This window comes from Emys orbicularis, chromosome 1 (genome assembly GCF_028017835.1).
Source record: "Emys orbicularis isolate rEmyOrb1 chromosome 1, rEmyOrb1.hap1, whole genome shotgun sequence".
Taxonomy (NCBI): domain Eukaryota; kingdom Metazoa; phylum Chordata; order Testudines; family Emydidae; genus Emys; species Emys orbicularis.
In genome coordinates this window covers 170,325,864-170,614,221 of record NC_088683.1, presented here as the reverse complement: position 1 = coordinate 170,614,221, position 288,358 = coordinate 170,325,864, and the positions used below count along the sequence as shown (strand labels likewise).

General features: G+C 41.8%; 1 protein-coding gene across 2 annotated transcripts; it reads left to right on the top strand.

The window, feature by feature from the left end:
- Positions 1-65,418: 65,418 nt before the first annotated feature.
- CBLB (Cbl proto-oncogene B) lies at positions 65,419-268,142 on the top strand. 2 transcript variants are annotated; one of them, XM_065423860.1, is made up of 19 exons: positions 65,419-65,762; positions 66,652-66,831; positions 78,376-78,626; positions 164,547-164,693; positions 183,969-184,125; positions 190,068-190,189; positions 192,992-193,129; positions 194,750-194,837; positions 199,115-199,246; positions 203,671-203,874; positions 221,373-221,558; positions 229,578-229,943; positions 235,051-235,145; positions 247,741-247,884; positions 252,250-252,338; positions 252,447-252,578; positions 254,773-254,913; positions 259,191-259,310; positions 267,224-268,142. In XM_065423860.1, the coding sequence occupies exons 2-19, from the start codon at positions 66,664-66,666 to the stop codon at positions 267,484-267,486; spliced, it is 2,943 nt and encodes a 980-aa protein (XP_065279932.1). In that variant the 5' UTR covers positions 65,419-65,762; positions 66,652-66,663; the 3' UTR covers positions 267,487-268,142. The 2 variants fall into 2 exon arrangements, with proteins under 2 accessions (XP_065279932.1, XP_065279931.1); XM_065423859.1 differs by lacking the exon at positions 65,419-65,762 and having other exon boundaries at positions 66,580-66,831; positions 252,250-252,353.
- The last annotated feature ends 20,216 nt before the right edge of the window (positions 268,143-288,358 follow it).

Here is a 288,358-nt window from a genome sequence, read left to right as displayed (position 1 = left end):
GGAGCAGAAACATATATCAGCCCCCACAATATTTCCAGTGTGAGGGCACTAGCCCCCACTGCTCCTCCCCCCATTCTGCCACCCGGGGTTTTTTAAAAGGCACCACTGTTTTGGTAAGTGTTTCACATGTCAAGCTCTCTCATCTCCACGTTTTCCTTCTTGCCACTAGGAGGGAGGCTAAACAGGATTTATCTTCTGACCAATAAGGTTCCAAGTATTTTATTTATTTGGAAAGGGATCCCAGCAGTAACTGTAGATATACTGAACCTGACCTCTTCTACTGCTGCTAATAGTTGAAGTGCTGTTTTCCGTCTTCACTCATCCCTGCACCCCTCCATTACACCTATTCATGACTGTTTTAAGGGGCAGAGACAATCTGGCAGCTCTGAACCATTCACTCATCACTTCCCACTCTATCATGCATGTACTGGACAATGCAAGTGTGGTGTGTGATCAGAGTGAGAAGAGCTCTGAACAAGTACCTGGATTCAACAAAAGCCACTCTGCAGCTCTGGCACCATAGATCAAATACCCATCAAGTGTGTAGTCCTGGAGCATCTTGCTATTTTTCTTCTGCTGTGTATATATCCGCTCACTGCCTAAGCTGCTTAACCTTATGTCAGAGTATCTTTCTTTGAGGCTTTCGTGTCACCATCTCCCAGAACTTCTGATGCTTACATCTGAATTATCACATGGACTGGACCCACCAGGAACCCAAAGCCAAAGCCCTATAGCCACTGAGTTTCAGCTGCCACTAAACACAACATCTTTGCCTCTTGATTTGTCTTCTTCCTTAGGAAAATGTTACACAGTTTGGATTTGATTTTAAATATTTTGCTGCAGTACAATGAATTAAGCATAGAGAGACAGAATCAAAGACAGCAGTAGCCAGTGGCACTAGGATGAAATAAAACTGTCAAGGCAAGTGAGGAAGCGCAGATGTATCAAAATAATTTCTGAATCTTTTTGAAGTTTTTTTCCCATCTTATATGTGTATTGCCTCCAGCAGTTCATTGGAACTGAGAGCTGGAATCAAAAACTCGGCCCACTTTGATTGTCAAAAGCAAACACTACATTATCCTTCTCACTAAATACTGTCCTTTGTAAAATATATGCAGATAAAAAGGCATGGGGAACAAACTAATTTTAATGCTACCATATTACAGCCAAATGGGAGTCACTAATAACAGTTTAGCCTTTATTCCAAACCTTCGGCACATCATTAAACTGCTAATAAGATGTTGAGCATTGTATTGTATCTATTTAGATAAAATTATTGGATTTTATTTTTTACATTGAGACAAATTTTGCTCTGATACTGTGGTACAAATCCAGAATAAACTCCATCAATCTCAATGGATTTACACCTGAGTAACAAAGAGCAGATTTTGCCCCTAAATCTTAACATTTGTAACAACAGAGTATATAAATGAGACAAAAAAAACATTATTTCTCTTCCATCTCCTCAGATTTTAAATGGTTTGTAATTGATATATAAAACCAAGGCATGGAATCATTTAATAATCCAGCTGCAGACAAGGATTCAGTTAAAACAAAGGATGCTTTTAACGTTTTAGTTTGTTTTTTGAGTGGTTAGAGCACAGAGTTACTATTCCTGCCTCTGTAACCTGCCCACATCGTTGCCTCAGACAAGTCACTTATAGCCTGATGCAACTATCACTAAATTCGGTAAAGATTGACTTTAATGGGAGTTGGATCCCAATCCTTTACCTTCTCTTTGCCTCAGTTTACACATGAGTAAAAACAGGTGTAATGCTGCCTAGTTCTTAAGACAGTTTGAGAGACTGAGGGCCTGGTTTTGCACCGCTGGGGAAATTCCCATTGACTCTGATGGGTTCAGCATCAGACAAATCATGTTTGTACAGTGCTTTGAGATCCTTACATGGAATGAGGCTCTAGAAATACAAAGTGTTATTAAATATTTAACTCTGATTTCTGTATTATATCATTCATGATATTTAAAAAAAAACAAAAACAAAAAAAGACCTCTATTCATGAAAGGGGGAAAAGAAACCCACTGATCAAACAGAAGCAATAGATCTTCTATATGTACTGGAAGTCCATGGTCACACAAATTCAGCTTGGTGGTGCATATCTTCCTTGTTCATCAGCTTTCTTTTGTTTCCATTTCAAAATTTCAGGCAGTCAGAAGGGATATAGCCATTATTCATAACTTTTTTCATCCGCAAAGTGTTGACCCTTTAGAGATGGGACAAAACTAGAGCCATTTATCCGCATTCCCTGAGACAGTGACCACTCTGGTCACAATTTTAAACAGCACTGCCCAGGGGTCACAGAGGGTACGTCTATACTTACTTCCTGGTCCGGATGTAAGCGATCGATCTTCTGGGATCGATTTATCGCGTCTTGTCTAGACGCGATAAATCGATCCCGGATCGATCCCGGAAGTGCTTGCCATCGATGCCGGTACTCCAGCTCAGCGAGAGGAGTACGCGGCATCGATGGGGGAGCCTGCCTGCAGCGTCTGGACCCGCGGTAAGTTCGGACTAAGGTACTTCGAATTCAGCTACGTTATTAACATAGCTGAATTTGCGTACCTTAGTCCGAAGTGGGGGGTTAGTGTGGACCAGGCCAGAGAGTGGAAGCCACCCCACCCTTTAAAACCCCACACATGTTTTTGAAATGCCTTTTCTTGATTACCCATCTTGGCAAGCACATCTAGCAGCTCGCCCTTGTTGTGTGCAACTGCTTAACCGAACACGCCCGTTCATCACACTAGATGTGCTCCCGTCTGGATTAGACAAAATATTGGGCCTATGGGAAGAAGCAGCTCTGCAGGCACAGCTATGGACTAACCATAAAAACATAGATATCTAGGAGTTTTCACAGTGGGTGCAGGCACAGGCATACAACAGGGATCAGCTGCAGTTCCACACGAAAGCAAAGGAACTTCTCCCAGGATACCACAAGGCCAGCGAGTTCAACACTAGATCTGATGATTCACCACAGACCTGCCATTTTTACAACGAGCTGCATGCCATACTTGGCTGAATCCCACCAGCACCCTACATGATTCCTTGCATGATTCCTATCCTATTACTTCATGAAGTGGAAACTAAGTTAAAGAGAATGTAGAGGACTGGCATAATCAAGAAAATCTCTGAGCCAACAGCATGGTGTGCCTCCATGATACCAGTTATAAAGAAAAATGGAAAAATACACATCTAAGGACTTACTAAAGTGGTTGTGAAAGAAAAATATATTCTCCCAATACTGGATATCTTCCTCCCCAAAGCGAAAGGAGCTGAAGTATTCACCAAGCTGGATGCCTCAAGCAGATTCTGGCAAACTCCTTTAGTCAAAGGAAGTGCTAAGCGGACTATATTTATCACACCCTTTGGGAGATTATGCTTTCAAAAATTTCTCAAGAAACTGAAGTGCACTTTTGTTCACTTCAGTATTCCAGAAGAACTAGGGACAGACAACAGACCACAATTCACTGCAGCAAAATTTAAGTCATTCCACATTACCCACAAGCAAATGAAGAGGCTGAGGGAGCTGTACAGACAACCACAAAATCCTACTCCTGCTCTTCTGTGTTACAGATCAACACCAATGGTGGCTACTGGATATAGTCCAGCACAACTTCTCATGGGAAGACAACTCAGAACTACTGTCCATCTTTGGGAAAGAACCTATTTTCATGGTGGCCAGACATGAAGAGAGTAGTCAAATAGGATAAAAAGGCTAAAAGAGCTTATGAACACTTTTACAACAGACACTCAGTTGGAGAACTGCCAACTGTCATGAACTGGTGTTCATGTCAAATTGGAGGGAGAAGAAGGATGGACAACTCCAGTTGTTGTGAAGAAAAATAATTCAATCTCACATGATTTGGGTACTGAGACTGACAGTGGAAAGTTCAACAGAAACTGTCGACATCTACAGTTCATTCCTCAGACAGAACAATCAACACAGCAAACTCTACAGTTGGCGGATGTAAAATAAGACGACGATGACTCAAGGATTCCAACTGACCACAAGCAGTCATTGCAACTAACAGACAGTCAGATGACCAAGTTGTTACACGTTGGGTCGTGTAATTAGAAAACCAGTGTGATTCAGAGACACTTAACAGACTGATATGTACTAAACTTGAAAGACAGTGTAATATTGTCAATGGCAGGAATGTGGAACTTAACGGGGAAATGTAATGGAATGCTAAACTATGTTATACTGTTCACTGTGTGTAATGAACCTCAGCCATACCAGGCAGAGCATTAAAGGATCTTATGATCAACGCATCTGGTGTGTATAAGCCAGCTCCGTAGGCAGTCCGTATCACGTACAGGAACATGAGAGGGATGTCCCTTTTAATTTGAGAATCTTGATGAAACTTTCATACTGTGCAATCTTCTCCTGAAGGTTTCTAAGGATGACCACCTTATTTCTTCCTCCATGGTAGGACACTTTTCCCATGCCATTCTGTGATGAGTTTGGCTGGCACCATTGCAGTAAACAGGATAGCGGCATATGGCCCCAGGTAGTACTGGGATGCCTCAGAAGTGAGCTATCAGATAAATCACCACCACCTGCAGAAATTAATGCCAATAGTCAGTGCCATTCCCCAGTGCTCATATCCATGGAATATAGGCCCTAATTTTATAGCTTCATTCAAAAGTAAATTCTTCCCTCTCTCATCCCTGGTGGGCCATACTCATCATGACCAGCAAATATGACCCATGCCAGCGATAGTTGGGGCAGTCATCTTCAGCAGTGTTACTGGGCATGTTCAGTCCATGTGAGCATGCTTTGTACAAGCCAAGCACAGCAAATCCGGGGGGGGAGGGGGAAGAGCATGTGACCCTGGATGTCCCCCTTGCTTCTCCTCTCATGACCGGGGCTGGAGAGCAGTGCTGTGCCATAGCTCTCGAAAGCTGAAGTGTCAATAAGCGTTTCTGATGTAAAGTGTTTATGGAAATAAGGGAAGGGAGTTTTGAATCTTATCTTTCCCTTTCTTTGTGACTACAAATTTAATGGTACATCTGTCTGTTTTTATCAGCAGCTTTTGGCATGCTAGCCTTGAGGGGTGCCACCACCACACCCACAGAACCCCTGACCCTGAGGAGGAGGAGAAAGAAGAGGATGAGGGAAGACATGTTCTATGAGATCCTGCAAGCCCTGCTGCCTCAGACCTGAACAATCAGACCACTGGAGGGTGAATATGACCATCAGCATGGAGAAAGACAGAGGACAAGAAAAAGACCCAGGAGTCCCAGCAACACAGAGAGAGAGAAATGCTTCAGGACATAATGGGTCTTCTCAGGCAGACCTTGGTTGACCTACAGGTCTAAAAATTCCAGACCCTCCACTCGTTGTAGTCCTTGGAGAACAACATGGTCATCTCTCCCTGCACCCCCCTAACATACCATATCATGTGGCATCAGTATCCCCATCACTCCACACTGGAGGACAGCAAAAAAATCCTCAGCTTCGCATACACCAACCATGGTTCTCACAGGTCAGAGTATGTGAAGCCACAACAATTATATCTGTGCACTCAAATGGACATATATGCTTACTTTCTTTCTAAATTTATTTTTTCACCCCATTAAGTTCTGTTATAAATTTGTACAACATCGTCTGTATGGTTTTTTCCTCCCACTCAAAGTTCTATTTTTGGAGAATGAAATTGTCTTTATTAGACAAATATTGCAGAATGCATAGTGGTAGTCAAAGAACATAGTACTTGCAAATGCACACCAAGCAGCACATAATTCAGAGCTTACAGAAAACACAGTCATAGAATCAGAAGTTAGGACTGGAAGAGACCTCGAGAGGTCATCTAGTTCAGTCCCCTGCACTCAAGGCAGGACTAAGTAATAGCAGCTAGACCATTCCTGACAGGTGTTTGTCTAACCCCTTCTTAAAAACGTCCAATGACAGATTCCACAACCTCCCTGATGTCCAACCTAAACTTCCCTTACTGCAATTTAAGCCCACTGCTTCTTAAATCCTATCCTCAGAGATTAAAGAGAAAAAAAATTTCTCCCTTCTGGTAACAACCTTTTATGTACTTGAAAACTGTTATCATGTCCCCCCTCAGTCTTCTCTTCTCCAGACTAAAACCAAGTTTTCCAGTCTTTCCTGATAGGTCATGTTTTCTAAATCTTTAATTATTTTTGTTGCTCTTCTCTGGACTTTATCCAATTTGTCCATATCTTTTCTGAAATATGGTGTCTTGAACTGGACAGGACACTCCAGCTGGGCCTTATTGGCATGGAGTAGAGTGGAAGAATTGCTTCTCATGTCTTGCTTACAAAACTCCTGCTGATACATCCCAGAATGATGTTTGCTTTCTTGCAAGTCTTACACTGTTGACTCATATTTAGCTTGTGAGCCTGTAGTGGGGCAGGCTGCCCCACTCCCTGAGAGTGTGGGCTGCAGCAGGCCAGTGCACCTGCGCAGACAGGCAGCCAATTAGAAAAGGGCTTATTGGGAGCCAATCAGGGCCCAGATTGGAGACAGCCAATCAGGGACAGGCTCAGCCCTATAAAAAGGCTGCTCAGGGAGAGGAGAGTTTGTCTGTTCCAGGCCTTTGACAGGGGAAGGTCAGTCTCCAGAGCTGGTAGACTAGTACCTGGACAGCGTAGTGCTGGCCAGGCTTGAGGAGCAGAAGGGAGCTCTAGCCCGTAGCCTGCCAGGCTGCAGGCCCTGAAGGGAAGGGCCTAGCGGGTGCAAGGGGCCGTAGGGGAAGCGGCCCAGGGAAGTGGACAGACGAGGGGAGATAAGGAGGACAGCTAAGCTGCCGCCAGAGGGTCCCTGGATCGGGACCCAGAGGAGAGGGCGGGCCTGGGTCCCCCCCTTCCCTCCCTTGCAGTACACCCAGCCATCGGCCGTAGGGAGTGGCTGTCATAGACTACGCCAGGTCCCTGACAAGAGGGATTAGACTTTGGGGGTGTGGTTGGACATGGTGGCTGAGGTGTGGGAAGACTGCTGATCACCCCCCTGCCCCCGGAAGGGAGTGTGGATGGACTGAGGGGCACTGCCGGAGGGCACTGGTCCGGAAGACGACGCCGTGAGCTGGTGACCAAGCAGTGGTCCTGAAGAGGACGCCGCGAGCGGGAGAGTGACGCGGGCTCAGACGCCAACCAAGGGCGAGACAACGCGTGGGACACCACCAGGAGAGGGCGCTCCATGGGACTGAGCTAATTCCCAGAGGCAGCCAGTAGGAGGCGCTGCGGTGGTGAGTCCCAACTGTGTCACAGAGCCACTATAGCCCCCAGATCCCTTTCTGCAGTACTCCTACCTAGGCAGTCATTTCTCATTTTGTATGTGTGCAATTGATTGTTCCTTCCTAAGTGGAGTACTTTGCAGATTTAAAAATATACAGCAAGCAGTACACAGTTCTTAGCAGCACCTAAAGCTCCAGTCCCAGAGAACAGTCCAGCACACTACTGTGGCTGAATGTTAAGCTGCTCTTTCAAACCTTCCCTCAACCACATAGCTCAGTGTTGGGCTCTTGTAATGACCCATTTGTCTGGCTGTTAAGTGTCAGCAGACTGCTGCCCCATCTCCACCCTGGTGGCAACTTTTCCTCCTTTGCCTTGCAGATATTATGCAGGACACAACAGGCAGCTATAATCATTAAGATATTTTTCTCACTGAGATCCAATCTAGTGATTAAATAAAGCCAGTGTCCCTTCAATCCACCAAAAGCACATTCAACAGTCATTCTGCAATTGTTGAGCTGGTCGCTGAACCTTTCCTTGGTACTGTCAGCATAGCCAGTGTATCGCATTCTGAGCCAGGGGAGCAATGGGCAGGCTGATCCCCCAGAATAACTATTGGCATTTCAGTATCACCAATGGTAATGTGTTGGCTGGGAAATATTGTTCTTGCTTGCAGCTTTCTGAATAGTACTGTGTTCTTAAAAAGGCGAACGTCAGGCACCTTCCCTGACCAGCCCACATGGATAATGGTGAAGCATCCCCAGTGATCCAACAATGTGTGCACAGCCATAGAAAAGTATCCCTTTCTGTTGATGTACTCTGTGGAAAGGTGCACTAGTGGCAAAATAGGGATATGCATGCCATCTATCGCCCCTCCACAGTTTAGGAACCCCACTGCTGCATAGCCATCCACTATGTCCTGCACATCACTGAGAGTCACAGTCCTGCAAGCATAAGATGACTAATGGCCTGCACATTTGCATGACTATGACCCCCACTGTGGATTTTCAAATCCAAAATAATTTCCCACTGATTGTTAGCAATCCGGCATTGCAAGATTCCAGAATGTGATTGCCACTCACTTCTCCACTGTCAATGTAGCTCTCATCCTGGTGCCTGTGCTGAAGGGCTGGGGCAAACTCAGTACAAAGATTTGGGAATGTGGCCTTTCGCATTCGAGTTCTACAGCTTATCGTCCCAAACCTGTATTACGATATGATCCCACCAGTCAGTGCTCATGCCCAGGCCCAGAATCATAGAAGATTAGGGTTGGAAGAGACCTCAGGAGGTCATCTAGTCCAACCCCCTGCTCAAAGCAGGACCAACCCCAACTAAATCATCCCAGCCAAGGCTTTGTCAAGCCAGGTTTTAAAAACCTCTAAGGATGGAGATTCCACCACCTCCCTAGGTAACACATTCCAGTGCTTCACCACCCTCCTAGTGAAATAGTTTTTCCAAATATCCAGCCTAAACCTCCCCCACTGCAACTTGAGACCATTGCTCCTTGTTCTGTCATCTGCCATCACTGAAAGCAGCCTAGCTCCATCCTCTTTGGAACCCCCCTTCAGGTAGTTGAAGGCTGCTATCAAACCCCCCCTCACTCTTCTCTTCTGAAGACTAAATCATCCCAGTTCCCTCAGCCTCTTCTCATAAGTCATGTGCCTCAGCCCCCTATACATTTTTGTTGCCCTCCGCTGGACTCTCTCCAATTTGTCCACATCCTTTCTGTAGTGGGGGCCCCAAAACTGGACGCAATACTCCAGATGTGGCCTCACCAGTGCCGAACAGAGGGGAATAATCTCTTCCCTCGATCTGCTTTCAATGCTCCTATTAATGCAGCCCAATATGCCATTAGCTTTCTTGGCAACAAGGGCACACTGTTGACTCATATCCAACTTCTCGTCCTCTGTAATCCCCAGGCCCTTTTCTGCAGAACTGCCGCTTGGCCAATCGGTCCCCAGCCTGTAGCAGTGCATCGGATTCTTCTGTCCTAAGTGCAGGACTCTGCACTTGTCCTTGTTGAACCTCATCAGATTTGTTTTGGCCCAATCCTCCAATTTGTCTAGGTCACTCTGGACCCTATCCCTACCCTCTAGCATATCTACCTCTTCCCCCAGCTTAGTCTCATCCGTGAACTTGCTGAGGGTGCAGTCCATCCCATCATCCAGATCATTAATGAAGACGTTGAACAAAACTGGCCCCAGGACCAACCCCTAGGGCACTCCGCTTCATACCGGCTGCCAACTAGACATCGAGCCATTGATTGCTACCCGTTGAGCCTGACGATCTAGCCAGCTTTCTATCCACCTTATAGTCCATTCATCCAATCCATACTCCTTTCACTTGCTGGCAAGAATACTGTGGGAGACCGTATCAAAAGCTTTGCTAAAGTCAAGGTATATCACGTCGACCACTTTCCCCATATCCACAGATCCAGTTATCTCGTCGTAGAAGGCAATCAGGTTGGTCAGGCATGACTTGCCCTTGGACTCCAGTTGTGCTTTGGCCTTCCTGATTACACCCTGCATGCTCGAGCAATATTTTTATACTCCTCCCTAGTCATCTGTCCAAGTTTCCACTTCTTGTGAGCTTCCTTTTTGTGTTTAATCTCACCGAAGATTTCTCTGTTAAGAAAAGCTGGTCGCCTGCCATATTTGCTATTCTTTCTACACATTGGATGGTATGTTCCTGTGCCCTCAATAAGGCTTCTTTAAAATACAGCCAGCTCTCTTGGACTCCTTTCCCCCTCATATTAGCCTGCCAGGGGATCCTGCCCATCAGTTCCCTGAGGGAGTCAAAGTCTGCTTTTCTGAAGTCCAGGGTCCGTATTCTGCTGCTCACCTTTCTTCCTTTTCTCATGATCCTGAACTCGACCATCTCATGGTCACTGCTGCCCAGGTTGCCACCCACTTTTATTTTCCAAACCAATTCTTCCCTGTTTCTGAGCAGCACGTCAAGAGGAGCATGGTCTCTAGTTGGTTCCCCGAGCACTTGCACCAGAAGTAGCACTCCATCATCTACAGTTGTTCCACAACCACCACCAACCACCATGAATATGTTTTTTGCTATGCCCTACAGGAAACTGTCCTTGAAGAAATCATCATGTCTCCCGTTGTTGTGTTACTTCCTGTGGGTCTGCAAATAAAGGAGATGTATTTGCAACATTCATGAGAATAGTGCAGAGCTCTGTGGGCTCCACGTTTTTGTTAGAGGTCACCACCAAAAAGGGCTATATGGGTTTGTGGGATTTTTTTTAAAAAGGCACAAAAATTATGGGATATGGATGGCATTATGGAATGGAGAAAGTTCCATGCTTGACCCTAACTCTCAAAGATCCCTGGGTGAGTCATTTCTATCCCACAACACATAGTGATAGTTTCCCAAGAGGCATTGTGTCTGATGGTGGCACATGGCACACAGATATCTAACCATGGTGCACTGCATTTTACATCAGCACAAGCACTTCTGGTAAGTACATGCAGCATTGACGCAAGCACACACTCAAGCAATATACAAATTTTGGTGGCTACATGCCAATGTAACATATATTGACCACAGTTTGTAATGTAGATGACTTAAGGCTCTAAATTCTATTCCAGGACTGGATGACATATAGTAACAGGACTTCTCCATTTGTAAATTCTGCATGTGTGTGATTTAGTGGAGGAACAGTGGGCCAAATATAGCTCTAGTAAGTAAATATAAACTTTTTTGATTTTTAAGGGATTTTTCCCCTGTTTACACTGTCCCCCAGTGCCTGTCTGTATGTAGCCATGTAAAATTAGAGTAAGTATAGAATGACATTTTCAAGAGTACTCAGGAGTTTTACCATTGACTTCTATGGGATTAGCACTAAACTAACGCTGATTGCTTTTGCAAATCTCACCCAAGATCTCCACAGAGTTTCACCATTACAGATCTGCAGACGTGTTGTATTTTATTTAAATGAAGGTCCTTTTGTAAAAAAGTCAAACAATTTGTAAAATAAAGAACTAATGGTTAGAGACAGGGCAAATCTACTAACTTATCATCGTGATTTGGGATCCCTCAAAGTTCAGAGTGATTTGGTTCCTGTGTTCCAATTCATACCCATCTCTCACGAGGCTGTTTGTAGGTGAAGGACACATTTAAGGAGTTTTATCTGCTATGCCAATGGAATAAAATAGAGATGCAGCACATTGCAGACTATGTTGTCATTTCATGGATATTTCCTAAGGAGTCTATTCTCCCCTCACTATGCATGAGACTGAAGAGAAGAATGGACATCTTTAATATTCATCGTTGCTGCCAGCACCACCTTCCCAAAGGCCTCAGGAACAGTAGTAAAAAGGTAGCACAGATTTATGTGTCGACCTTCTAAAACAATCACTTATAAAATGGAAGTAAAAAGTCTTTTTTTTTCCTTTCCCCCCCACATACTGGTAGGTATTTAAATGTGCCCTTGTTTTTTCTACACTGAGCCCATCCATCTATATAACATTCTAGAGAATTTTCCAACTTTAAAGCTCATGTGGGAATTTGCTGACGGAAGAGAATTACCCGATGAATGTTAAAAAAATCCCTTCCAATTAGCTGCTAGCTCTGGAGATAGGTAATTTTCCAGCTTTAAAACCTACATGGGAATTAGATAAGAAAAGAGAATCACCAGACGACTGTTAAAAAAAAAAAAAATCCACGTGATTAGTTGATAATTCCTGGAGACAGGTAAATCAACTGTTTCCTCTTCTGGGGAAAAGACCTATGTGTTAGCAGCTACCCGCTGCACAGCCAACAACTCCAAGTGAAGAAGGCTGGTGCATTTGCTAGGACTGCGACTTGTAGAATTATGCCCACAGTAAAACTGATTCTGCTTCCTACTTGTGAAAATTCTATATGGGGAAAGAAACAAAATATGTAAGAGTAAGCAAGAATTTTCATCATTCATTGCTTCCTATTATTTGTAGAACTATTCTACTTTAAACTCTATTATAATTTTCTTTTCTTCTTCATTCTATGTTCAAAACTTATTAAGAAAAGGGAATCTTGGGTCTAGTGGTTAGAGCCTAGGACTAGGAGTCAAGACTCTGGGTTCTGTTCCTGGCACTAGCACTCAGAGTGCTGTTATTAGCGTTGATAACTGTAAATCTCTAAGATTCTGGGATGAATGCAGCTATATAGTGTAAGGGCAGAGAATTATTATTTGTACATTAGGGTTATTGCAGTGAGTGCTGCTGATCTGTAATTTCCATTGAATTCAGCAGCTATTAGAATTTGGCCCAGGCGAAATGCATTTATGGTAAAAGATGAATGTATGTTTATATAGATCTCCTATACTTATGATATAGGTCCATTTCTATTATAGAGGTATTATTATAAAACAATTCCCATTATTATTGAAATATTTTCAAGCTGTTTATTTTTTGTAAGTATACATGAACATAAAAGTGTTTGGTGTGTCATCAGAGTGGGAGGCACCACTGCACCCAGTCTCCAAGCATGCCCTGCCATGCCAAGTTCCAGTCCCAGTCCAGGAGGTTTATTCTCTTATAACAAAGGTTAACCAACAAACAGAAGGCAATCTTAAATCAATACCTGCCCCCCCTCCCCAAGCTTCAGAGCCACCCCTCCCCAGTATCTGTGGCTCTCCAGCTCCTGGCAGCTTCCTTATCTCCTCCAGCTCTGCTCCACTGTTGGAGCCACACCCATGGGGTGCTTCTCTGAGCCCCTGGCTCCCCTTGCTCCAGGGACCCACCACAGGAATTAGCTCTACTCCAGTATGGCTCTACTGACCTAAATATGGCCTTAGCCTGTCTCAGTCCTTCCTCCCCACCTGCCTACTAGCAGCCCTTTATAGACCCAGGTGTAGCCCAACCCTCTATACTTAGCTGGATTAGGTTCTCCTGATCCAGCCCAGGAGAGCTGGGCTCAGTCTATCCACAGAGACCAGCTACCCTGTGACAGTATGATATTGTCATTGAGATGGCTACACAGTATGGAAGTTAATGTTAGAAAAATGGGTTGTGGCAGATATTTAATGTAATAATACTGGTAGAGCATTTTTTCATCTACAGAGTTCTAAGGATAATAATAATTATTGTCATTTTACAGAGATGAAAATTGAGGCATATGCAGAGAAAATGACTTGCTCAGCATTACACAGCAGGTAAGTGGCAGAGCCAGAAATTAAACCTTCACCACACTCTGATCCACATGAGTAACTTTATGCACTTCGATCAGTTCACATTGCTGCTGCAGCAGTAACACTGAGCCACTGAAACAAATATGCATACACAAGCCAGTCTATGATTACAATTTCATTCACAAATGGATTGCTTTGTGTTCTTATTTGTTACTGAGGCCCATTTTCTTCTGGCTCATTTTTATAAACAACAAATTCTCTCTTAAACCGCATCCTTTCTCCCAATGACCATCACTTCCTCCAGTCTGCTGCAGGATAAACATTTAGGAAAAATTGACTGTTCTCCGTGAGGTGGCAGGATACATGGCATGTGTCCTAAAGTCACACAAACACCAGCTTACTGGAGTATGTTTTCAAAATAATTCTCAGAAAAATGCATGAGCAAATCCCATTGTAACACGCAAGGATTTAGTGTCATAGAAGTTAAGGCCAGCAGGGACCATCAGATCATATAGTCTGACCTCCTTTATATCACATGCCACCAACACCTCCCAGCACTCACACACTAAACTCAATAACCAAAATTAGACCAAAGTATTACAGCCCACAAGAGACTATGCTGGACTACTATGTGTCACAGGCAGAGAATAAGAGAAACTGAGGTGCACTAATGCCCAAAGCCCCTGCAATGGCAGGGAATTAATTAAATGAGATATAACCAGATAATCCTGGCATGGGAATCACACCCACACACGTCAAAGGAAGGTGGAAAAACCGCAAGGTCATCTGACGTAGGGGGAAAAGTCCTTCCCAACCCCACATATGGTGATCAGTTAGACTCTGAGCATGTGAACAAGAACCAGGCAGCCAGACACATGACAGACAGAATGCTTGGTGCCACCTCCGAGCCTGCTGGCATGTGTATGTGCAGTAATTCCTAAGCACCACTTTGGAAATTTATCACATACTGTTTGTGCGGGGGCACTCTGTGGAGTTGAGTACTCTAGAAGTAATGGATTTTTTTTTTAAGTGGTTTAATGTTTTGCATATTAATTGAAGATACTACACTGCTGAAAGTGAATACACAGAGCACTCAGACTATTATTCCATACTTTAAACAAAGAATCTTATACACATTTTTTTTACAACAATACATTGCTTAAAACAATACATTTTCCCCAACCAATATATTTTCACTGAGACGGGGCCTGATCTTTTACTCCTTTTGAAGCCAATGGGAGTTGCTCATGGAAAAGAAGGCTGCAGATACAAACTTTAAGCTGTATATATTTTTATTTGCTGACAACCGGTTTTATTAGTGTTGTACAAACATAAAAGATAGCATACGCTCGGGCCAAACTTTCAAACTTTTTTAACAGTGCTTGAACTCCCACAGCTCTCACTGACCTAGTACGAGTCTAGGTTTTGGTTTCTATTTTTAATGTTTATTTTTACCTACTTCATCGCCTGGTATCTTCCAAATATATTCAGTTTATATCTGTTTATTTGAATTTGACTGCATAATTTTGGGCAGAAATCAGTTATTTCATTAGCACTAACATAAACACGTATGATTTATAAATGCTCTTTTAAACAGTCACACTAATTGTTTGCAACCTGTGTTCCCACAGGGTGTACAGCAGCCTATGAAAATAAACCTCACACAACCCTACCGCTATGTGTCACTAAGGAATGAACTGTGGAGAGCATGAACAAAAAGTGATAGAGGCTGTAATTTTCTAGAACACTGCATGATGATGATGTTTGTCCATCGTTATCAATGAAGACCTCAACAACTCATTCTTTCAATGACCGGGCTCTGTGCGTCCGAAGATGACTGATCAGTCCGATTCGGGCGTGGAACATCCTGTCACACGTCGGGCAGACATGTAATGGCACTGTCGATGATGTACGAGCAGCTCTGGACTTGCGCAGCTCACGCTTTTTTTCAGCCTCAGCAATACACCTCGCCTCAGAGGTATTACTGCCTGTGTGAATGAGGCTGCGCCATGCTGGACGGTTCAGTGCGAAGGTTTCCCATGTGGCGGTGTTGATCTCGAAGGACTTCAAAGAGGTCTTCAGCGTGTCCTTGAACCGCTTCTTTTGTCCTCCATGGGAGCGCTTTCCCTGAGTGAGTTCTCCGTAGAAGAGCTGTTTAGGAATGCGTTCGTCTGACATTCTCACGACATGTCCGGCCCACCTGGTCTGGGCTCTCATCAGCAATGTGTGAACTGACGGCAGACTGGCTCTAGTAAGGACATCAGTATCGGGCACTTTGTCCTGCCATCTGATTTTTAGAAGCTTTCGCAGACAGGAAATGTGGAAGTGATTGAGCCTTTGTGCATGACTCCAATAGACAGTCCACATCTCGCAGGCGTACAGCAGAGTTGGAAGCACCACTGCTCGGTAGACCTTCAGCTTCGTTGGTAGGCTGATCCCTCGACATTCCCAAACGTTGGAGCGCAATCGGCCAAATGCAGAGCTGGCTTTAGCAATTCTGCAGTTTACTTAATCATCGATTGAGACTGCTCGGGAAAGGGTACTGCCCAGGTACGTGAAGTGGTCCACTGTCTGAAGTCTCTGTCCATTTACAGTGATGGACAGTTCTGAGTACGGAGCGTGGGGAGCTGGCTGGTGCATGACCTCAGTCTTCTTGATGTTAATGGTGAGACCGAAGTTGTTGCATGCAGTTGAAAACTTGTCCATGCTGGCTTGCATTTCTGGCTCTGTACTAGCATTCAGAGCACAATCATCGGCAAAGAGAAAGTCTCAAAGTACAGTTTCCTTCACCTTGGTGATGGCACGCAGTTGCATCAGATTGAATAGTTTCCTGTCAGTTCTATACTTCAGGCCTACTCCTTCAGTGCAGTGTTGAAAGGCATCAGTCAGAGTGGCAGAGAATATCATGCTGAACAAAGTGGGTGCTAAAACACACCCTTGCTTGACGCCGTTGGTGACTGGGAAGGCCTCAGATGTTTCACTGTCATCCAGGACACGAGCCATCATACCGTGATGAAATTGATGTACCATTCGTATAAATCTGTCTGGACAGCCAAATTTCGACATGATCCTCCACAGGCCCTGGCGACTGAAAGAGTCAAATGCTTTCGTGAGGTCCACAAAAGTTGTGTAGAGTTCACGATTCTGCTCTTGACATTTCTCCTGTAGCTGACGCACAGCGAAGATCATGTCAATAGTCCCACGTCCCTTGCGGAAGCCACACTGTGATTCTGGCAGTAAGCCCTTCTCCAGGTGAGTGATCAGTTGGTTCAACAGAACCAGTGCAAGAACTTTCCCCGCTGTAGAAAGCAGCGAGATTCCACGGTGATTGTCGCATACCTGGCGATTGCCCTTCCTCTTATAGAGGTGCAAGATGGACGCGTCTCTAAATTCTTGTGGAATGGTTCCCTGCTTCCAGAAGGTCTGAAACAGCTCAGTGAGTTTCCGTAGCAGCACGGGTCCACTGACTTTGTACACCTCTGCTGGTATGGCATCTGACCCTGGGGCTTTGCCACTTGACAGCTGATTGATAGCTTTCTTCACTTCGTCCTCTTCTGGTGAAGCATCCATGGAGTCATTGACTGCAACCTGGGGCATCTTGTCAATGGCCTCATCATTGATGACTGAGGGGCGATTGAGAATTGCTTCAAAGTGTTCAGCCCATCTCTGGAGAATCTGCGTCTTCTCTGTAAGGAGCACAGTACCATCAGAGTTCAGGAGGGGAAAGCTCCCAGAAGACTGTGGACCATAGTGTGTTGAGGGCTTCATAAAACTGCTTATAGTCGTTCCTGTCCGCATATGCCTGTATTTCATCTGCTTTGGCGCTCAGCCACAAGTCCCGCATTTTGCGCAGTCGGTTCTGTACTGTTCTGCGAGCGTTGATAAAGGCGGTCTTCTTTGCCGCTGAGGATGGATCGTTTTGATATGCACGATGCAGGCGGTGCTTCTCAGCAAGTAAGGCCTGGATTTCTGCATCATTTTCATCAAACCAGTCTTGCCGCCTGCATGTGGAGGGCCCCAATACCTTCGATGCAGCTGTATGGACAGTGTTACGGAATCGCTCCCAGTCTTTCTCAGCGTCATCCTCAATACAAAGATCAGCAAGCTCATTCTCTAGGTCTTTCACTAGATTTTCAGTGATGCGGCTGTTCTTCAGCTTCGACACGTTGATCCTTTTGAGAGCCTTACAGCCTTGTGGTCATCTCTTTGGCATGATACGGAGCTTCATTTTGGATACTATGAGCCTATGATCCGTCCAACAGTCAGCACCACACATAGCTTTTGTAACCCTGACATCTTGTCTGTCCCTTCTCCTGATGATGACATAATCGATCAAATGCCAGTGCTTGGAACGGGGATGCATCCACGAAGTCCTGTTACGGGTAGGAAGGCGGAAAACCGTATTGCTGATCAGAAGGTCATGTGCTGCACAAGTTTTCAGCAGTAACAGGCCATTGCTGTTACACTTTCCCACTCCATTTTTCCCAATGATTCCTTCCCAGGCTGCGGCATCGCATCCGACTCTTGCGTTAAAATCGCCAAGCAGAATCAGCTTGTCTGTGCGGTGCACTGACGATAGCAGAGTATCTAGTTCTTCGTAGAATTTATCCTTCACATCCTCTGGGTTGGTCATTGTAGGAGCATATGCGCTGATCAAAGTAGCTTGTTTTCCTTTTTGAAGCGGAAGCTGCATTGTCATGAGCCGGTCATTCATACCCTTGGGGGAACTGGCAAGTTTCCGAACAAGATGATTCTGGATGGCGAAGCCAACTCCAGATTCGCGACGCTCATCACTGCTGCGGCCACTCCAGAAGAATGTATAGCCACCGCCTGACTCTGACAGCTGTCCTTCATTAGCAAGGCGAGTTTCGCTAAGGGCTGCAATGTCAACGTTGTAGCGTGCGAGCTCTCTAGTGACAAGTTCTTCTCTCCGGTCTGTCTGCCGTGATGTTGTCCAGTAACGTGCGTACATTCCATGTGCCAATAGTGATCGGTGTCACTCTAAGTTTTGTTTTTGTTTTTGTTCGACCGCTTTTGTGGGATCCCCGCCAGCCGCGGTATGCTGGCCAGGGTAAGGTGAAGCAGGCAATGTTTAGGGCACCTTTTCTAGCCCCTCCTCGTTCTACGGAGGTGAGCAGTGCAATCCTGAATAGGGCTGCTCAGTCGCTCAAGAAGATGCCGAGCTCCACTGCTGCTTCGGTCAGTGAGGAACGACCATTATGCCTGAGCCGCCTATGTGCAGGTCCACGGCTACAGCTCCTAATGTATCCACACCTGCTGCTTCTTCGCTCGCCCATCGCCACAGGACTTGATATGATATGATATGATATGATGTCGAGACTTGCGCGTGAATTGGATTAAAGTGAGGGAGAGTTGCGCAACGTCAGCCTCACTCTCTCGTCCCGGTTCCTATCTGTATCCAGTGGCAGGACAGAAGTCGAGACGGCTGGAGATAGGACAGGGCGCAGTGGATGACCAGGACGCCTATGTGTCTTGTCGTGCTCTTAAGAGTTCCACAATGCTTGCTGTCACCGCCTTCCTGACCATTGAACCAGGTTGCCTCAGTCAGCCGGATCCAGCCTTCGCATGCAATGGGTAGACAGGCCCTAACTCACCGAGAGTCTCATACTCATCGGCTACCCTCACCTGGTTTAGCCCGCCAGTCGAGACGGTCTCCGGGGTGTGGCCGCTGTCGCATGCTGACAGCTACTTGGAGCCACAGGTGAGAGCTGGGTGTCAAGTGGGGACCAAAGTGGATGAGCTACTCCTAGGAGTACGACTGCTCCCCCATCAGAGGTACTACCCCTCCCTGACAACCCCAGAACACTGTATACGATAAATGCAATTGACATTCCCTTTAAAGGAAACTTGACAATTTCTGTTTTCTCCCCTGGGGCTTATTTTAAACTTAAAAAAAAAAAGTTCATGAAAATGTATGATCAATGTGTTTTATCTTTTTGTCAAAACTAGAATCCCTTGCCATAAATAATCAGATGATAGTTCAACCTTCAAGAAGATAAGATGTCATGAAGGCATCATAGTTAAATGTCTTTTTGTGAATTTTTTTTAAATTCAGAAATGTGCCCTTTTTGTAAATCAGGCAATCTTTTGACTTACCAAAATAATCAGAATCTGTGAAAGATGTCTTTAAGTTCTAGGACCCAGATCCATAAAGCTACTTAAGCACCTAAGCCCCAGTCTTAGGTGCCTAAGTCTTGAGTTTATATGCCTCAGATCCAAGTTTTGGCTCCACTGTGAGCCACAGAAATCCTGCTGAACCCTGTGAGTGATAACTCACTCAGTGTCTAAGTTTTCAGGGTAAAAGTTGCCTAGGTTTCTGTTTCTGGGCATGTGCATTGCTGCCTCCCTCTATGCATCCAGATGCCTAGCTCCTGTCTTACTCAAGAGCTATACACGAACTGGAAGAAGACAGGTTTTTAGCTGTCTATGTCACGTGTGGCAGATGTGCTCACAGCCTGCCTAGTGGATTCTGTCCCATTCAAAATCCAGCCAGAGGAGGATTAGATGGTGGTGCCCATTTTATAATTTTTAGCCTAGTGGCTAGAGCATTTACCTGGGATGTGGGAGACCCAGGCCCAATTCCCCCCTGCCTGAGGGAGATAAAACACTTGCACAATTGTCTCATCCATCTCAGAAGCACTGAGCTGCAGGCTAATCTGACATAGGGTTCCCTCAGTCTCTCCTGTTGAAGCTGTTTCTCTGTGGATAACTAAATAGTGATGCGACAAGACTGAGATGCTGTAGTTCGGTGGTTAGGACATCCCCTGGAATGTGTTGGAGATCTCCAGTCCAGTACCTTTGCGCCAATCACCCTTTCATTATTTATCCACAGTGGAATAGCTTCAACAAGTGATCCAGATAGCAATTAAAATGGATAGCTTGTGTGACAGTGTACTGTTAGCGGCTATACAGGCTCTTTTGGGAACCGGCACCCTGGTCACTTAAAACATGCAGAGTATTGGGTTAATTAGAATCCGAGGGAATTAGGTAGTCTGATTGGTTTGGAAGGTTAGTGTGGATCACTTGCACCTTCAGGGAGTCTGATGAGCTAATGAGGTAATTAGCTCACCAGCTGGATAGTGTGGACAGGAAAGCAAGCAATATAAAAGGCTGAGCCAGGGAACAGGGACCCTTTTATCTGTTACTAGATTGCATTGTACCTGAGGTATAAGGCAAGAAATAATAATAAAAACCCTTGGTGAAGGCACCTAGTGGTATGTGTGTGGGTGCTGTTTAATCACCAGGAGGGCTTATCAGCTGGGGTTTCCGGGGCTGGAGGGAACATACTCACACCTTGCTTTAGCCAAACATTCCAAACAAAGGGATCTTTGTCAAGTCTCAGAAGTGCATTTAATGACGGGGGGGGTGGGGGGGCACACAGTAACAGCCTCTGATTTCATAAAAGTCTTAATATTCAAAGCCAGAGCACCAGCTGGTGTAAATCAGCATAGCTCCAGAGACTTCAGTAGAACCCAGTTGACTGACTCCAGCTGAGGAGTTGGGTCTCTCTGTGAGTACATATGAGAGGGGAAGATTATGGAGGGATGGGAAGGAAAAGAGGGTGAAGTCAATTTTCTTTCCATAACAAGACCAAAGAAACTAGTTCGATCACATTATAATCAAACTGCTTAACTCCTTAATGGGACTAAATGATAGATGACAGTGAGAAATGTTAGGAGACTTCACTCTTCTATAAATGCAACAGGTTTAATTACTTCATTATTCCACTCGCTTGATGATTCACACACACACAAATTGGCTTCCCCTCCCCGCTTCCTAGCAAAGTTTTAATCGCAGAGAGTTGTAGCCGGTCCCATCTTAATAATGCTTCATTATTGTTAGAGATGTGTTCAAGCCCAAAAGTCAGATCCAAGTTTTTGATTCCGCCATTAGCAAAATTTGAATCCACATCTGGGTTTGGATTTCAAACATTCCCACCAAGTTTGGGAGGACTCAGATTCAGGCTTTTGGTTCAGAGCCATCACTTAACTATGTTTATAAAATACATTTCCTATTATGTTAGGAAGCAATCTAAAAGTATTAAAGTTAAAATGACAAGTGTTAAAATAGATGAATAAAACATATTGTTTGACATTCTTGCATTTTACTGCAATTCTTTACTTGTTAATTTGCAAATTTCAGTAATATCCAACAGGTCTCTTAATTTCTTGTGTGAACTAGCTAAGTTCCCCTATAATTGGAAGATACCAACATTTAAAGCTGCTTTTAGCTTGTCTGAAGAAATTGGGAGGAAAAAGTATTGTTATCATGCTGAAAAATTCAGTCCTCATTCTAGCAGGAAATGGCTAGGTAGGAAGAGAAGCAGTTGTTGACTTCCCTAAAACCTGCAGAAACAAACCCTGCAGAAACAAACCCTGTAGGTGCATACTGCCAGTCAGATGAGCTAATCCAGTCTGGAATTAAATATCAGGGAGTCAGTCAGGGCATTTTGACAAGTATGCTCCTTTATCTGGCTCCCCATGTCTGTTAGGAATAATCTGAACAGGGGTGTTATTAAAAGCCAGGATACTGGTTCACAATAGCCCTACTTTTGCTGCAATAGTTGAATGTTAATTGTGAGGAAATGGGGCCTAAATTTTGCTCATATTATAAAGACGGTCTGAGGGACAATATTTATCATCATGGATTCTTCTCTTGTTCTAACCAGGCCAGATTAAGGAGGGATCAATGAGAAATACTTTATTTGACCTTAGCATTAATTGAATCTGCTTTTTTTTGAAGAGTTGCTTTGAGATTTGAAAGATTCTTAGCATCCAGATACTTAATACCCACAGAGATCTGTTTAAAGGGAAATTAAGTACATAATAAAGGGCAGTTATGGAAAGTTAATAGGAAAAGTATTTCACATTTGTCCTCGTTAACTTAGTCATGAGGTAATGTTTCTGTCAGATCAAAGAGATGGTCAATGGAAGTGGGAGTGTTAGTGTTAAAAAAATAAACATTTATCAATGGGGTAAATTTAATAGATGCGTCAACCAGCCCAAAAATAAGGGAAAGCAGCAAAGTAGTCTAAATTGCACTAATTTGGACTTCATTAGTTGTGCAAAAATGATGACACTCACCCCGTACATGGCCCCTTTTTAATGTTTATGGTGGGGCTGAAATACAGTACCTCTGCTCTGAGGTGAATGTCACTCAAGGTACTTGACTCCACTTAGGACTGGTCTACAGTATGCGGTTATTTCGGAATTAGCCGAGTTAATTCGAAATAAAACTGATTCCATCCACACGACCAAAGCGTTTTTTTCGATTTAAAGGGCTCTTTAATCCGATTTCTGTACTCCACCTCGGCAAGTGGAGCAGCGCTAAAATCGAGATTGCAGTTCTGGGTTACAGGTACTGTGGACGCAATTTGACGTTATTGGCCTCCGGGAGCTATCCCAGAATGCTCCCTTGTGACCGCTCTGGACAACACTCTCAACTCCAATGCACTAGCCAGGTAGGCAGTAAAAGCCCTGGGAACTTTTGAATTTCATTTCCTGTTTGGTCATCATCAGCACAGGTGACCATCAGCACAGCCCACCATCACGGGCGACCATACAGAGTCCACCATCACAAGAGACCACGCAGTCCCGGATTCGTAGACGAGCTCCAGCATGGTCCGAACGGGAGGTACTGGATCTCATCGCATGTCAGGGAGATGAATCTGTTAATGGCAGAACTACGTTCCAAAAAAAGAAATGCAAATACACATGCTAAAGTCTCCAGGGCCATGACAGAAAGAGGCTACTCCAGGGACACAGAGCAGTGTTGTACAAAAATCAAGGAGCTCACGCAAGCATACCAAAAAGCCAGGGAGGCGAATGGGCACTCTGGGTCACAGCCCCATACATGCCGCTTCTACCGTGAATTGCATGCAATTATAGGGGGTGACGCCACCACTACCCCACCATTGTCCGTGGACACCTGCAAGGGGGGAGTTGCACGGAGCGAGGAGGATGAGTTATTGGAGGACAAAGAGGAGGAGGAGGAGGAGGAGGACAGTGTACAGACGGCAAGTGGGGAATCCGTTTTCCCCACTAGCCAGGAACTATTCTTAACGCTGGCGCCAATAGCCTCCCCCCACTCCCAAGGCGGGCTCCTGGACCATGACCCTAGAGAAGTCACTTCTGGTGAGTGAGAGCCTGATTGGAGCCACGCGGTGAAATGTCCCTTGTGAGCCACCAGAATTCCAATGGGTGGCGGGGACTGCGGGAACTGTGGGATAGCTACCCACAGTGCACCACTCCAACATTCGATGCTAGCCTCGGTACTGTGGATGCACTCCGCCAAATTGACGCGCTTTAGTGTGGATACACAAGACCGAATGTATAAAATCGGTTCTGAAAATTCGAATAGAATAATTTTGAAATAATTTCGTACTGTAGACGTACCCTTAGTCATCTAAATGCTAGAAAAAGGGAGGCTGTAACTTGAGTAGATGTGTACCAGAGTTATGTCAAATGGTTACGATCCCAAAGGTGATCAGCACCTCTGAAATTATTTTGCATGTTCTGTGCCAGTGAATCCTAACTTGGATTTACACCCATGAAAAGAACATAATTTGTGTGAATTTGACTAACATCTTTTATTTCCATCTGCACTTCTGATTTTGTATTATCTGTAATATGAATGGCTTTTTAAAGCTTCTGAAAGGGGGAAAACAAACAAGCCAAAAAAACCTAGGGCACTACTTACAATGAATATATGTATACAAGAGAGGTTAGTTGTATCCACATATGGAAAAAGAGGTTTCATTCCACCCAATCAAATGTACTTTGATGAAGAGGCCCAAGGGAGGGTGTGCTTTTATGGCACAATAAATGGCTCTGTATGGGCCCAATCCTATTCCCCTTCAAGTCAATGGATGTTCTGCCGTGGTTTCAGAGGGAGTGATGTAACAGCTGTACATATGCAGTCTTGTTTCCTGTCTCTTCAGACAATAATTTCATCTCTTTCTTTTGAAGACTATTACCCAGAAATGTAATTGTGACAGATCTTGCAATCCCATGCATTATCTTTGGGAACCATTTTGTATTAAATGTATGTACTCTGAGCCAGGGATTATACGCAACTCCAATGGGAAGGATAATCACAACTTCTCCAGGGATCAACAAAGAGTGTGTGTGTGGGGGGCAGGGGGCGATTAAGGTTAATCACTTATGTTTAAATATAAGGGCCAGCCCTTGCAAAAATAGAATGGTTAGACCCACACAAAGAGCTTTCCCATGTCTTGTGCCTGTCTTGGCCAGAACCCACTGAGCAATGGAGTCACTGCTCCTGTCTAGTAACTCTAAAAAAGGGGCCTAAAAGGAAGATGAAAAGAGGAGGATAAAAATGGCATTTGCTCTGTCCTCTACTCATTATGCACCAGCCAATATAGTTGGCCAGAGTCAGGCCTGGTCTACACTACGAGTTTAGGTCAAATTTAGCAGCGTTAAATCAAATTAAGCCTGGACACGTTCACACGGCTAAGTCCCTTTTTTCGACTTAAAGGGCCCTTTAAACCGGTTTCTTTACTCCACCTCCGATGAGGGGATTAGCGATAAAATCGGCCTTAGCGGGTCAGAATTGGGGTAGTGTGAACGGAATTCAACGTTATTGGCCTCCGGGAGCTATCCCACAGTGCTTCATTGTGACCGCTCTGGACAGCACTCTCAACTCAGATGCACTGACCAGGTAGACAGGAAAAGCCCCACGAACGTTTGAATTTCATTTCCTGTTTGCCCAGCGTGGAGAGCACAGGTGACCACGCAGAGCTCATCAGCACAGGTAACCGTGATGGAGTCCCAGGATCGCAAAAGAGCTCCATTATGGACCAAACGGGAGGTACGGGATCTGCTCGCCATATGGGTAGATGAATCAGTGCTAGCTGAACTCCGTAGCAGTAAACGAAATGGCAAAATATTAGAAAAGGTCTCCAAGGCCATGAAGGACAGAGGCCGCACAGCAGTACCACGTGAAAATTAAGGAGCTAAGGCAAGCCTACCACAAAGCCAGAGAGGCAAATGGAAGGTCCGGGGCAGAGCCGCAAACATGCCGCTTCTACGCGGAGCTGCATGCCATGCTAGGGGGTGCAGCCACCACTACCCCAACCGTGTGCTTTGACTCCTTCAATGGAGAAACACACAGGGAAGCGGGTTCGGGGTATGAGGAAGATGAGGATGAAGATAATGTAGATAGCTCACAGCAGCAAGGAAGCGGAGAAACCGGTTTCCCCAACAGCCAGGATATGTTTATCACCCTGGACCTGGAACCAGTAACCCCCGAACTCACCCAAGGTGTGCTCCCAGACCCTGAGGGCACACAGGGGACCTCTGGTGAGTGTACCTTTGTAAATATTACACATGGTTTAAAAGCAAGCATGTTTAATGATTAATGATTAATTTGCCCTGGCAATCGCGGCCAGTACAGCTACTGGAAAAGTCTATTAACATGTATGGGGATGGAGCGGAAATCCTCCAGGGACATCTCCAGAAAGCTCTCCTTCATGTACTCCCAAAGCCTTTGCAAAAGGTTTCTGGGGAGGGCTGCCTTATCCCGTCCGCCATGGTAGGACACTTTACCACGCCAGGCCAGTAGCACGTAGTCTGGAATCATTGCATAACAAAGCATGGCAGCGTATGGTCCCGGTGTTTGCTGGCATGCAGACAACATCCATTCCTTATCACTCTTTGTTATCCTCAGGAGAGTGATATCATTCACGGTCACCTGGTTGAAATGGGGCGATTTTATTAAGGGGACATTCAGAGGTGCCCGTTCCTGCTCTGCTGAACAGAAATGTTCCCCACTGTTAGCCACGCGGTGGGGGGGAGGGGTGAAGTGATCATCCCCGAGAATTGGGTGTGGGGGGAAGGGGGGTTAGTTGGGTTTGTGCTGCATGTTAAGCCGGAAACCGCAGCCCCTCCTTTTACATTGCAAACCCATTTTAAATGGCCAACCCAACGGGTGCTTGGTATGGGAAATGAGGGCGCTACTATTTGAAACCATTCCCACATGTTAAGAAGGTTAAAAAAGCGAAAAGACTGTGGCTTACCATGGCTGCCTGCAAGCCGAAATCTGTTGCCTGGCACTGCGTGAGTGATCTCTCACACCAAACCAGCAGGCCTCAGGATTTTTGGGATCAAAATTCGTCAAAGAAATTAAACTAAAAGAGAGGGGAGTGTGATCAGTTTTGGGAATTAAAGTGAACCTATCTTCAGCAAAACTTTCTTTTAGGTTAGTTTGGCTTTTGAACAACAGCATTCTAATCTGGAAGTTATTCTAAGCATTTTGTAAACAAAAATCTTACTTATTGTTTGTAAAATTCAGCAATGAAGCCATATGGACTTCACGCTTTTGGGATTTTAGTGACTTAATTGCCTGTATTATATCTCCTTCTGTGATAGGAAAATACTATAATGAACTAAGATTTTTGTCCATTTGTTTTTTGGAAGAAAGTGTCAAAGAATTTGGAAGAAGACAAGAGGGTCTATAGGGGATTCTAACTTACAAAGCTTTTGTATAGTAATGAGTAAAGGCATCTGCAGTTTTATTTTCTTTAGAGACTAAATGGCTATCAGGAGAATGAATACAGTAACATTTTGTTTCACAGCTTTTGATTTTAATGTAATTAGCCAGGAGGTGAACAGCTTTGTTAAGAGACTAAAAACAGTTTGGATTTCATCATGAGAAGGGCGAACTTAAGCAAGTCACATTATAGGGCAATCACTCTTTCATTATTTATCCACCGTGGAACAGCCTAGATAGCAGAGCCTGAGGGAGCCCCTCAGCAGAGCATCCTATAACTCCAGTGGTCAGAGCACTCTAGAGGGGACAAACACCCCTATTCAAATCTTTTCTCCTCCTCTAGCATGGGTGGATTGAATCTGGCTCTCCCACATCTGAGGCAAATACTCTAACCACTTAGGTGTCTGAACAATCTGACTTTGGATAGTGGGTTCCCATCCATGGATCGTGAAGAAGAGATATGCGCCTAGTTTCAAGAAGGGGTAGGGCTTAGAACACACCCCTCTTGTCAGCAGCTCCATGCCTAACATGATGGCTTTTCTGAATTGCATTCTAAGGCGCATACCTCTCCCCACTCATTGTATAGGGAGTCTAGGTGTCTAACTCGGGCGTTGTGGATTGTGCTGTTGTTCCTGTGATTTTTCTAGGAGCCTGAAAGTTAGGAGTCATGATGCTGAGTGTTGCAATACATAAGCCCCTTTGTGGATTCCAGCTTATGTGCCTATCAGCATCCTTGGGTGCCTAAATACCTTTTAAAAATCTCATCCTAAATCCTTAGACTACTGCAGCTACCTAGATTTTCAAATTAGCTAGGTCCAAATGAGAGCAGAATTTGGCTCATGTTCAATGTACTTTCATCTCTTCAGAAGCTTATTGCCTTAGATTTAAGGCTCAGATCCTCAAAGGTATTTAGGCACCTAATGATCTGGGCCTAACCAATCATATTCTGTTTTGTTTTTTCACTCTGTATGGGCCCAATCCTATTCCCCTTCAAGTCAATGGATGTTCTGCCTTGGTTTCAGAGGGAGTGATGTAACAGCTGTACATATGCAGTCTTGTTTCCTGTCTCTTCAGACAATAATTTCATCTCTTTCTTTTGAAGACTATTACCCAGAAATGTAATTGTGACAGATCTTGCAATCCCATGCATTATCTTTGGGAACAATATTGTATTAAGTTTATGTACACTGAGCCAGGGATTATACGCAACTCCAAAGGGAAGGATAATCACAACTTCTCCAGGGATCAAAAAAGAGCGTGTGTGTGTGTGCGCGCGCATGTGATTAAGGTTCATCACTTAGGTTGTAAACACCTCCAGAGAGAGATCACCTCTTGGGGAGTCTTGCATATACTGGTTCAAACTGCATCTTCTAGAGACCAGTAGACAAAGGGCTTTTGGCATACAAAGGCTATGTTTAAATTGACACATGGCCTTTCTGCTCCAGCAACTGGACAGGACCTTCTGTCCAAGGAAAGCCTTGCAGAAGGGTTGGCAAGACTTTAGCTTATAGGGCCCCCGAGATTGACAGGCGACTCCTAGTATTTTTAGTTTTTATTTAATTCTGTTTATTGTTTTTTAATGTTTTCTTTGTAATGTTTTAATCTTAAGAATAAATGTGCTTGCTTAAAAAGTTCTGTGCGGTAACTCGTTACTGCTGGCAATACACTGTTCATAGCTCTTGGAGAGAAAGGAAAGTACAGTCTGGTCTTTAGGGAAACTGGCTTGCTGGGGATATCACAGTGTAAGGCAAGGACCTGTGCAGCCTTAAAACCCTGGTTGGGAGAGGGAAGGAGACACGGGTCTCCACCCAAGAAAAGTGACGGCTGGGAACCAGAAACCTTAAGTGGGTGCCCTCAAGAGACTACGTAGGGAGACTACCAGTGCAGTTACCCTGATACTGACAGTAATGACAGAAGTTAAGGGCATGAATACAATAGCTGAGGCGTAGGTTACTTTTTAGGCTGTTAGTTATAGGCTGCAGCAGCATGAAGATATGGAATTGAATACTGCATAAGATATAAAATCAGAATTTCATACTAGTGTAATCTACATAATGTTAAACATTCCAGTATACTCTCCACATACCACTGTTCAGTATATTTGTCAATGTGCCAAGGGCCAAAAATGCATGACCCTCATTTTTAAAATGTGTGATTAAAAACCCTGCTGAAAAATACCAAGACAGGAATATCTTCCATTACCCAAGTTTCATGAATCAGCATTTCATTCTGATGTCAATAAATTACTGTAATAAAAGAGACTCCACAGTACAGAGGTATAATTTGGTCCAAACTAAAGGACATCCCTATTACTGAGGCACACTTGAGATGTATGAGAAATGGGGGGGGGGGGAAATTACCAGGGGCAGCTTTATGTATTTTGCTGCCCCAAGGACGGCAGTGAGGCAGCCTTCGGCAGCATGCCTGCAGGAGGTCCGCCGGTCCCGCGTCTTCGGCGTACCCGCCGCCAAATTGCCGCCGAAACTGCGGGACCAGCGGACCTCCCGCAGGCATGCCGCCGAAAGCAGCCTGACTGCTGCCCCTCACGGCGACTGGTAGGCCGCCCCCCGTGGCTTGCCACCCCAGGCACGTGCTTGGTGTGCTGGTGCCTGGAGCCGCCCTGGATATTACTGCCCAGAAAAGTTGAGGATCTGGCCCATGATTTTTATGTTGGCACCATCTCTTTAACCTTGGCGGGAGGAGCGAGGAGGAAGGGTAGAAGTAAATTTGTGCCTGTTTTTTTAGTTCAATGCAATTTGCAAGGCATATTATTTGAAGGGATTCTCCCTTCCTCTATCACCCCTGTATGCCACTGTGCAGACCCTGGAGACGGCTGGGGGAGAATTCTCTTAGTAAGGACCATGCATAGCCTTACTACACAGAGTCCCTTATGCTTATGTAGCTCAACATAGAGGGCAGGAAGGGAGTCCCTCCAGCAGCTGCTGGCTTGTAGTTGACAAGCTTCCTTAGAACTCATGGGATGCCTGTGTTTCTTTCTATGTGCTTGATGCCTTCTCTGGATGGTTAAGGCATGCACAGTTATTCAGTATAATCATCCATCCTGAATCCCACTGACTACAGAGCATCTCACTTACCAAAATGGGATTGCACATCTCAGACAAGCTAGCAGAGACTCCAGCAGATTTTTTTTTTTTTGCATTAATGAGAACTTATACCTAGCTTTATTCTGATATTTTGCTTCTTGCGCAACAGCTGGGGTATATTCATGTACTGCTCAAACTGATAAGAAGTCTTCAGGCTGGTTAGGGCTAAGCCATATAAGGCTAGATTGTGGCTTTTGCAGGCACATCCCTGTTAGGGATGCTGGTGCATTGCCCGAGCAGCACTTGTCTGAGGCATTCTGATCAGTGCTGAGGCAGGCAGAATGCCTACAGAAGCGGCAACTACTACATCCCTAGGGTGTGGGGAGGAGTGTAAGTACACCTTAATCTCCCCAGTGCCATTGCTGGCTTTCGGGTAGTAGTGGATTCAGAAGTGGCTGGGCCCTGCCCCCCACCACATCCAGGTTTGGGGTTGGGCCCCTTCTTGTTCTCCAGGAACACAAGCACCCCCGTTCATGGCTGCCTTCTGTACAGCTGCACAATGGGGCAGGGGAGTTTCTCTGCATTCTCCACCCCTGCAAGATTAAGCTGTGATACAAGTCATAAAATCTCAAGCCTACTTTTCAGAAAGGAAAAGCAACATCTCAAGCTGTTACTGTGAATTCCCAGTTCAGTTCCCTTTAATTTTTTTTATGAGTCACCTCATGTTATTGCAGGTCCAATAGAGACCCTGGAACTATTGCAATGAAAACCTCAAGAAATTATACTTGGCAATTTGCTGGTATCAAACATATTTTAGCATCCACTCAGACACGAACAGCGGCAATTAGCTCAGCTAGAGAGTCCTGGCCTACACCAATACTGGAATCAAAAGACCGATTATAAAAAAATCCGGCTTAAATAAAAAGACAATGTTTTATAATCAGGACACTCGACTAGCTATATAATACTTAGTTGTAACCAGATTCCAGATTAACAGGGAGATAAAAATGCTTGAGGTGCCAAGACTGCTTCCAATCAATTTATACCTTTAAATGTCTTCACGAATGGCCTATTCATTAGCATTCAAGGCCTGCAATGATTTCAGGTGCTCAGCACCTCTCCAGATCATGGTCTAAGATTACCCAGGGAGCTAAATAGGACCTCTCTTACCATGTAAAGAGAAATAAATCTTTCATAAGAATGGCCATACTGGGTCAGACCAAAGGTCCATCTAGCCCAGTATCCTGTCTTCTGACAGTGGCCAATGCCAGGTGTTTCAGAGGGAATGAACAGAACAGGTAATCATCAAGTGATCCATCCCCTATTGCCCATTCCCAGCTTCTGGCAAACAGAGACTAGGGACATTTCAAAGCATGGTGTTGCATCCCTGCCCACCCTGGTGAATAGACATTGATGGATCTATCCTCCATGAATTTATCTAGTTCTTTTTTGAACCCTGTTATAGTCTTGGCCTTCACAACATCCTCTGGCAAAGAGTTCCACAGGTTGACTGTGCGTCATGTAAAGAAATACTTCCTTTTGTTTGTTTTAAACCTGCTGCCTATTAATTTCATTTGGTGACCCCAGTGCTTGTGTTATGAGGAGTAAATAACACTTCCTTACTCACTTTCTCCACACCCATCATGATTTTAGAAATGCAGCCAATGGCTAATCCAGCACCATTTGTTGTATAGCATATAGACAAAGTGAACTCAGTTGACTAAACTTACTCCACCAGTATCTTCTAGGTGCCTAATTCTAATTTCAGTCTGCATCTGATTTTTCCTTAGAGACTGCAGTTGAAGAGAGATGGGGGTCTAAGCTTCTTAGGCTCTGTAGTAATGGACCAGAATGGGCACAGAATGCAAAGTTAGTGAGAGGTCTGAGACCAAGCAAAACTGTTCCCTGCATTCATTTGGGAAGGAGGAGATTCTGTTAGGCCTTTATGTGACAGGCAGGGCTAGTACTGAATCCTGCGAGAGTGAGAATCCCCAAGACTCCTTCAAGAGAAATATGAGATGGGGGTTAGCCCTGGGGAGCTGAATTTAGAAAGGCTTGAGACTGGTTCTGTTTAAGCCAGATCACTTGGTTAAAAATCATCATGTGAAAGCCAAAGAAATGTTTGGCTACTGAGTTGACTCACGTCCTGGTAGGAGAAAAATCCCTCTTCATTAAATAAGTTAAACGTGGTGCATCTATCCTGGAGACTGCCTTGTGGTTTTGGTTCCCTTTTAAGACAAGAGTCTGAAGCATGCCACCACCAGATGAACACACCGCTGTTACTTGAAGGAGCTCATACTCCATTAAAAGACCCATTAATATGAGCAGAAGAGCACAAATTTCACCAATGCATTCTTTTTCTTGAGGGAGGAGTTTCCAGCTGCATAGAGTGGCTATGGGGCTTCTTCTGAAAAAAACTACATGCAGTTGCCCCATAACCCATGATTAAATCTACATAGGTCAGGACATATACACACACACACTTCCAGTCCCTCCATATTGTTACTTGCCATAGCATGCCTCACTCTAAAGAAATGTACTGTCATTGGTCATCCAGCTCCAGACGCCCATTACTTCCTGATCCAAGGGACATTTAGGGGTTAATTTCTTGGTTTCAGAATAGATGATCCAATATGGCCACCCCCAAGTATTCAAATATTAAAAGATTTAAAAAATAATAATAATTTGGGGTGTTTTTTTTTTATTTGCCTTCTGGTGGATTGGTTATGGGTCACCTTTCAGATCTTTTGCTGTATCTGTGAAAGCTAGAAACTTTATGTTTTCAATGAAAGCAGAGCATCTCAGAAGGGGCTTCTACTGTCTTGAGTGAAGAATGCCTCACAGGTTTTGCTACTCCCCCAGGTCCATGCTTATAGCCAGAATTTGTGCTAGTTCATTATCCTTTGTTCCTTGCAGTGTACAGTATGCTATGGCCCTTAGTCACACATTTTTAAATGGACTTCAGTGAACCAGGACTATAGAGTCACTGCCCTGCATAGAGTGACCAGACAGCAAGTGTGAAAATTGGGCGGGGGGGGGAGGGGGTGGAAAATAGGAACCTATATAAGAAAAAGACCCCAAAATCGGGACATCTGGTCACCCTAGCCCTGCATGGCATGATTCAGTGGAATTTTTAATCCTTACGTTTAGAGCAAAAAAAAAATAAGTAAGAGGAGATGGGGGAAGGAAAGGAAGAGAGAATGTGAAAACCTCCCTAAAGTGTAATGCCGTTGTTCTGCTGCTACTAAACAGTTGTTTTATTATAGGCTGAAATGGCAATTGAAATATTTGTAAAGCTTTCAATCCCTACTTTTTGCATTGATGTACTTGCTTCAAAAGAGAAATGGTCAAATCCAAAACATATTTGATTAAAAATTAAGATACCCTGTTCCAGTATAAACTATTATGAAGGGGGGAAGAAAAAAGTGACTAGAAAAAAAAAAAATCATGAACCGTGATTAAGTTAGAATCCCAGGGGCAGTTTTTAGCAAGACTCAAAATTAATATGCACAAATCTTAAGCGGAGAAGGTATTTTTATTTATTACAAATGGCTCAGGTAATATGTTTACACAATATGATTTTGACTTCAATAATTAAAAGTCTAGCATGATTTAGAAAGAGACCTTTAAAATCTAGTGCATTAAAGTTAAAGTCTACAAATTGCCCAGCTTGATATGTTACATTGAGGAGTTTTAGAGAGGTAGTGATGAAGTACAGATTGATTTTATTCCTATTTTTTTAAACTATATAGTTTGCTACAAGTTTTCAGATCAGAACGGTCTAGACACTCTATCCACTAAATTACGGTGAAAAAATGAACAGTCATTTGACTAGAATGTGCAGCAGTTTAACATTAGACAGAAATAACATTCCATGCCAGCAAAAACTTGTTGCTCAACAGAAAGAACTCATGCCCTTATAAGGCTGCTGGAAGTCACGTCTGTTGCATGAAGGTAAAGCTTTTCCTGAGGTTTCAAATTCCCCAGGAATGGAAAGGCAATCAAATTGCCATGTGACGTACTTATTCTCATGGTTGGGAGTTCTGGGGGGTGGGGGGGGAGGAGGAAATCCAAACCCAGATTAGTAACATCAACATTGTTTCCTGTTCTTGTAAATGTTAAGGGGGGAGAGGAAAGAGGGGGAAGGGGCACTCATTCACAAAAAGGAGTAGAAATATGTACCACATGGGAATGAGCCGTTTTACGGAACAATCCCAAATACTTACAAGGCTCAGAAATTACATAGTTCTTCACGTCAGTGGAGGGGAGGGGGGCACACGGTTGTTGTTTTTTTAAACTATGAATCATGAAGCTCTGGAGCAGATACAGGGATACTCCTAAAACATCAGTGTGGATTATGATGCAAAGATTGTAGGTGGAACAACATTTACGGTATCCCTTTAATTCCTGCTGCCTCAACCCATTTCTCCTACCAAGTGCTTTAAAATGCTAAGTATCACTATGAGATCAAATTAATTCATTTAATAAACTAAATGAATTAAGTATTCAAGTGTATATGGGATATTTCACTATTCTGATTTCAATGGGATTTTTCAGAATAAGATACTGTACTACCAATCATGAATAAAAAGCGGCAGAAACCAGCCCATGGTATATAAAAATGTGCTAGGTATTTTACAGATGTGTGGAAAGATCCCTGTTCTAAAGAGCTTGCCAGTATAAGTGTCATTTTTACACACTCCTTGCAATGAAGACTTGAGCAACTGCTTATTGAGGAATTAAAGTGCTGACTTATTTTTCTGAGTCCTTTCTACTACTACCACTTAAGATTTAGGTACTATAGCCTCTCATATTATACTGTAGGTCTTTGTAACAGGACTGCCACTTCCTGAACAGTCCCTTATGGACAGAGTTCCCTTTGCAGCAGTCTTCTTCTGTTCTCCTTTTTCAGAGACCCCTACAGACTCTCCACAGACTCTCTTTTCAGTCCTACCATCCATCACTGGGGGATGATTTAATATCTTCAAACAGACCTACCAACAAAGTCCATCACTTCAATCCAAAGGTTTATGTGGCTTACCTCGTGCTCTTCTGCCATCCACACAGACTGCTTCCCCTGCCACAGCCTGCTCTTCATGAAGTTGCCTCTCCTAGCTGTCTCTCCCTAGAGTTTAGCCTGCTGGCTTTCTTCTCTTGCCAGTGTCTCCCCTGTTCTGTGGGACAAGGCAGACTATATACTGCCTTCCTCCAGAGAGCTCCTCCAGATTGGTTGGAAGAGAGGGGACCCCTGCCTTACTCTACACTACAGGGCCCCTTAACCCAGGCCCTTAAAGGAATGGCATCCTTGGGTTTTCTCCCCATCCCCAACCTCTAATTCCCCCCATCCAACTCCTAATTACTCTCTTTGATTACCAGGCCATTTCCTGGGCCTTTGTTCATTCCAACTCCCTGGAATGGGGTCTTCTTGCCCCTTCTACTTTAAAAGGCCCAGTATATCCATTACAGTCTTGTATTTTATAATGAAATAAATACATTTTTGGTTAAGGAGGAACCAGTGTCTCAGCACTTGAGAGTAATTTTCGTTACTTTTCATTTCTAGGTTACTAGCTCAAATCTGCCCAAGTTTGATCAGTATTATATGACATTAGTGGTCAGAGTCTAGGGTCTACTGAATGGGATTGCTATGACAATAGTGCCATGACATTTTGCATAGACTTGCACACTTAGAGTCCAAGGACAGGACAAGCCTGGAGATTAAATTATCCTCTTAGCCAGGGTACAGACAGGTGTGTGGAACAGTGTCAGGAAACGTATACTTACCGCTGTCGATGCTGTATCTGACCTGTGGATAAACAGACGATTTCAGGCTGTCAGGTTAGCACCATTCAGCAGTGTTGAAAATTCTGCTCCAATAAAAACAATTGGCACCTTGTTAGCAGTCACAACAAGAGTGCCAAAAGACTAGGCACAGAGACTAAAGTACCCTGAAGTTTGCCTTTTTAGTTCAAGATTGTCATATACTGGTGCAAAGAAGCTTGTGCTGCTGCTGCCTGTCCCTATCCTGTGGTTAAGGAGATATCAGTTTCTCCTGCTGTCATTCTGATACCAGCACCAAACTGACAGAGCATCAGGAGGCTTCTAATTAATTTTGTCTTTGTATATAACAATTCTTCCCATCCTTGCCTACACACTGGAATGGAGTACTTGTCACTCAGAGAGTGCTACTTGTAGCTTTGCTACTTTTCCAAATTTCTAAAGCAGAAAGCATTATTGCTGGAAAATGCATGGTAATGCATTTTCACGCTTTATTACATATGGGGCTCAACTGTCAGTTTAAAGTAACATTGGAGTAGCAAGAGCTCCTTGGATAGGAACAATGCTTCCAGGAGCAGAAGCAAGTGTGGCAATTTTTCCATCTTTTCCCAGGAAGCTGCAACACCCCTCTGATCACAGACTGGTTCTGGTAGGTGGCCAGTACGTATTGCAATATCCATTTTATTTATATATATATATATATATCTTATAAGTTAAATAAAGCTTTAGCTACATGTTCCCAATACTGTTACCCTCCCTCTCCCACTTTAAGTCCCAGTCTTGCAACCATATATGTGCTTAACTTGAATCACGAGTAGTCCCACTGAAGTCAATAAGTCTGTGCATGTGCTTAAAGTTAAACACGTGCAATTTTTTGCAGCATTGGTATATTACACCCATATATGAGCTACTATGAACAAAATATAAGGGATAAAGTTTTCAACATCACTTAGTCAAATTCCCATTTTTAAAAGCTACAAAATAAGCGCTTAGGTTCTTACGCATCACTGAATGGAACTTGGGTTCCTAAAATGCCCAAGTTACTTCAGAAAATGGGATTTAGGCACAATTGAAAATTTTAATCCAAGATTGTCACGGTAGAGGCTGTGTCTTCCTAAATTTTCAAGGATAGCTGCCGACTACGTGGGTGCTCAGCACCCACCTGCAGCCCCAACAATCAGCTCCTCCCTCTTTCCCCCCCCCACGCCTCCCACCCTCCAGCAGGCCCTGCCAATCAGTTCCTCCTCCTCCCCTCCCAGCACCTCCCGCCAGCTGGTGATCAGCTGTTCAGCGGCGTGCAGGAGGTGCTGTGGGGGAGGGGGCAGAAAGAGGCAGGGCCTTGGGGGAAGGGGTGGAGTGGGGCATGGCGTGGTGAAGAGTAGGGGTCGAGCACCCCCAGGGAAATGAGAGTCGGTGCCTCCTAGCACAAGAGGCCATGATCTTTCTTAGGGATAGAAAGATCTCTGGCTGTCACTGCACTACAAGTAGAATTTCTTCAATGATTTGGATTGGAATCTGTAATGACTGTTTGATAATCAGGACAACTGTCCAAAGTCTACAAGCAAACCTATATATTTTTCTTTGTAATATTTTTTAAAATAGCAGCTGAATTTTGTCAGCTCACACTGTATTATCTTTGCTGACTCCTACCATTCAAGGTCACCAATTGTTTTACTGGATGTGAGCAATTCAGTCTTGCATTTCCAAAGGTAATAAAACTAAGCGCTATGAGTGTTTGACAAGTGCACAATGAAATTATACATACAGGGATAGCTTTTTTTGGCAAATGGGATAAGAAATTGAAGTTTAGCCATATAATCAGTAGCCTAGTTCAAACAGAAAACAGCACACAATCACATTCCCCACAAAAAAGCATAACTTAGGCCGGACTATCAATTTCATTATTAGCTTACTATATTGTCACCTGTATACTTAAAGAATGTTTGGGGCTTGCAAATGTATTATTTCTTCTTGGTCCAATAAAAATATGTTCTTCTATCTCTGGAGGACCACTTCAGCTACTATCATTTACCACAGCTCAGAAAGCTCCCTCACTTCATTCTTTGCATATATAATATAAGCAAACCAGGACTGGGACTCCATTTAAAAAGAAAACCAAGTAATATGCCAGTTATAGAAAAATACATTTCTTGTACATCACCTCAAAAATCAATTACACAATCATTTTAAGAGATTATACCCAAGCAGGATACAAATTCCTGGCTATGAGTGCACATGACTCCTTTTCAGTATTACGGGACACATGAGCATGTGTCCAAGAGCAAAATTTGATCCAAAGCTTGTTAATAGCATGTACAGCAAGGACACCAGAAAAGAAAATACACTGGAAAATGGGGTTGCCTAAGGAATATAATCTATTAGATGAATACATTTTCTGTGTATCAAATCAAAATGTATTGGATAAAACAATGCATGCCTCTTAACTGAATAAATTTGCATACTTTATACTTGGCAAAATATTTTTCATAAGGCAATTCCATTCACAGAAACCCTGTTAAATGATTTCCAGGGAAATACTTATATGTAGGTTTTGAGGGATTTGATTGTTTTTATTATTAGATGTCAGTCAAGGTCAATTCACCATACACACACCATCAAAAAAATATTTCCATTGATGATAATCAACATTTACAGATAGGCAGAAGAAAAATGCTGCTTGAGAAATTAGAATTTGGATTTAAGGATATTTACTTTGTATATTTTGACACGTGATAACAATTTGTGTTTTAACTGTTATAAAGCTAACTTTTTAATCCCAACATCTACTGTCATTAAAGTTATTGTCTGGCCTCTCCATTCTCTGAGAGACAAGGTGGATGAGGGAATATCTTTTATTGGTCTAACTTCTGTTGGTGAGAGAGAGAGAGAGAGAAGCTTTTGAGCTTACACAGAGCTCTTCTTCAGGTCTCCAGAAAGGTTGTCTCTCACCAAGAGAGCTTGGTGCAATAAAAGATATTACCTCACCCACCTTGTCTTGCTAATATCCTTCAACCAACATAGCTACACCACCATTGCATACTCTCCATTGTCTGACACACAAACACCCATGATTTCCTACAACTGTGAAAATTTAAATGGATAAAAATGGAAAAAAAGCTTAAAATAAACAGATCCATCAATCATACAAAAACTGAATTCTGCTAAGCTTAATTATTTTAGTTGTACATACTGTACTATCAATATTTCCAGAAACACTGATTTTTAATATATAAAAACAGCCTACCACAATTGCAATGTAATTTTCTTTTCTTGAAAAGATAAACATAACAAGGAAATATACAATATATATGGCTACCTGAATCCTTCACCTGGTTTTAGTATGGTCTACAATGGTGTTTGTCCTTTGAAATTTTTGTCCCATAGCAAGAACAACCTTTGCTTTCTAGGATTCCTAGCACATGCAGGACTAGATACAGTAGAAAATAGATTTTTCTGCTGGTCTGCAATGCCCCCATTACAAATGCCTGACTTTGTAACATATGGAAATTATTCAATTGCCATCATCATCAGAGGTGAGCTCCACAAACTATTCTCAATGTCTCAGGATTTCCCCAGGATGTTCTAACGTGGAGGAACACCCAAATACCCGGGAAAGAACTTTAAAGAAATAATGGCCAAAGTTCTGGAGTGTATGTCAATAAGAGTTCCCCTGAAGATATCAAAGGTAGAAAAGTTTACCATTGAACTAGAGATAAGATGACTGATCTCCAGTAGAGCTTTATGCTCATAGCTCCAAGGCATAATAGTATTGAAAGCACATTGAGGATTGTAAAAATGTTGTTTTTAAAATGATAATCAGAATAAGATGCCTCCAGCCCACTACTGAAAGCTTCTCATAAATAAAATAATTCAGTGAAGTGGATAAGTGCCCCGTTACTATAGCAACTATATTGTTGCAAAGCTGGGCCTTCTGGGAAAAAACCTCACTAACTACTGACCTGATTATTTCATGAGTGGTACAGAAGAATTGTTTTAGATTGCAAATAGTGAAAGCTTGAACTAATATACACGCATCCAATCTAAGAGTAAAATTCTGACAATGTACAAGTCTATTAATCAGCGCCTATGTTATAAAGAATGGCTGTGTATACAAATATCTAAAAAAATATTCTCTTACAAATAATTAGTGCTAGGTGAACCACAAAGGTTCATAAAAGGTGGTAGAAGCAGTGGGGAAGAGTGAAAAACAAAGTAGAAGAAAAAAAGTTAACATTTCAGAAACGTTGCCAACTTCTGGAACCAATCCAAAATACAAACCCTTGGGAGACAGAGACTCAGTGTAGTTCTTTTTCTGATGGACTTCATTCACCTGTATAAAATAATGTCCACACAATTTTGTTTCTTCCTCAGCTTCAAGTTTGTAGGTGTATATTTGGATTCAAACCATATCAAAGTCCAAGGGGGCCAGGGCTTTGGATTTGATATTCTGTTTCAGTCCTATCTGTTTAGCAGAGAGAAAACTGTTCTTCTGATAAAGCAAAAGGTATTTTTTTAATAACCAGTACTCATAAGTTTAGAAATGATTATGCTTTACTTAGCCAGAAGCAGAGACAACATCTGTCTTCTGTGTGCTAGCCATGTAATCTGTTTTACAACTTATTTTTGTTTTTTTAATAAAGATTAAGTAGGATTCTAAGAAGTTTTGCAAGGTATATTTCAGTTGAATTTCTGCTTATTTAATCCTGCAATTATTGCTCAAACGAAACTGCCTTTGAAGACATTCATTTTCATGGTGTGAGCAGAACAATAGCAAGATTGGAGTGTTTGACTGACAAAATAAGATGATTACCAGTGGATATACCTGCTGCTTTTGCTTAGGGGCTGTCCTCACTAGATTTGAATAACACTTCTATCACTTGATAATTGTTTTGTTTATAACACAGGAAGTGGTTTAATTAACCACAGACCATTTGTTCCTGCTGTTGTCAAGTCATTTTATTTCTTACTGATGGCTAAACATACACTATAATGCAGGTTTCCTATTTGCAGAGACCATTCCTTTTTCAGTTGTTAGCATAAATTGGTATTTTACCAATACAAAAGATTGAGGCCTACATTTTCAAAAGTGACTATTGATTTTGAATACCCAACTTGAAATGCTTAGAAGAGCGGTTGTTCAGCACTTCTGAGAATCAGATCCCCCAGTCTAAGGTGTCAAGTCAGGCAACCAAAAACTGAGACACCCAAAAGCACTAATCACTTTTAAAAAATGTAGGCCAAAGCATTTTCATACGATGTTCTAATTATTTTTATATTGCATATAGATCAGGACAAAATATATATATCAAGCAGGCTTGAAATCAAGAGGAAATTTCAAAACATTTCTAAAAAAGTGTTGCATGAAAGTAGAATCTTAGATAATCTGTTATCACAAAAATGTCAATATAGTAGAACCTCAGAGTTACGAACTGACTGGTCAACCATTCACCTCATTTGGAACCGAAAGTACATAATTAGGCAGCAGCAGAGACCCCAAAAAAAGCAAATACAGTACTGTATTAAACGTAAACTACTAAAAAAAATAAAGGAAAAGTTTAAAAAGATGATGATTTAACAAGGTAAGGAAACTGTTTCTGTGCTTGTTTCGTTTAAATTACCATGGTTAAAAGCACCATTTTTCTTCTGCATTGTAAAGTTTCAAAGCTGTAGTAAGTCAATGTTCAGTTGTAAACTTTTGAAAGAACCACCATAATGTTTTGTTCTGTGTTACGAGCATTTCAGAGTTACAAACAACCTCCATTCCTGAGCTGTTCGCAACTCTGAGTTTCTGCTGTAGTACTGAACATGAAACGAGAGAAAAGAAAATAAAAAAAAACAAAGCAAAACACTGCACCCTTCAGGGAAAGAGCGTGTGTAGTCTCTCCTACAACTATACATTTAAAAAAAATTGTGTAGCCTTTGATTTTCCTCCGTCCAGTTCCTATCAGTGTATATTGTCACTTGATTCTCTCTCTAATATGCAGACAGGCAAAGTATAAGAACTCTTTACCCTGTAAAGACTACCTGAACCTTGGCACACAGGAATAAGCTAGCTTCATATCTGCTTGCTCTTTTCCCCAGAGCAGGTAGATGAGAAGTGGTAGGCACCAGAACCTTGGCTATGTGTGCACACTGCCACCCATCCCCTCAACCTGCTGATCAGAGCAAGCAAGACAGTGCAGAGGGTGCCAGGGGGGAGGGAGCAGAAGTTTATTGCTGCTGGTCTAAGTCATAGGTAAATTACTACCACCAGGGAGCAGGAAGGAAATGAGAGAAATTTTGACTCAATTGTGTGTATGAGTCACAGTGCTTCCCAGGGCTACTCCTGAGGTAACTGGGCTTACACACAGCCAGGAGTATGCTTGAAGTAATTATATAACCCATCATGGATGAGTATCAATATCACCAAAGCCACCACCAGACCTGGCATGACAGGCAGTTGCGGCAGAGTGTTCGAGGGTCCATATAAAATTTCAGGATTAAAGAAAGAAAGAAAAAAAACCCAAAACAAGCATATACACCGTTTAAAACACTAGAAAACTTAACATTAGCATTATTTAGAAGCAACACACTATGATAATTTCTGCAGGTCACAGAGCCACCCCTTTTCCACTCTACTTTCATATTTTAAAATTACCTCTTGATTACTAATTCTCTTCCTGTTCTGCTCTGAAACTTTACATTTCAATTGCCATATCATGTGCTCCTTTCACACAGAGAGATGCTTACAGCAGGGGTTGTAAGGTCTGTGCTTTCTATAGGGAAACACTCAGAATTAAAGGAAGTTGTTGAATGGAGTCTCTGGTTTTGGTTTGAGTTACCTACAGTGAAGTATTATTCTTTGACTGTAGATACTAAATGGATTCCTGAATGATATTCTCATAAGAGATGCTGGCGATTCCAGGTACAGTGCAGATTCTTCATGACCGCTGGAACTGCACTGTATGCTTTTATTCAGGTGCAACTTTAGATTCAGACAGGGTTTCCCCCTGGAGCAATAAAAGGTGGCACACTCAACCCCCATCTCTTTTTTCCTTGATCCCCTCTCCACAGTTTAAACTTGATCTAAGATAGCAAAACAAAATACTTTAAAACATTTCTTGTTTTTGGGACACATGCTAAGGCCACTAGCAGGGCTGGCTCTAGGATTTTTGCCGCCCCAAGCAAAATCAATTTTGGCCGCCTCCCCCCCCCCCCGTTTTTTTCTTACCCCACCCCCCGGCCCCGCCTCAACTCCGCCCCTTCCCCAAATCCCCAGCCCTGCCTCCTCCCCCCAGGCTCTCAAGCCTGGGAGGGAAGGTGAGCAGCGGCACGCGAATCAGCTGTTTCGCGCGCCACGGCTGCTCGGGATCTCCCCCTCCCTCCCAGGTTTGAGAGCCTGGGAGGGAGGGGCAGCAACGGCACGTGAATCAGCTGTTTCGCGCGCCACGACCGCTCGGGATCTCCCCCTCCCGCCCAGGCTTGAGAGCCTGGGAGGGAGGGGGAGCAGCGGCAGCAGCAGAGGTGAGCTAGGGCGGCCAGGGCACATTTTTAGGGGCGGCATTCTGGCGCCGGCCATGCCGCCCCTAAAAATGTGCCGCCCCAAGCACCAGCTTGTTTTGCTGGTTCCTAGAGCCGGCCTTGAAGCCTGTGCAGTGAGATTGAGAGATTCGAGCTCATTTAAAGCCTGTCTCACTGAATTCAAATGCTGCGCAACTGGTTGAACACCATCAATCCGTTCAGACCATCTAGTTTTGGACACCCCATGCAGTGAGACAGGAAGATATTGCTTCAAATTTTCCCACCTTTGTGGACTGCTACTGAAGATATTGTACATTTGCTAAATAGTTCCAAAGTAAGTAATTGCCTCCTTGCATTATTCAGCACAGTCAACATGTACAAGGTTTAGTGTCTGGTTTCCACAGCTGGAGAAAACAGTTTGAATTATGCTCAAGCAGAACTCCTTGTACACCTTTGTACTTCCCCACCCATATTAGATCCATTGTCATTGGCTTGATCAATGCAGACTTGAAAATCTAACTTAAAACCTTCTAGAACTGCTAGTACTCAAGCAGCAATTTCTTTTCCAGTTTCTCGTGAAATTATCAAACAAAATAAACCTTCAATTGAAAATGTTGAGCTGTCTACAATCTTAACATGTCGAATAACCATAGTCGTCTGTTCCTTGTGAGAACAATCTGGAGTGGCATCAACAATGATTGAAAAATACTTAGCATTTTGAATCTCCTCAAGAATTGTTGTTTGTACGAATGACCCACATAGCTCAATAAACACGTTTTGTATGCGGATGGAGAGATAATGGACTTGCATGCGCTTTTGACTCTCTTGTGATTCTCGAACACGTTTAAACACGTGGGTCATATTTGCTGAGGAGCTCAACTATTCCTAGAAAGTTTCCATTTGCAGGATCACCAATACGTTGACTGGAACCAATGAAAGTCAATCCCCGCTCGGAAAGAAATAGGATGACATTCAGGATGCACTCAAGAAGTTTTTTCCAGTTATTAATTTCTGTAGAGAGTTCAGTCAAGAATAAATTCTCAACTGAACTTTCAGCTGATGCTGCCCTACTGGCTGATTTCCATGCAACATAGTTTTCTTTGTGTGATGTTGAACTCTCATGTGATGGTATTCGGTCTTTCAACGTCCTCCAACCTCTGTTGATGCTCCATCCTGATTGATCAGAGAGAACTGATGCATTTGCAGCACTTTTGTTCAAAATGAAGCAAGGCGCACAGTACAGAGATTGGTTATGTTGGAGTACGGAAAAACAGTCTTGTGCAGGTCTCACCATTTGGAAGAGTTTTTGTCAGCAGATGAGTAGGGAAAGCATGATTATCAGCATCTTGTGGAATGTTACTTGGAATTTCAAAACAACTAATTTGAAGAAAAGATTGCCCTTGTCAATAATTCCAATGTCAGTCACAGTCAAACCTGTAGTACTCATGAATTGCTCTTGCTGTGTAAGATCTACATCTTCCTGTTGCTGTTGAGTTTCTTGATCATACACAGGATCTTCTGCTGCATCTGTTACTGTTGGCACATCTCCTTCTTGACTACTGTCCTCATGTTCAGGTATTGGCATTGAAATATCACCTGTTGCAGTGTTTTCATTATCTGTAGCATTGTTTGTTGGGTGAGGTGTGTTTTCCAGTGGTTTGAGAAATGAAGTTATTGGCTTTCAGTTCTTAGCTGCTGCTTCACTCAGTTTTCGCCATCTCTTGCTTGCACCACTTTCAAATCTCCAATTCACAGTGATCTATCTGGTCAATATGGAGCCAGTCCACACTTGAAGTATTCTGCTGTGAATAAGTAGCTTATCTACACTTGAAATCTTCTACTGTAAACATGTACACAAATGCTGAATGGTACATAAATGCTGAAAAGATTTAAAACGAAGGAATACTAATTAAGAACACAAAATGAAACAGACAGGTTATTATCCTCACTGAATCAAAACTCAAGCATGCAAGGTATAATATAAAAGGCTGAGCTGAAGACAAAGGGATGACATTATGTGTGTGTGTGTGTGTGTGTGTGTGTGTGTGCGCAAAAACAGACACGGATATAGACAGAAGGATAATGTCCAAAAATTTCAAACATGTCTCCTCACAAAACTCACTGTACAAGATTGTCCTCACAAATTTTCACCTTGAATCTGGGCCTACAGACTACAAAAGCCTATTATGATGTCCAAGGTACCAAGCTAGGGCTCAGCCAACCAGTCACCGCTTTTAGCTACCATATGAAGATAAGAATGAGGAATTCTCACATAAATAATTCCTTAGTCAACGAAACGTAAAACTATAAAGACACTAAAATGTAACAATTCTCTACCTTTCAACATGCACTTGATCCAGCACCAGCCACTAGTAGCAGTTTATATAATCAGCGGATCTGAGAGGACACATTCATCACGGTCTAATCTTGTGCCATCAGAACTGATATATTTTATTAATATTTATGAACATTTTTAACTCTTTAATATGACAAAATCTATATCAGTTAAAAAAATTATGTCTTTTACCAAATCACATCTCTTATTTGCTTAAATTTACACTCTCAGCTTAGAGCTGCGTCACATTTTGGTCCAATAGGGATGCGCATAAAAATAAGTTGCGAAACTTATCAAATGCCAAAAAATTAACAAGTGTCTAAATTTGAGGATCCCTTTGAGCTTGAGGCCCAGGCCAAATGGCCTTCCTGGCCCGCCCTCTGATTGGCCCTGCTGAGAGGAAGGCATCTCACTACATCTCCTGATAGTGTAGCAGCAGAATGGGGGAATGAGATAACCAAATACAAGATCCCCAAGGAGCAGGGGGTAGTAACCAGATGCCCAATTTTCAACCGTGTAAAGCATAGGTTCAGTTATAAGCCACCTTACTCACGTGTGCAGTGGAACAAAATGTGAAGTGCCCGCTTGCTAGTCTGTGCACAAAGGAAGAGCAGCTGCCATGAGGTGTTACTATTGCATGGGTGGTTAATGGACAGACAAGGGCAGTGAAGCCTTAGCTCCAGCCAGTACAAGTAAGCCCGTGTGGCATGGGATGTAGCTTGTGCAAGGTGTAGGGCTGGTACAGTTTACAAGATCCTCCCTGAAGCAAGTCACAATCTAATCTCTGGTCTACACTTGGGGCAGCATAACTATGTACTGTCCCTTACTCATGGCTAGTGATCACTCCACCATCTAGCCCAATGAAGGGAGTGTGTGATCAGCACTTTGCAAGGAATGGGGTGATGAGAAAGAAATATCAGGCCCTAAGACTTCCTCTCAAGAAGTAACAATAGGAAGTCTGAAGAATTGCTGCCAGATTCCTATTGTGTATGTGGAAAAGGAGCATATTTGCATCCCCCATACCGAAACAAGAGGATGAGAGGGTCAACGAGGGATCTGGCAGGGTGGCTTTCCACTTTGCATTACTTGTCCTTCAAAATTTCCAGACTTAGGGGAAGAGAGCTCAGGAAACTGTGTGGGCAGATCAGCCGTAACCTGTAAACTAATCTACTGTATGTGCTTGTCCTTGATAGTCACAATGTCACTATCACCCTGTAAGCAAAGATCCCTGGGGAGTGAAGAATAAAAGGGTATATCAGAAATACAAATTCTAAAGATCAAGCAGCAACAGAAGCAAAGGGTGGCTGGTTGGTTTTTAGGATCTAATAGCCTGCACACTGACATTTGAAGGTTAGGAATTTTGTTGAAGTTCACTTTAAAATGAAGTGTGAGGTACAATTTTGTCCAATTCCTTATTGGAAGATCTTTGGTGAAAGTACTAGTAAGTATTTAACCATTATTTAAAGAGAGCCATCTCTAGCAGGGGCGGCTCTATGTTTTTTGCCACCCCAAGCACGGCAGTCAGGTGGCCTTCGGTCCGCTGGTCACACGGATTCGGCGGCGTTTCTGCGGGTGATCTGCCGGTCCCGTGCCTCACGGAGGTGCAGTAAAAGAAACTGAGAATACAGCTGTGGGAAAAGCAGAGAATCATGTTCACACTCTCAATGGAGGATCAGATGCCACTGTTACTGAACTTTGTATGATGTGTAACAAATGGACCCGTTTTTGCTCTCAGTGAAGTCAATGGAAGAGGATTACCCATATATCTTTGACACTTGGAAATAGCACTCTCACTAAGAGGCAAACTTCATTGCTTTTAAAACAAGCCGTAGGTGATTTAAAAACTCAATATTTCAGTCATGCTCCCAGCTGAGCTGTGTATCTATTATTGAAAAAAGCTCATCTGTCACTCAGTACTGTACCAGATCATAGAAGCCTAATTAAAATACCAAGGTTTAGTCAACATTTGGAAGATTTGGCCAGCAAAGCTATGTTGGCTAGCAGTGTGGAGAACAACAAAAACAACAAAATAAAACAAAAAACACACACCCACACAAACGACCTCCCTCCCCCACCACATCCTGTGGTTCTCAACCACGAGTACACATACCCCTAGGGGTACGCAGCAGTCTTCCAGGGGGTAGCTCAACTCATCTAGCTATTTGCCTAGTTTTACAACAAGCTACAGAAAAAGCACTAGCGAAGTCAGTACAAACTAAAATTTCATACAGACAATGACTTGTTTATACTGCTCTATATATACACTATACACCGAAATGTAAAAACAATATTTATATTCCAATTGATTATATTTATATGGTAACAATGAGAAAGTAAGCCATTTTTCAGTAATGTGTGGTAACATTTTTGTATTTTTTTATCTGATTTTGTAAGAAAAGAGTTTTCAAATGAGGTGAAACTTGGGGGTACGCAAGACAAATCAGACTCCTGAAAAAGTTACAGTAGTCTGGAAAGGTTGAGAGCCACTGCTGCAACAGACATAACTATGTCAGCAAAAATCTCACTGGAGATGCAACTAGGCGGACAGAAGAGTGCTTCTATCATTGTAGCTAACATTATTCAGGGAGATGACTTTACTACGCCAACAGAAAAACTTCTTCTTGTCAGCCTGGTCTGCGTCTACACTACACTAGGTTCTGCTGGCATCGTTACACCGGCAAAATATTTGTAGTCTTGACAAGCCCTTAGTGCATTTCACATATTCATGTTTTCACAACCCAGATGCCACCCTGTAATCGGAAGCTAGGACTGGTAATGTTAAGATTTTTATTGGAGGCAAAACTTTCTTTTCAGTGTCTTTGCTATAAGTAGTCAAGTTTCTAGTTACCTCCAGCCCAGACCCAGCCCTGTCCTTTGTTTTTCTCTTTCATTTAGGCTGTTATAGTAGCCATGACACTCTCCCATGGAAATGGAGATGATAGTGATATCCAAACGATCATTTCTTTTCATCACACTATCTACATGACGGGGGAGAGGGAACGGACTTATTTGGCTGCTTGGGCAGAGTTTTAGCTTTAAGACCATCTCCTTGAGAAGCTGAGTCAGCTTTACTTTTAAGCAACCCCAAACATCCACGTTAATTTAAGTCACTAGAGACAACTTCAGCAAAACAGTGAGCATTTTAAGTTGCATTTCAGCAAACTAAAACTATGAAAAGCTCTGGAGCCTGAGCCAAACATGGCTACTCTGCTCAGGCTGTGGTTCTGCCTCTATGGTTAAGATTTTAGAACTCACATGTCGAGTTTGTTTGTATAGTTTTCCCAGTGTGCAGCCCCTACTCAAGAAAATAGGGGGTTAGCCTAATAAGGACTGAATAAAGTCAAGAGAAAGCTTCTTATTTTTAGCACTTTAACATCCACTGCCTCACATTCTCTTATGAACATGCTTTATTCATATAAAACCAAAAACTGAGGATAAGATAGGAACTATGGTAATATTGTAGTTTATTGTTTGTAACACACAGCTCCAGCCCCTAAAAATTAAGAAAAATGGGCCAAATTCTGCCCTCATTTGCACTGTAAAGTGGTTGTCTGGGGCAGAATTCAGATTGTGATCTAAATGACACAAGATTTTAATGACTTTGAAAATGTCCAAGTGGTCACCACCCTTGTTTATAAACCAAACAAAAATAGATTAGGAATAAGGGGGCCAACAAGCCTCACATACTCCATCTGTTTCTCCTTCCCACTCCTCCTGCTAGGGAAGAGCTAGTAGTATTCCAGCAGCAGCAAGTAAACTCTACAGTTACATGTGAAACTGGGTCCTACTCAAAAACTGAGGACCCCTACACCCAAGAAGGTTTTTGGGTACTAAAAGCCAGTTCTGGGTGTAACTTTTTACTGTCTTCCTTTAGGTCCCATTTTAGTAAAGCACTTAAACATTAAGTTTAAACAGGTGCAAATCTGCTTTGCTGAATTAGGGCCATACAGTGAAAGTAGCAGGAGAAAGTGATTGCACTTAATGGAAGCCAAACTTCATTTAAACCCAGGGGCAAAGTAAGTAAACCTAATAGAAATTAAGTGAAGATATATAGGGCTACATTTTCAAAGGAGCTATACTGATTTAGACCTGCTGAGGATCTGACCTGGAGACAAAGCTAGTAAGCGGTAATGAAGGTCCCTGCATTCCTTCTGGACAAAATATATATATATATGAATTCACAGGAGGGAGGTGGGAGAAAATAAAAACCAGGACTGCTGTCAACAGTTTTTGGCCCTGCTGTCTGTCAAGGAGACTTTAGGATCCCTGGGAAATCTAGTTTCCAAATCCATGGACCCTAGTTAGCTTCATGCAAGGACTCTCCCTCCATACTGCACTTGATTCTCCCTTCATATAATCAGGAGGACTGACCGTGTTGCCAAACTGGGAGGGCCAAATCCTCAACTGGTATAAATCAGCACAGCTCTTCCATTAGTTTCAGTGCAGTATCAGTTAACACCAGCTAAGGTCCTGGCTCTGTGATTCCCCCAAGAGTAGTCAGAAGGTCCAAGACCCTGCTTGGAGAAGTCCTAACCCTTACACTGAAGTCAATGGAGCCATACCAATTTACAGCAGCCTAGGATCTAGCCTTATCTTTTTTAATCTGTGGAGCTCAGGAAACTTGCTGCATAGAGCAACAATTTCCTGTCTCCTCCTCTTCTGATTCCCTTGCCCTGCCCTACCACATTCCACCCCACTTTTTCTTTTGCATGGAGGATTGGTACAACTTTGAGTGAAGATGTATGCATGCACTGCAGTTTGATTCCTCACGAGTAGCAAAGGAGCCTAAGAAAGATTGGGTTTATATACAAACATCCTCAGGGAAAATACATAACAATGTCTTCCTTGAACATTTCTGAAGAGTTTTTGCTAAATGGCATTCCAGGTTGTATTACTCTAATTGCCCTTCCAAAACTTCAGTTGTTAGTATTCACTCTTCATGAATTCTCCAGCTTTTCCCACTTATTTTGATGAGATGATTAGTTTATATGCTGTATTTCTGATTTCCAACTCAAAGGACAACAACTCTTTATAGGCTTCACTGCTCACCAATCACACTTAACAGATTTAAAATCTGGTTAGTATAATTTAGTCAGGTTGAAGGGAAAATAAACAAGGAGTCAAGGGAGGCAGGTTTACTGGGGAGTATTTTCAGTCTTTGCCAAGGAAAAAAATTGGGTGCACTTGCATTGGAAAAAAAAGTTTTGCAGGTTTATATATCTAATGTTTGCACACTGTTGCGTTGCTTTCTTACCCAGACTTAACAGAGAATATCTATACTCTGTTTTCCAAAGTGACCTGTCTGTTGATTTAGTTGAGATAATCACAGCTGCCTAAGATTCCAGTGCCAAAAAAGTAAACAGGTCTCCAGCATCAATAACAGATCCTCAGCTGTTGTAAGTCAGTGTAGCTCCTTAGACTTCATTATTTAATGAGGTCCAGATGGAATCAGTGGGAAAACTCTAGGACTGGGTGGCCAACCTGAGCCTGAGAAGGAGCCAGAATTTACCAATGTACATTGCCAAAGAGCCACAGTAATATATCAGCAGCCTCCAAATCAGCTCCCCCACCCTGCTCCCAGCGCCTCCTACCCACCAGCAGCCCCGCCGATCAGCACCTCCCCCTCCCTCCCGATCAGCTGTTTCCTGTCATGCAGGAGGCTCAGGGGGAGGAGCAAGGTCACTGCAGGCTCAGGGGAGGGGGCAGGAAGGGGTGGAGTGGGGGTACGGCCTGTGGCAGAGCCAGGGATTGATCAGTGAGCACCCCCCAGCACATTGGAAAGTTGGCACCTGTAGCTCCAGCCCCGGAGTTGGTGCCTATACAAGGAGCCACATATTAACTTCTGAAGAGCTGCATGTGGCTCCGGAGCCACAGGTTGGCCACCCCTGCTCTAGGAGTAAGGTATTACTCAGCAAAAGGGTGGCAGAATATAGTCCTAACTCAGGTTCTAAAATGTGAACTGCTAGCATATTGCATTACTTTAGCTGAACAGAATTAGCCAAGAAAAAAAAGGTAATCTTTCTACATTATTATGGGTTGTGCTGATATTACGGAGGTGTCAGTGGTGGCTATTGTTAAGGTTATGCTGAAATTTGCACTTTAAACTGGGCTACAATTCTTCCATTTCACACTTTAAGGACTGAAATTAGTCTTCAAATGTGGCACAGTAATTCTTCATAGAAGTATTTACCAACTTCTGTAGAATGCACCCTTTTGGAATTATCTTGTTACATATCTTTGACACCTTATAGCTAAAATAGCCTCAGGCCAAGATGTTGAGGAGAGTATTTCTGATGTTTAAAAATCCTGGGATTCAGCTAAGCACTGCTCAGCACAGCATCTGATGGGGATAAGGGGGATTAGAATCAACTGTACACTCCTCTGATCCACAGAGCAGCTGCACTGGCTCCCACTGCAATTAGAAGGCTGTTCTAACTTCTGGAGGATGGTAGTGGCCTGCAACAGGATCAGATTACCTCATCTAAGATCAGGGTATGGCACTGCCTCAGTTTCCCCTTCCATAACACCAATTCCCTTAAACTAATTCAATGCCCTCCAGCCACAGAACAAAAAAGACCAACAAAACGAAAGACTCCCTCACCTTTTCAGGCCAAATCTCTCTCCATGGCTAAAGAGCTTACACCAGTTCTTACTCCTTCTTAGGGAAGCCATTCTCCGTTGCAGGGAAGTAGGGTGGGAGGAAGTTCCTCCATCCCCCATCTCTGAAAGCCCAGCTTGGGACCCCAAGACGTTGATTCCTTTTATAGAAAAAAGAAGGGATTGCACAACGTTAGGCCTTGTCCACAACAGAGCTTGTAACCATGTTTGAGCCACTAACCATGATCACTTGGAAATGCCTTCATATCCAGTAGGCACTGAAATTGTACTAAAACTGGGCTAATGGTAACTAGTTTCATGATCAGTTGCAGCAATCATGGCCATATTTTAAATACTTTAATAAAAAAAAAAAAATCCACTCCATGTCTGCCATGAAACTTGCTGCAAACAGTATGCTACACAGGTACATGAGGTAGGGAACAGTGATCCCTCTCCCCTTTTAGTTCTATTGTGCAGAAGCTAGGCATAGCTACAATCCACTTCATCTGTTTCACCCATTGAAGCTGGTCAGGTATAAAGTGGTGAGCATACGGAACCCCCGAAGGGTATGTTCCCCCCCTCTACAAGCTTGGTTGCGCTTCGACGAATTCTGCTTCCATGCATCAGAATCCCCTCTTGAGATCTCTCCTGCACCATGTAAGTATGCACACACACGCACATCCACACCGCTCCGAGAAAGGCTATATGCTTAAATGGCATGGTTGTGCTCTCTGTCACCAACTTAGATCACAGTCATGGAGCAGACCGGGAATAATCCATAATGGGTCTTGGGTTTGGACTACTACCAATTTCACATGAGCATGACGGGAATGGTGTAATCCAGTTTTTCTTTGGCTTTGATCTGTTGAAAAGTGCAAGCTCATTTCAAATAGAAAATTTGTTTTTCCTAAAAGCCTCCATGTCCAAACCAGAGATGAATGTCTATGTTCTTTATAGCCTTCTCAAGACTCCCATTTCAGAAGGACAGCCTGTCAGAAGGAGGAAGCGAAGATTTTATATTGGGTAGCTCAGTTTTGAGGTACTCTTAAAAAGGCCTATTTTCAGAAATTACCAAGCTTGCATCCTCTGAAAAAATCACACCCTTTTTAAGGGGTCTCAAATTAGGCATCTAAACAATGAGGCACCCTCACCCGCAAAAAGTCCACTATTCACTTTTGAAAAATGAGCCATGATTCCTATATAAGCAAAAAGTACATGAATCCACTAAGCCAACTCAGAGGGGGGGGAAAAAACGTTTCTTAGTCTCCCTTTATCAGATTGGGCCAGAGTACCAGAATTCATAATGGCCAGTTGCGTATATGTGCTTACAGCAGGATGGATAAGTTCATTATACCACAGAAGCTAGCACAAATAGAATCTAAGCAGGCTGCAAACATTTCTTCAGAAATGCAGCATCATTTAGACTGTCCTCCCTCCTTCACCCAGACAAAAACAAACAGAGGAAGTATGCTTAAAAACTGATGGTAATCTAGCCAATTTCTGTCCAGAATCTTCCCCATCAGATCCTCATGTCAAAACTAGCTGCTAAAGAGATCATTCCACCTGGACCGATAGACTACGTATTGTGTATCAATGGGTATTGTACATTGTGCCAAAATTATCCATCTGTTCTCAGAGATGCACGACTGTAATCATGAGCATTTCTATACTTCAACAAAGAGCAGGACTTAGTACACAATTTTGCTAATTCCAGCAAGAGGAGGATAAAGCACGTAAGGATCTGCCATGATTGTTGGCTGTGCAGGGGAATGGTCCTACACAATTTGTTTATTTTTATCTCTGCCAAGACAGACATAATTTCATGGAAGAATTGAGCTACACCACAATTAGAGAAGAAAATGTTTGGCTATGCCTGATAATTAGTTTGATGCTGCACTGGAAATTTTGTATAAAGCCAACATTCTTAAAAATAAGCATGAACACAAGTAAGCTGCTGGTAATACAAGCTTATAGGCCAGTGTAACTCTGCTTTGTGTTTCCTTGCAAGTGAATGGCAACTCAATGGCAAAACTGGCGAGTATAGTTCGGTTGACAATCTGCAGATGCATCAGTATAAACTGTATCTTCAATAGTGCATGACGCCTTTAAGCAGTTTCCTGGAGAGAGTGAAACTGTTCTGCTGGACATCTATTCACTGCTGAAACAATAAGGACCTGCACGTAGCAGTGGATATGTTGAAAACTTAAGGGAGAAAATAGAAAACAGGAATTTCAAAATCCACTTCTGTTATTACATCCAGTATGACCTCTTCAAGTCTTATCATACCTTTATCCAGTGGTGAGCTGCAGCTGGTTCGCACCAGTTCGCGCGAACCGGTTGTTAAATTTTGAAGCGGTTTTAGAACCGCTTGTTAACCCGCTTCCCTGCGAGGGGGTGCTGCGGCTTTGATGGGCTCTGGCCGGGAAGTGTGTAATTCCTCCTCCAGCCGCTGGGGGCGCTGCGCTGCGGGAGCCATGTGAGCCACCGCCTGGCCCTGTTGCTGCTGCTGCTCCCCCGACACCTGGCCCTGGGGCTCCTGCTGCTGCCTGGTGGGTCCCCGGCTGCTCTGCTGGGCCTGGGCTGTGTCCTGCTGCTTGAGCTGCTCCGAGCCACTCTCCCTGTGAGTACCCGCCACCCTGCCCGCAGCCAGACACTGTCTTCAGCCAGTCCCGCACCCCCTGCCCTGTCTCTAGCCAATCCCTGCTGCACCCCCCTGCCCTCAGCCAGACCCTGTCTTCAGCCAGTCCCGCACCCCCTGCCCTGTCTCTAGCCAATCCCTGCTGCACCCCCCTGCCCTCAGCCAGACCCTGTCTTCAGCCAGCCCCACACCCCCTGCCCTGTCTCCAGCCAATCCCTGCCGCACCCCCCTGCGGCCCTGCCTGAAGCCAGCCAGCCCCACACACCCCTGTCTCCAGCCAGCCTCGCACCCCCTTGCCCTGCCCGCAGCCAGCCCTGCCCCACGCCCCTGTCTGCAGCCGGCCCCACGTCCACTGGTGCCCTGCAGTTCCCAGGGCAGTGACCCTGCACACCTGCTTCAATGAGGGGGGCAGGGAGCAGCTGGAACCCACACATGTGCACACCTTGGGTGACCAGACAGGAAGTGTGAAAAATCGGGACAAGGAGTGGGGGGGTAATAGTAGCCTATATAAGAAAAAGACCCAGAAATCGGGACTGTCCCTATAAAATTGGGACATCTGGTCACCCTAGCACACCCCCAGGGAGTGGCAGGGACCCACACATGTGAACTGGAGCTCATTTCTAGCTCAGGCCCATCTTTTAAAAAAAGAACTTTAGGTAGGGTTAACATACATCCGTATTTTCCCGGACATGTCAGGCTTTTTGGTTCTTAAATCGCCGTCCGGGAGGAATTTTTAAAATTTAAAATTTTTAAATTTTAAAAATTCCTCCCGGGAAAATACGGATGTATGGTAACCCTATTGGTACCAAAAAAAAAAAAAATTATATATATATATATATATATATATATACACACACACACACACACATATATATATACTGTGGCACATCCCTTAAATCAGAACTTTTTATAGGGAACCGGTTGTTAAGATTTTGGCAGCTCATCACTGCCTTTATCTGAGACCTACTGGAAATTCAAGATGTTATGTTCTCCCACGGGAAATTAGTTGAATAATGAAAAATATATTCACAAATAGCATTCACTGTTATTAATATATGCAAACAACAAATAGTCATATTTGGCTGACTACTTGGTATCCATTAAAATGAATGTTTCACAGATGCAAGACTCAAGTTTTTGCCAGAAGCATCCTATTCACTATTTGTCATTCTCTTTTAAAAAATTACATCCTCCAAATCATGGAGCAAAGAGTGCAATCTGACCAATCACACTACAAGTAATGACTAGCTGATGCGAACAGTTTGAACTCAGTATGAAAATTATTCATCTGAAGTATTCAGCAAATACTTGCAATATTATGTACATTCACAGCTAGTGTTTACTAATGCTATAAAACAAAACAAAACAAAACAAAACAAAACAATTGAATTGTATTTGAACAGCTTTTGCCATACAAAAGATCATCCATATACTTTCAGTCTAGAGGAGCTTTTATTTTAGATTAAGGCAAATAAGAAAGAACAAAAGTAAAGTCTCCATAGAGAACAGCATGTGTCTCCTGTAACAAGATGGTGGCAGTCTCTACCCACAGCCACAGTTCTCAGAAATTTAAAGTAAACAGGAAGACACAAAAGATACAGTGTTACATACATCATATAAGTGGCCAAGCAAGTTACAGTGCAAGATATCTTCTCCTCTCTGGCAGATATGAATAAAATTTATATTTAAACCATGACTTATAGTTGATCCAAGAGTGAAAAATATTTTTACAACAAATTTCAAAATGCTGAAGTTGTTTTATGATTCATTTGTTGTTTTCCAAATTTCATTGATTTTTTAAAAAAAATATTTTTTTTAAATTGAAATTTATTCCAAGTTTGATTAATAAAAGAGAATATTATTCAAAATCTTTTGACAAGCTCTAGTAGTAATGTAGGGCCCAAAATCTGGCTAAGTGGTTTACTCCAGATTTACACCAGAGGAATGAAGACAGAGTTGGGTTCTTTGATTATTAATTGGTCTCATGAAGACTTTTTTTTTTTTTTAAATATATAAAAAAAAGCAGCTACTATACCACAGCAAAATGGCCAGGGAAAGTCCAGCCACAAAGACAGTATTTACCACAGTGCTTACCACAATTTCATAATTTTGGAAAGTTTGGATGAAGCAGAGATATTTGATGGAAAGGGTGATGCTTTCTGATTCTTAAAGTAGAAAATGTTCCAATCAATCTAATTGGTGCAGGATATTAAATAGGATGCTGGAGGGAACCATACAAGCTATAGGAAAGAGAAGAGAGGAAATACCATGACCGCTGTTTATCAGCCAGACATTATAAAAAGATCATGCAGTTGCCAGAAAAGAAGGAAAAAAAAAAAAAAAAAAAAGATTTTCAGATTGATGGATTTTTATGTCACAGCACAGATGGGGCAAATTCAAGAGTTGGTGTTAGAATGACAAGTCTTGGTTGCAGCCCTTTGCACCCGCTTCAGCAACTGGATTCAATTAAACCCAGAAATGAAACATAACAATGCATATGAAATTACTCCCTCGGGGTAGTTTGTTTCAAAATTAAGCTGACATACATTTTAATATATTAAGGAGAGGTGCTCTGAAGTAGGTTGTCCTTTTGTCAAGTTTACAGCTATCAGTCCAGTGAGGTGTAGCCACACAGGTCTTGCCCTGTATTATTTAGTTTTCATTTTCAGTATCCTGCAAAGAGCTGCTATATTTTATACTGCCTTGTAGTAAAGCAAATTAGAAAACAATATAGTAACTACTTTGGTTTGTCCTTTTAACTTGCACCAGACAAAATGGAAGGAAATGCAATCCTTGTGAAAACAAACAGACCTTAAGCCATATGACTTCTAACTACAAAATAGGTACAGCATAGACTGTGGAAGCACAAGTTTTATCACTCTGGCTTGCCACTCTGCCTTAAATTTGTTCTTTACAGCTCTCCTCTTAGTAGTTCAGGCTCCAAGTCTATGTCCATTTGATCAGTGATGTTTTGTTGAGACTGCCAAGGACCACGCCATTTAGCAGGGCCAGCCTTAGGGAAAATGACACCCTGGGTGAACTTGTATTCTGACCCCTGTGGCTCTCCAGACTCCCCATCCTCCCTTCACCCCGAACTCCTGCACTGTGCCCCTAACACCTGCATCCCCTTCCTGCACCCACATGGGGAAACTGACCTGGATGCATGGAGCAGCTGGCATTGCTGCCTGTAGCGAAGCGAAGGGTCACTGGCACAGCATCTCCTGCTTGTCGTCCTGGGAATTAGCTCTTTTCCAGCTCCAGAGCACCCTCTGCCGGCTGGTGTCTCGCCTGCCTTAGGGCCCCCGTGTCCCTCTCGGACCCCTTTACCTCAGGGTTCTGCCCCTGCAGTTCCCCTGCTCTGGGTCTCCCCTCCCAGGAGAACCCCCACCCTCTACACCCCCCTTGCCTCAGTGGCTACTGCCAGTCATCATCTAGCCCCCTCTCACCGGGGCAAACTGCAGCCCATCATGGCCACTCATCATCAGCAATGGGGTTTGGACCAGATGCCTCTGCCTAACCCCAGACTGCACCTCTGCAGCCCCAGTACCTTCTCTAGGCCTTGCACAAGGCCTGCAGCCTGGGGAGTTCCCAGGCTGGAGCTCCCCAGCTCGTCTTGCCTTTCCCCAGCACTGTTCTACTTCTGATACCCTGCTCCCAGGCAGCTAGGTCCTTCTATCTCCACTGCTAGAGCAGGGGTGGGCAAACTACGGCCTGCGGGCCAGATCCAGCCCATCAGGGCTTTGGATCTGGCCCGCGGGATTGCCCGCCGTGGGCCCCGCGCCGCTCTCAGAAGCGGCTGGCACCACGTCCCTGGAATTCCTAGGCAGGGGGGCAGAGGGCTCCATGCATTGCCCTTGCCTCCAGGCCCCACCCCCCCTCGTTCACCCCGCCTGCACCGCAACCCCTGCCCTGAGCTCCCTGCCACACCCCTCCTCAGGGCCGGCTCCAGGCACCAGGCAACCAAGCACATGCTTGGGGCGGTACCTGGTAAGGGGCGGCCAATCTTGGGGTGGCGGGGTGGCAGCGCGGCGCGGCATTCCGCGGGGGGGCGGGGGTGCTCCGGCGGCGCTCCGGCGGCGCAGCACTCGGCGGGCGGGCTCCGGCGGCGCGGCGCGGGGCGCAGCGCTTGGGGGGGGGTTCCGGCGGCACGGCGCTCGGTGAGGGGGGGCGGGCTCCGGCAGCGCGGCGCTCGGCGGGGGGGGCGCGGCGCGGCATTCCGGGGGGGGGGCACTCCCGCGGTGCGGCGCTCGGCGGGGTGGCGGGGCATTCCGCGGGGGGCGGGGGCACTCCGGCGGCGCGGCACTCGGCGGGCGGGCTCCGGCGGTGCGGCGCTCGGCAGGGGGGCGGCGCGGGGCGCAGCGCTCGGCAGGGGGTTCCGGCGGCGCGGCGCTCGGGGGGCGGGGCTCGGGGGGCGGTGCTTTTTTTTGCTGCTTGGGGCAGCAAAAAAGTTAGAGCCGGCCCTGCCCCTCCTGCACCCCAACTCCCTGCCCTGAGCCCCCTGCCACACCCCTCCTGCACCCCAACCCTCTGCCCTGAGCCCCCTCCTGCACCCCAACCCCCTTTCCTGATTCCCCTCATACCCCCCAGACCCCTCCTGGGTCCCAATTCCTTGCCCTGAGCCCCTTTCCGCACTCCCTCCTGCACCCCAACCCCCTGCCAGAGCCCTCCATACAATATCCCCACCCAGATGTAGCCCTTGGCCCAAAAAGTTTGCCCACTCCTGTGTTAAAGAGAGACTGCCCCAGCTCCTGGCTCACAGTCCTTTTATAGGGCCAGCTATCTCCTAATTGGGCATGGCCCCAGCTGTGGCTGCCTTCCCAATCAGCCTACCCTATTGGCTCCCCAGGGGCAGCCCTTTCCCAGGGCTGTTTTAACCCCTTCAGGGCTGGAGCGGGGTGACTGCCTCACTACACTGCCTCTCAAATGTTTCTCCTCTGCACCCCCCTAGGGGGCTGTGAGAGGGGGAGCGAGGAGCAACATCATGTGCTCCCTGCGTCCAGGTCACTTTCCCCACCTGGGTTGCATAAGGGGAGAACAGGAGGAGAGCCCAGGTGGGGAAAGTGACCTGGACGCAGGGAGCACATGATGTTGCTCCTCGCTCCCCCTCTCACAGCCCCCGAATGTTGGGGGTGTGTGAGCAGTATCTGCATCATCGCTTGCCCCTCCCCCCATGTTCCTCCAGGAGGAAGCATGAAGAAATCTCGGTGCCCCCCGACTCGGCGCTCTCCTGCCAGCCTGAAGCAGTTTCAGACACTACATCAGCAGCGTGCACCTCTGCGCTGCCGCATGGTGCCCTCTTGATCATGGCGCTCCTGGGCGGTCGTCTGGGTGAACCACCCCTAAGACCGGCCCTGCTCGTGAGCATCAAACACAATAGTGTTTTGTGATGTGGATATTTGTACCTGAGGAACTGGACTGACAATGAGCTCATTTCACATAGGTGACACTAAACAGCTATGAGATAACAAGTTTTACCATCTTGAATCCAGACAGAGTTGACCTACAGGTAAGAGGATCCATATTACAATACATAGATAAAAGATTCCTGAATTTGACCCAACATCCCAGTCAAGGAAAAGGGAGGCAAGTGAGTCTTTATCAGAGGGAATTAATGTTGCATTACTGTATTGATTATTATTATTTGCATTTCAGTAGTTTGCCGTGTCCAAACAAGAATGGGTCCCTATTGTGCAGGCCACTGTATAAAGATTAAAAGAGACAGCTTTGATGCAGTAGTCCTGTGGAAAAGCTTTAGATCAAGCTATAAGGAAAAGACATTTCTATGCTATCATTGAAAGTCAGCTTTTAAATTTCTCGAAAGCATTAAAAACACAAATTAAAAACAAAAACTAGAACTGAGTATTTGAGAGCTATAAAGGAGAAGATGTGCAGATATTTAGCCCACGATTTCTTTTTAACAATTTGGTTTTAATACTTATCAAGTTACTGTGGCAATGTAAAGCCAAGTTTACCATTGTTATTACTGGATTTCTCTCTTGAAATATTTAGCCTCTGTAATAGACATTGAGTCTATTATTAATACAAGCATTAATAATGGGTAAGAGATAATCCTTAATACCACAGGTGATTAGTTTTGTTTGCTGTCTCTATAAATTCACTGCATTAAAACATGTAAATATGTTCTACTCTAAATGCATAGTCAGGTATAATTATACTTAATACTGGCTGGCAGCCGAACTACTCCCAAAACCATAAACAAACAGATTACATTTTCTTATGCCTTATAGGTCTGAATAATCTAGCACAGCTAGAGGCATTACAAAGTAGTTAATGATAATATAAAAAGTGTTTTTTGTTACTTATTGAGCCAATTAAAGGTTCATAATGGTGACTACATGACTAGACACAGTAACATGACATTATTTACTGTTTATGGACACAGTAACATATTATGTATTTTTAAGTGTAAGGCATTACATTATACCTTTTTCTATAACTGAATAATTAAAATATATTTGAAAAAAAAATAGTCCTGGAGCTGTAAAACACCTGTAGGGAGAGTTCCCTTTCTTGCAGAAAGGTGGGATTTTAAGGCTCTGGAAAAAGCACTTATTTATAGTCTCTCTCTTGATCTGGAATCTGGACTCGTTAGTGCACAATGACTGGTGAGTGAAAAGCACTGTATAAGTGCTTGACCTTGTTAAACATGTAACCCGTTGAGCTGCCATTGAACAGTGCACTGCAGAATCCATACATCCTAAAAGTGGTACTCTCATTGTTGCTTGGAAATACTCTGCATATCCAGTCAAAACATTGACAAATGCCTTTGAAAATTTAAAGGTGTTTGGATGCTTAATGGAGTAATCAGTGATTTAATTAGAAAAGAGCAGCTCTTAATATTCTGATTTTGAAATAATTGATATTAGTTGTACAAGAGTAACTCTCATAAGGGCTTAAATCAATCTATTGTATGCTATAGTAGCTATGCTCTTTAGGAAACATACACAGGGCCAGCATACAATCTTATTTACAGGGGTATGAAGCCCCTTCATCTTTAGTTGACTGTACTTGCCAAAAGCTACCCCATCAGGGCTGGGGATAAGGAGGAAAGGCTTTCAAACCACATACACTGATTAGCTGCACCTAGTACTTTAATAGCATTTTAAAACTCCTGGTAAGAGGATATATTTATCTAGCTCCCTGCCACCTTAGAAGGTATCTGATGAGATATAATCTCTGATGAGATTCACTCAGGAATACAACTGTAAACCTTCATCTTTCAGACTGAAGGGATCACAGAGTAGTCTCAGAGGTGGTAGGTGTTATGGGTAGAGAAGAAAAACATTGGGGTGGTGAGAGAAAGTTGAATGACTTCTAATGAAGTTACATTCACCCCCAAGGCAGCTATATTACTGCTGCAGCTGTGGTGAATGTAACAAGGCTGGCTTACCTCATCTAACATCAAGTCAAATTTCTGAGCCTCAGTTCCTGCTTGCTCTTGAACAGTTGGATATTTCAATCAGGCAGCAATTTGGCCTTCCAGCCAAGTGGCTAAGTCAAGAGTCCTCTGCACCCAGGCCAAATAAGAAGTTAAACAAGGCTTCTACAAATGGTCCCTCATTTTCTCCAACTGGAGTCCTTCCTTGGTTGCAGGGTTCCATCAGTTCTTTGCTGTTTGATGGGCTCTTCAGGACTCCATCAATAGCCTGGAGTAGGTGAAGATCTCTGCTGGCAGGTTCCCCAGCTTTTTCACTCCTGACATACAAGGGTTTCTGCACTACCAGTCTAATTGGCATTATAGGCAGGACTTATGTTCTCCTCTGCTACACTACATAGCCCTGGACCCTTCAATCACAGGGCAGCTGTCTGCTGGTCTGTCCATCCATCTTCCTTTCAGCCATCTTCCTAGCAGTCCTCCACCAACCCCCTCCAGGACCCTTTCAGTATGCCTATCCCACAGGGGAATCATTACTCACACCAGCAAGCTACTGCTGTACCTTCTAGCTTTCCCACAATGAAACAAACCAGATCTTGCCTCATCTCTAATTTCTCTTGTGCATCTTTTTATAGACTAACTCCCATCTCCCAGCAGGCCTTGCTTCTAACCCACATTCACATGACCCTCTGGGGACTGGACTTTCAGGACCAGAACATACAGCAGCGATCCAATGCCTGTCCTAAAGGGGACAGTACAGTACACACTGTTTTACAGTGAAAAGTAAGTGGCTGAGTCCTTGAAAGCCACACACCTTGTAGCAATCCCATTGACTCTCCTAATGAAGCTGGCAATTCTCCTAACAAAGCAATACACATGTATAGGGCTGCAGCCCATAGAACCAAGTCTCTTACCTCTGCTGCCAGGTGTAATAATGACAGACCCTGGTCATCAGCTGGCAGGATCGAACCTGGGGACTCTGGAGCTTAGTGCATCAGCCAAAAGCCATAGGCCTATTAGCCAAGGCTGTAGAGCAGATTCATTAATCTCTCTTTCTCTAAGTGGTCTCGGTGCCACTAGCTGGGACAGAACACCACACCCAGGAGATGTGTGGGTTACATAGGCACTCATATAAACTGCAAAGGAATATGACCCAATCCCATGGAGCTAACAATTGGCAACCCATAGCATGTAGCTTTTTTCCTGCAAAGAGAACATGAAAGGAACCACAGAACCAAACTGCACAAGAAAACAGCAAAAAATAAAATATACGAGGCCAAAAATATATAATAAAATTTAACCAAAACAAGAGATGGTGGCAGTTATAATAGCGGGTAGTTATACGCTGACTGGTGACACCTTTCATCCTACGCAGGGCTCCAACAGAAAAAAAAAAAAAGTTAGAAACGACATCTATAGAGAAAGTCTTAAACCAGGATTTCAACACAGGAAGCAGAGTTATTTGCAGAGGTGATAGTGAAACGAGAAAGCTTTCAATGCACTTAGGACTGTGTTTCCCAGTTTCCATTTTAAAGATGCAGAGAAACAATAACCACTGAGCACAGATTTTATTAATAGGATTTTATAGTTGTACATGTGCCTAAAGCAATAACTAGACACATTTTAAATAAACAGAAAGGACACCTGTATTTACAGTATTTAATAAATGACAATGTAAATAAGAATGATGATGAGGCAGACCTCTGTTTTGAAATACAGCTGTTGTCAAGAGCTTCCTCCAGTCATTCTTCCTGTCCAATATTTCTATTTTAATAGCTAAATTGAGAAAAATGGCAGAAAGTTTTTTAATCCTGAGGGAGGGGGCAATCAGGAAAAAACATATTTTGAAGTTAATTTTCAGAAAAAGAAAACTAAAGCTTGGAAATAAATCATCCCAAAAATAATTGACTTCCATGAAAACAAAATTTGCATCAAAATATTGAATGTTTAACTTTTAGTGTCTGCAAGGGATATTTCATCCTAAGAGTAACAATCTAAGGAAACAATTCTGCTCTCAGATCTCCATGGTAAGTCTGAATTCCAATATTCTGCATCCATTCTATGCATGAAGCTCATGTTTCAGAGACATACAATTTAGTTAATGTGAGGATAAGAAGTTTTCACTACTAGTACTAAACCTTCAGAGAGCTCTGGTGGGAATCAAGGGATATAGATGTAAAAGAGAAATTTTCAAATAAATATGTGGAACAGGTTTTTATGTATTCACTGTTATTACCTATCAAAATTTTTATTACAAGCCTCACAATATTTGGTGTTTTTCTTAACTGTCCTGGAAGTTATAATTAAGAAAGACTCTTAGCTTTCATTTTTTAAAAAGTAAGTTTCTAGCCCTCATGGCTGTAGAGAAATACCTGAAAATGTGACACTTAGAGGTTCAAAACCCAGCATGCCAATATAAATATCCCAATTGATTATTGTTAAAAATCTCATGACTTTTTGGGACCTAACTTTTTTAACTTGGGGCTGGAAATACAGTGTATGTCAGTAAAACAGGTACAACCCTTTCTACCCCGGGGCAGATTATAAAAAGTGCCTCCTAACCTGAGGCAAGATCCTTAGTTAGTGTAAAACAGCAAAGCCCTCTCCCAGTGCATAAGAGGTCTTAGGGCAGATCCTCTGGGCCTGGCTCACCGTAGGACTGACTCCCACGCCCTATAGAAAACCTAGATCTATCCCCATCAACTCCTTCCTCTTTCTTTCTGTCCCCTCTTCCCCAGTTCACCTTTCCCTCTCCTGTAGCTCCCTGGCTCTCTAGTTCACCCACCCCTTCCATCCTACCTACACCCTTCCTCTTTCCTTTCCTCCCCCACCCTTCCACTTGCCCCTTCGCTTCCCCTTATCCCCTGCTTCTTCTCTCCCCCCAAATCAAGAAGCAGAGAGATAGAAGCCAGGGGGAAAGAGGCGGCACCGGAAGCCCCGCCTCTCCCAGGCTAGCCCTTTCATTGGCCTCTTCCCTCATCAATCCTACTCTGGAGGCCAGCCTATTCTGCCCCCGCCCCCCCTTGCCTTCCGAGGGGCTCTAGCCCGTTCAGCCCAGCCTTGCCTCCCACCCATTTGCTGCCTGCCCTGTCAAGCAAGCCCTTTCCCCCTTCCGATTGGCTAACGTTCTGAGCCTTAGGGTCCCGCCCCCTGGAAAAGCGCCCGTTCTCCCCTCCCCACCGCCTCGTCTCCCGTGCGCATGCGTGGGAGTGACGGGCTCGGGGGGTGTGTGTATGTTTCAAGGAGCGCAGCAGCTGCAGGAGGGGGAGGGCAGAGCGGAGCTTTCGCTGAAGCCTGTCCGTGTGCGCGCGCCTCGCTTTCCAGGAGCGGGGTAGCACAGACTGCGGGGGGATTTCTGTGCGGTGTCTCCTGTTTCGTGCACGCCCCCAGCCCTGCCCCCCGGGTGACTAGCGAGATACGGGCCATGATGAATTAACTCTCCTGTTTTCCTGTGGGGGCAGCGGCCGCCCCCGAGCAGCAAGCGACACCCCGGAGAGTCCCACTGCTCTGCTGCCTGCCGGTGCGTGCAAAGAGACGGGAGCATGTGTGGCTGCCGAGGGGCAGAGAGCTAACCTCCGGAACCAGGAACGCGGCTGGGATTTAACACGCTGCTGGGTGGGTGGACGGACGCGTCCTTGCCTTGCCTCTGGGACTGAAGCTAGGCGCACAAGGTGGGAGGGAGAAAAGAAGGAGGGGAAGACTTATTGGGGGCACTTCTTTTTTGGCTTTCTAGCCCCCACCACCATCCGCTCAGATTGGACAGAGAAGGGGGCAAAACTGTCTCTACTGTGATACAAAGCTTCAGGGAGCTTGGATTTACAGAAGAAATTTCCTTCCTGCTCCTTAAGGTTTTCCCCTTCTTCAGTTTCTCACTCTTTATACAAGATAATACACCGTATGTATGGCTCATTTTGTTGTCCTAAACATTTGCTCGTCGCAGGCATGTTGGCTTTTCTTTTTTTTTTAAACGTGGCAAATGGAAGTCCATATGCCTTTGTCTGGTGACAAGCTTGTGTCCCTGGTGAGCTGTGAGTGTACATGATCATCTGTATGTTTATTGGAGTCTTTGGAAAACCAAACAGGGGAGTGTACGTGATCTTCAATAGTGTTAGGTTCACCAGTGGCTTTTATTTCTTTATGAGGCATCTAGGGAGGGTGGAAGCAGAAAGTGTGTACTCCCAATTGTGTATGTATGGGTTTGTTTGTTTGTTTTTGTTTATGGGGTAAAATCAAGTCTATGTCCATCCACTCACAAGTATAAATTTACCCTCAACTTGTTTATGTATACATTGACAACAAATCCAGGGTCACTTGTCAGTGTAAACTCAGCCCAGGTGGGTTTATACTCTTCATCATAAAAAGTTAAGCCAGTTCCCAAACATACTCTTGTTGTTTTCTGATTGGGGGAAAGGAAATGGTACTTCACTGTATGGTTTTGTTTTTTATGACAAAATGTCTTTAGGACAACTTATGATAATTCTCTTATTTCTTTATTTTTGTTAAGATCGGATCCCAGATGGCCAATTCCCTGAATGGCCGGAACCCAGGTGGCAGAGGAGGAAACCCCCGCAAAGGGCGTATTCTGGGCATCATAGATGCTATTCAGGATGTTGTGGGGCCCCCCAAGCAAGCAGCTGCTGACCGCAGAACTGTGGAGAAGACTTGGAAGCTAATGGACAAAGTGGTAAGTTTTGTGTGTGTACATATTGTATTCTCCTGTTGGGGAAGGAAGTTATTTACGTGGGTCCATGTGAGAATCTACATCTTCCTGCAGATTTTATTCCTTTGCCATGTGTGTCCTTGTTTGAAAAGAGACGGACTTGCATTTTAGGTCAGATAAACCTATTTGTTCATTTTTTTGGCCTCTGGCTATGTTTTTTTTAAATCTTGTTTGAGTGGGGAAATGTACATGTTTGCCTTAAGTCCTGCTGCTCTTGTTGGTCCGAGTTCGTCAGAATAACTCAGACTTGTAAACCTGTTGGGAGAAAACTGCTTAATTTATTTCTTTTGCATCAAATATTCCTTATGTTTCAACGTGGGTCCCGTTTAGTCAGTCTGCAAACAAAACCTCTTGAGCATGAAACTTTAGTTAAGCTAATCATCCTATAAAGCACTCTCATGACAGTCATATGCATACATGTTTGTTTGTAAGAATTGTGCCTGAGGAGAAAATCACTCTCTGATTATCCCTTAATGGAGTAAACAGATTAATAAGAAATCTTTGATTTTTAAATCTTTTGTCTCCATTTTTCGTGGATTTTTTTAAAAGTACTTTACATCTTCTTTGCTTAACTATTTATTTTGGATCCGAAAATGTATTTTATTGACAGTTATTGTGGGTTGGTTTATAGATCTTGTAGCATCTACATGTTGCTTTCTCAAAGTCACACATTTTATTAAATACTACACAATGGAAGTGACAGCTTTCTATAAACGAAGTACAAATTAGCTAAAAAGGTGCTATACTAAAGTTAGGAATAGTTTGCTTACAGTCTGGGTAAAAGCCTCAGGAGGCAGAGTGATTAGGTAGGAAAGGGCTTAATTTTTGAGGATAATCAGCACAGGGAAGCTTTCCTTTGAGATCATTGAGGTTTTAATACCTGATAGTATCAGGCCCTAGAACCAAGGGAGACGTGACCCTAAGGCTTGGCCTACTCTACAGAGTTAGGTCGCCATAAGGCAGCTACGCCAGTGTAAGTGCAGTGCCTACACTACAGCCTTGCTTCTGCAGATATAAGTGCCCTACTACACCGACATAAAACTCCACCTCCACAAGAGCCGTAGGGCTTATGTTGGTGTAGTTAGGGCGACACAGTGTCTTCTTTACATCGTCTGTTGGCTGTCTGTCTTGTCAATTTTATGGCTCTGGGCTGCTGTCTCTGCTCCAAGCTGAGCTGCCACCCAGGCTCCCCGCTTGGGCTGTCACCCAAGCTCCCCATTGGGAGCCCTACTGTCTCCCAGGATCCCCGCTGCCTGCCAGGATCACAGCAGCCAGACTCCAGCTGCGGATCTCCCCACCAGAGATGAGAAGCCCCCGGTAGCTTCCCCCCACTCCCAGCTGGGAGCAGGAAGGCAAGAAGCCCCAGAGGGCAGTTGTGGTCTGGGCAGGCTCTCAGCGCCCCCCCCACCACTGCCCCTTGTAAGTTGGTGCAAGTGCTGTGATGGCTGTAAGTCAATCTAACTTAGATTGATTTAAGATTGTAGTGTAGACATGTCCTAAGAAGCTAACTCTAGTGTTAGGTTTCAGAGCAGCAGCCGTGTTAGTCTGTATCCGCAAAAAGAACAGGAGTACGTGTGGCACCTTAGAGACTAACAAATTTATTTGAGCATAAGCTTTCATGGGCTACAGCCCACTTCATCGGATGCATAGAATAGAACATACAGTGAGGAGATATATATACATACAGAGAACATGAAAAGGTGGGAGTTGCCCTACCAACTCTAAGAGGCTAATTAATTAAGATGAGCTATTAGCAGGAGAAAAAAACTTTTGTACTGATAATCAAGATAGCCCATTTAAGACAGTTTGACAAGAAGGTGTGAGTTTCTCAAACTCGGGGTCGGGACCCCTCAGGGGGTCACGAGCTGTCAGCCTCCACCCCAAACCCTGCTTTGCATCCAGCATTTATAATGGTGTTAAATATATAAAAAAGTGTTTTTAATTTATAAGGCGGGGGGGGGGGGGAGGGTCGCACTCAGAGGCTTGCTATTTGAAAGGGGTCACCAGTACAAAAGTTTGGGAACCACTGCACTAGAATATTACTTGTATTTATTAAAACAGCCCCTAAAGCTAATTCTAAACTGTGATGTAAATGGGTGCTACTCCAAAGACTTAGTGGAGTTGTTTCTATTACTGCCAGATCTGAATTTGGTTGAGTTCTGTAAACAGAGAATGTGTCATAATTAATATCACAAATATAGGCACTTGGAGGCAGACACTACTCTTCAGTAGCAAGATCTTTTCATCTTGAAAAGATGGCATCTGTCTATATCATGTTTGAAACAATAGAGGGAATGTACAGTTTGATATTTCCCTCTTTGCAGTAGTATGTTAGACCATGCAAAAAGCCTTACAGTGCATTTTTCCTTTGGTTAGTTTGAATCTTAATCTCATTGTTTAGAATTATGGATTGCTGTCACTCAGTTTTCATAGAATAACTTCGTCATTATTATATCAGTGCATCAAAACAGACTGTGTGGCCTGTTCTTCAGAATTATTTGGAAAGGCTGCACTTGTTTTCTTTTTGGTTTCACTGGATAAGTGTCCTCAATTTTGATCTTCAATGTATCCTCTTTAAGATGCTGTCAGTTAATCAAATTTTATTTCCAAATTACATTAAAGTATACCAGACAGGGTGATGTAATGGTGTCCAAATGCTGTAACTTGCTTGAGTTAAGCATTTGGTACTTGTAGTGAAGAGAGCACATTTGAATAAACATAATGTGTTGGCAAATAACAAAGTCATCTTGCCTTTCTCAGCAGTAGGCAATGGAAGGTAAATTTCTCCTCTATCTAAATCAAAAACAGGGATTAAAACCAGAAATAGTTAGAAACATTCCCAAGTAACTGTTGGTTTAAATACTGTTGTGGGCCTGTACCCTGCAGTCTGGTGAACCTTAGTATATGCATGCCCACACGGCGTCCCAGTGAACTCAGTGGGTCTCTGCATAATCATAGGGGTCCCCACTCAGCGATCAGACTGTGGTTTCAAGGCCTAAATTACTAGCGGTAATATTTGTCTTTAACTATAATCTCTCCTCTTCCCCTATCTGTAGAGAACAAGACAGAGAGGTTGTTTTGCCCAAGGACACAGAGAGCCACTGTCAAGACTGCGTTTAGATCTCAGAAATTTCTGGTTTCTGTTTCCTATGCTCATCACCATGCTGTCCCTGCTCTTTCTCACTGGTTGAGATTCCATATATGAAGTAACTTGAGTAGCAAAACATATTTGTTGCTCTATTTACAAGCATTGTGGGATTATCCAAAACTACAAATCACTCTTGATAAAATCATGCAAAGTAAAATAACTATATTGTGGGATTAGGGTTTTTGGAGAATACGTAATGCTGTATGTAAAGTTCATTAGCAACATCATGCAAATCTACATGTGCATATTACCTGCCATGATTGGAATTGTTATAGTTAAGGGTCTGTCAATTTTGAGACTTCATGATTACTCTGTTTTTCATGGTTTTATATTTTAGCTATGAGAACAGGATTAAGGCTGCAACTTCATATACAGTATCTCACCTTGAAATCTCTTTGGTACCAGTTTTAAAAAAACCCACAACTTTCCTTTGGTAGTTGAAAGAACTCTGTCAAAATTGATAGAACAAAATGTGATGGCATGACATTCTAGATAAAGTCCCCTCTGGTAAATATTTACTACTGAGAATACTTGCGAAAAATACAAAATTAATTGTTCCTGATCCAGTCTCTACCGAGTCTTGTAGTTACAAGTAAACACATCAGTGCATATGGGGCAGTGTCAAGCTGAATCTAAACTTACTTTTTATAAAGTTTACTGATACACAATAAAGAGAGTTAAGTTATATGTTTAACAACTCCTGATTAACAATAGATTTAATATCAATCAATTTTTTGTATTTCTGTACAAACTCCTATTTTTGAATGGATAAGCAGTAGTTACATCAAAATGTTTTTGAGCATTGGTTTATTTCATTACCTTGCATAATACCAAGCTTTGGGTGATGCTCCTGTTTCATGTTCCAGAGAGCTGGACATAATTTCCAGTGGTAGTTTTGTGCTAGTGAATACATCTGATATCTTTGGACTCATAATAAAGTTAATTCTTTGATATAGTGTATGACTGTTTTTCCCAAAATAAAATGCAGCACCTACGTATGAGAATAAATTTCAGATTCAGTTAATATTGGTGTGATAGTAAAATAATAATTACAAATCATTAAAGTCTTTCTATAAAGTGTATTGAAGATACATTGGAAAGGCCTTCTAACATCTGATGATATTGCAGCAAAATCATAAGCATAATAGATTTCAAAATCTAGAAAACAAAAGTACATTCCTATAAGGAGCATGCCTTTATCTCAGAGGTGGGTAAACTGCGGCCCGCGGGCCACATCCGGCCCGTGGGACTGTCCTGCCTGGTCCCTGAGCACCCGGCTGGGGAGGCTAGCCCCCGGCCCCTCCCCCTCCCCGCCCCCCCCCGCAGAGCTACACCGCCGTGCGGGCAGCACTCTGGGCGGCGGAGCTGCACGCTCCTGCAGAGCGGCAGCGTGTCTGGCTCCGGCGGCAGCCAGACATGCTGCTCTACGTGCTCTGCTCGGCATGGTAAGTGGGCCGGTGCCAGGGGGTTGTATAAGGGGCGGGGGGCCCCGGGAGCAGTCAGGGAACAGGGAGAAGGGGGCGGTTGAATGGGGCAGAGGTTCTGGGGGAGGGGGCGGTCAGGGGATGGGGAACGGGGGGTTGGATAGGTGTGGGGTCCCAGGGGGCCTGTCTGGGGGTGGGGGTGTGGATGGGATCAGGGGACAGAGAGCAGGGGGGTTGGATGGGGGTGGGGTCCCAGGGGGCGGTTAGGGGCGGAGGGTCCTGGGAGAGGGCAGTTAGGGGACAAGGAGCGGGGGGGTTGGATGGGTCGGGGATTCTGAGGGGGGCAGTCGGGGGCGGGAAGTGGGAGGGAGCAGATAGGAGGCGGGGGCCAGGGTGTTTGGGGAGGCACAGTCTTCCCTACCTGGCCCTCCATCCAGTTTTACAACCCCAATGTAGCCCTCGGGCCAAAAAGTTTGCCCACCCCTGCTTTAACTTGAGAGTAGCAGGGGGGAAACACCTACCATGTAAATGTGAGAGTAGATTAACACCTTTAATAGTCTGGCTATTCAGAGCTGAGAGTTCACATTAATTTTAAGTGTTTCAAGTTAGTGAAATTGTGAAATGTTTTGAACGAAAATTGTATTTGTGCTCCTATGTATGAGTGCTTCAACTTTCAATCACTATAGGGTACTCTGAAGTACTAGGGGGAAGTATGGTTGTTAAGCAGTGCGATAGAAAGTAAAATTCATGTATAAACTGTATTGTTGTTTTATCATGGTCCACACCATAAATTTTATCCAGATAATGGAAAGCAGGAAGAGCAATTTAATTTGCTGTTTAATATAGTCTAAGAGCAAAGCACAATGTGTACCCAAAGCTTGCACTACTGGCTTTGTGATTATGCAGAACCACATTACTAAAAGAGTTATAGCAGTGATGCATTTTTTAAAATGAGGGGATGCCAAAATCCAATTTTTTTCTCTAACATTCAGTGTCTCTATTGAGTACAGTTAACGTGTGAAACCCAATGTATACATTCTTTATTCTTTATAACACTCAATATAACATTTGAAATGTATAACCTTCCAAGTCACTTAACTTCACAGTGCCACAAAGGAACCAATTAAGTAAATCATAACCACAGAGTTCTTTGGTATATGAACTGGTCCTTACACTGTGTTTTAAATATTGATTGAAAGTCTTATGGCCACACACCTCTCTTGTGGAGAAAAAAAGGATCAAAATTAAAAAAAAATTAGTTACACAGGCAATCAGGTGAAAAACCAGGGGAGCATCCCTTTGCCTGTTTCTGAATATCTATGTGGCAGATACATGGCATGAACAGCGTATCAAAGCACTGCACTTTTTGTTTTTAAAGTAACACTGCTACGTTTGCATCCTCGTGCCCTTATTAAAACAAGCACCGGTACGGTATGGAAGCTTCGACAACCCACTGTTCCCTCGGGTGGAAGTCACCTAGCAAAGACCTCTTCATCCATTCTGGTGAGATGGCCTCTTCCAGAAGTCTCTTTCTACCTTTTGGTAATATACCCATCTGCAATGTACAATGCCAATGCATTGATAGTTAATGCTGTCTTGGGGGCAGTGGGCTTTGATGGGTGATTCTGCACCTTGTGATCTCCCCATTTTCCCAGTAGCCAATCCGCCATTTTGTTCTTCAGGATTCGTTCTTTGGGATTGTGTGCGCTGTGGCTTTCTGGAGATCAGAAGTGTTACAATATCTTGCTGCATAGCCACTTTCAACCCGTGTATGGTATTCTGAGCCAATTTGTTTGCATCTTGTGATGTTTCTGCACTGTGTGGCAGAAGATGCTGGTTAAGTAGAGCCTTTCAAATTGTAACCTTGGAAATGTACTAGTCACTGATACTCTAATTGTCACGTCCATTGGGTTCAGCTGATTAGAGAGAATTTAGTAGGAGTCATAGTCAGCAGATACTTATTCTGTTGCCATTAGTAACTTTTCTCACATGGGCCTTGACCAGCATTGTGGCATTTAAACATATCCTGGTGTGTAAGTGTTGCTGTGCTTTGCTTGGCAGTGTACAGCGGTTTTATCAAAGCATTAAACCTGTGACCTTTAAAAACAATTTTTCAGAAAGATCATCATGGAACAAACAGAACACACAGTTTTCTACATGAAATCAAATGGCTAAACACATGCAATGGAAATCTCTTCCCTCTAATCTGCAGATACTTTAAAATACTGTCTAACTTAGTCATATTTGCTTAAAATTTTTTATCCTACTACTTCAAAGTGTTATCTGTCTAGGTACTTACTGTGTATGACCCTCATCAGCATACTTACTGAGCACCTCCCATGTAGTTAAAGAGAAATAAAGTGAATGCTCTCTCTCCCTTCCCTGCCAGTAAGATAGAACTTGAATAGGTATCACCTTTTTTTGTATGTGTAGAATTGATTTTTTTGAGAAGAGCTATTGGGAGGGAAAGCTACATAGAAGAAATAGGCTTTGCATTTGGGCCTGTGGCCCTTGAAGTTTGTATTCCTTGTCTCGTGCAGAGAGAAAATTCCATAGTCTAGGTCCAGTTCCCCTGAAAGTTTGCCTTATGAGGGTCTCCCACACCATTGACTGTTTGAGCCAGTGAAGAGAAGCTGTGAAGGGAAGTCAGAGTGGTGGGGAAAAAAGGATGTGATGTCTAGGGTAGCTCTGAGCAGTCCCATGGAAACCTTTGAATATAAGGACCCCATTTAATTCTGCAATTTAGGTAGCATCTTACTAATAATGTAATCATGTTTATTTCATTGTTGGAGTTAAGATACATCCCAATGTGAGAGAGGATATCACAGTCTGCCCTTTATATCTAATGGAGAACATGGAGAATTGTAGCAATGTGTTCACAGTGAGCCATGTTGATGAGTAGATGGGTTGTTGCATTTTTATGCTAACTAGAGATGGTTTTTCAGGGTGAGAGTTTCATTCCATGTGAACTGCAGTAGTCAAGCCTGGAGATTACAGATATAAGGGTCATTATGACGAAATCTGTTTCTGATGGGATGGGTTGCATACTGTGGCCATGCACTAGAGGAAGTAGGTGCCCCAGTATCACCGTGATAAACATGGTATAATATGTTGATATCCTGTTATGCGTAGGATACCTCAAGGATCTTATATACGCGTTAACTTGCCTCAATCAAGGAAAAGTTTCTTTTTCAACTTGCTGAATGAATGTTTCTTTTTTCTTAGACTAAATGCTTACTAAATGCCTACATGCTTAATCCAAGTCACAATAAAAAAAATAATCAGGGATCTGATTCATACCCTGTGCTATTGCTAATGTGAGGTTTGCGTCATAAAGCTCAGCGAGGTGTGACTTTTTGTTTTTCAGAAAGGTATGTACTACGAGAGCTCGGTTGCTTTAGGAAGCCTTTTACGTCAGCTGTTGTCATTTCTTGTTGCTTACTGTTAATGTGAACCCTTGTGGTAAGTCTCAGGACATCCTGACTCTAGGAGCCATATGGTTTACACAACCATCTCTTTACAGACACATTTCCTCCATACTGAAATCTGGTCCACTATAAAAATAAGTGTAGAAAATCCTTCACAACCTTAGTGAGTGGGTGCTTGGACTTTTAAGCATTTGAACTAAACTCCAGCACGTGTTTTGTGATAACTTTATCATTTTAATAAGTTTAAGAGGAGTTGAGTTTTATTGTCGAAATATTTTCATATAACTGAAGGGCTAGTGCTAATCTTGAGGTGTCTAGTACTGTTCTGTAATTGGTCTCCATGTAGTCTGCAGAAAGTGAAGCATGGTAAACCAGACCGACCACAGAATCCTGTTGTTAGCTATATATGACTGTATTGGACTAAAAGAGGCTTTCTAAAGCACCTGAAAGAGGAACTGAGTCTTGTTTTCATAGTGTCCCCTTTGTTCAACTGTCTGGCCATCCAGCCATAGAAAATCCTCAACCAAAATAAGCAACTTGTGTATATACAGGCAGCATACCCTGTGAAACAGTGTGTTCACCTTTCTGGTATACATAAAGCCACCTTTCTTTCACTTATACTAGTATGACTTTTCTCTTTGTGCAGCGTGTCTTTCCTCATAAGAACTAATTATTTTAATCATCCCGTTTCCTTAGGAGGAGTTAGGAGTTGATAATTTCAGTTTAATTTTTAAAAAGTGGATCAATTTAGCATGATTATAACTTTCTGGGTTTGTTTTTTGCTGATATTTTGTCCGAATAAGCACTCTTTCTCGGGCTAGATGCTTCAAGGACGTCATCACCCTCTATTTGTGATTCTAAAATCCCTCCCATAAAAAGTAACTGATGACACAAATCGTTTTTACTTCAGATAAAGTGAAAGGGTGGAAAGAGGAAAACTACAATTGAAAAATACACAGTGAATGAGGGCCAAGAAAAATAAGGGAGAAAACCCATACAAATCTTGTTTAAATGCTTTCCCCTCTGTAATATAAAAATTTATCATCAACGGTTGCCAGTTTGAGTTCTGTTGTTGTGTCCTACTTGGGTTAGTAATAAGTTTTAAAAGGCAGAACTGAATTAAATTTTGACCCTGTTTTACCAGTACAAAAACCACCCTAGACCTAATTACAATCTATGTACATAACACTTCCATTCAGAAAAACTGCAATGTGCTTTCCTTCTGTCTCCACTCCTGCCAAATACGGAATTTTCCACTTTGTTTATGTTGCAGCATGGAATTAGTGACAATTTTAAGGTATGGTTGGTATCTCAAGACTTTGGAGGGCTAGAATTCAGGCTTTGTACCACAGGAAATAGGTTAGAGTTTCTAGGGGGATGCCTCTTCCCCTGGAATTGTCCAAGATATTGGACTTTGAAGTCATGACATTAGTATGAATAGAAAATCTGTCCCAGGCAATATTTGAAGGTTAAAAAACATGTTTAGTTACTATAACAGGGTCAGCACCTGCCTCTCGCAAGCACCCTCTTTCTCTTGAGCACTCCCTTTCTCAGTGCCTGCAATCTTTCGGTTCTGTTCAGCAGGGCGGCACGCATCTCTTGGCGGGTCTTCAGTGACTCAGTCCTCTGGCCCTGCCACCTACACTATCCCAGTAGTCCTCCCTGGGCTCTGGTCCTCAGGCCCTGTTGGTCAGACTATCTCAGTACTCTAGTTGGTAAGCATATGAAGGTTCCTACTCTGCGGTGGAGCAGCACCCCCATGGTTTCCTCCCTGGGGGCTTGTCGCCTGCCCTTTAGTTCTCTGACCCTGGCTCTCCAGCTGGGTCAGTCTAGATCAGTTCCCTTCCGGGGTTAGCAGTTCTACAGACAGTCTCTTCCCTGGGCCTGTCTTCAGTGAGTCCTGGTGGCTGGCCAGAAGCTATTTCCTTGCTTCCCTGGTCCCTGCTAGTGATATCCGCCTTAGCCCTCGCAGCCAGCCAGGAGCACCTCTAGCTCCCTCAGCCCCTGCAAGTAGACTGCACTCACTCTGGCCCTACAGCTCCTTTTATATGAGCCTGCTGGGCACTCACTGGCTGCTCCCTGCAGCTTCTCTGATCGGCTGCTTCTCCTGCAGCCACTGTAGCCTGCTTGGAGGACCTCTCCACTGCTCCTTTCCTGGGATGGGTGTGGCAGGCCCCTGAGGCTCCAGCAAGGGGGCCTTTGGGCCTAGTCCACCCCATCACAGTTACATATTAGTGATTTAGCCACATTACCCCCAAAAAAGGCAATCCTCAACTCATGCCTATAAAACCTGTATATCACACTACAATTTATTTTTTTATAAGTATTTTCATTGATTTACTACATATACATATGTAGAGTGTGTGCATATGTACCACAGTAATTCTGTATAGAATCACACATATGGGGACCACTTAGTTCATCAGTGAAATACAACCATCTGTAGGGTGGAATGCAGCGGCTCTAGGGAACTGTATGTCAAGTCTATACAGTAGTTTAGAACAGTAAAATACCATCTTCAATTGAAATTATAGGAGAATTTAGGTAGCCAGAATAGAACTGCCTTTAACTGGTATATGGTCAGAACACAGGACTAACATTCTGCTCTTTCAAAGTGGATAATAAGGGTAATCTTGAAGTTTGCATCTTTAGTGGCACAGTGTCCCCTGCGAACATATGGGACATTAGTTTAGTTTTAGCTTGGAGTGAAGAATGGTGCTCACTGGGTCGTTAACACAATTTCTTACTGCACCTGGATTTACCTGGATTTTTTTTTTTTTAATCCAAGACTGGTCAGGCCTAAACCTACTTAGTCATGAGATCTAACGAGATCACAAGACAGTTTAAAAAAGTCAATTAAATTGTGAAGGCAGTAGTTTAAATAAGTGCATACATTCCCCATAGAGGAGCAGGCTGTCGTGGTTGGTGTAAGAAGCACTTTGCATGGTAGATTTGATTCAAATAAATATGTACAAAATAGAAATTTAACTATTCATTTGAAGCTTATTCTGTTTGTCATTTGTTTTTAAAAGGAAATTAACTGAAGTGTTTATATATAATGGGTCCCATTTAAAAACGTAATGACTCAAGGTGCATGTAGATGCCATCTTTTAGTAGAACCCTGAAGTTGCAAATGTTGAGTTTATAATAATGCATTTTTTAGGGTCTCTGTAGTATGTGTGGTGCAGAGCAGGCAGGCAAAGATGCTCCTATTAAAGGAACACATGCATAAAATGTGGAGAGGAGTGGCTAGGACTACTTGATGATTCTTACGAATGCCAATAGAAGGTTAAGTTCTCCATAAACTAGACAATAACAATGACGTCAGTGGCATTGCATGGGATATAAGTCAAAGCAGAATTTTTAGACCTCCCTGCTTGGAGGCCTGAGAAGTATACTTGCCTCTGCTTATTTCAAGATGTCAAATCACTTTTTGCCCCTACATATTTCTTTCAGATGTGCAGTGATCAGAAAGTGCCTTTTTAAACACTGTTGTTTTTGCTTCTAGGTCAGACTGTGCCAAAATCCCAAACTTCAATTGAAAAACAGCCCACCTTACATACTTGACATTTTACCAGACACTTATCAACATTTGCGACTTATACTGGGCAACTGTGACGACAACCAGAAACTTGCACAACTCAGTGAGAATGAATATTTTAAAATCTACATTGACAGTCTCATGAAAAAATCAAAACGGGCTATAAGACTCTTTAAAGAAGGCAAGGAGCGGATGTATGAGGAACAGTCTCAGGACAGGTAAGAGAAATATTTACATATCAATGCAGATTGTCTTGCTTGTCTGCATTTTTAACATTGTTTATCTATATCCACAATGTTTTGACATTTTAGTTATTTAAAGAGGAAAATATTTATTGTTTGGATGCAGTGACCCTGCAAGTCAATCAGTAATTCACTGGTTTTGTTCCACTAGGTACTCTTTATGTGTCACTGTACAGGAATTTAAAACTAAGGGCATTTCCTTTATAAAACATGTATTTCTTCAGAATTACTCCTTCCGCTGACCTACAGTATGTAGCTCCTTTCCTAAGAGAGAGAGACCCTCTAGTTAGAGCATTGCCAATGTAATCTACTGCTTACAAAGAGAAATTGAGAGATCCACTATGGATGTTGACTGACATTTTCCCCAGCAATAAAATGGAACAAAACTGTGCGATGCTTAGAACTCTTGGAGAGTCGCGTAGGGTGCTGATCTTTCAGAGTGGTGCTGAGAAGCCTTTTGAAAGGTCTAATTGATTTCTGCTTTGCTGAGAGCTGGTGCTGTTAATGGGACACTGTTGTCCTGTTTGTGTGTAGCAGTCAGCATGCACTTACTTGTTAGCTTTTACCTTCATCAGTTTTACTGGGTGCTCACTTCTGGTTTAGAAAAGATATGTATGGGGGTGCACTTGTATCATGGGTCTGCGCTTCCGTAATGCAATATTCATTGGAATATTCTTTAGATTAATCCAAACAAACACAAGATGTTGTATTTTTAGAGTTGTCCATCCAGAAAAAATAAGACTTCTGCAGGCTGTCTGTTTTTTCAGACAGTTATGCTAGTCAGGCACAGAATTTGAGTTACCATAGAAAGAAAGAAGGGGTTTGGAAAAGGGGTGAAGGGCAAGTTACATTTATGTTCATTAAAGATGTTGAACTGATAGGCCCGGAGGTTAAAACCACTTAGTTTCAGTGTAGTATGAGAGATGACAGGGTGAGTTTCCTCCAGTTTCCTCCAGTACCCTGCAAATCATGTCCTGGAAGAGATGCCTCCTAGTGATTTAGGTTACTTATATTCCAGCAGTGCCCTCCTTGCAGTTTGTGCTGTGTATGCATACCTGGCAGTCTGAGAGGACAATCAGCAAGTGAAGGGAACTGAGAGGGATAAACTATACAGTCAAAATATATACCTATTTTTATAAATCCCTCACTGCCCTTCAGTCTAGGTCGGTAGGCTGGTAGGTCGCGATCGACTGGTTGATCGTGGAGCCTCTGCCAGTAGGTCGCAGTCTCCGGCCACTAAAAATCCGGAAGTGCAGCAGGGCTAAGCCCCGCACCGCTTCTGGAAGTGGCCGGAACTTCCCTGCATGGGAGGGGGAGGAGAGGGAGCACACTACTCCTGCCTGTAGGCACCGCCCCCACAGCTCCCATTGGCCATGAACGGGGAACTGTGGCCAATAGGAGCTGCGATGACTGCCTGCAGGGAGGGGGGAGTGCGTGGAGACCGCCCACCAGACAGACACAGAGACGTGCGATCAGCTTCCGGGAGTGGCACGGGGCCAGAGCAGGCAGGGAGTCTGCCTTAGCACCGCTGTGCTGCTGCCTGGCGGGAGCCCGTACCCCTCCTGCACCCCAACCCCTGGCCCAGCTCTGAGCCCCCTCCCGGAGTCAGCACCCCATACCCCCGCCTGCACTCCCTGCCCAGCCTTGAGCCTCCTCCCAGAGCCTGCACCCCAAGCCCTCTCCTGCACCCCAACCCCCTGCCCCATCCTGGAGTCCCCTACTGAATCCAAACTGCCTCCTAGAGCTTGCACGCCAGCCCCAGGCTCAGCCCAGAGCCCCCTCCCACACTCAGAATCCCTCGGCCCTAGCCCAGAGCCCGCGCCCCAGCCCGATGAAAGCGAGTGAGGGTGGGGGAGAGTGAGCGATGGAGGGAGTGGGGATGGAGTGAGCGGGGCCTTGGGGAAGGGGTGGAGTAGATCCTGGGTTGCACTTAAATTTAAAAAGTGATCTTGTGCGTAAAAAGGTTGGAGACCACTGGTCTAGCCAATGTCAGCTACTCTCTTGTAGGCGACACAACAAAAGTGGGTGTGGAGGAGAGGCTGGTGGCCTTTGGAGATCAGCTGAAATAGGGTGCCCCCGGGGTAATGGGAAGGTGTGAAAATGGTTGAGACAAATGGGGAGACTGGGTGAGAGAGGGTTGTGGCTGGTATTATTGGTAGGGGTGGCTGGGGTGAGGTGAGAAGAGACAAGTTAGTAACTAGGGAGGAGTAGAATTATGTAGGATTTCAAAGGCGAGGACAAAATCCCTCTCAGTTCCCATGGCCACTTAGTCTTTTGGCTTCTTTGATGAGGCTTAGCACTTTCAGACAGGCAACCCACTTGGACACTTCAGTTAGTGCAGAATGCAACTGCTTATTTGCTGAGGCCTTTTCATTATATGTGTACTTCATGCACTAGAAAAGCTTCCATTTTGTTTCTGGATGGTGGTGTGCCCTATAAAGAGATCAGTGGTTTAGGGTCTTCGTAGTGTATTCCTCTTCTCTCCATACTGTCTCTATTGATAGTTGAGATCAACTAAGGGTACGTCTACACTGCCCACTTTAGAGCGCGGCTGCGGCAGCACAGCCACGCCAGTGCTGTGACGTGGGCAGTGTTTGCTGGGGGAGAGCTCTCCCGGTGATTTAAAAAACCCAAAACCAAAACCAAAAAAAACCCCACCCCAAACGAGCGGTAGTAGCTTTTCAGTGCTAAAACTTTTGTTGCTTGGAGGGGGTGGGGGGGCGTTTTTCCACACCCCTGAACGACTAAAGTTTTAGCACTGAAAGTGGCAGTGTAGACACAGCCTAGGATGGTTGAATTAACAGACCTTGAACTGGAACATCCAGTTATTGATGACATGTATTCTCAGTGGAAAGCTTTCTAAATTGCGGAACTATTAACTAGGGTTTGTAACCTGTCCTTTAAATTGGCTTCTGTACCCAACAACTGGAAGATAGCTAAGGTAACGCCAATATTTAAAAAGGGCTCTAGAGGTGATCCTGGCAATTACAGACCGGTAAGTCTAACGTCGGTACCGGGCAAATTAGTTGAAACAATAGTAGAGAATAAAATTGTCAGACACATAGAAGAACATAAATTGTTGGGCAAAAGTCAACATGGTTTCTCTAACGGGAAATCGTGTCTTACTAATCTATTAGATCTTTGAAGGGGTCAACAAACATGTGGACAAGGAGGATCCAGTGGACATAGTGTACTTAGATTTCCAGAAAGCCTTTGACAAGGTCCCTCACCAAAGGCTCTTACGTAAATTAAGTTGTCATGGGATAAAAGGGAAGGTCCTTTAATGGATTGAGAACTGGTTAAAAGACAGGGAACAAAGGGTAGGAATTAATGGTAAATTCTCAGAATGGAGAGGGGTAACTAGTGGTGTTCCCCAAGGGTCAGTCCTCGGACCAATCCTATTCAACTTAATCATAAATGATCTGGAGAAAGGGGTAAAAAGTGAGGTGGCAAAGTTTGCAGATGATACTAAACTGCTCAAGATAGTTAAGACCAAAGCAGACTGTGAAGAACTTCAAAAAGATCTCACAAAACTAAGTGATTGGGCAACAAAATGGCAAATGAAATTTAATGTGGATAAATGTAAAGTAATGCACATTGGAAAAAATAACCCCAACTATACATACAATATGATGGGGGCTAATTTAGCTACAACAAATCAGGAAAAAGATCTTGGAGTCATTGTGGATAGTTCTCTGAAAATGTCCACGCAGTGTGCAGAGGCGGTCAAAAAAGCAAACAGGATGTTAGGAATCATTAAAAAGGGTATAGAGAATAAGACAGAATATATTATTGCCCTTATATAAATCGATGGTATGCCCTCATCTCGAATACTGCGTACAGATGTGGTCTCCTCATCTCAAAAAAGATATACTGGCACTAGAAAAGGTTCAGAGAAGGGCAACTAAAATGATTAGGGGTTTGGAGAGGGTCCCATATGAGGAGAGATTAAAGAGGCTAGGACTTTTCAGCTTGGAAAAGAGGAGACTAAGGGGGGGATATGATGGAGGTATATAAAATTATGAGTGATGTGGAGAAAGTAGATAAGGAAAAGTTATTTACTTATTCCCATAATACAAGAACTAGGGGTCACCAAATGAAACTAATAGGCAGCAGGTTTAAAAGGAAGTTCTTCTTCACACAGCGCACAGTCAACTTGTGGAACTCCTTACCTGAGGAGGTTGTGAAGGCTAGGACTATAACAGCGTTTAAAAGAGAATTGGTTAAATTCATGGAGGTTAAGTCCATTAATGGCTATTAGCCACGATGGGTAAAGAATGGTGTCCCTAGACTCTGTTTGTCAGAGGGTGGAGATGGATGGCAGGAGAGAGATCACTTGATCATTACCTGTTAGGTTCACTCCCTCTGGGGCACCTGGCATTGGCCATTGTCAGTAGACAGGATACTGGGCTAGATGGACCTTTGGTCTGACCCAGTACGGCCGTTCTTATGTTCTTACTCTGGAAATTACTGTCCTCCTCTCCTTCCCTACTGTGACAAAGTCAGAGTTTGGTGTTGAGATGTTTACGAAGGTATCTCAAGTTTAGGGGAGTTCAAAATTCAAGTTCAAATTGATTGGCTGGTGGTTTTTGTTTTAGTAAAGGCACCTAGACGTTGATCAACAGATTCATTATATAAATGGAATACAGACATTCAAGAAAGACACTAATTGGGATGCTCACAGCTGTCCTTAGAGAAATAGTCTTCGGCCACTAGTTCATTTCACATCGACTGCTGAGCAGCTGTTGAAAGGTAATGAAATTTGGTGTCTGCCAACCTAGACTGGATTTGAATCTGTGACCTTGAGGTGAAAAATTCCACATCCCATTAGCAGTCCCCTGAGCCATCCAGTTTTCCAGACAGGTGATGTCTTTTGTCTTCAGTAAATCCTGGATTGAACTGTTTAGTCCAGAGTTACATATCATAAAGTAGGATGAATCTGTGGTCTGTTGTGATCTGGCAATTCCTATATTGAGGCTAAGTCTAAAAATTAAATTTTATTTCTGAAACACATGTTTTATTCTGATGAGTTCAGAAAGAGAAGCTTTCACCGGAATCTAGGCTTCAAAGCCCTTCCCTGTGATTTAAGTAGTCACCTGCCATTTTTATATGTTTATCTCAATTGTCCGCCTCCCATGCCCCCTCCCCCATTTTGGATATTTATCAACATCTTGAATTCGTTTTCAGTACCACAGGCAAGATTTTCTATATCCATTTTAAAATAGATTAGTAACTGGAAGATAATTAGCAATGTTACTTTGCAAAATAAAACTGCAAGGTGAAGAAATCCTCTTTTGAGGTAGGAGGGCAGGTGGGTGGGTATGCAGGAGGTGAAAATGGAAATTAGATTCTCTGAAAGCTTTTAGGTTGCAGTGAGATTCCACTCCCTCCCCCCAAACCTGACCTGAAACAAAACAGTGTAAGAAAGCATTTTTGCATACCTTAAGCATGTGAATAATTGAATTTGAATTTTGCAGAAGTAAAAATTGCTTGCTGTTTTCTATAGCACTAATCTAAATTAAAACAAGAAAGGTTATTTATTTACTCTTCAGAGAGCCAGACAAAGAGAGTTTTATTGCAGAGGGCAGGTGAGAGCATGGGGAGGCCACAAAATAGACAATTTCTAGCCTACATATGGACAAGTAGGCTACATTGCCCCAGTTATAAAGCAATTTTTCAGTTCCTCGGTGTAGAGTTTTTGATCCCTTTCACTACTTGGAGTACATTACAAAATGAGAACGTATTAATAGCAAAAATAACCAAATGGTAGTTATTAATTCAAATTGGAGTGAAGGAAGAACAAGGTTTAAAACCACAGATCTTTTTGATTTGAAAATGTTTTTATTGTCTTAACTCCAGATTCAGAAGGGCAGATGGTACATTTGCCTAATTGCTGTTTTCATATGGAACTTTATTATAAACATGAGGCAGCATTTTCAGCTTTTATATAAACTCTCCTTTAAGAGTTTTTCTGAATATGGTATTGATGATCAAAACTGAGCACAGTTCAGTCATCTGTGGTGGGAAATCCAGGGCCTAATTCTCCACTGGTTGCACCTTGCGTAATCACTTACACTGTGCTAAGTGGATATAAAATGCTGTCAAATCAGAATGGTAGCATTATACACCCACTTTGCACAGGTATAAAGAAGTGTTCTCACACAGCAGTGCGTAATTGGGCCCTGGCTAGACTCTTCATTTGCTGTTTGTTAATCTCCTTTAATGATAGATGCAGAGCTGTTGCTTGCTTTAGGACTAAGAAAGGCAACTAATTTGATGTCCATCCTAGTTGTGTAGTTTCAGCAGAGAAAAGGAGGTATTTGAGAGGGTTTCAGCTGGAGAAAAATGGGTGGTTAATAATAATAATAATAATAATAATAATAATATGGAGATATACCTATCTCATAGAACTGGAAGGGACCCTGAAAGGTCATCGAGTCCAGCCCCCTGCCTTCACTATCAGGACCAAGTACTGATTTTGCCCCAGATCCCTAAGTGGCCCCCTCAAGAATTGAACTCTCAACCCTGGGTTTAGCAGGCCAATGCTCAAACCACTGAGCTATCCCTCCCGCCCTGGTTTTCTGGGGTATGACTGTCGTGCTGCCTGGAGTGGCTCATGACTGTTGGAAAACCGTTCCCAGAGAGTAGTTATCAGTGGGTTCACAGTCAGGCTGGAAGGGCATAATGAGTGGGGTCCCACAAGGATTGTTCCTGGGTCCGGTTCTGTTCAATATCTTCATACATGATTTAGATAATGTCAGAGAGCACACACACAAAGTTGGCAGATGATACCAAGCTGGGAGGGGTTGCAAGTGCTTTGGAGGATAGGATTAAAATACAAAATGATCTGGGCAAACTGGAGAAATGGTCTGAAGTAAATAGGATGAAATTCAATAAGGACAAATGCAAAGTAGTTCTTCCGAAGTGGAGTAATCAGTTGCACACATACAAAATGGGAAGTGACTGCCTATGAAGGAGAACTGGAGATTGTAGTGGATCACAAGCTAAATATGAGTCAACAGTGTAACACTGTGGCAAAAAAAGCGAACATCGTTCTGGGATGTATTAGCAGGAGTGTTGTAAGCATGACATGAAAAGTAATTCTTCCACTCTAATCCATGATAAGGCTTCAATTGGAATATTGTGTCCAGTTCTGGGTGCCACATTCCAGGAGAGAGGTAGATAAATGGAGAAAGTCCAGAGAAGAGCAACAAAAATGATTGAATGTCTAGAAAACATGATCTGTGAGGGAAGATTGAAAAAAAATTGGTTTGTTTAGTCTAGAGAAGAGAAGACTGAGAAGGGGACATAAGTTTTCAAGTACATAAAAGGTTGCTACAAGGAGGAGGGAGAAAAATTGTTTTTCTTAACCTCTGAGGATAGGACAAGAAGCAACGGGTTTAAGCAAGGGTGGTTTAGTTTGGACATTAGGAAAAACTTCCTAACCATCAGGGTGCTTAAGCACTGGAATAAATTGCATAAGGGGAGGTTGTGGAATCTCTGTCATTGAAGGTTTTAAAGAGCAGGTTAGACAAACACCTGTCAGGGATGGTCTAGATCAGCGATTCTCAAACTGTGGGTCAGAACCCCATTTTAATGGGGTCGCCACAGCTAGCATTAGACTACCTCGGATCTGGGGATGAAGCCTGAGTGCTTTAGCCTGGGGCTCAAGCTCTGCCCCCACCCAGGGTCACGCAGTAATTTTTGTTGTCAGAAGGGGGTCGTGGTGCAATGAAGTTTGAGAACCCCTGGAAAATAATACTTCGTCCTGCCATGAGTGCAGGGGTCTGGACTAGTAGACCTCTCGAGGTGCCTTCCAGTCCTATGATTCTATAATTGAGAGTGCCAACCTCCAGGCAGACTGTCAAAAGCAGGGCAGACATCCCAAACTGGTGCTATGTTCTATAATTAGATTTCACCAATCCAGTAATAAATGTGAACTCCTAGACCACAGTAACAGTTTTACCATGGAGTCAGTCTATGGCTCCTTGGGATCTCCAGTCTCTCTTGCCACCCAGACAAGATGGACTTGGTGATAAATGGTCCCTTGCACCAAAAATCACAAAATATTCAGGGTGCATCCAGTCCTAAGAGACCAGTCACTTACCCAAGATCAATTTGTACCTTAGAGCTCACACCAAAGACAATGGTTGTAGCTAGTCCTGTAATAAACTAACTATAGATTTTGTAATTAGGGGGGAGGGGGAATTAAAGTAGGCAACATATATACACAAATGAGTTCAGTCTATGTTTCGAAAAGGTTACAGAGATTTAGTGATCTGTCAGTAGTGAATGTCTTTTCACGGCTTAACCCGGGGTCTTCCCTGGAGATCTCTGCTTTTTGTTTCTTAGCTCCCTCCTGTGAGATAATCCAAATAGCAAAGAGATGTAAAAGTCTTCATGTTAGCTGTTTTTATTTCCCTCTTCCAGCATTCAGCCTAATGGGACGAGGCCTTTTGCATGTACTTGCCCATGGGTGTATGGGGTTGTCAAAGCTTTTGTCCTATAATGGCCCATTTAATTTTTGATAGTCCTCTTGGATGTACAGGGGGAGTTTGACAAGTGCAGAGCAGGCATTTTTACAATTATAAAACAAGCTTATATTTTTTTCTTCTATGGAACACAGACATTACAAGTGAGATTGATGCATGCAGCAATTCACAAGCATTTCATAGAGTCTAAACACTAAATACATTCTTATAAGACTGATAGCTCTTTTGAACTTAATCAAACTAGGTCATCTGTATGTTAGTTTCCAGCTATTAGTTTGTCAATTCTTAACTAAAGCCTATGGCCTTGGCCAGAGCTGGCATTTAGCTTACCAGTGTCACAATGACACTTTCTTGGTTACTCAATTATGTTTAAATCTGGTTTGGGGCTTGAAGTGCCCATACCTGTTCCTGATCTGTGGCAGCCCTTGCTACCTCTTCCCATGGCACACACCAGAATAGTTCCATCCAAGACTAACCTGTGCTTGTGCAAATGTGCCTCTACCTAGAGCCACAGATGAATATAGGAATGGCCACACTGGGTCAAACTAATGGTCCATCTAGCCCAGTATCTTGTCTTCTGATGGTGGCCAAATGCTCACTACAAATACTGTTGTGTTCTGGGATTTGGTCAGAGCGGTGGTGACAACATACTGTGGCCTAGTAGTGTAGACAGAACTGACTTGTAAACTTATCAGAAACTGGAGCAGGCCCTTGGGTTTTCTACCTCTCTCATGAAGATGCTCCCTTCACCCACAGTCAATTGTGTGGATGATTTTTGTGGAAAGACTGCTTCTCGTTTTTCTACCTCAGAAGATTTCTGCCTTAGGCAGTGTTCTATGTATAGGCCTGTAATATCTTTAATGCTGGTCAATGGTCCTAGTGAGATAGGGTTACGATATTTAAAAAATAAAAAAAGAGGACACTCCACGGGGCTCTGGCCCCGCCCCTTTCCCACCCCCGGCCCCGCGCCAACTTTGCCCATTCCCCGCCCCTTCCCCAAAGTCCCCGCCCTAACTCCCCCTCCTCCCTCCCAGCCACGCGAAAAGGGCTGCCCAAGCGCTACCGGCTTCACGGTTTGCCGGGCAGCCCCCAGACCCTGCGCCCCCGGCCGGGTGCTTCCCCAGTGCAGCTGGAGCCCGGGAGGGGAAGCGCCCAGCCGGGGGCGCAGGGTCTGGAGGCTGCCCGGCAAACTGTGAAGCCGGTAGCGCTCGGGCTTTGGGCAGCCCCCATGCCTCCGGACCCTGCGCCCCCGGCCAGGCACTTCCCCTCCCGCAGCTGCTCTGCTCCTCCCCTGACTCTTCGGCTCTGTTTAAGAGCCAAGTTGCCCGAGCGCTACCAGCTTCGGGCAGCCCCCTTGCCACCGGAGCAGAGCAGCTGGAGCCCGGGAGGGGAAGTGCCCAGCCGGCAGCTGGGGTCCGGAGGCAAGGGGGCTGCCCGAAGCCGGTAGCGCTCGGGCAGCTCGGCTCTTAAACAGAGCCGAAGAGTCAGGGGAGGAGCAGAGCAGCCGCGGGAGGGGAAGTGCCCGGCCGGTATTTTCCCAGACATGTTCGGCTTTTTGGCAATTCCCCCCCGGACGGGGGTTTGATTACCAAAAAGCCGGATATGTCCGGGAAAAAACGGACGTATGGTAACCCTAAGTGAGAGCACCTAATCCTGCCAGACATCAGGATACACTGAGAAAACCCATAAGAAAAGAGAGCCCAGATTTATGAAAAGTATGTGCTGAAATATTTTTAGCATTATCTAATTTCATCTTTAGGCTGTTTAAATGTTTTTCTTCACTGCCCTCTTCTCCCTCCCCACCCTCTGCATCTTGACATTGCTTTTAATTACAATCTAGAAACATGAAAGAATGTAGTCTGTTTTTATTTAAAAAAAATACAAAGGAAGTTGGTGAATAATCACTTTTCAGTGGCACATTTGCTGTATAGTTTATAAAAGCTCTTTTGGCACCCTTCAACAAAAATAAAGTAAATATTGTTTATAAAAACAGACACACTGCAATGATAATTCTGTTGCCCAAAGAATTCCTGGTCAGAAGTGAGGCTAGGAATATACTTTTTTTTTGTTAGAAATTTAACTAATCAGAACAGGTGCACCAGGAAGCCATACAAAGTCCAAAATAACCCTTATCTGAAAAGGAATGGAATTATATACCACCTGTCAAAATTATCCATACAAATGGAGAAAGAAAGTTGGGGGGGGGGGGGGGATCTAATGATGGAAAATGTTAGGGATTGACCGTTCTGTTTACTGAAATATAATGTGCAAGAAAGTTTAAAGGTTCTATTAAGTATTGTTTCTTAAAAAATGTCCTATAATACTGTCACAAAAAATTTCCCCCCATTATGTCCTTTAACATCGGGGCGGCTCCAGGCACCAGCGCACAAGCGCGTGCCTGGGGCGGCAAGCCGCGGGGGGCGGCGTGCCGGTTGCCGTGAGGGCGGCAGTCAGGCTGCCTTCGGCGGCATGCCTGCGGGAGGTCCGCCGGTCCCGCGGTTTCGGCGGCAATTCAGCGGTGGGTACGACGAAGGCGCGGGACCGGCGGATCTCCCGCAGGCATGCTGCCGAATCCGCGTTACCAGTGGACCCCCCGCAGGCATGCCGCCAAAAGCCACCTGACCGCCGTGCTTGGGGCGGCAAAATAAATAGAGCCGCCCCTGTTTAACATTAAGTGAATGTTCTTTTCTTTTACCATTTTTTTTAAATAGGGCTTGAGTTATTATAGCTGTTACTGTCTAACAAGTCAAATTCAAAGGATTCTTTTATGGCAGAGCAACTTTATTTTGTGCACCTGCATTATTGATGATGTCCACACATTCGCAGGGTAGCCTTGTTTTTGTAGGTCTTACCATCGCATCACATTTTAAATATTTATCTAATAGAAAGAGACTTTTCTTGCGTTAAAATTCGGAATATCAAGATGTAATAACATTTTGTGTATAAAACTGACACTATCTCTTTTACAGCTGTGTTATTTTACACAGGTGGTGAGATTAATATGTTGGCATTTTTCATCCTTTTCTCATTCACCCTTCATTTACTTCGTTGAACAATTCCAAACATGTTATATATTTTTAACAATGCACTTTCTGTCTACTAGGAACATTGTTTTGTTTGCTAGATCAGCATTAAAGGGAAAAGTGCTATTTGCAGAAAATAATGTAATGGAAAGAGTAAGGAAAGCAACTCTTAAGAATTTTCTTCTTTTTTTTTTTTTTTTTTTGAGTATTTTTAACTATATAAAAAATGAAAAACAAATTGATAGGTTGTCCCTTTTTTATGGAACAGAGAACATAGCAAGCAGTGAGACGATTTACTGTCATCACTGTTTCATTTTGTAATGAACATGAATAATACATTTCAGGGCATTTTTGTTTTGCAGCCGATGTGGCGCTAAAGGATTTTTATTATTTAGATGTTCTTGGATTTGTCTCTGGCATATTATAAAACAGTGCATTTCAACCATAATTTGATCAGATTACCTGTGAGGGTATTGTTAAGTGGTCCTGTATTGTACTAAAAGACTTTTAACCATGATCTCTGTTCACTACCTAAATTCTTTTCAGTGTGTACTTCCATATGACTGAGTTGATACAGAAAAGTGGACTGACCTTGTGAAATTAGTAAGGTTTTGACATACCAGAATTAAATTAAAACAATTGTTTATTAAATAATATTTGGTCATAAAATAATAAAAATAACCAATTTTTACCAATTTTCTAGCATATGTGAAATTCAGTGGGCTCTTCTTGATATGATGTAGTGTTGTACACTGAAGAGGAATCTTAAATATTGCAGGTATACATTATTAGTGAGAAACACAAACCTTTTGAGACTGCACTGAAACCTGTAATAAAAGGAGATTATGATTAAGGGTGGCAGGTATTCTTTTTATCCAGCTCAACTAAATTTAATAGGGCAGCTTCTGTGCAGGTGAGATTTTAATGGTCTCACGTTCCATTTTCCCACTATAGGGATATTGTTTAGAAAGGGCTCTTGAGCAAGTATAGAGTATTCTAGGAACTATCCAGATGAAGTGTAATTTCAATTTAGTGTCTGGTGCATCCTCTTCTGGGTGACTACATTGTGTGTACCCTCTGAGGGATGGACTCTGACCTAGCCAGTCTCTTCCATCTCGATGATCCTATAAGAGCCTTGTAATTGTACTGGCACAGAAAAATCTCTCTCCATAACAAGCAATCAGGACTGTTACACAATTCACTAGAATTGCGGAGGTAATTCACAAGACTCTTCTCTCCCTTCTCCTAGGATAAAATAACAAAACTACATGGTTTTGAGGTTTTAGGTAAAAATTAATAATGATCAGAAGAGTTTTGTCTTCAGAATTGCCCCCCTCATTCTGTAATCCTAGTATGCCTCTCCTAAACAGATAAAACTGGGTTCAGATACTTTCTTCTGGAGCTTTGGTGCTAAACAGGTTACATACAAAACCAAACCCACAACCTTATCTTGTTTATCATGCTGGCCTTAGATTTGCATCGAAATGTGAGATTATACCATATAGGAGGGAAAACAGCAGCCAGAGTCATAGTTCATGAAAGTCACATGATCTCTAAATGAACTGGTATTGATCCTTTGCTTGGTTCCAATCCTACAAGGCACGGGGCACCGTTCATTCTCATGAATTTGAATGGGAGTTAAGAATGCCCAGCATCTGGGAAGTATTCTGCAGTTTGCAGGATTGGGCCCTGAGTTGCTGTCTGATGAAGGAAAGAGTCAACACAATTGATTAGAAGTGGGTGAAGTAAGCTCATGTGGATGTCTCGGGTCTCTACAAGCCTGGCTAATTATATCTAGGGTCCGGTTTTCATCTGTTTCTAAATATACATAGACTAAGCTTGTGCAAAAATCATTTGTGTATACAAATGAGCAATTTGTGTATAGCTCTGATAGCTGAGCCCTAATGGCTTCTGTATCTGGGTAGGAAAATTTGCTGTTGGAAATTTTAGACTCACCTGAAAAAGAAATTGAGAAACCTTTTAAATAAGTTTACTATGTTCGGTTTCAGAGTAGCAGCCGTGTTAGTCTGTATCCGCAAAAATAACAGGAGTACTTGTGGCACCTTAGAGACTAACAAATTTATTAGAGCATAAGCTTTCGTGGGCTACAACCCACTTCTTCGGATGCTATGTTTACTATGTTCCTATTTTTTTTGGTACCAGACGTCAGTGGCATTTTATCATCTTCTACCAGCCTCTCTTCTTTGTCCAATAAAAGAATTATTCCTTGCAGTCTCCGCATCTAAAATGTTCAACACATTTAAGGAGGTTTACTTACATTACACTGTTAGGAACCTGATTTCAAGCTCTAGAAGTTATCTTGCTTAAAACAGGACATTTCTTATCTGTATTGAATTGTTTCCAAAATGACTAAACTAGAAAAATCTGTGCATTATTATTACCAATTAAGGAGAATGAATGCAACTCAGACATGCTTGTATTCATTTCTGTTGTTTCTGGACTATTTTGCAGTGGAGTAGGTTAGTAAACAAAACATTCAATTTATCCATCTCAGAGTTGGTTCCTAGTCATGAATATCAATAGCAGAATGGTATAAAAATGTAAGATTAATAATGAAACCTGTTTTACTTAAACATCTAAGATTTGTTTTCAAGTAACATATCACCAAACCAAATCTGCTTTCACATTAGTGGGAGCTGTAGATCTGTACCCGAGGGCAGAATTTAGGCTATTCGTTTGTTCAGTTTTGACACAGTGTATGATAAGAACCTGCAAGTTGAAGCAAACCCTCAGCAGGTATAATACATGAATACACTTAAAATGATGTGTTATTGAATAGGTGGGGTTGATGAAACATCCAGAAGTTATTTGGTTTTGTGTTCAATTTTTAAAGTAGCCTCAAAGGGTTAAACGTGAGATTCTATAAATGTTATATTATATAAAAAAAAATTGTATAATCATTCTATTTTTTGTTCAGGCTGTTTTTGAGTCCAAATTTGCCATGCACTGAATCTTTCAGGCAAACTATCTTTCAGGAGATCTAGTACCTAGTTTTGAAGGAAGAAAAGCCAACAATTCTTGCAAACTCACTAGTTTTAATTTAGCCAAAGTAATGGGTGGAACTTTTGCTAAAGTGATTACTGAATGTAGGGATGCATTAGTTGAATCTGCCCAATAGAAAAGCGTGATTTATGCCTGGCTAGTTTAGGTTTAGATACCCATTTACTAAATGGTTCGACTAGTTTTTGAATCCATAGAACGTACAAGCCTTGATTATGGCAATGGAAGTACATTGGGAGTCTCTTACCATACTTTACTAAGGATGAAATCCTGCCAAAAGTAGACATGGCAGTTTAAATGTAGCCAGTTGCTTTTGGACTCTGTTCATAGAAAGGAGATTCTGCTATCTTTTCTTAGCTAATCCCCCTTTATATTCACGCAGGTACATAGCAGTGAATGGACTTTTCTGAGAGCACTTTTTCCCTTGTGGAAATCCAAAAAAGAATATAAAGGTGATAACCCCTAGTTACGCATTCTTCACTGCTCTCAACTGGCATATTTGTGAGCTCTTCAAATACTATCAGCCACTACATTGTTGCAATCATCTCTGGTGCAGCCACATATTAGTAATACAGAAGACAATGCCATCGTATTTTAGCTTTTAATGCATCCATTCCCCCCATTTACCAGTAGTTTATTTTACCAAAATGTTAATATGAGGGGGGAAACTATTTTTAACAATTAAATATTGTGCTAATTACACCTCTACCCCGATATAACATGAATTCGGATATAACGCGGTAAAGCAGCGCTCCGGAGGTGTGAGGCTGCATGCTCCGGCGGATCAAAGCAAGTTTGATACCCCGTTATAGATGAAACCGCGTTATAAGATTTTTTTGGCTCCCGTGGACAGCGTTATATCGGGGTAGAGGTGTACTTTCATCTATTAAAAATTATCACTGGAAACTGCAGGACATGTGTATAGTTGATACATTGCCCTAATTCTATTATAAATAATACAGAATAATAAAGCAGAAAGGAGTGCTGTCTAATTGTTAGAGCAAGGACTCTGGACTCCTGGGTTTTTTTCCTAGCTGTGCCACTCACTATTTGACCTTGAACAATCACAGGTAAATCTGTCTATAAATTATCCCTCTGTAAACCTAACTATTATTATGAGGTTTAATTGTTTGTAAGGCACTTCTAGGACCTTGTATACGGAGTGATAAAAGTATTTTTATTAACACAGTATTGTTTTAATAATACAGTGGTATACCAAATGTGATGTGATCATTGCTGTGGTAACCAAATAGTAGGAAAAACAGGCACAATTTACACAATTCAGTCCCAGGACTGTAATAACTTCACAATTTTCACATTTGCGTTCCTGCTTAATGAATAAATCTTCCAAGCAGGTACTAGCAGCACCTCTTTATTGGCTGAATTCTGCAATTTTTTACAATGGTGTATACCCTCTAGTCTGTATGATGCATGTTGTGTGCAATGTAAAACAGATTTTCCACAAGGAAATAACATGGGGAACTATATTCTAAACTGTTTTCTGTCTAAACGAGAGAGTTGCCTATTGCCAGACTGAAATAATTTTCTGTTTGTTTTAAAGTAGGATAATAGCAGGTTAGAATTACTTTATTTGATTTGCAATTCAGTTTGCATATCTCTTTTTTTCCCTCTGTAATTTACAGTATAGGCAAATAAACCAAGATTCAAAGGAAAAAGTAAGCAACATCCTGTTCATGTGTTTCCTTTTTCTGTTAATCCTCTGAATGAATGCCCTATGAGGAACGGGTTCTAATCACTTACAGAGCACAGTAATGTAAAAGGACAGTGCTCAAGTGGGAGGTGTTCAGCAGTAGGGTTCACTGGATACCAGTTGGTAAACAGCTGGCCTCCAGTAGGCTCATAAATGCGGCCATTAGCCACCTACTTATATGCTTGTAGCAGCCCAGCAAGGTTTGCCTGAGAAACGTGCCTCATTAAAAAGTGTGATCCTGCTGAGAAAGGGCTCAGTAGGTTTTCCTTACTCATTAAGGCAGGTGACTCATTTTCCCATTCTGGATAAAGGGAATTGGCAGTGGCTGTGGCTCTCTGAGGGGTGGGTGTGGGGGAGAAGATTTCAGGTAGGGTGACCAGATGTCCCGATTTTATAGGGACAGTCCCGATTTTTGGGTCTTTTTCTCATATAGGCTCCTATTACCCTCCACCCCCTGTCCCGATTTTTCACATTTGCTGTCTGGTCACCCTAATTTCAGGTGATTGCTGAGCAGCCACTCCTGGTCAAATAGATTGAGCTAATCTTTAATCAAGCCGAACTCCAGCAAAGGAGTGAGTTTGGATTTAGCTTGGTTTTTAGAGCTGGCTGGTAAAAGTATCTGCATAGAGTGCCCCTCTGAAAGATTTATACATGTTAGGTTTTTTTGTACTTGTTCTCTGTAGTGTGTGAATATAGCATGAATAAGCAAAACTCTCACATTGTCAACATGTCGCTCTTTTTATGGTAACTGTGTGCAGGCACATGATTACTCTTATGTTTAAAAAGGCAATAAAGTTAAAATTGGAGATTTCTATAGATGTAATGCATTACTGGAGGGGAGACTGAAAGAGGTTTGCTATAATTAGATTCCCTGGAATTACAGGCTCAATCCAGCTACAGGAGGGTGAGTGGGAGGGAAGTTATCAAAAATATTAGGAAAGGAGGGGAAACGTACACAAAACGTATAAGAGAGAAAATGAACACTGGCCTCTGTCAGGATACGGTGGAAGGTACCCATGTGCCAATCCATGGAACTCAGGAATGGTGGTAACCACTGGTATGTATAACAGTTTGAGCATTGCTTTTGGATGCATTGTGGCTACACAAGTGTAAAATCAGTATCAGCGTATACTCTATTATAAAAGTATGTGTCATCTGTTCTTTATATTTCTCTTTTTCCAGGAAAGCTTCAGGCTATTGTTCGTTAGTGCTTGACTTTGTCATTGACAAGAAATACTATCTGCCCTAAATATTAACCTGTACAAATAAGCAGTGTTTTTAAGAGCCTTGTATGGTGCCATCAATTGACAACTGTGATGAAATTTGAGTGTGTACTGTGCTGTGTAGTTATGCAACACCTGTAAAATCCATGCATGATCTTGCATCAGAATTATGCAGATATCTGTGAACTGTCCCATTAAACATGAAGAAATAGTAATTATTTGACCCTTTCTGTCTTAATTGCATTTCTTCTCTTGTTTGTTTGTTCTTTCATTCTTCAAAGAACATGTCCTCTTTTTCTATTTTATGTTGTGCATTTATGCCTGGAAACGTATGACCTTTTTAGTCTTTAAAGCTCAACTGAGATGGGAATCTTGTGTGGGAGAAAATGTACAGGTATTGGTCCTGCTGCACTTAGTGTGGGCTATTAGCAGAAGTACTGTAGCTCTTGGCTTTTCAGTTTGCTTTTGTAGCAGATGGTCTTTCTATTATTCCACTAGTCTTCTGGGAGTCTGGCCCACTGTAGTGGGTGTGTACTGTAGCAAAAACAACTAAAAATAACAGAACATTGTTTATTTAACGGATGCAATTTAATTTAGTAAACTGTACTGATTAGCTGAAAAACTCCTACCTTTCTCTCTGATTTCCCCCCCAATATGTTTAATGAAGATTGACACATTTAAGGCTTCAAAATGCACCCACAATCTGGTATGCACTGAAGTGTCAAGGCTAAATCTTAATTCAAAAGGATTAATTGTCATGCCCACTCTTTGTTGGGCATAATTGTAGCATATGTATGGAGATTCATTTGAGATTATGAACTGGCCAGAGGAGTGTTTTAAGAGGCATTCCTGCTGTCCCACATCAACCAGCTGGGCTTTGTGCTAAACTTCCCATGAAGACAGCAACATATGTGTACACAATGTGTATATTGTACTGGCGCCTACTCTCACTCCTAAAGATGTGTCAGCATTTCCAGAATAACTCCCTGTTTTAAGAGCCTTGTTTTAGTTACAAAAATTGGCTCTGGGTTGATGCTTGATGTACAGTCACAGCCATTCTATCTTTGGTTGTAAATCTTGTTAGATTCCGTAGAGACCAGACCCAATCTAATCTAGTTTATTTGATTGAGACACCCCCAGACAAGAACTTGTGATTCAGTAGGTGACCTGTTCCTGCAGTTTAGTACTGAATCAGCACATCTGCATCTATGTGAAGGAAATTTGTAGAAGATGCCATCTTTTCAAAGAGCTCTAAAGCACTTTTAGCAGAGGAGGCGGCATTACCCTTGGTGTTCTGCCCAAATTCCAATTGGGAATTGCATTGTGCCTTCCTAAAATTCCTCAGTAGATTCAGGTGGATTCAGTGTTTGTCACTTTCTGACCTGAACTTTCTCTGGTATGTATTAATTAAATTCTGTCATCTTTCATTCACTGCTCCCACTCTCCCTTGTTAGCTGTATTTCTGTGGTGACTATGCAAAGGGGATGCCTGTCTAGTGTGTAATTGGTTTGTCAAGTGTTTTGGAAGGGTGTCTCGGGATGAAAGGAATTGCATAAATTCCAGTAGCTACATTTCATCAAATCTTCAGCTTTTGAATATGCTGAGGTAAGATATGAGTGAGTCCTCAAATTAAATATTTCTTTGGTTAATACTGAACTCATGCCAATGACTGGCATGCCTCATTAATGAGATTTTTACTTGTTCTAGAGGAGTGTATTGATTCTCTAACAATTGTATATTGTATCTGATTCTCAGGAACTTCAAACTATATAAAATAACACTGAGGATTCTACTACTGCTGATTTACTGACATGAAGGACCCCTTTTATAGTTATCATATCAATAGTTTAGAATTAATTGAAGTCTCTCTTGCACATCAAATTAATCATTAGAAACTCACTGAATAGTGAGAATTTGTTTTTAAAAAAAATCATTCATATCCTAAAAAGCCTTGACATTCTTTTGATACATTGCAGAGGTCTTTCTATATGAGATATAATCCAGCAGAATAGATGTGGGTTATCGCACAACTAAAGACTACCTTGATGGAATTAATACAGTCAGTAGGGCAATTTAAGTGTGGCAATTTATGTTGAGTCTGTAATCTGTGGGTGACTTAAATGAGAAAGGTTAAGGCTGTTTTTTGCTGTGACTTAATCAACCAACCTAGCATTTAATTGTAGATCATTTTTTAAAATACAATAATATTGTTTATAATGGTCTATCTGTTCTTACTTATATGAAGTCTTACGTCTGGGAATTGCATCTGTCTGCTTATACTTGCTCAACAGTGTTTTGTTTTAAACTAGTATGGTTTTAGCACTGTTTGAAGTGGTCTTTTTGTGGGTATGGATTTCAGCAACAGCAGGCAGACTAGACAAACGTGCAATATAATAAGTAGATCAAGGTTCTTCCAGTTTTTAAAATCTTTTTAGTTCAGAGTTGACACTGCTGGAAGCAGCTCCTCTGTAAGTCTCTGATAGGAAAGGCTGGCTTAGCAGAATGCAGCATCTGCAGGTAAGATCCATTCTGCCATACAATCAGTATGTTCACATTACCAAGTATCTTGTTGGGTGCTCCCATGTTACAGTATTGTTGCATATGGAATGAGTTTTTTCTGGACAAACGTTGCATAGGTTGCTTGAACCCTTGAATGGAATTGAATGTGATTTAAACCCTGGAACAAAGAGTAGGGGAGCCTCTTTGACTGTAACTTTAATAGAGGAAAAGGTGATCTTGGATAACTGGGTCTGAGACCACTTAGGTTTTTAATGACTAGAACCTATTCTCTGAACTGCACTGGGGAGTGATTGGGTAGCCAATTCAAGTCACAATACATAGATATTCTGTGCTCACAAGCAGATTGCCCTCTGAGGTGAGTGAATCACTGTATTCTGCACTAATGGAAGGTTGAGTCCCTTTCAGAGATAGCCCTAAGGAGAACACGTGACAGTAATGTAGTCTGACAGTCACAAAGACACAAGATTTTGTGTAAAGGTCTGTGTTGGAGAGTGGTAGATTCAACCTTAACTATAGATGGGAAAAGGCACCGTGTGCCACCGCTAATACTTATGGTCACAGGATTAGCATCACACATTTAGGCAGTCTGTATCCCAGTTTCCCCATCTGCAAATTGTGATAATACTTAGTTTTCATGAGGCTTAATTCATTCATGTTTGTAAATGCTTTGAGCTCCTTTTAACAAAAGACTGTATAGAAATAGGATTGTATTAGAATACCACTGCATAGTTAATTCTTATTTCAGATGCATAGTGGTCATATTTGTGTACATTGTCCCAGAATCATCCACTACAAAAACATCACCGATTGACAGCAATCTCAAACAACATTAAGGCTTTGCTATCGTGTTATTAAAAGATATAAAGATAACGATGGATTCAGCAGTATTCCAGCAGCAATCGCACCAGTGCCAAATACAGAAATAAAATAACTCCTTCTACTGAAGATTCTTATGGTTATATATCCCAGGATCTCATTAGCCCTTGTGGCCACATTGTCTCACTGTGAGCTCATGTTCAGCAGACAATCCACCATGACCCCCAAATCTTTTCAGTCACAGCTTCCCAGGATAGAGTTCCCCACCCTGTGAGTATGGCCTACATTCTCTGTTTTAGATGTATACTTTTACATTTAGCTGTATTAAAACACAGTTTGCTTGTGCCCAGTTACCAAGTGATCCAGATGTTCTGAATCTGTGACTTGTCCTCTTTATTTGCTCCTCCTGCAATTTTTATGTCATGTATGCAAACTTTGTCAGTGATGATTTTATGTTCTCTCCCAGGTCATTGATAAAAATGTTAAATATCTTAGGGCCAAGAACCGATCCCTGTAGGACCCCAATAGAAATGCACCCTCTTGATTCTGATGCTTAGGTGCTTTCTTACGCTTCTGTGTTAGAGGTGAGCATAGTGTTACCAACTCTTGGGGCATTATGTGCACAAATCCATAAGTGAACTGCAAGATTGTAGCTACTTGGCACAGCCTTGAAATGTACACTCTAAATTTTCAAGCCAGGGAGGGAGAAGCAGTATATTTGTTTAAATAAATAAATAAATCTTCTTTCTCCAAATATAAGAAACATATTGCTACAGTTGTTAGCATTTTGACTTATTCTTAAGTTGCTATTTGACTTGTCTACAAAGTGGGCATGATGGCAGATGAGAGTTCTCAGTAAATCTAGTTTTTGGGGTTGTCTGTTTTAAAAATAAACAAAAATGTTAGAACTAGTTCTAGCATCATTAGTGTCACATATAGCAAGAGTTCTCTTTACCCATTCCCCACCTCATGGAAACACCTCTTGGAACCATATGTTTTAGATTAGAGGATCCTTTACAAGTTAATTTAAAAGAAAAAAGCTCCATTTTTGGCTGGCTGTTTAAAAAAATTTAGTTTTTGAGATAGCCTAGGTCTTGCTACGCTTAATCTACAGCATGGGAACCAAGGCGGCTCGTAAATCAGTCAGAACAAAATTCCTTTCCTCCTACTGTTACTGCATCAGGAGGAGGAAGAAGTAGAAATTGTTAGGACCCCTATTTTCAAAGGAAACTAAAGCTGCTAGACCCGGTCAGCTGTCCCATAATTATTGCCTGAAGGATACAAAAAACGTTTGTTTTAAAACTGGTTGGTGGTTCCATTGTGGGCATCTGTGCACAAGTCTGCTGTGTACCTGCTAATTGGTCTGATTTAATTGGAATTTCCCCAACAATCTTTAGTTTAGTGTCTCAGGATTGTTGACTAGTGTCTTTCTGGGTGTGCCTCGCTGTAGAGCTGGCTTGAGGGAGGACTCACCCCGAAAAGTTGAGTGTTATGTCTTGGGGGATAGGTCAAAACTGGATTGATGCCATCAGCCCACTCATCCTCTGGATTGTTGGAATCTCCGAAGCTGGGGGTGAGGGACAAAATCTAGTGGTGAGAGGGTGGAGAGGGAGAAAGAAATGTAAATGGGAAGACCTTGTTGAGAACTGTAACTAGTGGTTGTCCCTAGATTTTTATTTATTTATTTATTTATTTTATTTTTTGCCCATATTTTTGCAACTAATGCACAGTGATAAATTTACAGTCAAATAACCTATAGATCTTTATTCCATTTTAGAATATTTAGTAAATAGTGAGTCTACATCTAAATTTAGCTTTTATTAAATTTTATCAAGATTCATGGGTACATACTGTCTACAATATTACCATGTTTGCTTTAATTTAGTCTGCTGCAAAAACTGATTTATTTGAAATGTATAATTTTTGTATTAGACTGCTTTCTCACCATACTAAAGTATAGTAAATTAATTAATATCTAATAACCTTGAACTTGTTGCAAACAGTTGAATTGTTTAATTCTTCAGTATACTTGATATCTCGAGTGAGGGACCATCCATTAATAACATATAAGGTGGAATACTGGCCTTACTGAAGTAAATGGAACTATGGATTTGCCCATAATTAACTTTTTTGTAGCACTTTTCATCCTTAAATTTCAAAGCATTTCACAATGGAGGGTAAAGTATTCTTTTCTTTATTTGAAAAATGGGTAAACTGAAGCATAGAGAGATTAAGTGACTTGTCCAAGGTCACAAGCAGGTCAGTGGTACAGCCAGGAACAGAATGCAGGTCTTCAGATTCCTAGTCTAGCATCCTACTACTGGACCATGCTGAGAATTTTTTTTATCTACAAAGGTTTAGGACATGGAAGGACAGGATGAGTTAGGAGTTACCTGCTTTCAACTAGGAATACTGCACTTGACAAACATTACTGATGTAAAAAGCAACAGAGGGTCCTGTGGCACCTTTAAGACTAACAGAAGTATTGGGAGCATAAGCTTTCGTGGGTAAGAACCTCACTTCTTCAGATGCAAGAGACTTAAATAGTGAGTCTACACTACACTTGCATCTGAAGAAGTGAGGTTCTTACCCATGAAAGCTTATGCTCCCAATACTTCTGTTAGTCTTAAAGGTGCCACAGGACCCTCTGTTGCTTTTTACAGATTCAGACTAACACGGCTACCCCTCTGATTACTGATGTAGGATCTGATTATAAAGTGAGTCCAAAGCAAAACTCTTTCCAGATCTTTCCAGAAGGGTTAGAGAAGGGAATAGAGAAGCACATCTGATGTATCTTTAGCAGAGGAGAATTGCAATTTATGTGGATGGTTGCCAAAAATGTAACTTAATTTATACACTTGCATATATGGACTGTGTCTATAAAGTGCCATGCACACATATGGTGGTGCATAATCATTAAAAGTAGAACAACAAAGCAGAAATTCCAAAGAACCTGTGGATTTTTCTAATGTCTTCCCTTTAGCAGCATAGTGAGATGACTTGGGATGCATTTTAAAGTGGCTGTTTTTAATTGGTTTCAGAGTAGCAGCCGTGTTAGTCTGTATCCGCAAAAATAACAGGAGTACTTGTGGCACCTTAGAGACTAACAAATTTATTAGAGCATAAGCTTTCGTGGGCTACAACCCACTTGACCCTTCCCCCCTCCTTCCTTTCACCAACTCCTGGTGAATACAGATCCAAACCCCCTTTGGATCTTAAAACAAGGAGAAATCAATCAGGTTCTTAAAAAGAAGGCTTTTAATTAAAGCAAAAGGTAAAAATCATCTCTGCAAAATGAGTATGGAAAATAACTTTACAGGGTAATCAAACTTAAAGAGCTCAGAGGAATCCCCTCTGTCTTAGGTTCAAAGTATAGCAAACAAAGATAAGCACTCTGGCAAAAGGTACATTTACAAGTTGAGAAAACAAAGTAAATCTAAGACGCCTTGCCTGGCTTTTACTTACAATTTTGAAATAAGAGAGACTTGTTTAGAAAGATGGGGAGAACCTGGATTGATGTCTGGTCCCTCTCAGTCCCAAGAGCGAACAACCCCTTAAACAAAGGACACACACAAAAGCCTTTCCCCCCCCAAGATTTGAAAGTATCTTGTCCCCTTATGCAAGAGGACTTTAGGGAGTGTCAGGGGTCAGGCCAGGTCAGACCAGCTACTGGCCTGCTCCCTTGCTAACTTTGCTGCTAGGCAACTAATAGGTCCAGCTACACTGCCCTGGAACTCTGATTAATTGCAGTGCCTGATTGGCTACAGGATCAGCTGCCTGATTTATAAGCCCAGTGCAACAGTAGCTCAGCACCAGATGCTCAACGTACATGCCTGTGGATTCTCTGCTTTCCTGTGCTTGCCTCACTCCTAACCCTTCTCCTTCCTTGCTTCGCCCCTGCTCCAGCCTAGACCTTGCCTTGCACCTGGCCTTGCTCCCGGCCTTGCTACTGCCTCAGCACCAGCCCTGCACCGGCCTTAGGTGATTCCAGCTAACCTGGTTTTGACTTGTCGCTCTGATTCCTGACTCTGACTCTCTCACCCCTTGGCTACGATTACGCTTCTGACCCTTGGCCCTGGTTCTTGGCTCCGACTCTGTCTTGACTCTGGCATTCACACTCTGACTCTTGTTCTGACCTCCTGCTCCGACCACTAGGACAGACCACCTATGAACCGGTCCCCTGAGAGGGAGAAACTTTAGTGTCTGTTGCAATGAATGAAATCCATCAGTTTTGGAGTTAAATTATATGCAGTAGATGGGAAGGTGTCTTTTAAGCTATACTTTGTGAAGTTTTCACACTAAACATGTACAAAACTTTTACATATTAAGGAAACAAAGTGGAGCAGCAAGCATTGACAGCAGTTCTTTTTATGATGAAAACTGTAACTATTGACCTTTGACAAAAGCAAACAGATGTCCACTGAGGAAGAAAAAAGGGTTTTAAAAACAAATGGTAATAGGTCAAAAACATTTTGTGGGGTCAACTTGCTTGAAAGGTCTGAATTCCTAAAATTATATTGGGTTTTGACTTTGCCAACCACATCGTGAAAAGCAGTGGTGCTGTCCAACCTGCTTTTTTATGGCTAGCTTGTCTGAGGGTAGGTCTTAAAACACTAGAGCAGCATAGCTGTGCTGTTGCAGTGCTTCCGTGTAGATACTACCTAAGCTCATAGGAGGGGTTCTCCCATTGGCATAAGCAATCCACCTCCCCACGAGGCAGGATCTAGGTCGATGGAAGAATTCTTCCATTGACCTAGCGCTGTCTACACAGGGACTTACATTGGCTTAACTACACTGCTCAGGGGTGTGGAATTTTCACACCTCCGAGTGATGTGGTTATGCCGACCTAATTCTCTAGTGTAGACCAGACCTGAGAAACATTTAAGGTATGTGTACATTGAGGGGAAAAAACCGAGCCTCCCTGGCAGTGAGTCCGAATACAGGTCAACTGACTCGGGCTCGCAAGACTTGCGCTGCGGGAGTGTAGACATTCCTGCTCAGGGTAGAGCCCAGGCTCTGAAACCTAGCAAGCGGGGTGGGTCTCAGAGCCCAGGTTCCAGCCTGAGCAGGAATGTCTGCTCTGCTATTTTTAGCCTTGTAACATGAGCCCGATTCAGTTGCCACAGATTTATTTATTTATTTATTTTGTAATATAGATGTACCCATAGGCTCTGAGAGCAGCGGTCTTTATCCCTGCTTTAATTGCTGACAACACGAAATTGTTTGAAAGGGTTTAGGGAGCTGCAGTTTCTCATTCTGGGCCTGAATGTCTTCTATGAGGACACATTCACAGAGGGACCAAACCCCATGCATATGCTGTTCTTTAATGGCGGGGAAGAGGGAGGGTATCCTTTGCTTCCACCATTCTTTGCTGCTTCAGAAATAATGAGGTCCTAGAAGACTCTTCCTGTACTGCTCAATGGCCTTTTGAGGCTGTGGCCTGGGATAATTTATCAGGAATTCAGTGGGGTTTTCCCTGCAAAGGGATGTTTTCACCCACTCTTCAGATGTTAGTGCTGCCCTCAGTACTTAGAGGGGACACAGAGAAACCTGTATTTGGGTTTTGGCAGACACGTATGGAGGAAAAAGTGTGTCATTTATGGGAAGAGGGAATGTGGTCTAATGACTAGTACTGAGAAGAAAGTTCTGGGTTTTAATGTTATGCCACTAATTGTAAGACCTGGGACAGTCTCTCAACCTTTCTGTACCTAAGTTTACATATTTTTGCAATGGTACAATATCTGTGTATCTCTGGGGCAGGGCTTAATTCGTGGTTATAAATCATTTGGGTCTTGTCTTGACTAATGCTTGGTCTACATTTAAGTTTTACTGGTATGGGGAGGGTGAGATTTCTTGTGTCTTCTTGCTGATATAGATGTGCCTGTATAAGCCCAAGTGTAGACACAGTTATAGTGATATAAAAGTAATTGTACTAGCATAGGCCTTGTCTACAATTAACAGTGAGATCGACCTAGCTACATCACTCAGGGCTGTGAAAATTTTGCACCCTGAGAGCTGTAGTTAGGTCCCGCTAACCCCTCAGTGTAGATGAAGCTAAGATGATGAAAACCTTCTTCCATCAACCTACCTCTGCTGCCTCTCCGAGAGGGGGATTAATTACATCAACAGGAAAAATCTCTTCCACAGATATAGGAAGCACCTATGCTTACAGTAGTGTAGCTGTCGCACTTATATTGTAGACATAGACATAGCTTATATTAGTTAGGGGACCATAACTATGCTGCTAAAACTTTTAAGCATAGACCAAGCCTAGCACTTTCTACCATCACATCTTTAAATCCCAGTCTAGACAAGGCCTTGGAGAACCCTGGCGAACCTTGTACCAGCTGAAGAAAAAATATTTATGGAAAGTAGAATATAATTTTCAGATGGTTCTTCATAGATTCCAAATATATTTCCATACACAGTTTAGAATCTTAGATGCGGGGTCCAAAAAGAGATTTAGGTACCCTAATTGCCATGAGAGGTGGCTATGTCCAAAACTTAGATCCTTATAACCTCTGCCCAACTTCAACCTAATCGTATGGTTGTCTAATTTCTCTAAGTGCGTAAACTTTTGCTAATATGTATGCACAAAGCTCCCCAATGTAACCAAGCTGCTTCAGTGCTTAGCTCATGTCTAACCCCTGGCTGGATTAAAAATTAAGTGTTCCCTCATCTCTCTCACCTTTGTGGCCTGATCTTAGGCCCCATTGCTCTCCTCTGCATTTTCTCCGGGCTAGTTTAGACAGCTCACCAGTCAGCTTGCTAGCTTTTGTGAATCCCATTCTGAAGAGTCTAACTTTCTGCATGGACTAGGGAGCCTGGGCACCTAACTTGAGGCTGTGAATTCCACTGGACAGCAGGTGCTTAAAGTTATGTGTTGCAGTGCTCTGCTAAGTTCCCAAAAAGAACAGGAGTACTTGTGGCTAAGTTCCCGTCATGGATTTAACCCTATGAATTAAATAAAAGCCAGTTTAGTTCTTTTGAAAACCATTATGGGGATCTTGAATGTTACTCTCACTAAGATTGCTGCTATAATCTTTTTTTTTTTTTTTTAAGTCTAGTAAATACAGAACCAAAGTTTACGCCATCTGACCTTCTTCATGGGAGGAGAGGATAGTGGGGTTTTAAACTTGAATTCAAAGCTTGTGTTTTCAGCCCAGTGTGACTTAAGATGACTTTTTTGATGAGTGGAAGTTTGTCCATTCCACACACACATCATTCCTTTTAGTGCTGGAGAACTTAGTGTTTCCATTTTGCATTGTGGAAGATTTGCATTTCAAATGTACATGCTGGTGTTAGAGCTCTGTATAACTGAGAATGAGTTGTCTTCCTGGGGGTGGGGAAAGATCCAGTGCTTTCACATGATCTCATTGCTTACAAGGAACAGTTTATAGTGGTGTATAAATGTGTTCGCAAATATTGGCTTTTCAAATGTACTGTGTTTTATTATTAAAAAAAATAAATAACACCAGCCGGTCCTCAGACTGAAGACTTTCATAGAATTTGGATCTCTGTTTAACTCTTACTCTAACTGTGTATTATTTAGACTTGTGTGAGTGAGGTTAAACAGGATGTAGTCTATTGATAACAGAGATTTCCTGTTTCTCTTCTCCCCCCCCCCCCCCCCCGCCTTCCCCCGCCCGCCTGGGTAGAGAGGTTGGGGTTGAAGGAGGACTGTTGTAGCCTTCGCTGACCAATCATCTGTTACATGTGTTAATAGAGGCCAGCTGGACATCAGTATCCCATCATATACATACTGGTGAAAACTCACTTAACCACATGGGGATATTTTAGGCCTGAGCTTCAAATGGCTGGATAGGACCCTTCACTGCAACCTTTAGACTGACTAATGTGACTTATGAGAAATGAGTGCTGTGGGAACAGAGGAAACTGTTGTGTGTGGGAGAAGATATATTTAAAAAAATGTTCCATAGTGATGAACAAGTGGCTCAGGCAGCATAATTCTTATGCAATCTACAAACTGTAAAAGCTGTTAAATATTTACAATTACATTTTAGGGGGAGAGGCAAGTGACATGATTTTGGATAAATTGATTTTGTCTGCTTATTTTATATCTGTTGCATACAGAAAGGTGTGTGCACTTTAATTCAGGCAAATCCATTACACATGTAAGATTGGGAGTTACAATCAGTGTAGTTTTCATACATTTTTGATTGTGCAGTGTGTGTGTGTGCGTGCGTGCAAGCCTTAAAAAGGATATCATGTCTCATTGTCCTGAATTGGACTTTGTAGCTTGCAAGAGCGGTGGAACAGGGTAACAGTTTCCCCCTATAGTTTGGAGAGAAAGGAATTGTGTAAATCATCATGTGATCTCGTTTGTGCCCTGAAAGAAGTGAGAAATTTGGACTTTGGGAGATGGAAGGGGAAATTTAAACTGGCTTTATTTTATTTTAGTTTGAATTAAATGTTGGCGTTTTTCAGGGAAGGGAATACTTGAGGGTAAGAAATTAGTGTGATAGAGCAATAGTCATTGAGAGCTTTGGGGGGGCCCTGCCCTATTCAAAATAGTCGTTTAATTTAGAAAAAATGTAATTTGAGATTTAAGAAATGTCAAGGTCTGATCTATAAATGTTCCAACTGTTTTGGTTGGTGGGAGGAAAAAAGACACTTTAAAGGTCAAGATATAGTCTATTGTGTATACTGTAATTTTTTCATTAAAAATCAATAAATTCATAAAGGTTTTGAGCTTGCAGATTTGTTTGAACTTGTACTGACATGAGATCACAACAGTCTGTTAGATCAGTGGTTCTCAACCAGGGGTCCGGGGTGCAATAGGGGGCCACGACCAGGTTTCAGGGGGTCCGCCAAAATAAATCAGAGTAGGGCAGGTGTTAGACTCACTGGGACCTGGGGCTGAAGCTGAAGCTGAAGCCCGAGCCCCACTGTCTGGGATGAAGCCGAAGCTCAAACAACTTAGCTTTGCGGGTCCCCTGTGGCGTGGGGCCCCAGGCAATTGCCCTGCTTGCTACCCCTAATGCCAGCTCTGGCTTTTAATCTACTGGATATGCAGAGAAAGTTGTTGTAGAACGGGTGGGCTGTGGAGTTTTTATAGCATGTTGGGGAGGGCCTAAGAAAGAAAAAGATTGAGAACCTCTGTGTTAGATCATTGATCCTCACAGAGATATGTACATAACATATTATGGTCATTTTGGTCAAAAATGCATTTGGTTAAGAAAAATTAAAAGCCAGCTTTTCAAAGTTACACCTGCACAACTGAGTGCATATTTTTGCAGGTGCCTAATTTACAGTGTGTGCATGTCTCACTATTACCTTCTGTTTCCCCAACTGTCTGCATCGATATGTTGTACCTAGACACATACGGAAATTCAAAGCTCTTTGGGGAAGGAACCATCTCTTCACTACATATGTGTATGGTGCCTACCACAATGGAATCCCTGGTTGGAGTTTATAGAAGCTACCACAATATAAATAAGTGTGTAAGAAAATCGATTTACATGTGCTCATGCATTGCTGGCTAACTACCAAACTGGCTGTATGTATGGACAAATATGTGATTTACATTTGTACACACATTGGGGGGTGTAGGCATGTGTGTGTCTATGTAAGTAAGATGAACACACACACATGTGCAACTTGTAGGAACTTAACTTTGAAAATGTGCCCACAGTAAATTAATTATTATTGTAAATTATTTATTTACATTAATTTTATTTTCTCCCATGAAGAAATGTACTTATTCTGTCTCATTTACTTTATTTTAAAGCCAATTAACAGACTCTGTTTAAAAATAAATATACCTTTTACCGATTATCTCCTACTCCAAATGACACTTTTCCTTAAAGATTCCTAATTTCCGGATGCAATAAAACTGAATGTCTCTTTCCAGGCAATCTCAGAGTACCTTGGGCTCAGCATATAAGGTGACGTTTTCCTTATGCTAGAATGCTATGAAAAATTCCTTCAACTTGAATGTTTTATATTACAAAGAAAAAATGCCCTTTTTGCTATCAGATAGTTAGGATCAATTGGGTAAAAGCATTTTTCTTAACGCATATACTTAGAATAAATAATATCATTTAACACTTTGCTGGTTAAAAGCTATGACCTTTTTAAGAATCATCACTCCAGATCTGTAGCTGCTGTTCAGTTTATTTTTCCATCCTTAACTTGAGAAATTTAGCACCCATATGCCTGTTTGGCAATCTGTGGACAGTACAATACTTACAATATCAAACATGGGAATATACATTTTAACAGGATTTTCTGTGCTATTAAAAGAATTCATTCTGCAGGGCAGGCATAATTCCCAGCCTTTGAATAAATATAACCACTCAGGCTACAGTATAGAGTTCTAGTTTAATGCTTATTAATATTGCGTGTTGTGGTGTATTAGAACACTTGGGTCACTTACAACTTTTTTTTGGTGCTTCTTTTAATATAATTTTCCATGTTCCCTGAAAACATCTGAAATCTCTTGTGCCTCAGTAACTTGCAGGCTTCATTGCTGGTGCTCCCTAGCAAAGCACTCTTCTTTTAAAATCAATAGCTCTTCTGTTGTACACTCTCACTTTCTAAGCAACAAATAATCACAATAATTGTTTATATGGTTCTTTTCACAAGCATGAAGATCCTTTCCAAATATGCTGCAACAAGCAGATCATTCGTGCAAGCAGGTTGTGAGAGAATCCATGGCCTAAAAGTGCAGAGTTGACTAAAATAGTAAGAGTGATCGCATTTGCCTCCCAGTGCTGCATCTACTCCCACTAGAGTAGGAGGGTAAGTGAGCAGGACTGCCGTCTGTTGCTCCGAAGTGAGAGAGTGCCTTCAGTTCCCATACTTGCTGGATGATTCTGTAGCCTGGACATGATCAGTTGGGGTTGTGTATCCGCCTGGGTCTTGTCAGTGCTGGCTCATCTTAATTTCATATTCAGTGTGTTATTGACATGCTGTTAATGTTGTGCTATTTGCTTACGTTTCATTGATTATAATAGTCTGTTTATAGAATCTCTCCAGTGTGCTCTTAATTCTAGAAAAAGGTCAAGTTAGTTGAAGCTGGAAAACTAGTGTTTTGCAGACACTGAAATTGTGCCAAACAGCAGCACAGAAGAAGTTATTGCAACTTCTGCCTTTTGGAGAGGTCATACAGCTCAGAAAAACTCTTGCATTCCTTCTGCTACTGCCTAAAATAGAAGGCAAGTTTGTACTTCACCACAACAGCTGTTCATCACTATGTATGGTGCCAGTAAAAAGAGAAATATTTTTCATGGTTGGCTTCCTCTCTGTAACATGTTTTGGTGAATTCTGCTAGCATTGCAGTTAGCATTGCAGTCCAAATATCGTTGTGTAAATCTTGATGCTGTAAGGACAATCTGCTATTAATCCGTTGTTATGGTACATACTGATCCTAATGTACATGTCTCAGTTCCCAACTTCCTCTCTCCTACTAGAACTGGAAGACAAAAGTCAGAACTATGTTGTATTTTAACTGGTCATTCAGAGTGAGATTGTGTTGTCGGGACGTTGCACAAAATCTAATTTTTTGGGTTCATAACTTTTTTGAAAGGATGCTTACTGTTAACAAAAAGATCTTTTGGGGGCCTGTGACAAGTGCCATTTGCATTTGTATATTTGCTACTACCACTTCTCTGTGGATAATGTAAAGTCTTTTATAGTATTAAGAGGTGGGTAACTCTGACCTTTTAAACTCTCCCTTTGCTGTTCTTAGAACCTAAAGAAGTCAGTGTAGCTAATTTGCTCTATGTTAGCTAGGGAAGTGGTATTGGATGTCTCCATAGCAATCTGTTCCATATGTTTCAGCCTGATTGTTTCTGGAAAGGTTCTAAAGCGGTTTCTCTGGCCTAATGTATCATTTACAAAACACCCAAAATTTTGCTAGGCCTGTAACTAGATAGGTGTGTCTACCTTAGAGATTATAGTTAAGGCTGCGAGTCTGTCATGGAGGTTGCAAAAGTCACGGATTCTGTGACTTCTTGTGACTTCTATGAAATTCCACAGCTGCAATGTCCGGTGTGGCTGAGCCCAGGGCTGCCCGAGCAACTGGCTGGGGCCAGCCACACTGGCCAGTGCGCCTGGCTCTGGGGACTGCCTGAGCAGCGGCTAAGGGAGCTGGCTCGAGGGCCCCCTTAGAGCAGCGGCGCTCCGGGGCAGCTAAGATTTAGTCAGGAGTGTTTATAGTAAAAGTCATGGACAGGTCATGGGCCATTAATTTTTGTTTACAGCCCGTGACCTCTCCATGACTTTTATGAAAAAATAGCTCTAGGGTCTTAGCCTTAATTACAGTTAAGGTTACGTTTTAGTCACAGGTATTTTTAGTAAAAGTCATGGGCCTGTGACCGGTCCATGACTTTTACTAAAAATATCCGCCGTGACTAGAACTTCGGGGGTGGGGGGAGTTTGTTCTGGGGGGGGCGGGGGTGGCGGTCCAGGGATGCCGAGGGTGCTGGGAGAGAGGGGGTCTGGGTCATGGCACATGGCCTGGGACACCCGCTGGGGGGGGGGGAGGGTGTTGGTGGGGCTTCCTACTGGCTCCGTCCCTGCAGCTCCTAAGGCAGTGGAGGCAGGGGCCAGGTCAGGAGCTCCTCCGCTGCTCCCACCACAAGCACCGGCTGCCGCAGCTCCCATTAACCAGGAACCGCAGCCAATGGGAGCTGTGGGTGTGGGCAGTGCGTGGCATGGAGACCCCCCCCCCCGCTACCTAGGAGCTGCAGGGGGGCTCCCACCCCAAGTAAGCACCCCCCACACTCCAAAATCCCTGCCCCTAGCCCCCTCCCACAAACCCAAACTGCTGCTGCTGCTGGCCCAGGGCACCAGCCACTGCAGAAGTCATGGAATCGGTGACCTCCGTGACAGACTCACAACCTTAATTACAGTTGCTATAGGTGAAAGGAACAGGGATTGAAAAATGTTAAACCTCACTTCAGTTTAGACTGGTTATGTGTGGAAGGGACACAGTAAATGCTTCATTGCTTTCTCTTCTTCCATCAAAGCTATAAGTTCAGTATTTAAAATCAATAATAAACTGGTAAAGTTTGCTTGTGATGGAAGAAAACAAATACATTTTTTACAGTAACAAATTATATTATTGGAAGCTTTCAGAGAAGAACCCATTAATCTTTTTTTTAAACTGAATGTGTCTGGTGTAAACTGAACATACATTCTGCATGTTGGTGTTACTCAGACTGCAAAATAATTTTGTGTATCTACCTTAATTTAAGATCCAGCAAAATTTACACAGCCTGAGAAGAATTTTGTAGTACACTAAATATTTTCCCTTTATCTCATTTCTACTTTATCAGTTCCTTCCACCAACAACTTCTTCCTATTAGAACATTAAAAATCTTCGTAAAATAGCTTATTCGTTATAATGAGGAGGAAAATGGATTGAATTTAAATAGAACTTCCATAGTTTTTAAACCAATACTCTTCTGGCTTTTTTTTTTTTTTTTTTTTTGGGGCTAATAAATTCATGTCTGTACACAATGTAACAAAATTCTCTCCAAGTTTGGCCCTTACTAGCACTCCACTCCAAACCCGCATGGCCTGCAGAGCTTCAAATTTGAAAGGGGGAAAAATGTCTCTTGCCCATCTTAAGATCTTTAAAACTACATTGATCTACTTACCTGTGCAACAGTAAGCAGCAATATGAACTAAGTCTCAAGAGCAATAATTTGAATCCCTTCCCCAATGTTGTGAAGTAGTGGGATTTCTGCCAGAAAAAATTAAGCCTAGGAAACAGAGTGAATGGATAAATTAAAATAGAAATCTTAACCTAAAAGCCCAATGTGGACAGGTTTGGCTTTTTCTTTTTCTCATGTTTCTTTCATGAAAAATTCTACTTTTTTCATTTCTGTATGCCAGCAAAGCATCCCTGTCTGGTTTTTTTTCCTCTTGTAACTCTCCTTTCCCTTGCTCATTATCTCCTAGGTAAAGTCCATTTTCATATGTCTAGTATTCATAAACAGCCAAAGGTTTTAGAATATAATTAAAACTGAGATCTTGCTGATACATTTGATTCATGGCTACTCTCTTGAAGTGAATTAATGTTAAAATGTTCTTAATATTGGGGGCAGGAGCAAGAAGGCTACAGAAAAGCTGAGATCCAAGGTACACATGAGGGGTACTGCTCTTTTTGAAATGTCTCTTTAGCAGTTAAGACCTTAATTCAGCAAAGCGTTTAAGACTTTGCTTAACTTCAAGCATGCAAGTCCATCCTTCAGCAAGACACTTAAGCATATGAGCACTCCCATTTGAAGTCAGTTAGCTTGCTCACATACTTAAAGTTAAGTACATGCTTTGCTAAATCAGGGGCCTAAATAAAATTAAACATTTCTTCTGACTGAGGCTCCAGTCCTGCAAAAACTCACTGATATGAGTAAACGCACTAACTTCAGTGGGACTATTCATGTGTATGTGTGTGGGATTAGGTCCCAATGAGCACTGGCACTTTCGTTCAACATAAATTTCTTTAAACAAATATTAAAATAATTTTCAATCTTAACTCACTTTGATTCCCCTTCCCACCCTCCAAAAAAACAAACAATACAAAAGAAAAAAACCCTCTTGATATAAATATTTATATTTTCATCCGTTCTCTTTTGTAACAGCCTCAGATCTGCAGTAGTTACCAGCAATGCCAATTGCTATTTATAACTCATCAGAATCAGGGCACACTAATATTTATTTTGTAATTACTGTTGGAGTGAGTTGGTGATCCAGTTGTGTGTGTTTGTTCCAAGATCTAATACATTCAAACTAGTTTGCCTTGCCTATCTCGCTATCTCTATATAGGTACTAAATGGCTCCATCCCTGCAATATCTGAGCCCTTGACAGCCATCCAACGTACGTACCTCACTGGGTTGATGGGAGGGCAAGAAAGCATTTTGTCCTATTTTACAGAGGAGGAACTGAGGCATGGAAAGACTAAGTGACTTGTCCAAGGTTGCACAGGAAGCCTGTGGCAGACACAGGAACTGAACCTGATCTTAGTCCTAGCCAGTGCCTTAACCACAAGACCTCCCTTCAGCCAGCTTTCTTTTTCGTTATATATACTTATGAAGCTGAACTGTAAATACATATTTAAAAAAACCTGCTAAACATCCAGTTGTATGTACTAAGTGCCCTAAATAGCAGGAGTAGAAAAGGTGTTGGAAATATCTTAAGCTAACCATTTTTGTTTCTTGCCCCCGAGTCATGCAGTGTGGCTACTATGTTAAGTGATGCCAATCCTGCACCAGTTTACTCAGGAAAGATTTTTCATGTAGAGTTACTTTATATCCCATAGGCAAACATGCTTATACCCTTTAAAATATAAAATAACACACCTTTTAAAAAGAATGCAATATAATTAAAGTGAAAAATGTACTATGGGCTTGTATGCTATCGTGAAGATCTGATGGAATCATAACACTATAAAGTTGCTGAAGGAGGTAAATCATAGCTGAGTAGGAATTGGAAGGTTTGTAGATAGGGGAGCTGAAATTAAAAGGTCACATTAATGTAAACTTGTACTGAAGGTGGTCTGTCTCCGTAGTGATTTTTTGTTGGTTTGTTTATTTTCCCTTCTTTGAGAATTAGTTCTGCTCCTCTTCTGTTTGTTCTTGTCCTTGTTGTGAGAGAGAGTGAATATGATATGAGCAAAGTGCGGAAGATACATTCTTCTTTTGTTAATCATTCATATTTTTATGTTTTGGAAATAGAAGTTTTGTTTCTATCATTTTATCCTCATTCTTTCTGTCCTGGGGCGGGGGCGGGGGGGGGGGGGGCAGCATGGTTAGTGGTGAGGGTGCTGGGGACCCAGGACTAGGATTAGACATGGGGGTTCTATTTCTGGTTCTGCCAGTGACTTCCTATGGCACCTCTGTACCCATAGTTTCCCCTCCCACCATTATTTTAATTGTAGGGTCTTTGGGACAAAGACTTTTTCTTACTATGTGTTGGTATAGTACCTAGCAAATAGGGCCCCATTTCAGCTGGGGCCTTATGTACTCTACCTTAGTACAAATAGTAATCTCATAAAACTAGGAGAAGGGCAAACTCTTGTGTAAAAGCTAAGGTTGGTTGTCAAATTATACATATGGAAGGAACCTCGCCTTGTAGAGAAGCACTAAATGAAACTTGAAGCTAGAAGTTGGAACTTTGAATACAGTGGATTGAGTTTGTGAAGCTTATTTTGTTTTTAATTGCGGATATTAACAAAATATTATCTTCAGTTTTTCCACATTTAAAGTTACTTACCATTATAGATGTATTGGTGACTAACATGTAAATGAATTTACCCATGCAGACTAAATCATGTGTTCACATTGCTTCCGTTCTAGAAAGGCAGTTCTTGAGAACTAGTTAATTTTCTATATATCAGGACTGATTTCTGTAAAAACTGCTTTGCTTTTGGGCTTGGCTGATGAATCTCTGAAATTTTATCAGCTTGCGTGGTCAGGCACAAAAGCCAATCTCTCTCATAGCAAGATGCATACCATATTATAAAATAGGAATTATTTAAAATAGGTACTGTCAAGTAGACTCATAGTTAGATGGAAAATACTTATTAGGTTATAGCATCCCTCTCCCTGCAAAGGCAGGATATGGTTCCATGTGATTATTTCAGGCTGAGTATTTACGTACCTTTTATGTTTGAATCTTCTTTAAGCAAAGAGAGAAAGGGGAGGTTTGGAGCTTAAAACACTGGATTGAAACTCAGGAGATTGGGGTTCAAGTCCTTGCTTTGCCACTGACTTGTGTGTGAGCTTGGGTAAGTCACTTATCTCTTTATTGTGTAATTTACCATCTGTAACATGGGGAAATAATTTTTCTCCCTCCCTTTGTCTATTTAGAAAGTAAGCTGTTCAGGGCAGGGACTGGCTTTCTATTATATGCAGGGCACTTTGCACAATGCGCCTCTGGTTTTGGTAGGGGGTTCTCCTACTGTAATACTATTTTTTTAAAAAAATGTGAAAAGAGCATTAAGGTTGCAAAGTCAAGTACTCAAAACGTATGAAATGCCAGAAATGAGGTTGCCTGTTCAATCTTAATTCAGCCAACTTATAAATATGCATTATGATCCAGTTTAAAATTACATGAACACATACTATTTTTTTCCACACTATTCCTGCCTCATTCAGTGACTGATTAGTTACTGAGTACTTCATTTTCCTCCTTCAATGTGTCGCCCCATGTCTTATTTACAGAAGACCATCCAAACCCTGCACTGAATATGAAATTAATAATTTCCTCATGGAGACAAGATGGATGAGACCTAGGACCAACATGGCTACAACGAAGCTATATACAATAATTTCCTTTTGGGCATATGTCTGGCATTGTCATTGTAATATCTGAGTGCTTAGCAAATGTTAATGAGTAACTTCACAACATCCCTGTGAGGAGGTTAGGTACTGGTATTCTACCCATTTTGTAAGTGGGAAACTGAGGCATAGAGCGATTAAGGGCAAAATTATCAGGTATCTGCTAATTTTAAAGGCCCAACTAGAGCAGTGGTTCTCAACCCACGGGCTGCTTGCAGTCCAGTCAGCACAAAGCTGCGACTCATGTGACATCCTCAGGGCCTTATAGGTAGTATATATATTGTGTGGATGTGCCCCACGTAACACATAGCTGCATATGCGGCCCACAATGGTAAATAGGTTGAGAACCACTGAACAAGAGTCTGTCTCCCCTTCCCCCACCTCCCAGAATATTTAAAATTTTTATAGCATGTCATATATTCAAACCATAGCTCTAATTTATTTCAGTTGTAGTTGAGAGTGCTTGGCACTTCAGCTATTTTGGCCCGAGGTGTCTCGTATTTGGTATCAAAAAAACAAAATACAGTGACCAGCTGCGAAAACGTTATTTTTAAGTGACTTGCCCAGCATAACATAGGAACTTCTGTGGCAGAGGCAGGGATAGAATAGAATTCTTCAGGGCAGATCCCCTGCATGGTTTACTGTACACCTTCCAACTTCTGAATCATATTAGACGGGGCCCTATGGACAATATCCTCCTTCACTACACAACCTTGATTCATCTCCAGAGTACATCTATTCTGTGAACTTAATGAGGCAGAGGCCAAAGACCCCAGTGAGACTTGGTGCCTCAACATGTTATGCCCTATGGAAGTACATGGATAGACATTTCTGTTCTGAAGAGTTTACAGTCTTACTTACTGACCTTTATTTTAAAACTATGTATTTAGAACTTGATGGGTGAACATCTTTTTGGAGTCCCTGTAGTTTTACTGGTACAAAATTTTTAAAGGTAGAATTTGAGGGCCAGTTTTTCTGGGTAGTATATGGTGCAGTGGTTCCCAACCTGGGGTTTGCAAAATGTTACAGGGGATTCTCAGGGGGAGGTGAGGGAAATTCCCTAATGGCGGACAGAGCTGTCCCTAGGGACTCCGGGCAGCACGTGGCCAGCAGCCCGGAGCCCCTGGACTGCTAAGAGCTAAGCAGATCAAAGCAAGCATATCTATCGCACTGAGGAGATTTAAACTTCAAGGCTCCTTATAAGAAATGGAAAGGGAGGTAGATATTTTTTGCTGTTTTTAAAATTAAATAGGCAGCTACTATTGTTTTTAAAATTATTATGAAGAACAAGTTTAAGCTTTGTTGTAACGTGCGTTGATTGCCTGGACTGCTCAAGACCTGAATGCTTGTGTAGGAGGAGCTCTTTGAGTTGGCTTCTTAAATATCTTCATGCTTTTCACATCTGATACTCCTTGATGAAACATAGGAGCCTTGTCTTTTATAACAGGCTTATTCAAAGTGATATAAGCTACGAAAGTGAGATCTTGGAAGAGTGTTGCTTTTTCATAATGTAATAAAAATACTGTAATGATAAAAATTAATAATAAAATTTGTTTTTGACGTGATTATTACACGCTATTTATATTTCCAAGATCACTGCTTTTATAATTTATACTCCGGTAAAGGAGAAAATCCCTGGAAATATTCATTTTTAGGAGGGGGTTCGCGAGACTTGACGTTTTAGTGAAAGGGGTTCACAGGTTGTTAGTTTGGGAACCACTGATCTGATGGGACCAGAAAGGAAATGAGACACCAAGTTAAAACAATATTCAAAGCAAATGAGTGGGAGCACTGTTATGTCCTTGTGAGTACTGGGGTAGGAGCTTCTGGAAGTCTGTCTTTAATGTGCCAAAATCATCTTCATCCTGAAATGGCGGAAGTGGCTATGGAAATCTGAGGCATGGCCAAGAGAACCGGGTTCTGCCACACATGATGGTTAGCCAAGTGGCACAGAAACTTGTACAGACTCTGATATGTTCACACCAGAATACGATATAAAGGAGCTTGGAGAGTAAAGCACGTTCAGGCTGCTGTGAATTTTTTTTTTGTTAATTTTATTTGACCTCTCAGGAAGTGTGTAAGAGTGTTGCTCTGCATTAACTGTTGCTGTTGTGTTGTCTGGCTGTGCTGTTGTATAGATACTGGTTCCTGGCACGACTTCTGTAACGGGTACTACTGCACAAGTCTGTTGGCTAATGGCACCCTCAGTGGGTGTCACTGATTCTGTACTACTGTGGGCACTGTTTCCTTTCCACCAGGGTCTAGAGTGCTGCCAAGTGTCCCATTATAGCTTGCTCCCTTTTCTAATAGTGATTTGAAAATGAGCTAGTCAGCAATGGGGAAATTCCCCTGATATCTCCTTTGTACACTGTGACGGGTTGGATCACAGAAACCCCCTTGGGAGCTGCCACCCGATGTGCAAAGACTACCCCTGCTTCTGTTTTCCCTGCCAGCTCAGGATTCCAGCACCCTGTCTTGCTGAGCCAGCCACTCCTGTCCGGCTCCAACACAGGCCCAGGGTCTGAATCACTTGTCCCAAAGCTGCAAGTTTACCTGAAACCAGCTCACAGGAGTGTGCTTGTCTTTAGCACTCAGATGCCCAACTCCCAATGGGGTCTAAACCCAGATAAATCCGTTTTACCCTGCATAAAGCTTATGCAGGGCAAACTCATAAATTGTTCGCCCACTATAACACTGATAGAGAGATATGCACAGTTGTTTGCTCCCTCAGGTATTAATACACACTCTGAGTAAATTACTAAATAAAAAGTGATTTTATTAAATACAGACAGTAGGATTTAAGTGGTTCCAAGTAGTAACAGACAGAACAAAGTAAGTCACCAAGCAAAATAAAATAAAATGCGCAAATCTATGTCTAATCAAACTAAATACAGATAATCTCACCCTCAGAGATGCTTCAGTAAGTTTTTCTCAGACTGGACACCTTCCAGGTCTGGGCACAATTCTTTCCCCTGGTACAGCTCTTGTTCCAGCTTAGGTGTTAGCTAGGGGATTCTCCATGATGGCTCCTCTCTCTCTCTGTTCTCTTCCACCCCTTTATATATCTTTTGCGTAAGGCGGGAACCCTTTGTCCCTCTGGGTTTCCACCCCCCCTCACTGGAAAAGCACCAGGTTAAAGATGGATTCCAGTTCAGGTGACATGATCACATGTCACTGCAAGACTTCATTACTCACTTGCCAGCACACACATATACAGGAAGACTCACAGGTAAATACAGCCATCTGCAGACAATGGGAGTCATCAAGATTCCAAACCATCCTTAATGGCCCACACTTTACATAATTACAATAGGCCCTCAGAGTTATGTTTTATATTTCTAGTTTTAGATACAAGAGTGGTACATTTCTACAAATAGGATGATCACACTCAGTAGATTATGAGCTTTGTAATGATACCTTACAAGAGACCTTTTGCATGAAGCATATCCCAGTTACATTATATTCACTTATATTTTTATAAAACCATATAGACTGCACAACGTCACATACATTGCTCTCCATACTTCCATAACCATGGAAAACTGTTTTCAGTCACTCCCACTGAAGCCTGGCTAACTGGCTACCTGAGCTTGATGCAGGGAGATGTATATAATGTTCCCCTAGTGTAATACATCCCCTCTCCCCAGCATACCTTTTCACATGAAAGTGGACGATTAAGTCTGTGTATATATGAAGTGTGTGAGTATGGGGGGAATGGTTGCTTTCTAATGTTGCTAACTGCTTTGCATTTAAAGAAATAACATTATTAATAAACTCTTCTCAGTAACTTCAAGGAAGCTTAATATCTCACATGTGCCGTGGAAACCTATTCATGTTATGAAAGACCTCCACAGCTTTTTCTGAAGAAGTGTATGTAACAGATGTTTTGTGTAGGAGGTTGCATTGTGGTATAAAATGGCTTTTAATCTGGTAGACAGGAAAATGTTTATTTCATTAGTGTTCCTCCTCTTCTTTTTTTTTTTTTTTTTTTTTTTGTACTTTGATACTGGCCAAGAAACAACACAAGTTTACATTTATGAAAGAGGAAGTAAATAACTACTAATGGATGCAAATAGTTATAATGGAAAAATGACTTCTCACTAGGATCCACAAATAAATTAAACTAAATATTTGCTGTAAGCTAAACTTAATAAATTAAGAAAGATGAAAAAAGAGAGAATGTAATAAAAAGGAAAACCTCTGTGCTTTGCTGTCCTATCAAATTAATTCTAAAAATGGCATTGATGTTTATTTCAGAGGAACTGTCCCTATTTATTAAGCAAAATATCTCAATTTTCCAATTTCTCCCTTTGAAAAGCTCTGTTAATCAATGGATTTCAGAGTGATGCTTTCAAATGCTGGCAGGTATAATTATATTTATTTTTGAGAAGAAATCAGAATGAAAATACTTAGGTTAAAAGACTGGAATTCACTTAGCATTTCCCAAAACTTTAGACAGATTAGAAAAGTAAGAAAGGGATTAATATAAAGTTGTCTACAAAAGTTCAGACCGAGGAAAATGGAGCCCCATATAATGACCTGTAGACGTGAGACCAAATGCCCCATGGGAAATGACAAAAAATGGCAATCCCAGACTAATATAGAAAATATGCCAATAGCTTTATTATTGAGAAGGAATGTTTGTTGCTGCTGCCATGGACAATGGATTTGATAATTTTTTTGCGGGGGAGGGTGGAGGTAGTAATCAGATTTAAGACGTGTGTTCTTTTGTGTGCGACTTAACAAGTGAACTGTTACACAGTTTTGGAGTCTTGGAAGGACAGCCTGCACAAATGCACAAGAGATTAGAGGACAGAATCAGTGATATTTCTGCAGGAGCACTCTTGATCAGAATTGTGGATTCGTTCTATTGGTCTAAGCATTCCATACTTCAGGAAAAGAGACGCTAGCAGCAAGGTATTGTCTGAGAGTAAGAAAAGTGAAAGAATCCTTGGCTGATGCTAATATCCGAAAGAATGGAAGCATGAAGTACCCAATGGATAGTGCAATATCCTAAAAATATTGAGGCAACCTGGGAATGCAGAGATAATTTTGTACTTGTCAGATTTTCCACCTCGTTACATAAAGTTTTCCGAGACCAACTTGCAGGCCTAATTACTTTATTACACTCATGACAGTTATAATGAACATATATTTTACATTCCAGCTACTACAAAGCCCTTTTTCACCATTATCTATCTTCCGTTTAAATAAATTCTACAGGAAAGCGTCATATGCTTTGGCAGGAGATTCAGCAGACGCCTGGTGGCCTTAGCTTGTACTGCAAAAGTACCAAGTATCAGAGGGGTAGCCATGTTAGTCTGTATCCACAAAAACAACAAGGAGTCTGGTGGCACCTTAAAGACCACCAGATTCCTCGTTTTTGCAAAAGTATGTAAATCCTACCAAAATATGCAGGTGGGAGGTTTCTGAAAGGAAAACTGTGGTGACTCCCTGCAGGATCTGCAAATTGTATCATGCTTTAAAAGAGGGCAACATCTGAGCAACCTAATGAAGACAACTTAATAAAGACAAATGCAAAGTGCTCCACTTAGGAAGGAACAATCAGTTTCACACATACAGAATGGGAAGAGACTGTCTAGGAAGAAGTATGGCAGAAAGGGATCTAGGGGTTATAGTGGACCACAAGCTAAATATGAGTCAACAGTGTGATGCTGTTGCAAAAAAAGCAAACGTGATTCTGAGATGCATTAACAGGTGTGTTGTGAGCAAGACACGAGAAGTCATTCTTCCGCTCTACTCTGCACTGGTTAGGCCTCAGCTGGAGTGGGGGCAGAGGGATAGCTCAGTGGTTTGAGCATTGGCCTGCTAAACCCAGGGTTGTGAGTTCAATCCTTGAGGGGGCCACTTAGGGATCTGGGGCAAAATTAGTACTTGGTCCTGCTAGTGAAGGCACGGGGCTGGACTCGATGACCTTTCAAGGTCCCTTCCAGTTCTAGGAGATAGGATATCTCCTTTAATTTAATTTAATTGTGTCCAGTTCTGGGCACCGCATTTCAAGAAAGATGTGGAGAAATTGGAGAGGGTCCAGAAGAGAGCAAGAAGAATGATTAAAGGTCTAGAGAACATGACCTATGAAGGAAGGCTGAAAGAATTGGGTTTGTTTAGTTTGGAAAAAACAAGACTGAGGGGGGACATGATAGCAGGTTTCAGGTATCTAAAAGGATAAGGAGGAGGGAGAAAACTTGTTCATCTTAGCCTCTAAGGATAGAACAAGAAGCAATGGGCTTAAACTGCAGCAAGGGAGATTTAGGTTGGACATTAGGAAAAAGTTCCTAACTGTCAGGGTGGTTAAACATTGGAATAAATTGCCTAGGGAGGTTGTGGAATCGCCATCTCTGGAGATATTTAAGAGTAGGTTAGATAAATGTCTATCCGGGATGGTCTAGACAGTATTTGGTCCTGCCATGAGGGCAGGGGACTGGACTCGATGACCTCTCGAGGTCCCTTCCAGTCCTAGAGTCTATGAATAAAACCCTCAGAAGCAGGCTTTGTCTCTTAGAAGGAAAATGAATGAGACATAGTTGAGGGGTTTCGTTTTTGAGTCTGTATTACATACTTGTAATAGCATCTATTAACATAGCTTCTGAGCATTTCACAGTCTGTAATGTGTTTTTCTCCCCAGGGTGTTGGGAGGATAAACCAGAAAGAGTACTGTAATCCCCATGTTACAGATGGGGGTAAAACTGGGTCCCAGACACACACAGGGTATGTTTACATGGCAGTTAGAGACCCGCAGCTGGCCTGTGCCAGCTGACTGGGCTAAGGGCTGTTTAATTGCAGTTGTAGATGTTCATGCTCAGGCTGGAGCCTAAGGTCTTGGACCCTACCACCTCGCAGGTTCCTAGAGCCCTGGCTTGGGCCTGAGTTCAAATATCTACACTGCAATTGAACAGCCCTGTGAGCCTGGGCCAGCTGTGGGTGTCTGATTGCAGTGTAGACATACCTTGTGCAAGGTCATGCAAGTCTATGGTGAAGCAGGGAATTAACTCTGGGCCTTTGTGTCCCAGTCTGGCACCCTAACTCCTAGGGCTACCTTCCAAATGAAATACAAACACTGATGCAGCAGTTCCCATAACAGATTGAGGATAGGCTGAAATGGCTCATTGTTTGCTCTGTAAACCTTCTTGCTACATAATTTAATGTATGCCGAGGGCTTTTCAGGTATTAAATATTCATCTTGCTTCAACTATCCAGAAGTATTTTAATGAAAGAAAGTTTGACCCTTTTTCACATAACTTTGCCTGAATACTATACATATTAGACATTTCTATTTTAACTTTAGTTGCATTGGACAGTGATTATTTTTAGTGGTCTGTTGCTTTATTACCAAATAGTAATGTGATAGGAGTTTCATTGTATTTTTCTTTGGGAGGTAAACATTCTTAAGAGACTTAACCCGCCAGCCAGTTATTTAAGTGGATTTTTTACTGGACTTTAATCCATAACAGAAGTAAAGAAGAGAGGGATTCAGCATTATCAAATTAAAATTCACTTTGAATTTAAGTACAGCAGTTTGTCTACAATACTTTTGTAAAACATTTTAAAACTGATGATAGCAGCAGCATTGTGACTAATTTTTTCTTGATTGTAAATTTGTCGCAACCGGCTACAGGTTTTAATAATCTATCTCAAACAATGGATGATGAGTTTTCTGACATTTATGTTGAATGTTGCTGAGGGAGGCCATGTTACATGGTTATGAAGCTGAACATCCTGTTTTATAGAGCTGATTTGTCCTCTACTGTTTCATGCTTTCATTTATCACATAGAAGGAAAAAATTGGTGGTTATAGGCACAAGTTTGACTAAAATGTTCTCAGGCTAATTTTTTTAAAAAAGGAACTCCAATCTATTGCCAAAGCTTTCTTTAACACAGAAAAAGTTAAAGTAAGGAGTCATTCATTTTCTGTGCCAAACTTTGACTGACTTAACAGATATTTTCTTTTTTAAAGTTAAAGTAAGCATGTTTAGAAATCTCATTTATATAGGAAACTGACTAATAGATTGATACAAGTAATGAAGTGCTGTTTCAGCTAAAACAATATTCTGTTCCTTTTAATGTGAGGCAAGACCTGTTAAATGTTTTCTATCTGATTAGCACATCTTACCTCCCTCTCTCTTCCCCCCCGCACCCCAAAAAGCCACAGTTCAGCCACATCAGGATATTTCAAAACAACTATGTTTGAAGAAAGTTAGCTGTTTTAAAGGGCAAATATAAACAAGATGTAGTTGGAGCTGACTTCACGTTCTCTCCTATGATTCCAAATACACATGCGGGAGCTCTGAAATGCTGTTAGAATAATTAAGTCTGTACAAAAAGAATAAAGTTCTAGTAGTTGATACTGTCTGTTTACAGGGTAATACCCTGCTAATTTCAACCTCATATAAGCAGTAATATTAGTGCTAACTTTACTTGAATCACAGAAGTAACTTAAGTACCTGAATAATTATTTCACAAGTTGACTCAAATCAATAGACTAGAATTGCACATGCAGTATAACTTTCAAATACAGTTTCTCATCTAATTTAGATAAAATGGGAGTAGAGATTTTCAAATTGCACAGAGCTCAGGGTAAAAAAAAAAAAATCTAAAGTTTAATAGTATTTCTGGCAACTTGATTCTTATTTTGCGAGGAAGCCCCCTGTATTTGCTCACCATGGAAACTGTTTAGGGCCAATAAATTTCTAGTACTTAATATGGAATAAATAAAGCTACAACTTTCACTAGGACAAATATCAGTATTCACTCAAATATATATTTATACATTATGGGCACTAAATTCAGAGAAGGCAACCCTCCTTTTGGAAATTGTTTTAAGCACCAATCAATAAAAGTTAGGAAACTGAACTAAAGTTGCTGCATCTGATCTCGCTCTGTATGCAGCAACTATAGGTCACTTTAATCAGAGGGTCACTTCTGACACTCATGTGCAGTAATACGTAGGCACCATAGGGTAAGTTAAGAATGCCATGAGAACTTTAATGTATAATAATAGTTTCATTTTTTTCCAAGTTGAAAGTTGTCTCAACCTTAACATTATTTGACTTGTTTTTGTGTAAGTTTATTACAGTTATGTTTCCTAGAAACACTCTTGGACTCAGTGTTTAGAGGTAATTTATGAAATTGCAGTTCTTAAGTGAACTATAGTCCTTGGAGACTCTAAATACTTACTGTTATATATATATAGTTGATAAAATTGCTACATTTTGTGCGTGACTGTCCATTTATATCATGTGCAGGATACTGTCACTGCCTGAGCTCCATCTACTGCTCCACAGCAGTAGCTAACTAGGAAACACTTATAAAAACAAAACAATAAGTTCTCTGTGTGTCAGTTGGCTAGTACATGGCTGAGATTGTGGACATTTCTGGTGACCTAGTCTCTGACCTCTTGGAACAAAGCAGTAAACCCTAAGTAATTGTTTGTGCGGCTAAAGAAAGAAAGAAAAAATAAATAAACAGCAAAATAATGTAATTTGAATCAGGAAGAAAATTCTGAAGGGAAATTGCTCTTTTCAGGTCCCAAAAGCAGACAATGGTATTAAAAATAAACATATTTTTAAAAACTGGGTGATACTTCCAAGAAATAACCTTAAAAATGGATGTGAACATAGTGGTCCCATTACCAAAGCAGTTGTACCATCAAGACATACGTGTGTTAAAACTGTGCAACCACTTAATCATATCCATAACTCCTGTCCTTTTCCTTCCTGGTGTACGTTATATCCTCAACAGTCTGCCAAGTCCATTGAGTAGGTCAAGATTGTGTAATCCTCCCTTATGCTAGTGTGCATTTACTCACATGAGTAATGTAAATTAATTCAGTCATGAGTAAACATTGCACAGTCTAGTCCTTAAATCATTCTCTGCAAGTGGCAGGAACATGCCCTTTCTGTGAATAGCCTACTTTGCAGGTTGGTTCTATAAATTAATTAAAACGAATTAAATTATGTATTGTTTTAATTCATTAATTTAAACTGATTTTTGACTGTGCAAGAATGCTGCTGCAGTCTGATGAATAATAGATACCCCAAATTCTGAGGGGCATACCAGCCCCCTAACTTCTCTGTGGCAGAGCTCCATGATGTCCTGACTAGTCTTCAAGAGAGTCGGTATAGTGTGGAAGGGGAAATGGAGTGTGTCTGACGCAGCATATGCAGGCAGGTCTTTGTCTTTCCTGTCCACACCCCCAAGTGTTTGGGTGGCATGATATGTAGCCCCATCGCCCCTGTCTGACAGCTGTGTCACTGTAGACTAGATGGGGTAGCTCAATAGCACTGTCCCTGGTGGAATTCCACACCACTGAACTCGGGAGTCTTTGCCTTCATGCAGAGATGTGGGAGGGTGGGGGTGGCGGATGGAACATTGAATCCCACCTGTGGAGAAGTGGGTAGGTGTGGAGGAGAAATTTTAGCTTTGGAGTTGTTTTGCGTGTGCTGCTGGCTACTGGGATGGATGGATTTCCTGCCGTTGGATTTGATTAGCACTTTGGCAGTGGACTCAAGCCAAGCCACAAGGCCCTGGCTGCGCTCTTTGCTCATTCAGTACTGGATTCAAGATTTAGCTCAATAGCATTTAATGGTACTAATTTAAAGCTAATTTTACATATGCCAATGAGATCACACTTTATAAAATGTAAATCTGCAGCTTGAATAGCACTTTTAAATGTACTGATCACGGTTGTACTTTTGTAGTGTTTTCAGAATGCATTTTTTTTACTTGAAATCTGAAGCCATAATTTGACCTAAATGGACAGGTATGGCTTATCAAAGAACGGGTGCAGTTATAAGGGTATTCATGGATATTCATGTAACTAATGAGGGATCAGTATCAGATCACTAAGTGATTTGAATAGTTTGCTATATTTAAGCTTGTTATACCCTTAGTAGCTATTATTCCTGTTCCCTTATCTTTTTAAAAACTGCGTGGAAAAAAGTTTTTGTTCTCTTGCATTAAAATAGCTAGATGCTTGTTATAACTTTTTCCTTCATGACCATTAAAGGATGTGATGAAAGTAATATATAGTTAATGATTTTGAATAAAATTAAGAATTTTTGCTTAACCTTTGATGTAGAAGCCTGTGAAAGCTTGTGAATGTAGTTTGACTTTCTCTGATATTTGTCTTGAAAACCTTTTGTTGTTGAAGTGGAAATAACTAAATCTGATAATATTCCTGTTATCTTAACTATCTAAAGCACCTGTTGCCTTAATATGTGAGTATCAATTTAATAATCATTTAACTTTATTTGAGGATATTTATCTTTTAAAACTCACACTATGAGAGTTTATATTACAGCATGGATAAATGAAATTCCCACTTGTCGTCATTTTGATTTTTTTTTAACTTTATACAAATATCAGAAATTTTCCCATTGTTAGCATTAACACACTAGTGACTAGATTCTGGCTGTCATTTGCAAAGAACAATATAAATCGTTCTTTTCTTTTCCAGTAAATGCTGCCTAGCGGGTAGAGCACTGGACTGGGACTCAAAACACCTGGGTTCTATTCCTGGCTTGGCCACCAGCCTACTAGGTGACCTCATGCAGGTCGCTTCACTTCTTTGTGCCTCAGTTTCCCCATCTGTAAAATGGAGGTAATGATACTGACGTCCTTTGTAAAGCGCTTTGAGATCTACAGATGAAAAACACTAGATTAAGAGCTAGGTATTTATAGTAGTGGTGGTACTGGAAACTTTGCTTTTCACTTGCTGGATTATTTTGTGGTGAGCATCTCTTGAAATTGGTATGTTCACTTTCATTTTTACCTCATTTTGACTGAAATGCATTTAGCGTATTTGCATAAAGCAACAGTAGTTTGACAGTTCTGTTTTAGGTAAACCGATACGGTTACTTTCATTTAATGCTCTCTGTATACAAACAGGTATGCATATACTATTCTTCATATATGGATACATATTCCCTATACCAGTGGGAACTTTTTAGGCTTCTGTTAAACAGGCATCCAGACCTTCTAGCTAAGTGGTGCCTAATTGTCTTCTTCCTTTGGATCTCTCTGGTCCTTTTTCAGTCTCTGAACATCAACCATACTTCATATATCATGGTGAGAAACCAGCTTTACAGGGAGTGATTCTTTTTGCAGGTCAGTGCTCAGTTTTCAATAGTGAGGGTCTGAATGCCCTATCAAATACAGTCACCTTTTTCAAGCTTAGAGAGCATAGAACGGTCAGGTTCTCCCCAGTCAACCTCCGGGCAACTCTTGGTCAAGCTTCCTCTGTAACAGTGGCATCACTACATCAAAATTCTTGGTGGGGCCAGTGAAATCCATTCATTGGTGCTTTGCTCCTACTGGAATGTAGACTGGAATATGCAGACTTGGGCATCAGAACAGTTGGCCCCACTTAGATCTTTTACCTTGGAGGGGAGATTCTGTTAAATAGCTGTAAATGGGGCAAAGAATTGGAATGAAGGTTAGTTTATTTTACTCTCTTCTAATTCTTTTCTGAACGATTTGGAACCTTGGCTGCCCCAATGGCAGGAATGTCACTGCTTGATGCTTCTTGCTTGTAGAATGCAAATATTAAGCTTCTAACCTCCTTCCTGGAGGTTTAATGAGGGAAGGCCTTCACCCTTAACTGCTTCCAATTCCCAAGCAATTCTTGATTTTTTTCTGAGAGGTGTTTCCTTTCCTTTTTGGTCACTAGCCATTTTTCACTTTCTCTTTGGCTTGTTCCACTCTGGACATCACTAGGCTTAACATTCTAGAGCCCCTGGCTGTTTTTCTGGAAGGAAAGGTTTCTTTCCTTGTTTCAGGGATCTCTACTCAAATGAAGCACTTGTTTTAGACTAGTCTCCAAGCTTCAAAGAATATATTCCTAAGGAGATTTGAAAGGAAATTGTTTCCGATACCACCTCAGCTTGGAAAAATGTATGAGAGTGACTTGTCAGTCTCTTCTGCCACATATTCCCTTTCTGAAATATTGGAAAACAATAGAGGTGTTCTGGGGGGGGGGGGGAATGAGAGGAGGATTTCTCCTGAGATGGACTTCTTAAAATTATCTCCTGTTCTATCAGTTTCCCTGGAGAATGTCTGTCACCCTAGGGATGAGACAGCAAATGTGGCTGTCAGGGATAATGCTAAACTTTGTAGCTGCTCTAGACCAGCCTAAAACCCCTTACGTTCCTGCACTTGCTCCGAAGACTTTGCTGGGAAAATCACCTGTATTTACCTATGCGGTAGAGCAGACACTCTCCAAGGGCATGAATTTTCTGAAGTTTCTGCACTGCCTAATGCTGTGCGACTTGGAAACATGCCTCTTGGAAGCTACAGATAAAGTTGCAGTATGATTTTTCTATTCACACCACTTATACATGGTACAGCCCAAGATACCTTGAAGAAGCTGGTAAAAGTAACAGACATGGGTCGTTTCTACACACTGGGGACTATAGCACCATAGCTGTGATGCTGTAACTATGCCCACATAATACCATGAAGTACATGCAGCCTACAGAGCTGGAAGGGGGTTTTCATCACTGTAGGAAAACCACTTACCTGAGCGGTGGTAGCAAGGTCGCTTGAAGCATTCTTCCATTTACCTAGCTGCATCTACAGGGGTTAGGTTGGCTTAACTGCCATGCTCAGGGGGGTGGATTTTTCACATCCCTGAGTGCCATAGGTACATCTACCTAAATTTTTAAGTGTAGACTAGGCCACAGAGGCTAGGCATCAACTGTTTACCTCCCAGTTCTGTCCTTTTGAGTCAATCTAGATCAGACTTAAGGACCTTCCTAAATTCAAGATGTCAATCACTGAAAAGGAATAAATGGAAAATTCTGCCCAGCTGAGAGTCCGAACTTCAGAAATAGTTTTACTCCCCCCCCCCCCCCCGACGCATTTTTCCTATACCTCAACTCAGTTCTGTTGGGGTTGCTGTGCATTTCTTTTAAGTGTTCTCTGTCAGAGGAATAAAAAGTAGATTTTTAAAGGTCAGCTTTTTAAAAAAGATTTCAGAAGTCAATTTAGCATTCAAATAATGACTAAAAAAGTGATTCAAAATTTTGTTTCAGTGGTATCTTTTTATTGCGCACAAATCAAAAGACTACATAAAGCAATTTTTGTAACATAAAAATTTCCTAACTCTGAAAGTTCAGCTATGAGATGTCAACAGGAAGTTCAGCTGCACCAGAAAAGTTGTTCTGTGTTCTGAGATAGTAGCTGTGTTTGTGTATTGTTTTTTTCCTAAGTAAACACTGATTTTCAAACACTGGTATGTTTCAGTCAGAATATAAAACAGAAAAGCAACTGCATGGCTTTAGAGCAGGTAGATCTTAGAATGCCTTGGCTTGCTTACACAGTTAGCACACAGCAATGTTCATGTATTTTTTGTCATAGAAACAAGGACTCTGCAAAATATATATTTCTAGTGATCGTCTGTGTCATTGCAAACTGACAGTGCAAGTGGGAACCATGTATTTTTCATTTCATAATCAATAATAGGGATCTTTCTATGTACACAAAGATGAGCAGGTCTTGGATGCTCCTTAACTGATCAAAGGGCTGGTCAAACTTTTCAACATGAAAAGCAAGTCCCTCTCTCCCTTATGTGAGTTTTAAATGAACTGCCTTCACAGCCATATCTGTGCATAAAGAAGGTACTTTAAAAGAAATTTCCAGTCAGGATTTATGAAAGATTAGAAAACTAGTAGGTTGTCTCCTTAGATTTAATGTTAATTGAATATGGGAGAAAGCCATGCTTTAGTTTTCACTGCCTTATATTTTCTACTAAATTTTATAATTATAAAAATTATTCATCGGCAAAGGCAATCATCTTGTAGTTGGAGACTTAGTTTTATTTCCTGATATTGACCGAGACCTTCAGCAATGAACACACTCATAAGGTGATCCACCTTTTGGTGACTTGCTGATGCAGTACATATTTAAGGAAGTATTCTCCTGTTGGTATGTAGGAAATTCATGCGCATCTCTTAGATTAATATTAATAGGAGTCTCATGTAAATCCTCAACATGGACTTTGAGAGCCTATTTCTCCGCCATTTAGTGTCGGTAACTACATTTGTGCAAGGTGGGCATATAAAACCATACCATTTAATTTGACGAGTGTCTTACATCCTCTCTGTGCACTCATGTTGCACAGGAATGCAGGGCAGTGGAGGATCAGATCTTATTTTAAGATATATGTGTAAATATACATAAACACATTCAAATATTTTTTCTTTATTTATAAATATACTTTTTTTTCATCTGCATTATAGCCCTCAACCTGCCTGAGGGCAAAAGCACTATCAACGGTTTTAAACACAAAGAAAAATAAATGTCCTATGGATACATAGGATTTTACAGAGAAAATCTTTTATGCATGAAAGAAGAAAACTTCGTTTAAATGGAAAATTCTCACAAAGCAATATAGCCAAGCTGTCCAGTGTGGCTGTAATTAAGGGTATGTCATAGTTTCCATTAGATACTTCTGTATTCAGAAGTTTGCAACTTGGTAGTAAGACTACAGGGAAAAACAGCAGTTTTTGCATTGCTTACAAAAATGCAGAAGGGAATATTGGAAGTTGGTACACTCAAACATTCACTGTAGCACAGAAATTTAAATAACGTTTTGTTTCAATTTAAAATCTCTCCTTATCCTAATTTCTTGTCTTGACATGTTTGTCTCTGAAGGTAAAAGCCTAATCTTCAGAGCGGTTTTCTTTTTACTATAGACCATGTTATGACAACTTCAATGTGATTTCTGGGATGTGCCTGACTCATTTGGGGTGGGGGCAGTCAAGGAAGCTGTGCACTTGTAATTTACCCATGATAGCACTCCGTGCACAGTGTGTTTTTTGGTGTGTTGTTTTTGGTCTGGAGCACTTAAGCAGGGCCGGCTTTAGGAAGTGCGGGGCCCAATTCGAACAGTTTTGACGGGGCCCCATTAGGGATGACTAAAAAAAAAGCCACTTAAAAAGAACGCTTTCATTTCTTCCACGACTATATAAATAATAACAAAATTATATATTACATACATTGCGTCATATATTAATTAGCTGATTTTCACTTTCATATTAGGAAAATAATTCATGTTTTGATAGTTGTACAACTGATTTTCTTCAATAATGTTTATTTTATTAAAATTTATAAAATATTTCCTTAATATAAAATTGTGCTCTCCTCCCTGGCCCCTGCAGCGCCTCCCGGCCCACGGAAACAAATCCTGCTTCCCCAGCGCCGCCCCACCGAAACAGCTGTGGGCGGAAAAGGAAGGTTGGGGGGTGGCGGAAGAAACGGCACACATAGGGTGACCAGATCACAGCAGTAAAATAGGACCCGACCCCTCCCCGCTTGGCCCCACCATCACACCCCTCTTCACCTCCTAGCCCCCTGCTGGCTTGCTGTGTCCCTCCTAGTTAGTCCCCCACCCACCACTTGCCTCCTTTCACCTTCTCCCTCCCCTACCAGAAACCCCCATACCCGCACCTAGAACCCCTGCTGGCTCACTGCTTGCCTCTTTGCCCACCCGCCGCTTGCCCACCTGCTTGCCGCCCCCAAGTATAAAGCCTCATTCAAAGACCCAGGGGTCACTATATTACTGCACAAAGCAGTCAATCAGTGCAGTTGTAGATAAATCTCTGCATTATGCATTTTTGTATAACTTTTATATGACTTTGTATTGAACCTTGGCAATGTTATAGCTGGCCCCTAAGGTAGTATAATTAAGGTAAAAGAAAAATGTCTTTTTGCTAGAAGTAGAATAAGATCTTCCCCCCACTTTGTAATCAATTGACCTGTTGAATGAATGAGGTGTGAATGAGGAAGGTGTGGAAGGCAGGCACTTCCAGACAGCTGCAACCCTTGGAGAGGGGCTGGGAGCCAGCCAAGGAGAGCTTTGCCCATGGCTGAGTGGGACAGAGTTTGGGTGCAGGCTCCGGGCTGGGGCATGGTGTGGGGTGCAGCTCTGGGAGGGAGTGCGGAGGGGTGGGTGCAGGCTCTGGGACAGAGTTTGGGGGCCGGAGAGGGGGTGGTGGGTGCTGGGGGGAGGGGACTGCCATCACATGTGGCTTCCTTCCTCCCCTGCTGCCCCTCACCATAGCCTCAGTGGGGGATGGGGCTGCCCCTTACCCAGTGTTTGCAGGAGTGGTGGCTGGGGGGAAACCCAGTGAAATTCTGGTTTTACTCTTTCGTTGATGGGTCACTTTAACCCCTTACAAACCCCTTCCTGCCTCTCTCACCCCCCTTTTCTACTGGGCTTGTTTGATCTTTTTGGTGGAGCCAGATGAAAACCACAAACCCCAGCGAGAGCAACAGGTTGGAAGACTAGACTGAACCCACCACCCACGTCCATCCCAGAGCCCAGGACTGAGGGCAAATGTCCCCCCACCCCTGGGCCACCTGCTTCCACTCCTGGCCTTTCCCAGCGCCGCCAGCGATTCTGTGTGGCTGCATCGGGTAGGATTTCAACCGGACGCCCCCTCACTAAATTCACCCCTGTTTTGCGACCACTCTGCACCAAGAGCACCTTCCTTCCCTGCCCTAGAGCTGTTAGATGGCTAGAAAGCTGAGCTGGGTGTTTGGGAATATTATTGTGCCCCCCCCCCCCCCGCAAAAAAAAAACTTAATGCCCACACAGCTTTGGGGGGGGGGAATATTCCTCCCCCCCCCAAAGCCGGTCTATTTTATTGTTGCAGGGCAAATAAAGGAGCCAGAGTTGAATGGAAATATTCAGCCCCTACAGTGGTCTTGCAGCAGGGGAAGCAGAGTTGATGGGAAGGGAACTGGTTTGGATAGGAGCCCCCATCCCCCTCCTCTGCAAAAGAATTTGGGGAGGGGAATCAGATCACTCTGTGCCTCAGTTTCCCCTCTCTCGGGGGAGGGGGGAGAGATAAAAGTCTCGGCCTGCCGTGTTGCAGACCTTTCGCATTCTCCCCTCTTGATGTATTTGATTTCCTCCTCCAAATCTCCCTCTCTCTCTCACCTGGAATTCACAGCACTAAGTACTGGCTCGGGGCTTTCTTCCTGGGTTACGTGATCCCGAGTTTAGTTTTGAAAGACACAGGCAGGCACAAACTCACCCTCAAACAGCAACACCACCAAAAACCACAAAACCAACCCAATATTACACACCTATGGGGAATCACAGGGTCAAACACTCACCGACCGAAGCCCCAGCAGCTGCTCAGGGGAGTGAGGTCCACTGCAGAGATTCCTGTCTCCCACCAGACCGGAAGCCCCCTCAGTGTCTCCTCCAGGTGAGTGCTGGGGGGGGGGGGGGGAGGCTGCAAAGCACATGTGCCTTCTCCCCCTCTCCCCCCTCCTGACCTGCAACAGCCGCTGCTGCCTCTGCCTCAGCCCCCTGCCGGCCAGCGTCTCTCGTTGCCTAGCAGCAAAAGCTGCTGCTTCCCGGAGAGCCACAGAGCTTTGCTTCAAGCAGGGATGCTGCGCGGGGCCCTCTTAGGGGCGGGGCCCAATTCAGGGGAATCGGTGGTATCGGCCTAAAGCCGGCCCTGCTAAGAAGTTGTATATATTATTATTCATCAAAAGAGAAATATAGATGGCTTTTAAGCATTTTATTTGGGCTGAAAGCTCTTAATAGTGCCATATAACAAATACATTGTGACTTAACAGGTGATTAGTTGAAGCTTTCTAAAACCTTCAGGTATTGTTTGAAGTTATTTCATATGGGAAAGTGACTAGCTACTTCTGCAGTGCTTACTTACCTTCCAGTCAAAATGCATTGCTTGGTATATAACATACTTGGTGAAATCCTGACCCTATTGAAGTTTTGCCATTGACATAAATGGGACCAGGGTTTCATATACTACATTTCAGTATGAAAACTACTATTGATTTAAAATGCTAAGTGTCACAAAAAAGGATGCCATATTTCTGAGTTTGTTTCAGCTGCTAATACAAGTTGAAGTTATAGTGATAGGCAGTGGGCTCTGTGATCATTTTTCTTGCTGACCAGTATTGTCTCATTATTCACATGTGCTCCCCTGTTTGTCTGTGTTCATCGGTTGTCTCTTGTAAGCACTTTGGAGCTAGGACCATCTCTTTTGTTCTGTGTTTGTACAGAACCCTCAACCATGACTGGTGCTCCTAGGCACTACAGTAATACAAATAATAAATGATCAAATTTTCAAGAGATTCAGTTTGAGTTAGGTATCTAATTCCCTTGATCTCCCTTGGAAAGCCAAGCCTTTGTTACTACTACTTTTTAAACGGTATGTGTTTTCAAACAGCTTGCATGTTGGGGCAAATCGTTGGAATGAGGACATTGATACGTATGATATGATTAAATGACCGTGTCATTTTGGAGAAAGAGGTCTTGTTAGTCTTTTCTGACAAGTGTTTCAGTAAATGTGCTCCAATAACATACAGCCTTAACAGTTTAAGAACTATTTTATCTCATAATGTTGCTTTTATAATAACTCTTATGGTAGGTACTGTTGCTATTTAGAGTTTGGTTTGCATTAATCCTTTTAAAAATTCATTAAGGATAATTGGATCAGAAATTGTGCATGTGCATCTGTGCGTTTAATGGAGAAAATATCTATCCATCCTCCGTTTTAGGATTTTATACTGCCACCCATTGCTATATTATCTGAGCACCTTCCATGTAAAATCAATAGCAATAATGAATCCCATATGCACTGCTTGGAGGCTTGACATTTCTCCTTTTTGGTGATAGAAGCTGGTCTGGTTTAATTTAAAACAGAATTTAATACAATGTAAATCCTAGACTGTTTCCACCTTTATCAAAACCTGATGTTTTCCTCCTGGTTTTGATAGTTTCTTACATAATGTCTTGATGAGGTACATATGTAATTTTACTTACAATACTGCATATTTGTGTCACAAAACCTACATTTTATCTTAACTGGAATAATGCAGCATTTTAAATGGCTGCTTAAGTGATGTTTAGAACAAATATTCAATCCAATTTTGTACTGGAGAACTTCCAGTAGGTTTTTATTGGGATAGGTGTATGCCAGCATTTCACACCCACTAATTAAAAATACAAGTTGTCCTCGTCTCCCCCCCTTTTGTTTTATTATTTTTCTGTTGATACCAGTACTGTGGGTCTGAGCACCAAGAGTTGAGTCAGTAACTACAGAAGTTTGAGTTGAATTAGTATTTACTTTGTTATGGGTGAGTCTGGAAATTTTTGCACTTTAATTCAGCAAACTATTTAAGCATGTGTTTAAATTCATCTCTAGCCGTTAGCTCTATATGCTAAATTCACATTTAAATCATTGAGGCATGTGCTTAAGTACTTTGCTGAATTGGGGCCTTCATGCTCAATTCAGCACAGATGTATCTTCCATGGTTTTTCACTATCCTGGTTTAATATGACCAAATTTGTTAACTTGCTTTAAGTGTTGAAATCTTGTTTAAACTCCTCACTTCCATAATGTTTAGGAACTAAATCTTTTTATTATTATTTACTCCAAAACATATCAAAAGTACTGGTATCAATGTTTAGGTAAAACTGGTATGAAACTGGTATCAATGTATTTATCTTGACAAACTTTTAAACCCTTTAGTTTCAGCTCAATGTCACTGGAACTGTTTGAGAATATAGAGTCCTCACCACACTTCAGATGTGTTATCTATATAATTATAAGAAGAATTTTATGTGTAAAATGAGTCAAATTTTCCTGTGAAATCTTTTAAGTTCTGTTAGATCAGATATTTTCCGCAATGAACTTGATTCTGTTCCATCGTCTGTTGCAGGGATGGAGCTATGGGGCCCTGACCTCCTTTTGGTGCCCTGCACCCCTGGAGTGAAAATAAACCAGCACCCTGTGCTTCCAAAAGCACATGTACTGCTATAATGGTTGAACTTTGTACAGAAGTATAGGGAAGAGGGGAGTTTTCTTACATTTTCATGAGTGTTTTAGGTGCATTTCCAATGCTTGGCGTTACATGACCTACAGCTTTGAAACTTTACTATGCAGAAGAAAAATGCTGCTTTTAACCATCTTGCTTCATTTAAATTAAGCACAGAAAGTTTCCTTACCTTGTCAAATCTTTTTTGAACTTTCCCTTTGTTTTTTAGTTGTTTACATTTAACACGGTATTATATTTGCTTTTTTGTGTCTCTCTGCTGCTGCTGAGTGTGTACTTCCGGTTCCAAATGAGGTGTGTGGTTGACTGGTCAGTTTGTAACTCTGGTGTTTGTAACTCTGAGGTTCTACTGTATATGTATGAATAAAGGCTGCAGGATTATTATGGTGAAATCCTGACCCTATGCTAAACAGGAATGAAAGGCCTCTTATTCCCAAGTGCAGGAGAGCTTTTCTGATGTCACATATCTCTAGGACAGTAAGGCTGGCACTGAAGGGGTGCACAGTGTCTCTGTGATCAGATCCCACAACAAATGAACTCCCCACCACTGATTGAGCCTTTGTGCATTTGGTCCCCCTTTTCCCCTGCAGACTCCTGCAGGCCTGGGGCTGGATTAAGCCCTGAAAAACTGTGTGGGTAGTAAAGTGGGGATTGGGTAGGGAAGATGGTATTAGAGATGGGGGAATTAAGTAATCCTTTATTGGCATAATAGAGAGCCTGGGGACCTCTTCTTCCCTCTGATCCCTTCTCTGGTTGCCCTATGGGACATTGCAATAGCCAGCTGGGCCTGCTGTTTGGGCATTGTGGCCCTTTCAACAGTACTGCAGCTGACCAAGTCATCTTTGCAGAACTATCATTTTGGAATCAAGAGGCTCTGCACATGCATTGTGCCTTCCAGATGTTATCCTTTAAGGGTCTGTAGGGGTGCTGACTCATGGACTCTGCCTTTTCACTGCGAAAAGTGGGGGCAGAGGATTGACTTGCCTTGGATGTACAGGGTTATGTACAGGGTGGATTTCAATGGGGCAACTTTGTGCTGTAGAACTCTGTGGGAACAGGATTAGCCTATCTCTTTGCTGTCAAAAAAGGCAGGGATTTTACAGCAAGATAACTAACGGGATAGTTACCTCACTGTAAAATCCTGGTGGAGACAGGGCACCTGTAGATTTTAAGGTCAGCACTACACCTCCCCTCTCCCATCTGAGGTTGACCTTGCCTAGTTTACCTTGTAGTAAAATCTACAGTGCCTTGACTCTGCTAGGAACTTTACAGAGGGATCGGTACTGTAAATTAGTTAACCTGAGGTAAAACACTCCTATTTTTTTAACAGTGAAAACAAAGCCTCATACTGCACCTTTGTCACTTTAATTCTTAACCTCAAATCCTTTCTACATCTCCTTAATTTCCTGGCTGCCACTAAAATAGTCAGGTTGCCCCTATCCGCTCGATCTGTACTTAAGCATATTCTCCTGTGAACTAGTTGTGAGGCATTGATCATTGTTTGTTTTCTTGGATAGTATTTGCAATTTAAACATTATCATCACTACTCTATTAGTGGAGTAGGCTGTAAAGTTGCTTACAGTTGTTGTAGTCTTGCCCACACCAGAGTTTGTCTTTGTATTTGAAACTGTTCACAAATATTGCAGTGATGAAATGAGTTTGTAAACAGGGCGTGTGTACACACAGATAAGATAAGGCTCAAAGTGGTGTCTTCCTGGAACTTGGGGAATAGTCTATACCAGGGGTCAGCAACCTTTCAGAAGTATCAGAGGGGTAGCTGTGTTAGTCTGAATCTGTAAAAAGCAACAGAGGGTCCTGTGGCACCTTTAAGACTGTGCCGAGTCTTCATTTATTCACTCTAATTTAAGGTTTTGCGTGCCAGTCATACATTTTAACGTTTTTAGAAGGTCTCTTTCTATAAGTCTATAATATATAACTAAACTATTGTTGTATGTAAAGTAAATAAGGTTTTTAAAATGTTTAAGAAGCTTCATTTAAAATTAAATTAAAATTCAGAGGCCCCCGGACCAGTGGCCAGGACCTGGGCAGTGTGAGTGCCACTGAAAATCAGCTCGTGTGCTGCCTTCGGCACACGTGCCATAGGTTGCCTACCCCTGGTCTATACCATGGCTTCAGCTAACACAGTTCTTTAAAAGAAAGATAGAGCCTGTATACTGAAACTGTGCTAACAGTTAGAAAGCTGTCAGCCATTAGCAATCCTTGCAGGTAGCACGATTCTATGGTAGTTCCAATGTGGGCAAGGCTTCATATTTGATAGATGTTACAGCTGTCACAGGTTCACTCTGGCATCTAGCCTGAAGCCCAGAAAGGCCAAACATCATTTAAAAAAATTTAACTTCAAAATAAATTTACTCAGTGTCTTCATGTTGAGTGAGTGTTTCTTACCTACCTGTACTTGAACTAATGGATTGTGCTAAATGGGTGTTTTCCTTCATAAAGGGATGCTTGCTTTCAACTAACTTCTTCAATTGTGTTTATATTTCCATTGCTGTAATACCCTTCTCAGAGTGTGAAAACAATTTTCTTGCCTGTTTTGAGTTTGTTTTTCCATTTACCAAACATGCACTTGCAGAACACTGCATCAAGCAACTTACACCCTTCCTTCAGTAGTGCTTTTTTTGAGTGCATGGATTTTCAGAAAGCGCTGATCAATCATTACCTCATTTCATGTTGGTGAGAGAAGTATGTAATCTATATGTCTAAAAATCCTGTCCACGATGTCTCTAGTTGGGTACCCTAAAACTGAAGTACCCAAAATTTCTGGTCACTGCTGAAAATGTTGGCCTAGACCAGTGGTTCCCAAACTGGGGTTCGTGAACCCCTGGGGGTTCACGAAATGTTACAGGGGGTTCTCCAGAAAAAAATCCCTAATGCCGGACAGAGCTGTCCCTAGGGACCTCGGACAGCAGAGGGCCAGCAGCCCGGAGCCCCTGGACTTCCAAGAGCTAAGCAGATCAAAGCAAGCATATCTATCACACTGAGGAGATTTAAACGTCAGGACTCCTTATAAGAAATGGAAATAGAGCTGGATATTTTGTGCTGTTTTTAAAATTAAATAGGCCTGAATGCTTCTGTAGGAGGAATGATTTGAGCTGGCTTCTTAAATACCTTCCTGCTGTTTCACATCTGATGCTCCTTGATGAAACATAGGAGCCTTGTCTTATAACAGGCTTATTCAAAGTGATACAAAGTACGAAAGTGAGATTTTGGAAGAGTGTTGCTGTTTTCATGATGTAATAAAAATACTGTAATGATAAATAATAATAATTAATAAATAGTGTGTAATAAGCATGTCATAAAAACAAATTTTATATTTCCAAGATCACTGCTTTTATAATTTATACTCAGGTAAAGGAGAAAATCCCTGGAAACATTCATTTTTAGGAGGGGGTTCACGAGACTTGACATTGCAGTGAAAGGGGTTCACAGGTTGTTAAAGTTTGGGAACCGCTGGCCTAGACAGTATGTCCTACCCAGATTTAGTTATACTGATAGAAATATTACAAAATGTAACTGATACAAGTAATTGAAAGGTCTCCTTCAACACTTTTTCTAAGGTTTCCTTAAACCGGTAGATTTAACAAGCACATCTAGACTGCCAAAATTAGTTTTGTAAATTGTAGCTGGAGTGTGTAGCTACAGCTGTAATTTAGTTTGCCTGATCACTTCTATTCTAAAGCCGTCTTCTTAGTTGCTTATAACTTTCTTCAGTTTTTACTTGTTTGGCCTGAAATTTTCCAGACATTTTTCGCTTAAGCAAAAATCACCTGTCCATTTTTCATGGGGGAAGCGGTGTGGAAAAACTTTTTTTTTTTTTTTTAAGTGGAATTTTGTGTGGCAACACTGGGTTGGGATAGAAAGCTGAAATCCACCAAGGAGAAAATCTGCAATTGGGATATGTGCCTTTTGGTGGTCTTCTGAAAAATCTGTTCTGATTTGGGTCAAGTATAACTTGCAGCATGCATGTGTACTAACTTTTAAATAGATTTTTTTAAAAATTATATAGTAGTATAATGACATTGGTCACATGTGCAGAAGAATGGAATTTTAGATCAGACAAAATATGGAAAATTGGAAAAGGTGCCTATTGAAAGCAGGGCTGGCTCCAGCGTTTTTGCCGCCCCAAGCGGCAAAAAAAAAAAAAAAAAAAAGCCACGATTGGCAGCACTTCGGCGGCAGCTCTACCGCCGCCGCTTCATTCTTCGGCAGCGGGTCCTTCCCTCCGAGAGGGATTGAGGGACCCGCTGCTGAATTGCCACCAAAGAGCCGGATGTGCCGCCCCATTCCATTGGCCCCCCCAAGCACCTGCTTGCTGCACTGGTGCCTGGAGCCGGCCCTGATTGAAAGAGTTTGGGTTCCAGATTGAATAGAAACAATCTTTTAATATGTGTATTGAATAAGACAGAGGGTCCTCAGGAAGACTTGACTCAATGAATTTGCATCTTTAGCATGATGGAATGTTCTAATGTTATCTAGCAAATAGTTCCACATTATGGAGTAACCCAGTCCCTACTGAGTGGGACGTGCATTATGATATAGTTTTGAATTCCATCGTCATATAGTATTATTTCTGCAGCACCCTGCTTCATTCAGTGCAAAGATTGGATTTTACATAGTGAATGAGGCAGGGGGTATGTAGCGGAACAGAGACTTGGTCTGCAAGTGTGTATATCATTTGAGCCACACCTTGTGTGCAATGTAAACAAGTGCAAACCAACGTACTTAAAAATTGCCATGCTGTAAATGAAAGGAGATTTGGACCTTCACTGTGCATGTTGGACAGACTGTTTGCTGAATAAGTCCAAGGTCCACTCATTGAGCAGTGATGATAAAAATCAAAATTGTATATATTTAAATATTCACTGTGCATAGTCCAACATGTACACTGAGTGAGGAAGGTTCCTGCTGCAATAGTAGCATGTGATCATGCAATTAAAGACTTGTACAGCTGTAAATAACTACACAGGTGCAGCTTAGTGGAGAATCAGGCCCAAAGTTGGAATGGTAGAGTTTTACATTTGCTTTGCACTCATTTTGAACAGGTGTAAATGATTGCGCAGGTATAAGACAGTGGGGAATCAGGCCCCTACAATACATAATCAAGAACTAGATCCTGCAATGAGATATGCACAGAGAAACTGGCAAGTTCAAGTGTTTCACTTTGCAACTGTGACATTCTTTAATGTAGTTTTAACTGATAACTTTTATGAATAGCTTGATTTTCTTCCCCTTGAAGCCCTGCAACTGGGGGACAGTCTGCCGCCCACCAATGCCCCCAGGAAGGTGGGGAACTCATACTGGTTGCCTGCTCCTACAGTGTTTGTGGCTCCAAAAGGGCAGGGACCAACCCCTGCTGATAACCCTGGGGGTCTGTTGCTCCCCCCCAAAAAATCAGTATCCATGCGGCTGTAGCCGCAAGAAAAGTCCCTGGTGGCCTCATGTGGCCATGGTGGCCGCATTTGAGAAACGCGTCTAAACACCAAGGCATAAAGGTGGGTTCCAGAATTCAGAAGTTGTCACACTTGCCTCTGACTCTTTCTGGCTTTGAGCAGGTCGCTTCACATCTCTTTATCGCAGTATCCCCTTCAGTAGAATGGAGATAATAGTTACCTACCTCAGAGGTGTTACGAAGAGTGAATTATTATTTTTACAGTGCTTTGAAGTTGCAGAGTTCTATATAAGTGCTAAGTATAGCTAAAAATGCCCTGATCTCACTAGCAGAACAGTAGTATACTTCCGGCAGTACAAACACCTCAAGAGGCAACAGACCAGGAATACAGGTTAGCTTTTTATCTTATTTTGTGTTTGCACTGCTTATAATAATCACAGTTTGGCATTTCCTGGCTGTCAGCTAATTAACTAGTCAGTTCATTAAATCACAGGAAATGCCCTGCATGGTGGTTTTTGCTTAGTTACTTGACAGATGAGTGTTAACACAATGGAAAATAGGATAAAATATTTAGATTGTCATAATCAAACAACTGTTTGAAAATATGTTAGGCAAAATCTTGCCCTTATTATTTTGAACAGAGTGGTCTGAGCTGTGATAAAATTCCCAGAAACTGCCTGTTGGCATAGGGAATGTGTGATGTGGTCTTATTTCACCTCTATACCAGAAAGGAGCTGCGCTGGTTCCTACCAGTGTGTGCTGTAATATATGCACAGTGGCTGACCATTATAATAATAATATATATTACACTATGTCTAGAGGCCCACCAAGGATCAGAGCCCTGTTGCACTAGGCACTGTATAAACACACAAAAAGAAACAGTCCTACCCCAAAGGGCTCACTGGCTAAAAAAGGATGGGGAAGGGAAACCGGCATGGAGAGGTAAAGTGACTTGACCCAGGTCACACAGCATGTGAGTCAGAGAGCTAGGAACAGGACCAAGGTGTCTCAGTGTTCCATGCCCCTTAACTAGCAGGCCATCCTCCTTAGCATGCTAACCAACCCCCATCGCTCTCGTGAGCAGTATCTGGGAATCTTGCACTGCTGGTGCACTAAGGTGTAAAATATGGTGTGGTCCCCTCACAGCCTTCGTGCATCTGCCATGATGCAAAAGCCTATTCCAGATATGGCAGATAGGAAGACCCTCAGCTACTTTTCTCCTTGCATGCAACAAACATAGTGGCCTTCCCTGTATACAAAGTAAATGCGTGAATTGAATGCACAGTGTACATGGGGAATTAACATTCCTTCCTCACCCCAGCGGTGATGCCCTGAAGCATGATACGCTCTTGTTAGTGCATATAACTGAAAATATTGATCATAACATTATTCATCCCCTTGTTACTAAAGTACACACACTTCTTTGCTGCTTTAACCACAACACAAAAGCAATTTGGAGAAATTGCAATGAAATTTCTTTAAAAAACAGAACAAGACCCATGGTTATATACCACTTGCCATAATTTTAACCTAAATAAAATGTTTTCCCATACTTTGCAGGTGGCGGAAAGTAGTTCTATGCAGACTATGCAAAAGAACTAAAGCAAGCTTAAGGCGATCCACAAAAATGTTGCTGTTTAGAAACTGCTGGATTTTACAGTATCTAGAGATTTTATGTTTTTATTTTTAGCCTGAAACACATGAATTGATGTCTGATACTTCCCTGCTCTTGTTTGCCTTGGTAGCGAGACCTAAAATGTTTTGGGCTTTTGACAGAAAATTCCGTCATCCTTGGTTTTAAGGTCCTGTTTCAGAGCAATTTGTGTTGATTGAGAGAGGTTAGCTAATACACCCAGGAGTCCATAATCACCACAAAGTGTTTACTTTTAAAAGGGAAGTATCAAAGTAAAGTTTAATGCTGACCAAAACTGAAATTAGTGTTTTACCTCATGGAAGTAAGAATTAGGTGCAACTCTTACAAGTTTAATGCTTTTTTGATTTTTATTGAAAGAATTTTATTCCGGGTAATTTTTATGGCTTTTTAAAAAAAATTGTGTTCATATTAGAGCATATCATTTTTAATAACTTCACATATTAGAATTAGCAATGGATACAACTCAGAAGTTCCCAGTTAGTAACTCAGGATTTTTGTGTCTGCCCCTGACCTTCAGGCAGCAACTTTTTCTCCCTATGGTTCTTGGGACTCTGTTTTCCCCAGGCAGCTCCCTTTCCCAGCAACTCCCAGCTACCATAGCCCTTACCATCATGCATCCCCTTGGTTTGCCCACTATACCTATTACTTCGACCGTAGGTATCTCTTGGAGGAAATAAAGCTGGTCAGCCCTCTTCCCTTAACGCTGCCCATTTCCCAAGTCTCAGATTACAGCATGTCAACTGTACCTTGCTGCAGCTATTGTGTTCAAACATAGCATACCTCTGTTACTTCTCTAGAACTCTTCATTGCTGGTTGCCCCATTCTACCACAGCCATCTGAAACCCTGTTAGATGAGGGAGCTCTCATGAAACACTGAATGTTCTGAGAGTGACATGTAGATTTTGGGGGTGAAAATTACAGGGCATTTTGGCAACTTGTAGGAGAATTCTGTTGGCCATGCCATCATAAAATAACTTTTTAGCAGATGTAGCTTGAAGTTGTCGATGGCTATTGAAACATTTGAGTTACCATTCTTGGTATGCTGTGTATGTAATGCTCACAGTGGAACCTGGAAGCAACATTTCTGATTTTAAAGATTTAAGTAAACTTCAACATCTGAAGGGACAGGAGAATGGTACAAGGTATATCTGTTCAATATAACAGGGTAGTAACAATCTGGCTGATTCAGATTGTTTATTGTTTTGGTGGAGAGAGCTGTAACAAATATTATTCATTGAATGAGAGCCAGTTATATTCTTTCAGCAAAAATACATGATGATCATTCTGTGACCAAAACACAGTTCTTACCCTAAATATATCTTTTATTTTGTGCCTTTTCATGCAATACGTGCAATACCCATAGATTTTTGTTACTGAATTTAACACACACACTTCAGCCAAACCCCATAAAATGTAATGGGGAAAATGTTTGTTTAAATAACTGTAAATGAATGATTTCAAGTGGATTCGATTATAATAAATGTAGATCTGAACAATGGGAAATTTTATGTATATTCGATAGCTGTCTTATAACCTTTGACTCTAGAATGTAGGAGTGTGGCTTGCTGGACAGTTATTGTATTTCTATGAGTTACTTGGCAATATTTTTTACTCATTTGGACTCTTATTATGGTAAATGTAATGTATTCTAGACCATGGGAAAAAGATGAAGCACTCCTATTACAGTACCATATGTGTGTAGTTCATTGGCTGAGTTGTCTCCATGATGTGAAAGAGGCACAGAGGAATTTTGAAATAAAAATGGATCTCTTGAAATGTAACAGTAGGACTATAAGTATTATTGAAAATTGTAGTATAGTGATGGTGCCAAAACAGAATCTCTGGTACTTAGACATAGGCCACTAGTACTCTTTTATATGTAAACATTGATTAAAAATAGAGTAAACATAAACCAGATTCCATGTAAATTGCCTCACAAACTACATCCACATGATGGGTTATATCATTACTATGTGTAACAAAACAGAAACGGTAGTAAAAGCTATTGAAAGGAGAATTACAGATATTTCTATAATAGGTTTCAAATTGGCAGCTGCAATACAAAAGTCCCTTGATGGAGGGAAGTAATTCTATAGTAGTAGCAGCAGCAATTCTAAGTAAAGGCAAAATCAAATTAATTTGATCTATTAGATCTCCTCTGTTGGGCTAAAGATAATCTATTCTGTAAGGTTTCGAAATGTTTTCACACTTCCTAGAACTCAGACACTGGGTGCAATTCAAGGGAGCAGGTGTTATACCACAAACTTAGCACTTTTCCTCTTGAAAGCACAACACAAAACTTTGGTCTGGGTGAAAACAAAGATTCTAGCTCTGGTGTAAGCATTTTTAAACTTCAAAAAATATGTAGAAATCAAGAATGATGCAAAACACTTAGAATTGTAAGGGGCATAGATGGGGGAAGGGGATGTATTTGTTGTCCACTTAATGAACATAGGTGCATGAACAAAAAAATCTGCTAGACAGAGCTCAATGTTTTAAGCACTGTACATACCTCTGATCCTGATTGGGGCCTCCTGACACTAATGCAATACCACTTACTACTTATAGAGACTTACACCAAAACCGCGGAACTTTGGAGAAGTTCAGCTCCCGAGCCAAAATTTGCAGCTCGGATCCATCTCTAGATCAAACCCCAGGAATATTCCCGTGATAATCTCTTCGGGCGAGACCCTTAATGTTGAACAACTGCAAATTCTGTTGACTTGAACTCAGTGGAAATTGTAACTGTAAACCACAGTGGGTTATCAGCACCTTTTGGATAAGGCTTTTTTTTTTTTTAAAGACCCACCTTCCCAAATATACAGCATATTGTCGTAAGGACTTGTATAAAAGTAGATCTTTCAAACTGAAGAGACTATCATGGATGGGAGTATTTCTTCCACCCAAGCCTTACTCAGAACCTTTATCGAGATCCAGCAGTGTATATGATCTGGGTAAAAGAACTATTATAATTATTATTACACGTTCTTTGTTAATAGAACATTAAGGTTACAAAATCAAGTTCTCAAAAGTTAGGAGATGCCAGAGTTAAGATTGCCTGTGCAACCTTTATTTGCCCACCTTGTGCATATGCATTATGATAGGGTTCAGTTTCATGATGTCATACAATATTACCTCCAGGAGTCTGCCTCATTTAGCGCCCAGGATTCCGGGTGCTCAACTTATGAGCAACTACTAGATTTTTTTTTTTTCCCCCTCCTTGTTCAATGCGTCGGCCCTGGCTTATTTACTACATGCTATTCAAACCCTGCTCTGAAGTTAATTATTAATTTTCTCATGGACTTTTCTATGGTGCTTATGATTATAGTATCTGAGTGCCTCACAAACATTAATGAATTTATCTTCACAATATCCCTGTGAGATGAGGGGGTTGTCTTATCCCGACTTTGCAGACAGAGAACTGAGGCACAGAACAATTGAGCTCAAAAGTTTCCATTAACTTTGGGTCCTCAATTTGAGATGCCTAGGACATGACTTTTCAGAATACCTAGAATTATATAGCCCTTTATGTTCAGAGCACAGCTCCCATCAACTTCAGTTTCAGCTGTGAGTGCCCAGCACTTCTGCAGATCAGACCTCAGGATCTTTGGGCACCAAAAAAATGAGGAGCACACTACTAGTGACCACCTGTGAAAAGCTGTCATAGGCTTAGGTAAGGAGGGAATTCAGTTCTCCAGAACAGCATTCAGCTACCTTAGCCATGAGATTTTCCTTTCTCTTCTTGAAATGCCCTGCCTCATTTACTGTACACCTTCCAGATTCTGCAACAAATGAGGCTGGGGTCCTACAGAGAACAGTTTCCTTCACTGCATATCTCTGATTGATCTTGTGTGCCTGATCCATCTTACACATTGAATGAGGCAGGGATCTTGTTGCAAAAAATAGGATGTGAGCATATAATTAAAGACTGTATCATAATACCTATACACAAAGCAGTTAAATTAAGGTTGCATGGGCAACCTTAATTCTGCTGTTTCCTATCTTTTGAATATTTGACTTGGCAAACTTGATGTTCATTTAGAATAGTTTTGTGTGTGATTTGCTAGCTGCTGCTGTTTTTTTTTTTTTTTAAAAGAAAACTGAAAAACCAGAAATTCCATATCATGTAGCATCATATTGACACCCACGTAGTTCATCAGCAGGGCTGGAACCTTTAGATGCACTGCGCAGACCTCTGCTGCTTGAGCAAATGGACTAACTTTTAGCAGTAGCAGATTGTCATCCTCTGTGAAGAACAGAATAAGAAGGGGATGAGGAACATACTTGGCCGTAGTGTTTCACTACTGACAGCAAGAGGAATGGTGAGACTTATGAATCTTGGGTTTCAGTCCAGGCTCTAGAGGGGAGTGTGCGTTAGTGGGCACACTCACTCTTCTGCCCATTATCTTCAAACTCGTCCCCTTCTTCCCCATCCCTTCCATCTCCACTCCTCAAGCATCTCATTCCCGACGCCTTGTGCAACCGTCCTAGTCTTTCCTCCTCTGGGCTTACACTGTCCAAATCCCACACACTTGCTCCCAGTCTCTCCTCCTTCCCAGATCCAGTCCCCATTTTCTTCTTGCCCAACTTGTAAGGTGATGGATCATCCCTGAACTAGAGCCTAAAATTAAGCCACATGTGTTGAGTCATTCTTGTGCTAGACTCCAGCCAATGCAAAGCTGGTCTGGTGACTCTCAGGGCAGGTATATAAGCCTCACAGGAGAAACTGCATCTCAGACTGCTCCATGTCACTTCATGGCTTGGAACTTTCCTCTGCCTGGTAGTGGTAACAGATTCCACAAGACTTGCTCTTGCTCCAGCATTTTTCTAACCCCACTCTTTTTACTCCTGATTCTGTAGCCCTGAGCTGGAGCATGTTCAGTCACTCTGTTGGCTTGGAGCATGAACAGTCTGGTCAGCGTTAGGAACTGTCAGAGACTTGAGCTTCCTCGGTCAGGAAGGAATCTTTGAAGGTCTCTACAGAGTGTGTGTGAACTGCAGTTTTTCAAGGGCTTCTAAATTTGACCAGATTTGAGCATATTGTGTCAGGGATGGCAAAAGGCTCACCCCTGACACAAAGGCCACTGACTGCCAAACTTCAGGTCCTTGCTGCAAAGCTTAAATTCCTTCACCCTCCCTAACAAACAAAAACCTCCCCAGATTTTTTGTAAAATGATTCTTTCATTGATTCAAAAACTTTCATAGATTTTAAGACTGGGAGGGACCATTGTGGTAATCTAGTTTAACTTTCTGTATAACACAGGTCATGCAACATCCCCAAAGTAATTCCTAGAGTGTATCTTATAGAAAAATATCCAGTCTTGATTTAAAAATGGTCAGTAATGGATAATCCACCACAACCCTTCGTAAATTGTTGCAATGGCTAGCTACTCTCACCATTAAAATTTTACACCTTATTTCCAGTCTGAATTTGTCTAGCTTCAACTTTCTGACATTGATTGTTATACCTTTCTCTGCTAAATTGAAGAGCTCATTGTTCAATATTTGTCCCCTGAAGAGTTACTTATAGACTATCATCATGTCATCCCTTAATATTCTCTTTAAACTAAATAGCTTGGGCTTCTTGAATCGGTCACTATAAGGCATACTTTATAATCCTTTAATCATTGTTTTTGCATCTTCTCTGAATCCTCTCCCATTTATCAACATCCTTTTTGAATTGTGGACACCAGAACTGGATACTATTCCAGCAGCAGTTGCACCAGTGCCAAATACAGAGGTGAAAAAACTTCTTTACTCCTACTTGAGATTCCTCTAGTCATGCATCCCAGAATCACATTAGCTCTTTTGGCCACAGCATCACACTGGGAGCCACCCCCTCAAATCTTTTTCAGTCACTGCTTCCCAGGATAGAGCCCCGATGCTGTAAGTATAGCCTACAATCTTTGTTCCCAGATATATACATTTACATTTAGCTGTATTAAAATGCATATTGTTTCCTTATGTCCAGTTTACCAAGTGATTTAGATCACTCTAAATCAGTGACCTGTTCTCCATTATTCATCACTCCCCCAATTTTTGTGTCATTTGTGAACTTTATCAGTGATTATTTTGTTTTCTTCCAGGTCATTGATAAAAAAGTTTAAATAGTATAGACTAAGAACTGATCCCTGTGGGACCCCTCTGGAAACAGACCACATCAGTGACTATTCCCCACTTACGCTATCAGTTAACCAGTTTTTAATCCATTTAATGTGTGCCATGTTAATTTTATATTGTTCTAGTTTTTAGCACCAAGTCAAAACACCTAGCAGAAGTCTAAGTATATTATATGAATGCTATTACTATTATCAAACAAAACAAAAAATCAAGTTAGTTTGACAGAATCTAGTTTCCATGTTGATTGTCATTAATTACATGACCCTCCTTTAGTTAATTATTTATCAAGTCCCATATCAGCTGCTCCATTATCTTGCCTGTGACCCATTTCAGGCTGATGGTTCTATAATTGCTTGGGTCATCCTGTTTACCCTTTTTACAAATTGGCACAACATTAGCTGTCTTCCATTCTTCTGGAACTCCCCTGTGCTCCAAGACTTACCGAAAATCAGCATTAATGGTCCAGCAAGGTCCTCAGTGAGCTCCTTTACCTTTGCTGCATTCTTGGAAATGACTTAACCATTTTGGTTTAAATTTTGCCCCAAAAATTTACTAAGGGAGACACCTGGTCTGTAACATTTTTGAGCAGCTAATCTGGCAAAGTTATAAGCAACTGGTACTGCCAGCCCTGACTATAATATATTGGTAGCATGTAGTATTTGTAGCACCCCAGTTAAGATCAGGGCACCATTGGGCGAGGCACTTACTGTAAAAACACATAGGTAGACGTGGTCTCTGCCATGTCAACATAATTCACTTCAGCAATGCTGTTTGAAAGGTTTTATATTGTGTTTAGTGAAGTACAGCTCTCTTGTGAGCCGAGAGCATGTTACGGAAATCTTTTTTCTTGCTGGTCGTGATAATTGTAAATAAACATATTTAAAGCCCACTGCAAACAACATGATTGTCACATCTCTACATATTCATTATTTAGTTCAATTAATATATAAATAGAAAGCACCTATCCTAGTTTTCAGGCACTTCGGACAAACTTCAGAACTGTTTATAGATGCATCATTTGGCCTATGACATAAATCAATATTAAATTAATGCATTCAGATCTTAGTATTCATTTTAAACAAGGCTGTCTAGAGGAGTGCCAAAGGAGCAGAAAGAGTGATTCTAAGCAACTGTTCATGAGTAGAAGGGTGTAATAATGGTTGATTGGTGAATAGAAGTAGACAAATTAACATCCACCATGCTTTGCTTCTAGACACATAAGCTTTAGTTACATTAAATCACGTTTTTTCTGTAGACAATTTAATAGCTCAATTAAGAGCTACTGTGGTAAAATCAATAAATATGTTAGTGCTTAGTTTGTTGTTACTGATAATGTAATGAGATTAACTGTTTAGAATATTTAGATTTGTAAATATTAAACCATTTATTTAGTCAGTGTGAATTAGTGGATTTGAGTTTGCCCCCCCCCCCCACCACATTTTAACTAGGATGTTAATTTTGGCTGATCATCAACTGTCGTCTTTGTAAACTGTTACTTACCTAACATACTGACTTACTAAGTGTTCTAAAGTAAGTCTTTGGGACTTGTTCAACATGACTTTGTGTATGGTATCTCTTCAGCTATATGGGGAATGGAGGTATATATAGAGTATGTGATGTATACACCAGGGGTTGGCAACCTTTCAGAAGTGGTGTGCCGAGTCTTCATTTATTCACTCTAATTCAAGGTTTCGCGTGCCAATAATACATTTTAACGTTTTTAGAAGGTCTCTTTCTATAAGTTTATAATATATAACTAAACTATGGTTGTATGTTACGTAAATAAGGTTTTTAAAATATTTAAGAAGCTTCATTTAAAATTAAATTAAAATGCAGAGCCCCCCGGACGGATAGCCAGGACCCGGGCAGTGTGAGTGCCACTGAAAATCAGCTCACGTGCCGCCTTTGGCATGCGTGCCATAGGTTGCCTACTGGTATACACACATTAAAGCTACAACACATGTCATGGCATTGTTTGTTTTTCCCCACCTTACTCCATCATTGTTTCTTAGTGTGACCTGACTTTGGTTTCCATAGACATTCAGTGTTTGTCATCTTTACACTATTGATATGGGTTTGAAGACTAATCAGGTTTTATTGATGTGGATGCTTACCATTACGCCGAACTAAGGCTGCTAACCAGTATCACATAGAACATCAGATAGGTAGGACACGTTTTATGGGCTGGATTTAAACTGGAGACTTAAAGATGAAATGTTCCATATGTATTACCTAGTACATGAGCTATGAAGTCTGCCCACAAAATCAATGTTAGTCAACACTTCATATTTATTTCCATGGCTAGTGCTCTCTAGATGTTTTTTGTTAGCTTGATGCTGAGCTCTGTATAAGCATACAGAGTTTATGGCCACTTGTGGGGAAATGATTCAGGTTTTTGGATAATAGCACAAAACTGATCTCATTTTAAAAATCCAATTCCTCTGAATTAGCTATTCTATTTTGTAAGGACTAAGTTTAACTTTGGTTACGGTTCTTTCTTTGCGATAATAGTGATTACATATTTTCATCCCATGGATAGTCTTGTGGTATAGTGGCAATGAGGCCTATTCACATTAGGCACTGCCTCAACAACCTCAATTTTTGTACTGGGGGAGCTGTGTAATGTTTACTCTCTGGGTAACCAGCTTTTTGGCTTGTGGACTTCACAGCCTCAGACTTCTGGAGAACCTTTAGTGCTTATTGTTAACCAAGGTCAGCTTATTTTGGGTATTGAGTGGCTGCTTTTTAGCCACCCCAAATATAGTCCACTGATAAAAGACCTGATCGGGAATTAGACCGTTACATACCACAGCAGTTTCTAACTGGAGAAGAGGAGAGAGGGGAAGAGCTGCTAAGGAAAGAAGCAGTACTCTAGAAGTAGTACTTGTGGTCTAAGAGTTTCCAATGGCAAGGATTTTCATTCTTTACCTACCTTGTTTTTTTCTTTTCATCATTCCGCCTATAGAAACAAGAAAAGGGAAGGAACACCAATAGGGGAGGCTTTAAAATTGTTTTTAAATTATGAGGGGAAGAATGAAGGTGTGAGGTAACACTTGTGAGCAACTTCTTTTGTTTCAGCAATCCCCCGCCCCCTTAGGAAACTTCCAGTTCTTCAAGCACTGAGATTGTATGATGCTCTCTCAGCATTTGGCAGAAAAGGACTGGCTAAGCATTTACCCAGAGGATAAATGTATGAGTAAGTTCTTTCCTGTTATTGGCAAACTCAGCTTTTCCAGGATTCATGAAAAAATGGTAATTGTTTATAAATGACTCGTTATGCATGTATGAGATGACACAATACAATTTACATTTACGCAGTGCTTTTCATTCAAAATCCTCAGTGTATTTATTCGTTTGTTAAACCTCACAGTACCCGAGGGAAGGAGGTATTCTCATTTCCACTTTACAGGTGGATAAACTGAGGCAGAGAGAGTTTTAAATGACTTTCCCATGGTGTTTTGGCAGAACTAGGAATTAGCACCCCAATTATTCTGACTCCCAGACCCATATTTCAGACACCGGACCATGCTCCCTCCCTTCCCATACTTTTAAAAGTGATTTCTACACATATCTCAGAGTTGAACTGACCCCCAGAGGCTAGAAACAATTTTCTTTCACAGGGCATACTGGCAACGATCTTCAGTGGTTTTTACTTCCCTCAATGCATTAAGTAGGGATAATTTGTTAACGTTAGATGGATGTATCCCACGCACCAATAATCTACAATTACATGGAATGGGACACTGGTCCACCTTTGGTTTTGTCCCCTGTTGTCTTCCCCCTCACCCACCCGTTTTCTGTCTATAAGACAAGAAGAAAGTTCTAGGGGAGTAGGAGGAAGGAATGAGGCTGGGGCCAGAGTGGCATCAGGTTGCAGAAAGTGAAATGTTACTGGCTAGTATCACAGACAGTGGCAGCCCCATTATGTATATCTTCTGACATTCGTCCTAGGTAATTTATGGATAAACTCCAGTGCAGTCCTGATCATAGCATTTCTTACAGCATTGGCAGTTGGTGATTGACAGCCTGGCACTCATGTCAGAAGGAGACCGTATTTCATTCTTTGCAGGAGGAAAGCTGTCAGGTATTGAAGAAATGTGTTAATTTGGGGTTGAAGGGGAAGGAAGAGATACTCAGCATTTATAGAAGAGGCACAGTTTGTTTTATTGGCATGTCTGTGGTTCTAACCACCATGGTAATGGAACATCTAAAAATACTATATTAATGAAGAGAGACAAGGTGGGTGAGGTAATATCTTTTATTTGACCAGCTTCTGTTGGTGAAAGACAAGCTTTCAAGCTTACACCGATCTCTTCTTCATTAATGATTCTGTGAGATAAGGAAGTGTTATCCCCTCTTTACAGATTGGGAAACTGAGGAACAAAGGCTAAGTGACATACATGGTCACACAGGGATGGTGGATAGCAGAGCCACGGAGAGAGAACCCAAGCCTTCCTGACTCCAAGGCCTGTTCCCTAACCCCAAGACCATCCTTCCTCCCTTACTGTTGCTGAGTGCAATATCCTGTGAGTCTTACTGTATCCGGAACACACGGATCTGAAATGTTTATTTTAAATATAACTGATCATGGGAAATGAACTTTGTGTGTGCTTTGGATTTTAAAGCTTTATCAGCTTGCTTTTTATATTTTAGAGTTTAAAAAAAATCATCAGTTCACCTTATGAATGTTCTCCAAACTTGCTTCTAAATTCATAAACACTTATGACTTGCAAGTTTCCAAGTTAACAGAACTTTCTTAGTGTGTGTGTGTGTGTGTGTGTTCTAAATAAAAATATTATACAGTGGCTTATTTTTTCTTTAATAGTAGATTGAACTACTTTTGTTTTAGACATGATTTACAAAAGAGTGTTTGCTGATTAGTCTTGATATAAAGACATTCTAGAGCTAATAGACTTCACTCTGGTGCTTTCCTTATGAAAGGAGGATTGTGTTGCATTTTTTAAACTTGAAAACCTGGCAGCATGAGTGATCACATAACTTACTGTGGCAGATTGCTGCCTAACAAATATGTACTCTTGTGCAAAGATAAAAATCATTTATTAAATGCATCAAAGGAAGCAACCTCATAGTAATCTAATTTTCAGCATGACGTAACTGCACAATTAAACAGTCTGTCATTCATGTTATACCTCTTTGAGAATCTGACTTCTCTTGTACACCGTTAGAGATTTCTAGGCCTATATAGACATTTATTGCAAAACGAGAGGCAGTGCAGTTACTTTAATCAAGAGGCAACTGGTCGCATACAATAAAAGCTGTCTGCATAGAAGTGACAAGAATGGACTCTAAAGAAAATACACCTCGACTCCGATATAACGCGACCCGATATAACACGAATTCTGATATAACGCGCTAAAGCAGTGCTCCGGGGGGACGGGGCTGCGCACTCCGGCAGATCAAAGCAAGTTCGATATAACGCGGTTTCACCTATAACGTGGTAAGATCTTTTTGGCTCTCGAGGACAGCATTATATCGAGGTAGAGGTGTAATAGGCAGGCAGATGTGTGTTGTTTCAGTTTATCAGTGTGTCTTTGTAATAAAAATTGTCTGATTTTATTTTATGGGACATTTAGTGATTACAAAGATGGAGGACGACATGGGGATCTCTGTTTCGCTTTGTATATTTCGGTACATAATGGTCCTATCTAATGACTATGATGATGAGTGTATTCTCTGGGGCTTTTTGATCTGTAGATCTCAGAGTGTTTATCATTGTTCCCATTTCAGAGACTGTGAAACAGGCACAAAAGTGTACTAGTTTATCAAACATACAGCACATCAGTGGCAGGACCAGGAATAAATGTTGGCACAGCCAAGTTTTTAATGTTGTTCCATGCCAAGCATGCTTAAATTTCCTATTTTATAGAGACTGAGGGGTAGAACTTCTCTTTACAAATCTTTATTACTTGCTAGTGCCACTCTAGCTATTATGGTTGACATACCATAATATTTTCTTTATTAAGCCCTATTTTCAGATGATTATAATGGAGTGATGAAAATTCCTTCTGGGCTGAAGTGTATGTATCTCAGATGGATTTGTTTTAGAAAACTGCTTCTGACAAGCAATTGCTTCATAATGTAGGCTAATTGCTTTGAACATTTATATACTCTTACAGTTAGAAATGAAAAAAAGTATAGTCTCTGGAGAAGATCCTCAATTGGTGCAAGTCAGCAGAGCTCCATTGACCATCATGGATATCCCTTGACTGCGCTGGAACGCTACCAACTGAAAATTTGACCCTCCATAGATTATCTATAGTTAGATGTATATGTTCAATGCGAACAAAATACAGCCTTTACTGCAGCATACAGAGTTTTTGTCAAAACATGTTTCCAGAATGCTCATTGATTCTGTGTCAATGCTTTAGGACTCTATCTCTGTGTAGAAGTTGCAGATACTGAGTGGTTCAGGTGGGCTGTGGAAACTCAGCCTGAACTGGGAATGGAAAAGTCTAATTGTCTATGTGTTGGAGATCAGGCTGATCCAGCAGAGGAGTACTTGCATCTACAGTAGGTGTTGGGCAGGTGGCAGATGATACAGGGGAGGAGTGAGTCATGAGGCCTATAAAATGCAGTCTATATACAGTTAATTAGTGGCAAGATATTCCTAAGTATTACCACAGAGTAACTGTTTTCTGGCATAAGATGATTGAAATTTGTACTTCTGATTTCAGTGTGGCAATCCAGAAAAAAGGATGTGATTCCCTTCCTGCATCATGGCTTCCTCTGTTCTCCCATAGATTACTTGGTCTACACCTAAAACTTAACTTGACCTGGCAACGTCGGTGAGGGCTGTGAGAAATGTCATACCCTGTGCAATGTAGTTAGGTCAACTTCACCCCCAGCGTAGACACAGCTAGGTCAAAAGAAGAATTCTTCCATTGACCTTGCTACTGTCTCTCAAGGGGGTGGATTTACTGCAGTGACGGAAAACCCCTCTGTCGCTGTCATAAGTGTATGCTACAGGGCTACAGCAGTGTGGGTGGAGTGCAGCAGCTGTGCCAGTGTAATGCTTGTAGAATAGGCATACTGTCATGTCCTCACTTGCATTGTGCCTTCTGTGAAGTACAATATGGGATTCCTATATGAATTTGGGACTTTGGAAAGAAGGGCAGTCTGGATCTATAGAGAACTTAAAAACCCAAGTGTTATCTTCTACTCCAGTTCATTATTAAAATAGTTCAGTATTTGGGCCTTTAGCATTTGAGCACCTCACAGTCATTAATAGAACTCCTCACAACACTCCTGTGAGGTAGGGATGTATTAAAAATCAAGTGATTTGCCCAGTGTCATACAGGATATTGGTGGCTGAGCTGAGAAATGAGAACAGGTCTTTGGAATCTGTCCAGTCCCCTAGCCACTAGACTATCTTCCTTACACTATGGTTTATTAACCCTAATTAATGCAGGGGAACTGCAGTCATGTATTATAATGAACTGTGCTCTGTTTATAAGATGACAGTTCAGTTTTCCAGCCCATCACCACAACTTCAGTTCCTGAAAGAAGAAAAGACATTCTCATCCAGGGTGAAATTCACTGCACTCACAAAAAGCAGGGATATTTAGGCTCTATACAAATGGAGTGTGGGACAGTTCGGGAGAGGAAATTAACACCTCCAAGCCAGTACCAGGGTGCCCGTATGCTTAAATAGTAGTTGTAGACCCTGCAAGCCAGTTACTTCTGGAGCCACATAAATGTGGTTTGAAGCCTCTTTTCTGGTCTGCACTTAGTATGTGGCTACTTGGCTGTCATGGAGAGCCTTCCCACAGCATTCAGGGAGTGCGCAGCCATTTCGGTAGAGCAACTCCGCAGGGAGATCCTATGTGTAGCTCCTCTGGGGGGGAGCACTAAAATCCAGTCTTACTTCCATGTACCACCCTTAGATAACACATTACACCCCATCTCAGTTTTAGCTTCTTATCCTTCAAATATAAATACCATAGGCAAGATTCTGGCCACCTGATCCATCTGCTGAGGGCTGCATTGGTGGTATAAGGCAGGCAGAAAGCCATCTTATTCAGCTATTCCTCTAACATAGAGGAATCCCCAGATGAAGTAGAATCTGTATACTTGGCTTTGTGGTGCCTCTTTCCTTCTGGCCACAACATGGGGGCATATTGGGAGCATAGTGGTGAAGTAATGGCTGGAGTTCTGCCACACTCTGGCAATCCCCTGCTGTAGCAGAGCCTGTAAGGGGGACTGTGCAACTGAGCATGATTTAGAGCCGCCCCAAGATTAGGGAAAAGCGACGGTTGATGTAGAGACCTTTCTGCCTTGCCACTCTTAGCTGTGCTGAGCACAGCAGAGACGCTAGCTCTACAGTTGATAGTAAGCTTTTGCAGGGTTGTTCCTTAATTGGTACACATTTCTTGTGTAGTATTTCAGGTTTGTTTTTCCTTCATTATTCAAGTTGGTTAAATTATTAGAAGGGAATCGACTTTGGTTTGCATTTGTCTGTGTAAACAAGAATGAGATTAGTTTGCCTTTTTTAATATAAGGGAATTCATACCAGATTTTAAGTGAGGCATCTTACATTTATAACTCCTTATGGTGCTGTCACTTTGGGGGAAATGTTATATAACCTGAAAAGTTATTAATGGAAACATCATTAAAGTGAATTACAACCCCTGTTGTGTTTGGGTCCGTAAAAACATCACTCTAATTTTGGTATAAGATTACTAGTCCTTTATCATGCAGTGATGGTGACAATGTATTGCTTTCTTTCATATGATGTATTTGTTGATGTATGTGTTAGACAATTTTGCCCACTGTTACTGTTTTCTCTCTCATTCCAATGCCCTGACCACAAGTTTTTATTTAGAATCATAGAATCTTAGGATTAGCAGGGACCTCAAGACCAAACCAGTCTTCTACTCTGGTTCCCTGCATTCAAGGCAGGACTAAGTATTCTCTAGACCATCCCTGACAGGTGTTTGTCTAACCTGTTCTTAAAAACCTCCAATGATGGATACTCCACAACGACCCTAGACAATTTATTCCATTACCTAACTACCCTGACAGTTACGAAGTTTTTCCTAATTGTCCAACCTAAACTGAACTTGCTGCAATTTAAGCCCATTGCTTCTTGTCCTATCCCCAGAGGTTAAAGAGAACAATGTTTCTCCCTCCTCCTTGTAACAACCTTTTATGCACTTGAAAACTGTTATGTCCCCTTGTCAAGGCTGATTCCCCACTCTGGCACTTCAAGTGCAGAAGGTGGGGGTCTGCAAGGACTCTAAAAATTAATACTGGCCATTCCCGGCTTGTATTAAACTCCCAAGGTTACAGCTTTTCTCTGACCTTGGATTGGTAGATGCTGCCACCCCACAAGTGCAAAACCCCTTTGGGAACCCAGGAAGGCGCACTTGGGAATTCCTTCCTGTGGGGTACCCTCAAGACCTGTCACCCCTCCACCGGGGAAGAGCTGAGAAGAAAAACGAAGGAAATCAGCTGTTGCCACCAGTTAATTAAACATGGGCACAAACCTCTTAGGGGACACAAATCCAATTCTGTTCTTAAAAAAGGTAAATTTTATTAATAAAAAAAAAAGAAAATTCATCTGGGACGTAGGCTTTTGCTAGATTTAAAAAACAAATTACAAGGATTAAGCATCAAGAATAGTTCTCTCTTGAGGTCCAGCTTAAAGGTTACAAGCAAAACAAAAGCACCTGGGCTTAGCACAGAGGAATCCACAAGCCATAAAGAAATAAAAGGGATAAACCTAATCACGTCTTCCTAGACATTTCCTGATCTACTTATATATCTGGAGTTTTAGATGAGCAGTTTCTAGGTATGATACTGATAATTTTTCATACCTGGCCCAAGCTTCTCACAGCATAACTGCCCCCTGTCTGCTTCTCCCCGAGAACAACAGACAGACAAAAGAGGACTCTTTGTTTGAATTTTAAAAAGTTCTAGCCTTCCCATTGGCTCTTTTGGCCAGGTGCCCACTCACTTCTTTTTACCTATGCATAGCAGTGAGACTTTTTAACCCTTTACAGGTAGAGCAATTAGAGCTACTAAGAGGGATTTTATAGCTGCTGGCTGGGTGTTCATAAGAGGGAGCTACCCCTCCCCCCCTTCATTTATCACACACCCCCTCAGTCTTCTCTTCTCCAGACTAAACAAATCCAATTTTTTCAATCTTCCCTCATAGGTCATGTTTTCTAGACCTTTTAATTGTTTTTGTTCCTCCCCCGAGACTTTCTCCAATTTGTCCACATCTTGCCTGAAATGTGGCACCCAGTACTGGACACAATACTCCAGTTGAGGCCTAATCAGCATGGCCTAAGCCAGTGGTCTCCAACCTTTTTACGCCCAAGATCACTTTTTGAATTTAAGGGCAATCCACGATCTACCCCACCCCTTCCCCGAAGCCCCGCCCCACTCACTCCATCCCCCTCCCTCCGTCGCTCGCTCTCCCCCACCCTCACTCACTTTCACCAGGCTGGGGCAGGGGTTTGGGGTGCAGGAGGCGGTTCGGGGTGCTGGCTCTGGGAGGGGGGTTGGAGTGTGGGCTTCCGCTTGGCGGCACTTACCTCCGGCGGCTCCCGGTAGACGGCACAGCGGGGCTTAGATAGGCTCCCTTCTTGCCCCAGCCCCATGCCACTCCTGGAAGGAGCCAACGCTCCTCTGCGGCCCCTGGGGGGGTCATGTGGCTCCGTCCGCTGCCTCTCTCTACTGGCACCACCCCCACAGCTCCCATTGGCCACAGTTCCCTGTTCCCGGCCAATAGGAACTGCAGGGGTGGTGCTTGCAGGCAGGAGCCGTGTGTGGAGACCCCTTCCCCCAGGGCCACAGGGGTGTGCTGGCTGCTTCTGGGAGCAGCGTGGGATCAGGGCACACAGGGAGCCTGCCTTAGCTTAGGCCAGTGGTCACCAACCAGTCGTTCGGGATCTACTGGTCGATCCTGGAGACTCTCCCAGTCGATCGTGGTTTCTGGTGGTGCAGCGTGGCTGCCGCTATCTACTATGGATTCTTCTGTAAAATATGTATTAAGTACCTGTTGCACTAATTGTACTTCAAAAGTTTATTTTATGAAATGGGAACTCAGTGACTTAACCACTGATTAATAATAATGATCTGTAAGTATATTTTAAAAATACCACTTAAACTGAGAACTCATCAACTGTAAGTAATTCGCCATCTCCATGTTACTTATTATGTCCAATCTATTTCAGTAAAAATATGAAGTTTCATAACTCTTACCAATAATAACTTCAGGTTTTTGGGAGGTTTCATTATGGATAGCAGATAGAAAATGCAGAGGGGTCAGCATGGTCTAGTAGATAGGACTTTGGACAGAGACGTAAGAGACTCAAGTTCCATTCCTGGCTCTCCCGTTGGCCTGCTTGATTTTGAGAAAGTAACTTCACCTCCCCATGCCTCATTTTCCCCCATATGTAAAACGGAGATAATGATACTTGCCTCCCCTTGTAAAGTACTTGAGGTCTACTGATGAAAACACTAAATAAGAGATGGGTATTAATGTATTTTCAATGAAACCAAAGAAAAACTTTTTCCTTTGAAAACAATGCCTCTGACTTGAGTTGTTTGCAGGGCAGAGCCACTGTTGTATAATTAAATGGCTGCCTGATCATAGAACAGACACTAATGCTTGGCCTGTGTTCAGCATGATACTTTATCACTTGCCTCACTTTCAGCGCAACTTGTCCTATTGAAATCAATGCACTGTTTAACCATGTCAAACTATCTGTCCACTTAGCTGTTCCCGAACTGGTTGAATCTGTAATGGGCATCAGTCCTCCAGATGTGGAGAGCAGATGGGAAGTGGGAGGAGGATATGACTTAAAAAATATAATTTACGCTGAGGAGGACCCTGGTGATTGAAAAGGTCACTGTAGATGGTCGTTGCTTGCACTGTGTTTCAGGCCTGAGTCCTGAAGTAAAAATAAAGAACATGTGGGCCTAATTAAAGAACAAAAGAACTAGGGAGTGCAGGAGATGGAGGGGAACAAATCCAGAAAATAAGAAACAGTTGGACACCCTAATTATAGGCATCTGATTTTACTGGCTTAATTAGAGACTGCAGAAGAACTAACCCCACAGCCATTTGGGGGGCGAGGCAAGGCAGTATATTAATTACACTTAAAAAAAAAAAAAAAAAAAAAAAAAAAAGACTTGTGCTTTTATTGTAATTCTTTTTATCATAGCTTCCCTGATATCAAAACCTATAGTAAAAGCTTCAGTTCAGCTTCCATTCTAACTCTCTATTTTCAATTGTTCATGAGTTCTTCAGTATTCTTCTATTTGGGCTGAAATTTTCCATGTTTATTTTCAGTGCTAAGTTGCATTTCCTTTTGGGAAGGCTTTGGGAAATCAATTCAACTATTTGAGTTAGGTGAGCAGGGAAAATATATTTTTCCTATTCTGAAAAATATTTATTTTGTCATGGGTAACTTCATCAATTGTACTTCTTGTGTATCTAGAAAAGTAACTTTGTAACTTAAGAAACTTTGAATTTTTCTCTCTCTCAAAAAAAGCTACAAGCAATTACAAAATGGTTACACATAGTAAACAGATTTTATTATGTCTTGGTTTAATTGTTTGCAGCACTATAGAGTTGTAAGGGAGGCTTTTAATTTGTGTAGTTAAAAATGGTTCTTCCCTTAATTTTTAAAGATTAATTAGATACAAAAAATTTATCCAGAGATCTGCTACATTTGTGGGCTGGCCCTGAGGCCTTTACCACAGAGTTAAAAACCCTGGATCTTTCTAGGGTGATAAAGGATACCCCCCCCCCAAAACTCCCCCAAATGAAAGCCGTGGGGGAGTTTTTCTTCCCAAAGCCTCTTCTCACAAACTCTTTCACAAGAAAGGATGATCTGATTTGAAGGATGCATTGTTCTTTTCACTATACTAAATGGGATTTTTTGTCACCAAAACTAAATTGCTGCTGGTAATGAACTGATGTGAAACCTGAAAATTTACAGAAGTGAACTAGTAGCAAAAGTCTTGATTTTGTTTGCCACTGAAAACTTGAAGGAAACATTAATACTAGAGGAGGTATTAAAGAAAACAAGAAATAGGAAGTATCTGCAGAAAAGAGAATAAAAGTGTCAGGCAGAATGAGTGGGATGAGTGGACCGTTAACACTGTCCTTACACCTCTGGAAAACTGGATTGAAAGGTGGTATGTCACACATGAAAATGTATTTAGTGATTATCCAAGTCCATAGTAGTTGTCTGTCTAATATTCAGCAATTAAACAGTACAAGGATGGGGCTTGTAGGCAGGGCCGGCGCAACCCATTAGTCAACCTAGGTGGTCGCCTAGGGCGCTACAATTTGGGGGGCGGCGACTGTGGCGGTATTTCGGCGGCGGGACCTTCCGCTGCCTCTGTGGGGGGCGGCATTTCGGGGCGGGACCTTCTGCCGCCTAGGGCGGCAGAAAAGCTGGCAGCGCTCCTGCTTGTAGGCAATCCTAAAATATCTTTTGATTAAAACTTTGAGATCCCATGAACTTTCACAAACAGGTGCTAAACAGAATCAAATTCTATTCTGCTGTTGAAAGTTGTAGCTTAAAGCTAAGTATAAATTGTCAGTGGAATGTATGTTAAAACATATGAAAAAATATAATAAAATGTGATAGTCAGTTACTGGGGCTTGAATTGGGGGTTCTTTGTTTCACTTTTATCAGACGATAATATAAACAGCAAGTTGAAAGACCTATTAATGGTTTTAAGGTTTTTCCCTCTTTATTTTTCTTATAATTGCAGGCGAAACCTTACAAAGCTGTCCCTGATCTTCAGCCACATGCTGGCGGAAATCAAAGCAATATTTCCTAATGGCCACTTCCAGGGTGACAACTTCCGTATCACAAAAGCAGATGCTGCAGAATTCTGGAGAAAATTTTTTGGAGACAAGTAAGTATTGCTGGTTAGAAGGATTGTGAATTCTGTCTTATAACATGCATACAGAGAAGTACTGTTTTAAAGAATGCAAATAGAATAGATATAATTTTTTTTTGCCAGAGATGCCATAATGATGATTTTGTGTTTAATTTCTTTATGGTTATTAGTTTCAAGATTAAAGGTTGGGTGCATTAGTTCTGCTTCTGTAGGTAAAATACACAGAAAGAAAAATGAACTATGGGTGGCATGAAGAGAAAATTAGGAAGAAAGTTTTGTTTTTCTTTTAGTCTTTAAAATTGTGTTGCTGTAGAGGGTGCAAAACCTATGATCCAATATTTTTTTCATTTTCTTAAAATTAATATGAATTTTGATCCTTTTCTCCAAATCCCATAAACAAGTCCTGTCTGCTTTTCACTTTCCTGGTGGTTTCCACTTTTAGTTTATCCTTCCATGTGTTAAGCAAAATCTTAAATTTGGAAAGTAACGTAGGCTAAGACCAAATTTTCAAGCAAGATAGGAATATAAATTTTTTTTCTTGTTAATCTCTGTGGGCAAGAGAGAGTGGAGAATCTAGGGTGACCAGCAGAAGATGCAGGTGCTGCTGTCATGTGCTAAGTTGCATACTACTTAAGTTGTTTTGAAAATACTGGCCTATACTTATGCTTTATAGTACCATGTTACAGAAATTACAGTACTCTCCTCTAATCTCAGACTAAAACCACTACTTGTCTCAAAATCCTCTTCTGCTAACCAGTGTAACATTAGAGGCCCCATAGTGAAAACAATACCACACTTACTCCTGTCCATAATCCCTTTCATTTCAGTTTAAAGAATTATTTTCACTTAAACATTGACACAGTATGTTAAATTATTTCATCATTCTTTTACATCTGAGAAATTAAATTTGAAGGTGAATATGAATACTTTGGTTCTGATCCTGCAAACACCTACTGCTAAATGTGTCAAAATGAGAGAAGATACACAGGTGGAGGTGAAATGATTTAGGCCCTTGAAGGTGAGGGTGAGAAGCTGCTGTCTCATCACTCCAGAAATATTTTCTATCCTTCTAGTAAACTAAAGGGCACTTGCTCCAAACAGTCAGAAAAAGATAGTTTCACCTTAATCTTTGGAGTGACAGTATCTAATTATGTCTAAACCATATAATTTAAGTTAAGTGATACTCTTGGAGTAGAATAAATACAGTTAATCATTTTTGATGGGCCATTGCGTCTAGGGTGAATTTTAAGATATGTTGGGGGGGAAAAAACCACAATGCATCGTATAATGTATATTGTTCTTGCCTACATGTCCTGCTACAAGAGAATTACCATAGACTGAATTAGGAACTTTAACTGAATCTGATGTTCCCTCCCCATATTGTTACATTTTCAGTGAACAAGTTTACGGCCTAACGCATACTCTTAGATTAGTAATGTTTGACTATATTTGTGTGCTACTTTACAAATATGTTAAGGTGGAGTCCCTGCACTGAGGACCTTAGAGTCCAATTCTGATATGACAGGTGGAATAACAGTTAAAGTGCAGGAATAGATGGAAATAACACATCTGTGTAGATGAGTTCTGGGAGGCTTAATGAAAGAAGCGAGTTTTTAGAAGAATATGCTGTACAAGAAGGAGGGGGTTGTGAGCATACAGGATTGTTTAAAAAACTGGCAACTAAATAGAACACGTCAAACACAAGTTGTAACATTATTTTTTAAATACTTTATGGGCTTTACACAGACTGTAGATGAATATGTGATACACAGTCTTGTCACGCCTTCATTATCAGTATTTATCATTGCAAAACACTTATAGTGGCAGGAACAGAAAAAGAGGTTGGCGAGATTCATAGATTTTTAAGGTCACAAGGGACCATTATGATCATCTAGTTTGACTTCCTGCATAACACAGGCCATAGCATTTCACCAAACAGTTCCTGAGTCAAGCCTCTAACTTCTACTTGAGCTAGAGCATGTCTTTTAGAAAGACACCCAGTCTTGATTTAAGAGACTTCAAAGGATGGGTAGTCCGCTATGGCCGTAGGTAATGGTTTTAGTGTTTAATTACACTTGCTGTTAAATTGCCCTTATTTCTCATCTGACTTTTGTCTAGTTTCAGCTTCCAGCCAGTGGATCTTATTAGACCTTTGCCTGCTAAAATAGTCTTCTATCTCAAATCGTCTCCCCATATAAGTACTTATAGACCCTGATCAAGCTACCTCTTAATCCTCTCTTTAAGAGAGGTGAACCTGAGCATGTTTTATGCTGCCATTGGCCCTGCTCAAAAGATCTTTCAAAACATCATCAAGGGTCAGAAAAAAATGTATTTTTTTAAGGATTTTTATTTTCAAAGGCTCAAGGCATGTTACTTAAAACTTCTTGTGATAGAGCACCCCTTTTTTAAAAAAAAAGTCAATTAAAAAACACCAAGTGGTAAATATCAAGTTTTAAAATGCCTGTACATCTTCTACTTTCCATTTGGTGTGTCCTTCTTTTCTTAGTTATCCTTAGAGTTTGATCCTTGATCCCTTCCCCTTTTTCCTTTTATGCGCTATCCTTCACCTGCTGTCCTGGCTGCAACTTCCATTTCTTTGCTGAATACTTGCAGATCACAACCATAAATCTAAATCCAACTCTAACTCCACCCTTGCCTTGTTCATTTCCTTCTGACCCCTCCTCTTTCTCTGCTTTTCCTGAGCCACCTGACTTAGTGCCTCTCTTCTCCTTCTTGACTCTTGTCTTCATGCCTCTTTTTGTGCCACGCTTTACTGGTGATCCTAATTTCTCCAGTTAAAAAAACAAAAACAAAAAACCTTTCCAGGTGGATTCTAATTTAGACTGTAAATTCCTTGGAGCTGGGACCATGTGTGTTATGTTTTGCATGGTGCCAAGCATAGACAGATCTCAATAAATAGCTGCTATTGTTAGTAGGCTGACTTTTTAAGAAACTGCTACTCGCCCATGATTAACAACCTCACTTCTCAGTAGTAAACAGTTAATCTGCACTCAGTGTCCTTGGCATTCGCCCAGGTTTAGTTAATTGTGTTTAAGTAACTGTAAAGCATGTAACAGCATGAATGTTGAATACATAGATGAGTAAAAGTTATTGTCTTGCATTACCATTTAATCTCTTTATGAAATGAAATGCCTGAAGCCTTGTCGGCATGAATTGTCTTTTAATTCATTGAGTAACACACGGTGATATGCCTTTGGGGGTCACATCCTTTTAAAGTGGGCGTGTTATGACAAATTGGTCTGCAAATACTTAAGTATCCCTTTCCTAAACATAGTGCATACTTCAAGTTTTAGGGTGTTGCATGCGATGTAATAAATGATAAAATCTCCAGTGTTCATACTGGTAAATATGTTCAATATTTAATTCATTGCTCAAACACAGACAGTATTTTCAAACCCGCATGCCAAAGTTTGGCCCCTTAGACCTAAATTTAGGTCCTAATTCTGCAACTGGCTCCCTGCTGTCAGATTCCTGTGTCAATGCTGAACCCCACTGAAGTGAATGGGGATCTGCAGGTGATCAAAGGTCTACCTCTGGAGAACAAATGACAGGATTGGGGCCTTAGAGACTTAAATAAAAGTGATAGGATTTTTCAGGATTGCTGGCCACCCAAAAATCCCATTGAAGTCAGTGGGAGCTGCAGGACCTATGCAGCTGCAGGACCCCAAAAAACAGCCCACATATTTAGGTTTCCAAATACAGATTTAGAAGCCTAACTTTAGGCACCTAGATCTGAAAATTTTGGCCCATATAACCAACTTCAGTGAGGTGCCCTTCAGAACTATTACAGACATATGCATTGTAAGCATATTAGTATGTTGCTTCAACATAGATACAGCTGCCTTGATGGATACTGGTTCATGGACCTCCTGTGTCCAGCTCCTTTTGCATCAGCACTTTTAAAGAGGGCACATTGCGAGTGAGATTCTAATTGCAGAGGGAAAAACTCCAATAACTTCTTGAACAAAAATCTTATTTTTTTGTTTAAACAAATTAAAATTTAGGAAAACGGCACTATTCAGGGCAGCACGTATGCACATGCTTCATGGTAAGCATCTGTTTAATTGCCTTCCTGGATTAGGGCTGTCAGATGCATACAGTACGAGGATTCTGGTATGTGCGTAATTCATAGAACGCCTTATCCAGAGATCTTTTACTCATTTTTACTTAGCCCTTATTCTGAGGACAATGGGAGTTGGCTCAGGTAAACACTAAGTAAATTACCTTGAGATTTGGCTCCTAGAGAAATAATAGGCAGTTAAAATGAGAAACATGGAAATAATTATGTTTGTTTTGTGTCACCTGAGCAGAGAGATGGAATTATTTCTTTGTTTATAGCTGATCATGTTAGGATTTTTCAGAATACAAATATAAACATTTTCTAGTTTCTCTGAAAAAAACAATTGGAAACCATCCCACAATCCCCTTTCCACCTTATTTTGTTGCTGGAAGCACATCAGGTTTTTTTTTTCTGACTTAATTTGAAATATCATAAATGAAGCTTTAACAAAAGTCATGATTCATTATGTCCTAGGCCTGCTCTTTAGATTATTGTGCCCTTTGGGTTTTGTCTAGCAGCAAAGTAAGACATGCTGCTTTTTTTTTTTAATGTGGATATACAATAAATTCTCAAAGATCAATTCCTGGCATCCAGTCTGTGCTGAACACTTATTTTTCTCTTTGACTGCTCTTCCCAAATGAATTGGAAACTTTTTATTTTGTTGCTGTATAATAAGCAAAGTGTTATTTTTTCCAAGAACACGTGTTGCTGTAATTATTTTTACAACCATCAGGGCCGCTACAACCACTTTAAGGCACATTCTGCGGGTTACCAATATATGCATTATAGCATGCTTGTCTTCCTTCAGAATTTACAGCCAGCTATGTGAACAGCCAGATGGTTTCAAATTGTTTAATTAAAAATACATTAATAGCTAAGATAACTATTAGAAGTTCCTACTGACCATTTATCTAGCCATCATCAGTTGACAGTTTCCCTTACCCACCACAGAAGTGGGTCTCACGGGAGTATTTGAAGGAAGACAGGGTTTAACAGATTCATTCATGGAGGGCATTCCATTAATTTCCCTCTGTGACGGGTTGGATCACAGAAGCCCCCTGGGGGCTGCCAACTGATGTGCCAAGACTACTACTGCCCCTGCTTTCCCTGCCAGCTTGGGACTCCAGAGCCTTGCCTGGTTGCGCCAGACACGCTTGCCGGCCACAAACACAGACCCAGGTCTGAACTACATCCCACAAACTGCAAGCTTAACTGAAAGCAGCTTAAGGAATGTTCCTGTTTTTAACACTCAGATGCCCAACTCCCAATGGGGTCCAAACCCCAAATCGTTTTACCCTGTATTGTTCGCCCTCTATAACACTGATAGAGAGAGATGCACAGCTGTTTGCCCCTCCTCCCCCCAGGTATTAATACATACTCTGGGTTAAATAATGAGTAAAAAGTGATTTTTATTAAATACAGAAAGTAGGATTTAGGTGGTTCCAAGTAGTAACAGACACAACAAAGTGAATTACCAAGCAAAATAAAATAAAACATGCAAGCCTATGCCTAATACAGTGAGAAAACTGAATACAGATAAAACCTCACCCTCAGAGGTGTTCCAGTAAGCTTCCTTTTACAGACTAGTCTCCTTCTAGTCTGGGTCCTGCAATCACTCACACCCCCTGTAGTTACTGTCCTTTGTTCCAGTTTCTTTCAGGTAGCCTCTCCACCCCCAAAGGATATCTCTTGAGCCAGCTGAGGGGTCTCCCATGGGCTTAAATAGACTTTCTCTTGTGGGTGGAGACCCCCTCCTCTCTCCTATGCAAAGTCCAGCTCCAGGATGGAGTTTTGGAGTCACAAGGGCAAGTCACATGTCCATGCATGACTCAGTTTTTACAGGTTTCAGAGTAGCAGCCGTGTTAGTCTGTATCCGCAAAAATAACAGGAGTACTTGTGGCACCTTAGAGACTAACAGTTTTTACAGGCACCCACATGCTATCTTGAATGTCTCCAGGAAGACTTCTTATATGGATTGGAGCCTTCCAAGATCCATTGTTCGTTAAGTGTTTCTTGATTGGGCACTTAATTTGCACATTCCTTTCTCAAGAAGCTGGCCAAATGCCTTACTAAGGCTATTTAAATCAAACAAGTATACAGCTAGTATTCATAACTTTGAATACAACAATGACACATGCATACAAATAGGATGAATATAGTCATATGTTACATGGCATATGTAGCATAAAACATATTCCAGTTATGTCATAGATACATTCATAAGCATATTTCCATAAAGCTTCTTGGGTGCACCATCACACCCTCCTCCTGAACTTACTGCCAGAGACTTGGACACTGTCCATGGCAGAGGCAGTACATGTAAAATCCCTGTTTCTCTTTGGTCACACTCCCTTTCAGTACCTTTAAACCATATGATGTCATTCATAAGTGTTCTAGCAAGTTTTGGGGTTTCTGGTCCCCGGGTGCCTGAAAAAAGATTGGGGTGTAGTATTAACAGAATGCAGACGGCAATATCTGTTAAAGTGTAGGTGTCATGGCATTTAGTCACCAATGCCATGAGGCGGTGTGCCTCAGTTTCTCCTTCCACACGGCAGCATGGGCCTGTTATGCTTTTGCTGCTGTGCCCAGCTTCCAGCCTGTTTACAGGTATAAGCTGAAAAGTAACAGGCTTGGGGGACTGTCTTGTCACCATCCCTAGCATGTACAAAAGTTTCTTCCACAAATCAGGTATGTTCCACATCTTTAAAGGTTTTACCACTAGTATTAACTCCTTTGTCTTGACCCAAGACTCCTTTGTCTTGATGAGGTAGCAAAAGGCACAAGATTAACTACAAATCTACAGTGGACAGGCTTTGTTCACACGATTTAGCTTGTTCAGTGTCTACTGCATTTTCCCACTTCTTTGTGCACCCTGGTAGGCACTCTGATGCAGATTATTCTGCCTCTTTGGGGAAGGCTTTTAATTTAGGCATGTGTTTGAGGCTTTGCAAAGGAAAGGGTGTACTGCAGCCATGCCTGCCCTCGCCCCCTCCCTCTGGAATTTTTCTGGGCTGGACCCCACTCCCTTGTGAAGCTTTACCCATGCAGAGATTTTTTCCTTCCTGCCTTGAAGACTGTTTTATCTCTTATAAGCGTAGGAAGAACAACATCTTTCAATGGGGTGCTTTGGATTGGTAAGATCCCCTTGGATACCCCACTCTCTGTTCCCAAAAGGTTAGCTGGGAGGGCGCTCCCCTCCAGGAGACTGGACCCCCAGTTTTCCCTTAAACCCTGATCCACAGGAGCGGGGTCTGGCATTTTAAATGCAGATTTTTCACCTTCCTCCTGGGAAAGATCCTCCCTACCAGGGCCGGCTCCAGGCACCAGCTAAGTGCTAAGAAGCAGATGCTTGGGGCGGCCAATACCAAGGGGCAGCACTCTGGCCGCTATTGGGGTGGCACATCCGGGTCTTTGGCGGCAATTCGGCGGCGGGTCCATCAGTCCCTCTCGGAGCGAAGGACCTGCCGCCGAAGAGTGGAGCGGTGCGATTGTGCTGCCGTGGCTGCTTTTTTTTTTTTTTTTTTTTTTTTTTTTTTTCCCCCCCGCTTGGGGCGGCAAAAAACCTGGAGCCGGCCCTGCTCCCTACAAAAGGTGGGCGGATTCTCCGCACCCCACCCCCACCTTCCGTCTGGACTTCCCTTTCTGGGCTCCCCTCTGGATCAGACACTCCTGTGTCCCCCAAAAGGGAAGATGACTCTGGTCCGGCTGTTGGCTCACAGCTACCAGCTATGACAGACTATTCACTGGCCAGCAAAATTCCCCCCCTTCCACTCAGGTTGGGCTTGCTTCCAGCTACAGAATCCCTGGGGTCTGTTCCCACTGCAGCAGTCACCAGGACCCCAACTTCCATCTTCGGGACACATGTCTCTCTGCACCCCAGGGCAGGCCCTGTCCCCTGCTGACCTGCAACTTCTTGGCAGTCAGCAGATGGGGTGGCCCCCCTGCTACAAGGTGGAACATTCCCCTCCCCTGGGCAGATGATCATGGGATAGGAGCTGGCTTCATCCAGCCCCTCCCTTTGGGACTTGCCTTGAGCCCCGGGGCTACAGGAACTGGCTACATTCATCGCTGCCCCCAAAGCTGCATTTTTCACTGCTACAGAGGAATCTTAGAGGCACCCTCCTGTTTCCCCAGCAGTCCATGTGACCTTCCCCCCCCCACACTCCCCCAGGGACTTTTAGCACAAGATTCCTTCTCACTGCTAACCAACCCTGAGACAGATTCTGCCACATGAAATAAATCATTCCCTAGTAGAAACAGTGAAAAATTGTGTGCAATTGTTGCAACGTCAGCTCAGCCTGCAAATTACTAGTTTGCATGTGTACTTTAGCTAAAGGTGCAAGGACTTTGTAACCTCCCACCAGTTCTAATTCTGCCTTTTTCCCTGGCAACAAAGCCTTCTCCTGGATCAGATCCCTCCTGACCACAGAAATCTCTGCACTGGTGTCCCTCAATCCAAGAAGCACTTCACCGTTGAGTTTAACAGCATGCATATGCTCATTGCTTGGTTGTGTGGAAGCAACCTTTACAAACCCTGTGTGGAAAGAGGCAGCAGCCGGGATCTGAGAAGCAGGAACTTCATGTGTTACTTGCTGCCTGTTTCCACTCAGCAAGGGACATTTATTCCTCAGGTGCTCAGTGGACTTACAATGATAGCACCTCTTGGGCTCCTCTGCTTGTACAGGAGATTTGGGACGAGTAACAGGGCAATGGGGAGGTGAACGCTCCAGTCTCCTTTTTCCCCGGGGTAAAACGGTGATTCTGCTTTCCACCAACCCTGTATCCCTCTGCCAGTGGCTTGTTTAATTGCAGCTTGTGACTGCTCGTAAGAGTCTGCAAACTCAGCTAATTCTCCCACTGCAACCACCTTTCCCCCAACAAATACTGTTTTACATCATCACTGCACAAATTCAGGAATTGTTCCTGAGTAACCAAATCACACATTCTTTCAAAGCTTGTAATGCCTTTCCCCCTCACCCACTTATCTACCAAATCTCTCATTTCATTTACATAAGCCACATTACTCAAACCAGATCCCCTCTTAAGACTCCTGAATTTAACCCTGTAGGTTTCAGGTATAATCTGAAACTGTTTCAAAACCAGTTCCTTAAATTTACCATAGTTTGAAGCATCATCAATAGGCATCTTATTGAATATGTCCAGAGCTCTGCCAGTCAATTTTGTTATCAATGTGGTCATCTTTTGATCTTCAGGGATTGCATGGAGGGTGCACAGTCTCTCAAAGGTGATGAAATATTCAGCAATATCGCTGGATTCATTATACTGTGGACATAGTTGCTCCCATTTGTGGATTTTTGGGGAAGTGGCGCCGGCAGCTGGAGGGTTTTGTCTCTTCAGCTCCATAACAGCCAGTTCATGCTTCTGGGCCTCAATCTAGGCCTCCATCTGGGCCTGTATTTCTTTGTCTCTTAACTCCAGGGCTCTTTTGTGGACAGCCTCCTCCCTAGCTGTTTATGCCTCCATAGCTTTTCTGTGTGCAGTTGCCTCTGCTTCTTTGAAGGCTGGTCTACACTGGGGGGGGATCGATCTAAGATACGCAACTTCAGCTACATGAATACCGTAGCTGAAGTCGAAGTATCTTAGATCGATTTACCTTGGGTCCTCACGGCACGGGATCGACGGCCGCGACTCCCCCGTCGACTCCGCTACCGCCACTCACTCCGGTGGAGTTCCGGAGTCGACGGGGAGCGCGTTCGGGGATCGATATATCACGTCTTAACGAGACGCGATATATCGATCCCCGATAAATTGATCGCTACCCGCCGATACGGCGGGTAGTCTGGATGTACCCTTTGTTTCAATTGAAACTCCCGGTCCTTTGCCTTCTCTTCTGCTTTCAGTCTAGCCAGCTCTAGTTTAGTAGCTGCTTCAGTGGTAGTCATTTTCCTGCTTTCTTGTGCTGGGCCACACCCCTTCTGCAGTTCACTGAAACTGGGATGCACTCAGCTCAGGGCCTTCCTAGTTAACAGAGACTTTCCCAGCGCCCAGTGTTCAGCCTTTCTGGGCAATTTGCAACATGTGCAGTTCTAGCTTCTTCTGATCTTCATTCTTACTTATTTTGCTTCCTTTTCTGTCACTATTTCCCTTACCCAAAATAAGCAAACAGAAAATAACAAACAAACAAATCCCTCCTCAAGATCCATTTCTATGGTTCCTAAAGGAAACTGCCAAATGATAGTGGCCAGATAAATGGCCATGAAAGACTTCTGCATGGAAGAATGTGTGAAGATGCTTGTGGGAGAAACAGGCAAATAGGCAATGGAGGCTGCCATCCTCCATGAACTAAAGTGAGTGGAAGGTTTGTGGCACATTAAATAATAAAGACAATTACAGATCAGGGCTAAGTATTGAAGGAGCTTAAATGTAAGGATCAGCACCTTTTATATGACGCAATGGGGAAAGTCAAGCCAGTGCAGGGACTCAAAGGGTTGATGTGGTCAGAATGGGGGCAAGAAGATGATCTTAGTGACAGTGTTTGGAATGGGCCTGCAGGGAGCAAAGTGGATGTCAGGCAGGCCAAGGAGAAGTAAGATGCATTAATCAAGATAAGAGTTAATGAAGGTGAGAATTCTGATGTGTGGAGAGAGAAAAGGCTGGTCTTAGAGGCGTTACAGAGGAAGAAATGACAAACAGGCATACTATTTATATATCTTAGCCTAGAAAGAGAGCACAGTCAAAGCTGGTATCCAGGTTAAGGGACCGAGTGACAAGGATGATGGTGATTGTGTCCCGTGACGGCTAAGGGGAGTTTTAGGGATGGAATATCAAGAGTTGTTTTTTACATAAGTTTTAATGATGGCAAGATATCCAAGAGAGACAGGCTGAGATGCAGGATTGGCTAGATGGAGATAAGTCATGGCTGGAGAGAGTAATTTGTGGATCATCTGTGTGGAGATAGTTGAAGATATGAAGTGTTAGCCAAGGAGAGATCCTTGTGGAATACCCACAGAAATTGGGAGAGGAGGAGGTGGAGAACCCCTGAAAGGAGCTGATGGAGCTGTCAGGAGAAGAACCAGCGGACAGATTCACAAGAGCTGAGATAGGAAAAGATTTCAATAAGGAAGGTGTTTATCGATTATGTCAATGTATGATAAGGGTGGAATAGAGACTTGGTGATCCAGGGGATAGTTGGAGATCTTGGAGCAAGTAGTTTCAGTAGTGTGAAAGCGATCTTTTCCCCTAGTTTGTTTTATTTACAGTGAATCTAAATGTACAACTTAAATAGTAACATTAAATGAAACCGTGAAATTGTAGGGCGTGTAATCAGCAGTTCCATTTGTTTACAGCTACTTTAGTAACCCCAAATGGGTTGTAAACATGCACATAAAACATAATCTGATAATTTTTTCATTATACGTATTTTATTACTCCATAGCACTTGACGTTAATTTTTTCCAGTTCCTCACTCATTTTAATAGTGTTTTTGAAGCTTTTATTTAGTTTTTGTTCTTTGCAAAAATGTTCAGAACACAATAGAGAGCAATCCTGAAATGACAAGGAAAGTGAGCTAGAGGACCTAACAGATTTTTTCAGTCTCCTAATTTCTAAGCTACTGTGAAGTCACACAGTGCTTCCGAGTGATTGAAGTCTGTGATTTATGACTCTCTTTATATTGCAAAACTAATCAGTAGCACAAATGTCAGTGTTCTTCAGATTTTCATTTCTCTATAATTCTACTATTTGATATCTGTTCAGCTTTTATCTTTATTGCTTAAACCTTCACAAAAACCTGCATTTTAGTCATATGGATTTTTGTTATTTTTTTATCAGGCAAATAGTTATTTCCCCCCTCCTTGTGGTTTTAATGGAAATGGAACTGACTTGGTTCTTTGCTACTTTGGGCATGTACATTACTGCTGCCATTACGGCTTTGAGAAAAATAAGTAATTGCCGCTTCTACGAGACCAGATTTTTTCCCCAGGGGACTAGAAAAATTGTGATTATTGACTTCTCAATAGCAGATAAGTAGGGTCTTTTGAATTGATATTTAAGGCTATAAGAAAATGGTGGGCCACAATTTTTTGTTGCAGAAACCACAATTTTTAACACACGCTGCAACTTTTTATAGTTTCTGCAAGTTTGAGTGGCATTGCGACCTGGTGCACAGGATTGCAGTGCCACTCAGATTTGGGGTTTTATGGTTTGCAGGGGTTTTTGTTTTTTAAACAAACTTTTTTTAATGATACCGCAAGTTTAACAAACTGGCTGCAACTTTTCAACCAAAAAAATCCCAACTTTCTTGCAGCCTTCTCGATACTTAAAAACTGGAATAAATATTGTGTTGGTCACTGTATTGGCTGACACCGGAGATTGAACCAATCTCCAGATCTAAAAGCACGAGATGCTGATTTTAAGCTATATCCGATTTATTTCTTCTATGAATTGGGCACAGAGGGGAACCTGTAATGCACCAGTGGGTTGTTTTACACTATGTCACGTTGAGCTTGAACTTGAAAATGTTTGTAAAACCAGAGAGACAAGCCTCGAACAAATTTGTTTTAACACACTGCTACTTTGACTAAGTATGACTAGGTCTGTTGTTATGCCATTTCCCAGTCAGTCAGTCTGTACTAAGGTCTTGATGTCACTAGGCCTATAGTTCTGTGTGATGGGGTGGATTCCTTGTTGGGGCCGTGTTCATGTAAATTAGGATGGAGGCAGCTAGCACGGCCTCTTCCCGACCTTTTAAAAAAAAACTTTGTACTGAATGAGTAGATGAGCCACTAACATGGGTTCCCCAAATACTTTCAAGTGGAACAGGAGTATGGCCAGAAAAACACAGTGATCTGAGACTGACTTTGCAGAAGGCCTAACTTTGATCCCTGGTAGCGTGTGTTGCAATCCCTGATGTAGACAGAGAAAGGAATTTGGAGAAATGGGGGCCGACCCCATGTAAATATAGAAGGCTCTTTTTTTTTTTTCCAGCCCCTGGCTGTTCCAGAGCATGCCCGCCCACAGATGGTTGTGGCCCTTGATGACTGTGGGTGTTTGGAACCCATTGTTCACTAGTGAAGCCATGGTGTGTAGACAGCTCTGTACAGCTATGTGCTGTGCTGCCTCAGGAAATACTGACATGTAGTCTCCAAAGAGAGACTGCTTAGGCATGGGATACATACTCCCTTACTCCTTTTTTATTCCCAGAGCCTCGCCCTCCTTTCCCTTCCCTACCCTCTTGTGTTGTATTTCTGACACATGGGGTCATTATTGTAACTGTTGTATAGAATGGGATGGCATGGTGGAGCAGAAGTGCTTTTCCCCCCTTGTGACTAATCTTCTCAGGCCTTCTTTGTACTGACTTGTACAGTTGTTTGCTCTAAGCTTCAGAACTAATGGAAGCATGAGGTCCATTTTTCGAACTGGAAGGTCTTCAGAGCAATATTCTAGGAAAGAGCTGTGTTCAGTGATGATAAACTGAAACCCACATCAGTTGCCTCAGACATTCAAAGAATTTTGTTTAGATCTGGGTGACTGCTTGAATTTTTAAACGAATTAGCTTTGGACACAGTCATGCCCCTTTTGTATTTGAGTTCTGCAGCATTTCTGAGAGAGTCGTGCTGGTACGCCTGTTGGCAGAATGTCAGTTTCCAAGTTACACACATACATATTCACACCAGAGGTGCTTCTGAGCTCCTCTATTTTGAGACAGGGGAAACAATGGCATGTGCCCATCTGACCAATGCAGCTCAGATATTGTACATTGAAAGTTCACAGAGATAATTTAGTTTTTAATCCATAGTTGTTGGTTCTTTTTAAGTATTTGCATGTTTTGCTTAAAAGTTTCAGAAAATCCTGGTCTGCTCCTGGGTATTCCATGAGCAGAAAAAGAAGCTAAATCCATCTGTTAAATTATTTGTTGTGAATTACTTGCTGAGCTCTAACTCTGTTGCTTCAAATGGCTTGGAGGAAGCTTGGCTTGGTGTTTTAGAGTATGATATATCTTGGAATCCTGAATAATCCTACCCTTAGGGGCAGATGCTTATTGAAGCTCCTTTTTACATAAGAAGGTGTCTAAAACAAAGCTTTTACTCTGCCCAGCACACACCTCATGCCACCAATTTGTTTAAATGCCACCAATTTGTTTAAATGACACTCTATCAGAGAAAATAGAAAGGGAGTGTTTTCTTCTGGTGGGAGCCTCAGATGAGAGGAAGACCAGAGGTGATTATCAAGATACAGTCAGGTCTGCAGTGAGGGACAGTGTATATGAGAAACTTTTTCTGCATTGGGGTCAAACACAAGCTTCCTGAAGCTTGAAAGAGGACCATTTTGTTGTTGCTAAACCAGCATGGGTACGCTCTGACTGCAACTGAAAGGGAAATCAGTGCATAGACTCCCATTGATTTCAGTGCGAGTTGGATCAGACCCTAAATGAGCTTTAAATTCTTTCAATTTAGAAAAGTTCGGTTTCAAATAAATAAATAAAACACACCTAAATACATAACAGATGGCCTTCCTTAGCTCCCTAGTGTTTTAATTCAGGTGTACGTTTCAAGCCACGTCACATTTATTCCTTTCTTATATATTTTCTCTCTGATTTTAATTAATTATACAAGAGCACATCCAAGACCATAACAAAATAGCACATGTAATACATGTTTCTGTAAACAAATGAAAACAAACATACAGCCTGATACTTCCTGAAATTAGTACTGCTTCCCAGAAGACATCAGAAAAGACACAAACTGTTGCTAAACATATGTTTAAAAAAGAAAACGTCCATTTTTTGAGCAGCAAACAGTTCGTGAATTTATAGTGAAGATAGTATATTTGTACTATCTTCTAGTATTCCTAATATGAAATACTCCACAGAATAATGCCTCACTAATAGTACAGCGTACAGCCAATGACAGCTTATATAATTATTAAATATAAGAAACAGAGAATGTACTTATTCAGCCTAATTCTACAGAGAGCCTAACATGGTAGTGGGTGTCATATTGCATCTCCCTGATGAACACAGCAGAGGTGCGTAACCCCTCCCTCTCCAGACAAGTTCCTACTGATCTGCCTCATCTCATCAGGCATGTGCAGAAATACCTGCCAACATCTAATGCTGGGCATCATTAGTGGCATGATGCAACAAACAAAACAAGGACAAAGAGCCTGGAAAGCATTAGCTGTAAATACCTTGTACAATTCAAGGCAGAAAAGAGGCAGTCTGCATTTGGTTGTAAACCAGATCCTGTTTTCTTTTATTGTAAAGGCAACAAGCTTTCTCTAACATTATTTAGTAGGCTTGACAAACATACTGTTCTCTATAAATCCTTACCTCAGCATTCGTTTCCTCAGTTTCCATACCAGCATTTGAAGTAATGTGTTTGGATTTAAATAATAAAGACACCTGTACAAAATTGTAGGCCCCTAACATGTAATAATATATCAGAAATCACAACAGCAGTAAAATGATCATTCAAACAGGAACTCAATCTGACAGCCACCTACCAAAGCTCCTTTCCACCGCTTTACTGTTGTGGGAAGTTTACTCTCAGCCTTTTCTAAATACTCTCATATCCACATCTTTTGCAGTGTGCCTGGGAGGTTGCCAAATTCAGGCTACTTTGGACTAAAGTGGTGGGGGGTGGGGGGGTGGAGGAACAAGTTCCATAGTCCTGGAGACCTCACAGAGAACACCCTGCTAGCAAACAAGGAGGGCTCCAGATCAAGGACTTCTGTTGACCTCAGCTGTCAGTATGGCATTGGGAAAGAGGCAGTCCCTCAGGTAGGCTGGTCCCAAGCTGGTTAGTGCCAAAAGCTGCATAGTGACTTTATCAGAAGCAGAAATGAGAATATTTCAACAACAAACAGTTCTCAGCTTTCCTGGGGACAGTAAATGGTCAAAGCACAACAGGCCAGATCCAAAACTCGTTGAAATAACTGGAAAGGGCTCAGATGGATTTCAGTGGACTATAGATGAGGAACAACCTTTTTTTTTTTTTTTTTTTTTTTTTTAAACACCTGTTCTGGAAGATTATCACAAAAAAATTCAAACGTTATTTCACTAGTTTAATCACTCTACTGTGAACATTTCTGTCATAAGCTGAGTTGCAGATGAGCTGAATTGTGCATAAAGGTGTCTGACCTTGAAGTTTTGTATCGATTTTATTTTTTAATCAGGTGAGGGGTAATAGCATTAAGTGAATAGAGCATGGTAGGTCCTGTACATCAGTCACATCCAATAATCATTTCTTCATGAAACTATCGCAGATGAAAAACCAAGAGGGAGTTCTGACAATCCTGTCATATCACTAGTTTTTGCTTGCATTGTATTGAGATTACAATTGCATATGAGATTAATTTTAGCTTTAAGGGTTTGGATTTCCTCTTCTAACCCTTGTTACTCTAGTACTATGACCTTGATGCTGTCACCATTCAGACAGTTTAATGAGAGAATCAAAGAGGAAGTCTAATTTATGATTACCTGTTTAATTCCTGTAATGGTGACACCTAAATTCATACATAACTGTAGTTTTTAACACCACGGATGCACAGAGGTTTTCCATCTTTGTACTTTAAAGTCAGGGCAACATTTTGTTCTTTCTTTACCGTGAGCAAAATTTGATGTGCATTCTTTTTTAAATGGCATCTGATGTGGTATCTCTCTTCAGTTCTTTGTGGTTTCCTGTTTTTCATACACAGATGAACACATCTGATGAGATCTGTTCAGCTTCATCATATATTACCATTTATGATTTTCTCAATACAAGCATCAAAATGACATTTAGATTTCCAGGTCCAAAGGCTTTTATGAATACAGTAAAGGTCAGATTAGGATTTTTCCCTGCAGCAGAAATATGAACTCAAGTCCGCAACGTTCTGCTTGCAGCTGAAAGCTCTTTTTTTAAATTTAGGTGAATTGGCAAGTATTTATTTAGTGCAGAGCAATCAGATACACCTCTACCCCACTATAACGCGACCTGATAGAACACAAATTCGGATATAACACGGTAAAGCAGTGCTCCAGGAGGGTGGGGCTGCGTGCTCCGGCGGATCAAAGCAAGTTCGATACAACGCGGTTTCACCTATAACGCGGTAAGATTTTTTGGCTCCCGAGGACAGCGTTCTATCGGGGTAGAGGTGTATAACTATCATTTTTTTATACAACTCCATATTACTAAGTAATCTGAATTACTTTGTACATGTGAAAAGGAGATGTGAAAATATTTGTGGAATAAAAATGTTGTGGGGCTTTTCTAAAGTTAGACAGTGTAAAGAGCAGAAGCCTATCTGTAGCATGTGTGAGGATTGTGTCTGTGGCTCTTTAGACTTTTTTAGCATCCATATGCACACAAACAAGCTTTAAAAACACAAAATCTTACACATTTTAAAGTCCTGCAAATAACTACAGATCACCTAGAATGTGATCCTGTAAAGTAGGCCCTTCTCTACTCCTACTGGGCATTGAAGTCAGTCAGGGGTTTAATGCCTCGCAGAATTTAGATAGTAACCTTTATAATGACATCTGGGGGAAGAGGAAGCAGCAGCTGTTGACAGGTGTATGCCATGGCTTGTAAAGGGTTCCATACCTCCAAGTGATGGGCATTGGGTCGGGTCCCAAATCTCACCATCTTCATTGATAGTGGTTGGCAGAAGAACCTGCCAGTTTGTGTCGGCAGATGAGTTCAAAGGGACGTGGGATACAGAAGGATGGGGAGGGGAACTGAGGTGAACAAAATGCGACTCTACTAAAGAGGATCAGTTTAGCATGTCTTCGTTCTGAATTGCGCTTTCCACGCCTGCCACACTCTGCTCCAGAGCTACAAATAAAAGCAGGGGCAGGTACTGCCAGTGGCAGAGGGATAAGGGACTCATTCCCAGTTAACGCTGACAGGATATGTCAAAGCACTCAGCCCGCCTCTGTCTAGCTGAATGAGGCCTTCAGCGCATTTCAGCTGTCCTTCCTCCTTAATGGTAGCACCTGTTCATCCTCCGTTGAATTCGTTTTCATCAACAGGCTCCTTTTTCTCCATGCTGCTAGGACTTGGGGCTGAGGGGTGCCTTCCCCCAGTTCTTGTTGCATTCTTCAGAAAGGAGGCAGGATTTTCCCCCCACCCCTAGTAGCAGGCTCCCAGCCTAGTAGCATCTTGAACTGAATAAAGTCTCAAAGATTGCTTCAAAGTTAGCTACTAAATTGGATTTAGAAATGTATAGTTTGGATTATTTATGGAAGAGCTTTCAAATTCGTGCAGATGTAGACATAGTAAGAGCTGCACTCTAATATCCATGTAACTGTTATAACCCATTACCATTGCTATCATCCTGCAGTTTTTCCTTTGCTTGTCACTACTACTCAATTCTGTAACAATTTTCTCATTTATAAAAGCAATTTCTTTGGGAGGAGGTGGGGGTCGGGAGAACAGCCGTATAGTCAAATAGAGCAAGCTACACTCATGGGCAATAAGTTAAAGAACCTTTCCCTTCCTTAGGTTGCTGATCTGAACTAAGCCTTGAGTAATGATGTCATAGCAGTTATTATCTGAAGGTTGTTAGCCTGTACAAAGTGAGCTGGTATAAATGAGCCTTAATTACAAAAACTGCAATCACTGTAAGCACTAAGAAGCATGCTTGTTAGTCTGCACAGAGGCCAAGGACCATGAAGACAGAACTTCCTGTCCATTCCAGAGGTGTTTCCTTCAAGTCAAGATTGGGATCATGTGGGGTGGTTTGCTGTACACCTCTACCCCGATATAATGCTGTCCTCGGGAGCCAAAAAATCTTACCGCGTTATATCGAACTTGCTTTGATCCGCAGGAGTGCACAGTCCCGCCCCCCCGGAGCACTGCTTTACCGCGTTATATCCGAATTCGTGTTATATCGGGGTAGAGGTGTACCTGTTCTGTGGATAAATACAGGATTTTAATCTTGGCACCAGAGACTCCATCAACTTTCCCTTGCACAAAATTCACTTACACTAAAAACAAACCAACAAAGAACCCACCTCCACACTATTTTGGGAAATAATTTGGCTTGAATATTTAGCATAATAAAATAAGAGGGAGATATTAACAGCATCATTTTAATGGAAAATAAGATGTACTAGCATTTGATTGAATCCTTGCAGAAAACTGAGCTTTAGTTTTTGTAGCAAAATCAAATATAATTAAATTAATGTCAGGCTTGAGTTGTGCTGTCTAAATAAGAAAATGTTTTCAATATGGCATCTTATTAAATCATTTCTCTCCCCCTCCCAGAACTATAGTGCCATGGAAACTGTTCCGGCAGTGCCTTCATGAGATTCATCAGATAAGCTCTGGTTTGGAAGCAATGGCTCTTAAGTCTACCATTGACTTGACCTGCAATGACTACATTTCAATTTTTGAATTTGATATCTTCACTAGACTATTTCAGGTAAGATTTTTAAAATATTCAGCATTATGGAAGAACTTAGATCTGTAATTCACCAAATGGACAACAAAAGTCAGATGGTTGGAAAATTGTGAATAACTCAAACATCAGACCATGGAACTAACTTTGTTTATTTTTTGTTTTTTGGTATCAAAGCCTAAATTTTAAAAGATACACCCATGAAACAATATGTGCATAGTTTGTGGACATGGCTACCCTAATTGTGATGCAGTTGTGGCAACTCATGCATTTTTTCCTGCATTCAGATTTCTCTAAAAATATGGGCCTGGGTTGCTAATCTAAAATATGTATATAAATGTATAATTAATGTGGCATATACATCATATCTATGCTAAATATGGGCCTGATTCTGCTCCTGTTGACGTTAATAATAGTATTTTTGCCATTGAGTTGAATGGGAGTAGGATCAGGTCATGTGTTTGGCAATGTCATTTTAGTTGCTGAAGAATTGCTGAGAGTTTTACTCTCTGTCTGAACTAAACTAATACAACTAATTTTGTACATATGCTATACAACTTTTGAATATGTGTATCCATTCTACATTATGTACTTTAATGTGGACACCATTCTAATGTCTGAGTTTTCTGAGGACTGGATAAAAATATCCATATAGATATATTAATTCTTAAATTTTCTCACTTTAGCCTCTCCTTTGTATATAGGAGTAATTATTAGGATGCAATTCTGGGAAATGAAGTCTCTCACTTATTCAGGCATTGGCTGTTTTTCTCTTTGTCTGAAGTGTACATTGTTTGTGAAAATTATTTTGTTTGTTAAAGATGTGTTCAAACTGTGAAATTTGGATCCAGATCAGTTGTTTTTGAACACCCACAATATTCTGGCATGTTCATTTCTGGGGATTTGGGCTAGGGACCATTTGCAAAAGTTGGATGATAGTAGGGTGTGTTGAATCCAGGGCTTTTGTTTCTTTATCATCTCTTATTTTCACCAAGTGAAATTGCCAGAACCAATAAAAGTCAAAGTTAAAATTGTTCAGGTGTAACCCATCTCTGTTTAAGTGTTCTGAGGCCAAACTCAGAGTCTCAAAACACAGTCAGAGCATTCCCCTTACAGAAATAACCAAATGCATCTTTTATCATTATATTTCAAGATTTTTGTGGGTGTTTTTCACTGGTGCCTTTGCTAGAGCTAGTGCAAAACTCAGCTATTTTGAATTTCAAGGATTTGTGTGAATCTTTGGCCCATATGGTTTTGTACCTTCTGAGCTTTGCTTTTGAGTTGGGGGTTGAGTTAGACAAAACACTCATGGCAGAATTCAGTTGAAACACCTAAGCTTTGCCTGGTTTGAATAAGTTTCTATTCCAGACAAAAACTTCTGTGTTCAGTAGAAAATTCTGAAACTTTTTTGTTGAAGCTGAACTGGTTTTCAGGTTGGTAACTGTAAAAGGCTCCTGGGGATACCAAGAGCTGTGGGGGCATTGTGTTACCTCTCTGTCTCATTAAGAATGCGTTTTGCTTTCTGTCCCAGCCATTCATGAATTACACACAGGGTGACACCCACATATTCTTTAATCCAAGCCTTGTTCCCCAGAAATGTGCATCTTGCACTGCTCAGTACCCTCCTGGACAGTATAAGCTCATAGTAACGCCATCATTCCAACACTGGGTAATGATTATGCACCAGCCTAAGTAGAGATTCCCAAACACTTCAACCAAACTACACTGGTTTAGATAAAACGTTAAAACAAGTTTATTAATGATAGAAATATAGATATTACATGATTACAGGTAGAGATGCATATAAGTCAGGATTGCTTACAAAAGAAACAAATAGATAAACACACAAATTAATTCCTAAACTTTACCAAGGCTAATAGGTTTAAAAGCAAAAAAGGGTTACCTCACCCTCAGCTGTAATACATTTCACATGCTGCATCTCTTTCCAGTGTGGGACCACTCTTCCCTTCGCCCCCCCCCTTTGTTCAGTTCTTCGAGAGTCATTGTCATGAGCAGAGAGATGGAAGGAAGAGAGGGGTTACGTGGAGGTCACTGTCTCTTATTTTTATACTCTCCTCCTTTCTTTGAGGATTATCCCCTGCCGGGGTGTAGACAAACAGTTCCCTGTGTATTTGAGATCTGAACCATATCTGGGATGAAATGTACATTTCTTGTTTACATCTCTCCGTTGCTGAAGAATGTCTGCTTAAGTAAACGATAGTCCACTTGACTTTGATACCTGTCTGGGGTTGCTAGTGTGTCTCTGTCTCTGAAAACTGTTACCCGAACTTACAACATTTTTCAGTAACAATGATATAGCAAAATCTCATAATTTTATATGCAGTAATGTTACACACATTTCAACAGGATACTAATATTCAGTAGATTGAGTTTTCACATGATGCCTCACAAGTCATACTTTGTACAAAATATATCATAACCTTATAAATATGGTGAACATGGGATACAGGATGTCACAGAATTCTCTCTCTGTTCCCTAAGGGATTGCCTTTGTCTTACAAGTCAGGAAGGCTTCCTGGGGATTCAGGCTCTGAGTCTCTCTAGGATGCAGGAGCCATGTTAATTCTCTGTCTCTCGAGTTCAGGCAGGTTTAGCGTCATAATTTTGTTTATGACTAATATGTAAATTGAGGTAAACCCACACTCCTTTATCTAGTACAGATGTGTTTATCACCTTTACCTAGGCTAAACTGTCAGGTCTTAAATATGTTCCAGTAACATCATACAGAGAGAATTCATAACTTCATATATAAGGTTAGCACATTCATTTTAGAATGATATTGATAACTAGCATGTTACTAGCTTTGATGTAATACCTCACAAAACATATTTTGTACAAATATTGCAGTAGTGTGTAGGGCAGAGGTGGGCAAACTACAGCCTGCGGGCCACATCCGGCCCACGGGACCCTCCTGCCCGGCCCCTGAGCTCCTGGCCCGGGAGGCTAGCCCCCGGCCCCTCCCCGCTGTTCCCCTTTCCCTGCAGCCTCAGCTCGCTGCACCGCTGGTGCAATGCTCTGTGCGGCGGGGATGCGAGCTCCTGGGGCAGCGCAGCTGCCGAGCCCAGCCTGACCCGGTGCTCTGTGCTGCGTGGTGGCGTGGTTGGCTTCCGCTGGGCGGCGTGGCTGCCTGTCCTGCTGTTCTGGGCGGCATGGCTGTAGCACCGCCAGCCACCGGTGCTCCAGGCTGTGTGGTAAGGGGGCAGAGGAGTTCTGGGTGGTGGCGGTCAGGGGGCGGGGTTGTGGATAGGGGTTGGGGTGGTCAGAGGGCAGGGAACAGGGGGGTTGAATGGGGGTAGGGGTGCCGGGGGGCAGTCAGGAAGTGAGGGGTTGGTTGGGGTGGCGGGGGGCAGTCAGGGGCAGGGGTTCCGGAGGCAGTCAGGGGACAGGGAAGGGGGGGTGGATGGGGCAGGGGTCCCGGGGGGGGGGGGCAGTCAGGGGGCAGGGGTCCTTGGGCAACCATCAGGGAACAGGGGGGGTTGGATGGGGCAGGAGTCCCGGGGGGGCTGTCAGGGGGCGAGAAGCAGGGGGAGTCAGATAGGGGGCGGGGGCTGGGCCATGCCTGGCTGTTTGGGGAGGTACAGCCTCCCCTAACCAACCCTCCATACAACTTCAGAAACCCGATGCGATCCTCAGGCCAAAAAGTTTGCCCGCCCCTGGTGTAGGGTGTGAATACAGGGGTGCCTAGGATCACAGTAAACAAACCCAAACCTTGGTTTGGGGGTTTGACTACAAGACGTTCTAAGAGGAACACTCCTACTAACTATACCATAAATTAATATAGTTTGGGGTAACGTACAATTACTCTTTTGTAAGAAAGCTATCCTGTTTTTCCTGCTGTGCTTACAAATCTGACACAAACATTCCTTTTTGCTCTTTTAAACTCTATATTAACTATAATTATGAAAAGGGAAGGCAGTGAGCTGAGAAATACATTTTGTTCTGGCCCTGCGGTGTCTCGTAGATTGTGTTACACTGTGGAGTTCAGGCTGACAGTCTGAAATAGGATTTATTTTCCTTGATCCATATACCAACAAATAACTGATTATATTAGTTTCTGTTTACTATATTATCTGAGCATTGCCTCTTATTCATTACCTTGCTTACTGTTAGATAAAGCGGATCAACAAGACCAATTTATGTAAGGACAGAAGATTGGTTAGGGTTAATTTTTAATTTAAGTACAATCCTTTTAAAAGAAGCAGAGAGAACTCTTGCCTTAGAGGTGTGAGATTCTCAGCTACTGTATATCTGTGTCATTTTATTGAAATCAATTTATGCTGGCTGTGAATCTGGCCAAGATGCTACATGTACTTCCCCAGATTTTTAAGATACTTCTCTAACTTCTTTGTATATGTATCAACAGTGTTAAAATTTAAGTTGCTTTTTTTTTCTCCCCATGCAAGAGCGTCACTATAAACGTAGCGCTACAGTTGGTATTGTTACATTTTGGATGCTTTAAAACAATAGAGCCTTTATTCTGTCAATGTAAGCTGGTCCCACGAAGTATAGTCTTTTTGTAGTACAAGGTATTTGCATATCCTTCTTCTCTTAATTTTTTTACAACTAACTTTCTCCTCCTGGTTAGGGATGATGGCATTCAACTTCTGGATTCTGCTCTCACTGAAAATAAGGATGTAGGGAGGAAAACTGAACTTTGACAAAATGCAAGAACTTTTCTCAGCATTGCGTTTGGATTATGGAATTCTCTTGCATGTGTCATTTTGTGCAAATTTATTTTTAAAGAAATTAATCATATTGAAAGCATTTAAACTTTCTTAGGCATCTATTTAAAAAATCCAGTTTCATCTTGGAATATCCAACATGAAAAGTTCTAAATAAAAATGTTTGTGTTCTGTTGTTTTAAATAGTGGGAGGTTAAGTGTGGTTAAGAGCTGTTTGACTTGTGAACTGGAGAGCTCGCCTGAAGAATTGTTACTCTGTGGCAGAGAGAGGCTGCCAAAAACCTTCATAACTGACACATTTTATCCCCACTTTCTTAGCACAAGCAGCATGTTTCTAAAAAATGTCACCTGTAAATGGAATTTGCATAAGAGAGAGTTGAATAGAGTCTCAAGATGGACTGTCTCATCCCGATTTCCCTCTTCTATTCTGTTCCTCAACATGCCCCACCCCACCCCCACACACAAATCCTTTAGCCACTTAGAAGCACTATTGTCTTTCAAAATGTTGGTTGTTGAACACTCACTATTTTTATGTTGGTACCTGAAATACCTAAATAAAAGATGTTATGTTTTGTTTTGATTGCGGTAATAATGTGGCATGTCAGATGTGCTTCAGTGCCAGCTCTTTGAAGTAATTGTGACTCAAGTGAAGTGGCAATGATAATTCATCAATACCCTGAAAGTAACACTGTCACTGTTCATCTCATTCCCTGGCCATAATACTGGTATGACAACTGACAGGATCAAGAAGTGTAGAATAATAAAAAGGATGACAGTTCAAAAATCAGTGCTTCACTAGACTTAGTCTATTAGTATAATAATGCAGGGTCTTGTCTGAAAAAGTAAAGCTGTAACATGCTTCTTTGCTGTGCATTCATACAAACTGTGTAGCTTTCATGAGAGACTTTCCATGCTATTTTGGGACCCAATTCTGCAAACACTTACTATGTCATAACACTTAACTTTACTGCGACTACATATGTTATCATCATTGAACCCTGAGATACTGATCCTGCAAAGATCTTACACAAGTGATTAACTTGATACATTGAAGGACTTTGAAGGACTCCTCACAATGCATAAAGTTAAGCACATGTGAAAGTCTTTGAAGGATCAGGGCCTTAAACAGCTATATTGAATCAGATATGTACATTTTAAGTGAAATGGTCTGAAATAATTTCAGTCTTTGTCACAAGTAGTCTTGAGTTTTATTCTAACACATACTTATAATTATCTAACTGGATATTTGTGTGTTCTTTTTAGCCTTGGGGTTCAATCTTAAGGAACTGGAACTTCTTAGCTGTGACACACCCTGGGTATATGGCATTCCTAACATATGATGAAGTCAAAGCAAGGTTACAGAAATACAGCACCAAACCTGGGAGGTAAGAGGTTTCACTGATTACTGCTTTACAAATAAAATTGCTGCCTCTAAAGCTAAGTAATTATACTGGATCCATATTCCTGGGTCACATCCATTTGTTGTCTCGTTCTGGGGGAGTGAATTCATAACTTGATTAGCCAACATCTTTTTTTTCCGTTTGTCAAAGTAAAGCTGTATGATCTCTAATATGTAGCAGTTTCTATAGAAAGACTGTAGCTGAAGCAAACTTCAAGCCCTTTTTTTGTAATGGGATGCAGTTTTGCCACCCCGAATGCTCAAAAAACAAGAGTCAGGCCTCAAGCTTTTTTTCTCTGCACCCTCAAGGGCTAGAAACTTACTTTGAGAAAATGCTGAGATTCCCCTCACTTTAAGAAACACCAAATGGATCTATTTAATATAAATAAATAGTAACAACATCTTGAGGCTTGGGATAACATCAGGAGAGTTAGTAACATGGGGGATGACTGATCATGCATCTGGGGTTTAAAATGACAACTTGTGTTGAAAGCCAGTGGTCCCCAAAACTTTTTACTTTGCACCCACTTACCCATCTGCGTCCCCCCCACGCTCCTGGAGCCACGACCCGGTCCTGGCCCCAGCTCTAGGGAGAGGGGGTGTGGACGGGTAAGGGGGTGCAAAGTAAAATGTTTGGGGACCACTGGCTTTCAGAACCCCCACTGTAAAAAGTGTTCCAGCACCACTGTTGTAGTTTAATCAGTATTACTTACAATATGTTGTTGTGTGAAAAGCACATACTTGCCTCATCAGTAATTGTCTGATATCAGAGGAGCTGTACATTGACAAAGTTAAAAAGGATCAAATTTGTGTGTGTGTGTGTGTGTGTGTGTGTGTGTATAATTTTTAAATAACTTGTGTTACTGTACCTATTGATTTATTCAGCTGAGCTAACTTTCACTATTTATGTTTATACTTCGTACTATTTGTGCTTTCCCCTTCACTCAGTTTTGGCAAATGCAAATACGAGTCACTTCATTCTTGTTCAGTTGTTTTCTAGCCAGTTTAGAGTGACCATATTTCCCAAAGGAAAAACAGGACACCGCATGGGGCTAGCCCAGGCCCCCCGCTTTCCTCCACCCCACACGGCGGGCTGGCCTGAGCCCCTTGCCTGAGCCCTGCGTCGTCCACCCCTCAGCTGGCATCATTGCCGAGCTCTGCCTGCCCCTCGCATGGGGTTGGGACTAGTGTCGCTGCTCGCTCAAGCAATACCCCTGCCTGAGCCCGGCCTCTCCTCCCACCCCTGCGAAACTGGCATTGCCGCTCCCCCCCACACCACTTTTTTGACAAAACTGGGCATTTGTCCTGTTTGCTCTTCTGAACTGATCACCAGTTGGCATAAACAAATGGGACAAATGCCCACTTTTGCCCAAAAGGTCAGGACAGCCGGGATAGGGCTTAAAAAAGGGACTGTCCCAGCCAGAACAAAGGACGTATGGTCACCCTAAGCCAGTTTCACTTTCTTTTTCTCACCTTTCATGTTCTAATGTTTAGATTTCTAACTCTTTAGGGGCACACTTATGTCTGACCGAAGAAATCTCCTGAAAATTGGCAGGATGAGGGGAATGTATTGGAGAATAATTTCCAATATTGGATTTTCTCTTTTAACAAAACCTAAATTATATCTTGTTACCTGGCCTGTAAAGGAATCTTGCTTTACCAGTTTAGATAACAAGTTGATACTGATCTCATGAACGTATGATAAAACCCAAATAAAAATGTCATGATGATTTTCAGAGTAGTGTGTTTTAGTTGATCATTAATGAAGTAAAAATAAGGACTGTGGGGTTATAAAGAAAAAAAAGTCTTTAAAAGATTCCTAGATTTTTTTTTTTAAGGCCAAAAGGGATTATTAGATCATTTAGTCTGACCTCCCGTAGCACGTAGGCCATAGAATTTAATTGTTATCCCATTAAAGTGTCCAATAACTAGTGATTAGCTAAAGCATATCTTCCAGAAAGGCATCCAATCTTGAACTGAAGACTTCAAAAGAAAATCTTATCCAAAGCTGCTTTAATGTTCCGTGTTACATAGAATTAATTTTAAGACCAACTTCTCTCTCTCTGATTAGTATCACATGGGAACTTGTTAGGTTACTTACGTGAAATATTAAACCTTCCAGAGAGAAATAGCTGATATAAAGTGAAATTGCTTGTTTGTTCACTTGAAAATGTTCTGGCAATTCTTAAGTTTTTGTTCAAAAGCCAATAAATAGAAACAAGTTACTCCTCCAGTGAAATCTTGGCCTCATTGAAGTCAATGGGTATTTTGTCATTAACTTCAATAAGGCCAGAATTTCACATTTTATATTTATTGTGGAGGAGGTACAACTTTCAGCAGTGATATTTCACACTACAAATCCGATCACCTCTCTGTGGCTGGTTTTCCTGTTTGAGCAATTAAAAACTGAGTTGCTGTCTGACATTGAAGATTCCATATTTTTTAGTAAGAGCAAGAATTAGCTCCCGCATTCTTGCCTATAATTTTCCTTTCTCTTCTATTGTGCAATGTGCTGTGCATGGTTTTTACTCCTGGCTGCGACCTGTTCTGTACAAAAGTGGCTGAATTTCAGTCATGCTGTATATATGTTATCAGAGAAGCTCTTCTGAGTACAGTACTTCAGAATAAAATAGGCTATATAAACATTGGGGCTGATCAGGATTTTTTGAAGTGAATTTTAAGTCCCAGAATCCCAATCCAGTGCCTTAACCACAAAACCACCTTTCCTTTCCATTTGTTTTGCCAAGCATTTTTATTAGAATTGACTTTGTAACCCATTGTCCTCCAGCTACATTTTCAGACTGAGTTGCACTCGACTGGGGCAGTGGGCCATTGGATACGTAACTGGTGATGGAAACATTTTGCAGACTATACCTCACAATAAGCCTTTATTTCAAGCTCTAATTGATGGCAGCCGGGAGGGATTGTGAGTACAAATGATAACTTTCATTTTATAAAATATTGATGTATTGCTTTGCTAATTCATAATTTAAAGCATCAAAAGATGCTTTGAAGTATTAGAAGTAATAGATGATATGGCTGTTTTGTAGTCATTTGGAAATCCATGACTATTATTTTTATTCATCTATAAGACACTTATTTCAAGGTAATGCAGTTAACCAAAGTTGACCATATTTTATGGCAGATAAATTCCAGGGGGAAATGAGATTGGGGAGTTATAATTTAAATTTTGTTTAATATAAAAGTCACAAGTGCGTAAGCTGATCATGCAGTTAGTTCTGCTAATTGCTCCTGTGTAATACTGGACAATGGATATTAAATATATTTGATAGCTTTGCCTATGCCTTAGGCCAAAAATGTCCCAAGTTTTTAATTTTTTGTGTGTGTGTGCGCGCACCAAACTTCAGGTTTTCTGGGGTTTTCCCTGAGAAGTTTGATCTTTTTATAAAGGTCTCAAGAATGTAAAAGTTCTGTGCAAAATTGTAACTTTTCTAAGAGTACATCGGTTCTGTGTGGTGAGTGTCACAAATAGGCATCTGTATCACTCTTGCAGGGTGTGTGTTTTTACACTTTTGGATTACTTTTAAAAGTAAATCCAAGTTTGCTGCTCTACTTCATCACCCAATTAATTCAATTAACAGGATAATTTAAAATGTTGAATGCTAAGTGGTTTTATCTGAGCAAAGTATCAGGATTCCTGTCTTGTAAAACAGAAGATGTGTTTTATTGTTGCTACTATAACATTTCTAGACAAGAACAACAGAAAAATAGAGTTAAGGTTGAGAGTACATATCAGTCATTTAGGGTGAGTGCATTACAGGAATGTTGTAATTATCCCAAATCCAAGTGTATTAAACCCAGATACGTTAAGGTATGGAAATACCCAGTCAGGAGACCCAGGCAACTTTAACTCTGCCCTTTAGTGGCACCATGCAATAATGATATCATTATGATGTATCCATTTTAATATATGGTCCCAGCTGAGATTAAACTGATTTTCAAAGGGGTGTGTGTGTGTGGGGGGGGGGGGTGTTTTAAATGTTACAATGAGGTTGAATCCCTGCTTCCAATATGAAACTCAATTGAACCTTAACTAACATCAAAATAGTTTTCTTCCTTACCCTACTATTTTAATATCCCTAGCTATTCTCATTTTAAGCCCATGCACTCTAAATATAGTCTCTTTTCATTATTTACTTAAATATAAACATAGATACAGTATTCTTCCCTTGCTATCATTTGCGTTCCATTGTGCTGAATTCTCAGCTACATGCATCACACTGAGCAACTAGAACTATGCAGATGGTGTTGAGATCACCGAGACTCTGTGTGGATATGCGGGCCCAACTAAGCATATTCTGTTGCAAGATGACCTAAAATAGTGCCAAGGATAATTTTAGTATAATTCAATTCTGTTTAACCAATTGCCAATTGTTCAAAGAAATTGGGAGTATGCTCAGGAGAGATAAGATACATTTTAATCAATATCCGATATTTCCTTATTGGCTATCCAGAATTTCATAGATTTACTTTAACCATGAAAATTGTGGGCATATAAATCTTAATAATAATTTGTGTAATTCAGCTATCTGTACCCAGATGGACGAAGTTATAATCCTGATCTGACAGGATTATGTGAACCTACTCCACATGATCACATAAAAGTTACACAGGTATGTTGCATGTTCCCTGTTTGCTTGGTGCCCTATCCGCCGGTGATAAGTTTTTATTAAAATATTAGAGAAACATTATTAAGATTATGTGCTTGACCAGAAAGGGGTTTGAGAAAGAATTGGATGGCAAGTCTTAAAATCTAAAGATAATGGTAATTCAGATCTCTTTTTTTTTTTTTTTTTTTAAGTTTTGTTTTAACCATGTTTTGGGAGCGGGAAATTTTCACAGCTGCTAAACATTTTCGTACATTGTGTGCTGAAGGGTTATGAAGTTTAATATTTTGTAATAGTGATGTGTGGACTGGGAAGTAAAGTAAGGCTTGGAAGTCACTTTGAAGTCAGAATATCCAACTGTATAGAGCTTGCAGAAAGAAAGTACATGGGGTATTATCGGAAGGTTACCATTTCCTAGTGTGTGTCTTATTTTCCCCTGTGTGTGCTGTACAAACTGGAGGGAATTCAGGGGAAAGGAACACATTATTAAAAGGCTGAAGGGAATGACTTATTTGGGAAACTTAAAATACCTAAATATATGTATAGTTTGGCTTAGCAGTGGCATGACACCAGTCTGCAGATATTTGAAACTAGAGGAAAGGGAATTATACCCCTTTGTACAATGGTACACAATTAGAAGGAAAGGAAGATTATAGGCTAATTATTAGGAGAATCTTCCTGACAGCGACATCTATAAACTTTGGGATAGTCTCCGGGGAAGTTGTGGAAGAGCTGGAAAGCGCTTATATTGACCAGACACAACTTTGTACAATGTTTGATGAAATATTCTTGCGTTGACTGCAGAGGAAGGCCCAGATGACCTATTGGGTCTTTGGCAGTTCTAAATGCTGTTTGTGTACCACGTTTACAGAATTTACAGGAAGAAAAATGTTATTTGCAACACGTCGGATTAGTGGGAACTCATTATTAAAATGTCTATCCCTGAGTAGGAGACCTTCTAAAATGATTGTTTGTCTGAGGAATGTGTGGAAACTTCCAGAAGGCTGACCCCTTCTTCTCCCTGTGTTCTTTATACTAATATTGAAAGAATGAAGCCTAGGGCTATGTAGATGTTTTTACATGCAGGAAAAGGCCACCTGGCCCAAAATTCTTGCCCTTTTTGATTGTTTAAGAACCCCCTACTGCTCTTCTGCATAGTGCCTTTCTTCTCCAAAGGTCAGTCTTGATGTATGTTGAAGTCAAAGGGGCAAATCCTCACCTCTTATTCTAGCTGCATTGCTTGGCTCTGGCAGCTGGAAAGCTGGTTTAACTGACTGCTGCTGATTCCCCTGGTATGAGGGAATCCCTAAGTGGCATAAATCCAGCATAGCTGGCTCTATTCTAGAACCCTCCCAATCACCTTCTCCAGTACTGGGGATGTGGCTGGAATGCTGCTGTTGTCCATGAACCTGGGATCCCTTCAAGCATACCTAACTGGTGTAGGTTAGAACACCGCTGGGGTTGCTAGAAACTATGACAGAAACTATGTAGAACTGGCTCCAGGAGCAAGTTGCTGCTCATGGCTCATCTGTGGGGAAGCACCACAACTGTGCTTGGTGCGTACTGGCGGCAGCTGAGAGTCTGGGGCATGCGCTTTACTTTTTCCCAGTACCTTATTGCCATCTGCTTATTGCCATCTGACTTGGGTCCTTAATTTATTCCATTTTTCCTAAACTTGTGTACCTCCTTTCCTTAGTACTAGAAACTGTATCACAGTGTAAATAATTTGCCTGCCAACCTTCAAACCCTTTCTCAATTCTGGAATCTTTTGCTATATCTGTGTTTCATCTATTATATATAAAGATTCCAGGGTTGTCTTATCTTGTCTGTCTTATCACTCTGAAGATAGAATGTCCGTTGAGTCAGTGTGAAGTGATGGAAACCACTACCAGCATGGTTGAGTGCGTTTTGTTCAGAATATCACCAGGTTTAATCATCAGTGGGCTTTATGGTCTGTTATCATCCAATTTTTAATTTCATAGTCATTTTGACCTTAAGTATTACACCCAGGCTGTGTACAGCTGCAGTAAGGCGTGTATCTATGCCGTGCCGAGAGTCCTAGACCATTGTGATATCCGAGGTAACTCAACCAATCACCATGCTCACTTTACAGCCAATTTACCTGGACCAACTGCCATAGTTATCCAAAACCACCCACAGAACCACACAACATACCCCTCTATATAACACAGCCCCTCACCACAGCACATTCCCCACCTGCACAAATCAACACAACATTCCCCAGCACAATCCCCAGACACAAACCCCCACACAGTAGCCGCTCACTGCAGCATGCCCCTTTATTTGCCACCCGCACAAATCAACACAACCAGGACCCACAATAGCCCCTTACTGCAGCACACACCCCTCATTCGCCTCCTGCACAACTAAACAGAAACCTCCAGGGCAACACATCTCCCAGCATACCTGTAGACATAAATCACCTGAACTAGCACACAAAATGACCCCAAACACACACACACTCCCTCACTGCAGCACACACCCCTCATTTGCTACCACGACAAATGAACACAACCACACACACACACACAGAGTAACACCAAATACATGTAGCCTCTCACCTCAGCACACACCTTTCATTCACCTGCACAAATCAGCAAAAATCTCCCAGAACTAAATTAAATTAAAATTAAATTAATGGAGATATCCTATCGCCTAGAACTGGAAGGGACCTTGAAAGGTCATCGAGTCCAGCCCCCTGCCTTCACTATCAGGACCAAGTACTGATTTTGCTCCAGATCCCTAAATGGCCCCCTCAAGGATTGAACTCACAACCCTGGGTTTAGCAGGCCAATGCTCAAACCACTGAGCTATCCCTCCCCCCTACACACACTCGCCCAAGTCATCAGTTTACAGTTTGTTACAGTTGGCTGCCTGCCCCAACAGCACAGCGAGCACACACAATACTTCCAGACACACACAGCTATAAAATTGGTACGCACGTTACCCAAATACTCACCATAAAGCCATAAACTTGAGTTATTTGTGTTACAGTAGCTCCTGGTGGCCTCTACTGGGATCAGGGCCCCATTATGATGATTACTGAACAAATACACAGTGCTAGAAAGAGACCCTTCCCCCAAGAGCTTCCAATTGAAATAGACAGGTGGGAGGGGATGAGGTAAATGCCATTCAGCGAGTCTGTGCCATCAGTTATTGTTCAGTAGCATACAAGAAATGAAGTTCAATCTCCATTCCCAAATAGACGGTGAGCACATCCCCATAATCACCATCGCAGATGGCACCCACGTTGGCACTCTTATGGGGAGGCTAAAGACTGAATGAGATGTGCAGAATGAGCTTCTCTTGTTACGCTATTCCCCTTGTTATTATTCCCCTTGCTGTTTTCAGTGTGTCTGTAAGGGGTGGTCTCTCTGTATGTGTGTTGAGGCACGTGAGGGCAGATTGGGGAAGCTCACGTTTCCATTGACCGTACTGTATCTGTTCTGTGGCTAAATAAAGGAATTGGCTCCTCGCAGCTGTCAGTCTAGCAGTTTGCATCAGCACTAGATTCACACTAAAAATAAACTACGTAAAAATCACTGTTACTGTGAGTCATAATTTACCTCCTATTCATCCTCCCCTGTGACCTCCAGACCCTTGTTCATTTTCCTCTTCTAAATTACAAACAAGGAAGGCAGTATCCTTTCCTTGGCATTGAAATGACAATTGAGAAAGGCACAGCCCCCTGTAATAACTGATTACGTGGAGAAGCCAGGTCACAGCTTCCCAAACTCCAAGCTGTGGAATGATGGAGTTAAAGCAACGTCAAAGCTACTTACACACACAAAACCTGACAGCCAGGAACAGAGCTGTGCAATCCAGTTTTTTTTTCATGTTTCTGATTTTATTAATGATACTTATTATTAGATTCTGGACCCCTCCCCCCTAAATTTTCCAAAGTAACTTGTCCTAAAAGTTGATGATGGAGTTAATAAATGTTCCTTTTTTATAATTTGAATATATTTCTAATAGTGAGAATTTAGAAACACAAGTTTTATTTTATTGATAATGTTTATAGAAATGGCATTAGAAGAACAGGACTATTAAATGTATTTTTTAAGAAGCAAAAAAAAAATTTGGATTGTCTGTAACCTCCATATGGCTGTCAAATAGATGTTACAGTAGTGCTGTGTACTACTAAGAAAGGTAAGCCAGGTGGGAAGTCCAGTATAATGTGCTTGCCATAAGTAGTATTTAAGCATATTTCACTATTTACTGATCATACTAGTGACACTGACCTTGACTTTCTCTTGTTCCAGGAACAATATGAATTGTACTGTGAAATGGGTTCCACTTTCCAGCTGTGTAAAATCTGTGCAGAGAATGATAAAGATGTGAAGATTGAGCCTTGTGGACATCTCATGTGCACTTCTTGTCTTACAGCATGGCAGGTACAGTCATAATTCAAGCAGCAGACAATAAGGATGGATTGCTTTATTATTCCCCTTACTGTTTTCAGTGTGTCTTTCCTGTTCACCTCATCCTTTTCTGGCATTCAGTAAGGTCACAACCTTATACACTTTTAAAATGGTAAACTCAGTACAATTTATGGGCTTAATTCTTGCACCTGAGAAAGCTAATACAGGAATCCTTAGCATCTGAGCTGCGTGGCTTGGTGACTGCATTTGCTGATTGCTGCTATTAGAAACCTTTTGCCAGATCAGGGTCTAGTCAAGAGATGAATGCTGGGCCCCTGGTTGCCCACTCAACCACGTGGGTTGCTTTATGAAGTGAGCTGACGGAAAGGTGAGGGCAGGCAGCAGCTGGGAGTTATATAATTGACTGTACAGAGTTTTGTGATGCATGAGGTCTTTATAGTGTTCCCTAGTGATCAGCTCACTTGAATGAGGGGACAAAATGCGTTTGAGAGTTTTTAACAACTAGGTCATTGGTTCAGATTGCACTCATGATGGTAGTAACAACACGTTTACCTTCTGATAGTGATTGGCCTGTGAAAAATGAGTTCATGATCTCGGTCCACTTCCCAGTGGACGGTGCCAGCATCACAAAAACCCACCTCCACAGTTTTTTATTACAGTTGTTGGCTGTCTGTGAAATTATTCTCTCACTTACAGAAGTGAATGTGCTGGAAAGAGCTTGTGGTGGCACAATTTGGGGAAGTCTGTCCAGCTCCTGTCCATGCTATATCAGTTCTGTGGAAAAAGAGCATTAGTGCCTTTAGTTCAGCATATTTAATAAACAGGATGATTTAAAAAATTGCAGAGAGAGCGGGTTGCAAACCCTTTAAAAATGCAGAGAGAAGTTATTCCTCATTACAGATCACAGCTTTAGGATTTCTCCTGATGGTTCTTTTGAAAATGAATCTTTTCAGTATTACTACTTTGAGCAAGTTGCCTCACTTTTCCTCTGCCTCTGTTTTGCTGTCACTTAATGTGTTTGTACACTGTGTACCACAATGAGGTGCCAGTCTTGGGGTGCAATGGTAATACAAATAATGAATAAGAAGAATAGAAATAGAGGCCCTGATTCGTGTCTCATTTTCATTGGTTTTATGCCGGCATACCTCCACTAACTTCAGTGGAGCTCCTTCTGGCTCAAAATCTGATCAGAAATCTTTTTCAGATTCCCAGCTAAAGTGTAATCATTAGCAAGGCAACTCTTAATGAAAAAATGAGCACTGGGTTTTTCTTCCATTAGCAATTACATTTTCAATTTAATCAAACTTCATTGCAGATTTAACTCCTGTATAATTAATGAGAAGATGAAGAAACATACTGTAGCAATGTCAGTTGTTACAGGCTGCCAGTGGGTTAGTGTTTAATTGCTGTCATAATGGCTCATTAGACATGCCTCAGGAGAGATTTCCAATACTTTTTCCCCTCATAGTGAAACATCTGTGTTATTTAATAAATTGAATAAGCAACTTCAAATCTTCATAGAATGCTAAACATGATACAGTGGAAGTCAGTTTGCAACAGTCTTTTATTTGGGAATCTTTAATTTAGCTTATTACTTTTACATTACACAGACAGTAAAAGGGTCATTAACAATTCTTTCCCCCCAGAAAACTATTTTTTCTGAACTGTAACAGTCTGTTCTGTTAGGAGTATATATGTATACAAAATTGCATTATTCTGCATCATGTCTAAACTTATGCAGAGTATGGGAGCTGCATATTCAGTTTTTGCAATAACATAGCTACATACATGTTTATGCATGGGTAGGTATATTTTGGCATGTGTATGCCTGTAGATATCACTTCTTGTTTTCATTTACTATTGTAGCATGCAAAGCTCGGCTGATGGTAATTTTATTTTTGTGTTACTAGACATGATTTAATATTTTGGAAAAGGTGAGGGCAGACTGGCAGTCATGGAAAATGGAATTCTCTGACAAGCCAAGTACAGTATAAGCACTGCCATTTTAGCATGCACCAACCCTGTTCTGTAGGGCTACTTCTATGGTATAACTGTGCAAGGGATGCTAGCCCTAGGGAGATATTTCTGTTGACTGTATAATGGTAACCACTGTAGGTCCATGCAGTTCATAGCGTCTCTCCTCAGACTTTCAACAATGATGACCATTGTGATGGTTTTTTTTGTGATATGGCCACAAATGCTATCAGAAGTAATTAGTTCAACTTATTTCACAAAGGCAGCCCAGTGGTACTTAGATGACAATTTACATTCAACACAGATTGGATTCGATTGAAACCAGTGTTCTGAAGGTGAAAGGCTACATATTTCAAGGCAGTTTCCTTAGCTGATTATTTCTGAGATGCACCATACTTGTGTCTCCTGGTATTACCATTTATGTAAAACCGTTTTGTTTTGTGGCATATATTTTTATAGTATAACTGACTGCAGTCAGAAAGATGTTCAATTTTAGGGTCTGTAGGACCCTGTTCAGGAAGATATGTAAGCACACCCTGAACTTCAAGCTCATGAGTAGGACCTTTGATTTCAATAGGAGAACTCCATGTGCTTTTAAAGGTAGGTGCTTAAATATCTTCCTGAATAGGGGTTTGTACGTTGAATTTGTAAACGCTATGAGTGTGTATTACTTTGTACAGTATATTAATATTAAAAGTTTTCATAAGTCTTTGCTCATATTCAGCAACACAATGGTCATGTGCAGTTTTGTACATGAAAAATGTTGACACTTTGTACTGTTTAGTTAGCTTGGCGAAGAGAAACTAGTTTGACCGGAAGCATCCCCTGACTAGGTGGGGCACATAGTGTGTCTACAGTCCACTGTGCAAACTACTGACATTGGTAGGTAGGTAGAGAAAACAGAGTAGTAATTAAACTTTTTTTGGAGGGGGGGGGGGCTGCTCTGCAACATGTTAGTTGTCTAGAAAAGTAAAAGGAATGCATGATAGATCCAACCACAAAAGAGATTCCCTCGAAATGAAGTTGTGTTTAAACTATTGGTTAGGGTTTTGGGCCCTAGTACTGATGTCCGCCCAATAAATCAAGAAATGTGTGGGATACTATCTCAGAAAATAGGACAAGGATGAAAGTCTTTATTTATTTTTTATTTCGCATTAAAGGATAAGTATACATGCTTGTTTTACATAACTCTGCTTAGTCGGTGAGTAACATGCCTACTCCCCATAGTAATTAATGTATTGGATCTTCAGATACAGAAGTGAAATTCAGCATTAAGCTTGTAAATGGAAGCACTTGGGGGAAAAAAGTTACTGCAGTCATGATGCAGCACTCTAGTTTTCTTGCCTTAAGGGGTGGTACACTGATAGACTGTAAAGCATTAGTCAGAGTACTAATGTTGACAGACTATAGGCTACAGTAAAGTATTGCCAGATAAAATAAGGTCTGTTCTTTCATCCTTAAGAATTGAATTGAGCTTGCTTGAAATTTCAGGATAGTGTTTTGTAAGCGGTGAGTTAATACTGATGCCCTTATCACTCTTTAGCCAACTCTTTATCTAACATTACAAATAAAAGGTGTCAAAATTATAGATAAGAAGCTCTGAAACCTTGACATAATTTCTGAATTTAAATCAAATTAGTTTCGACTTCTACAGTTCAGATGCAGATCTGAATTAATACAATGCAGTAGTGGTCACATACGCATCATGCCAGTCAAAAACAATTATTTTTTTTAGTTACTTTTACTACTACTCTGTAATGTGATCTTGTCCGTTAGAGCTTTAAAAAGTTGAAGGGCCAAATCTTGCTTGCTTTACTCACCAGTGAAGTCTATAGGATTACTCAAATGAGAAAGGCAAACAGAATCTGGCTTTTTGAAAGCCACTTGGCATACTACCTTGGCATTTCTTAGAGATGTTTTATCAAAGATTTTGATGACTGACACACAAAAATCATGTGTATGAAAAGCTCTTGATCTAATTTCTTGCAGAGCTAACCAACAGAAAAGCTTCTGTTCATGTGTTTGTTAACAATGCAGTCAAACATCACTGAGATCTATGGTTTTGGATTTTCTGATGTCTATCTGTGAATGAGCATTGAAATGTAAGCCTAAAAGGCAAAGTGTTATATTTGGCATTTTGGTGGTTTTAAGTTAACAATTTAGAAAATTGTTATGTTTTGATGATTATTTTATTTAAAAGTCAACTTTTTAAAAAAAACAACCTCATTTGCAATAATGACCATGTTAAAATAAATATAAATATATTTATTTTTATAAAATGTATGTATGTATAAAATTCAGGCCACTAGTGGAATGAATTACTTTGTCCAGTAAAATATCTGTGGACGTGTTTCTGATTTGCACCAAGACCTCTTTACACATTGCCAGAATCCAATAGAGGGACCTTAGCATAAACAAGAATATGACCCTCTATCTAAAATAATACTTTTGTTTTTGTGCAGGAATCCGATGGTCAGGGCTGTCCTTTCTGCCGATGTGAAATCAAAGGAACTGAACCAATAATTGTAGACCCTTTTGATCCAAGGGATGAAAACTCCAGGTGCTGCAGTATTATAGATAGTTTTAGTATGCCCATGCTAGACTTGGACGATGATGATGACAGAGAAGAATCTTTAATGATGAATCGGTTGGCTTCAGTACGAAAGGTAAATGTTTAACAATTGCATCATGCTGAATCAAATACATTTGTAAATCTGTAGTAACCAGTGAGCAGTGTAATTGCACATTAAAAGGTCTTGTAGTTTACTGAATAGATGTCAGGATGGTGAAGCACTATGCATTTCATAAAAACTGTAGCCATAAAAATGAATTAAAACAAGAGTAGAATATTCTTGTCTATTGAATGGGGAAAATGGGTCACCTTCTCATATTTGGTAAATTGGGTTAACTCGTTTGAGTAAAGTGGAGCTACATCAGTTTATACCAGCTAAGAATCTGGCCCTGGTTTGGTATTAGGCTTTTAAAAAATATATCAACTTGTAGCAGGTTTGTCTTTGGCTCTTCTCCCCCATAATCATTGACCTTAGTTGGAATCCTTTGTACTCCTTGTTTCTGGTATAATTGGCTGGATATTGTGGACCTTACTGCTTTTTTATTTAAACATTTATTCCAATTTATTTTAAATTGGTAGTATTCAGATTTTATTACTATACTGTGGTACAGATACTCTCATGGAATACTATCTTCTTTGCATCACTGTCTTTTAAAATGTGCTTTTTTTTTTTTTACAAAGCCTTGTACAAAGGCCACATACTAGATCAAATATTCATTTTGGAATTATTTCTTCAACCTATAACAGCTTAATTTATCATTTCCCAATCATTGTGTTTGCTTTTATTAAAGAGCACTCCATTCTTTTATCCCAGAATGTATGTCAATCAATGTCCTCATTTACGTACAGTATGTTTTGGGTTTTATCTGCCATTTCTGATACTCTTCCAGACCTCTTGTGTCAGAAGCATCATTATCTCTCTCTGTTGAAAAACTGCCTGATGTTGGGAACCTATTCACCACCACCTCTCTGCCTTTTTATTGCCAACCATACCCTAACTTCTGTATGTGGTACTAAAGAACTTTTAGCCTTAAGTTGATGGGCTTTCATAATATTACTTTTATGACCAGGTATAATACAATAAGCTTTTATCAGAGATAAATTGATTAAAAAACAATCACAAACCATTAAGTACCCTACAGTAGTATATAGTACAGTGAAGAGCAAGGCATAAACTAGATTAGTTAATTTGAATAGTCCGTGTTCAGCATTTCACTCTATTGCTTTAAAAGTATTTTAAAAGCTTTGAGATTCATCCTCCCCACTGCCCATGAATCTTACCTTACATTCAGCAAAGGCTAGATGCTAATCATTTTAGTTCTGAAGACTGGAAACATTCTTTCCAAAGTGACTCCAGCCTTTTTCCATTCTTGTTTGCCCCTGAAGTTTCAAGTGGAAAATGCAGAATTGTAAAGTGAGTTGGATGAATTTCAGCCCAGTGTTCCCTCTTGATCTGGAAGGTGTTCTTGCAACTGAGGCCTCTGCTTGGATTCAGTGCCAGTTAAGGGGTGCAAATACCCTTTTCCCCGTGGTTTTTGCACTTGCTCCAAGTCTTCCTGGGTTGCAAAGCCAGAGACAGGACATGGTTCAACCACTTTTATCAATACAGTATCAATCTATCAATGCAGCTGCTACAGGAACAGTCTGGAGTGTTACCCACACAGTTCCGGAGCAAGAGAGGGGGAGTCCCAAGGTCCCTGTGAGGTTGGGGGATGGGGGGGGGGGAAACAGTTTCAGGGTTTATACAGAGCCTTTTGGTAGTGCTTTCAAAAGTGTGCTTCTCTCTTCAAATCTCTTCATATTCAACATTTCTTCTGAGCCTGTTAGAAGAAACACTTTTCCCTGTGGCATTACATAGGTTTTATTCTTTCTGCATTCTTTATTGGTTTCAGTAAGTGCTTTTTAATGTGTTTGAGGCTACATGATGGCTCTGTCCCTCATGGCTCTATTGCACAATGTCACTTGAGGTGCTTGTGCAGTGTAGATGAGATGATAAACTCATTCATTTAGTTCTTTCAGCCAGTCCATGCATGTGCCTTCTCATACTCTAAAGGTAAGTGTCTCAGAACAGATCATGTGTATTTCCAGAAAATTGAAGAGCAGCTTATAGGCACTGAAACCGATTTTACTGTTATTCCCATCTCTGTGGCTGAACTGTGACCACTCATTCCTTCTGTCTGCTCCTAGAAATTTAAAATCACTGTGATCCATTTGCTTTTTGCAGGGCATCACATAAGGTAGTAAAGACTTTCTTCTTACTGCTGTAGAATATTGCTGCATTGGGATACTTGCTTTCTTTAACTAACACTATTGTGTTTTTTCTATTGTCTTATTATTTCAATTTGTTGGTTGGCCTCCCAGTATATGGGATTTTAAATCAAATCTACATTGCTGATCCAGACTCCTGCAAGTTTAGAGTACTTACTGTGAATATGAAATGCAGCAGCATAAATCTAGCTCTTACTACTTCATTCACACATGTTCATTTATTACAGGCATTTGTAGGGGCTGCCTCTCCATAGCTCCCTACTCGTGCACCATTAAATTAAAGCACAAACGCATCATCCCTGAAGAGCTAATAAATTGACTGTGTCCTAAATCACACACTGGCCAGTAAAGCTCACCTAGCTGAGAACGCTGCAGTTAATTTAAAAATAAAATATCTTGCCCCATGTCCTAGCAGTGGCCAGATGTGAGCTGTGACAGGCACACCGGAGGAGGCAACTTCCAGAGATATGTCCACTCCACTGGGAAGGCTCATCTGCCCCGGCATTCATCCCTGAGGGTAAACAGCAAGAGCATTCTGTTTGATCACTAATATCCTGGTGCTGTATCGAAGTAGAGGCGGTCTTAGAGCTAAGCACAGTCCTAAGCCACCAGGATGAAGCCCATGAATTGCACTTGGAAGCATATTATGAGATAGCATAGAATATGAATCACAGATGCTATATGCTCATATCATCCTGCTCTGAGAAAGGATGGGTGGGCACGTTCATCATTAACTGAAGCTCCTGAGTGGTCTCCTTTGGGAACTCTGAATAGAGCACTTTGCAGTTGTTCAGCCTAGAGGTAAGAAAGGCCTGTGTACTGTGACAAGGTTGCAGTCTCTGGCCAGCCAAAGATGGTTAAACACTTGGAACTGTTTTTGGGGAATCTGCTAAGGCCTCTAAGCTGAGGCAGTAGTCATTATAGCCTTTGTGATTCCCTCATGATCTATTTTCCAACCACCATTGTCAGCTCCATCTTATCTGTATTGAAGGTAAGTCATCTGTCTTCCAAAGCCCTATCGCCGCTGAGCAGTGTGGAAGCAAAGAGAACACAGAATCATAGTGCAGTAAGGAAGCAGCATGTTGATGATACTGCAATGCAGAATTGCTCACCATGACCTAGCAGCTTTGACATACATGTTTCGACCAGGTGGAGGTGGCAAGATAAAATCCCCCAGAACCTCTCAGTAGAGATTCTGTGGGGAAGAAGAGTAGTTGCTTATCACAAACCACCTTGGTCTTCCTAAAGGAATGAGTGGAATAAACAGTTCACTTTTCTGTGGATCCAGTCATCTTAGCTAGGTACAGTAGAGCTCCTATTTTTCCAAACTAATTGGGTATTGAGAAATTCATAATTTTGAAAAGGTTTATAAAATTGAACATCTCAAAATTACAGCAGGTGCAGTGCATAAGCCATATGATGTTTTACATCACTTTCTTCATATTCTTTGAACCATTGCAAGGTAATTTCCAATGCATTTAAGGCAATGGAATGTGAAGGGATGTTGACTTGTTCATCAACATCAATTTCATCATGCAATTATTATTTTTTCCTTTGGAGAAAAAATGGTTCATATAATAACACTGCTCTACAGCCAAAATGCTTCTGAAATAAATGTAGTCAAACTTTACTAATTCTGGGTCACTGAGAATGAAAATGATGCTTAAAATTGTTGATTGGCTCTAGTTTTCAAGATATGCTATTGGGTCAGTATATACGACCCTTGACTTGGGAATGGCGGAGGATAAGTGAGTTATAAAGGGAAGGGATCTCAATTTAAACCAGAAATGACTACAATACATCTTTGACTGGATCTATGAATAAATCTATGACTGGGTTTGGACAGTACTTGCTTTTTAGGCAAAACAATGAATGATGCAATCTGAAGCTGGTATTGCGTCATACATGATATGAATTGCATCATGTTATTCCTAGAAGTCATGGATGATGCAATCATAACGAAGCTTACATCACTCTGCTGAACAAATTGCCCTATATCAGCTCTCGAAATCCTACAGTGTCGTGCTCTCTTATTTGTCAGTGTTTGATTTTGCAAAGGGACACATTTCTGTTTAGCCAAAGTGAGCAGAGATGCCTCGTACTTGTGTGAAGAGTGCAGATAACTTCTGCTATTTTTGTGGTGAAGTGACTTTTGCATCCCAAAAGCGCAGTATAACCACTATGGTTAAGAAAGCCTATCACTTTTATTTTGGCTGCAAAATTGGAGATCAGGACAAGAGGTGGGCCCCACACATATGCTGCAACACTTGTGCAACAAATCTTCGCCAGTGGTTGAACAGGAAAAGGAAATCTATGCCTTTTGCAGTGCCAATGATTTGGAGAGTGCCAAATATACCAGCAATTGTTACTTCTGCATGGTGCCTCCAGTTGGGAAAGGTGTGTCAAAGAAGAAAAAGTGGACTGTGCATTATCCAAACATTCCATCAGCTATACGCCCAGTACCCCACGGAGAAGGACTGCCAGTTCCTGATGCACCAGAATCATTCTCACTTGAGTCAGACGAGGAAGAGGATGAAACTTCTGGTCCTGAACCATCAATGTCACAGGACCCACATTTTCTCCCATCCTCCTCCTCTGAACCACACCTCATAACACAAGGTGAACTGAATGACCTTGTCAGGGATTTGGAACTACCCAAGAGTAAGGCAGAGCTTTTGGGCTCCAGACTACAGCAGTGGAATCTCCTGGCAGGTGATGTTAGGGTTTCCATGTTCCGTGACCGTCCAAAGGATCTTGTCCCATTCTTCTTCATGGAAGGTGATCTTGTAGCCTGCAACAACATCGATGGTGTGATGGCAGCCCTGAACATCGTTCACGATCCAGATGAGTGGAGACTGTTCATTGATTCATCGAAGACGAGTCTTAAAGCTGTTTTACTGCATAATGGCAATGTTTTGCCATCAATTCCAGTTGGTCATGCAATCCATATGAAGGAAACCTATGACAACATGAAACAACTTTTGAGGTGCATAAACTATGACCAACATCAGTGGCAACTTTGTGGCGATTTGAAGGTTGTTGCTCTCTTGCTTGGTCTGCAGACTGGATACACAAAGTACTGCTGTTTTCTCTGCGAATGGGATTGTCATGCAAGAGATTCCCACTACATCAAGAAAGATTGGCCACTCCGACAGTCATTGGAGCCTGGGAGGAAAAGTGTTCAGCATCCACCACTTGTTGAATCAAGGAAGATTTTGTTACCACCCTTACACATCAAGCTGGGTCTGATGAAGAACTTTGTCAAGGCCATTAACAAAACACAAGCAGCTTTCAAATACCTCCGTGGAAAATTTCCAAGGTTAAGTGAAGCTAAGATAAAGGAAGGTGTCTTTGTTGGTCCTCAGATTCGTGAACTCTTCGAGATGATGCATTTGACCATGCACTGCGTGGCAAGGAAAAGACGGCATGGAAAGCCTTCCAGTTAGTGGCAATAAATTTTCTCGGAAATAACAAGGCAGACAACTACAGATTGTTGGTGGAAAACCTCCTCAACGCATACAAAAGCCTTGGTTGCAACATGTCACTAAAGATACATTTTTTGCACTCTCATCTAGATTTTTTTCCACCGAACTGCGGAGCAGTGAGCGACGAGCACGGCGAGTGATTTCACCAGGACATTGCAACAATGGAGAAACGCTATCAGGGCAAATGGAGCCCATCAATGCTTGCAGACTATTGCTGGACAGCGACAAGAGATGCTCCATTTAATGAATACAAGAGACAAGCCAAGAAGCGCCGAGTAGACACTGAATAGGACTAAACTGTGTACATAATAGTTTTTTGCCTTTTGTTTCATAATAAATTTTATTTATATAACCCTTTTGCTGATTTTTAAAGTGTTACATAAACAGGACAGGTGAAATATTATCATGTAAACATTATCATAAACACATGAAAAGACCTAGGTTTACAATTTATGATTAAAACTCTACTATCTACACAATATACATAGACATAAAATGTAAAAACTTAAATATCTTAGAAACAGTAGCCAATCAGTTGTTTTAATTGTCATATTTGAATTCAGCACATCAAAATACATAATAAATAGCACATTTTATCTCTGAAGCAGACGACTTCTCAGAAATTGTAGACCAGTGTAACTGGTCTTTTGTAAGATTGGTGCTCATAAAATTGAGGATATACTGTATTGCAAATGAATCCTCAGCATCAGTTGTACTAAAGTCTGCTGAAAGATCCAATAAAATTAGTGTTCATCTAGTCTGTCTGCCTCACCAGGAAGTTTAATTCATTAATGTTTCCAAGGTGTGTTGAGATCATTAGATCGCATCACTACGAAATGCTGATGGGAGATAATGCTGTGTCCATTGTGACTCTAGGCTATGGAACCTCCATGGAATCAGATCATCTAAATCAGTCACTGCTTGCGACATTCCTTTTCTCACCAGTGTTTTGTTTGTTGTAATTAAACTTTGTCTGACCTCTTCTTTTCTTTATCTTCTTTAGATGCATATCAGGGAATATACCTTTATAAATGTGTATGATACAGGTCTGGGTAAACATTTTTTTACGTTTTTTTTTTTACGTTTAGAATAAATAATCCCTGGAAAGAAGACACTTGAATCTCCAATAGGTGGTTTGAAGTTGGGAATAATCTTTAGTACTCCATTGTCACAATGGTTGAAATAAAAATGAGTTATCTGCCATATTATCTTCACCAGACCTGGCTTGATTTGCAGGCTGGCTGAGAAAAATAAAATAAAACAAAACAGGAAAAAAGTCCAAATAAAGTTTATGGTTAGGAAAAAATAATTTAGATTTATAGATGCTAGGAGAATTGTATCAGCTGAATAAAAACATTACTGTTATGGTAAACCACAGAGGGGAAAGCACTAAGAGAATAGGAGCCCCATGCAGATTTTAGTAGGTCAAAGTAAATTAATATGCGGTGGGCACATTTTCTGCTCCAAAACCATGTGAAAAGTTACTTTGTCTGGGGATATCTGCAGTTCTCTAGAATTAATTTGATAGTTGTCTCAATGCACCAAAAACTGACTTTGGTTCACACTGTTGTCCTCCGAGTAGTTACGAGAAGTCAGCAAGACTGAAAGCTGCTATTTGTCATGAGAGCAGGCTCTGTACAGAGGATGAGTAAGTGTGTGTTTAATGAATCATGCATGACCTAAAGATCTTGGCTCTCAAGGATTTGGAGGGTTTTTTTACTTCCCCTTGAACTGATGGCAAACTATTGTTTGTGCATTATTAATTCGATCTTAATTGCGGTGACATTTATGTTCTGAAATGTTGTATTGCCATAATGCTAGAGTTTCAACTTTGACACAATGTGTAAGAGAAAACAATGGGGGGGAAAATGGACTCAAACATTTATCTTAGCTAACTTCCTGCCTCCTCACAGGTTAGTGCCTTCTTGATGACTCACCTATTTTATTGTAGTTTTGATCCAAAGATTATACCAAAGAACTGGAAAATCTTTGACTTCATAGTTCGCAGTGTCTGAGAGCAACTGGGGAGTTTCAGGAGGCATTGCGCTGCCCCTTACAGTGGGCTCTGACTAACAGGCTCAATTTATCCCTCTGTAAGGCTCCCACCACTTGTATTTGTAATTAATCTTCTTCCGCTCCTTCCTCTGTCATTTTTTGGTGGTTGTGTCTTATTTATTATTTGTTTTCTGTCTTCTGCTCTGTCTTGTCTAATTTTGGCCTCAGTCCTTCTACCCTTGAGGCACGTAGGCCCAGACTTTAAAAGGTAGTTCGGCATGGCTGTGCTCAGCACCTCAACACCTAGCTTATTTAGGAGCCCAGAATTCATTTTCGAAAGGGACCGTCAATGGACTTCAAACTCCTAAGTGCTTAAATACCTTTTGAAAATGAGGTTTGGGCTCCTAAGTCAGCTGAGCGTTCTGATGCTAAGCACAGTAATGCCTAAATGCCTTTAAAAATCTGGGCCCTACATATTAACTTAAGTGTGTAAGTAATTCCATGGTTCTACACATGCACTTAAAGTTAAGCCTGTGTTTGCAGGATCATGACCGTGGACTGTAAATACTTTAGGATGGGGATTTCGCTTTTTTTCCTAATTCTGTAAAGCCCCATTGAAACTTACAGTGCTATATAAAAGTTAAATGATGATTAACTTTTTAAATTACCCCTTCCCTCCCTCAGGCCATTCTGTCTTCTGACATTAAAAAGTCAGGGGCACAGGATTCAAATATACTCTCTTTGAAAGGGGTAATAAAATAAATTTCAATAGGGGCATTTCAGATGTGCAGACCCTCTCTGCTTTCTGATGTAGCATAAACCAAATTTGTGCCACTTGTTTTTCATTTACTGCAGGCTGGCTAACCTGCACATCAATTGCACAACTTTAAAAACTTTTATAAGGTTTTATTTAAAAAAAAAAATAAATGAATGGGTCTGGCAGGCTGGAGTAGACAGCTGGATCTCATTTTGTGCCGGTTTTGTTTTGCTCACAGGAGACCTCAGAGCAGATAGAACAATCTGATTCAGCTGTCCTTTTTACAGTTAAATTACTTCAAGAGGTGGGGTGGAGTTTGATTTTTATTGTTTCTCATTTAATAGTGCTTAGATTCACATAGTGAGAAGTAGGTTTTGAAGTTCACAAGCCAGTTAAGATTAATGGTGATGTTAACTACTTTAGTGGTGCTATTCCAAGGCTACATGGCTATAGATTCAGAAAGAAGGAAATGCTCAGAGTTACAAAATATAGGTGATCTCTAACCAGAAATGCTAGATTTTAGCAGACCTTAAACTCTGGATTAGAGTTAATTTAATTAATATACTAAACCGAAGACATTATAAATAATGCATTTTGTTGGACTGACTGGGAAAGATCAAATTGGCAGCCCTATTTACGTAGAAGAATGTGTACCTAGCCGTGTTGTTTCTATGTAGTTTTAAGTCCTCATACAACCCTTGAAGTAATTCCAGATGATATTAATGCAACTGGGGCATAATCACCCTTATGAAAACAACATGAGCTGCTCTAAATAAGCCAAGTTTCCAGTAGGTTAATGAAGATTCAAGGAAACTTACTCATTTAGGAATCCCAAAAAGTCCAGTGCTGGTGCAGATCTGCTCAGAACGTCTTGGACATTTCTTGATGCAATTCTTAAAATATTATTATGGCTCCTTGCGGTACATTGTGATCCTCACAATTGTACTGAATCAATCATGTTTTCAGGCTTTAAAAAAGTGTTTCATGCTAGGATTTGTAAAAAAGACTCTTGGATTCAAAAGCAGCTGCTTTAGCAATTGGATCAGAACAAGATCCTCCAGGAGTTGTTGTAGCCAGTAATAGTAGCATTCTTATTCTTTCCTTAGGTCTGCATCCACTAAGAGAGAATAGACATCCCATTTTGCTGCTAATTAACATATCTGACTGAGTAGCACAGTTTTGGTTCACTGCAAGCCTGAAAGATCATTCTGCAGTACTATTGCAAATTAAGTTGTAACTGCTTTCCTTTTGCAGCACTTGTGCCTTATTGATGAAGCTCATATTGTTACAAAGGAGTCTGCTGTTTTCCTTAATATAATATTTATTGCACAGGTCTATATTGCAGCAGGGCCTCTGAGGGGTAAGGATTTCTGCAGTTTGTCATTGCCAGATTTATTTGTGCTTGTTTGTCTATTAATCACTTGTTATTTTATATACTGTTTCCTAGACTAAGCTGATTACTCCCTCTATTCCTTTCACTGAGTAACATATACACAGAAATCTCCAGTGAGTGACATACACAAAATCTGGAATTCCCATTGCCTTGTATCTACTTTTAAGAAAGCATTTTGAAAGAGCTCATCTTCTAGCTTCATATGTGTACTCATGCTATGACCAATAGCCTTTGTCTGCATACCCATCAACTTTCATTTAAAATGCACGGATATCTATGTACAGTTATAATTACTTCACATGCAAATGCAGTGCAGCCATCTCTGTAGTGGAATGTCGCAAAGTTTAACATCAAACAGCCATATAGCCAGAGAACACTGTTAATGTAATTACAGAAATTAGAATTTTGTGAGAACACTTGGCGCCACAGCCTATCCTGGCTAAAGTACCCTGGGATCTTTGACTTATAAATAGTCAGGACCTCAACTTTGAGACTTATCCAACATTCCAGTCTCCCTTTTCTTAGCACCATGTAGTAATGTTGATTTAGTGCTGCCTTGGAGGGAAGAGAAACAGTATTTTTGCAGCACCTGGATTTTCCTTGTAGGTCATCATCCAACTTTTGGCCAACACCAGCTCACTTTAGTCTGAGGTCTCGTGTATTTGGTGGTAATAGTAAGGCTATAAACAATGACAGTTTCAGATAGGCTGAATAATTTTTCTGCTTTTTTCAACCAGGAAATTGAAGTAAAAACTAATGAGAGCCTTTAGCAGACTTAATGATGGTATGAAGATTTCCATAGATGCATAAATTCCAAGGCCAGAAGGGACCATTGTGATCATCTAGTCTTACCTCCAGTCTACCACAGGACATAGAACTTCCACAAAATAATTCCTAGAGCACATATTTTAGGAAGAACATCCCATCTTGATTTAAAAATCGCCAGTGATGGAGAGTCCACCATGACCCCTGTAAATTGTTCCAGTGGTTAATTACCCTAATTGTTAAAAATGTATACTTTATTTCCAGTTTAAATTTGTCAAGCTTCAACTTCCACCCATTGGATCATGTTATACCTTTCTCTGCTAGATTGAAGAGCCCATTATTAAAGATTTGTTCCCCATGTAGGTATGTATGGACAGTAATCAAGTACAGTAATCAAATCTATTAGAATTCTTTGAGGGTTTCAGCAAGCATGTGGGCAAGAGTGATCCAGTAAATATAGTGTACTTGGACTTTCAGAAAGCCTTTGGCAGGTCTGACACCAAGACTCTTAAGCAAAATAAGCAGTCATGGGATAAGAGGGAAGGTCCTCTCATGGATCAGTAACTGATTAAAAGATAGGAAACAAATGCTAGGAATAAATGGTCAGTTCTTTTGAGTGCTTGTTCATGTCCATTCCAATCAGGTGCGTGCACGCCACGTGTTTGACACCCGGAATATTTTTCCCTTAGCAGTATCTGTAGGGTCGGCCTGGGCACCCCCTGGACTCACGCCTTCATGGTGCCCAATATAGGGCCCTGCCAATCCGACCCCCACTCAGTTCCTTCTTACTGCCCATGACAGCTAGCTGGAACTCCCTACCGCTCTTGCCTCGGCAAGCATGTGCTTCGCAGTATCTCTATCCCCGTGTACATAGTTAGAATAGTAGTTAGTTAGTGTAGTTTTTTCTTATAGGTTTTCTCTGGGGGGAGGGGTTCTTCCCTTCCGACATTTTTCCCCGGCACCAGGTTATGCCTCTGTCCCTGGACTTTAAACCATAATCGGTCTGTGGCAGGTTATGCCAAGTAGTGACCCGCACTCGTCGTGCCTTAAGTGTCTGGGTGAGGGGCATCTCAGAGACCGCTGTACGATCTGTAAGGGTTTTCGCCCCAGGATCCTTAAGGACAGAGAGCAGCGCCTCCGAGTTCTACTTATGGAGGCGGCTCTTCGGCCCCAGTTCGAGCACGCCGTGCCTGACCCGGCCTCGAGCACCACATTCTCGGTGCGCAGCACGCCGGCACTGTTGACATGTGAACCAGTGCTGAGATATAAGCCCTGAAAAAACTTGCCATTTAAAAAAAATGTTTACCAGTGTATTGTGAGTCAAAAGACCCTAGTGTCCTCTAAGACCGGAGCGGTCGAGGTACATGCCACCGCCTCATCCGACGACGAAAAGGATGAAAAGGCAGCTGGTACTGAGGTCTGATCACTGCCCTCTGCTCTTCTGGGGTCCCGTGGGCAAGGAGCGACGGCGCCACAGTCGGTGCCGGGGTCGGTTCTCTAAAGTCACCTATTATCTGAGATATCCCATGATGCAGTGTCATTAGTGCCTATATGAACCATCCCCAATGGATCCTGGCCCATCAGCTTCAGAATACTATCCAATCTTTGAGTGACATTTCGTGTCTTGGCTCCAGGAAGGTAGCACACTGTCTTATTATCCACCTGTCCTTTGCAGAATGTTCTTTCGATTCTTCTGAGTATTGAATCCCCAGCAAAGATGGTCTCTCTTCCTTGCGTGGCTGGAGAATGCTTTGTGGGTACGCTTGCTTTCCTTATAGGTTGGGCCGAGCTACCATTGAGAGGTGTGTTCTGTACATATCACCATTTCCTGGAAACAGCTGAATCTTGAGAAGTATTTTCCACAGTTTCCATGTGAGGACTTGTTATTGACTGGAAACTTCCAGCTGGGTGGAATTTCTCCTGCTTCTCTTCTTTCTAGTACTCACAGTCTGTCCAATCTTGCCTGTCCCCAGCCATGTGGAATGCCAGTATGATTTACAAACTGCCAGGCCCACTCTGACATCCTCTCTTTCTGACTCTTTGGTGGCTGGCTCCTTTCTTCCTTGAACCTGACGTATTGATGTTTCCCAAACCTGGCTGTCTTGGAACTCCTTCAGTTTCTCTGTTTGCCCCTTCAAACCAAGAATCTTTTCCTCCAGCAGTCACCACCTTGCACTTCATGCACAGGAAGTATCTTCTGATTTCAGGCAGGGGAGAAAACATGGTGCATTCATTGCAGGTCATCATCACTATTCCATCCCTGTCCATCTTGAAATCACATGTAGAGCTGAAACTGGAAGGCAACTCTTTCACACTCCCTCTCTCAACTCCCTCTGGAGCTCTCCTGCTAGCTACCTCTGTTCACAGTTCTTGTTTGCCTAGTACAGGGATCGGCAACCTTTGGCATGCGCTCCAGGCCAATGCGGGCTGCGGGAAGCGGCGGCCAGCACATCCCTTGGCCCACGCTGCTTCCCGCAGCCCCCATTGGTCTGGAGCGGCAAACTGCTGCCAGTGGGAGCCGCGATCGGCCGAACCTGTGGACGTGGCAGGTAAACAAACTGGCCCGGCCCACCAGGGTGCTTACCCTGGCGGGCCGCATGCCAAAGGTTGCCAATCTCTGGCCTAGCAAATGACTTTATATACCAAGTCTCCCTGCTTAGCTTAGCTCAGCTTAGCTCCGCCCCCCACCATCAGGGAGTGATTATCCACTCAGAGACTTCAAACAGCCAGGTTGATCAAAGCCTGAAGGGTCAGAACAAACTTCCTTATTACTTTGACACTTGTGGGTTACCAGCCATGGCATATGGAGTAGAAATAGTCACATAACAAATAGATATGGAGCTTAAAGCTTATCACACAGTGAAATGGAGAATAACATAACAGATGGGAAAACATCTTGAATTCTGAAGATAATAAAGTGTTGGGCTGATGAGTCAAGAAAAAAATGAGGAGCATTCACAATAGTGTGCTCAAAAAAAAAAAAAATCCTTCACATAGAAGCACTAGAAAAAGATTCATGTAGTATAATAGCCTGTAAGGTGGCACGTACAAAACCCAGGTCATGTTGCTATCAGAAATAATTCACTGCACTCAGATTTTCTGCTGTCATCTGTTTAGGCATTTGATATAGTGCTCATCACCCTCATATCAGAGTTCTTTTCACACAAAAATTTAAAAAGTTTATTCAGCTAAGTTAATGGTATACTGAAAGTGCAACTCTGAAAACTTATTCTAACCCTAGTTTTTATATTTGACTGATTTTAACTTCGGATTTACTCAATGTACAATTCAGGTGTTTTTCCCATCCCCCTAACTCCTAAGCACAAACCAAAATCTGAGAATCAAGCTGGGTTCTTCCTTTGTTATGTATCATCACCCCCAATAAAGATTCTGCTGGCCAAATCTTATTGATGCTTGTGTAACCCTATTATCTTCAACTTAGGCTTCCACAGGTATAATTGTTTAGAACTTAAACATAATTGTTTAGTATGGTATGCCAGAAAGTAGAGTAACCGGTTCATTCCCTCTTAGCTGTGCTAGTTTGGCAGGGCTAACAGAAGCAAACGCTCTTTTCACTTATTTAGGCAAACTGTGTGCTAGTCATTCTTTCTTAACCATTCTCCCCCCGTCCCCTCCACAACTGTTGATACGATAGGGGGGTAGAAGTCTTCCCCAGTGGTAGCAAAGGCATGAGTGCTAGTATTAACTGACTACTGGCATATTAACTGTTGTGTTGGGACCACAGCTCAGAGTTGATCTACATGAGGCAGTGGTTAAAACACCATCAGCTTCCAGTGACCTTTCTGCAATGATGTTCCTATCATTGGTGGAGCTGCAGGTAGATACGGAGGGAGAAAAAAGTGCAATGCAAATGAGGCCACAATGAGCAAATAAGGAGGAGTCATTTTACATAGTCACTTTTCAGAGTAGAACCATGTGAGAGAAGGCCATTACAAGAGAAACTGTGATGAGTGTTCTTGGAGATGCATTCTGAAGATGGTTGTTCTGTCCGGTATGGCCTCAAGGCACACAGGTGTCACATTTAGGGTGCAATCCAGACCAGTGAGGGGCTGTCACCACCTGCCCTGCAACCTTGGGTGCCTCACAATGCTTTGTTGTTGTAGCTTCCAACCTGGGCCTCTCACAAACACCATGCAGGTCAGTCCCTGAGTGTCTGTGTATAGCTACAGCCCTGATCCAGCCACTCTGACCCCAGAAGCCTGTCAACAACACACCAGCCACACTCTGGCTCCCAACAGCCTTGGTTACTACCTTCAGGGTGAACCCAAAACACTCCCAGTCCCTGATTTTTCCCAAAAAGCATGTGTTCTGTACTACCCAGATCTCTCCTGGACAGTTCAAATATTGGAGATCCCTTGCCCCATGTACAGGGGTCAATACACAATAATTGACTACTTTATTTGAAGTTACCAAACAATTCAATTTTAACACAACACTGGATTTTCTGGTAAAAAGACTGAGATTAAACTTGTTTCCTGCAATATTGAATGCCTCTGTTCTAGTAAAATGGATTTTTTAAATTATGGTTCCAGAGTGAGGAGTGTAGTTACGTGCATGACTTTTAAGCATGTGCTCAAGTCCCATTTAATTAGTGAACTTAAACACATACTCAAGTGCTTTCCTGAATAGGTTCTTGAAGCCTTGTCTACACTAAAAAGTTACGGCAACCCAGTTACATTGTTCAGAGGTATGAAAAATCTACACCCCTAGAGCATTATAGTTCAGTTGACCTAACCCCAGTATAGACAGTGCTAGGTCAATGGAAGAATTCTTCCGTTGACCTAGCTACCATGTCTCGGCGCTGCAGGGTTTCAAGTGTAGACAAGCCCTGAGTTCATGATGGAAGATAGGTTATCTAGCCTTTGTCAGTATCTCAGCATGTGTAAGACTCTCTTACTTAAGAGCAGATTAGATGAAAACAAAACACAGAAAAACAACTTTACAGCTAATTGATCTGTCTTAGTGATTTGGTATTTCACTTCTGCCAGCAGCCTACGCTGAAAAGTGTTTGTCTTTATGTATTCATTGTAGAGGTGGGGTGGGAGTGTTCATTTATGCGTCTGTAACTCGTTTGGGCTCCCGGCTCTCTGTGTGGTATGAGTTCCAGAGTGCACCAGAACTCCAGGTGCTGCTGCTCTGTGTGCATATCGCCCAAGTATTCTCTCTTTTCCTTCCAGAATGCGCTGTTACAAGCATTACACACATTTCTGTTTTGAATAAAGATGTTGTATAGATATAACTAAAATGTCTGTTTCAGAGTGGTAGCCATGTTAGTTTGTATCAGCAAAAACAACGAGGAGTCCTTGTGGCACCTTAGAGACTAACACATTTATTTGAGCATAAGCTTTCATGGGCTAGAACCCACTTCATCAGATGCATGAAGTGAAAAATACAGGAGCAGGTATAAATACATGAAAGGATTGGGGTTGCTTTACCAAGTGTGAGGTCAGTCTAATGAGATAAATCAGTTAACGGCAGGATACCAAGGGAGGAAAAATAACTTTTGAAGTGGTGATAGAGTGGCCCATTACAGACAGTTGACAAGAAGGTGTGAGTAACAGTAGGGAGAAATTAGTATTGGGGAAATTAAGTTTAGGTTTTCTAATGACCCAACCACTCCCAGTCTTTATTCAGGCCTAATCTGATGGTATCTAGTTTGCAAATTAATTCCAGTTCTGCAGCTTCACGTTGGAGTCTGTTTTTGAAGTTTTGTTGTTGAAGAATTGCCACTTTTAGGTCTGTTGTTGAGTGACCAGAGAAATTGAAGTGTTCTCCGACTGGTTTTTGAATGTTATGATTCCTGATGTCACATTTGTGTCCATTTATTCTTTTGCGTAGAGACTGTCCGGTTTGGCCAATGTACATGGCAGAGGGGCATTGCAGATGATGGCATATATCACATTGGTAGATGTGCAGGTGAACGAGCCCCGGATGGTGTGACTGATGTGGTTATGTCCTATGATGGTGTCCCTTGAATAGATACTGTATGTGGACAGAGTTGGCAACATGTTATAAATTAGATGAGTTTCAAAAACAGTTGCAAAACTGAGTATATTAGTAGCACAGACAGGGCCTAATATGAGAATTGAAATCCTGGGAATTGGATTTATCTTTTAGATTACAGGGTACATTTGCATTCCTTTTTCTATATTTAGATTAGCCTTTTAAAAGAGAACTACTTAATTTGCAATGTCAATGTGTATTTTGTGAAGCACAGGCTGAGACAAAAATAAGCTTAACATTTGTCATTTGTGGACATTAAAAAAAAGTATACCCAATGTAATATTGGTTTACATAAATTGAATGTGGTCAAGGGAAATTTATAAATCAAATGAATCAGAAATGATTGTTCTGATGCATCCCGGCTTGAAGATTTTGTTTACTGAAAGCTTAGAAGAACTTATTCAGCTTTATATTGAAGTGTGATTTTAAAATGACCTATGATGCAGTGTGGTAAGTGAAAGATTCAGTCTTCATTGAATAGCTTTTAAAAATAATAAATAGAATCCTAAATGGAATGCTGCGTATAAAATAAACATGTACCAAGAGAAAAATACAAGTACTATAGTGAACTTTCCATCCCTGTTTCTCTATATAAACCTCTTTTCTGTTTCTGCTATTGCAATAATACATAATTTAATTTCTTTGTCTATTTTTAAATCTTTCAATAATCTTACTTAAACTGTGTCTCAGTAAAAATTGGAGGAAGAATGACATTGCAGCAGTTCATTAAATAATGCTGTCCTTGCAAAGTGAGTGTCTGTTAATCAAGAGAAGCGGGGTGGTGAGCACTTCTAGCAGATGACTAGAGCACCTTCCAAATATCAAATGCCTTAATCAAGCAATGAAAGCTGTAATCTTAATGGGATCGGGTAAACACTAGTAATGTGCTCTTTTTTATATTGAAGTGCAATGAAAGACAGAATTCACCAGTGACTTCTCCAGGATCCTCTCCGCTTACACAGAGAAGAAAGCCACTTCCAGACCCCCTGCAAATTCCCCATCTTAGTCTCCCACCGGTGCCTCCTCGTCTGGATCTCATTCAGAAGGGGGTGGCACGGTCACCTTGTGCCAGCCCTACTGGCTCACCAAAGGTAAATCTTACTTTACCATGTTTCTGTCTAACTGAATTATGAGAGATGATGCTTGTTAGTTTTAGGGTGCATTTTTTTAAAGATTGGCTAGTGCATTTTTTTAAAGTTGGCTACATCCAAAATATCCCCTAGGCCTTCTACCAAGTCCCTATGTAATTCTAACATGTCCCAATTCACTAAATAAGGGCCTGATCAAAGCCTCCTTTAAATCAGTGGAAAGGCTTGTTGCCTTCAGTGAACCTTGGATCAGAGCCTATGGCCGTCCCCCTATATGACATCTTGCAGAGTCAGCTAATGACACACAAATATGATTTCTTACTTTGATGGCAGTGTCACACAGGCTTAGCTCCAAGCTTATATTTCGCTGTTTTGATAGCAGTATTACATGTGATTTGCCCCATGCTTATATTTCACTATTTTAAAACTATGGTATTGACATACTCTGATGAAACAAGTCCCTCTAATAGTCCCTGATTTGCAACATTAAACAGCAACTGAAAGTACTCTAAAGTACATTTAAAAGATCATTATCTGCATTAAAATTGCATGCTGTAATCAAATGATGATTTACACTCTTTTCCATAATGTCCTAGCAAGAAAAAAAATATGCAAATATCTGGCTATCAAAAACTTAAGGTGTGATAAATTAGGATCCATGTTTCAAGTGGGTTTAGAAAAGGAAATAATAAATGTGTACACAATGAATACATACCGTATTTGTGTATGAAGAAAACTGGTGATTTAGAACAGTTTTAAAAAATTATGTACTTGGAAGTCTGAAGGAAAATATATATAAAATACTGGATTTAAGTGTCTTGAATTTTCTCTATTATGAGAGAACCATTTTATTGTAATTGGTGTACAAATGTAAGAATTAGCTTAAATGTTGAAGGCGTGTTTTGAAATCTGTATTAGCATGTATGTGTGCATGGCAGTCCAATGATAAACACACTATTTATTTTATCAGCATTTTGCCTTTACACTTGACGCTCAGCTTTCTTTTGAAATTAAATTTAATTCTAGTAGCATAATACTTAGCCAAAACAAATGAGGTATATAAAAATGTTTCCTCATCCCTAGCATTTTTAATTAACTCTGTCATTTAACTTAAACTGGAGCTAAAGAGGCTATGGTCTTACAGCTAGTGCTCAAATTCACTCAGTAGCACAAACTTCTTTGAGTAATGGCCCTATGGGCTCCACTTCAGGTGTGCATATTTTTAGTTAGCAGTGTCCATTCAGCCCATGCACGCGTCCTATACCTCCTTGTGCTGGTTACTGAGGCTATATAGGTGTGCAAGGGCGAACCATCTTGTGTTCCTTCTCAACTGCCTCAGCCCGAGACTCAGCCCTAGCGTGTTCTCCTTGAGCGCTTCTTGGCTTTTCTAATATTTCTATAGTGGTTATGATAGTTTTTATAGTTAGTTGTTATAGTTAGCTAGATAAGCTGTGAGAGGATTTTTTTTTCCTGGCAGGACATGCCTGGCTTGGTTTCAAATGTTGCCTCTTTTGCCGAGAGGCTATACCTCTTTAAAATGGCCACTTTAAGTGTGTCCGTTGCTTGGGGGAGTCCCACGTCTCCCAGAAGTGCAACTTCTGTCTGGCCTTCAAGTCCGGGGTAAGGAAAAACATGGAGATTAAACTCAGATACCTAATGATGGATTGCTCTCTTTGGCCAGCTTCTGAGTCACATCAAGAGGACTCCCCGCTCCTCGGTACATCTGTCTCCTGACAGATCCAGTGCCTCTTCTACATCGGCGCAGACTTCCCCTAAGAAAGGTGAGACTTTGGAGGCTTCAGGGAAGACTTCCAAAAAGAGGAGCACCGACAGTCACTTTAAGGAGCCAGCTCAGAAAACGTCCAGGTTCCTGGAGAGATCTACAGTCTCTGAAGACTTAATCTCTCAACTTGGTACTATTGAGTTGAAGGACACCCCTCTGGTATGAATGGGGCAGTAAAATCCCAGAGCATGAGGCGAGAGATGGCTTCGTTAGGGCCTTGCTACCTTTTACCAGCAAGGAGGGCAAGCATAGACACTCGTGACTGGCACCGTTGAGTCCAGCCAAATGTCAGTACCTATGCATTCAGCTCAGCTGTCGGTACCCAGGCATGCAGCACCCTCTGCACTGAGCAAGGAATGGCACTAGACACCGTTGGTGCCTGCTTTGGTACGCCCACTATCGGCGGTATCATCAGCTTTGGTGACTGGCCTCGGCTTCCAAATCGGTGCCAATCCCCTATTTGGTACCGCAGGAGTTGAGATGTACTAAGGACCTCTTAATAATGGATGAACCCACTCCTGGGTACTGAGTGTCTTTCGATACTGAGACCCGGATCCCTGGACTACCTCATCTGGTACCACAGGACTCTTCGCTGTTTTCTGTGGGTGCTCCTCCTTTAGATGAGATGGAGGACGAAGGAGACCTCCAGTTAATATCCTCTATTTCTTTTGAGGATTCTCCAACATATCCCTTCAGGAATCCATTCTCTGAAAGTCATAGGGAAAATCAGGCTTATTATCAAGGGTGGTGGAACCAACCCTGCATGCTACCTCCACTTCCATATTGCCCCCCCCCCTGCAATGGCTACCCTGGGACCCTTGGGCAATTTGCCAGACCACTGGTACTGTCTCAGGGAGGCCAGAGTTGTACAGCACTTTCCTCCCCAACCAGCTCCCCCACAGGAGGAGACATTTGAGGAGCAGGAAGCTAAGGCAGGTAAGGAGGCCACCCCTCAAACACCTATTTCATCCTCATCCCCAGACGAGGTGATTATGCCTCCACCACTATCCATAGTAGATTATTTTCAACAATTTCAAGACCTCATAAAAAGGATTGCTGTCATTCTTCAAATTCCTCTGAGATCAAGGATTCGCAGCACAAACTATTGGCTATCTTGCAGTCAGCAACACCCTCCAGGGTGGCATCACCCATCAGCGAGGAGCTCCTAGATCAGACTAAGACAGTGTGGCAGACACCTGCCACTATTCCACCCATGTGTAAACAGGTGGGTAAGAAGCATTATGGTTTCCAACAGTGCAACATTGATCTCCTCGACAGAATATGGGGAAGAGAGTGGGGATTCTTCTGGGCATTGTTGAAAGCTTCTGTGGAGTTCCCACTGGACCTCCTGGCGTGTAATCTTGTCTGTCAGTGTCTTGCTGTTAGAAAGAAAATGAGGCAACAGCATTTGCTGTCACCTTGGTTGAGTTGTGCGTTACTGCCTGGGATCCCATGCCTTAAGGCTCAAAGGGGTGAAATCAAGGCTTTCAGTGGTCTTTTTCCACCTTTCTAGGCATGCCGAATTCAAGGACTCAAGCACTGCAGTGGCTTTATCTGGGTTGTTACTCTTTTTTTATTCCCTCAGGAGAGACTCGAATTCTTTTGTCCAGCAGGGGGTGAAAGCCTTGCGGTGGCCACATGGGATGTACTTCTTAGCGGTCGATTTTTAGGATGCTTGTAAAACGACCATAGCTTCACTTACCAGCCACATTGAAGCAGGATTCCAATGCAGGTTGAAGACAGGAATGACCCTTGTTGATCTGTCCTCAGTATACAACACTGTCTGGAGGCAGGGTCTCCTCTTCAAGGTCTCCTGTGTCATTCTCTGCCAGTGAACGATCCCGGCAATGACTGGGGACCACTGCTTTAAGGTACACCTCAATGGCCAGATCACTAGACCAAGAACTCTTAACTTGGGCATCCCTCAGGCCTCTGTCCTGGCCCCAATACTTTTTAATCTATACACGGTGGATATACCAGCGACGGAGTCAAAGAAATTCATGTATGCGGATGATATTGCCCTAGCAGTTCAGCATACAAGCCTCCATATCATCAGCTGCACCCTAACCCGAGATCTTAGCACAATGGCTGATTATTTCCAATGCTGGAAATTTACGCCTAATCCAAAAGAAATCCATGGTAACTGCTTTCCATCTGAACAATAAAATGGCTAATACCAAACTTGATGTGCAGTTCTGTGGTGAGAGCGTCAGCCATGACGCTAATCCAAAGTATCTTGGCGTTATACTGGACTGGAGTTTGACCTTTTGACAACACCTCAAGAACACCTGCGATAAGGTCAGTTTTCATGTTGCGCTTATCAGAAAATTGGCCGGAACATCATGGGGCTCCTGTCCATGGACCTTACAAACCGCAATAATTGACTTGGTATATTCTGCAGCTGAATATTGTGCACCAGTGTGGTCTCATAGCAGTCACACTAAACTCCATATCTATTCAAGGGACACCATCATAGGACCTAATCACATCAGCCACACCATCAGGCACTCGTTCACCTGCACATCTACTAGTGTGATATATGCCATCATCAATTAGGCCTGAATAAAGACTACAAGAACTAAAAAAAAAAAAAAAAACTAATTTCCTCATGCCAATTTGCCCCTCCTGTTACTCACACTTTCTTGTTAACTGTTTGAATTGAGCCACCCGGATTACCACTACAAAAGTGTGTTTCATCCTGTTGATAATATACCACTTTAATTGAATTGTCCCACTTGGTAAGGCAACTCCCATCTTTTCATGTACTGCTATATGTATCTTCCTACTGTATTTTTCACTCCATGCATCTGATGAAGTGGGTTTTAGCCCACGAAAGCTTATGCCCAAATAAATTGGTTAGTCTCTAAGGTGCCACAAGTACTCATCGTTGTTTTTGCTGATACAGACTAACACAGCTACCACTCTGAAACTAAACTCCTTGACGCTGAACTCAATAATGCTATGTGCATAGTGTCGGAGACGCTCAAATCTACTCCAGTTGACTGGCTCCCGGTCCTATCGCACATCCAGCCTCCACAGATTAGAAGAGCTGCTCATACATCTCGCTTTCTTAATCATGTCAATGCAAATACGGAGATCCCACTGCACTGTGACCTGCAGAACCGCTAAAGACGAGATTAAAATCCTGCAACCCTCTATGGAACCATATCAAGATCCTTACACCCAACTTTGATGCTGAGGCTCAATGGAGAGTCACATGGAGCAATTCAACCTCTCAAAACAAACAGCTCGTTGTTCATCCTGTTGAGGAACCACCGGGGTTTGATTCATGTCAGAAAGACTGTTGCAGATTGAATTACATCAGGACATCTCATAGGAGATGTGGACAAACCCTCTTTAAATGGAAAATGTGGCAAACACTGGGTATGCGACTGTGGTCAAGCAATAGAGCACATCATATCTGAATGTCCCATTCATTCCTTTGCTGGCAGTGTGCTGGTTCTCAAACTTTAGATATAAATTTGTAGTTGTTGCTACCTACCGAAGCCATACGAAAGAAGAAGCATGTTCCACCTAAGGATTCTGACTTAACCTGACCCTCAACCTAACTTCCTGGATGCAGTAAACGCTAGCAGGGTAGGCAGCACTTGTCTAAGTCTATACCATATGACAAGGCCCAGAAAAGACTGGATCTCTGGGCAAAAGTCCCCCGGGCTGGTAGGTGGGAATGGGGGGGAGAGCGGGGGGACGCTAGGGAGCTCCACAAGCCGCACTTCAATGAAAAAAGAGCTTCATGTGGTTCACGAGCCACAGTTGGCCACCCCTGCCCTATGGCATTACTGAAGAATGTACCAGTATCTGAAATATGTATGGCCACTACATGGGCTTCAGTATATACTCTTTCAAATCATTACGCCCTGATCCGTGCTGTCACATCTGATGCGGCACTTGGTTCTGCAGTTCTGAACTCTACTGTGAAATCTCTGATCATGGGCTCGAGGGGTGCCTAGTCTTTAGTGTAGTACAAAGGGAAAGAGACACACTACTCCTTCTTTTGGAGTATATATTGAATTCTTTGCACCCCACACGGAAAATGTATTTTTCAATATTGTATATAGTCCACTGTTCTTCTGTCAAATAAAAAAATTTCAGCTACCTCCGCCAAATACACCTCTACCCCGATATAACACAGTAAAGCGGTGCTTCGGGGGGGCGGGGCTGCGCACTCCGACGGATCAAAACAAGTTTGATATAACGAGGTTTCACCTATAACGCGGTAAGATTTTTTTGGCTCCCGAGGACAGCGTTCTATCGGGGTAGAGGTGTACCACTATTTACTAGAAAATTACATTGTTAAAAACTTTGCAGTAAAGCTGTTTGAAAAAAAAAAGTTGACTTTTAGTTGAAAAACAAAAACCCAACACTGAATTTCCAGGTTTGCAATGAAAAGTTGCAATTTTTCACAGAAAGACACTTTCCACAAAAAATGTTTAGTCAAAAACCCAATTTTCTTTGAAAAACAATTTTGACAGAAATTTTTTGACCAGACCTACCTTGTAGCCTTCTTGGAAAAGTTCATTAAGTAGAAGCTAGATTTAGCCACTTTTACTCATGTTAAATAGCACCTGAGAAGTAGTTCCACTTATTTCTGTGGCGGTCTACTAGTGGAATAAGTTAGTATTTAGTGTGATTAAAGGAGATAGACTGTTGCCCTAGAAATTCATTGAGGGAGTACCTGCAGTGTAAGGCTAAATGCAGTGCTTTCTTCCTTTCAGCAAAATTGTGGGTTATTTTTCTTGTAGTGTTAATATTCATAGATCCCCGGGCCAGAAAGGACCATTGTGATCTAGTCTGGCATGCTGTATACAGTAGAACATCAGAGTTACGAACACGTTGGGAACGGAGGTTGTTCGTAACTCTGAAATGTTCATAACTCTGAACAAAACGTTACAGTTATTCTTTCAAAAGTTTACAACTGAAGATTGATTTAATGCAGCTTTGAAACTTTACTATGCAGAAGAAAAATTCTCCTTTCCCTTTATTTTTTTTAGTAGTTTACATTTAATGCAGTACTGTACTGTATTTGTTTTTTGTGTGTGTGTGTCTGTCTGTCTCTTGGCTTTGCTGCTACCTGATTGCATTCTTCTGGTTCAAAATGAGGTGTGTGGTTGACTGGTCAGTTCATAATTCTGGTGTTCATAAGTCTGAGGTTCTACTGTAATACAGGCTATAAAACTTAGCCAAAATAATTCCTAGAGCATATCTTTCAGAAAAACAATGCAGCCTTGCAAAATTCTATACCATCCAGGCACAAAATTTGCTTACCTTTTACCATGATGATTAATAGTAATGATTTTTGTGGGGGTGGACACCTCAGATGACTTGAGGAGCATAATTTTGCAAGGTGGTGTTAATAATCTAATACTTATGAAAATGCCTTTCCCCCCCTCATATACTACGCTTATAGGAGCGTTATAACTCCCTAGATCTATTCCTTTGACCAGTTTCCTGCTTTTTAAAATATACTTGGGTTCATTATTTTTGCGAACAATTTTAAAATATATTTCATTTAATTTCTAATGCTGTTCAAATCTGAACAAGGAAATGCTCTGACAGAGGAAATGTACTGTGTGTGAACTGCAAGCATAAATATACAGTGAGCATGTCACCTGAGTGACTTGAACAAGTTTGTTCTAGTAGTAGCAGAGTTGACCATAGGTGCATATGTGTCCTAAACAAAAATGGGACTTGTCCATTCTGCCTCCTGGTCCCTAAGCACTGCTGCTCCATGCTCCTTTTCTCCCTCCCTCGCCACCCAGTCCATTTTACTGTGTTATTCCCCATTTCAAAAATGTGTTTTTTTTCTGCAGAAGACATTTTGAGCTCCCAAATATGCCCCAGAATCTTTTGCATGGCCTGTAGCAGTGCTTCAAAGGAGGTATTGTGGAAGCCAGAGCAAAGGAGGATTCTGGAGAAGTTTCATCACCCAGAAATGCCAGCCCTTCCTCCCCCCTTCACCCCTGCAGAAATGGGAATATGTTTTCTGAAGGGAGAGTTGCTGATCAAGAACCCCACTGGTGGAGCAGAGGGGGGTTGGGATTGGCATATTGCTGCGTCCCAATACTATTATGATGCCACCTTAAGATCTCGCATCTTAGACAAATGCCTGCTTAGCCTCTGCCTGAAGTTTGTCCCTTAGACAAAAAAGGTAAAGCGGTACATTTTCATGAGTTGTACATCCATAGACTTAATTTATTTTAATTTCTGGTTTTGTTTAGTCTTCTCCATGTATGGTGAGGAAACAGGATAAACCCCTCCCAGCACCACCACCTCCCTTGCGAGATCCTCCTCCACCTCCACCTGAGAGACCCCCTCCTATCCCGCCGGACAACAGGATAAGTAGACATTTGCATCATCCTGAAAGTGTGCCTTCCAGAGACCAGCCTGTGCCACTTGAAGCCTGGTGCCCCAGAGATATGTTTGGGACAAGTCCATTAATAGGATGTCGAATCCTAAATGACAGTTCCCCCAAACCAGGACTCACTGCAAGTTCGAATATAAATGGAAGGCACAACCGAATGGGTTCTGACCCAGGATTTATGAGAAAACATAGACGCCATGATTTGCCTTTAGAAGGTGCCAAGGTAAGAGATGCGTGGCACAAAGCGTGAAGCCTAATTTTATGTGTTAATCCAACGCAAAGTCTCACATTGGTTAAAGTGCCATTTATGTTGGCTGATGTCAGTCTGCTTCATTTGAAGCTTTCCTGTCGATACTTAATAGGCTGTAAATAAGAGAGGCTCATTAAACTCTAATTCAAAGCAGCAGTAAATGAGGTTCAGTTAGGATTTAATTTTAACTTGAAGCCATCACAAAAATGGCAGCGCAGGAAAAACTATTCTAGATTTGCTATATTCTTCTAGCAAATGATCCTTAGAGTTGGTGCTGTTACTGACTTCAGTTATATGTTGTCTTTGGAAATACCATATTAAAGTTACATATGCATTTATTGATAAATGCTCCAGTCTTAGATGAGATGCAGACTCTGTAACCACAGCAAACCATGAAATATGTGTAAATAATAAATGCACATGTCATAGCTTATACATTTTTTAAAAAAGTAGAACAAATTATAAATCAGATACCTTGTATACCGATGTGTGTGTATGTGTATATATATGTATAAATCAAATGTATAAATTGCCTTTTTTTACAGTAAAAAGAGCACATAGACATTGTGATTTAAAAACCCCACAGCATCTAGTCTCAGAGCCTGGGTCAGCTGACTTGGGCTTGCAGGGCCCAGGCTGCGCACCTATAAAACTGCAGTGTACATGCTCAGACTGGAGACCAAGCTCCAAGACCCTCCCCTGTCGTAAGGTCTCAGAGCCCAGGCTCCACCCTGAGCCCTAGCATCTGTACTGCAATTTTATAGCCCTGCAGCCCGCTACCCACAAGCCCGAGTCAACTGATCCAGGCCAGCTGCCGCCATGCCACGGGTATTTTATCACAGTGTAGACGTACCCAAAGTACCCTTAGTCACAACCCCATGTGCTGCAATCCTCAATTTGATATTATCACTCCTGTAAACCTCATTGAAGGAAAGCCATAAGGTTGCAGTATTAGCATAACTACAATTGAGCTATGCTTGTATCTCTCCTCGTTCTTGTTGCAGTTAATTGCAATAACATCCATTTTTGCAGCTGGATCTTTGTCTGGTTCTCTATACTCCTTCTGTGGACTTGAATAGGGAGATAGAGGGCACCTGCTGTTGGAGCTGCAGTAACCAGCAGTGGCTGGTAAGGCAGACACGGGTAGCTTGGAGGTAGCAATTTTTGATGTGAAGGAGCCAGCCTTAGAGGATGCCTCATCAGCTCTCTGTGGTGAAGGGGATTGGGAGATGGAGGATGATGCTATTTGCAACTTCCCTTCGAGGCCCTGGCTTTCTTGTGGCCCGATGAAGGGAGAGGCCTGTGTAATTCTTTCCTGGGCCAGGCTGAGTAGTATGGTGTGGCATGGGCGACTTCCCCTGTCCACGAGTATGTCACGAATCTGTTCAAATTATTTCTAACTCCACTAGCATTTTGAGCCAGTGAGTTCTGCCTCCAAAACTGCAAGTAGGCTCAAGATCCATTATGGCAGCTCTGGGCAATTGCATATAATATGTCCAAATAAATGTGATTAATTTTGAAAATGGAACAGACTTCTAATGCTGCTTTTTAGTACTAGAGTCCTGATATTGAAAGTTATGAAATTGGTGGGTGAGGCAGAGCCACATTATAGCAGACATTCTGATGTGATCAAAAATCACTCTAGAAAAAGTACCCAAAGCAGTGAAAATCTAGTGAAATCTCTGCTGACATCTTAATGAATCTTAACGGGAAACAATTTCCAGCATAGTTGTTAAGTTTTAACTACCTTTCACTGTCTTACAAGCTTCATAAAAGAAATGATACACATTTTACTGTACTATTAGCATCTTTCCTGAGAACAGTTATGTATAGGGCCATCTAAAGGCCAGTAGCTGGTATTGGAGGTAGAAGGTCAGATACAGTTTGCCTCTTATATATCCCATATTAGAGCTGTTCTTCTATATTAGTAATGATTGAATGTTAATTCTCTTGCTCCAGTGTGATTGTGAGTCTTGTCCTCTATAATGGTTTGATGTAGGGTTATTTTTAGATATTTCAAAATAATAGAATATCTCTTCCATAAGGGTCAAATGTTGCCCTCAGATGCATGTCCATGACTCCTATGGCAAACTTGCATGCACACAAGTCAGCAAAAACTATTTTTGGTAATATACTTTCAGTGAATATAGAACATCAGACAGAGCCTTAGGGATTTACCCAGTTGATTGCTAGTACATGGTACCTAAAGCAAACATATCGCATCTCTGTGGCCAGCATCAATGTAGAGCACATCATAAAACTTGTCAGAAGTCCAAGTTTATGTGTTACATGAGTATCATTGTGGTTGTCTGTCATAAAATACAGCTTTCACAAAAGGTGCAGTTGCATCCTTCAGGAAAATGAATACATTATGCAGAGCTTTTCGTTCACTGGAATATTAGGTTATGGCTTTCAGCCATTAGGCCTCGATTTGTGCATGTGGAAAATTATGTGGGTGCTTTCATGCATCTGTGCTGCTGGGTTTTGCAGGTACAAATTCTAATAATGGTGCATGTAGATATTAGATTTTTAATGTATACATTGCAAATGTTTGTACATGTAAAGTGCAGAGGCATGTATGTATATGCAGTTTTGCACATGAATAAGTTCAGAGCCAGCATATAATAACTAATGTGGAGGACTGGCTTAAAATTTGTCCCTTAAGCAATGTCTTTTTTTTTATGTTGTATCTTTGCATACTGTTCCATTGTTGTTGTAGTCACACATCAGCAAACCACTCTCAAGTAAAAGTGGGATTAAAATAAACAATTGACATGGTACCAAAAAAAACCCACAAAACACCCATCCTCAAGGGATTTCTTAACATTACAGTTGATTTGTAAAGTGACAATAGGAAATTGAGCCTTAATGAAGTTTTCTCATTTGCTCTTAATGTGTTATATCTATGTCAGTAATGCACAGTTCTGACCCTTCCTCTTATTTTTAGTCTCTAAACTCAGTTTAAGACTAAAATGACAAACTAGGTACACTGTATTCCCAAAATACAATGCTTTGGTAATTAAAGTCACTTGGCCTTGTGGTTATTGCCAATATAACTGGAAAAGTGTGTATCCTAACTTACATCGAGCCCTCCCTTTTAGTGCTCGGTTTTGTTTTTTGATTAACAGGTATTTGTGCATTCAGGTTTTTTAGCTTGAATTTCTTGGTCCTTTAAGACAGGTGAGAGGAATACTTTCATGAAAACAGAGTATATCCATTAATTCTTTGCTAACTCTGTTTTTAAAACAAGACAAAACAAATAGCTAAAATCCTATATTGTAGTACTTGAACAACTAGTTTCAAAGGTTAAAAAATGGATTTGAAAATTAAGATGGTCATAGAATGCCTCAGAGGAATAAAGAGAACTTGCATAATTTTCCAGTAATTACTGGAGATCATCTTTGCACATGTAAAATAGAGAACTTCTCAAGTACTTAAAATTACTAATTTGAGACTTTCTCCAATAAAGGCTGTTTGAATTACTCCATTTGCTTTTCAAGCAGGTGAAAAAATGTTGTATTTTTAATTAGGAAAATATTATTTCTGAGGAGTTGGTTTTCACCCGCTGTATATGCCTGAAAACTGTAGATTCTAAAATTAGGCATCAAGGCAATGAACATGCCCTTCGTCAGAGTGGAATGTTCGACTTCCCTACTGATATCAGAGACTACCTTTTTCATGTGAGTTAATAAGTCTTTTTAATGCCCCTGGGGCTTAAAATCTATTGCCTGAACATTGTATAGCTTTGCCTTTTAAAACTGAAAAATTACCATTTTTGTATTGTCAGTGTTGTTTATTTGCAGGAAGGCACACAAGTTGAAAATACTGATTGCCAGCACATGTTGCTACTTTTATTAAAATTGTATTTAAAATTACTTAAACATATAGCTTGGAGATTTTATTGACTGACGGCCCTATTCTAAGGCCATTGGGGTGAGTGGGCTTTGTATCTTGCCCTAAAACCTCTTTACTCTTAACGATCTTCACCTGATTTTCATGAAAACTGAGAAATCTTTTCCATAAGTAGAAGATGCTGATTTAAAGCTGTTCAGCTATAGATTTAAAGACACTGGATAGCTGTAGCCTTAGCAATGACCTAAGAAAAATATTCTTGATTCCACTGTAATCAGTTTTATCAATAGGTTCAGTAATGATTCTTAGACCAGTCTATTAACTCTGAGCTGCTCTACTGTAATTTAACTTTCTTTAGCTTGGAAAATATATAACTTGTATTATGAAGAGAGAAAGGATGGATATGTGATTTAACTCACTACAGTTGAAAGACATGCGTTGCCTCTTCTGTCTGTTTGCTGTGTGACCTTGGACAAGCTGCTTAACATCTGTCTCCATTTCGTAAAGTGGATATTATACATACTTCAAAGGGGTGAAGTGGGAATTTAATAAGTGCTGGTAAAGTGCTTTGACATGATCCAGTGAAAGGAGCTCTAGAATTCCATGATATTGTTTACAGAGTGACTATTTTCCCATCCAAATTCACACAGAGAAAGCACCAACCCTTACATCCAGCTAGACTCTTGTTGAAAGCCCTTTAATTTGAGTCATATTTTAAGAGAGTATTGTGTTTACATTTACAGTTCCGATTAGAGCTTGGTAGTAATGTTTCATGGGTCCAGTCTCATGGCTGGTAGAGGTGTCATGTTACTCAATCTGAGTAGCCAACCAATGTGAAAATTCCATGCCATTGAGCTCTGGAGAGGCCATATATTGGCCCTTTCACCAGTTGACATCTAAATTGTCATCTTTAGGTTTCAGGCTTAACCCATTTGGATGAACAAGGCCATTCACACCTCTGCATTGCTGTTTTAAGTCTGCCAGTTCTCAAAGTTAACATTGCATGAGTTTTAATACTTGATTAATGTTTCAGTCTTTATGTATAATTTAATGGAAGCTAAGATTCAGGAGCACAAGTCTGCAGCAAGTGTTTGCGCTTTGTCCATCAGTTTAGACTTCAGACTCCTGGCGGGTGGGCGAGTAGACCTTTCTGAACTTGTAAAGCAGTACACTCCTGTGATGCTGTATAAGTAACAATATCCGAGTAACATTTCTGTCCATTTTTCAGGTATTTTCAAATGGCCATCTAGGAAATGAAGAATATGATGTCCCTCCTCGACTTTCTCCCCCTCTCACAGCTGCCTCCATCCTCCCTAGTATGAAGTAAGTTATCTTTATCTGGTGTTCTATTATAAAAAGAAATGCATTAATTACATAGACAATCACACTGATTCTGAACCACTGTAAAAAAGAGAATTAACTAAGTTCTCCTAGTGGATGTATTTCCCATGGACTTGAATGCGCTTTTTCAAAGGTAAATTGTGTTGACTAAATGGGAGTAATTTTAATGCTAATTTAACATGTCACATACATTTTATAGTAAAATGGGATGAATTCTGGCAGGCATTGTGTATAGGCTCCTGGCAGTGGGGAGTGCAGAATGGAAGTTAGTCGTTCGTATTTCAGTTCCCCTCCTAAGCCCACAGAGAAGCTACTGAAAGTCATTCATTAGAGGAGATGTAGGATAAGGTCTAGAGGTAAAGAGGGTGTGTGTGTGTGTGTGTGTGTGTGTGTGTCATCCCCAACTCAGCAATGGTGTTTATATTTTCTGTGCTCGTTCCTGCATCTGCTGCTTTACCTGGGGTTGCTGCTGGCCAGACAATGATCCCACAGTATGGCCGTTGTTGCAGAGTACAGTATGGGCACCCATTTAGTTGGAATCAACAGATGTCACTTTCCTCGCACTAGCCAGAATGTGGCCTGATGAATTTTGTCATTTCAAGATGTAGGCTACTCTTGAGCTTTGAGTTGTATGATTTGTTATTCGATGCCAAGATGATGTTCTCGCCGACAAGTGAATCTTCTGATTGGGCTGTGATTTTCTACAGAAGCAATGGATTCTACAGCACTCTAAACCTTCTTTTGTAAATGAGTTGTACTCTATGGATTTTTTTCTTTATAAATTGTATTATCCTACGATACTTGGCCCCTGTGATGGGTTGGACCCCTTGGGAAGTCACCTGATGTTCTGAGATACCACTGAGTTTACCTGTTCTCCCAGCCTGGGCCTCCTTTTACCTGTGTTGCTGAGCCAGGCTCTTAAAACCTCCTCTAACACACACACAGGCAGGGCCACACCCAGTTGCAGATCAGCTCTGGGAAGACTCAGCTTAAGGGACTTGCTCCAGCACTTAGATGTCCACCTCCCTTGGAGTACAGACCGAAATATATATATTCTTCTTCGAGTGCTTGCTCATATCGATTCCAATTAGGTGTGTGCGCACGATCGTCGGAAGATTTTTACCCTAGCAACACTTGGTGGGTCGGCTGAGGCGCCCCCGGGAGTGGCGCCCTTATGGCGCCGGATATATGCCCCTGCCGACCCAGCGCCCCCTCAGTTCCTTCTTACCGCCCGTGACGGTCGTTGGAACTGTGGAGCGCGGCATAGCTGATCTCCACATCCCTAGCTCTTTACTCGTTGTACTGTAGATAGTTGTTTAGTGTAGTTTTTAATAGTTTTAACAGTCATAGTGTAGTTAATAGTAAGTTTTGTATGGCTGTCGTAGCGGCCCCACTCCGCCGACATCGGATCCAAGTGTTTCCGTACCTCGACGACTGGCTCATTCAGGGTCGTTCCGAGCTCCAGGTGCGGTCTCATGTTCAGTTCATCATGAGCTTGTTTAGGCAACTGGGCCTGCTGCTCAACACCGAAAAGTCCACTTTGGAGCCAACCCAAAGAATAGACTTCATTGGGGCGACCCTGGACTCGAATCTCGCCAGGGCGTGCCTACCACAGGCCCGCTTCCAGTCCATGATGACCATTATTCACGGCCTCCAAAGCTTCCCGACCTTGACAGCAAGCACGTGCCTCGGTCTTCTGGGCCACATGGCCTCGTGCACCTTCGTGACCAGACGTGCCAGACTATGCCTCCGTCCGCTTCAGACCTGGCTCTCGTCAGTGTACCGTCCAGGCCGAGACAGTTTGGACACAGTACTCACGGTGCCGACGGAGGTCTTATCCTCTCTGGGTTGGTGGCTAAACCCCAGCTTTGTTTGCGGGGGATGCCATTCCATGCCCCACAGCCATCTCTAGTCCTGACCACGGACGCGTCATCTCTGGGCTGGGGCGCTCACCTCGCAGACCTTCGCACACAAGGTCTTTGGTCCACACAAGAAATAACCCTGCACATCAACGTAAGGGAACTGAGAGCAGTACGCCTGGCGTGTCAGGTATTTCGCGAATACCTTCAGGGCCGTTGTGTCACAATCTTCACAGACAACACAACGGCTATGTTTTACATCAACAAGCAAGGTGGAGCGTGGTCGTCCCTCCTCTGTCAGGAAGCCATACACCTCTGGGAATTTTGCATAGCCCACTCAATCGACCTGGCGGCGTCGTTTCTCCCAGGAATCCAGAACACCTTGGCAGTTCGCCTCAGCAGGTCCTTCCTGCCTCACGAGTGGTCGATACGTCCGGACGTTTATCCATTCTGTTTTCCGGAAGTGGGGATTTCCCCACATAGACCTTTTCGCCTCTCGCAAGAATCAGAAGTGCCAGGTGTTCTGCTCTCTCCAGGGACGCTCCCCGGGCTCCCTGTCGGACGCTTTCCTGATACCGTGGAAAGACCACCTGCTCTGTGCCTTTCCTCCGTTTCCGTTGGTCCACAAGGTCCTTCTCAAGTTACGCAGAGACAAGGCCCGCTTAATCTTGATCGCTCCGGCGTGGCCCACACAACATTGGTACACCACACTCCTCGATCTGTCGGAAACCAAACCAATTTCTCTACCATTGTGGCCGGATCTGATCACTCAGGAACACAGCAGGTTACGTCATCTGGACCTGCAGTCCCTCCATCTCTCAGCATGGATACTGCATGGCTAACTCAATCTGAGCTGTGTTGCTCCAGTTCGGTGCAGCAAGTACTCTTGGGTAGCAGAAAGCCCTCCACTAGGTCCACATACCTGGCCAAATGGAAGCGCTTCTCCTGCTGGTGTGCCCTGAGCAATACTGTCCCTCTGGAAGTGCCAGTACCTACCATCCTAGAGTATCTGTGGTCCCTGAAATAGCAAGGCCTAGCTGTCTCATCCATCGGAGTACACCTAGCAGCGATTTCAGCCTTCCACCCTGGCGAAAACGGGCGCTCGGTTTTCTCCAATCCCATGGTCAGCAGGTTCCTCAAGGGTTTGGAACATCTGTACCCGCAAATTTGTCATCCGGCCCCTACGTGGGACCTCAGTCTGGTCCTAGCTAGACTCACGGGTGCCCCCTTCGAGACGATGGCCACCTGCTCGCTTCTGTACCTTTCCTGGAAAACAGCTTTCCTCATCGCTATCACATCGGCGAGATGAGTGTCGGAACTTCGGGCCCTCACATCGGACCCACCGTATATGGTGTTCCATAAGGACAAGGTACAGGTGCGACCACACCCCGCCTTCCTCCCTAAGGTGGTGTCTGCCTTCCATGTCAACCAAGACATCTTCCTCCCGGTCTTCTTTCCGAAGCCACACGCTTCGTGACGAGAGCAACAGCTGCATTCCCTAGATGTTCGTAGGGCTCTCGCCTTTTACATCGAATGAACAAAACCTTTTAGGAAGACGTCCCAGCTGTTCGTAGCGGTGGCAGACCGGATGAAGGGCCTCCCGGTCTCCTCGCAGCGAATCTCGTCTTGGATCACATCAGGCATCCATGCGTGCTATGACTTGGCTGGTGTCCCAACTACCCGCCTCGCTGCCCACTCTACTCGGGCTCAAGCTTCGTCCTCCGCCTTCCTGGCTCATGTGCCCATACAGGAGATGTGTGGGGCAGCAACTTGGTCATCAGTACATACCTTCACTTCCCACTATGCCATAGTGCAGCAGTCCAGGGGCGATGCTGCATTTGGTTCAGTGGTCCTCCATCCCGCGACTTCTAACTCCGACCCCACCGCCTAGGTAAGGCTTGGGAGTCACCTAATTGGAATCGATATGAGCAAGCACTCGAAGAAAAGACGGTTACTCACCTTTGTAACTGTTGTTCTTCGAGATGTGTTGCTCATATCCATTCCAAACCCGCCCTCCTTCCCTGCTGTCGGAGTAGCCGGCAAGAAGGAACTGAGGGGGCGCTGGGTTGGCAGGGGCATATATTGGGCGCCACTCCAGGGGGCACCTCAGCCGACCCACCGAGTGTCTCTAGGGTAAAAATCTTCCGACGATTGTGCACGCGGTGCGAGCGCGCACACCTAATTGGAATGGATATGAGCAACACATCTCGAAGAACAACAGTTACAAAGGTGAGTAACCGTCTTTTATAGTCGCCTCTTCCCTCAATGTGGAAGAGGGTATGCACAATTTCTCGCCCCCCTCCAGTTAGAAATCATATAAATTGGGTTATATTATAAACCAGAAATAAATGTATTAACTATAAATGTGTATTTTAAGTAGTTAAGGTGGTAGCAGACAGAACAAAGCAGATTACTAAGAAAATAAAACAGACCGCGCAAACTAAGCTTAATACACTAAAGAAACTGGTTACATGTAAATTCTCACCCTAAATGTGGTTCTAATAATCTTCTTCACAGGCCAGATGCCCTTCCAGCTTGGGCTCAGTTCTTTCCCCCAGTTCAGTTTTAGTTGTTTCCAGCAGTCATCTTGGGTGGGGTAGCAGGGGAGAACTGATGGCCCGGATTATCTCACTCCTCACCCTTAAATAGGATTTGCATAAGGCGGGAGTCCTTTGTTTCCCTAGTTTGACCTCCCCCCCCCCCCCCTTCCCTTAACAGTGGAAAGTTAGAAGAAGTCCCCAGTAATGTTTTAGTATCTGGTGACAAGACCATTTGACTCTGTAGGGCCTTGTAGCAATTCTTCACAGGCTGACCCACAGGTTCACAGGAAGACTAAGCTCTTTTACAGTCCATTGTCCTTGTTGACGGGCCATCTGCCCTGTCCGGCTTTTCCGTTGTTGTACCTGAAGGGTTGGCAGTGGGTGTCACCCAAAGTAGCATAGTTGAAATACAGATACATAGTCAATATTCCTAATTTCAGATACAGAAATGATACAGGCATACAAATAGGATAATCACATTCAGTAAATCATAACATTTCCAATGATATCTCATATGACCCATCTTGCATAAAGTATATCTGTTATGTCATATTAATTTCATAAGCATATTTTCATAAAGAATATGGAATGACACATCACAGCCCCCTACACTATGTAGTTCTTCCTTCGGCACTGAAATAGCGTAGCTGTAGTTGTGCAATAAAATAATCACATCTGTCAACATGGCACCTATTGAAACAAAAAGAATTGTAACGGTAGAATGTGACATTGCCAAGTCTTTTGAAATCTTTGTAAACCCAATTTGCTGTTATATTTAAACACAGCAGGAAGAGAACAGCGTTAAGGGTGAATGTAGCTCAGAATGTCATTGTTCTGCCACTCTTTACCAAAGCATAAAGGTTATAATAAAGCTGCAATTGACAGGAGACACTTTCATTGTAACTAAGGATACGTTTTAGTCATGGATATTTTTAGTAAAAGTCATGAACAGGTCACACGCTGCCTTCACCCGGGAGCTGCGGGGGTGGTGCCTGCAGGCGGAGGCAGTGCGCAGAGCTGCCTGGCCACGCCTCTGTCTAGGAGCTCAGAGAGGGAGATGTTGCAGTTTCCGGGGAACCCCCTGAGGTAAGCGCCACCCAGAGCCCTCACCCTGTCCTGTGCCCCAACCCCCAGTCCCCTCCCACACCCAAACTCCTGCTGCTGCTTGGGGAATAGGGGGTCGCGGTGGCCTGAGACTTGCCCCAGCAGCGGCCAGTGCGACTGAGCTGCTCAGGCGGCCACCGGACCAAGCGTACCGGCTGCTGCAGAAGTCACGGAGGTCACGGAATCCGTGACTTCTGTGACCTCTGTGACAAACTTGCAGTCTTAATTATAACACATTTTCATTTGGTCACGACTTTCTAGAAAAGTCACACTTTGAGTTGAAATTGTTTGTATTTAATCCAAGTTCAAAGGTGAATATATTTTGGACAATATACTCAAGCCATTTTCGTTGTTGTTTGAGCTTTTGAGTTTGAGTATAGGAAAGAGAGGGAAGCTTGCTTATAGCTAGATATCTCAATATTGAAACTGGACATCTGTATATTGAAATAAATGCAGGCATATATATATTCCAATAATAGTTTCAAATAAACACAGCACAGTACATGCATATATTTGAATGTTTGATTCCCATAGACTCTGTGAGAGAGAATATTTGGTAGAGTGACCATTTCAGAGGTAGTTAAAAATTGAAATTTTTGTTCCAGAGGAAATTGTGATATTTCAGCATTTATTTTCATACTGAACAGAAAGTTCATAAATGACTGAATTTGGAAATGTCAAAATGTTTAGTTTTGGCTTAGTTTGACATTAATCTGTTTCTGCTGAAATTGTCACTGGTGCCTCAGGGCCCCATTCTCTTCTATGGGCTGGGCTCCCTGTCTAGACCACATCTCCCATGATGCACCACAGCCGGTCTGCCAGAAATGAGATTGTGGTGTATCATGGGAGTTGTAGTCTCACCAGGGAGTCTGATAGACAGAGGCGAATGGGCGCATGTACGTCCAGACTACAGCTTCCCGGAGGCACTGCAGCAGCTCAGGCAGACAAAAATTAATGTTGAATTGATGCAAAATGAAATGTGTCAATTTGGTTTGACAAACAGAAACATTTCAGTTTAGGTTAATCTGACCAGAAACTATATTGTTTCAGTTCTACTGATAGAAAATAGAAATATTACCATAGATAATTTCCCTTTTGCAGAAATATTTTCCACCAAAAAAAATTGATGGAAAATACACACCCAGCTCTAGTTTATTTCATGATGACTCACTTTGTTTTTTGTTTATTTTAAAAACCAAACACATTTTAAATTAAAAACGTTACCTTGGTGTGTAGAAGGTTTTATGTTAAGAAAATTTTGGATATCCATACAACAACTATAATTGTGCCGCATGGTATGGGTGTTAAGGCAGAAAAATTATCACTGTGCATAATAGCAAAAACTACATATGTCCCATTTTAAATTGACCCAATCAAAGATCTTACTTTGTCAAGCTTGGGTCTAGATTATTATGTGAAACCAGGTTAACATTGGTGTTGCACTTTTTAAAACTAATCAGCTTAATAAACGCAGACCATATTTGCAACAACAAAAATTGCTTTCGAGCATATAACATGGATAATGTTGAGCCTGATGTAACTTGAAATGGTTGAGAGAATATTTTTACAGATTTTTTTTTCCTCTCTAAAATTTGAGAGCCGTTAGCCCCCATAAATATGTCAGACTGTTTCTGTTTGGTCAAAGATATTCTGTCATCCCATAGCTGTTCTGCTGCAGTCCGACTTAAATCCCCCATCTTTCCTATTCTCAGGCCTCTGTTTAGCCATGGCTGGCAGCGAGATCACATTATACAGAACAGCGGGTTTTTTCTATTATTTTCACAAAAGTAATTCCAGCGTCAGGACTGCAGACACTAAGATCCTTTCCTTTTATTATTTTCTGTTCCCAGTTAGAAACCAGATCTTGCAAAGTCATGGACTAGGTATTCTAATTCACTTGAAGCCTGATCTCATTTACACTGAGACCCCTTTCCACTGCCAAATGTAAAGGAGAAATCAGGCTCAATGTGTGCCCCTGAAATATCAGACATCCAAGTAAATTTACATAGAAATTCAGGAAATATTTTGAAAATATTTTTACCAAGTATTAAATATCATTAAGATAAAAATCACCACTGCTATTTGTTGCGAGATGGAGCCTTTTTAAAAACAAATCGATTGAATTTTTAAACTGTCTAGTAGTAATGAAAAATATTGGGGGGCACAAAATGAACAAATTAAGGCTCTTTGAAAAACTTGTGGATAATTGTCTTAGAAACAGATTAAAATAAACACTTGTTGAGACCAAAATGCCATGATTAATTCATTAAAAGAAAAAGGTGATTAAAATAAGCTGCTCAATAATAATAGCTGTCATATGTAGCATTTTAATTGGTAGATCTCATAGTGCTTCACAAAGGAGGTCAGTATCACTATCCCCATTTTATAGATGGGGAAACAAAGTCACAGAGGAGCGACATGTATTGCCCATGGTCATCCAGCAGACCTGTGGCAGAGCCAGGAATAGGAGCCAGGCCTCCTTAGATCCAATTCAGTGCTTCATCCAGTAGGTCGCACTATCTCCCTTCTGAAATTTCATATATTTTGTATATCCCTCATCCATTTGTACCTTTCCTACATCTTTGGGAAGATATTCCCATATGTCTCACTTTCCCTGACTCTGCCATATTTGAATACAGTAGTCTTAAGTATTCTAAAAAAAGTACAGAAAAACTTTTGAAAGAACCTCGACAACAATGTTTTGCAGTTGCAAACAATTGTCAATAGTTGCGGAAGGGTTTATATTTTCCCTTGTCTGTGATTTTTTTTTTTTACTAGATATGCTGCCATATCATTTGGGTTGCTGTTAACTTTATGATTTCTACGTGTCCTGCTAATTCATCTTCATCTTAGGTCCTTGATCTTCCTGCAGAATCGCAAGTTTTGTCTAATGCCCTTTGAACATGTTGAGTTGACTTTATATTGCAAAAGAACATTCCCCTCATAATTAAGTAAAATGCATACCCCACTGGTAGCACCTTCATGAAGCACATGGCTTGCATTAATTTGTATTTTCCAATCTGCGACTGAATTCTGACCCAAAGTGCAAAAATAATTATGTTGGTACTGGACTGTTCAAAATCCATATTATTGTATGGATCACTAATGAACTGCATCATTTTTATGTCTCAGTGTTCCTTGTTAAGTGGAATTTAGTGTGAACTTTTTTTACCCTTTCCTATGACTTGCAGACCCTCAAAATCTGCTTTTTCTTTTTTAGCTATTTCGATTAATGGGCTAGTTTGCATTGAAGAAAGTTATGAAAGTAATTTTTCAAATCATGCATACAATAAGACATCTTTGCTCAAAAAGCTGTCCTATTTCTAGCAAAATCATGCTTGCCTTACTTATGTGAGTTAAGTCATTTTTGCCTTTTTGCTAGTAATATGTGGTATATCACAGCAGGCTTTTCTCTGTGAGAAAAGGCTTGCAATGTAAATAATTGTGAACTGTCAGTGTGCTCAGAGTTCCTCCCGTAAAACTGAGACAGCCTCAGAATGACTTGACAACTAGTGACAAAAACCTATTTTGATTTAATAGCTTTCCCTTATTTGCCTTTGGCCATCAATACTCTTCATGAAAGAGAGAGTGACAGCTGGCTTCTTTTCAAACAACCAGAAAATATTGAGACACCACTGATAAGGATTTGACTCAGCCTTTCAAATGACAAACATTGCCAAATGCGGGGGAGGCAGGATGGGACTAAAGATTACTTCAGTGGGTTTTGTTGTTTGATTCCTTTGCTTCTCTTTACCTGTACACAAATCTTTCCAGAACTTTCATAGTAGTAGTAATCTTAACAAAATGTAAATATCAAAAATAAATTTTAGAAATAACCTTTCCAAATATAGGCACTCTACGTACTTCATTTCACAGGTTATAATGGAGTGTACATCTGATTTAAGCAGTTTTGTAATTAAATCTCTGAACAATGTCTAGAACTATACCTGAAGGAAGCAATCAAAGCCCTCTCTTAAAGTGTCAAATAAATAAATCTTGGATAACTTCAAATAAGTTGTTAGTAGATATCCATATTATAAAATCCAGCTCTGAGCATAAGAGTCTGTCTGTGAAACACAAGATAATTTTTATCTAACAATTACAAATTCCATAGAAATATCTGCCTGCTTTGGTTCTGTATACCTATCTTATTAGAATAGCATTATGCTAATAGTAGAATAATGAAGACTTAGTAACAGGCAGTTTTTTTTACTCAAGAATAGCCTTCTGTTCTTTCTATAGTATTCTCGGTTAATTTATAGTACGTGGAGTATAAACCAGAAGTCGAATATGATTTCATAAAACAAAGAATAGCAAACTATTACATCTTTTTTTCAAACCATGGTGTTGCAAGAGTTTAACTTAGAGTGGTTTTAAAGGTTAAAAAATATAAAATAGTCTTCAGAGGAACTTGGGCTTCAAGGTAGCAGTACCTACTGATCCACAAATCTGAGAGAAGTCCTCTTGTGCAGGTCTTTGAACTTCCTCTCTATGGATTCTGACCTTTCCTCATCCTTCTGTTACATTTTTCCATCCCTTATGTGGTGGGCACAGGGCAGTGACACAAACATCTTGTCAATTTTAACTAGGAATATGAAATCAAAGATCGGAAAAAGTCATTTTAGCCTGCACTGCTTTATTTACAAAAGGCCTTTTGCTCCCTCTACAGAAGGTGGTTGAAAACTACAGTACAGACACCTATAGAGCTTAGTTCCATAAATCTTCTTCTGTTTTTCAGTAGAGATCTGCCCTCGGTTACTGTGTTCACAAAATAAATTGGATTCCTGCCATTCACAGATTTGTTTTTTAAAGTCAAAAGTATATTAATGATTGCAGGAAAGAATAGCTGAGCACTAAGAAGCTCCAGACTTTGAATATATTTAGCAAATGCAGCACATCCATCACTCTAGTGCAGCAATCCTTTTGCTTTCTCTCTGCCTTTGCAGGCTCATGACCTGCTAGATCTATAGTGGCCACACTTACCCTTTTAAAGTAGCATCTGGAGTTTGGTAGTCATGTGGCCCTATTTAGTATAACCGACGAAAAACACCAGTTTCCATCAAGTAGAAGTGCACTATGTGCCAGATGCTTCAATACTGTTTGTGTTGTGTTGTGTTGGTGAAAATGGGAAGACAGGCATGGCTTGATAGGGAGTACAGTTCAGCTCTGTTCCCATAACAAACTCAGCTGGACCAGAAGCCCACTCCCCTTTCAAACTTAAGACTCTCTCTGACTCTCAGCCCTCCCGCAGTACCCCATTAAACAGATGTGCCTTGTAGTGTGGCTTTAAGGTCAATAGATTTGAGATTTTGTAGACCATGTAGTGATACAATGCATAAAAACGGTCAGGAACATATGTGCATTTGTTCTAGGTCTCTTAAATTAATTGTGCACTTTTTCAGAATGAGCGGTACACCCATTATTGACTGCATGATATTTCATAACCTGATATCCAGATTATTTTAGGGCAGTTCACTCCTTACCATTATTATTCAATTAGTTTAAGACTCAAGCATTGTCCATGACAATTTCATTTAATGTTGGAAGTAAATGACAACCGTAATAAAGCTTTACCATTTCCTACTCAGGGTGTTTTGTGAATTTCTTTTATTAGATTTGTAATGTAATCATTATAAACATAGGTTTACAGTAAGGAGTGGAGACCAAAAAAAAATTGTTGTTCGCTAGAGATGGAACGTGTCTAGTCATCGCTTACCAAGAACAAAGGACAGAATATGAGCCTTATTTGTAAAGATTTTATCTTTTCATAGTGGCACTTTCCATGTGTTACTGCTAGCTGAGGGAATTACATTTTGTGTATAATTTTGTTTATACTCAGTTTGAGTAGAGTACTTTTTTCTGTTTTTGTATTTTTAAAACCAATTGCATACTTGTTACCAAGGCCAGGTAGAAGGACATGGGACTGACTGTATGGGCGGAAACCTCTTTCCCAAGCTGTGCAGTGGTAATATTTGACTGCTCTTGCAACCTCCAGCACTGCAATAGTGATTGCTTTGTTTGTGTTTATCCCTCTTCCTTTAGCAGGGGGCTTGTTGGATTTGCGTGGCTACTGACCCACTGCCAGTGTTCCAGCTTATTCCTGCCCGATCCAATCCCATCCACACGAGTGTAAAAGGAGATTCCATTGAGCTGAGCTTTGCCGAGTACAAGCAGTGTGCACTCCCCTGAAAGTACTTCTGTGCTTCTCCTCCACAATTCATTATGACTAAATTGGGTTTGCTGGGGTCGGGGCCCTCTGCATCAGAATAGGGGGGTGACAGATGAAAGGGACGGGGTCCTAGAAGTGCCTGTATTTTTATTAACTCCAGTGTAGCACATGTTCAGTCTGATCAGAAAAAGCAGGTCTCTTTATTGCTTCAATAGCGAGCGAGGCCTGAATCAAAACCTGAATTCTGGGAAAGTTTGGATCTGCAGCCAAATCTTGTAAGTCAGGCCACACACCAGCACTGATTTCCAACCTGTAGCTCCTCAACTACAAATGACATCTTCATAGACATACTAGAATGCACCACATCCTAGTAACAATGGGGGCAGTTGTCTGGGAAGATAAAATGACCATTCAAAAACTAAATCTGAAAAACGCAGACAAACGTGACGGGGGCAGTGACGTTGCTAGAATCAGACTTCACAAAACTGGCGGCATACTGTGAATGTCAGCTCTCTCGTTGAGCCCTTCAAAATACTGTTGCCTTACTGTAACCTTCATTTGGCTCCTTTGATAAATATAATCAGGTTAAGCTTCTTACGTGGATGTTTTGTATTCTAAATCTATTTAATTCTGCATGGCTCTCTGCTACTCCATTTGATGACAAAGTAGCTCTCTGGCTGTCCAAGGCTTACCGCCTGCTCCGCTGTACAGTTTTAAGAATGGGTGATATGAGAAGGGAAAAACAATCTCATAATTTTGTTTAGTCTGACAGGATATCTCTCTGTGTTACAGTTATTATAAACTGGTGACATTTACGAAAAATTGTTTTCTTTAGTGTTGGATCAAGCGTGGTTCTTCAACAGATAAACTGATGCTGGGCATGGGTTTCTTTTACCCTCTCTTAGGTGTGTCATTCCTGTAACAAATTCCCTTGCTGAGAAATCGAGGGAACATGTAGAAGAAGAAGATGAGTACAAGATTCCTTCATCCCATCCTGTATCCCTGAGCTCCCAACCACCTCACTGTCATAATATAAAACCTCATATTAGGTAAGGTTGTTTGCAGCATTGCACTGCTTTGGAGAGGAGAATAAAATCATTTTAGAATGAACTTTTGACAGGTTTTCTAAAATCTAATTGGTTATAATCATGGTGAAGCTGCCTGCCTTCTGAATGTCTAATCTTTTCATGCTTGGGTTATTCATGCCCTTTTATTCCCCTGGTGGAGTTGAAGGAGAATAGAAGCCATAAAACTCTGTGGTTCAGCATATTTGTGTATCTGTGGTTCAGAATTTAAGTAACAAAATGCAGAACACAGTTGAATCAATACACTGTGCCTATCAAAATACAGCAGTACTTCCCATGGTTTCACTCTCTCCTTGTCTCCTGTGTACCAGAGTTATAGCAACGTCTTTAAACTTTTAGAGCCCATTTCACAGAAGACCTTCCTTTGTGTTTCACAGGGAGAAAACATTTTTCATTCAGACTTAATATCTCTCTTGCACTTCAAATAGATCTTAAAATAATATCCCCGAACTGTCACAGTCTCTGAATCATTAATGGGTTGTGGCAAGTAGATTTGAAGTCAAGAGAAATTGCAGATGAAGGCTGTGTGGCTCATGGTGAACCTCTTGGTCCCTGACTCATAAAGCTAATCTGAGTGTGCGGAATGAAGATAATAATCAGGAGAGAGGCTGAAATATCAGAAGGGACCAATTACTAGTAGTCTTATAGGTCAAAAGTACGATCTTCAAATCAATTATTGATCTACTAAGTTCTGACTCTTCTGCAGCCTAAAATTCATTGATACATTAGGACTTTTTTTCCTTTCATAATGTGATGTCAATGCAATAAAACTCAACTTCCTCTTCATTCCAGACTTAACCAATTAAGGTCTGATTTTACACGTTTAATAAAAGAGATTTAGCCCAGTGTGGTGAAAAGGTCACGTTCTGACTACTTCATCTGACGAAGTTATAAATTCCTGGAAATATAGTCTATTGTTATTAACAGAAATGCAGACACGACCTTCTGTGCATAGATGTGAATGTTCCACTGGTCTTTGAGTGTTTTCTAGTCATGTACCCTTAAACTCCCACCTATTCTTCTGGGGAAAGATGTTTTGATTTTTTTAATAGACATTCAATGTTACTGCATAGAATTGACTTTATGGGACAGACAGGATTTTAAGACTTTACATGTATGGGCCTATTTATCAGGGGTTTGGTTTGGTTTGTCCCACTTGGGAACCTCTCCACCAAGTCAGCCATGTAGTAGAGAGATGAGTTGCCTATATGAATGGAGGAAGAATGGATGAAAGATGAACATGCAGGAAAGAAGGAGAGTGCTGCATAGGAATAAACTCCATTGGCTCTACAGCTGCTTAGGACTCCTACACTAGGGGAAGTCCCCAGATAGAGAATTATAGGAAGTTTCCACTCCCTTGGTACCTCCTGTGTGGCACTAGTGGAGTGGGGCTGAGAATCTTGTTCAGTATTTCGCAACCATCACAGTTATACATTTCAAAGCTGACTTTCCCACCATTCCATCTGGCCATTTGTTTTTAGCCTTGTTGATCCATAAGAGAGATTACCTTCAGCAGGTCATGGGTCCTTTGGACCAACAGTGCTAGGCTAGCGCTAATCCAGGACATCCAACACAGAAAATGTCCTTAATTGATAGTTAAAGTTGCTGCAGTGATTTCATGTAATAACCCTTGTACAAATTACATACATAACAAGAAAGTGAGGCCTAAAATAAAAACCTGTGACACTTAAGAAAGTACAGAAACGACCTGTTGAATGAATTTATATAAATATTCCAAATGTTACATTAACTTTCTGCTGTTAGCTAATGTCAGTGCTGAAGTGTAAACATTCAAAATTATACGTTTCACAAACAACCTTGATTCCGACCAACAGCATATACTTAGGAACTGGAGCTAGGCAATATTTTTCATTTAAAAAAGGTTTTTTGACAAAAAAGGACTTATTTTGTAGAAATGACAATTTTTGTGGAAAATCGCTATTGCTGTTGAAAATACAAAAACTGAAATCTTTGTTTTTCAGTGTCTGAAAATTTCAGTTTTTTCACAAAAATTAGAAAAAAAATTAAAAATGATTGTTTTTTGTTTTCATAAAAAAATTTTTGGCACCCCTTCTCACCTCTTGTTTTTCAGCAAGCTCTATTAGGAGCTTTTTCAATGTGTTTTTCATAAATAAGTGAATTTATTCAGCTGTGTAACTAGTATACATTTTACTTGCTGAAAGAGTTTGTAACGTTTTGTGGAGTCGTATCAAATTCCCGTTTTCACCTTCAAAACGCGTCACAAATGTTTGGTAAGCATGGGTATGCCTATTGGCCTCTCCATTTTGAAGTTAAATTGGAGATTTTACACTCTGGCTGGCTGCCTCATGAGAGTGCGTAGTTTTCTGGCTGTGACAAGGACTTCATAAGGGGCCAAAATAATCTTGGGGTGACTTCATTAAAATTCTGGATTGAGCCCAGATACTTTAAAGGAGATAAAGAGACTGCAGTTGTTATTGTGGATGTCATGTAGTTCTGTGGCTATTGAATTCAAGCATCCCATTCTGTGCTTTTTGAATACATGTTTAATTTAAGACTTTGTGCCACTGTACTAGTATTATAGTACATTTCCAAAAGTCATATTATAATATACCAAATGGATTGCATTGTAGTTAATCAATTGATTTGTTTTGTAGCTGACTTTATCTTACTGCCAGATTTGTGTGTGTTGTGGAAAGGAAAGGAGAGAAAAGACGAGTGTCTCAGTATAACAGTCTAATTAGGCCCCTACTAATATAACACAATTGTATCATTCTGCTTATAATGTTTCTCCAAAAAGTATTTCCTTAAAGAGGAAAAAAAAGTAGCTGGGATATAGGATGTGGGGTGTTTAATAATTGCTTACCTTGTATTTCTAGTGCAAAGGATATGCTGTTATGGCCTGGTCACACTGAAGACTTCCTCGTTGGCAGGGAGTTGTGTTAGGACACTTTGTTGTCTGTGGCAAGTCGTCTTTCCTCCTTGATAAGGAGTCAAGGGTGGATTATTCCGTACAGTCTATTTTCAAGTGACTTAATCAGTCTAGCTTCAAGGGACTCAAGCAATGTTTCGTTCTCCACTTCCATTGGAAGACTGTTCCACAATATAATAGGTCTCACCAATAGGAAGGTTTTTCTTCAGATAGTCAGGAAAATAATTATTCTTTATTTTCATTTCATTATTCCTATTTATAGCTCCTGGGACCACACACAATTCCATTTCCTGTTTATATGCTTTAAATAATTGCACATGCTTTATTCATCCATCCCTTCCATATGGCCAGCATGTATAGATTTATTTACATTCCTGTTAATGGTGAAACTCTAGATCTCTCTAGCTTGAAAGGGTCAATGATTTGTGAGAATGGTGTATGTAATGTGACCTATAGCCTTCCCCTAACTGAAGAAGCTTATTTTGATCATTCCTACCTATACAAACTTCGCAGTTCTTGTCACAGAGTTGAGGTGCCTCCATTCCCCAGTTGGTTTTTAACACTTGTTCAAATAGCACATCATTCACTATTGGGTGATTTTAGTTTCCTGTTAGTATCCTGAGCCTTTTAGCAGAGTTATCATATATTATCCACTAAGGATAATTTGTATTTTTATGCCAGGATTTTCCGTAGCTTTCTACTTTACTGCCTGAATCACCAGGATTGCTAGTTCTGGGAAGTTTTAGCAACCAATTTGACACTTAGGCTTCTCTCTACAGAACAATTTGTTTCCCTTTGGAGGAAAGGATAAAATTGAATATAAAAGACAAAGCAATACACCACTTTTTTGACAACAGAGGATCTAATGGAGACCCACTAAATTGTTTTGGGCAGAGTTAATTCTTTTATTTTAAGAGTTTGACTAGGAATATTACAGACATGCACTATTTCCATGGGTTTGTTCTTGTTTAATGGGTTTTATTTCCAGTATATTTACTGTTTGATTTCAATAATAAAATAAGGATGAATTTACATATATAACTTTACAATATGGAGAAGTAGCATATTCTAGTAGACTGAGCTTTGGGTTGAGAGCCAGGAATTCCTAAAGTCTAATCCCAGCTCTTCCACTCTTTTGCAATGGAGACGTGCGTAAATTACTTAATTTCTGTGCCTCAGTTTCGCCATTAGCAGAATAGTGTAATTTCTCAGAAGGCTGTTGTAAGGATTAATCTGTTACTGTGTTTAATATGCTTTAAAAGTGAAAAACACTATATGAGTGCTTAAAGAGTTGTTACAACTTACATCAAAACAAATGGAGGAATGCCATCTATGTAGTGCTATAGCATTCATTTTGTGATTTGGGGGATGAAAACTTGGGTGGTTGGTTGATTTCTTCCTTTGATCTCTGCTTTAAGGGTGTGTGAGAATGGTCAGTGTGCTGGTATAATGAATGGAACACACAATGCTGCTTCAGAGATGAAGAAATCCAAAACCCCGGAGTTAGGTATGTTTTTATTTAGTTGTTTTTAACTCTAGAAGAAGACAACCAGTCTGACACAATTAGAGGTGCCATAAGAAAGCATTAACTTCTTGTTGTTGCTTTGTTATTCAGGAGACGCCTTTGATGCATCCACTGCTCCAGTATCTTTACCGCCTGCACGGCCTCCTTCCAGAGACAACCCAAAACACAGCTCTTTGCTCAACAGGACGCCCTCCGATTATGATCTTCTGGTGCCCCCTTTAGGTAGCAGACCTTTCGCTGTTAAATCTTTAACCGTTAACATAGTTAAAATCAACCAAATACCAAGCTTATTGCAAAACAAAATAAATAAATTCATAGGTTTATTAAGAGATTCAAATGATGTGGGCTAGATTATTTGAAGAAAACAAGTGAGTGTAATTATGCAGTGATCTGCAGTCAGTGCCTGTCTCAGTCCAGGCACTGAGCTCTTTCACCTTTACCCATTAACATCCAAATCCCAACATTGGTCAGTTGGTGAAGACTGATCCCATAATAGAAGGTGCTACACCCGTTCCCTGCAAAATGGGAAAGTTTACCATGGTTGGGTCAGGATTTAGTGTCATGCCAGAAACAGATGCAATGGCAGTTTACATTCGTCTTCTGATGGTAAACAGTAGAGAAACCTTTTACTCTAAAAATCAGATTTTAGTCACTTAATATTGGAATTAGTCAAATTTCAAGTTCTCTAAATTTGGGGAAGGGGCTGATTTTTTATGTGCCAATTTGAGTTTTCATTTTATCATATAAAAGGGAGTGACTAATAGCACCATTGGAGATAATAAATCTGGAGTTTGTTTCCTTTACATCAAGAGATTAAGGTCTAAGGCAGAGTACGATCAGTGCCCAGAATCATCAAACGTTGCCATTCCCAATCCTAGTCCCCAGTTCCCTCTCCTAGAGCCCCTCAACTTCTCCAGTTCAGCAGACACTAACCAAGCCACCCTCTCAGCCATGCTGGGAGTCTTATGCTTGCCCTCTGCCACCTTCTATAGCAGGGGCAGTCAAACGTTTTGGTTTGAGGGCCGCATCGGGTTTCAGAAATTGTATGGAGGGCTGGTTAGGGGACCCCCCCCCGCTTCTCGCCCCCTGACGCCCTCCCCCGGGACTCCTGCCCCCCTCGCTGTCTGTCCCCTGACCGCCCCCAGAACCCCCACCCCTGACTGCCCCCCACCACCCCATCCAACCCCCCTTCTCCTTCCTGACTGCCCCCCTGGACCCCTGCACCATCCAACCACCCCTTCTCCCTGACCGCCCCCGCCACCCCCATTTAACCTCCCTGTTGCCCACCCTCTGACTGACCCCACCCCTATCCATACCCCTGGACCCTGACCACCCCCCGAACTCCCCTGCCCTCTATCCAACCCCCACCCCCTTACTGCGCTGCCTGGAGCACCAGTGGCTGGCGGCGCGGCTGCACCAGGACAGGCAGCCGTGCCGCCCGGCTGGAGCCAGCCATGCACCGCGCAGCACAGAGCACTGGGTCAGGCCGGGCTCTGCAGCTGCATTACCCCAGGAGCTCGCAGCCCTTGCAGCCTGTGGCGCAGTGAGCTGAGGCTGCGGGGGAGGGAGGACAGCGGGGGAGGGGCCGGGGGCGAGCCTTCTGCGCCAGGAGCTCAGGGGTCTGGCAGAATGGTCCCATAGGCCGGATGTGGCCCGTGGGCCGTAGTTTGCCCACCTCTGTTATATAGCCTACCCAGAGCTCAGATGTGAAGTGTTGGCTCCACTATGCATGCCACCCATTTTTTTTTCTGATTGCTTTCACTCTTTGATTTCAGTATGCTAACCCACTATGCATTATAAGGTGCCTTAGCTCACACTCCAATTTCATAGTGCAGTAACAGAGAGTGCAGAGAGCAGCACAAGGGGGAGGGGTGGGAATTGCACCCCTTGACAGCCTTGAATTTACACCTGCCTGCTCCTCTCTCATAATGTAGAGGGTGAGGTCTCCCATGAATCCCCAGGACTGCACTTTTTGGCCTCTTAGGCCAGATCTGCTTACCCCTGTGTAAGGTGACACACAGTATACATCAAATCCAGCATGGTCAGCACATTTTTTTTTTAATTTTATTTCACTGAGCTACTGGTACATAGCGATCATCCTACAGTAATTTTCAGTGTGCTCTTTTATTTCACTCAGGTGCAACGTCTACAGACTGGCCACCAACACGCTGATTATTTTATAACCTTTTAAAAAAAAAAAAATCCCAAACTGAGTACACTAAAAGGTCATTCACAGCATGTTTTAAAGCATTCAGTTGTGCATAATAAGAGCCAGTCTTACAACTTCATTATTGGAGTCACTGAACTTCTGGAAAACCCTAGGAGTGAGAGCCTCTGTTAGCAGCCATGGAAAATCAATTTTAAGCTTCACTCTTTTTTGTACTATTCTTAATGAAGTTTTGCTCTTTAAATGCAGGTGAAGATGCATTTGACAACTCCCCACCGTCACTTCCTCCACCTCCACCTCCCGCTCGGCACAGCCTCACTGAGCATTCCAAACCTCTGGGCTCAGGAAGCAGACCCTCTTCAGGACATGAACTGTTCCTTCCGCCTTCGGGTAAGAGTCGCCAAGCAAACCAAGTTTTTAATGTATTTTCATTTACAGCAGAAGCTTATATGAGCTGATAAAGTTGTCATTGCCTGTTCGAAATACCTTTGCCCATAGCTAACTGTCTAAAAACTGGAGAGGTTAGTTTTTAAAACTATAGAGATGAAACATCTCAGAGAATATAAAATAGTCTCTACTTTTCTTTTCCCCATGTAATAGATAAAATCAATATTTTCATACTAGACATGACATTTTGGTAAATAACATTTTTCTAATAGGAATAGTTATTTTGAAGTGCCAAGTTTTTCATTGAGTTCTCTGTTGCCAGTGTGCATCATTTGTCATATCACCACCGAGTATTAGTTTCTATAGGACTATATAATATACAATTTAGTCTTCTTTTTGACTGGGGACAACACCAGAAAAGAAGGGCAAAGAACAACAACTTATATTTGATAGAACTATCACTGTCAAATCTTTCTTCTAAACTATATGAATTGTAAACCCCCCCTGATTGCAAGGAACTGCAGTTCATTCCATTTTTGTTCATGGGATTCATATCCCCAAATCATTGTCTGTCTTTCAGTCCAGTTTTCATATGGCACAGAAACTGTGCTACTGTCTTGATTGGTTTCCTCCTGTTAATGTACAGTGGTTGGGGCTCCATGCTGATTAAGTTGGTTCTGTTTGCTGCCTCTGATATAGATTGCTCCCAAAATGATTGTGGACTTACTTGTGGGCTGGGGTACATACTATAGCTGTTGAGGGGTTCCCTTCTTTCTTCTTTGGGAGGTTTCAGAGGATGTTTTTGGCCAATTATCTACCTACCCTAAGGATTCTGTTTTGTGGTGATCTGCAAGGCTCTGTATTGTCACGTCTCTTCTTTCAGCAGCTCCTGAGGGATACAGTAAGGCATTTTGGGCAGTGGTGTCAGCAGTATGCAGTTGACAGGCAGTTCCGTCTTGTTTTCATCACACCCTGCTGGTGTGTAGTCTTTGCTTTCCCAGCGCGTGGATGGCATTGGTGGTTAGATTGAGAGCAAGCTGGCTGAGGCTCCAGACAAATTAGCAGTGATGCTAGTGGGTGGCAGAAATGATCCCAAAAGATGGTTTGCTTTCCTGTCAGAGGTTTTTGGTTGTCCCTCTCTTGTCTAATAGGCTCACAAATTAAGAGGTACTCTTGGACCCCATCTCCGCCATCCTGCCAAGATAGATAATTAGTTAAACTTTATTTTATTTTTAACACAACCCCACACCCTTAGCTCTGATTCAGAATACTGTTCTTTTACCGGTAATCCCAAAATATAAACGCAATGAAAAATCTGTTTGAAAAAGAAACATGTTATGTGTCCACATTGATAATACACATTGATCTGCCTCTACTGCGAGTCGATATAAGTGCATAATTTTTACCATAAATCAACAGTCTTATGTACTTTTCCTTTTAAATTACATTACAGACGCATTATTCTCCAGGAACAGCAATTATAGAAATACTTTACTGAAAAATTCTACCATAATTTGACACCTTAAATTTGGATAATATTTCCCACTTAACTACATCACTTAAAAGAAAATAGTTAAATTCCAAAATCAAGATGATAATAGAATACACAATAAGAATCCATGGTTCAGAGTTGAGGTAGTTGTGTTGTGTTAAATGTGGATTGCTTTACAATAACTTATTCATTATGTGGACAGTATAGGGTTTATTATGTCCTTAACTATTCATTCCTTACATTTAAGTGCTTAGGTCATTAGTTTTCAAACTGTGGGGTGTGCACCTCCTGTGGGGGGTGCACTGAAGTTTTCAGCAGGGCCAAAGAACCTGATGCCGGCCAGCTCCCACAGGAACAGCAGATCCTTGTGTGAACTCACTGCCCTTTCTCCACTCACACGGTCTCTCTCTCACACATGCACACGCATACCCTCTCCTCCCCACCCTCTGGCTGTGCTGGGAGTCAGCATGGTGGCAGCACTACCACATGCGTGTCTTTGCCCCCAGCATGCGCATGTGCACACGGGGAGAAGGCAGAGCCACCTCACACATGCACTAGTGCTGCTTCTGGCAGCGGGATTACAAGTGGAGCAGATGAGCCTTCTCCCAACACGTGCTGGTCACGTGGAGATTTAGTGCCCCCCACCCCCACCCTCTGCGGGCTTTGAACTTGGCACCATCCAGATTCCCCTTCCCTTGTGCCAATGGGAGGCATGCCTAGGACATAAATCTCCAAAGGCGGGTGAGTTGGGGAACCTCTGGCTCAGGTTTTGTTACTGTTGTCATATGTAAAGGACGTTGTCACTTAACAACCTGAACTGGGTTTTGAAACTTTTTGTTGTTTTTGGAATGATCTTCTGTAGTGTTGTTTGTCTCCCAGGGACAGTAGTTAGTGAGCCAACGTTTTCAAACATAGGTAGAAAATTAGACTTCTAAATCCAGGCACTTAAACTGACCTGATTTTTCAAAAGGGTTGAGCTCAGAGCAGCTCCCGTTGTACCCAATGTCAATTTAGGTGCCTAAATATTGAATGAGGAGCCTAAGAGAACACATTTTTGAAAATCTTGGCATTGATGATTATTGTGTTGTCATTTATTTGTATTGCAGTAGTGCCTAGGGGCCCCGGGCATGGACTAGGACCCTGTTGTGCTACGTGCTGTACAAACACAGAACAAAAAGATAGACTGTGAGCTGTCTGGGGCATGAACTGTCACTGTAAGGGTCAGCCCAAAAGTCATGTATGTATTTGGATATTTAAATGTTTCTCTATGAAATACCACATTGAAAGAGACGTGGCTCTAGAGGTGTAGACATGCTTTAGCAAAAAAGTTATTTACAGGGTCTACCAAACAGTCAGGTAAAATAGTATTTTCTATACTTCTAACATCGCTACATACTACAAATGCTTTGTTGCACTTTCTGTTTGTTTAAATGCTATATTCCTTTTGCTCAGCAAAAAAAAAAAAAGGGGGGGGGGAAATTATCTGAAACATTTAGAAATCAAGTTTACATTTTTCAATTCACTTCACACTATTGCAAGGAGTGCTATCAATCACAATGAAATATGGCAGATTTACCATAACACATTGCAAAAAATAACAAAACATAAAAATATACTAAGTGTTTTCGTCTTTTAACTACTCTTCTGAAATGGCAAGCTCATTTAAAAAATACCCCTCAACTAAAAGCTTCAAGTAAATGTGTTGCAGTACAAGTACCTGAGAGTAATTAGATGAACCCAAGAGACACTTTCTGACGTTTTCTGCTATCTGTCAAGATCTGAATGTTGAATAATGTGCTAGTACTCTGTACTTTTCTTGACACAGTTCAGTTCACCATCCATCTTGTCAAATAAGCCACTGCATATGGATGACTTTGCAAGTTACAAGAATCAAAGGTTCATGCTTGTGAATTGCAGGGACAGAAATTATTCTAAAATTGAGTACTGAAGATAAACAAATGTTATCTGCAATTCACAAGGTTATGTGGAAAATTATTTGGAAATAACAATTTAATATAATTTATAAAAGTTCACAAAATCTGGAAAGTACATTTTATGGTCACTTAACATTTTCCATATGTACGTATTAGCTATGATCTGTACTGTCACTGTTCATTAATCTTATAAGTGCCTTTGACTACACGGAGACACATGCTTGTGTAGATTGATATTTCATTCTTTTTTTGAATATTTCTTTAGACACTGATTTCCAAAGCCTTATTATGATTGGTGACAGTACAAGCCTTCAGGTGATTTCACAGCCATGCAACAGATCTAATGAGTGTACAGCCAGGACTTGATCACCACAAAAAAACATACATATCCCTGCACCCACTGTGGTAAATGGATTGAAGACTCAGTTGAGGAAAGCAACCTGTTCAAGACAGCTCTTAAGCATTGCTTAAAGTTAAGCACTTGCTGAAGTACTGCCTTCAATAGGGGCCTAAAAATGGAGAAGAGAGACTGTTCTAATTTTCTGCTTTGACTTTTTAATCTGCCTTCAGTAATTGGCAAAGACAGACACAAAGCTTGCTTACCCCATCACTAGTTTCTTTAATATGTGTTAGGGAGGGAGACTATATTAAGTTAACCATCTCCCCTGGTTATCTCTAGGCATAGTTACATCCCCACTGCATGAATGCGTGTGTGTCTCAGTGTCAGGAACACTCCTGTTTGCATTCACAATCCCTTCTCTTCTGAAGCTTCTTGTTCATACAGCTCTAATCTGGCCCCGTGTGCATGAACCTTGCAGACATTTTTAACTTTAAGTATCCTCTCGTTTTTATAGATCTCTTTTTTGATCCGGCTACTAGTGTAATTCCTTTGCCTCCTGCTCGAAGAGTAACAGTGGAAAATGTCAAAACTAATAGAACATCCCAGGACTACGATCCACTTCCATCCTCCTCAGGTAAGAAGAAAAACCATGCTTAGACAAAGTACCAGCCTAAGAAAGCAAGTAATCTTAGCTCAGACAAACTGGCAGACATCAGCCAGTGCGCATGCATCGCTATCCTGTTTGTGAGGAAAGGCTGCTGTCATTCACAACAAGGGCTGGCAATTCTCTTCCTACAAAAAACAGATAGGTAACCATCAGAGGAACAATGGAGATGGATCTTCTGAAAGGACATAAAATCCCAGCGTGGCTGGTCCATCCTATGATCTGTAGGGTTGGGTAGACTAAAAGGAAAATTCTTTCACCTTTTAAAGGTGAGTCTTTTTAATCCTAGCCATAGACATTAAATGCTTATGTGAATTCTGGTATCCCTTTTTTTTTTCCCCTCTTTTTTTTAAGATAAGGGATTTTCCCTGTTCTTTTGGAGATCACAAGAGGTCAGAAGTCATGCAGGGGCCACTGTGCCTCTTGGTTCCAATTTGATTCTCCTTGTATTGCTCTGTGGACAAAATATAACTTAAACCTCTATATTGTTCTCTCAGATATGTACCAATGTGACTTCCGTGGCTCTGGGCACTGTAAAACATTTTAAAAATACACAGGAAACCCAAAAGCAACTAAAATGCCATATCCAGTTTGTAACGGCCTAGTCAACATAATGTAACAAATTGAAAAGATGGCCATAATATATAACATCTCTGATCCAGAAGGAACCTCAAATGTTTCACAGTCTAGTTATAATGTATCCAATCCTGCAATTGGATTCACATGGCTGGACCCTTGCCCCCACACAGATCCAATGACAGATTGAAAGTCTATAAGGAGCTACTATAAAGTGGTTGTATAACTGGTTGGAAAACTGTTCCCAGAGAGTAATCATCAGTGGTTCACAGTCAAGCTGGAAGGGCATATCAAGTGGGTTCCCGCAGGTTCTGTTCAATATCTTCATCAATGATTTAGATAATGGCATAGAGAATACACTTAAAAGTTTGTGGACGATACCAAGCTAGGAGGCGGTTCAAGTGCTTTGGAGGATAGGATTGAAGTTCAAAATTATCTGGACAAACTGCTTAAATGATCTGAAGTAAATAGGATGAAATTCAATAAGGTCAAATGCAAAGTACTTCACTTAGGAAGGAACAGTCATTTGCACACATACAAAATGGGAAATGACTGCCTAGGAAGGAGTACTGCGAAAAGGGATCTGGGGTCATAGTGGACCACAAGCTAAATATGAGTCAACAGCGTAACACTGTTTCAAAAAAAGCAAACATCATTCTGGGATGTATTAGCAAGAGTGTTGTAAGCAAGACACTACTCTGCGCTAATTAGGCCTTAACTGGAGTATTGTGTCCAGTTCTGGGTGCCACATTTCAGAAAAGATGTGGACAGTTGGAGAAAGTCCAGAGAAGAGCAACAAAATGATTAAAGGTCTAGAAAACATGACCTAAGAGGGAAGATTGAAAAAACTGGGTTTGTTTAGTCTGGAGAAGAAAAGACAGAGGGAATGTGATAACAGTTTTCAAGTACATAAAAGGTTGTTACAAGTAGGAGGGTGACATTTTTTTTGTTAACCTCTGAGGATAGGACAAGAAGCAATGGGCTTAAATTGCAGCAAGGGAGGTTTAGGTTGGACATTAGGAAAAACTTGCTGTCAGGGAGGTTAAACACTGGAATAAATTGCGTAGGGGAAGGTTGTGGAATCTCTATCGTTAGAGATTTTTAAGAACAGGTTAGACAATCACCCATCAGGGAGAATAGATAATAGTCCTGCCATGAGTGCAGGGGACTGGACTAGATGACCTCTCGAGGTCCCTTCTAGTCCTGAGTCTATCCTTTTATGTACAGTAGAAATCACTTAATACACCAATGAATGTACTCGCCTTTGCAGTACAAGACCGCAGCTATTTAAAGGGACACTGTCAACTATATACCTAGTCAGTTAAAAAGAAATAAAGTAAAAGTAGTTTCATTATTACCCCAATCCCTGAGTCCTTTGCCTATTTGCAGTCAGTTTTCCTGTTCTTTACAAATGTATTTTCTCTCCTTTTGCTGCATGAAAGCCCATACAATCAGGAGAAACTGGCCAACAGAGGCCCTGAGCTAATCATGTGAGTAGTTTCACTGAGTTGTGTGCATGTAGCTGTTAGGATTGGGCCACGATGAACTGTTCAGGGCAACAGTGAAATTGTAAACTATTCTCAAATGCACAAAGTAAACACATTGAAAAACATGATTTTTTCCCCTCTTGTCTGTCAGTTTTAGTAATTGTAGGTGTTACTTGCAACAACAGTAGGTGATAGATTTTCCAACCACAGTGTGGTGTGTTGTTTTTCTTTTGTTTTTTTTTTTAATATAAACGGTAAAGTTGACATTGTTCCTTTAACAGTATGTTACACCAGTATACTGCAATATAGATCAGGAAGTGAAGAACACTTTCCAATTGAAACTACAGGCAGGATTAAGCATGAAAAGTGCCAGGGGGATCTTTAATGATCACCACTGTTTAGAACCTCAGTTTGATGTCTCAAATAAATGATAGCGTTTTCAAGACTACAATTCCCCTAACAGAATGCTGGTGCTCACTATTTAAATAGCATTGAAAACAGGTTTTATAGCGCGTGTGTTTATAAAATCTTCAGGACAGGGCTCTTGTCTTTCTGCCTAGCAGAATGGGACCCTGATTCTGACTGAAGGGCTTCTAGGTGCTGTTTTAATATACATATTAAACAAGCTGATGATCTTAAAGGTATTAGAGAGACCAGGTAGGTCAGGTATTACCTTTTTTTGGACAAACTTCTGTTGGTTAGTGAGACAAGCTTTTGAACTTACACAGAGCTCTTCTGAAGAAGATATTACCTCACCCACCTTGTCTCTCTAATATCCTGGGATTGACGCAGCTACAACACCACCATTTTCCCTCTGTGCCAATATAAAAACACAATGGTTGCTTCATCCATTCAAAATAGAAGGTAGTGAATTTTATATTATTTCTAAGACTTTTCTTTAAAGCTCACTTAAAAAGGACTTGCTTGCTTTTCACACGGTGATTTACATTTCTGCATAGTCTTTTAATGGATATGCTTTTTTTCATGGGACCTGGTGTATTTTAAAGCCCTCCACAAAGGAAGCTGATGTAGAGAAGTTTTTAATTCTGCAAAATGACTGCAAGATGCTTGCTATTTAAGATTTCAAATAGTTTTCTTGATATTGCTTAGTAAATACTTCATTACTTAGATGTTTTGCATAACCATCTTCTAAAATATCCATATGCTTTAACCTCTGCTATAAATATACTAATCCAGCATGCTATGTACATAAAAGTTTTCAATTTAATTTGAATTAAATGACAACTGTTTGTTAAATCATGCTATGCTATAATTGGAAAGTTGTCTTTGTAGTGGTTGTAATTCCATCCTTTGGAATTAATAAGTTTCAGAATGAACAGATTCAATTTACTTCAGGTTTTCAAAAGATAACCTTGTATGGAAAATATAACTTAGTGTTTGAGTTATTCCTTAACCATTCATTTCTAATAGCCAGCAGTTGTTCATTCCAAACCTGTTTTAGGATTGCTGTTGGATCTGTGTTAGAAAGGAAGTGAATGTAGTCCACTCATTAGAGTAAATTCTATTCCTAGCACTGCCACTGACTCACTGTACACCTTGTCACTTGACCCCTCTGTGCCTCAGGCTGTCTATTTATAAAATGGGAATAATACCTGCTTCACTATAACGTTCAGCTTAATTGCTGACTTGTAAGGGAAAATGTATCTATCAGGTATATTTTGAATGACAGCCCTTTAGAATTCTTTAATATCAAGAAAGGTTGCATATGGTGAAATATAGTATATGTTGTTTGTCTCTGACACCTATCACTGTGGTATCTAAGTACCAAACACAGCAATTTATTTAGCACTGAAAATTTCAAAAATGCCTCTCAATTTTTCACTTTTTCATTGTTCCAGAGGATTTATATATATATCAAACATTGTGATGGTATAAATTCTGAGGGAGTTCAGGTAAAAATAATGAGGGGAGAAATCGCTAATTCTAGAACGAACACACACACTCTCTTTCTCTCTCACTCACCCACCCACCCATCACCTTTTCTTCTCTTACTCAGCTGCGATTTCCACTGCCTTGGACCTTTGTGCAGTCAGTTACACCTGTGGAAAGTGGGTGTAACATGCTACAACTGGTATGAGTGAATGGAGCAGTCTGACTTCTGCACTCACTTTGCTCAAATGTAAATGACTACCCAAGGTGCCAGGTAGAGGAAATCAGGCCCCTTATGTATACATTTATTGTATCTCCTTAGCATTTCACTTATATGCTCTGTGCGAAATGGGTTCAAAGCTGTGTGCCTTTCGGAGCCCTGCCTATGATCTGGCCTTTTTAATGCACTGTTATGCCATTGTCCACATTGCTCCGGGGTGCGTTAATAAATATAAATGTAAAATCATGCTTTGCCCTCTTTACATTATTTATAAATGAGAAAGGAAAAATTCATCTGGCTCGGTGCATTTTTGCTATTGTTACATACTTAAAGGTTTATTTAAATATAGTTCAGACTCATCTTGTCTGCAAGCATCTGCATGAGCACTGTGATGCCTTGTAGAGCCCCAGGCTTTAGGGCTCTGAGGAAGATTTACACGTTCTTAGCATCCTACAGTGAGGCACTGAAGTTCTTCACTCGGGCTCCCTGAGCTCCTCAAAATGAGAGATCCCCTTGGCTCTCTAATATCCCTTTGAAGGTGTTTTTTCTTCTCCCCCAAATAGACTTGTCTGCCTTCCTCCACTCCACAGAGATCCTCACATGACAAGCCTGCTTCCTCACTCTCACCCACCAGCAGGCGTGCTCGCATGGTGCCGCTTATCCCTGCTGCTTCCCAGACTGGTAGCAGCAGCTGATGGGACATGTTTAAAAAGCAGGAAGGGAACAGAAGGGGTGGCTCACTGCAGGGGGAAATGAAGCTATTTGGCATCATTACCCAGGCAGCAAGAGTCCTGATTTATCCCTGCCTCTTAGCAGCCTAGGAGGCCTCTTTCTCCCCCTCACCTTCTGCTAGTGAACCACAGTCGTTTATTAAATTAGCCAGTCCCCAGGCGTTATCTGCTTTAGGGTTAGCTAGTTTCCTAAGGGTTGAAGGCAGCATGGAAACAGAAGTGTCCGTGATTGAGGCTGCCTGCTCAGAGGCTGAAACAATTAATTGAAATATACGAATATACAATTAACTGAAAATTCAGCTAGAGATTTTTTTTTTTTTTTTTTTTTAAAGAATCCAAGGTGACTGACGCATCAGTGTGTGTGGCGGGAAAGAAAGGCCTGTTTAAATGCCTCTGACTCTCTGTGTACAGATGGAAGTGCAGTTTAAGCTTAGTATTTTTAAGCTCAGAATCTAACAGGATACTCATATTCCGCTAAAATTTTATATGGCTGTGAAGATATTGAGAGAGGTGTCAGCATTTAAAAAAAAACGGGAATTGAGTTACAAAGAGAGTGAGGGCTGGAGATTTAAAAGGACCTGTGCTATAGAGACATTGGTGGAGTGAGAAGAAAACGTATGTGTTGCAAATCTTCAAAAAGAATTAAAAATGGTCTGCCTAAATGACATGATTGCTTCAGCAGGTTTTAGGCAACATGAAGTTTTTAGTCAAGAAAAAATTCCAGGTTTGGGTTTCAGATTGGAGCTGCCAGAACTAGTCTGTGTGTGTGTGTGTCTCTCTCTCTCACACACACACACACACACACACACACACACACACACACCCCAAAACTGTATCAAATTTAATTGTATTTTGTTCTTTAGATACTTTTCTTCCATAATAATTTTTCTAAAATTGCTTTGATAGTTATATTTTTTGCCTCAGATTTACATATGTTACATTATTTGTCTTGCAACTTTCTAGTATTGTACATACTTTGATTTTAATTATGGACCGTATTCTTCAATAATACTGTAAATTGAGTTTTGTAAAATAAGTCTGAATTCCTGATTTTACTTATTCCTCTCTCTTACTGGTAACTAAATTTCCTGAAATATTGCTAATCATCTAATCCTACAAGTATTTCACACCCCTTTCTCCAGTAAGCTCAATCCTGCCTTGTATTGTCTTTTTATCATTAGCATTTATATAGCACTTTTCATCTTCAGTGTCCTTTATAAAGACAAAATAATCCTATCTGCTGTTTTTCTCATCAGCATGTTGTGTAGAAAATAAGCAATGTTTCCAGCACAAGATTAAACCCAGTCTTTTAATATGAAATCTGAATAAAATTACTCTAATCTATTTGTTACATTAACCCCACCATCTTTCTAGAAAAATATTTCCTGGATCTTGTCTGACTTAACAATAGATTTCCCATACTGATGCGTTCAGAAAAGCTTGTTGGCATTAAAACTGAGTCAGGAAATGCATCTTGAAAGATCTACATAAATGACTAGGTTGATCCATTGAAGATGTTTAACGTGCTCTGTGCGATTACAATCCAGATACTCTCCCTGTATAAAATTGAATAGCGGTATAACTTTGATAATGAAATTATTATGCTCCTTTGCATTACAAGATATATCTGGAAGATTTGAAAAAACAAAATGCTATTGCCACCTGTATAAATAAACTGGAAAATGTTATTGCCATAAGCTTTCTCTAATTACATATCATTGGAGCACTATTTATTGTCAGTAGAACTTTTCAGAATTCTTAAAGGATTGAAAGCCTTAAAAAAAAAAAAAAAAAAAAAAAAAAAAAAAAAAAAAGTTCCACTCAAAGCATTTTTGCTGTATGCCATCTTGTATTCAAGCTTCTTAGTGTAGCCTCAGCAAGGATAAAGGGGTTTGGGCAAAGTACCAAGTTTACTTGAGTCCTAACCCCTTGACTCTGAAAAGATTAGAAGCTGTGGTTATTAGCTCTTTGCATCAGCACATCATGATTCTTAGCGGCAGTGTTAACTGTGAAGGTTAACATTCCTATGAAGCACTGCAGACAGGCTGTAGCATACCCAGCCAACATCTGAAATGTGTGAACTGTGATATTTGGGGAGAAAAAATTAGGGATCTTTTTCTCACCACTGAAATTTATTGGACTATTAATTTTTTGGGGGGACAGAATGAGGAAATAATGATTTTTTCCTATGTATCAAGCACCCTTGACATGCATGAAATAAACTACAAATGACTGAAATATGTTCTCATGATGTACAAATGAGTGCTAGTTTCTCCTCTTCAGGTTTATTTGATGAGAGTCTTCTTTTACATAGTTTACTGATTTGTGCAATTTCCTGAATAAAACTGACTAAATCCTTCTTGGTGATATTAATAAAATCTCATTGTTGAGAGTAAATGACAATTAAAATTCAGATTTAATTTTTACCACTTATGCTGTTTTTATACTTTTTTGCCTAGTTTGGACAATGCAAATATAGACTAGTCCAGGGGTTCTCAAACTGGGGGTCAGGACCCCTCAGGGGGTCACGAGGTTATTACATAGGGAGTTGTGAGCGGTCAGCCTCCACCCCAAAATCTGCTTTGCCTCCAGCATTTATAATGATGTTAAATATATTAAAAAGTATTTTTAATTTAGGGGGGGGGTCGCACTCAGAGGCTTGCTATGTGAAAGGGGTCACCCGTACAAAAGTTTGAGAACCACTAGACTAGTCACTTCCACTTTCAGATTCTTACTGCATTATTAACACAAGGCTGCACTGTTTAGGTTGTGAACACTTCTGGCAAATGTTCTAATACAGTTTCCACCAGAATTTCAAAGCTGAAGAAAGGAATTCATTAAAACAGTCCTCTTAATAGGCTTCATAAAACTTGGTTTTGAGTTCTCCCTTAACTTGAGGCCTGAACTACTGAGCACTACCTCGTTACATCATGTTTAAACCAGTTTGTAGTGATTGTCTCTCCGGTTTTTTTTAAACAGATGGTTCACAAGCACCAGCCAGACCCCCTAAACCACTTCCTCGCAGGACTGCACCAGAAATCCACCACAGGAAAGCATACAACTCTGACACCTCCTTGGAAAATGTGGATGCAAAAATTGCAAAACTTATGGGAGAGGGCTTTTCTTTTGAAGAAGTGAAGAGGGCACTTGAAATAGCCCAGAATAATGTTGATGTGGCTCGTAGTATTTTAAGAGAATTTGCCTGCTTTCCTCCACCAGTCTCCCCACGTCTCAATCTATAGCAGCATGCAAGTCCCTGCAGCAGATGAATTCCATGGATGTGTGTGTGTGGAACTGAGAGCAAGAGAGAGAATTTGAGAGAGAAGTTTTCTTCTCTTGTCATCCTTAGAAGAGGGTCTGTTTCCAGTAGTTTATCAGAGGAAGATGGCTGCTCTGATCAAGACTCATAGATGGGCTGAGGCTTCTGTATTTTTGCTAGCCATACTTTTAAAATCAGGGTTGAACTGACAAAATTATTTTAAGAAGTTTACTTCCCTTGAACTTTGAATCTGTGAAATGCTTTTTTCTTGTTTACAAGTTGGCAAGTGGACATCTGTACTGTGTTCCTGTTTAGATTCCCTTGTACGGTGGTCAGCTCAGCTGTAGCATTTGCAACATTTTCCATGCTGACCGCCCCATCAACTAAATCATTTTTTCCAGAAGCTCTGTATTTCCATTTCTCCTTTTATAAGAGGCTTTAATGGTTTTTGCATTTCAATTTATCAAACAAATGCAAAAAAAAAAAAAAAGTATGTGGCCTTCACTACTGAGCGTTTTCTTCTGAGATTGCTTTGTTATTGAGAGAGGAAAAAAATCTGAATGTATAATGCATTTTTTTTTGTCTATGAACTGCCTTTTTAAAGGTATTTTAACAGTGATGTTGGGCAGCTTTTCTTTTTATTATGGATTTTGTGACCTATTGTCTTCAAGGTCTTGATCCATGTAGTTTCCAGTTTAAAAAAAAAAACCACACATGCAGTAATGAAACTAAAGAACATGACATATGACAACTTTTAAAAATTTGAATGCAGATGTTGATGTTGTACTTAAGTTACATACCAAGGGCACCTGTTGTTCACGCCTTAAGTATCCTTAGGCATACTGAATAATGGGGAATCTCGCTGAATTATATTAATGATCAGGTAAATTACAGTCCTATCGTCTGCAAAGTGGATGACAGTTAATTTCCTGTTTGAGTGATTGTCCTCTGGTTCATCGTGACTTTAGGGACCAGTTCATATTGACATGGGAACTTTAAATCTTTGATGCACTGATAAGTCCTAATGCTACTGTAGGAATACTTTTTACAAAGCTCTTTAGTAATCTCTCTGTTCACACTATTGCATTAGACTATATGTTTCGTACCCCAAATTCACTCATTCACTATTCCTGCATCGATGGAAACATCTTAAATCTTTTTGCCATGGGTGGAACAGTGTTACCTTAGTCTGATTTTTTTTTTTTTTTTTTTAATTTAAAGCACAGATTGATGCAAGCCAAATCAAGTCCTTTATTTTTTGTTCTTGCTAGACTCTCAAATTGAGTCCAGACCTTCCACAGTAATTCTCATATTGCTGCTTTCCTGTTTATGTAAAACACTGAAATTCACTCTTTTCCCCCCTCCTCTTACTGTTGAACAGATGAACCATGTGGAGGGTAGAGGAGTTTCAGTATTTTAAAATATGGCCAGTACATGATCTTGCAAGTTGTGATAAACTTAGGTTGCGGTATATATTTATTTCCTTTTTATCTTTCGGTTTTCTCCTTTACTCATGGCAAGTTGTAAAAGTTACACCACTTAGATCAGATCTCAGCGACAAATGGATTGTGAGGAGGTTGGGACTCACCACCGTGGCGTCTTCCGCTGGTCGCTCTGGGTATTAGCTCAGTCCATGGGGCGCGCCCTCTGCTGGTAGTGTTGCATCCATCGTCTGTTCTCTGCTGGTGTCTGGACCTGCGTTGCTCCCTGCTCGGCGACGTCTGTTTCAGGCCACTGCCCTCCGTCAGTGCCCCTTAGTCCATCCTCACCCCCTTCTGGGGGGGGGGGGGAGGGAGAAGAGTTAACAGCAGTCTTTCTCTGCACCCCAGCCACAGTGGACAACCACACCCCAAAGTCTAATCCCTTGCATCAGGGGTCCGGTGCAGTCCACTACTGCCACGTCCAATGGCTGGGTGTACGTGCAAGGGGGGCACCCAGGCCCGCTCTCCACACTGGGTCCCGACCCAGGGACCCTTTGGCAGCAGCCTTCCTGCCCTCCTCCTCTCCCCTTGTGCATCTCTCTCCCTGGGGCGCTTCCCCTTCGGCCCCTTTGCACCGGCTAGGCCCTTCCCTCAGGGCCTGCAACTTGGCAGGTAGCGGGCTGGAGTTCTTTTCGGCTCCCCTGAGCCTGCCCAGCACTGCGCTGTCCCAGGTGCTAGTCTCCTCACGCAGGAGACAGACCTTCACCCTTTGAAGGCCTGGGAGAGACTCCCTGCTCCTCTCCTAGGCAGCCTTTATATAGGGCCTAGCCTAGCCCTGATTGGCTGGCTCTAATCTCGGCCCTGATTGGCTGCTGGCCTGCCCAGCTGCTCTGGTCTACTCTAGCCCCCTCTCGCATGGGGGTGGGGCAACCGCCCCACCACATGGATTTATTTTAAAGATTTAAGGACAACCAAACATCTCAAGTAAGGAATTCAAAGTCACTGAGAGAACCAAGTGGAAATTACCATTATCATATCTAGACCTCCATTTCATTAACAGCTTATTCTCTTTTTTTTTTTTTTTTTTTTTTTAAGAAATCATTCCTTTTCAGGATCACAAAGCATGGCATGATGGCCATCGTTAATCTGTTTTGGTCCAGTGAAACAAGATGATCAGAGGTATTTGAGCTACAGGGATGGGTTTCTGTTCTATTTCAATCTCAGCAAATGATTTCATGTACTAGAAAAGGGCATTTGCAGCTTCCTTTCAGTGTTCATTCTTTGGGTAGGAATAATAAAAGCTTCTGGCTGAAGTTTTACTCAGTGCTCTCTGTTTAAGTAAATTCCCCCCCCCTTTTTTTTTTGTCGCAAAGTACGCTGTTTTCAGCTCTTTTAATTGGTTTCTTTCCTGCATCATATTGATTATATTTGGCTGAAATGCTAGACTGTTAATTCAAAATGATACATGCTGTTAAGGTAAATGTTGCAATTTTATTAGAATTGCTTAATTATAGTTCTAACATAACTGCCAGTAATAGCAATGATGGAAAAAATACATTGCACGGAGAAGCAAACAGTCTGCAGATCATGTGTTGGAATTTCCAATCATATTGGATAAAACTGGCATAGATTCTCTCATTTTCTAAATTTTATTCAGGATCTTAGAATAAATGACACCACCATGTTTCAATTAAGAAGCAAAACGAACAGTCATGTAAAATATTTTAAAATTATTTCTACACAAGCTCTTTCTAGTTTTTTTAATAGCATTCCCAGCTTGTTTGGTATGACTTGTTTTTTGTACGTGTGTTTAAAAACCTTTATAATGTAATAGCATAGGTAGTGGCTTTACAGACTAAAAATTCCATTCAGATTGGCAGAGGCCCTGGGTTTTTTTGTTGTTGCCTTCCTCTGTAGCGTGGGGCACGGGTCACTTGCTGGAGGATTCTCTGCACCTTGAAGTCTTTAAACCATGATTTGAGGAGTTCAATGGCTCAGATATAGGTCAGGGGTTTGTTACAGGAGTGGGTGGGTGAGATTCTGTGGCCTGTGTTATGCAGGAGGTCAGACTAGATGATCATAATGGTCCCTTCTGACCTTAGTGTATGATTCCATGATCTTTAGACGATAAAGCAAATCAGACACTCTTACATAATGGAACATGAGATGCCTCAGACCTGTTTCAGTTAATAGCTTTAAAGCCAAATTGAGTGAAATTGCCTTGCTAGACTGTTGATGTTTACTGCACAGGACTTAATGGGCTTGAGAGGGGTAAATCTGACAATAATTTGGTTCCCTAAAATGCCTTTAACAATTTAAAAAATAAAGGTTTAATCTTGCAAATGCCTGTGAACATATGTAACTTTAAGCACACGACTGACTGTAGTGGGTATACTCGAATGAATGAAGTTGCTCAAATGCTTGTGTGTGTGTAAAAGTGGGGCTTATGGATCTATTTTCTACAATAGCCTCCATTAGACCATCATGCCAACATCTGCATTTATTTCCTTGATGCAAAATTGCTGCATTTTAACCAGATTTGCTGAATCTGAAGGTGAGCAATACTAATGAACATCAGCAGCATGGATCCTTTCCAAAGATAAGTTAAAAACTGAAACTGCGCTGAAATAAATGCACATCTGGCAAAGACTTTTTCATAATGTGAATTTAGATTTTTGTATCCAAATCATTTCCTCTCATAATTTCAGCTTGAAGCTTTACTTTGCACTGATTATTCTGATCTGGTAACCATTTGAATTTGGACAAATTTGGAAGCAGATGAATGGTGTATTTTAAACAGATTCAGGTACTGCTTGTTGACCTGGAATTTAGTGCTTCTAGGAATAATTTCCTGAAAAGGACTGCAATAGTTTCCATTTTGAAGGGTTTTCTTCCAAATAACTATTTTATCAGAAAATGCCTTTTATAAACTTGTCTAACATGTGATAAACATAGTGATGTGTTCAATTAATTTATATTTTATTCAACATTCTTTTTCAATTCTGGTTATTATGTAACCTCAAGTACTTTATCTGTTCTTGTAAGATATTTTATAAAATTAATGTTAACAGAATGCCAAGTTGGTCTTTGATTTTCAATGGTTTGGCTCTGATCCTGAATATTGCTGCTTGTGGCTTCAGAAGAACATAGTTATCCTAGATTACACTTTATAGAGGTTGGGCACTGTCTTAAAGCCAGAAAGACAAGTGAAATGGTATTAAAATACGGTGAATCAAAAGTATTTAAAACCACCCCCATTGCTAGTGTATCAACTACATTCCAGTTATTTCACTTTCCAAATTCAGCTAATAAATTAAAAAAAAAAAAACTAAAAAAACCCCACAACCTAAAATGACATTTTACGACTTAAAAGCACTGCAGAATGAACGTATCTTTACAGTAGAAGGATATTGAATCATAAATACTTAGTGGTTTATTTAAGCATCGTTATTATTATTCTGTTTGCTGAGGTGCTAATGAAATTCCGAAGTGAAGAAGCTATAATGCCAAAGACAAAGTATTTTATCACAATGAGGTAACTGGATTTTTGCTGAGAAAAAGTGCACCAGAGACCACTATTGTTGCTGTAATAAAATTTTAGCATCAAATCCTGCTTGCTTTACTACACAGGTCCCGTTTGAAAAAAGTAGCCTGTGCACATAGGTGAGCTGGATTTCCCCTTTACATAGCATTCAAATTCTGAAAATGTTTAGAGAAGATGCACTCTGGAGAGGAAAATGCGATGATCTCCATTAAAAACTCAACATTTGCCACTTCGCCAGTTACACAGGTAAGCTGAGGTCTGGAATGCTGAGATTTCAATGGTTCCACCTGCACGTGCTCAGCCATTTTCAGAGGTGAGGATGCTGTAGTTCACTGGCCGTATTAATACAATATCAAAGATATTAGCCTGTTTGGTTTATATTTTTAGTGAAGTGGTTTTTCATGTTTTCATTTTCTGTCACTTCCTCTGTTTTGCCTCTGATAAGTGTGAGCAATTGAGGCCACTTGGAATCTTTTAGGGAGATTTTGAGGTTGGAAACCCAGTCACTTTATTCTGGATGAAGTGACTGGATCCACTTTCCCCTACGATGAAATGACTGCAACCCTGCATTATTTAGGTTTGGAAATAAAATGTGCTATCCTGGAGCTTTAAAAATTACACTTGCCTTTAAGGGATATTTCCTGCCCCTTAAGGTGAATTTCATTGAGTTCCTATTCAAAAACTAATAAATAATCCCACTCCCTCCCTGCAGGACGGAAGGAATTTCAGGGCTATGAGATTGTATGCAGGAGGCTGTTTCTTCCTAAGCCTACTTTAAAAAAAAAAAAAATCACCCTAAATGAGACTTTGAACTTCCCACAGCTACCATATAGGAACCAGCCAATGTAACTACATTGGCATTGGTTTCAGATAAATCAGTCGGCCTTTTTTGTTTGAGATAACTGCTTTGGTAACTAGCAGCCTGGGGGAGAGAAGGTATTCACACAGAAGAAGGAGAATCCTGTATTAAGGTCCCTAGGCCTGTCTCGCTCACATGCATACAAAATATAGCTGTTGCAATGGGCATATTTTCAAGTATAAATGTTTCATCATGAACTGTTTTGAAATGCCTGAGTATCTGGAACTTCTTAGAGAATATCTGGCATAAATTCTCCAATCCTGAATTAGTGCATCTTCCCTCAAAGAGATCTTCTTTGAAGAGATGTCTGCTGTGCAACAGAATGTCATGGCATTAAAAGCGTCAGAGGACAAAAATGCTAAGTGGTAGAATACCTGAAAATCCTAGCAAAATAACCAGGTGCCGATAGTGTATTGGAGGGAATCCTCCTGGTAAAAAGCTCAGTTTATTGATTTGTGTGTAGGTTGTGTGTATGTTAATCTAATGAAATGGAAGGGGGGAAGACAATCAACCAATGCCTGCTAAAGAATTAGACTTGGAGTAAAAAACTAGGCTGCTGTATTTCCCTTTGTTAAACATCTGTTCCATCTGGACAGCTGAACAGAGTGTGCGTAGTAATCGAGCGTCTATAGTAGTCCGGGTCAATGCCAAGGGCCAAGTTTTCTCCCCAGATAGAATGGGAGATTAGGGTGATCAGCTGTCCTGGTTTTACCGGGACAGTCCCGATATTTGGGGCTTTGTCTTATATAGGTGCCTATTACCTCCCACCTCCTGTCCCGATTTTTCACACTTGCTGTCTGGTCACCCTACGGGAGATGCATATGCTTGCCCTTCTCTGTCCATCTGTATAATGATTGGGAGGAAGACGCTGGAAATGATAATTTCACCATCTTCAGATTGTCCTGTAACTGTTTATCCTCACAATAAAAGTGCAATAAGGAAGGCTTATTTTTCATCTGCTGGTTAAATATTCCAAACTCCCAGGATTGGGAAGCGCTTGTATCATCAGGTGTCCAAATATACCTCTTTTCCCTAGATCTGTTCCTGTAATTCAACCTTGCATAAATTTTGCCTTTCAGACACTTCTTCTCAGAGCATTCACCATCATCTCAAACTCAACCAGGGCAAAATAGCGTCCCCCAACTCCCTCTGCTACCTACATTCCTTACTATGGCTGTTAACACCACAATCTTCCCTATTACGCAGGCCCATAAGCTGGGGGTTATATTTGACACTTCCCGCTCCTTCCCCCATGTTCAGGCTGGGGTCACCTGTTGATTCATTCTCCTCAAATACTGCAGCCTCCTCCTCTTTGGGTCTCTTTGCTACCAATCTTGTTCTGCTTCAGACCACCCAAAATGTTGCTGGCAAAACCCTTTTTAAGACCCCTTGCTCTCACGACCTTTGAGACACTCCATTGACTATTACCCCATATGTAACGTCCGCTGCTGGTCTTCAAGACCACACAACACCTGTCCACATTTCTGATCCTTTCCCTTTTTCCTCCCAATTCCCTCTGCCCATGACACCAGCCGCGCTATCCTCCTCATCACCTCTGGGCCTCCTTTCATGCTCCCCTTTATGTTTAGAATACCCCCCTGGAACTGTTTGTCAGGACTCCTCTGTCACCTCCTTCAAATCTCTCCTGCTTAGAAAAAAAATACAGTAATCAAAAGGTGTATGTGTCTAATTGAGTAAACCCCTCATTTTATTGCTGTCACCCTCATCCCCACCCCATTTATAACTCTCTGGTGGTGTCATGCTGAGTTTGGGCTGTAAGCTCTTCCAGGCAGGGATGGGGTCTTTTCTTGTTTGGGGCAGGTAATTAGAACATTTCTGGGATGCTCAAAACAGCTAATGAAGAATCCCAATAACAGCCCTCCTGTTTGAGATGGCCAGTTTCTGCATTAGAGAGTATGGCGCTTGCCTTGCAAACGTGGTTTATAGTTTCCTGAACCGTAGGGAGGTTGGGTGGAGGGATCACATGTAAATCTGACCTTTTACTATATTTCAAGACCTGTTTGGAGCTCATTACTTCCAGTGTTGGAGGAGGAGAGGAAGAAAAGCTTAATTTCGTAAAGCAGATCAATTAATAACAGTAATACCTAGCTCTCATATAGCACTTGTATCAGTACATCTCAAAGCGCTTGGCAAAGGAGGGTCAGTACCATTATCCCCATTTTACAGATGGGGAAACTGAGGCACAGAGGTGGTGTGACTTGCCCCAGGTCACCCAGCAGGCCAGGAATGGATCCCAAGTTTCAGTCCAGTGATCTATCCACTAGGTCGTGCTGCCTCATTAATTTGAAATGAAATCATTAGACTGAGGTGGGTGCTTATCCTGACTGGTTAGGGCAAAAGACTTTATTTCAGGGGTCTGATGTCAGGGATTGGTGGATACAACAAGGCTTCAAAGTTCTCTTAGAGGGAAGGTGTGATGGGTTGGGTCACAGAGACCCCTTTGGGACTGCCACCTGATGTGCTGAGACTACCTCTTAGCCCGTTTTCCCTGGCAACTTGGGACTTCAGTACCCTGTCTTGTTGAGCCAGACACGCTAGCCTGCTACAAACACAGACCCAGGTCTGAACCACATTCCCCACAAGTTGCAGACTTAATTGAAAACAGTTTAAGAAGTGCTCCTGTCTCTAGCACCCAGACACCCAGTTCCCAATGGGATCCAAACGCCAAATAAATCTGTTTTACTCTGTATAAAGCTTATACAGGGTAAACTCATAAATTGTTCGCCCTCTATAACACTGATAGAGAGAGATGCACAGCCGTTTGCTCCCCCAGGTATGTATTGCTCTGGGTTAATTAATAAGCAAAAAGTGATTTTATTAAGTATAAAAAGTAGGATTAAGTGGTTCCAAGTAATAACAGACAGAACAAAGTAAATTACCAAGCAAAATAAAAAACATGCAAGTCTAGGCCTAATACAGTAGAAAACTAAATGCAGGTAAATCTCACCCTCAGAGATGTTCCAATAAGCTTCTTTCACAGACTAGACTCCTTCCTAGTCTGGGTCCAGCAATCCCTCACACCCCTGTAGTTACTGTCCTTTGTTCCAGTTTCAATCAGGCATCTATTTGGGGTGGAGAGGCTATCTTCTGAGTCAGCTGAAGACAAAATGGAGGGGTTTCCAGGGCTTTTTATATTCTTTCTCTTGTGGGCAGAAACCCCTTTGTTCTCCTGTGCAAAATAACAGCAACAAGATGGAGTCTGTAGCCACCTGGGCAAGTCTCATCTCTATGAATGATTCAGTTTTTTGCAGGCAGATGCCATTGTTTACATGTTAGTTTGAACGTTCCCAAGAAAGCTCTGATGTGGATTGGCATCCCCCAACGTTCATTTCTAGTTAAGTATTCCTAATTACTTGAATAGCCCCTTCACACTATGTTGACGAAATTTGCTTTATGTGCTTTCTACAGCAAACACTTTAAATACAAGCATAGAGCCAACGCTCATAACTTCAGATATAAAAATGATACATGCATACAAATAGAATGAATATATTCAGTAGATCATAACCTTTGCAAAGATATGTTACATGGCATATCTAGCATAAAACATATTCCAGTTATGTCACGTTTACACTCAAGCATATTTCTATAAAGCATTATGGGGTGCAACGTCACAGAAGGTAATGTATAACTTCTGGATTGTTTTGCCAATGGGTAGTGAGACCTTTATGATCCTCCTTGTTCTTGGGTCACCTCGTTGTGCAAGTTATGTGTGGTTCAGTTATTTACTCTAAGTTGACTCTTAAGTTCTCTCTGCTTTTAACCAGATCTGCTGTTGCTGGTTCTTTGTTTTCCCAGGACCTAGCTGAGACAGCGACTTGAATGAGCTGGCTGAGGCTCAGTCTGGGAAAGATGGACCTGATAACTGGTAAGGGAAGGAAACGGAGGTTGATCTATCTGTTGGTGGATCGCATCTGCCAAAGAGCATCCCAAGAGTGCAATACTCTTGTAGTCCTAGGTGACTCCTTTTATTATTGAAATCTGCAGTTGTGATCTTCCCTCGCTTTTTCTGGCCCTTGCCATATTCACCTAGGTCTTTGTCAGATCCAAGCTGGATGGCTACAAAGCATTCCAGAAGCCATACCCTCAAACACTTCCGGTAATGCAGAACATGCACTGGGCCCTTGCTTAGTAGAGTAAGACAACACTGAGCGTGTTGTATCCTGTGCTCTAGCAACTACACTCGTTTTCCATGATAGGGTAGACAGACTGCAGGCTGAGCCAGATTAGGAAAGAGTTAATTTTCTGCCCTGGAGACAGGGAATTAAATCACTCGAGCCCCCATAACACCTGCCAGAATCAAGCCTGCAGGGAGGGGAAGGCCCTCCAGCTGCAGTAAATAATCAGGTAAGTAACAGAGTAAAAGAGAGAACCGCTCCTGTAGGGGACTGCCCTGCTCAGGGAAAACAAGGCTGCCAGGGGATCAGAAGGAGCTGGATTTATAAAGCCTGAGGACTGCAGGCAGCTGGGACACAAGGGGCTTCCTGGGGAAGGGAAGCCTCTTTTTCCAGAAGATAAACAGAACTGTGAGGATGGGACAAGTTTATATTCGGTAAGCAGCTGGTTTGGGGAGAGGGCAAAAAATGGTGAAAAGATCATCAAAAAATGTTCCTGACCTTAGTTCAGCATCTAATTTTGCAGCAGTGTCAAAATGTTAGACTTCTATTGGCTGTAGCCATAAGGGATTCCAAGGACCAGGAATTGTCATGGTGGACACGTAGAGTAATACCATACTCCTCTGATAGTCCCATGGGTTTCAATGGAATTACTAGAGGAGTAAGATACTGCTCAGCATGAGTGAGGGTGTCCTACACAGGTCTTTATAACTTCTCTCTAACCCTAATGATAAGAAATTGGGTCCAGACCATCAAAGCTATTTAGGCACCTAAATACATTTGGGATCTGGCCCTCAGTGCTCCCACCTTTTCTGTGTACTAACAGCTAAATGTAAAGTTTCCCATTAGTAATTAGTATTGAATTTGCAGGGAAAGGCGAATGACTGACTGTAAAACATTTTTTTTCTTGTTTTGGTGGGGTTGCAGTTCATATTTAAACAATCTGTCTATCTGAGGGTTTTATATTGTTGCCTGTCGCTGTGGTATCTGGGCATTTTCCATGTAAAATCAATGGCAGTGACGCAGTTCCCAGTAGACCACAGGGAGTTTCAGGTTCTCCTCCCTATTTGGATTATTGAAAGGTCTGCCTTCGGGTGTGGGGGCTGCATGGTTGATTTTCATCACATATTTTTTATAAGGGAAAGGAGAGTGAGCTGGAAGTGTGTTGATTTTGAGCGTGCCATTCTTGTTCTATTGGAAAGGCTTTATCAGTCACTTTTCACTTTTTGGAAACTATCTCAAACTCTTTTAATGGAAGGAAAAAAGCTGTTAAAATCAAATGGATTTTATCTATACATGTGTGGAATAGGGTGGTGGGTGGGTTTGAAAGAGAAGTGCTCTCCAGCTGTTTTTTTCCTCCTTGATTAATCAACAGCTGACAAATCTTCTGCTCTCTAGTCAGTTACTGAAATCATACCAGCTTACCAGTGCTGTCTTTTTGACATAGCAATTACAGTGTTTCAACCAGACATTATCCATCTCTGGGTGGTAAGCCAATGATGGGGGGGAAAAAACCCTAAAAAAACAAAACAAAACTGTAAATCAAAGAAAATGGGGGTGGGGAGACAGAGGAAGCTGCAAAGAGTGAGAGAAAAGGAATAAAAATGAAGAAAGATTAAGCAAATGTTCCCTCCTGAAAAAATAGTAAAGATGTAGCACAAAGCCCGGTATGAATTTTTTTTTTCAATGGAGGTAAATGGGAAATGTAAATAATTTTTAATGCAAGCAATTAAATGAGTAGCTAATTAAAAACATAATTAAAAGGGGATATTTGAATCATATTAACTCCAAGCCACAGTACAGAAAGGCAACAGCTTTTTATTTGTTCCAGATAAAATATTTAGCTAGGATTAGGAAATATTCATAAAATGTAGTGATATTTTTAACTTAATCACTGGAAAACCTGCAATTTACTGAATCCCACAAATGAATGATTAAATGAATGATGAGTGAATGATAAGGAAGCAAACCATGGTAACACATGACAAAATGTATTTTGTTCCTTAGTTTGTCAATTGTCTTATAACCTAAACACGCTATAGTGAATGTACTGTAGTAGTTTTGTAGAACCTATGAAATCTAAACATTGAGACCCCCACTTCAGAACAGCATCGGCTCTTAGATCTTTGCAAGGATTATAAAGCATATGGGTTAGTGTGGTGGCACTGTATTTGGATCTGGAATCTTAGGTGTCAGAGGAACATCATTTAGCTTTATCAAGACACATTGCTCACACAATTTATCAAGGATTTGCCTATCCCATATATTGTACTGTATGTCACTGTTAACCATTTCCTCCTCCTCCTCCATGCAAAACTTCAAATGGTAGATTTTTTCCCCCTCTGTATAGAAATCTAGGTTTCATTTTCAGTGCAATGATTGTAATTGCAAAGCAATAACATTGTACTCATGCTGTGGGATTGCTTTTTTGATACCTATCATTACCACTAGCTCATGATTAGAGAAGGCTAACTACATAACTGAGAAAAATTAGTGTAAATACAATGTCGCTAATGCTCATCCATTTTGGCCAACACTGATGATTTTGGGTGCCTCCGTTTTTGGACACTCAATCTGAGGCCTGATTTGCTGAGCACCCAGCCTCCTTTAAGGTGTATCTAGTAGAGCACCCAAAATCACAGATCACTTTTGATAATCTTGGATTTTTAAAATGTATGTATTCAGAATAACACCATAGAGATGATGATGATGATAATACCTAATTTTTATGTAGCGATTTTCATCCATAAGTCTCAAAGCGCTTCACAAAGGATATTAGTACTGTTATCCCCATTTTATATATGGGGAAACGGAGGCAGATATGGGGTGAAGTGACTTGCCCAAGGTCAGTTGGCAAGCCAGTGTCAAAGCCAGGAATGGAATTCCAATCTCCTGAGTCTCTGCCTGGTGCTCTATCCAATAGGCTACAATTCAATCATGTAGCTAAACTTCTGGTTATGTTAATTGGTGGTAGTTAGTGGGAGGCACAGCCATCTTTGAATTACACTGTAATTGAAATGCAACTACACAATATAAAGTGTAACCAAAATTTACTTGTACTCTTGATATTGGAGGTTGGGTTGTATATTTTGTACAAAGTGGTGGTTATAGAAATCTGTAGAATACTTGTTCCTTATTCTAGATTATTTAAAACTCTATAGCAGTGATTTTAAACTTTTTTCATTGGTGGACCCCTAACAAATGTTGAATGGAGGTGAGGACCCCTTTGGAAATCATAGACATAGTCTGTGGCCCCCGAGGCGTCCGTAGACCACAGGTTGAAAACCACTGTTCTGTGGTAACGACAACCTTTCATGGACCCCTTAGACAGAATCTGCGGCCCTCCAGGGATCTGCGGACCACAGGTTGAAAACCACTGCTCTGTAGCACCTGGTCACAGTGCAGCATAGAAGTGATGGACCAAACCTTGGCATATCACGTACTGATTTCAGTCCAAATTCTCTCATTAACTTCAGCAAAACATCTCATCTCCACACAATGTAAATTAAGTTCTTTAGATCAACTTAGTTCAAAGGAAAGTCAAACTATTGTAGATTATGCTATTATGATCACCAGTGAAGTGTTGAATAGATAGGTGACGCTAATGACGCTTACCCTATTGTACTCGCAGTCCAAATTGACTGTGCTGAGGGGCATGGCCTCTCTTCAAAAGGTTGTCAAATATTTTTCTCCTTCCCTTTCCTCCATAGCTGTTTCTCCTCCTCCTTTTTTTTTTTTTTTTTTTTTTTTTGGTCGCTTCTCTTCTTGAAATTTTAAGTACCTAAACCAGTGGCAGTCTTGTCCATTAGCTTTTGTCCTTGCTCCTACTGCCCTAGGTCAGCATTCCTCTCAGCAGCAGACATAAATGCACTTTACAAAGGGCTTGTTAGAGCACAGGGAGGAACAGAAGAGTCAAGTTGAACAGGGCAAGTGTGGGGCTGCTGTGCAGAATGGTGGGGAAATGTAAGATGAAAAGCCGATGTGGGGCAAAGAGAAAAAAGGACTTTGCTAATTATATTGGACTCTAAAATGATGTGAAATTGTACCAGTCTTCCCTCAAAAACACTGTTGAGGAGCATTTCCCCCAGTGCCCACTGAGTGGGACCCCGTAGTATTGCCATAATAGATTGAATATTGGTCCATCAGGTCTGAAGTCTATTTTCAGAGGTTGCCTTAATACCTGATTTGAGAGAGAGAGAGAGAGAGAGAGAGAGAAACATCCCATAATATATGTGTTGTCATAGGATGACGCTGGTCCGTTAAAAGGGAAAAGGCCAGTGCTCCTGTGACTGGTTAGTTGACCCCTCCAATTAGGCTTGAGAGGGCACCCATTTCCATTCTCCTTCCCTTTAGGAAAAGTCAGAGACCTGGAGTCAGACCCTGTGAGGAGTTAGACACACTGGAGGTGCAGGTGAGAGCTGAGAGAGACAGGAAACAGCAGGTAAGAGTTGCCTGGGAGAGAGCTTCAGGAAACCCAATGGAGATTGCTGAATTTGGATGGGAGCTTTGACAGGATCATTGGTGAGAACTGACTAAAGCCAGGGACTCCGACAAGCAGATGGGTGGGGTGGGGTGGAGGGTCCTTAGGAAAAAGGGGCAGATCCAGTTTGGTCAGGCTGATCCAGCAAGAAGGTTGTTGCAATAGGGTGGATCTCCTGAGAGTAGGACTGGCAGGCAGGGATGCCTGGAGAAGTGGAATGCTGCAGGAAGGGGAGCCCTCAGGGCAAAGACCTAAGTGAAGGGCTGCGGGAAGACTGGTCACCCTGCGGCAGCGAGGCCTGGAGAAGCTGCTGTTGCCTCTCAGGTGGGTAACCTGGAAGTGATGCCCTTGAAGAGGGGAAGGGGAAAAGTCCATTGTATCCTTATGTTCATTGTGGAAATTGCAGAATGGTTTTACTTCAAGGCTTTGGGGGAATTATTGCACTGGTTGGTGTATATGAATAAATTAAGCCCAGGCAGGCTTTGTATTGGACAGTGAGGGACTATGTTCTTTTTGTGGGTGGCAGAAAGGGGAAACTGAGGCAGATGCACCTGTCATGCTGCAGCTTGGCTGCTGGAGGGTGCCCTAGGCAGGGCCATCCTATGGCATCTCTACACAATTGTGCAATGCAGTATGGTGTAGGTAGTGGTGACCAGCCATGTAATAGATTTGAATACCCGTATCTTAGCACCCATAACTACCACTTTGTAGTAGTCATTACAAAACATCTGGTCCTTTTTCAATATCCAGCCACATTCTCTTTTTGTTACCTTGAGGAGACTGAAAACAAAATGCCCCACAATTTTATAACTTTATCGTGTAAATTGACCATGTCTAGTGGTATCTTAGCTGTGGAGATTGTTCAGTGAACGACTGTCACACAGACAAGCCTAGCCTAAATTCTTATAATTGGAGAAAAGCCTCATTTAAGGCTGAAACAAAGACATAACTAAGCCTATTTGAAATATAATTAAGGATTAAAACTCTCCACGTGCCAATGTCCTATTTTTGGAAATGATTTAGGCAGTTAGGAGTCTCTCACTGAAAGTCAAATGAACTTGGGTCTTAAGTGCCTAGGGTCCCTTTTGAAATTGGGATGTAGGCTCCTTTAATTCAGGAAAATTATTAAATTATTTGCATGATGAATGATCCTGATTTTCCCTGGCACCTATGTTTTCGAGTGATGACCAGAAGATCCATAGTTGTTATGGAAACTCAATTGCTCTTTCAAAAGTCATAATGGCCCCAAAATTGGTAGCTTAGACCAGAAGTTGATGTAGGTTTTTTTTCTATAAAATGTGAAGTGACTTTGACAAGGAGTTACAGAAATGATGACACCTTAAATACAGTGGTTTAACTATTTTTTTTTCTGTTACTTCTGATCAGAAAAAGAGAGGAATGCCACTTAGCTTACTGGACTCAAAGGTAGGAGAGTCCAGTGAACTAAGTTTAATTTCCCTCCTAGCTTTTTCCCAGTTATAAAGTTATAAAAGCTTTAATTGACAGAACGTAGGTGCTCATTTTAACTTTGAACTTCAGACCATAGCTAAAGATGGCTGCGTCTAGTGATCTTAGTATCTAACATAGGAGCGGGCAGGAAGAAAAATTCAAAATGCATATTAATAAAAAATAATTTGATCAGCCTTAGTGCACAGTGATGACACCAAGAAGGTCAAACGACCAATCAGAATTATGGCTTTGGACAGCCGGTGTGCCAGATGAGGTTTGGATTTCATTTCGGATTTCTCACTTCCTGTCCTAAACTTTTGCACATGGTTAAATAGCTGCGACATTTTATTTCAAGGGAGCTGAAATTTACCAGTGGGTGAACTATATGTGATTGATAAACTTTTGGGATCCTTCTGAGTAAAAGTTGCTACTGCATATAAATGGAAATTCTTCTTCCAGTGATTGCTTATATCGATTCCAATTAGGTGTGCGCGCACCGTGTGCATGGTGGTTGGAAAGTTTTTTCCCCTATCAGCACCTGTCGGGTCGGCAGTGGAGCCCCCTGGAGTGGCACCTTCATGGCGCTCAATATATGACCCTGTCGACCCAGCGCTGCCTCAGTTCCTTCTTACTGCCAGTGACAGTCGCTGGAAAAGTGGCGTCTTGCTTCACAAACTCTCCACGTTTCCCTGGCATGTTTGTACTTTTTTGCTCTTAGTTATTAGTTAGTAGTTAGTTAGCTGTTGGGCTGGGGGGGGGGGGGGTTACCCTCCATCCCAACTACGTCCTTGGGGGGCTTACATGCCAAGTCCCAGGGGTTCAAGCCCTGCAAGTCCTGCAACAAGCCCATGCCCACGGGGACCCCCACGACGCTCGTTTAAATCATAGAATATCAGGGTTGGAAGGGACCTCAGGAGGTCATCTAGTCTAACCACCTGCTCAAAGCAGGACCAATCCCCAACTAAATCATCCAAGCCAGGGCTTTGTCAAGCCGGGCCTTAAAAACCTCTAGGGATGGAGATTCCACCACCTCCTTAGGTAACCCATTCCAGTGCTTTACCACCCTCCTAGTGCAAAAGTTTTTCCTAATATCCAACCTAAACCTCCCCCACTGCAATTTGAGACCATTACTCCTTGTTCTGCCATCTGGTACCACTGAGAACAGTCTAGATCCATCCCCTTTGGAACCCCCTTTCAGGTAGTTGAAAGCAGCTCAGAGCCCCACCCCTTTGGAGCTGGCCAATGGGGCACATCCCAGAGAGGAGCACCCAGTGCCGAAGTCTTTGGAGATGGCACCTTCGACTTTGGCCCCGCAAGGGAGACCATCAAGTCCGGTGCCGTTGGATTCCTCAGGCCAGGTCATTGCGGAGGTGGAATTGCCATTCACCCCGGATACCTTTGAGGCCACGAGGGACCTCATCACCATGACAGCGCTGAGGTCCCCCACCCTTTGCGCCAAGCCTCTGGTACCGCAACGCGTGGCACTGTCTCGGGGCAAACAAGCGATGCTCTGTCCCTTGGCACCGCAGAAGAAATCACACCACCGCTCGCAATCGTGGCACCGGTCAGACTCGCAGCACCGCTCCAGGTCATGCCAGCGCTCCTGCTCACGACGCCGATCCTCACGTCAATCCCTATCGCGTAGCAGGTCCCGCTCCCGGCACTGGTCTTCCCGGCACCGATCTGTGACCCCACACGGATCCTGATCACAGCAGCGCTCCCCAGCCTCGCTGCACCGCTCACCGGTCTAGTTCTGCTCGGCACCGCCCTGGCCATCGTGGTCCTGGTCCCCATCTTTGGACTCGGAGACAGGTTCTAGATACTCGGAGCGAGGCCGGCACTGGTCGGGCCATGGAAGGCCTGAGGTGGGGGCAGGGCCATGGCTTGCGCAGTAGCAGGGACCAGCGCAGTGGCCATTTTGGACCCCATGGGCGTACCACCAGGACACCCAATTTAAAGGTTCCAGGTCGGTGACCTCTGAACCACAGGTGCCGGAGGCTTCCATCAGTCGTCCTACCCCTAGGGGTGCTGAGGAGATACTGTTTCCTCACCTTCCCCTGGAACCAACCCCAGTTCCTGAGCTGGATCCAGGTGTGGCTGGCCCAGTCAGTGAGGGAGGACAGGACACCCCTGGAAGCCAAGAAGGTCGGGAGGACCTTGTTCCCCCATTAACCCTCCTCGTCTTCCTCCCCAGACAAGGCGGTTGCAGGCACCTCTGTCTTGGGACCACCCCCTATAGAAAGCCATGCCCACCAGGACCTTCTTCTCAGGGTGGCGCAAAATATGGGTTTGCAGGCCGAGGAGGTGGTGGAGTCGGAGGACCCAATGGTCGACATCCTGGCCCCGGAAGGTCCATCAAGGGTGGTTCTACCCTTCATCAAGATCATAGAGCCCAATGCTAAGACCATTTGGCAGATCCTGGTCTCCATTCTTCCCACCACGAAGGGTGTGGAGAGGAAGTAGTTTGTCCTATCTAAGGGGTAGGAATACCTCTTCACACACCCGCAGCCTTGCTCATTGGTGGTGGCTGCAGTAGACGAGAAGGAGAGGCAGGGACAACAATCCCCAGTGTCTAAGTCCAAGGATGCGAAGTGCCTGGATTTTTTTGGGCACAAAATATACTCTTCGGGGGGAGTGCAACTCAGGATTGCCAACCAGCAGGCAATTCTGAGTAGGTGCAGCTTCAACTTCTGGAACTCGATGCTTAAGTTTAAGGAGCTGGTGCCAACTGAGTCCAGGGAGGAGTTTGGCGCTATAGTGCAGGAGGGCAAGGCAGTGGCATGGACCTCTTTACAGGCCTCGCTGGACACTGCGGACTTGGTGGTGCGCACCTTGTCCTCCGGTATCGCCATGAGGCGTAGCTCATGGCTGCAGGCCTTGGAACTCCCGCCCGAGGTTCAACAGACCATGCAGGACCTGCCTTTTGATGGGGCAGGTCTGTTTGCGGAGCAGACTGACTCTAGGCTGCATAACCTAAAGGACTCAAGGGCTACAATGAAATCCTTGGATATGCACACCCTGGCAACCCAATGCAAACATTTCAAGCCCCTATACCAGCAGCAGCACTCCTATCCTCCTCGGCTGAGGCAGAACTTTTATAGGAATGGCAGATGAAAGCTTTCCAACCCCCTGTCCAGGCAGGGCCAGGGCCCAACTAAACCATTGTCGGGTTCCAAGCAGGCCTTTGAAGGGGCGCCTGAGGACAGCGCACCAGCCTCACTTCCGGATCCTTCCCCGTTCTTTTGAATAGTCTGTCCCACTTCTACCATGCTTGGTCCCAAATAACTTCAGACCACTGGGTCCTCCGCATGGTAGAAGTGGGATATTCTCTCCAGTTCTCCTCCTGCCCTCCCTCCCACCCCCCTTACCTGTCCTCTTCAGGGACCCCCTCACAAGCAACTCCTCATCCAGGAGGTGCAGGCGCTCCTCGCCATTGGAGCGGTGGAGGAGGTTCCTCAGGGGCAAGGGATTCTACTTCTGATACTTCCTAATCCCCAAGGCCAAAGGGGGTCTCAGACCCATTCTAGATCTGCGAGGACTCAACAAGTTCATGGTAAAGTTGAAGTTCCGCATGGTCTCCCTGAGCACCATTATTCCCTCCCTAGCTCCGGGAGACTGGTACGTCACCCTCAACATGAAAGACACGTACTTCCATATAGCGATTTGACCTGCACACTGGTGATTCCTATGCTTCGTGATTGACCACAAGCATTATCAATTCGCAGTCCTTCCATTCGGCCTCTCAACAGCCCCCAGAGTGTTCACCAAGTGCATGTCGCTCATGGCTGCTTTTTTCCATTGGAGGCAGGTGCAGGTATACCCCTACCTCGACGACTGGCTGCTCAGGGGCTGCACCAGGGGGCAGGTGGAGTCTCAAATCTGATTAGTCAGATCCACATTCGAGTGACTGGGTCTCCTCCTCAACTTGAGCAAGTCAACCTTGGAACCCACCCAAAGAATAGAATTTATCGGGGCGGTGTTGGACTCGGTTCAGGCAAGAGCACTTTTGCCAGAGCCCCGCTTCCAAGCCATCAAGGCCTCCAGCAATACCCCACCACTACAGCAAGGGGGTGCCTGAGTCTCCTCAGCCACATGGCAGCCTGTACTTACATGACCCAGCATGCCAGACAGGCTCAGGCCTCTACAGGTGTGGCTCGCTTTGGCCTACCGCCGGGAATGTGACAGTTTGAATTCAGTGGTCATGGTGCTTGACCCTCGGGCAGTGTGCGAAGGAGTCCCCTTCAACAGCCCTCAGCCTTCCTTGTTCCTGGTAATAGACGCATCAGCTTTGGGATGGGGTACGTGTTTCGGAGACCTCCAAATGCAGGGCCTCTGGTTGCAGGACAAGCTCTCCCTCCATATCAATATCAAGGCGCTGAGGACGGTGCGACTAGCATGCCACACCTTTCCGGCCAGACTACGAGGTCAGTGTGTAGCAGTTCTAATGGACAACACCACTGCCATGTTTTACATCAACAAGCAGGGTGGAGCCCGGTCCTCTCCCCTATGTCAGGAAGCCCTACAGCTCTGGGAGTTCTGCGTAGCCCACTCCATTCACCTGGAAGCATCCTATCTACCAGGAGTGCAGAACGCACTGGCAGACCACCTCAGCAGGTCCTTCCACACGCATGAGTGGTCCATCCGGCCAGATGTCATACACCTCATCTTCCAAAGGTGGGGGTTTCCCTAGGGGAAAAACTTTCTGATGACTGTACATGCGGCATGCACACACCTAATTGGAATGGATATGAGCAACGCATCTCGAAGAACAACAGTTACGAGAAGGTGAGTAACCATTTCCCCCACCACCACTATGCACTGAAGTTTAATAAGACTATTCTGCTTCCCTTTACCGTCCCCACCAATGGCATTCATATGCTCTTGTACAGAATTTTGAACTGTCTTTTATGGCTATGTTCACCAGTAGGCTGATGTTTTCCAGTTGCCTCCCTTTTAATCTCTACAC

Bases quoted from the DNA above. Each gene is read 5' to 3' on its own strand.
- CBLB (XM_065423859.1), top strand. From the start codon at position 66,664: ATGGCCAATTCCCTGAATGGCCGGAACCCAGGTGGCAGAGGAGGAAAC. The intron at 66,832-78,375 runs GTAAGTTTTGTG...TTTTGCTTCTAG, and splicing joins GGAAGCTAATGGACAAAGTG to GTCAGACTGTGCCAAAATCC. The intron at 193,130-194,749 runs GTGAGTACAAAT...TGTGTAATTCAG, and splicing joins GATGGCAGCCGGGAGGGATT to CTATCTGTACCCAGATGGAC.